Here is a 261,884-nt window from a genome sequence, read left to right as displayed (position 1 = left end):
TACATAAAGGGGAGACCAGAGTGTACACAGTCTTAGCATCACCGACTAAGTAAACAAGGAATATCAACATCAAATGGGGCAACAAATAAATTGTTTGAAGGGAGGAGAACTTTGGACTGGTTTGAATTTGTAGAATAAAATTTTGGAGTTGATCTGATGTGCACGCGCTAGCAGAGTTGGGCACGAGAGAGTGTGATTGGAACTTTCTGAATGAAGGGAATGTTGGGAGTGGTGAATTCTAGATGAGGAAAGTATGGATTAAGAGTTCTAGGAGAAGGGGGAGTAAGAGAATGAGTGCGAATTGGACAATATGCTGGCAGTGGACCAGATGTAGAGTCGCCAGCCTATTTTGGTGGGAGATATAAAGGAATGACTTCAGCTCTAATTTTGATCCAAAAGAAGTGCCAACTCGCACAAAAGATTGTCAGAAAGTTGGAATATGCAGCAGCAACTTTTAGCATCCCTGCACTGGAACAGCAGATTGTTTTATTAAAAAAAATATTTTTATTGCTCATTTTTTAATGAATACAGAACAATACAATACACGCCTTAACAAAACAGCAACCCTCCCAACAGCTGACGGTGACTAACTCTTTTTATAAAAAAAAAAGATGCCCTCTTTTATAAAATCCCTCCTTTGCGCTCCTCAATGTATACATAATTTTCTCAAGATGCAAAAAACCCCTAAGATCTCCCCGGCCATACAGAGACATTGGGTGGAGAAGCTGACCTCCACTCCAACAGTCGAACCAATGGCAGCTCCTCACAGACCCTGTGGTTTGGTTGGAGCAGCAGTTGGATGCACTTAGGAGCATGCAGGCGGCGGCAAGCATCATAAGTGGGAGTTATAGAGACGTCGTCACACCCAAAGTGCAGGCAGAGAGATGGGTGACTGCTAGCAAGGACAGGCAGTCCATGCAGGAATCCCCTGTGGCTGTCCCCCTCCCTAATGGGTGTATACCATTTTGGATACTGTTGAGGGGGATAGCCTATCAGTGAAAAACAGCAGCCAGCATAGTGGCACCACAACTGGCTCTGTTGCTCAGTAGGGGAGGGCAAAGTGTAGGAGAGTGGAAGTTATAGGGGACTCTATAGTAAGGGGCTTCTATGGACATGAAAGGGACTCCAGGATGGTATGTTGCCTTCCTGGTGCCAGTGTCAAGGTTGTCTCTGAATGAACACAAGACATCCTGGAGGGGGGGGGGGGGGGTGAACAGCCAGTGGTGTAGTGCACAACGGTACTAACGACATAGGCAGGAAGAGTGATGACGTCCTGCAGAAGGAGTTCAGGGAGTTGGGCAGTAAGCTAAGAAGCAGGACCTCGAGGATTGTAATCTCAGGATTACTCCCTGTCCCACATGCCAGTGAGGCTAGAAATAGGAGGATAGTGCAGCTAAACTGGTGGTGTGGGAGGGAGGGTTTCAGATTTTTGTAGCATTGAGATTTCATCCAGGGCAGATGGGACCTGTACAGGAAGGACTGGTTGCATCTAAACTGGAGGGGCACCGATATCCTGGCTAGGTTTGCTAGAGTCACGCGGGAGGATTTAAACTAGTATGACGGGTTTGGGAACCAGAGCGTTCGTTTAGAAGGTGTAATAACTGAAGGGGAAATAGAGAATCAAAATAAAAGAACAACATCACCCTCAGGCAGAGCAAAAACGATGACAAGTGTGCAAAGGGAGGTGGTCAATGCAGGATTGAGGGCGTTGTAACGAAATGTGCACAGTATATGGAACAAGGTAAATAAGCTTGTTGCGCACATTGAAATTGGCCAGTACGATGTGCGCATCACAGACGTGGCTGCAAGGGGATCAGGGCTGGGATCTAAATATCCAAGGATATGTCTCCTATCGAAAGAACAGGCAGATGGGCAAAGGGGGCAGGTTTGCATTGTTAGTAAGGAATGAAGTTAAATCGATAACAAGGAGTGATATAGGATCAGAAGGCATAGAATCTCTGTGGGTTGAATTGAACAATCGCAATGGTTAAAAGTCCCTGATGGGAGTTGGGTACAGGCCCCCTAGCAGTAGTCGGGATGCGGGGCAGAAAATAAATCAGGAGCTAGAAAATGCATATAAAAAAAGTCAATATTACAATATCATGTTCTATGGGGGACTTCAATATGCAGATGGACTGGGAAAATCAGGTTGGTAGTGGATCCCAAGAAAGGAATTTGTGGAATGTCTAAGAGATGGTTTTTGGAGCAGCTTGTGACAGCCAACTGGGGAACAGGCAATTCTGGATTTGGTGATGTGTAATGACGCAGACTTGGTTAGGAAACCAAAGGTGAAGGAACCCTCGGGGAGCAGTGACCACAATATGATGGAATTTACACTGCAGTTTGAGAGGGAGAAGCTGCAATCAGATGTAACGATATTACAATTAAATAAGGGTAACTACAAAGACATGAGGGAGGAGCTGGCCAGAGTTGATTGGAAAAGGAGCCTAGCGGGGAAGGCAGTGGAACAGCAATGGCAGGGTTTTTTGGGGGTTATTCGGGAGGCACAACAGAAGTTCATCCCAAGGAGGAAGAAACATGCTAAGGGGAGGACAAGGCAATCATGGCTGACGAGGGAAGTCAAGGACAGCATAAACGCTAAAGAAAAAGCATACAAAGTGGCGAGAATTATTGGGAAGCCTTTAAAAGCGAGCAGAGGACAACTAAAAAAGCAATAAGGGGGGGATAAGATGAAGTATGAGTGCAATCTAGCTAGTAATATAAAGGAAGATGGGAAGACTTTTTTTTCAATATGTAAAAGAGAGGCAAAAATAGATTTTGGACCACTGGGAAATGTGGCTGGAGAAGTAATAATAGGAAACCGAAATGGCAAAGGAACTGAATAGTTACTTTACATCAGTCTTCATGGTGGAAGACGTCAGTGGGATGCCAGAGCTCCAGAAGAACCAGGGGGCAGAGGTGAGTGCAGTGACCATTACTAAGGAGAAGGTTCTGGGGAAACTGAAAAGTCTGAAGGTGGATAAGTCACCTGGACTGGATGGACTACACCCGAGGGTTCTAAAAGAGATAGCTCAGGAGATTGTGGAGGCATTGGTGGTGATTTTTCAGGAATCACTGGAGGCAGTAAGGGTCCCACAGGACTGGAAAGTGGCTAATGTAACACCGGTTTAAGAAGGGAGGGATGCAGAAGATGGGAAATTGTGGCCTTTGGTCATTAGTAAGACTTTAGAGTTCATTATTAAAGATGAGATCGCGGAGTACTTGGAAGTGCATGATAAAATAGGACTTTGTCAAGGAGAGGTCCTGTCTGACAAATCTGTTATTCTTTGAGGAAGTAGCAAGGAAGTTAGACAAAGGAGAACCAGTAGACAGGATTTATTTAGATTTCCAGAAGGCCTTTGATAAGGTGCCGCATAGGAGACTGTTAAGAGCCCATGGTGTTAAGGGTAAGATCCTGGCCTGAATAGAGGATTGGCTGACTGGCAGAAGGCAGAGAGTGGGGATAAAGGGGTCTTTTTCAGATGGCAGCTAGTGACGAGTGGTGTGCCTCAGGCGTCGGTGATGGGGCCACAACTTTTCACAATATACATTAGTGATCTGGAAAAAGGAACTGACAGCGCTTTTGCTAAGTTTGCAGATGATACAAAGATCTGTAGGGGGACAGGTACTATTGAGGGAGCAGGCGGGCTGCAGAAGGATTTGGACAAGCTAGGAGAGTGGGCAAACAAGTGGCAGATGGAATACAATGTGGAAAAGTGTGAGGTCAAGCACTTTGGAAGGAGAAATGGAGGCATAGAGTATTTTCTAAATTGGGAGATGCTTAGGAAATCAGAAGCACAAAGGGACTTGGGAGTCCTTGATCATGATTCTCTTGAGGTTAATGTGCAGATTCAGTCGGCACTTAGGAAGGCAAATGCAATATTAACATTCATGTCGAGAGGGCTAGAATACAAGACAAGGGATATACTTCTGAGGCTATATAAGGATCTGGTCAGATCCCATTTGGAGTATTGTGAGCAGTTTTGGGCCCTGTATCTAAGGAAGAATGTGCTGGCCTTGGAAAGGGTCCAGGGGAGGTTCACAAGAATGATCCCTGGAATGAAGAACTTGTCGTATGAGGAACGCTTGAGGACTCTGGGTCTCTACTAGTTGGAGTTTAGAAGGATGAGAGGGGATCTTATTGAAAGGTACAAGATACTGCGAGGCCTGGATAGAGTGGATGTGGAGAGGATGTTTCCACTTGTAGGAAAAACTAGAAGCAGAGGACACAATCTCAGACTAAACGGACGATCCTTTAAAACAGATGAGGAGAAATTTCTTCAGCCAGAGGGTGGTGAATCTGTGGAACTTTTTTATAAATTTAGAGAACCCAATTATTTTCTTTCCAATTAAGGGGCAATTTAGTGCAGCCAATCCACCAAACCTGAACACCTTTGGGTTGTGGGGGTGAAACCCACGCAGACATGGGGAGTGAGCAAACTCCACACGGACAGTGACCCAGGGCCGGGATTCGAACCCAGGTCCTCCGTGCCGCAGTCCCAGTGCTGACCACTGCACCACATGCCGCCCTAAATCTGTGGAACTCTTTGCTGCAGAAGGCTGTAAAGGCCAAATCGCTGAGTGACTTAAAGACAGAGATAGGTAGGTTTTTGATCAATAAGGGGATCAGGGATTATGGGGAAAAGGTAGGAGAATAGGGATGAGAAAAATATCAGCCATGATTGAATGGCGGAGCTGACTCGATGGATGTCTTATGGACTGATAACAGCACCTGCCTACAAGCGATCATAGAACAGTACAGTCCAGAACAGGCCCTCGCTGTTGTGCCGAGCATTGTCTGAAACCAAGATCAAGCTATCCCACTCCCTGTCATTCTGGTGTGCTCCATGTGCCTATCCAATATCCACTTGAAAGTTCCTAAAGTGTCCGACTCCACTATCGCAGCAGGCAGTCCATTCCACACCCTAACCACTCTGAGTAAAGAACTTACCCCGGACATCCCTCTTATATCTCCCACCCTGAATCTTATAGTTATGCCCCCTTGTAACAGCTACATCCACCCGAGGAAATAGTCTCTGAACGTCCACTCTAACTATCCCCCTCATTATCTCATAAATCTCTATTAAGTCGCCTCTCATCCTTCTCTGCTCCAAAGAGAAACAGCCTAGCTCCCTCAACCTTTCCTCATAAGACCTATCCTGCAAACCAGGCAGCATCCTGGTAAAGCTCCTTTGCGCCCTTTCCAATGCTTCCACATCCTTCCTATAATGAGGTGACCAGAACTGCACACAATACTCCAAATGTGGTCTCACCAGGGTCATGTATAGTTGCAGCATAACCTCGCGGCTATTAAACTCAAGCCCCCTGTTAATAAACGCTAACACACTATAAGCTTCTTCACGGCTGTATCCACTTGAGTGGCAACCTTCAGAGATCTGTGGACGTGAACCCCAAGATCTCTCTGCTCCTCCACATTCCTCAGAACCCTGCCGTCGACCCTGTAATCTGCATTCAAATTTTTTCTACCGAAATGAATCACCTCGCACTTATCAGGGTTTTAAAAAATATATATTTTAATCAAATTTTTCGTCCAAACAAAACAGTACAAAGGTTTTTCCCTTTTTACAACAATAAAACAATATAAATAACAGTGACCGTTTTAACAAATAAATAAATAATTATAAACTAAATGGCAACTGCCATAACAAAAATAATAGCTCTCCCAAATAATGAAATCAAGCAATCCAATATACATAACCAAGTACAAATATCTATACAAAAACACCCCTGAGGACCCACCTGAGCCCCCCCCCCCCCCCCCCCCCCCCCCCCCCCCCCTGGGTTGCTGCTGTTACCTTCCCATTTCCTTTATCGTTCTGTGAGGTAGTTACTGAACGGTCGCCACCGCCTGGTGGACCCTTGAGCCGAACCCCTTAGTGCAAACTTTATCCGTTCTAGTTTTATAAACCCTGCCATGTCGTTTATCCAGGTCTCCACACCCGGGGGTTTGGCTTCCTTCCACATAAGCAATATCCTTCGCCGGGCTACTAGAGACGCAAAGGCCAAAACATCAGCCTCTCTCGCCTCCTGCACTCCCGGCTCTTCTGCAACCCCGAATATAGCCAGCCCCCAGCCTGGCTCGACCCGGAACCCCACCACCTTCGAAAGCACATTCGCCACCCCCACCCAGAACCCCTGCAATGCCGGGCATGACCAAAACATGTGGGTGTGGTTTGCTGGGCTCCTCGAGCATCTCCCACACCTATCCTCTATCCCGAAAAATTTACTGAGCCTTGCTCCGGTCATATGCGTCCTGTGCAAAACCTTGATTTGTATCAGGCTAAGCCTGGCGCACGAGGACGAGGAGTTTACCCTACGTAGGGCATCTGCTCACAGCCCCTCTTCGATCTCTTCCCCCAGCTCATTTTCCCATTTTCCCTTCAGCTCATCCACCATGATCTCCCCCTCGTCTCTCATTTCCCTGTATATATCCGACACCCTACCATCCCCCACCCATGTCCCTGAGATCACTCTATCCTGAATCTCCTGCGTCGGGAGCTGCGGGAATTCCCTCCCCTGTTGCCTCGCAAAAACCCTCAGTTGCATGTACCGAAATGCATTCCCTTGGGGCAATCCATATTTTTCCGTCAGCGCTCCCAGACTCGCAAACGTCCCGTCTAAGAACAGATCCCTCGGTTGCACAGTCCCAGCTCTCTGCCATGCTCTAAATCCCCCATCTATTCTCCCCGGGACAAACCTATGATTATTTCTTATCGGGGACCGCACCAAGGCTCCCGTCATTCCCCTATGCCGTCTCCACTGCCCCCAAATTTTTAATGTTGCCACCACCACTGGACTTGTGGTGTATTTCTTTGGGGAGAACGGCAACGGCGCCGTCGCCAGTGCTTGTAGGCTGGTTCCTTTACAGGACGCCATCTCCAATCTATTCCACGCCGCTCCCTCCCCTTCTCCCATCCACTTACACACCATTGAGATATTGGCGGCCCAATAGTACTCACTTAAGCTCGGTAGTGGCAGTCCCCCCCTATCCCTGCTACGCTGCAAAAAAACCCTCCTCACTCTCGGGGTCTTCCCAGCCCACACAAAACTCATGACACTTTTCTCGATTTTCTTGAAAAAAGCCTTCGTGACCATCACCGGGAGGCACTGAAACACAAAAAGGAATCTCGGGAGGACTACCATTTTGACCGCCTGCACCCTACCCACCAGTGACAGGGGCACCATGTCCCATCTCTTAAAATCCTCCTCCATCTGTTCCACCAATCGTGTTAGATTTAGCCTATGTAAGGTTCCCCAACTCCTGGCTATCTGAATCCCTAAGTACTGGAAATCTCTTGTTACCTTCCTCAGCGGTAAATAATCTATTCCCCTACTCTGCTCCCCCGGATGCACCACAAACAACTCACTCTGCCCCATATTCAATTTGTACCCCAAAAAATCCACAAACTCCCTGAGTGTCTGCATTATCTCAGGCATCCCCTCCACTGGGTCAGCAACATACAGCAATAAATCATCTGCATACAATGATACCCGGTGTTCTTCTCCTCCCCTGAGTACTCCCCTCCACTTCCTGGAGCCCCTCAATGCTATGGCCAGGGGCTCAATTGCCAATGCAAACAGTAACGGAGACAGGGGACACCCCTGCCTCGTCCCTCTATAAAGACGGAAGTAGTCAGACCTCTGCCTATTCGTGATCACACTTGCCACCGGGACCCTATATCGCAGCTGTACCCATCCAATAAACCCTTCTCCAAAACCAAATCTCCTCAACACTTCCCACAGGTAGTCCCACTCCACTCTGTCGAATGCTTTCTCAGCGTCCATCGCCACCACTATCTCCGCCTCCCCCTCTGGTGGGGGCATCATCATCACCCCTAGCAGCCTCCGTATGTTCGTGTTCAGCTGTCTCCCCTGAACGAACCCAGTTTGATCCTCGTGGACCACCCCTGGGACACAATCCTCTATCCTCGTCGCCATCACCTTGGCCAGGAGCTTTGCATCTACGTTCAAAAGGGAAATGGGCCTGTAGGACCCACACTGCAGCGGGTCTTTTTCCTTCTTCAAAAGTAACAATATCGTCGTCTCTGACATAGTCGGGGGCAGCTTCCCCCTTTCCCTGGCCTCATTAAAGGTTCTCGTCAAAAGCGGGACAAGTAGTTCCATATATTTCCTATAAAATTCCACCGGGTACCCATCCGGTCCCGGGGCCTTCCCCGCCTGCATGCTCCCAATCCCCTTTATCACCTCCTCCATCTCAATCTGTGCTCCCAGTCCCGCCCTCTCCTGCGCCTCCACCTTCGGGAATTCCAGCTGATCCAGGAAATGCATCATTCCCTCCTTCCCTTCCGGGGGCTGAGCCTTATACAACCTCTCATAGAATGCCTTGAACACCCCGTTTACTCTCTCCGCTCCCCGTTCCATCTCTCCCTCCTCATCTCTCACCCCACCTATCTCCCTCGCCGCTCCCCTCTTCCTCAATTGTTGGGCCAGTAGCCGGCTCGCCTTCTCTCCAAACTCATACTGTACCCCCTGTGCCCTCCACTGTGCCTCTGCCTTACCCGTGGTCAGCAGGTCAAATTCCACATGTAACCTTTGTCTTTCCCTGTACAGTCCCTCCTCCGGTGCCTCTGCATATTGCCTGCCCACCCTCAGAAGTTCTCTCAACAATCGCTCCCTTTCTTTACTCTCTTGCTTCCCTTTATGTGCCCTTATGGATATCAGTTCCCCTCTGACCACCGCCTTCAACGCCTCCCAGACCACTTCCACCTGAACTTCTCCGTTGTCATTAAGCTCCAAGTACCTTTCGATACACCCCCTCACCCTTAGACATACCCCCTCATCCGCCAATAAGCCCATATCCATTCCTCAGAGTGGGTGCTGTTCTTTTTCCTCTCCTACCTCCAGATCTACCCAATGTGGAGCGTGGTCCGAGATGGCTATGGCAGTATACTCCGTCCCTGTCACCTTCGGGATCAGTGCCCTTCCCAGGACAAAAATGTCTATCCATGAACATACCTTGTGAACATGGGAGAAAAATGAGAACTCCTTACTCCTAGGCCTAATAAATCTCCAGGGGTCTACTCCTCACATCTGCTCCATGAAGCCCTTAAGCACCTTGGCCGCTGCCGGCCTCCTCCCGGTCCTGGACCTCGACCGGTTCAGCCCTGGATCAAGCACCGTATTGAAGTCTCCCCCCATTACCAACTTTCCTGCCTCCAGGTCCGGGATACGCCCCAACATACGCCTCATGAAGTTTGCATCATCCCAGTTCGGGGCGTATACGTTCACCAGAACCACCGCCTCCCCTTGCAATCTGCCACTCACCACCACGTATCTACCCCCACTGTCCGCCGCTATGGTCTTTGCCTCAAACAGTACCCGTTTCCCTACTAAAATAGCCACCCCCCTATGCTTCGCATCTAAACCTGAATGAAACACCTGTCCCACCCATCCTTTACGTAGTCTAACCTGGTCTGTCCGTTTCAGGTACGTCTCCTGCAACATAACCACATCTGCCTTTAATTTCTTTAGGTGTGCGAGTACCCGTGCCCTTTTAATCGGCCCATTCAGCCGCACCCGGAAGGCGCACTTATCAGGGTTAAACTTCATCTGCCATTTTTCGGCCCAGCTCTGCATCCTATCAATGTCTCTTTGCAGCCTACAACAGCCCTCCGCCTCATCCACTACTCCACCAATCTTGGTGTCATCAGCAAATTTACTGACCCACCCTTCAGCCCCCTCCTCCAAGTCATTGATAAAAATTACAAATAGCAGAGGACCCAGCACTGATCCCTGTGGTACACCGCTGGTAACTGGTCTCCAGTCTGAAAATTTTCCATCCACCACCACCCTCTGTCTTCTATGTGATAGCCAGTTACTTATCCAATTGGCCAAATTTCCCTCTATCCCACACCTCCTTACTTTCTTCATGAGCCGACCATGGGGAACCTTATCAAACGCATTACTAAAATCCATGTATACGACATCAACTGCTCTACCTTCATCTACACACTTAGTTACCTCCTCAAAGAATTCAATCAGATTTGTGAGGCAAGACCTACCCTTCACGAATCCATGTTGACTATCCTGGATTAAGCTGCATCTTTCCTAATGGTCATAATTCCTATCCTTCAGCACCTTTACCATTATCTTCCCGACTACTGAAGTAAGACTAACTGGCCTATAATTACCAGGATCATTCCTATTCCCTTTCTTGAACAGAGGGACAACATTCGCCACTCTCAAGTCCTTTGGCACTATCCCCGTGGACAGCGAGGTCCCAAAGATCAAAGCCAAAGGCTCTGCAATCTCATCCCTTGCCTCCCAAAGAATCCTTGGGTATATCCCATCTGGCCCAGGGGACTTGTCGACACTCAGGTTTTTCAAAATTGCTAATACATCCTTCCTCAGAACATCTACTTCCTCCAGCCTACCCATCTGAATCACACTCTCATCCTCAAAAACATGGCCCCTCTCCTTTGTGAACACTGAAGAAAAGTATTCATTCAACGCTACTCCTATTTCTTCTGACTTCATGCACAAGTTCCCACTACTGTCCTTGACCGGCCCTACCCTCACCCTGGTCATTCTTTTATTTCTCACATAAGAGTAAAAAGCCTTGGGGTTTTCCTTGATCTGACCCGCCAAGGACTTCTCATGCCCCCTCCTAGCTCTCCTAAGCCCTTTTTTCAGCTCATTCCTTGCTATCTTGTAACCCTCAAGCGACCCTACTGAACCTTGTTTTCTCATCCTTACATACTCTTCCTTTTTCCTCTTGACTGTGATATTGAGCTCTTATATTTACAAAAGGGCCAACAGTCTAATGCTAAATTTTAACATTACAAACAATTAAACAATAAACATTTGCGAGTCTGAGGTATATTCCGGCATTGGTTGTCCATTAGTACAAATAGCCATCTCGGTGGGTTTACTGTCTTTATTGGATTAGAGGGGACCGCAATTCGAGCGTGGGTCCTATGTTTTGCCGCTCCGTAATCTTTGCTTTCCATCGGCGGAATTTGACGTGAGGATGATGAGGTATATCAGGTTAAACAGGATCAGTAATACGGCCAGGTGTGCTATTAGGCGAACAAATGGATGTATTTGGATGTTTGGGCCCCAATTCCAAAATTCATCATGGTGGTCTTAATTTCTTTAATTTGTAAAATTCCCACCAATCCCCTGCTACTATAACACTTAGATAGCATTCAGCTGAGCTACCATTTGGCTTTTTGTACAAAAGCTGCTGATTGTTACACCCAAACATTATGACTTTATTGGGGTGTATCCATAACACACCACCCTCACATTCTCCCTCGTCAGGTGGAGCAAACCAAGGTATCCAGGATACAAAAAGTTCATGTTGCTTGGGATGTCCTGTGCATTGATCCCGATTATGAATGCGATGAGGTAGATTCCACTTTGCATTTTCGTTGTCTGTCATTGTCCTGAGGAGATCCTGAGTTGATATCCTTGTCTAATATTTGATTTATCTAAATTTAAATGTATTTAAACTATGCGTGACTCCCCCTTTTTTGTTAAAGTCCACGAGACGTGGAGTGGCCGGAAACTACCTTATTGTAACTGGTCGGCAAATCAGGGCGGTCTGTTTTTTTTTGTCTGAGTAGAAATTACATTTAAACTAGCTTGCAAAATCGGGGTGGTTTGTTCTATTTTAGCAGCAATCACGCTTGACCTGGGATATAAATAGCATATGGAGTCAGTCTAGTATGACCGGCAGAGATTGGTATTGGAGCGTGCTGTGGGATGTGGCTAGGGACTGGCAGGTATGAAGGCATCGTAAGAAAGTAGCTTTGACAAAATGTTCCTGTACTGGTTGCACCTGTTGAAGAGTGGCTTTGGAGCTGAGAAAATGAATCGGCTTTGTGGGCCGTTAACACATATGAATTTCCTTTTGGAGCATTAGCAGAACTGGCGGGTAATGCCATGGAGATTTACAATGTGCAGAATATAGATCTGTGGGGGATTTCCATGTTGTGGAAAAGACTTCATGCTGTTCACAAAGAAAGCAAGAACAAAAAGGTAATAAATAAAAGAAAACGGGAGAGGTGGACCCATTGGTCCCATACGGGCAGTGAGCCAACAAAGTGAGTGAATCAAGATTTGAAAAAGTGCCTTTGGCCACAAGGAATTTAAAATTTAGCAGTGCTGCCTCATGACTTTAAAATTTTGCAAAATGCCTTGATGATTTTAAAATTTAGCAATGTGGCCTCGAAGAGTAGTAGTGCTGTATGTCGTGGGTTCCGTCAGATATTCTTGTACCAAGTGGGTGGTGGTGGTGGGGGGGGGGGGGGGGGGGGGGGGGTGTTGTTCGGTGTGGGAGCAAGTAGAGGCGGCATCATGTAAGGGCAGGAGTTTGGGGGCGTTGGTAACGGCGCCTCTGCCGTTCCTGCCGGCATAGTACTAGTCTGGGGGCAATGGAGGAAACATGTGGAAGCAGAGGGAGCATCGGTTTGGTCTCCAATCTGCAATAATCATCGGTTTGCCCCGGGGAGGCTGGATGGAGGGTTTCGGAGGTGGCAGAGAGCAGGGATTGAGAGGATGGGAGATCTGTTCATCGAGGGGAGCTTTCCCAGCCTGAGGGAGCTGGAGGAGAAATTTGAATTGATGGGAGGGAACAAGTTTAGGTACCTGCAGCGCAGGACATCCTACGCAGGCAGCCCTCAACCTTCCCGCTCCTACCACCAAGGGGGATACAGGACAGTTTCCAGAGTATGGGTAGGAGAGGGGAGGGTTTCGGACATCTAGAAAGAACTCATGGGGTCAGAGGAAACGCAGACCGAGGAGCTGAAACACAAATGGGAAGAAGAGTTAGGAGGAGAGATGGATGATGGTCTCTGGCAGATGCGTTGAGTAGACTCAACGCGTCCACAGCATGTGCCAGGCTCAGCCTGATACAATTTAAGGTCGTTCACCGGGCACACAGGACAGTGGCCCGGATGAGTAGGTTCTTTGGGATAGAAGGCAGGTGCACAAGGTGTGCGGGAGGACCAGCAAACCATGTTCATATGTTCTGGGCATGCCCGAAGCTTAGGGGATTCTGGCAGGGGTTTGTGGATGTCATGCCCAAGGTGTTAAAAACAAGGGTGGCACCGAGTCCAGAGGTGGCGATTTTCGGAGTGTCGGAAGATCCGGGAATCCAGGAGGAGAAAGAGGCAGACGTTCTGGCCTTTGCCTCCCTGGTAGCCCGGAGACGGATATGCAGTATGTTTATATTTATATGTACACTGTTTCTTCGGTTATTGTTACAAAATCACAAATACCTCAATAAAATGTTTAATAATAAAAAAAAATCTTGTACCTTGCATTTGCTTGTAAATAGGCTGAATCTCATCATCTGGAGCACCTTAAATCTCAGCACTCCATATTATGTTTTGTAACTCATCCTCTGATTCATTTTTCTCATGGGGCTGCATCCTTATCTTGTCACCGGGTTTCCAGACACGCGCCTGCTCACTGTGCCACACAGTGGGGTTATGTAATGGTATCCGTGAGCTCTCTGTCCTCATCCCCTTTCCTAATCAGTTTGCGGGTCCGATCCCTTACTCAGGAAGGGGATGCATTGTTGGGTGTAACCATCAGAGTGATCCGGTGTCGTTTAGTCAAATCCAGGCTGTGACGTTTGCGGCTCGTGGGGCCTATGCTTACAGGCGGATCAATAATGTTGTGAAGCCTGGCGGGTCGCCGCAGTCTTCCAGGGTGCACAAGTCTCCTGGCATATGCTGGCTGATTCGTGCACCTTAGGGCACTTCAGGTGTGGCAGGGGCTTTTGGCTGTGGCGGGGAAGTGACATAGGAGTTGTCCTCCCCTATCCCAATCTAAGATGGCGGAAGTGATTATGCTGAGCTCCGTATGTTTTCAGCTGGTTTATATGAAACCAACCAGTCATCCCATTAGCGAACAAGATCTTACATACTGAGGGGCTTACTTTGTCGGCGATGGTATATGGGCCTGCATATTTTGGGGACAGGAACGAATTGGGATTATAGAGTGAAATCATAACTTGCTGTCCAACTATATGTTTTACGGGGTGTACCTTCTTATCAATATATGCCTTGCTCTGTTTCTTTTTTGCTCCTAATTGGACAGCTGCAGCTAACTGGGCCACTTTAATGTTTTCGGTGATCTGCTAGACAGCCATCTCGTGCGTGAGCGCTGTGATAGCAGGTTCAGCTAAATCGAGGCCTAATAAATATTCTACTACCTTCATGGGTCGGCCGGTCATTAATGTGTAGGGGGTGAATCCAATAGAGCTGGAGACGATATTGTGCACTATCATGAGGGCAAAGGGAAGCACTGCATCCCATGTTGTATTATTTTACTGCAAAGATTTCCTGATGATCCTTTTTAACGTTTGGTTCATGTGCTCTATGATTCCACTGGATTGTGGATGGTAGGATGTGAGAATGTTGTTTAATGCCAAACATGGCCATGACGTTCTGCATCACCCGCCCGGTGAAATGTGTCCCCCGGCTGGACTCTACGCTACGGGGAAGACACCACCGTGTAAATATCTTCGGAGCCTTCAACATGTCCTCGATGAAGACGACCACCTTGCTAAGGCCATCCCCACACCCCCACAACTTGCCTTCAAACAACCGTGTAATCTCAAACAGACCGTTGTTTGCAGCAAACTACCCAGCCTTCAGGGGAACAGCGGCCACAACACCACACAACCCTGCCAAGGCAGCTTTTGCAAGACGTGCCAGATCATCAAAATGGATACCACCATTATACGTGTGAACACCACCCATCATGTACGTGGTTCATACTTCCTTGTTTAGCCATGGAATGTTTTTCTCCCTTTTACAAATTCGCTTCCTCTCAGGAATGTACTTTGATTGAGTGATATTTAATACCTCTCTGAACATCCACCATTGTTCCTTCACTGTCCTACCCTCAATTATCTTCCCCCACTCTACTTGGGTCAACTCTTTCCTCAGGTCTCTCTATCTACCTCTGCTCAATGCTAAAACTTTAGTCTGGCACTCTGTCTTCTCTCACTCAATCTGAATTTGAAATTCTAGCATGCTGTGATCACTCCTTCCAAGAGGATCCTTAATGACAAGACTATATCAAACCTACTTTGTTACATAATACTAAATCTAAAATAGCTTGCTCCCTGGTTGGCTGCAGAACATTTTGCTCCAAGAAACATACAGTCATACACTGTATGAAATCTTCTTCGAGGCGATCCTTGCCAATTTGATTAATCCAGTCAATATAAATATTAAAAGCACCCATGATTACCATTGTGCCCTTCTCACAAGCCCTCATTATTTCTTGGCTTATACTGTGCCCCACTTTGGAAGTACTGCTCGGGGGCCTATAAATTACCCCTACAAAGGAGCTTTTTCCCTTGTTTTTTATTTCCATCCAGATTGATTCAACATTTTGGTCCTTCGAGCCAATATCATTTCCTAATGCAGTCTTGATGCCACCTTTAACCAATAAAGCAATGCCACCTCCTGTTCCATCCTGTCTATCCTTTCGGAATACTGAGTACCCTTGGACATTCTACCTAATCCTGCTTTCTCCCCATAGCCTTTGATCCCATTCTCAAGTGCTATCTAAGAACATAAACATACAGTGCAGAACGAGGCCATTTGGCCCATCGAGTCTGCACCGACCCACTTAAGCCCTCACTTCCACCCTATCCCCGTAACCCAATAACTCCTCTTAACCTTTTTGGACACTAGGGGCAATTTAGCATGGCCAATCCATCTGACCTGCCGTCTTTAGACTGTGGGAGGAAACCGGAGCACCCGGAGGAAACCCACGCAGACACGGGGGGAGCGTGCAGACTCCGCACAGACAGTGACCCAGCAGGGAATCAAACCTGGTACCCTGGCGCTGTGAAGCCATAGTGCTAAGCACTATGCTACCATGCTGCCCTATATCTAGCTGCCTCTTGAATATATTCAAAGTTTTAGCATCAATTACTTCCTGTGGTAATGAATTCCACAGGCTCACGACTCTCTGTGTGAAGAAATGTCTCCTTATCTCTGTAGAAATGCTTTACCCTGAATCCTCAGGCTGTGACCCCTGCTTCTGGACACACCCATCATTGGTAACATCTTCCCTGCATCTACCCTGTCTAGTCCTGTTAGAATTATATAAGTCTATACTAATTACCAAGACCTTTTTTAATAAAATAGACAGGAGCATCACGAGCTTCGTGTGGGCAGGGAAAGTTCCGAGAGTAAGGAGGGGGTTCCTTCAGCGTAGTAGGGACAGAGGAGGATTGGCACTACCGAACTTGGGCGATTACTATTGGGCCGCCAATGTGGCAATGATACGTAAATGGATGATGGAGGGTGAGGGAGCGGCGTGGAAAAGACTGGAGAGAAAGTCCTGTAAAGGGACGAGTTTAGAGGCGCTGGTGACAGCACCGCTACCACTCTCACCTAAAAAGTTTACCACGAACCCGGTGGTGGCGGCAACTTTGAATATCTGGGGTCAGTGGAGGCGACAGAGAGGGGTGCGGGGAGCCCTGGTGGGGTCCCCAATCAGGAACAATCATAGGTTCGCCCCAGGTTAGCTCTATTTGGAGTTGCGGATGAGCCGGGAGTGCAGGAGGCGAAAGAGGCCGACGTTGTGGCCTTTGCGTCCCTAGTAGCCCGGCGCAGGATCCTACTCATGTGGAAGGAGGCGAAACCCCCCAGTCTGGAGGCCTGGGTAAACGATATGGCGGGGTTCATTAAATTGGAGCAGATAAAGTTTGCCCTGAGAGGATCGGCTCAAGGGTTCACCAGGCGGTGGCAGCCATTTCTCGACTACCTAGGGGAACGTTAGAGGGAAGACAGATGACCAGCAGCAGCAACCCAGGGGGTGGGAGGGGGGGGGGGAGGGGGGGGGGGTTTAGTTTAGTTAAGGTCAAAAGATAATGGGGTTTTGTTATTTGTGTATTGTTAAAAATTTCTGTATTGTTACGTTTGTTTTGTAAGAGGGGAAAAATTGTTGTTTGGGAAAAAAATTTCAATAAAATATATTTTAAAAAAAAAAGAATTATATAAGTCTCTATGAGATCCCCCCCTCATTCTTCTGAACTCCAGCGAGAACAATCCCAACCTAGTCAATCGCTCCTCATATGACATTCCGCCATCCCTGGAATCAGTCTGGTAAACCTTCGCTGCACTCCCTCGAAAGCAAGAACATCTTTCCCCAGCGAAGGAGACCACAACTGCACACAATACTCCAAGTGTGGCCTCACCAAGGCCCTTTACAATTGCAGCAACACATCCCTGCTTCTATATTCGAAACCTCTCGTAATGAAGGCCAACATACCATTAGCTTTCTTTACCGCCTGCTGCACCTGCATGCTTACCTTCAGCGAATGGTGCACAAGGACACCTAGGTCCCGCTGCACACTCCCCCCTCCCAATTTACAACCATTCAGGTAGTAATCTGCCTTCCTGTTTTTGCTTCCAAAGTGAATAACCTCACTCTTATCCAAATTATACTGCTTCTGCCATTGATTTGCCCACTCGCCCAACCTGTCCAGATCTTGCTGTAGGATCCCTGCATCCTCGTCACAATTCACCCTCCCACCTAATTTGGTATCATCTGCAAACTTTGAGATGTTACATTTTGTTCCCTCATCCAAATCATTAATATATATTGTGAATAGCTGGGGTCCTAGCACTGATCCCTGTGGTACCCCACTAGTTACTGCCTGCCAATTTGAAAAGGACCTATTAATCCCTACTCTTTGTTTCCTCTCTGCCAACCAGTTTTCTATCCATCTCAATACATTTCCTCCAATCCCATGCGCTTTAAATTTGCACAATAACCTCTTATGCGGGTCTTTCTCTAACGCCTTCTGAAAGTCCAAATATACCACATCGACTGGCTCCCCCTTGTCAACTGTACTGGTCACCTCTTCAAAGAATTCCAACAGATTTGTTAAGCATCATTTTCCCTTCATAAATCCATGTTGGCTCTGACTGATCCTGCCACTGCTTTCTAAATGTTCCGCTATAAATTCCTTGATAATGGATTCAAGCATTTTTCCCACTACCGATGTTAGGCTTACTGGTCTATAATTCCCTGCTTTTTCTCTACCTCCCTTTTTGAATATCAGAGTGACGTGAGCTACCCTCCAATCTGCAGGGACAGTTCCAAAGTCTATAGAATCCCGGGAGATGACCACCAATGCATCCACTATTTCCAGAGCCACCTCCTTAAGCACTCTGGGATGCAGATTCTCAGGCCCTGGGGATTTATCCGCCTTGAATCCCATCAATTTTCCCAGCGCCATTTCTCTATTAATGTTGATCTCCCTTAGTTCTTCCCTCTCACTAAACCTTTCATTCTCCAACATTTCTGGGATCGACCTTTGCTCTTAGGCTCTTATTACTGTCCTCCACCTTCAACAGCTTGGCCTCCAGATACACGAGCAGGTCACTGTGCCTCGAGAGTGCAGCCTCCACCCCCTTAAACACCTCACCAAAGCTCCTACACTGTCTCCGAAAAGCTTCCAACCGCCTCCTTTGTTGGAGCCAACGAGCCCTCACCGACTGCTGAAAACTCTCCAGCATTTCCCTCCCATGCTTAAATTGTTTACTGAACTGCTTCTCAAATTCAGCCACCATCACCTCTGCCAGGACATCCATCGTTACTGAAGCAGCCCCATCCGGATTGCCCACCTTCACCATCTTTCCACCCACACTTTGCACTGAACTCAACTCTGCCAGCGGACTACTGCTTGCACCTTTCTTCAAAGTATTCCTTCTTTCGTTCTTATACATCCTCTTGTAACCAACTTTCATTTGGGGTTCGATGTGGATTTGTCAAGCATCATTTTCCCTTCATAAATCCATGTTGACTCTGACTGATCCTGCCACTGCTTTCTAAATGTTCCGCTATAAAGACCTTGATAATGGATTCAAGCATTTTCCCCACTACCGATGTTAGGCGGTTAAAACGGGCACAAAAGGCCAAAAACCAAGGACTCTGGCGGGAGCTACCCAATGTGTGGCCTCCTCCGATCTGTCGCCACCAGAAGTCCTCAAAACAGTGGATTGTTGGAAGAGATCCTAAACTGAGCACTGACTTTGAACACCTCCCAAATGTCAGTCTGTTCCATGTGTTTGAAATTTCTTGCAAGCGGTACTTGGAGTAATGTAACACAGACCAGCCACACATTAAGAGACACCAGGAGGAGGGAGGGAACCGCAGAGGCCTGACTCTTTCAAGTGGGGTCAGCAGTGAACTAGTGGCTCTCTTTTTTAAAAATATATTTTATTCGAGATTTTTGGCCAACCATAACAGTACATTGTGTATCTTTTACACAGTAATATAACAATATAAATAACAATGGCCAGTTTTTTAAACAAGAAATAAATAATATATAAACAACATCAAAATTAAAAAACTAAACTAAATGGCAACTGCCTTGTCCCAAATAAATACCCTCCAAAAATACAATTCAGCAGTCCAGTATACAATTACCTATAACAACAACCTATACATATTATACTTATACACTAACATCCCTGAGAGTCCTTCTGGTTCCTCCCCCCCTCCCCCCCGGGTTGCTGCTGCTGTCTTCTTCTTTTCCATTCCCTCTATCTTTCTGTGAGGTATTCGACGAACGGTTGCCACCGCCTGGTGAACCCTTGAGCCGATCCCCTTAGGACGAACTTAATCCGTTCCAGCTTTATAAACCCTGCCATGTCATTTATCCAGGTCTCCACACCCGGGGGCTTGGCTTCCTTCCACATCAACAGTATCCTGCGCCGGGCTACTAGGGACGCAAAGGCCAAAACATCAGCCTCTTTCGCCTCCTGCACTCCCGGCTCTTCTGCAATCCCGGATATAGCCAACCCCCAGCTTGGTTCGACCTGGACCCCCACCACCTTCGAAAGCACCTTTGTCACCCCCACCCAAAACCCCTGTAGTGCCGGACATGACCAGAACATGTGGGTGTGATTCGCTGGGCTTCTCGAGCATCTCGCACACCTATCCTCTACTCCAAAAAATTTACTGAGCCGTGCTCCAGTCATATGCGCCCTGTGTAACACCTTAAATTGTATCAGGCTTAGCCTGGCACACGAGGACGATGAGTTTACCCTACTTAGGGCATCAGCCCACAGCCCCTCCTCAATCTCCTCCCCCAGCTCTTCTTCCCATTTCCCTTTCAGCTCATCTACCATAATCTCCCCCTCGTCCCTCAGTTCCCTATATATGTCTGATATCTTACCGTCCCCCACCCATGTCTTTGAGATCACTCTGTCCTGCACCTCCTGCATCGGGAGCTGCGGGAATTCCCTCACCTGTTGCCTCGCAAAAGCCCTCAGTTGCATATACCGGAATGCATTCCCCTGGGGCAACCCATATTTTTCGGTCAGCGCTCCCAGGCTTGCAAACGTCCCATCTACAAACAGATCTCTCAATTGTGTTACTCCTGCTCTTTGCCATGTTCCAAATCCCCCATCCATTCTCCCCGGAGCAAACCTATGGTTATTTCTTATCGGGGACCACACCGAGGCTCCCGTCTTTCCCCTATGCCGTCTCCACTGCCCCCAAATTTTTAGAGTAGCCACCACCACCGGGCTTGTGGTGTATTTCTTCGGTGAGAACGGCAACGGCGCCGTCACCATAGATTGTAGGCTAGTCCCCCTGCAGGACGCCCTCTCCAATCTCTTCCACGCCGCTCCCTCCTCTTCTCCCATCCACTTACATACCATTGAGATATTGGCGGCCCAGTAGTACTCACTTAGGCTCGGTAGTGCCAGCTCCCCCCTATCCCTACTACGCTGCAAAAATCCCTTCCTCACTCTCGGGGTCTTCCCGGCCCACACAATACTCATGATACTCTTCTCAATCCTTTTGAAAAAAGCCTTCGTGATCACCACCGGGAGACACTGAAACACAAAGAGGAATCTCGGGAGGGCCACCATTTTAACTGCCTGCACCCTCCCTGCCAGTGACAGGGATACCATGTCCCATCTCTTGAAGTCCTCCTCCATCTGTTCCACCAACCGCGTTAAATTTAACCTATGCAATGTACCCCAATTCTTGACTATCTGGATCCCCAAGTAGCGAAAGTCCCTTGTTACCTTCCTCAGCGGTAAGTCCTCTATTTCTCTGCTCTGCTCCCCTGGATGCACCACAAACAACTCACTTTTCCCCATGTTCAGTTTATATCCTGAAAATTCTCCAAACTCCCCAAGTATCCGCATTATCTCTGGCATCCCCTCCGCCGGGTCCGCCACGTACAACAACAAATCGTCCGCATACAGAGATACCCGGTGTTCTTCTCCTCCCCTGAGTACTCCCCTCCACTTCCTGGAACCCCTCAATGCTATTGCCAGGGGCTCTATCGCCAGTGCAAACAATAATGGGGACAGAGGACATCCCTGCCTCGTCCCTCTATGGAGTCGAAAATACGCAGACCCCCATCCATTCGTGACCACGCTCGCCATCGGGGCCCTATACAGCAGCTGTACCCATCTAATATACTCATCTCCAAAGCCAAATCTCCTCAACACCTCCCACAAATAATCCCACTCCACTCTATCAAATGCTTTCTCGGCATCCATCGCCACCACTATCTCCGCTTCCCCCTCTGGTGGGGGCATCATCATTACCCCTAGCAGCCTCCGTATATTCGTATTCAGCTGTCTCCTCTTCACAAACCCAGTTTGGTCCTCATGGACCACCCCCGGGACACAATCCTCTATCCTCATTGCCATTACCTTGGCCAGAATCTTAGCGTCTACGTTCAGGAGGGAAATAGGCCTATAGGACCCGCATTGCAGCGGGTCTTTTTCCTTCTTTAGGAGAAGCGATATCGTTGCCTCTGACATAGTCGGGGGCAGCTGTCCCCTTTCCCTCGCCTCATTAAAGGTTCTCATCAGTAGCGGGGCAAGCAAGTCCACATATTTCCTGTAAAATTCAACTGGGAATCCATCCGGTCCCGGGGCCTTCCCCGCCTGCATGCTCCTAATTCCTTTCACTACTTCCTCCATTTTGATCTGTGCTCCCAGTCCCACCTTCTCCTGCTCCTCCACCTTAGGAAATTCCAGCTGGTCCAGAAAACACATCATTCTCTCCTTCCCATCCGGGGGCTGAGCTTCATATAATCTTTCATAGAATGCCTTGAACACTCCATTCACTCTCTCCGCTCCCCGCTCCATCTCTCCCTCCTCATCCCTCACTCCCCCTATTTCCCTCGCTGCTCCCCTTTTCCTCAATTGGTGGGCCAGCAACCTGCTCGCCTTCTCCCCATATTCGTACTGTACACCCTGTGCCTTCCTCCACTGTGCCTCTGCAGTACCCGTTGTCAGCAAATCAAATTCTACGTGTAGCCTTTGCCTTTCCCTGTACAGTCCCTCCTCCGGTGCCTCCGTATATTGCCTGTCCACCCTCAGAAGTTCTTGCAGCAACCGCTCCCGTTCCCTACTCTCCTGCTTTCCTTTATGTGCCCTGATTGATATCAGCTCCCCTCTAACCACTGCCTTCAGCACCTCCCAGACCACTCCCACCTGGACCTCCCCATTATCATTGAGTTCCAAGTACTTTTCAATACACCCCCTCACCCTTAGACACACCCCCTCATCCGCCATTAGTCCCATGTCCATTCTCCAGGGTGGACGCCGTTCTTTTTCCTCCCCTATCTCCAAATCCACCCAGTGTGGAGCGTGATCCGAAATAGCTATCGCCGTATACTCCGTCCCCCTCACCTTCGGGATCAACGCCCTTCCCAAAACAAAAAAGTCTATTCGTGAATAAACTTTGTGGACATAGGAGAAAAACGAAAACTCCTTGCTCCTAGGTCTGCTAAATCTCCATGGGTCTACTCCTCCCATCTGCTCCATAAAGTCTTTAAGCACCTTGGCTGCTGCCGGCCTCCTTCCAGCCCTGGACCTCGATCTGTCCAGCCCTGGTTCCAGCACCGTGTTAAAATCTCCACCCATTACCAATTTCCCCACCTCTAGGTCCAGGATACGTCCTAACATGCGCCTCATAAAGTTGGCATCATCCCAGTTCGGGGCATATACATTCACCAAGACCACCGCCTCCCCCTGTAATTTGCCACTCACCATCACGTATCTGCCCCCACTATCCGCCACTATGGTCTTTGCCTCAAACATTACCCGCTTCCCCACTAGTATAGCCACCCCCCTGTTTTTCGCATCTAGCCCCGAATGAAACATCTGCCCCACCCATCCTTTCGTAGTCTAACCTGGTCTATCAGTTTCAAATGCGTCTCCTGTAACATAACCACATCTGCCTTAAGTTTCTTAAGGTGTGCGAGTACCCCTGCCCTCTTTATCGGCCCGTTCAGCCCTCTCACATTCCACGTGATCAGCCGGGTTGGGGGGCTCTTTACCCCCCCCCCCCCCTTGTCGATTAGCCATCCCCTTTTATCCAGCTCCTCACCTGGTTCCCACGCAGCTGTGTCCCCCCCAGGCGGTGCCCTCCCGCCCCGCCCACCCCATACCAGCTCCCCCTTTTCCCCGGCAGCAGCAACCCAGTAAATCCCCCCTCCCACCCCCCCCCGCTAGATCCCCCACTAGCGTAGTTACACCCCCCATGTTGCTCCCAGAAGTCAGCAAACTCTGGCCGACCTCGGCTTCCCCCCGTGACCTCGGCTCGCACCGTGCGACGCCCCCTCCTTCCTGTTTCCCTATTCCCGCCATAATTATCATAGCGCGGGAACAAAGCCCGCGCTTCCCTTTTGGCCCCGCCCCCAATGGCCAACACCCCCAGCTCCTCCACCTCCCTTCCTCCCTCCCCCACAACCTGTGGAAGAGAGAAAAGTTACCGGGTCGCAGGATTAACAACATAAAAATCATCTCTCCCCCCTTTTTCCCCCCTCTTCGCCCCCCATATTCGCCCGACCACTTTGTCTCAAACGTTCTTTTTTAATAACCCGCTTATTCCAATTTCTCTTCAACAATAAATGTCCACGCCTCATCCGCCGTTTCAAAGTAGTGGTGCTTCCCTTGATATGTGACCCACAGTCTTCCCGGCTGCAGCATTCCAAATTTAATCTTCTTTTTATGAAGCATCGCCTTGGCCCGATTAAAGCTCGCCCTCCTTCTCGCCACCTCCGCACTCCAGTCTTGATATACGCGGATCACCGCGTTCTCCCACCTACTGCTCCGAGTTTTCTTTGCCCATCTGAGGACCATCTCTCTGTCCTTAAAACGGAGGAATCTCACCACTATGGCTCTGCGAATTTCTCCTGCTCTCGGTCCTCGCGCCATCACTCGGTATGCTCCCTCCACCTCCAACGGACCCGTCGGGGCCTCCGCTCCCATTAACGAGTGCAGCATCGTGCTCACATATGCCCCGACGTCCGCCCCTTCTGCACCTTCAGGAAGACCAAGAATCCTTAAATTCTTCCTCCTCGCATTATTCTCCAGCACCTCCAGCCTTTCCACACATCGTTTACGGTGTGCCTCGTGCATCTCCGTCTTCACCACCAGGCCCTGTATATTGTCCTCGTTCTCGGCAGCCTTTGCCTTCACGACCCGAAGCTCCCGCTCCTGGGTCTTTTGCTCATCTTTTAGCCCTTCAATCGCCTGTAATATCGGGGCCAACAGCTCCTTCTTCATCTCCTTTTTAAGCTCTTCCACGCAGCGTTTCAAAAACTCGTGTTGTTCAGGGCCCCATATTAAACTGCCACCTTCCGACGCCATCTTTGTTTTTGCTTGCCTTCCTTGCCGCTGCTCTAAAGGATCCACCGCAATCCGGCCACTTTCCTCTCCTTTTTCCATCCGTATCCAGGGGGGATTCCCTTCTGGTTTACCGCACAGTACTTTTAGCCGTTAAAATTGCCGTTGGGGCTCTTATTAAGAGCCCAAAAGTCCGTTACACCGGGAGCTGCCGAAACGTGCGACTTAGCTGGTCATCGCCGCACCCGGAAGTCGTGGCTCTCTTTTTGCTCTCATTAAAAAGATTGAACCAGAGCACAATTTCAAAAGTATTCAATGTTTTCGGATGAACCGAGTAAGATCAAAGAAACAATTTTTACTTGCTGCATAAACTTCTTTGTGCCATGGAAATTGACGGTGTGCTGATTTACACCCATAATTTCATTCCATGTAATATTGCCGGGATCAGCCTCTGGTTGGGGTTGAGCCACCATGCGTTCCGAATAAAAGTGGCACAGATTAACCAATTGCACAAAAGCACTGCGGTATCACTCCAGGGCGAGAACTAGAAGCTAATTACCAGTTATGAGTAACAACCAGTCATGCGTCAAAAGGGAGTGTCAATAACTAGCAAGTGTTCTTTTTAAATCAACTAGTTGCATGTAATCAGATATCAAGTTAAGCGGAGCATGTCGCATTGACCAGTCAGATTCCAGGAGCAAAATGGATGCGAGAGATCCAAATGAGAAAAGACTGATTGGTTCAACTTGTTCTCACTGGGGAGAAGCCAAAGGAGAGTGGATGTGAATCATGTCCTCAATGCTAAAATGGTTCACCATTCATCTGAGCAATCACATAATTTGAACTATCAGCACAACTAGTAGATGTTACTCCAAAATTGAGAAAGGGTTATATATTTTCCTCAGCACTGTAGTCCCATTTGATTTTTCAAACAGTTTGAAACCCCTTTTGTAACTAATCACCATAATTCATAAGTCCCTATAATTCCAATCACATTTCTTCCATGAATTGGGTTGGAAGGTCATCAACCTTCCAAAAAAAAATTTTTTTTCTCTCTCTCCAATGATGCTGTCTGACCTGATGAGTATTTCCATCGTTTGAGTGTCAGTCGCTCAGTTGGTAGCATGTTTGCCTCTACATCACGCAATTTGGGTTCATGACTCCCTCCAGGGAGGGAGAGCACTGCACTTTTGGAGATGTTAAACGGAGGTCTGATCTGCCTTGCCCTGTAGAGGTAAAAGATCCCATGGTGGTTTTCAAAGAAGAGCAGGGATATTATCCCTGTTTTAGTTGCTGGGCGGGATTCTCTGAAAACATTTCTCAGTGTGCTAACGAGTGGGAATTGCCACGGGTTTCCTAGCGCTCGGCCCAGCAAGGCCAGCAACGCTGTTCAATGTTAATTAGTCCACTTAACGAGGCCACACGGCTTTTCACCCCGAATGCTGGCTTGCCAGTTAATTCGCTGGGACAGCCCTCACCAGCCTCCCGCTAACAAGGTCGACCAGCAGTTAAGCTGCACTTGCTTAGCCAACCCCAGCTAGCTCGCAACAATGGCGCCTAGGAGAACAGCCCCAACATTCTGGAACGCTGCCCTGGGGAGGCTCCTGGATGCGGTGGAGGCCAGGAGGGACGTCCTGTTCCCCCGAGGGCCCGGGAGAGTGAGCCACAAAGGCAGCCAGTGCTGCCTGGGACGAGGTGACAGCAGCAATCAACTGGGGCAGTGTGACCAGGGGGACTGGCCGCCAGTGTCGGAAGAAGGTCAATGACCTACACCGGGCAGCCAGAGTGAGTAGACATCAACATCTCCAGGCAAGACAGCAGTCGGAGGTCTGCTGGATCCCAGGAGCCAGCTGGGTCCCAGCCTGATGCTGAGCCTCTGGAACAGGGTTACCCGGAGCTGATGAAGATGTTAGGGAGCGGCCAGGACATTCAGAAGGAGATGTCAGCATTATTCCAGCAGACCCATAGCAGCTTGGAGCAGTCCTATAGGCTACTGACACAGGAGATGGCGCCAGCAATGAGTGGCACCGAGATCAACACTGCTAGGGTGGCAACCACAGTGGAGAGTCTGGTGCACGACATCGTCACCATTAGTGACGGTTTCTAAGACCTTGTTAGCGGGGGGGCTGGTGAAGGCGGTCTCAGCGAATCAACTGGCAAGCCGGCATTCGGGGTGAAAAGCCATGAGGCCTCGGTAAGTGAACTAATTAACATTGAATAGCGTTGCTGGCCTCGCTGGACCTCGCGCCGGGAAACTCGCAGTCAGTGATGGCCATGGCTGAGGGTCTCGCCAGTATGTCTACCTCACTGGGGGATGTCACCCAGTACCAGGCCGACCTTGATGGGGTTCTGCGGGAATGTCCCGCTCTCAGATGGGGATGGTCGATACGCTGCGGAGCTTGTGCCAGTCGCAGGTGGGCATTGCCGATGCACTGTAGAGCATAGCCCAGTCATGGGGGGATGTGTCCCAATCATTGAGGAGCATTGCCAAGGGCGTTGACGTAATGGTGCAGGCATCTGGGAGCCACCAGATGTTGTAGGGGCAGCCGGGACTCAAACCAGCTGCCCCCCCCCCCATTCCAAGGCGCCCCCCCAGGGCCCTATGGGCACCAACGGGGAGGAGGGGCCGCTGAGTGCCAACCCGGGCCTTTCCCATGGAGCGGCAATGGTGGCCACCAGCTCTCCCGAGATGCACCCCTATGATGAGGCCGCATCTTGGGGTCAGCACATGGGGCAGGGCGGCACGGCTGTGCATGTGCCGCTGACAAGTGAGCCAGGGCCCTCCGGCCCCAGAGCTCCCAGAGGACACCCACCAGGGGCATCGAAGGCCACGGGATGAAGTAAGCAACTGGCTGCCTCCACTGCACATTTGCATCCGGGGGACACACCTAGAAGTAGTGGTAGAGCTAGAGGTTCAAGCACATCGAGGATCACTGAGGGCACCAGGGGAGGGGGAACAACATAAGCGGGTGGGGGTTCGGGAGGTGGGGGTAAGGGGGTGCTGCACCATCGGGAGAGTGGGTACCTGTATTGAACAATAAACACCCTTGTACACAACCAGTCACTTTCTTCCACAATGCATCACCGCGCGCAGGTGATGGGTGTGAGCGAGCACTCAGCAGACAGGTAGGGGTCAGACTATGGCATAGATTAAGGAGGACCAGCACTCAGCTCTCTGCAGGTTATCATCACTCCTTTGCCCTCGACAGTGACCCCGTGGACAGTGCCGACACATCCCAGCACCTTGGAGTGATGTAACACAGACCCTGTGAGGGTGGGAAATGGGAGTGGTGGATGGTTATGGATGCGGCGATGGACCAGGCCACTTCCTAGGTGAATCGGGCCAGTATGGGGACTTCCCTGGCCCGCTGGGCTTGCCGGGCCCTCACCGCTGCCGCCTGTCCTGCAGAGTCCGGCTGGGCCTCAGGTTCCTTCCCGGCCTTGTCCTCCTTGTTGGTCCAGCGCCTCATCATCATCCTCATCCCTGTCCCCTCTTCCTCCCCCTTCCCCATCTCCCCTGACATGTACCTCGTGACCAACCTCCAGCTCATCGCCCCGGCCCTGTGCAAGGTTGTGGAGGACACAGTAGACCACAACAAAGTGGGGTCACTGTCCGTGTGGAATTTGGACATTATCCCCGTGTCTGCATGGGTCTCATCCTCACAACCCAAAAATGTGCAGGGTAGGTGGATTGGCCACACTAAAATTGCCCCTTAATTGGAAACACTTTTTAACAAATGAAGTAACATGTATAAAAAATGAAATCTTGTTCATTGGTTTTCTTGTTGGTGTCATTCGGTAAATTTGGTTCTAAAAAAAAAGAAACAAGGCCAAAACTGTACACCGTGCTTCAGATACAGGGCGGGATTTATCAACCCTGGAGTTGACCCTGTGCAGCGCCTTGATCCAGAGTCCTCCCCCTATCTCCGTGCCCAGGTACCCCCCACTTTTGGCTGGTGTCGTCCAGTGGGGGCCTGAACCTTTCTATAAGTCGCTGCATTTGTCATCTCCTGACCAGTCCAGCCCTATCATTGTGTCCAGAAATGTGTGCCAGGTCTCTTGGGGGAACTTTTTTGTCTCCTTGCGGAGAAAGTCACACAGCTGCAGGTACCTAAGCTCATTCCCTTTCTGGTGTTGGAGCCTCTCTCTCAGTTCCCCCAGGGTTGCCAGTCTGTCGTCCAAACACATGTGAACGTCCTTCTGTCCTCCCTCCAAGTCCCAAATGTGGCGTCTATCCTCGCCGGTGCAAATCTATGGTTGTTGCAGATGGAGGCCCCATTGACACATTGCTCAATTCAAAATGCCGCCTAAACTGGTTCCACGTCCTTAGGGTGGCTTCTAACACTGGGCTCCTGGAGTGTGTCTGTGTGAAGGGGGGGGGGGGGGGGGGGGGGGGGGGGGGCGGGAGTGGCGCAGTAGCCAGTGCTCAGTGACTTCCCCATGCAGGAGGCCTCCTCCATTCGGACCCAATCTGCCTCCGGCTCCCTTAGCCATCCCTTACCCGCACCGCGTTGGCCGCCCAGCGGTAGAACAGAGGATTTGGTAGGACGAGGCCTCCCATCTGACGCCCTTGTTGTAAAATGGACTTGCGTATCTGAGGGACACTTCCCTCCCCCCCCCACCAGACGAAGGCCATGATTAGCTTGTCAAACCTGGTGAAGAAGGATTTGGGGGTGAAGAAGGATTTGGGGATGAAGATCGGAAGTGATCTGAATATGAAGAGGAATCTGGGCAGCACGCTTATTTTGACCGTCTGTACCATTCAGGCCAGGGAAAGTGGGAGCGAGTCCTATCTTTGCAGGTCCCTCCTCACCTCACCCAGCAGGCTGGAGTTTCATTTGTGGAACCTCTCTCAGGTTTGGGCCACCTGGATCCCCAGGTACCTGAACTTGGTTTGTGTTACCCTGAGCAGCAGTTCCTCCAGCTCCGCTCCTCCCTCTCGGTGGCTTACCGGGAAGATTTTGCTTTTCCCCAGGTGGATTTTGTAACTTGAGAAGGTGCCAAACTCCCTAAGGAGTCCGTACTGGCTAAGGGTTCGACACGTAGAGGAGCAGGTCATCTGCATAGAGCGAGACGCTATGTTCTCTGCCCCTTCTCCGGATGCCCGTCCACCAATCCGCCAATAGCCAGCAGCTCAATTGCCAGCGTGAACAGGAGCGAGGATAGCAGGCAGCCCTGCCTCATTCCCCAGTGCAGCAGGAAGTATTTGGAGCTGTTGCGTTTGTCTGTATGCTCGCCGTAGGAGCGCTGTACAGGAGCTCCACCCACATGGTGATCCTAGCCCCAAAGCCAAAACGTTAAAGCACCTCTATCAAGTACCTCCATTCTACTCGATTGAAGGCTTTCTCAGCGTCTAGGGAGACAATCATCTCTGGTGTCTTCTCCACGGATGGGGTCATTATTACGTTCAGCAGGCGCTTGATGTTCAATGTTAGATGTCTGGCCTTAACAAACCTGATCTGATCTTCCGCAATCACATCTGGCAGGCAACTCTCCAGTCACCTCGCTAGTGCTTTTGCTAAGATTTTGGCGTCAGTATTTAAGAGAGAGATGTGTCTGTATGATCCACACTCTGTCGGGTCCTTGTCCTTCTTGGGGTTTAGTGACATCGAGGCCTGGGCCAGCGTGGGCATCATGGCACCCTTCAACAGTGAGTCATTGGACATCTACAGCAAGCGCAGGGCTAGCGCTGCTGAGAATTTTTTGTAAAAGTCTACTGGGAACCCGTCCGTTCCCGACGCTTTCCCTGACTGTATGGAGTTGATGCACGCCACAGTTTCGCCCAGCACTGGCAGTGCTTCTGGCCTTGTATAATGTCCTCCCCCACCACTGGTGTGTCCAGTCTGTCGAGGAACTGTTCCATCCCCGAGATCCCCTCGAAGGTGTAGAGCCTTGGGTAAAACTTTATCCATACTCGTTGATGCCTTGGGATATTTTCATACTGAATTGTTTATTGGTGAGAGTTGCATGCAGCCTCCATGAGGGTGTTGGGCCCTTGCGTTCTCCAACCACACGTCAATGTAGTGCAGCATGTGGTCGGTGATTACAATGGGAGAATATTCTACCTTTGTAACTCCTGGAAGCACCCTCTTCCTTACCACAAAAAGGTCTATCCGTGAATAGATCTTGTGCACGTGGGAGAAGGAGTGGTGGAACCTCCACGGGTCTACCCCCTCGCTCTGCTCCATAAAGGCATTCAATTCTTGTGCCATGCCTGACACGTTACCGAGGGGTTGGCTCTTTCTCATTCCTTTCTTCTATTTCTTGTTGATACAGTTTGCGGGAGTTAGGCTGGGGTGGGGTGGGCGGGGTGTTGTTGGTCGTGGATATTTTTGGTGCCCGTTTGATGGGGTTAAAAGGTCGTATTCAGGCAGCACGGTGGCGCAGTGGTTAGCATTGCTGCCTCACGCCGCCGAGGTCCCAGGTTCAATTCCGGCCTCGGGTGACTGTCTGTGTGGAGTTTGCACTTTCTCCCTGTGTCTGTATGGGTTTCCTCTGGGTGCTCCGGTTTCCTCCCACAGTCCATAAATGTGCAGGTTAGGCGGATTGGCCATGCTAAATTGCCCCTTAGAGTCCAAATAGGTTAGATCGAGTTACTGGGTTACAGGGCTAGGGTGGAAGCCTGGTCTTAAGTAGGGTGCTCTTTCCTGGGGCAGCACGGTGGCACAGTGGTTAGCACTGTTGCCTCATGGCACCGAGGTCCCAAGTTCGATCCCGGCCCTGAGTTTGAACATTCTCCTCGTGTCTGCCTGGGTTTTGCTCGCACAACCCAAAGATGTGCAGGTTAGGTGGATTGGCCACGCTAAATTGCCCCTTAATTGGATGCTCTAAATTTATTTTGAAAAAATAGGGTGCTCTTTCCAAGGGCCGGTGCAGATTCGATGGGCCGAATGGCCTTCTTCTGCACTGTAAATTCTCTGATTCCCCATCCAATTAGCCCCACTGTCAAATTTCACTTATGTGAGATACTAGAGAATGAACTGTGATTGTGAAATGGTCACTTGGCAGCTCACTTGGGGGAGGAAGGGGGAGGAAATTGGCAAGGAAAAGCATGTATTTGTGAAAAAAATCTGATCAGTGCTTAAAAAATACTGCCAACTGTGAGCTAATTAAATTTTAACCCAGGCCCTGAGATTAAATCAAAGAAAGCTCAGAAACAATGTCAAAAGAATGACGGTTTAATGAAATGACACTGAAAGCAAACAGCAGGTTGGAAAGAGGGGTTGATGTTCCAGATGAGAGCCTTTGTGAGAACTGTGAGTCCCTCACAGAATGTGCCAGTGTATCAATGTACTACTGCAGCATTCATTACTGTGAAGAACTATGAATGCTGACAGTCTAAAATAAAACCTGAAATGGCAGGTCAACTCGTGTCAGAAAGGGAAAACAATCTGCTTTGGAGCCCAGTTTTCAGATAAGCCAATGCCAGTGTCAGCAGTGGTCGCATTCCCACCTCAAGTCAGAACGCTTGTGGGTTCAAGGCACACTTCAGAGATCTCATCATATCATCTAAGGTGGAACCCCAATGAGGGGGAGCTGCCTGTTGGAGTTGCCATCTTTCAGATAAACCAACGTTTCGTCATCCCCCTTCAGATGGACGTGAAAGATCGCTTGCCGCTATTTCAAAGAGTTCTCCCCGTGCCCTGGCCAAATATTTATCCCTCATTGTACACTGATTGTGTCTTGTGTTCAATTTGGAAAGGGGATGTTTGGGTTTTGAAAATGCAATCTTACTAAATGTACTACCCAGCTTGCCATAGTCATGGGACTGCCAGAAGGCAAGCCCTGTAGACTGCCTGTAGACTATTCAGTTCAATAAAGATTTTTCATAGATGGACACTGAAGAAGATACTTGTGGTAAATGGAACTACTGTTAATTCACCATGTGATATCATGTTAATGCTGTGTTACGTTATGTGTTTAACCCTGTGGGCTTCACCTATGGACCATTGTACGGCTTCACCCACAGGGAGATATGTCGGGGCATGTACGGACTCGCTCATGGCTCCACCCCTTAGAGGAAGTATAAAGGCAACTGACCTGCGGGGCCGCATTAATTGTTGTACCGGTCACAGGCAGGCTGAGTTGTAAGCTGATTAAAACCACGGTTTACTTCTCAACGTGTCTCTCAGTGAATTGATGGTTGCATCAATTTAATCAGCTTAAAATACTACTGTGGAATCAGCCCTCAAACATGATAGACTGGAACTCGATCCACAGGCCGCGGAGGCGAGAGAAATTTTTTCGCACTGGTTTCGATGCTTCAAGGCCTATCTCGCCGCGTCGTCTACGCCATCCGTCACAGACGAACAGAAACTGAGTCTTCTCCACGCACGAGTGAGCCATCGTATTTCTGTCCAGCTCGACGGCGCCGCGTCCTATACAGAGGCCCTCGCACTACTTGAACGCATAAATGTACGGCCCGTGAATGAGGTCCACGCGCGACACAACTTCACCACTCACCTCCAGCGCCCCGGGGAGTCGCTAGATGACTACCTACGCGACCTCAAAGCCCTCGCGCGCAACTGTAACTACCAGCCTGTTACGGCCCCTCAGCATATGGAGCTCGCTATCTGAGCCGTTTATGTGGCGGGGGTCCGATCGAACTATGTAAGACAGCGTCTGCTCGAAAAAGGGGCCGAGGACCTGGAGGACACGGTAACACTAGCTACCTCTCTGGAGGTCACGTTTCAGAGCCTTACTGCGTTCCCCGCCGACTACGCGACCCCCTCGTGGGCCCCCAACCATCATGGGGGGCTGCCCTGCTATTTTTGTGGCCAGACCCAACACCCCCGACAGCACTGCCCGGCCCGCAACGCAAACTGTAGTAACTGCGGGCGAAAAGGACACTTCGCCAAGGTCTGCCTGGCCAGGTCTAAAAACTCGAACTCACAGACCCGATCCACAGACCCCCAGGCCCGCAGACCCCGCAAAGTGGCAGCGTGTCTGCCGCCTCCGGACAACACGTGCGACTCATGGGGGCCGCCATCTTGGCCATCCTCCCCCACGCAGCCGGCCATGTGCAATCCATGGGGGCCGCCATCTTTGACGCCATCGTCCTCACCGCCCGCCACGCTTGACCAACGGGGGCCGCCATCTTGGCCGCCATCTGCTACACCGCCCGAGATGTACAAACGACATGGACAGTAGCATCGCGGGCCCGCACCAGCACCTCCGATCACGCCGCTGGCTGCCCCCAGCTCAGCGCGGTCACCCTGGACCAGTCGCGACCGAAGCACCTCCGGAGCTCCATGGTGGCCGTCCGGGTAAACGGGTACGAGACACCTTGTCTTTTCGACTCCGGGAGCACAGTGAGCTTCATTCACCCGGACATGGTAAGACGCTGCTCGCTCCCAATATTCCCGACGCAACAAACTATCTCCCTCTCCTCTGGGTCGCACTCGGTGCAAATCCAAGGGTGCACTACTGCAACCCAAGCGATCCAGGACGCTAATTTTAAACTATATGTGCTCCCAGACCTCTGCGCTCCTCTCCTCTTAGGACTCGATTTTCAGTGCAACCTCAGGAGCCTAACTCTTAAATTCGGTGGGCCCCTGCCCCCGCTCACCATATGCAGCCTTCCGACCCTAAAAATCGACCCTCCCCCCCCTCTTTGCGAACCTCACCGCCGATTGTAAGCCAATAGCCACCAGAAGCAGGCGGTATAGTATGCAGGACAGGACGTTCATTAGGTCCGAGGTCCAGCATCTCTTGCGGGAAGGGGTCATAGAGGCCAGCAATAGCCCCTGGAGAGCTCAGGTGGTGGTCATCAAGACCGGGGAAAAGTTCCGGATGGTGGTTGATTACAGCCAGACCATTAACCGCTTTATGCAACTCGATGCGTACCCCCTTCCCCGGATTGCAGACATGGTAAATCAGATCGCGGAATACCACGTGTTCTCTACGGTAGATCTGAAGTCTGAATATCACCAGCTCCCAAATAGCCCGGAGGACCGCCACTACACGGCGTTTGAGGCAGATGGCCGCCTTTTCCATTTCCTCCGGGTCCCCTTTGGCGTCACAAACAGGGTTTTGGTGTTCCAACGATCAATGGACCGAATGGTGGACCAGTACGGGCTGCGGGCCACGTTTCCGTACTTGGACAATGTAACCATCTGCGGCCATGATCAGCAGGACCACGACGCCAACCTCCACCGATTTCTCCAAACCGCCCAAAAACTCAACCTCACCTACAACAAGGAGAAATGCGTTTTCCGCACAACCAGGCTAGCCATCCTCGGCTACGTCGTGGAAAACGGGGTCCTAGGGCCCGACTCTGACCGTATGCGCCCCCTCCTCCAATTCCCTCTCCCTCACTGCCCCAAGGCCCTGAAGAGGTGCCTTGGATTTTTCTCCTATTACGCCCAGTGGGTCCCCCAGTATGCGGACAAAGCCCGCCCACTATTTAAGGCCACCATTTTTCCACTGGCAGCCGAGGCTCGCCAGGCCTTCAACTGCATCAAGGCGGACATCGCCAAAGCTGCAGTGCGTGCGGTGGACGAGTCTGCCCCCTTCCAGGTGGAGAGCGATGCCTCAGAGGTCGCTCTCGCCGCCACTCTCAACCAAGCAGGCAGACCGGTAGCGTTCTTTTCCCGCACCCTCACCACCTCTGAAATTTGACACTCCTCGGTCGAAAAAGAAGCCCAAGCCATCGTGGAAGCCGTACGGCACTGGAGGCATTACCTCGCTGGTAGGAGGTTTACCCTCATCACCGACCAACGATCGGTTGCCTTTATGTTTGACAATACGCAGCGGGGCAAGATCAAGAGTGACAAGATCTTGAGGTGGAGGATCAAACTCTCCACCTATAACTACGATATAGTATATCGTCCTGGGAAGCTCAACGAGCCCCCAGATGCCTTGTCCCGCGGCACGTGCACCAGCGTGCAAGATGACCGATTACGTGTTATCCACGATGACCTCTGCCACCCGGGGGTCACCCGGCTCGTCCACTACATCAAGGCCCGCAACCTGCCCTACTCCATCGAGGAGGTCAAAGTTGTAACCAGAGACTGCCAAATCTGTGCGGAGTGTAAACCGGATCGACCAGATAAGGCCCACCTGGTAAAGGCGTCCTGGCCCTTTGAACGCCTTAGTATCGATTTCAAAGGGCCCCTCCCCTCCAATAATCGCAACACGTACTTCCTGAACATCATAGATGAGTTCTCCCATTTTCCGTTCGCCATTCCCTGCCCCGATATGACCACTCCCACAGTCATCAAAGCCCTGCATAGTGTCTTCACCCTGTTTGGTTTCCCCAGCTATGTCCACAGCGACAGGGGCTCATCGTTCATGAGCGACGAACTGCATCAGTACCTGCTCAGTAAGGGCATCGCCTCGAGCAGGACTACCAGCTATAACCCCAGGGGAAACGGGCAGGTGGAGAGGGAGAACGCGACGGTCTGGAAGACCGCCCTGACCCTACGGTCCAGGAATCTCCCGGTTTCTCACTGGCAGGAGGTAATCCCCGATGCGCTCCACTCTATTAGGTCCCTCCTTTGCACCGCCACAAACCAGACCCCTCATGACCGCTTGTTTGTTTTCCCTAGGGGAGCTACCTCAGGGGCCTCGCTTCCGCCCTGGCTGATGACACCGGGTCCAGTCCTCCTCCGAAAACATGTTCGGAGCCATAAGACCGACCCCCTGGTAGAGAGGGTCCAGCTCCTGCACTCCAACCCACACTATGCGTATATCAGACACCCCGATGGCCGGCAGGATACCGTCTCCCTCCGGGACCTGGTGCCCACAGGCTCCGACACCACGACCACTACTGCATCCCCCACACTAGGTCCCGTCCAACCTCCCATGTTCAGCGCCCCTACCCCTATCCAACCTCCCATGTTCAGCGCCCCTACCCCGATATGGTTCTCGCGCTCCCTCCCACCCGCCGCACGGTCCACAGGAATGAAGCTCCGGAAGAGCCGCTCCAGGAGTCCACGCCTGTGCCTGCTCCGGGCCCAGCTCCACAGCCACCCGAAACGGCTGCAACACCAGTGCTTCGGCGGTCGCAACGTACGATCCGGGCACCAGACCGACTGAATCTGTAAACCCTTCACCCCCGCCGGACTTCATTTTTTAAATAGGGGGTGAATGTGGTGAATGGAACTACTGTTAGTTCACCAGTGCACTGTGATATCATGTTACTGCTGTATCGTGTTACGTTATGTGTTTAACCCTGTGGGCTCCACCTATGGCCCATTGTCCGCCTTCCCCCACAGGGGGATATGTCGGGGCATGTACGAGCTCACCCATGGCTCCACCCCTTACAGGAAGTATAAAGGCAGCTGACCTGCGGGGCCGCATTCATTGTTGTACCGGTCACAGGCAGGCTGAGTTGTAAGCTGATTAAAACCATGGTTTACTTCTCAACGTGTCTCTCAGTGAATTGATGGTCACATCAATACTGTCATTATCATAGTGCTGTTTTTGGAAGCTTGCTGATTGCAATTGGTTCTTTTTATTTCCTACATGACAGCAGGGGTTAAACTGCAAAAATATTTAATTGACTGTAAAGAACTTTGGGATGTCCTGTGGTCATGAAAGGTGCAAGATAAATGCGAGCCTTTTCTTAATTATGGAGGAAGTAAACTTCACCGTTGAGAACTTCTGATAAATAGCAGAGGTAAAAGATAAGAAAGCACTGAGTGAAGCAAGGAGAGAGGAAATTAAGCAGTAATTAATGGAAATCAAAAGTGAGACTGACACAATAAGGGAGTCATTTTAACCCCTAAAAAGGGAGGTTTGAGTTGACGGAGATGTTAAAATATTAAACATCTGAACCCTGACCCCAACCCACCTACTTCTAGCTTAGGTTGGATAATGGACAGCCAATCAACACTCTTGCAGGAGGGGATTAAATATAATGAGACCGCAAGACTCATATTCATCCACCATTTTAAATTCAAAACCTTAGCTGTCTGAATTTTCCTTGCACCTTGGGAAACGGTGGCTGAACGGAGGTGAGGACTGCTGCATCCAGGTTGGAAGAGTCTTTCCACTTCCCTGCTGCATCCAGTATACCAGCTTTCCCAACATCCCACCATGTGACTCCCTTCCCTCCAGCTGACACAGCTGATCCCCTCAAGGTCTCTGAACTCCCTACACCCATCACCCCACCTCCCCACCCTGCCCACGAGACCTCCAGTTGGCCTCTGACCCCCGACTGCATCTCACCTTTCCGGTCTGCCTCGATCCTGGCCTACCCAAAGTTGCCTGATCAACCCCTGCCCCAGTTTCCCTGACCTTCTCCAGTTCCAGACTCCAGTCTTCTTTCCTATCACTGATATGTCTAACCACCCAATCTCCCCAGCTGCTCTCTTTTTTTAAATAAATTTAGAGCATCCAATTAATTTCTTCAAATTAAGGGGCAATTTAGCGTGGTCAATCCACCTACTTTCACATCTTTGGGTTGTGGGGGCGAAACCCACGCAGAATCAATTGGAACCCTTACAAAACCTAAGGAAGTTTGGAAGATTAAACAATACACCCACTTCCTCTTTCGTCACAACTTCTAAGACCTGAAGATGCAAGACACATGGTCCTGGGGACTTGTCAAGTCTTTAGGTCTAATAGTCTTCCCAGTACATTTTCCCGAATGATGATGAGTGTTGTTTAAGTTTCTCTCTCTGACTTCCGGTGATGGCGGGCGGGAGGCAGCCGCACATTGGAGGGCTCCCATTCAGAACGGCATTTTCGGGGAGTAACGCCCGGTCCTAGGGCCAGCGACGGCAGTAAAAGTCGGGAGATAGCGCAAGGAGAAGAAGGATGTCAAAAAACACCAAAAAAACGGCCGGGAAAAAAGCGGCTGAAAGTCCGTTGGAGAGGGGAAAGGTCACCGCGGGGTCAACAAAGAAGATGGAGGCTGGAGCACCAGGGGAGGCCGCAGTGCTTACGGCTGAAGAACTAACTGAGGTGATGGCTGCGGAATTCCAAAAGCAGTTGGCGCAGATTGAGAAATGTATGGAGATGGTGAGGAAGGAGATGCGGGAGGTTTTGAATGTGCTGGTGGAGGAGGCGGTTCCCCGGGGAAGACGGCGGTGGCGAGCGCAGTGGCGGAGGTGCGAGAGCAAGGGGACGCGCTGTAGGAAGTGGAGGAGACGGTATTGCAGCACGGTGATCAACTTGCGTCGATGGGGAAGGAGATGCGGAAGGTGATGGACATGAACAAGAATCTGCGAGGAAAAATGGAAGATCTGGAAAACAGATCCAGGCGACAGAATTTGAGGGTCGTGGGGCTGCCCGAAGGAGTTGAAGGACCGAAGCCGACTGAGTATTTTTCCGCGATGCTGGCAAAACTACTGGGGGAGGGGGAGGGAGTCTGCACCGGCCCATTGAAAGATCACCCTATCTAAGCCCACATCTACACCCTATCCCCGTAACCCCCATCTAACCTTTTTTGGGACAATAAGGGCAATCTAGCATGGCCAATCTACCTAACCTGCACATCTTTGGACTGTGTGTGGAAACAGGAGCAGCCGGAGGATACCCACGCAGACACGGGGAGAACGTGCAAACTCCGCACAGACCATGACCCAAGCCGGGAATCGAACCTGGGACCCTGGAGCTGAATCTTCAGGTCATAGAAGCAGTGACGACCAAGATAGTAGGTGCATTGTTTAATCTTCCAAACTTCCTTAGATTTTGGAAGGGTCCCAGTAGATTGGAAAATAGTAAATGTACAACCTTTACTCAAGAAAGGAGGGAGATAGAAAGCAAGAAACTTCAGGCCAGTTAGCCTAACATCTGTCATCAGGAAATTGCTAGAAGCCATTATTAAGGAGGTTATAGCAAGATACTTAGAAAATCATAATGTGATCAGGCAGAGTCAACATGGCTTTGTGAAAGGGAAATCATGCTTAACTAATTTATTTGATATTTTTGAGGAAGTAACAAGCAAGGTGGATAAAGGAGATTAGAGACTTCTTGAAAAATTATTCTTTCATGGTACTTAGGCATGATGGTTAGCCAACATTTATTGTCCATCTCTAATTGTTTTTGGAAAGGTGACCTTCTTGAACCATTGCAATCGTGTGGTGAGGGTTCATCCACAGTACTGTTAGGAATGGAGTTCTAGAATTTTGACCCAGTGACATTGAAGGAACAGTGATATATTTTTTAACATAAATTTAGAGTCCTCAAAATTCATTTTTTCCAATTAAGGGGCAATTTAGCGTGGCCAATCCTCCTATCCTGTACATCTTTGGGTTGTGGGGGCGAAACCCACGCAAATATGGGGAGAATGTGCAAACTCCACATGGACAGTGACCCAGAGCCAGGATTGAACCTGGGACCTTGAGGTAGCTGTGCGCCACCATACTGCCCCTGAATGTGATATATTAGCAAGTCAGGCTAGTGTGTGACTTGGAGGGGAACGTGAAGGTGGTGGTGTTTCCACGTGTCTGCTTCTCTTGTTTCTCGGTGGTGGTGGTCGTGTGTTGGGAAGATGCTGGAACCTTGGCGAGTTCCTGCAGTACATCCTGTAGATGGTCCATACTGCTGCCACTATGCGTCAGTGATAGAGGGAGTGAATGTTTATGGTGGTAGATTGAGTGCCAATCAAGTAGTCTGCTTTCTCTTGGATGGTGTTGTGCTTCTTGAATGTTATTGGAGCTGCACTCGATCAGGAAAATAGAGAGTATTCCATCACATTCCTAACTTGTAGATGGTGGACAAGCTTTGGGGAGTCATGAGGTGAGTCACTTGCCACAGGATTCCTGGCCTCTGGCCTCTGAGTTTAATACTATCCTATTTCTTCACATCCTATACTGCAATCCTGCTAATACAAGCAACACAGTAAAAATTGCCTGGATACTATTCACTCTTGTGTCTAGTGTCTAGTTATTATTTTTTAAGCACACCGATTGAATTCTAGACTTGCAGACCATCCAGTTCTCACACCAGAGGAGATGTTTCAATATGTTGTGCTAAATCATAGAATACTATAATACAGAACGGGCCATAGTTCTTCAGACAAGCTATCCAATTAGTCCCGCTCCCGTGTTCTTTCCCCGCAGCCCTGCACACTTTCCTTTTCAGGTGAATATCCAATTCCTTTTTGAAAATTAGTATTGAACCTGCTTCCACCCCACTTTCAAGGCAATGTACTCAAACTCATAACTCGCTGTAAAACATTCTTCTCATAATCTACAGTTCCTTTTCTAAATATCTTAGATCAGTGTCCTCGGTTTACGTCAGCCACTGGAAACACTTTCTCCTCTTTTATCAAAACCACTCATGATTTTGAACATCTCCATCATATCCTAACCTTCTTCTGCTCTAAGAATAATAACCCCAACTTCTCAATCTCTCCACATGACTAAAGTTGTTCAATCCCTGGTGTCATTCTGGTAAATCTCATCTGCACCCTGTTCAGCGTCTTTTCTACAGTGTGGTGTCCAAAATTGGCCACGGTTCGCCACCTCACCCCTCGCCAGCGATCTATAAGTGTCCAGTCCAACTCCGTTGTTTTTGCTGCCTTTCGTTGATTTGAATATTCTACTGATCCCTGTTTATCTCACTGATGCAATTGGCTGAATCTCCCCAATTCCTAAATTGCTGCTTTGCCCTGAAACTAGTCACTTTCACTTAACCGTCACCTCACCTCCCCTAAACTCCCAACCCTACCCTCACTTCTGATGGGTTGCAACCCACTTCAACCTCTGGTCTTTCTCAATTGCTTCCCTTGCGGCCAACAAGTGCCAGGAACTCATGCACTTTTCTGACCCTAAGATTGAGACCATCTGGTCACCTGCCTTTTCTGCTTCCCTGCCTTCCCACTGAGCCAAACCTAACGTTCCCACTAGCCATAGCCCTGAACTTGCACCTTTCCCCAGTTTCTCTCCGGTCTACCCGTATGTCCTCTCTGAACTCACCTTTTGTTGAAAGTGTATTTTATTCCAAACATATTCAAAAGTACAAAGACATAAATCAAAGAACATTCTCCACACCTCACAGTTCACAGTTTGTGCAAGTTTTTCCCCTTCTGACCTACATGTGACTCCAGACCCACAGCAATGTGGCTGACTCTTAACTGCCCCTTCAAGGGCAATTAGGGATGGGAAATAAATGTTGGCGCAGCCAGGTCCCATGAATTAATTAAATAAAACAGTAACATCCCTCAAACTAGAACACTCACAGATCTCTGTGCTTCTTTAATAATAATCTTTATTATTAGTGTCACAAGTAGGCTTACATTAACACTGCAATGAAGTCACTGTGAAAATGCCCTAGTGGCCACATTCTGGAGCCTGTTCAGGTACACTGAGGGAGAATTCAGAATATCCAAATTACCTAACACCATGTCTTTCGTGACTTGTGAGAGGAAACCTACACAGGCACGGGGAGAACATGCAGACTCCACACAGACAGTGACCCAAGCTGAGAATCGAACCTGGGACCCTGGCGCTGTGAGCAACAGTGCTAACCACTGTGCTACCATGCCACCTATAATTTTGGCTTCTTTTTAAAAAATTTAGAGAACCCAATTCATTTTTCCAATTAAGGGGCAATTTAGCGTGGTCAATCCAGCTACCCTGCACATCTTTGGGTTGTGGGGGCAAAACCCATGCAAACATGGGGAGAATGTGCAAACTCCACATGAACAGTGACCCAGAGCCGGGTTCGAACCTGGGACCTCGGCGCCGTGAGGCTGCAGTGCTACCCACCTCGCCACAGTGCTGCCCGGTATAATTTTGGCTTCTTATGCACCACCGGTTTTAATTGCTTTATCATTAGTAACAATGTCAAGGCAACATGGTGGCGCAGTGGGTAGCACCGCTGCCTCACAGCACCGAGGTCCCAGGTTCGACCCCGGCTCTGGGTCACTGTCCGTGTGGAGTTTGCACATTCTCCCCATGTTTGCGTGGCTTTCGCCCCCACAACCCAAAGATGTGCAGGGTAGGTGGATTGGCCACACTAAATTTTCCCTTAATTGGAAAAAAATTGGGTACTCTAAATCCTAAAAAAAACAAAAAACAAAAAAAGTTAATAACAATGTCATCAGAGATTAAATCTGAAATTCCCTCACAAAACATTTTCACCTCTACCTCTCCATCCTCCTTTAAAACACTGCTTAAGAACCTATCTCTGACCAAACCTTTGATCACCTGTCTATTTCAATGTCAAAATTGGACTGATAACTGTGATATGTTTTTGCCTCACCTTGGTACATTTTATTCTGTTCAAAGTGCTTTAAAAAAAAATCCAAGTTGTTATCAACTTGGCCTACCACCTTCAAAGAAAAGAAAGAAAGACATGAATTTATACCATGCCTTTCATGACCTCAGGAATGCCCAAAGCATTTTACAGTCAATGAAGTGCTTTTGAAGTGTAGTCATTATTGGAATTTTGGAAACAGGGCAACCAATTTACACACAAGGTCCTATAGACAACAATGAGATAAGTGACAAGATAATCTCTTTTTGTAATGTTGATGGAGGGATGAATATTGGCCAAGACACTAGGAAAATCCCCTTACTGATCTTCAGAATGTTGATGGAGCCTTGTTTACTGTTTCATCTGAGAGACAGTGGTTAGCACTGCTTCCTCAAAGCGCAAGGGAACCGGGTTCAATTCCAACCTCAACTCCTGCATGGAGTTTAAACAATCTCCCCGTGTCTATGTGGGTTTCCTCCATGCACTTCGGTTTCCTCCCACAGTCCAAAGATGTGCAGGTTAGGTGGATTGGCCATGCTAAACTGCCCCTTAGGGTGGGGTTGCAGGAATAGAACGGGGGATTGGGCCTAGGTAGTGTGGTCATTTAAAGGGTCAGTGCAGACTTGATGGGCCGAATAGCCTCCTTCTACACTGTAGGGCTTCTATGATTATATGACAGCATCTTTGACTGTGTTGCTCTCCCTCAGTACAAAGATTTGTGAATGTGAAACCCCAGATATCTCTTCCTGACCGCCATTTAAAAATTATACAATTCAAAAACCACTCTGTTGTTTGAATCCATCTGTTTGTTGAAACATTGCGATTGACTCTCAGCCTAATTTACCAGCCAGCATTCACATCAGTGAAGAGATTTGAGCATATTGAGCCAAATGTGCCTCAAATGTGTCTTATATCTTTTCTCTCCTCAAAGTGCTGACCCTTGCTGGAAGTGTGTGGCTCCATTATGTCCATGTGTAAACTTAGACAGATGAGTAGATCATCCTCCATTGGAGCATCACATCCATATCTAATTCTACTATTCTACTCTCATCTGGGGCGAGATTCTCCGACTCCCCGCCGAGTCGTAGAATCGCCGGGAGCTGGCGTGAATCCCGCCCCCGCCGGTTGCCGAATTCTCCGGCACTGGATATTCGGCAGGGGCGGGAATTGCGCCGGGCCGGTTGGCGGGCCCCCCCCCGCACGATTCTCCGGCCCGGATGCTAAAATGCCTGTCCCGCTGGTGTAGATTAAACCACCTACCTTACCGGCGGGACAAGGCAGCGCGGGCGGGCTCCGGGGCCCCGGGGGTTGCCCCCACGGTGGCCTGGCCCGTGATCGGGGCCCACCGATCCGCGGGCGGGCCTGTGCCGTGGGGGCACTCTTTTGCTTCCGCCTTCGCCACGGTCTCCACCATGGCGGAGGCGGAAGAGATTCCCTCCACTGCGCATGCGCGGGAATGCCGTCAGCAGCCGCTGACGCTCCCGCGCATGCGCCGCCCGGAGATGTCATTTCCGCGCCAGCTGGCGGGGCACCAAAGGCCTTTTCCACCAGCTGGCGGGGCGGAAATTAGTCCGGCGCGTGCCTAGCCCCTTAAGGTTGGGGCTCAGCCCCCCAAGATGCGGAGCATTCTGCACCTTTGGGATGGCGCGATGCCCAACTGATTTTATCAGAGTATTTACAGTGCAGAAGGAGGCCATTCGGCCCATCGAGTTTGCACCAGCTCTTGGAAAGAGCACCCCACCCAAGGTCAACACCTCCACCCTATCCCCATAACCCAGTAACCCCACCCAACACTAAGGACAATTTTGGACACTAAGGGCAATTTATCATGGCCAATCCACCTAGCCTGCACATCTTTGGACTGTGGGAGGAAACCAGAGCACCCGGAGGAAACCCACGCACACACGGGGAGGATGTGCAGACTTCGCACAGACAGTGACCCAAGCCGGAATCGAACCTGGGACCCTGGCGATGTGAAGCAATTGTGCCGTTTTGGGCGCCAGTCGGCGGACATCGCGCCGATACCGGAGAATTTCACCCCTGATGTTTACACAGGTATTATTTTCCACCAATAGTCAGCAGATAGTGATCAGGAGAGGCAATGGGGATACTGAGGTCTACTGTACTACTCCCAATATACCGTTGCTTCGGATGAGGTCAGCTAAGTAGAGATTGCTGTTGCAACCTGAGGCCAACTGTTCTGCGTGCCCTCCTGCCACTAAGTAATCTGTCAGAGCATCCAGACCAGCCTGTACTTGTTTGTCCTGCCTCTCAGCAAAGCTTTGGCCTTCATGGTGAAATCCTGGCTGCTTCTTCTGGCCACAGAGCTGTTTGATTAAAGTCTATTGGGTCCTCAGAAGAAACACATTCACACAGTCTACAGCCATCAGAAGATAAGATTTTCTCCATCACCATACAAGTGAAATACAGGCACATCCCAGGGCTCATCTTCTAACATAAAACTCAAGAATATTCAACCACCAGAATGAGCAACACATGGACGGCTAATTTACACACAGTTACTGTAACTGAAACTATCTCTTGTTTTGGCATAAAAATACAATTGTCTGTATTCAGTTGTTTGACCTTTTAAAAAAATATTCATTGGCTTTTTGTACTGTACTATTCAATAACCTTGAGTTTTGTACTTGGTTGGCCTTCATAATCTGACACATATGTTTCTGGCTTTTGTCTGAATGAATGAGGGAATTTTTGAATTAGACCTAGGAAACAATGAATGTGTTTGTGAACGATATATAGTCAGATTGGAGTGACTGGTGTATCACTTGGAATCTTGTTGTTTCTAATCAGCATTTAATGACATTAGTATCAAAACCGAGTATCAATTTGCTGATGGCACTGGAACAGGAAAAGCAGCAGAGTCAGAGGGCGTGGATAAAGATTTCCAGAAGGATTTAAATGGGCAATATCATTTCGCAAACAAACATCAAACTGCAGTCTGACAATATAATCTGATAAAATGCACCTGAGTTTCAATGAAAGGACTAGAAATTTAGAAAAGAGACTTGAACATGAAATAAGATGCATCACTTTCAATGTGTGAACAAAGTGGTGAAGCAATTTAATAAGGTGCATTGAATGCTGTGATAGGTAAGGAGCAACCTCAACAACTTTCATTTTCAGCATCTTTAACAAAATCAAAGATCATAGAATGTTTCACAGGAGTGTTACTAGACAAAACTTGCCAGAAATCCAAAAGAATGAGACATGACCAAAAGCTTGGTTTGAAGGAGAATAGAGGGTGAAGTGAAGAATTTGGGGGAGGAAATTCTTTAGTGCGTAGATTCCTGAGGGCACAGCCGCCAATGATGGATTGAAGAGCATAAGCGGAAAAGTGCAGTACAAATCTTCAGAGGTGATGCTCTCTTTTGCAATGGAACTATTTCACTCTGGTTCACGCTAGTAATTTGGTGAACTCTTGATACTTTTGCTCTGCCCATTGTAAAGATCAGCATCCATAGAAAAGCCCATATTTGTTATAAATGGAAATGTGATATTACGCACAAAGTTGTCCGAAATAGAGTACCCCGTATAACCCTGGCTACAAGTCACACGTCAGGTTTATTAAAAAATACACCAAGCAGGGGTAAATGTAAAATGTCGTCAGATAGATCATCATATCTCAGTGGCCTATACAATTCATCAGGGGAGAAAGGGTGGGAAAATGGCAAAATTATGTGCGAGAGGCTAGTGTCCAATATTTGCAACTAGCTGCATGTAGCTAATTGGAAATCCAGATATGTTAATTGTATTTCTGATTAGTAAATAGAAATTGGTAATCAACACCATCTCCGAATGTGATCTCAATACTCAGATTCGTCTGTGTCTCCCGCCTCTTTAGCGTAGGCGTGGGAATACTTAATAAGCAGCGCCACGTCCGATTACCGGTCGAGGGTTAGCTGCATTTGGTCTTGGCGACCGCGGTTTACACGTAGAAATTCCCGGAGTTCCCCTGGGGGAATGAGGGGTGACTCGGTGTTGGGCACGAGGGAGTCCATTGTCTCGCTACAGAGACTCAAAAGTATCCCACGTGTTCCCCCTACGAGCAGACGTCTTCCTCTGGGCAGCTGCCATCTGGGACCGAGTTCCCTACCGTATTGAGTGTGGCAGACAGCACGGACCCACCAACTAGCCCTGGGTCTACGTAGATCCCAATCTGGACTGTCGACAGATTGGTTCCTTGCGGCCTCCTCTCGGGGTATCGGGCCAGAGAGAGGTGGCGGCTCAGACCCCCGCTCCTTCTGCGACCCCGGGCCACCCGATACATCCGGGAAAAGCTCTGGAATGGGGATTCAACAGCCTGGCGTTGGAGGTTGGGTGGGTGGGCCTCCGCGCCACCTCCGCGCAATGACCCTGAGGTCAGGAAGCTGCCACAGTCCTTCGCCGTCGTTAAATCAAACGTTTCTGGGGTGTAAAATTGCACCAGGTGGAACCAGCCCTCTGGGGTCTTGTTCGCACGTGGCCCGAGGCCTACCCCTCGGGAGGGCTAATGCAGCTAAGGGCTTGATATGTTTCTCTTTTTCCGTTTTCTTGCGGGGGCGGTGTGTGATGTCAAGCGGTAGGGGTCAGGACGTCACCCTCCGCACCGGGGGAGTCATGAAGGTTTGCACCGAGGAAATCTCCATGCTTGTATTTCCCCCCCCCCCCCTTCCCTTGATAGTTCACCCCCAGGGTCGCGGCTTGGTTGCTTTCCACACTGGCTCAGGGTCGCTCACATTACTGCTGTCCCCCTTGCTGACCTGCGCTGAATCGATTCTGGGTCCAGGACGCATCGCTGAGCTGTCAATGGCCCAGGATGAGGTGGAGCGTCTGTGTGGCAAGGTGTTTCAGTAGCTCCCGGACTGGTGTTCTGGGGCGCGAGGATCTCAAGGCCAACAGGTTTGGGGATGTCTTGGGCTGGCTCCGCCTCGCCTTTTTCTGGATTTTGCGGTCTGATGGACGTGTTCCCTCTTCCATGCTGGCAGCTGAGGTGTTACTCGGTGCCAGCACGGTCTCCCCACGCACAGGAGAGAAGTGGTAACGTTAGGGAGGGAGAGGGGGCGGCGGTGCCAACCTCGGCCAAGCCTTGGTGGCTTTGGAGGCAGGGCAATTCTTCCGCATATGCCGCACCGACTTACAGGTGTGACACCGCACACTATTTGCAGACCAAAAAAGATGATAAGTCTCTCCTTATAAGTACAGACTTATAACACACCTTTTGCACTGCGACCCTGGGATGACCACACAGAGTATAATGTACTCTCCCCCAGAAAGGTAAGCAGGGGAGCGAGGAAAAAAAGGGGAGAGAGCAAGGGACACAGGGGGGGAGGAGGATGACAGCTCAGGTCTGTGGGGCACTGTGGATGGACTGGTGCCTGTGATGAGATACTCCTGTGCAGCAGGTGGGTGAGAGGATAGGGGAGCAATAGTAGGTCTTCAGCCCGGAAAGGGCCCAGCAAATACAGTCGGTATTCCTACCTTGGGACAACCACACCGATGGACAGCAGGGTGCTGGTGTGAACATAGAACGTAGAACTGTACAGCACAAAACAGGCCCTTCGGCCCTCAATGTTGTGCCGAGCTTTGTCCGAAACCAAGATCAAGCTATCCCACTCCCTGTCATTCTGGTGTGCTCCATGTGCCTATCCAATAACCGCTTGAAAGTTCCTAAAGTATTCGACTCCACTATCACAGCAGGCAGTCCATTCCACACTCTAACCACTCTCTGAGTAAAGAACCTACCTCGGACATCCCTCCTATATCTCCCACCCCAAACCTTATAGTTATGCCCCCTTGTAACAGCTACACCCACCCGAGGAAACAGTCTCTGAACGTCCACTCTATCTAGCCCCCCTTATCATCTTATAAACCTCTTTTAAGTCACCTCTCACCCTCCTTCGCTCCAATGAGAAAAGCCCTAGCTCCCTCAACCTTTCCTCATAAGACCTACCCTCCAATCCAGGCAGCATCCTGGTAAATCTCCTTTGCACTCTTTCCAATGCTTCCACATCCTTCCTATAATGAGGTGACCAGAACTGCACATAATACTCCAAATGTGGTCTCACAAGGGTCCTGTACAGTTGCAGCATAACCCCATGGCTCTTAAACTCAAGCCCCCTGTTAATAAACGCTAACACGCTATAGGCCTTCTTCACGGCTCTATCCACTTGAGTGGCAACCGTCAGAGATCTGTGGACGTGAACCCCAAGATCTCTCTGTTCCTCCACATTCCTCAGAACCCTGCCGTTGACCCTGTAATCCACATTCAAATTTGTCCTACCAAAATGAATCACCTCGCACTTATCAGGGTTAAATTCCATCTGCCAATTTTCGGCCCAGCTCTGCATCCTATCAATGTCTCTTTGCAGCCTACAACAGCCCTCCACCTCATCCATTACTCCACCAATCTTGGTGTCATCAGCAAATTTACAGACCCACCCTTCAGCCCCCTCCTCCAAGTCATTTATAAAAATGACAAATAGCAGAGGATCCAGCACTGATCCCTGTGGTACACCGCTGGTAACTGGTCTCCAGTCTGAAAATTTTCCATCCACCACAACCTCTGTCTTCTATGTGATAGCCAGTTACTTATCCAATTGGTCAAATTTCCCTCTATCCCACACCTCCTTACTTTCTTCAAACGCCTTACTGAAATCCATGTACTGCTCTACCTTCATCTACACACTTAGTTACCTCCTCAAAGAATTCAATCAAATTTGTGAGGCAAGTCTTACCCTTCATGAATCCATGTTGACTATCCCGGATTAAGCTGCATCTTTCCAAATGGTCATTAATCCTATCCCTCAGAACCCCTTCCATTAACTTACCGACCACCGAAGTAAGACTAACCGGCCTATAATTACTAGGGTCATTCCTATTCCCTTTCTTGAACAGAGGAACAACATTCACCACTTTCCAGTCCTCTGGCACTATCCCCGTGTACAGTGAGGACCCAAAGATCAAAGCCAAAGGCTCTGCAATCTCATCCCTTGCCTCCCAAAGAATCCTAGGATATATCCCATCTGGCCCAGGGGACTTGTTGACCCTCAGGTTTTTCAAAATTGTTAATCCCTCAGAACATCTACCTCCTCCAGCCTACCCGCCTGTATCACACTCTCATCCTCAAAAACATAACCCCTCTCCTTGGTGAACACTGAAGAAAAGTATTCATTCAACACCTCTCCTATCTCTTCTGATTCCATGCATAAGTTCCCACGACTGTCCTTGACCGGCCCTAATCTCACCCTGTTTATTCTTTTATTTCTCACATAAGAGTAAAAAGCCTTGGGGTTTTCCTTGATCCGACCCGCCAAGGACTTCTCATGCCCCCTCCTAGCTCTCCTAAGCCCTTTTTTTAGCTCATTCCTTGCTATCTTGTAACCCTCAAGCGACCCAACTGAACCTTGTTTTCTCATCCTTACGTACGCTTCCTTTTTCCTCTTGACAAGACATTCAACCTCTTTTGTGAACCATGGTTCCCTCACACGGTCATTTCCTCCCTGCCTGACAGGGACATACCTATCAAGGACACGCAGTATTTGTTCTTTGAACAAGCTCCACTTTTCATTTGTGCCTTTCCCTGACAGTTTCTGTTCCCATCTTATGCTCCCTAATTCTTGCCTATTCGCATCATAATTACCCCTCCCCCAATTATAAACCTTGCCCTGCCGTATGGCCCTATCCCTCTCTATTGCAAAAGTGAAAGACACCGAATTGTGGTCACTATCTCCAAAGTGCTCTCCCACAAACAAATCAAACACTTGGCCCGGTTCATTATCCAGTACCAAATCCAATGTGGCCCCACCTCTTGTTGGCCTACCAAATATTGTGTCAGGAAACCCTCCTGCACACACTGTACAAAAACTGCCCCATCCGAACTGTTCGACCTATAGAGGTTCCAATCAATATTTGGAAAGTTAAAGTCACCCATGACAACTATCCTGAGACCTCCACACCTATCCATAATCTGTTTTGCAATTTCTTCCTCCACATCTCTATTACTATTTGGGGGCCTATAGAAAACTCCTAACAACGTGACCGTTCCTTTCCTATTTCTAACTTCAGCCCATATTACCTCAGTAGGTAGATCCTCCTCGAACTGCCTTTCTGCAGCCGTTAAACTATCCTTGATTAACAATGCTACTCCTCCACCTCTTTTACCACCTTCCCTACTCTTACTGAAACATCTATACCCTGGAACGTCCAACAACCATTCCTGTCCCTGTTCTAACCATGTCTCCGTAATGGCCACAACACCGTAGTCCCAAGTACTAATCCACGCTTCAAGTTCACCTACCTTATTCCGGATGCTCCTTGCATTAAAGTAGACGCACTTCAACCCACCTTCCTGCCTGCCGGTACACTCCTGCGACCTTGATACCCTCCTCAGTACCTCACTACTTTCAACACTGGCTTCTCGACTACAGCTTGTTTTCCCGTCCCTCAGACAAATTCATTTAAACCCCCGCCGAAGAGCCGTAGCAAATTTTCCTCCCAGGATATTGGTGCCCCTCTGGTTCAGGTGCAAACCGTCCTGTTTGGACAGGTCCCACCTGCCCCAGAATTTGCTCCAATTATCCACGTAACTGAAACTGAAACTCACTAGCACGTGGCACCGGCAACAAACCAGAGATGACAACATGGTTTGTCCTGGCTCTCAGCTTCCACCCTAGCTCCCTAAATTCCTGTTTTAAATGCCCGTCCCTGCTCTTACCTATGTTGTTGGTACCGATGTATACCACGATGTGTGCGAGGTCTTCAGCTCGGATGAGGCCCAGCAAATACCCAGTTCGTACTCCCACCCTCGGATGAACACACCGATCAAAAGAAGCAGCTGGTGTGTGATGTCTTCAGCCCAGGAGGGGCTCAGCAAACACACCGTTCACACTCCCACCCTGCGATGACCACACAGATATCAAGTAGGCGTCCTCCCTGTCAAAAGAAGCTGCTGGTGTGCGAGGTCTTCAGATTAGGAGGGGCTCAGCAAACACACTGTCTACCATAGCCCCACCCTGGGTCAAGCACACCCGACGCAATTAGAAAAAAACCTTATTCTCGCTGAAAGGCAGTTGTTGATGGGTGGGCTGACCGGGCCAGGCAGAGTCCTCAGCTGGTGAGGGACCTAGAAAATAAGCTGTCCAGAGGGCTTCGCTCATACCTTGGTCTTAGAAGTCGCCCTCTTCTCCTTTTCTCCTCCCTCCTTCCTTCCCTCCTCCCTCCAGTCTCCAGTGAGGCAGTCAGGTCAGCAGCAAAGAAACACTGGAAACAGGCGGCAAACAGATGAGCAGCAGCAGCCACTGTCCACCTTAGCCACAACTCTAAAGTCAGCACCTGCACTGTGAGTGCCTGCTTCGGGTTGGCCATGCAAAATTGTCTCACAATGTCCAACGAGGTGCAGGTTGAGGATAGGGCAGGGGAGTGGGCCTAGATAGGGTGTTCTTTCAGAGGGTTGGTGCAGACTCAATGAGCTGAATTGCCTCCTTCTACAGTGTTCTATGGTATAAATGGAACTCTGTGGTATAAATTGTTGCTCCTTTTGAATTTTGGCATTCTTGTGTCAGTCCTATGAGTGTAAGATGAAAAGCCTCAATTATTATTTATAATTTTTCCCTCAGCTAATGCCAATGAAGCAAATTATTCATCTTATTGCTGTTTGTTAGGCCTTACGATGTGTAAGTGTTGCCTGCCACATACATAGTCTTAGAGGGCTTTGAGATGTTTAACTTCTCACCCAACCGACCACTGTGTGAAAGAGACAACCAACAATAGAACTAAATAATCTGTTATAATTTGTTAACAATTATTAATTAATAGTTTAGGACAACGATGATTAGATTTGTCATGTGTACTGAGGTACAGTGAAAAGTGTTGTTCTGCATACAATTCAGGCAAATCGTTCCTTACATTAAAAACATAGGACATACAATAAATACACAATGTAAATACATAGATATTGGGTGAAGCATATGGAATATAGTGATACAGCAGCGAAGATGCGTGGAGAGATCAGATCAGTCCATAAGAGGGTCATTCAGGAGTCTGGTAACAGCAGGGAAGAAGTCATTTTTGAATCTGTTAGTGTGTGTTCTGAGTATCTCCTGCCCAATGGAAGAGTGAATAACCTGGGCGTGAGGGGTCTTGGATTATACTGCCTGCTTTCCCAAGGCATCGGGGAGGTGTAGACAGAGTCAATGGATGAGAGGTGGGTTCACCAGTAGTTTCTTACGGTCTTGGGTCCAACAGTTGCCGTACCAGGCTGTGATGCCGCCAGATAGGATGCTAAATGCAACAAAGGAAAGACAACAATTTTGCTGAGAATGTGGAACTTGCTGCCACAGGTGAATCTTGCTGCTGGCTGCATCCTGACCACTTGGGGAGGGTGGGGGTGGGTCATTTGACGTGCTGGATCGACGTAAGGAACGTTCGGGGCGTGATTACGTCACAGCGTCGCAGGTTATAAAAGGGCGGACCCGCTGCGGCTGCCATTACAAGATGGCGGCTTGTGGACGTGGGAGTTTGGTGTTGGCGGCAGCGGGGGACTGGCGATGGCTGCGGGCCTCGCATTGTCTGCTGGCGGCGGTGGCTGCCCTCGTTTTACTCCCGGGTGACTGCGCTGTTCAGCAATTGGACCGCAACCGCGGTCGGGACCCGAACCTGCTGCCTCACCAAAACCAACAGCTGGATGCGGGACACCAGGGCAATGGCCAGGTTGCGCCCCAGGCCCCGGGACAGCCCCAGTTCCAGCCCCGTCCTCCAGGTCAGGCCCAGTTCCAGGCCCCGCGGAAGAACATCTGGCGGATTTCGGAGGAGCCGCTGTGTCACGAAGACGTGGTCCGGCTCTGCCCCAAACACACCTGGCAGAACAACTTCGCTGTGCTCGAGTGCCTGCAGGACGTACGGGAGGTAAGCGGCGCCCTCGGGGAGGTTTGGGCTGGCTACTGGAGTTCACTGAACATTGCACCGGGAGGGTGGGGGCATATGCTGGCTGTTGGTTCTCACTGCTGGTGTGGAGAGCGGCCTGGCTGGCTGAGAGACATTGATCCTGAGTGGGCAATCTCATCTCCGACTGGTTTTTGATCACTGGCAGGCACTTAATTGCCCTGAGTAAACATAGAACATACTGAGGGAAGAAATTGATTGCCCCCAGAATGGGCAGTTTGCATGGAGGAGATTCTGACTCCCGAGTCAACAGTTGTGGTGGGAGCGGTTTGCTGTGTATTGTGAAGCATACGTGGAGCATATCAATTGCTGGTCACTACTAAAGGTCAAATGGTCTACCGTGAACTTGACATTTGCTTTTATTCCTTTATCCTTCAGAATTTTGCAGTTTAAGATATTCAACAGTAATTGATCTGCTGGCTGCGCTTACCAACCAAATTAAACTCACAACCATTACAGCACAAAAGGAGACCATTCCGCCCAGAGTGACTGTAGTGGCTTTTCTAAAGAGCAATTTCACTAATGCCATTTTCCCCACCGTCCCCCTGTAGTCCTGCACATTTTTCTTTTCAGGTAATGATTCACTTCCATCCTGAAACGCTCGATTGAAGCTGCCTGCACTCCTCTATCAAACAGTGTGTTCCAGATCCTGATTCTTGCCTGAGACATCCTCTCAGCATCCACCCTGCCAGGCATCCCCAAGAATCTTGCACATTCCTACAGGCCAATAATTTGGATTTGGTGTTTATTGTCATGGGTTTATACCAAGGTACAGTGAAAAGTATTGTTCTGTGTACAGTCCAGACAGATCGTTTCATACATGAAAAACATATGACATACGATAGATACACAATGAAGGTACATAGACATCGAGTGAGGCATATGGAGTGTAGTACTACTCAGTTGTGCAGATGCATGGAGAGATTAGTTCAGTCCATAAGAGGGTCATTCACGAGTCTGGTAATAGTGGGGAAGAAGCCGTTTTTGAATCTGTTAGTGTGTGTTTTCAGACTTTAGTATCTCCTGCCCAATGGAAGAGAGAATAACCCGGGTGGGAGGGATCTTTGATTACATTCTCCGCTTTCCCAAGGTAGTGGGAGGTGTAGACAGAGTCAATGGATGGGTGGTGGGTACGCGTGGTGGACCAGGCTGTGTTCATTACTCTGTAGTTTTTTTATGGTCTTGGGCCATAAGTACAGATTCGCTGGGCAGTTGCCATACCAGGCTGCGATGCAGCCAGGTAGGATGCTTTCTATGCTGCGTCTGTAAAATTTGGTAAGAGTCAATAAGGACATCCCACATTTCCTCAGTTTCCCGAGGACATACAGGTGCTGTTGTGCTTTCTTGGTCGTAGCATCCAAGGTGGACCAGATTGTTGGTGATGTGCACATCCAGGAATTTGAAACTGTCAACCATCTCCACCTCGGCACCATTGATACAGATAGGGGTGTGTACGTTACTTTGCTTCCTGAAGTCAATGAAGCTCCTTAGTTTTGCTAACGTTGAGGGAGTGATTGTTGTTGTTACGCCATGCCACTAGGTTCTCTATTTCCCTCCTGTACTCTGACTCATCGTTGTTCGAGATCCGACCCACTACGGCCGTGTCATCAGCAAACTTGTCGATGGAGTTGGAGCCAGATTTTGCCCCAGTCGTGTCTGTATTGGGTGTATAGTAGGGGACTAAGTATGCAGCCTTGCAGGCCCCGGTTACGAGGACTACTGTGGAGGAGGTGTTGTTCATAATCTTATTTTACTTCCTTTTAGATTGATGCCTTTCTGTTGGTCATATTTTAGCACAATGGTGTAGCCCATAGCCCTCTATGTGGAATGAAGGGTTTTTGAAAAAGTAATTTTTTTCAAATAATTTCGCACCCAGTGTTTGAAACCATACAAGCTAATTGAGGTATACCCCCAATGTGCCATCATGTAATGGTCACTATCCAGTTGGATTTGTATTGACCTTGTGCAGATTAGGGTCTGCAAGTGTCGGATGTTTTTTTTCTTCGACTGTTGCATGCACACGATAATGCAGTTTAAATTTGATCTGAAAATTAATTCCTCTTTAATGCTGCCACAACGCGCACTCTGATTTTTCAAAATGATCCAGGTGTGTTGGCGATGGAATGATGCAGAATAATGTGCTCCTTTGAAATGCTTGTGCTGATTTTGTCAAAACATTGATGATCATCGAATGATATGGAGATGCCGGCGTTGGACTGGGGTGAGCACAGTAAGAAGTCTTACAACACCAGGTTAAAGTTCCAACAGGTTTGTTTCAAATCACTAGCTTTCGGAGCACTGCTCCTTCCTCAGGTGAGCAGTGCTCCGAAAGCTAGTGATTTGAAACCAAACCTGTTGGACTTTAACCTGGTGTTGTAAGACTTACTGTGATCATCGAATGGGCTGAGATACCTTATTGGAGAGAATGTTAAACACCAGTTGAATTAATCCCTTGTCAATGCAGTGAAAATGAAAAGAATGCCTCATAAATGATTGACCAGGTTGTGGCCGATGAGCTGGAGAAGTGGTTTAGATTAGTACAGATAAATCTACCCGGAAGGAGACTTTAGTCATTTGCAGTCCCCAGAGTGGGATCGAAAAACATAATGAAATGTCATCTCAGGGAAAAAAAGGGTTAAACCGTATTGAATAAACTTAGCTAGCTGAGGCAAAAAGGATGGAATTTCACAGTAAACTGAGTTTGCAGTCCAACATTTTGAAGTGCAGGCAGATCTGTGCAAAGTTTCTCACTCCAAAGTGTTGTTTGTGGGGAAATAATAGTTTGTTTGATCGTGGGACTTGGGGAAAAGCCTGCATTGCTTGGAAGTTGCCATTAGCAAGAGTTACTGGTAGCTGCAGTATCTGTTCGTATTTCGCAGTATGCTAATAAATTTCACACACTTGGTTGTAATTCAACAAATTGCTTGCTCAATGTTGAAAACTGTACATTTTCAAACTGATCTTCCTGTTTCAGGACCAAAACAGAAAATAATGGACAATCTCAGCGGGCCTGACCGCATTTGTGGAGAGAGGAGGGAGCTAACGTTTCGAGTATGGATGATTCTTTGTCGAAACTTTGACACCGAGAAATTCATCCAAATGCAAAATGTTAGCTCCCTTCTCTCTCCACAGAAGCTGTCAGACCTGCTGAGGTTGTCCACTATTTTCTGTTTTTGTTTCAGATTCCAGCATCGGCAGTTTATTTGCTTTTATCTTCCTGTTTCAGTGTTTAGCTGTTCTTTTGAGTGCAAGTAACATAATGAATCAGTCAGAAAGCCACACTAGGTGTAACTTTAGGCACACTCTCTACTGGCAGTGGACCACATGCAAATAATTTGTAAATCTTCTGCTTTTTGTCATTACAACAAGCAGTTTCTATTGATCCTCGGTATTTCACACGAGTAATAAATGACAAGTGAAGGACTTTTGAAATTGAAGGACTCCACACCTATTCCAAGCTTGGACATAACTACCGAGGGGATTCCAGCATCTGATGTTCAACATTACATTTGTGATATTTTATGGAAGTTGTGGTGATGTGGAATCCATTATCCTGCATTTCACGTCCCAAAAGTGAGAGGTGATGGCTCTGACAGACTTTTGATCGTGTTTCTGCAGCTGTTAAATTCCAGAAGTTGCATTGTAGGATTTTTGACTCAATTGCCGAGATTTGAATATTATTAACTTAGGTGCCAGAGACTTACACCTGTCCTACCAATGACAATGAGTGAATGGGTCTATAATAGTTGGATTGAAGAATTGATTTAGTAACAGATGAGTGGAGTATTTGGATTTCTCCCTCCTACATTCTGCACTTAATGAAGACTGGATGATACATCCTAAAACGGACCAGCAGACCCACTAAATGTTGGTTTCCCATGTAACCTTGTCATCCCAGTTCAGTTAGAATTGCTTACTGCAGCAAAGTGGTCACTTGAAAGATCCGTGCATTGGTAAGAGTTTTGAATTTAACATTTAAAAAAAAATGTTGCAACTATTAATTTGCTTCCTTTTGCTGCATGCTAACTGTAGATCTTTACGGATGGTGTTGCTGATTTGGGCTTAGATGTAGTTGTGTAATTAGCTCCCAAATGCAGTGTTGGCTATTTTATTCCTATAAAGTAGACAATCATAATAGCTCCAGATAGACCGTCTATTTTTGTACAGTGAGCAGTAATCTTGTGCTGTAAATGAAGACCAGCATGTGCACTTGGCCATTCAATTCATGTTGGAAAAACTGAATGTTCTGCACTTCAGCAGTTTCCATTCTGCAAGGGCAGGGTGCATACAAAGATAATAATAATTGCTTATTGTCACAAGTAGGCTTCAATGAAGTTACTGTGAAAAGCCCCTAGTCGCCACATTCCGGCGCCTGTTCGGGGAGACTGGTACGGGAATTGAACCCATGCTGCTGGCATTGTTCAATATGACTGTGCTAAACCAGCTCCAGATGTCAAGAGTTCTGGCATTGCAGTGCAAAGGGTTTTTGCTCACAGCCATAGTAAAATATTTTTTATTTTTCTCTGTTGTCCCTCCGTATCTTGGATGACGGGCAGTGTGGCACTGGCCCACTTCCATTATCTGCACAAAATGGTCAGTGTTCGTATTATGCTGTTTTGGCAGGCTACTTGGTGATGGACATCTGAGGTAAGCCTGGTGCTGTCCTCGGCTAACTACCTCAGTTGTGTGTTTTCACATGGTGATTACTTACGAGGAGCAGGAATTTAGGCTGCTTTTGCGTCCTTTAATCTAGGGATGCTATGTGAATTTGGAGTTGCTTTTGATTTCAGTTTATTGATGTGCCTATTCTTGCCTTTGTGTAAACAAACTTGGTACGGTACACTGTTTTCATTGTAAAGAGCAGTGGAATAACTCTATCAGAGGCGTGAGTGACAAACCACTGTAGAAAAGCGATGCGCACATTCCAAAGATAAACCAGACAAAAGTAAGTTAATAGTGATGCTATGGGTTGGGGGGGGGGGGTGGTTTGTGGGGTAATGGTTTGAGTCTGTAATTTCTGCAGAGGATGTGACTATTTCTAAATTGCTGCTCTCTCAAACCTTGAAACATCACAAAGTACAACTCCAAACTATTTCTTTCTGATTTTCCGTATTATTGTGCCTCATTGTTTAGTCCTCTAAACCCAAGTATTTAACCATTTCTTATGCCTATTTTATGTTTCCACCCATTCCCCTTTGACACCTATTTTATTCAATTCTCCTGCATCATGTTAAGAGATTTGAAGTTTACCGGTTAATTAAAAAAATTAATTTAGAGTACCCAATTATTTTTTCCCAATTAAGGAGCAATTTAGCGTGGCCAATCCACCTAACTTGCACATCTTTGGGTTGCGGGGGTAAAACCCATGCAGACATGGGGAGAATGTGTAAACTCCACACAGTCAGTGACCTGGGACCAGGATCAAACCTGGGTCCTCGGCGCTTTAGGCAGCAGTGCTTACCACTGTGCCACCCAGTTTACCCTTTAATGGTCAACTGACGTTTGCTGTTATTCAAAATACTTATTGTGACTTTTGAAGATTCTTCCTTTCTCTTCCTCCTCCTCCTCCCCCCAAGTGTTGCCCTCCACTTGCTACTCCCTGACTGCTTTATTGTTGTTGGTATCTTATCAAATGGTGGTTCTTTCCGTGTTTGCACAATGAGAGTGGGAGATTATTCAGCTGGATGGGGGCAGGGAGCACCACAGCTGAACTCGATGTTCACAGCAAAGAGGCATGGTGCCTGGCGGGCAGTGAGAAAACATGGGGTTTCCTACCCAGTTCAGAAAAGCTGCCCCCCTTCCCAACCCAGAATCTTCTGTTTCTTGGTGGAGTCCAATGATGCAAGCCAGGGGCCTTGATTCCTGTAAAGCACATTGACATGTTCTGCTGATTTGTAGGTTCAACAGTTATTTCGGCAGTTTGTTGCGAGTTGAAAGTAAATCTGAAGATGGTGGTGCCACAACATTCTTTTTGAGATTTTGCTGGAGCCCTGTTTGATTCCTTAGTTGACTAAATTCATCCAACTAATACATTTTTTCCTGTGACCTGGAATAATCTTAAATTTGTCCTTGTGAAAAGCTAGTATTTTCCTAGTTGTGGTTTTAATGCATGCTGAGGTTTCGGATTGGAGTTTTGAGCCAATTCTCATTATAGTTCTGTTACATTATATACATTGGCTTATTGCGTATGTTAACTGTTTGTACTTGAACTGTAACTTCTAGAGATTTCCTCCGATTAGCAGAAAAATTTCTCAATTTGTATTCTTTCAGGGTTTTTTGATTTCCAGGCAGCATTTATGCATTTTCTTTTTACATGATCAGCCAGCCTTTGTACAATTGTATGATACCAGTCCTGTTTTTCCAGATTATCAACATTATAACAGTCTTGTTTTTCCAGATTATCAACATTTGTATATTTACCCCTCCCCCGCATTACCTTCGAAACATCTAGATCATTTAATCTGGTACTAATTGGTTACTCCAGGAAAGGATTACCACCCCAAGATCGATATGTTGTATGCTTTTAAAATTTATACTGACAATCATTCAGGCTGACGGAAATGAGGCAAGGCCAGTAGTTATGATAATCTGAGCAATGACTTTATGCAGTAGTATCAACTCCTGAATCCAGTGTAGTGGAGTGCTTGGCAGAATCCAGATGGATGCTGGGAGATGTACCTTCCCAAATTCAGCAGTTGATCTGGAATTGATTAATGCTGATCAACACAGTATTTATCCTTTTCTGTAAAACCTGTATCTTGAAAGGCTCTTAAATGAGGATCAATTTTTCAGTATTCTGGTGGTGGGGTAGGGGCGGCATGGTGGCGCAGTTAGCCACAACCCAAAGATGTGCAAGATAGGTGGATTGGCCAAACTAAATTACCCCTTAATTGGGAAAAATATAGAAAGGATTGCATTGCAACTTTTAAAACGGGCAAGTAGTGAATTTCCATGAGGTCTGCCTGACTATAGTTTATCAGCAATACACATAATTAATAAGTTTAGCATTCAGATTCTTCCCGTTAGAAGGCACCAACTGCTTGCTAAGGTTGAATGTATTTAAATCTGACCTCCTTAGACATGTTCAACTGGAAGCTTTACAATGAAGGTCGCATTACAGGTCACAAATTAATGTTAATATAACTTCAGTGCACCTATTTAAAGGGTCCCATCAAATGGATTCAATTTCTCTTGGGTATTCCTCTCACCTCAGTCACATGCAGAGTAGGGCACAGCCAGCAGTTGTGGCTTTCAACTGACTCCTACATATTATTACACATCCATCATTTATGAGGTAGAGTCTGTAAAATAGAATTGTACCTGGGGAGCTTCAGCGTTCGTGAATGTCAGCTAGGAAGTAGGACCATCCCTGACTGGACGGCAACAACAAATGTATGTGCAAATGATGGGAAGAGTTAGTTTAAGCATTGTTTGCCTTAAGTCAACTGATGTACCTTGACACCCCTGCTCATCAAGCTTTGTTGCATTTCACAACATTACAGGCATAGGGCCAGCCTCCGGACGAAATACCTCGAGTGAGTTTATGCAAATGATAAAATACTGAAAGCAAGTATTCCCAAGGCAAAATTGCAATGTGAAGAGAAGATTCAAGAGCCTGGTAGCCTGAACACCTTTTCTAAAATCATACCCAAATCCATAGTTTTACAGGTCATCTATAACAAAAATCTAAAATGGCCAAACTACCTCAAGTGGGTAGATCAATCTGCATGTTTAATGGTGTTCTTTCTTGAGCCAGCCACAAACAAATAAAGTAAACAATGCAATGTAAATGAATGTGGTGGCAATGCTTGGGCACTCCGATTGCATCATTCATCCACCTTTGATGCTGGAATCCAGCCTTTACTTTGGCTCCAATATTGCACATCTTCCAGGAGAGAAAAATCTTTCATGCAGGATTTACGGGGCTTGATTCTCCGCCGCATTTCAGGTTCACCTCGCCAGCAGGATGCTGCGTTACGCCGGCCGGTCAATGGGGTTTCCCATTGCGGGGCTGCCCCATGCCGTCAGGAAATGGAGCATCCTGCCAGCGGAGAATCCAGCCCATGGTCTTCACTTTTGAGGGTAAATTCAATTATCAGTAACATTTTTAAAGGCAATTGGGGATGGGCAATAAATACTGACAGAGCGGTTGGGGGGGTGAGATCAATGCAGACCCGGGAGAATGTGCTAATTCTCCACGGACAGTGACCTGGGGCCGAGATCAAATCCGGGTCCTTGACGGCACAAGGCAGCAGTGCTAACCACTGTGCTACCGCGTCGCCCATTGCAATGCAATCCTAGCGAGCCATTTGAAGGAGCTTTTGTTTCATTCCATTAGTTGGAAGTTTGGTTTCTGAATATTGACAATTATAAATTGTTGGTCAGAAGTATTATCCCAGACTTAGTGCCCTGATCCGCCCAAATCTCTGATTCATTCCTATTGTTAGAACATGTGCTATTTTTGATCTTTTCTAAGAACATGTGGGTATTCTGATGTCCTTGCTGAAATGACTTCCTGTTTATTCCTCCATACATTTGTCCTTTGCACTTGGGCTGTGCTATGCTTTTGGTCCATGTCCTTGCTGTATTGCGCAGGCTGCAACTTATCAGTGTTGTTGGTAGTTCTGTTTGTATTTTGGGAATGTTTGTTGACCGTTACAGCTTTTACGATGATCTATTTTGTGGTATATTAATTTGCTTTAATCCCATTATTATTTAGTCTGATTTCATCTTTAATGGATTTGGCCAAGTTGCTCATCAGTTGGTTAGAACTGAATCCTTGTCCTATGACGTCTTCTATTTTGAAAGCTCCTTCATGTATTTGTGTTCTTGTTTTGTGGGGGAGCGTCACCTTGTATCTGATGAATAAGTACACCCTTACAATGGCATTAGGCCATATAGATCAGTAAGGTTGTTGGGTCAGTTGCTGAGTTATCTTGCCTGAGCTGGGGGGGGGGGTGAGGCTGTGAAAATTTGCATCCGTCTGCATGAGGGCAGGCAAACCCCCTTGGTGGTGACTTCACAGTACTGATTTCTAGCACATAACTTTTGCTGGATGTGGTTCAGAATGTGATGGGTTTGTTTATTATACCCTGCTGTGGTGCCTATTAAACTATTCAAGTGTACTTCAATGTGCTTGGAAATAGGAACAGCAAAGGATAAAACTGGGCAAAAAGAGTAACTAATGATTCAGAAGGCTCCTAGATGAGGTATACTCCTGGTAACTGTGAACTATGTTGAATCTGTGTTACAGTATGTAAGTGTACACATTAATGTGTGAAGGAGGAAAAACAATTAATCTTGGAACAAAAGGCTGTATAGAAGATGCTGGCAATCTGAAATTGATGGAAATACTGGGGTCCAGAAGCAGCCCTGGAGAGAGAAACTGATCTAACTGTTCAGGTTAATGACTATGAAAGGTCATCAACCTGAAGCATTAAGTTTGTTCTTAGATGCTGCCATTCCTGCTGAGTAATTTCCAACATTTTCTATTTTTATTGCATCAACTCTTCTTGATGGATGGTGCTTCTGGAGGCCAAGGAGTCAGGGCATCATTTCAAACATAAAGCTTTGTAAATAACCTTGAGAACTTTATCAGCAACCAACTTGGACTTAAAGTGGGATGATGTGGTATTTTGTTTTTTATTACATTATCAGAGTTACAAAACCAGAGCTCAAGAGTGTGGACAGGGTCAAACCCTAATCCATCTCCTTGCCTGCTCCAAAAACCAATTCAAATTGAATCCGATTCATGGTCCCCACAAGGAGACATACCAGATCCAGGCATTATCCTGACCAAAAGGTGTTTACAGGTTGTTAGGATAGACTGCTCGTTTGTCCTCGCAAACTGTTGGTGATGTCATCAATATGTCATGTGATCAGATTCTTAAAGTGACCCTGTTCCAACTAGGAACAAACATGAATCCACAATTCTTTCCTTTATATTAGAGTTCAATATAACATTAACTTTTTTAACAAAGGGTGGCACAGTGGTTAGCACTGCTGCACCACAGCTCTGAGAACCTGGGTTTGATCCCTGCCCCGGGTCACTGTCTGTGTGGAGTTTGCACATTCTCCCCGCGTCTGCATGGGTCTCATCTCCACAACCCAAAGGTGTGCAGGGTAGGTGGATTGGCCTCTCTAAATTGCCCCTTAATTGGAAAAAATATAATTGGGTACTCTAAATTTAAAAAAACTTTCATAATTTAGGATTATGGTGGAAAAAAATCTTAAAAAAAACAAAACAAATTTAGAGTACCCAATTCTTTTTTTTCCCCAATTAAGGGGCAATCTAGCGTGGCCATTCCACCTACTCTGCACATTTGTTTTGGGGTTGTGGGGTGAGACCCACGCAGACACGGGGAGAATGTGCAAACTTCACACTAACAATGACCCAGGGCCGGGAATGAACCTGGGTCCTCGAAGCCATGGAGCAGCAGTGCTACTCATTGCAGCACCGTGCCACCCTAAGTTCAGTATAACATTAACAATCAGGATTATAATATGAATAATTAATAAATACAACAATCAATAAGTTAGACTTTTTGGAGGACGCAATTTCTGTATGATCGTCAGCAAACCTCATACGTCTGCTTTTTCATGTTGACTGCAACCTCTGGTGTTTTGGGTTTAGTTTAGATGTGGGCCGTCACTTGGCACAGTTTGTTGCGGGCTTTCTGTTGACTCGATTGTCTCTAGCGAACTCGTTCTAGTTGCCAAAAGTTGATCGAGTGCCTCCTCCACACTACATTGTCCTGAGTTTGAACAGTGTAGGAGACTGGTCCTGTCTGTGCTAAGACGATGGCAGGTATCCACTTCTCAATGGTTGTATAGTTCCATGCCAATACTTCCTGATCTTTCTGAAAAACATGGTGTTTAGCTCTGTTCTCACTTCGCAAAACCTGACTTTGCAGTTTCCTCTCAACAGATTGTCTTACTTTTGGCAGATCAAACGCTGTGCATAACCGACGTTTTTCTAAGAGTAATGCTGGCGAACTTTAGCTTGTCGAATATGCTGTATTCCTGTATGTCATTAGCAACTCTTATTGCTCAGACAACAATTATTACTCACGAGTCAACAAAGCCCATCTGTGTCAGGATGATCAGGAGTGGATTGGATGTGTTGGATTCCATTCTCCCTTTGAGAATTTGTGAATTCTTGTGAAATGAACTGTGGCCCCTTGTCGCTAACAATTGTTCAGGGGACCAAATCTTGCCAAAATCTCACCCAGTCTTTCTATTGTTCTCGCAGAGAATGTAGTTTTCATAATGGCGACTTCAGACCATTTTGAGTGCGCATCTACCACAATGAAAAATATTCATCCTTCGAGTGGTCTGCATAATCTATATGAACACTTGGCCACAGCCCTTCTGGCCATTCCCATGGGTGTACTGGCGCGAGTGATGGCAGGGTTTGCACCTTTGCACAGGCTGAACACACGCCCGCCTTCCCTCAATTTTGTGATTGAGTGCTGGCCAGCAAAACTAGCTTCTGGCTATCACCTTTATCCTTTCTATCCCACAATGACCTTCATGGAATTGGTTTAGGACAAGTTTCCTTAAAAATGGCAGAATGGCAACCTTCATTCACCAGAGGAGATAACTAACCTGTACATATAGTTCGAGTCTTCGTGCAAAACATGTCTTCAACTCCAGGTTTGCTGCCATAGCTCTTGCCACCAAGTTCCATGTCCATAACTTCTGACAGGAGTGGATTATTTCTGGTGTACTTGTCATGCGGTTTCAGGGACTGTTATCGAATTCTTGGGAAAGAAAATATAAACCCACTCAAACTTTCATTGAAGACTCATTAGGTAAAGGCAATATAAGGAGTACATTAGTGTTCCATGAAGATTTGATATTTCATCGTTTGTATATGCTAACAACAGCAGTGCCCATCTTTGCACCTGGCTCACTGCTAGAAATGGAATACTGGTGTGCAATCAAAGTATCGTTGTCAGTGGTTGAGGATCTGTTGGTAAATTAAATTTCCTTCCATATAGGTATTGATAAAAAGGGTTAATTTTAGAAATGGTGCCTAGAGCTCCCCTCTCTATTTGTGCATAATTCATTTCTGCTTTGTTCAAGGATCTTGGCGAAAACACTTATGGCTTCCCTTCACCATTGGGCGTTATGTGAGAAACCAGTGCTCCCACCTCCATAAGGTGATGTCAAATGCCAGTTGCAAGGGTAACTTTGGATCAACGTATGTCAGGACTTCTGACTTGAGTAGTGCCTCTTTAGCTTGGATGAAGGCCTTCTCACACTGATCCACTCATTTCATATTTTGGCACACAAGTACCTCTTGAGAATAGTTGCTAGATTAGGGACAAAACCTTCCATGGCAGTTTAATAACCCCAAGAATGATTGCAGTTAATTTTGAGGTGCAGGTGCCTCATTTGTGGCCTTCACTTTTGAAGGTGATTTGTGCAGGCTGCCAGCGTGGTTACCACCTCCTCGTCAACAGTTTTGTTTGTGGTATTTTTAAAGGATAGGCTTGCAGACCATGAAGGCATATTGGAAAGGCTGTTAGGATAGGCTGCCTGTTAACCTGTGCAAACGGTTGATGATGTCATCAATATGTCATGTGAATGGACTCTTAAAGTGACCTTGTTCCAACTAGGAACAAACATGAATACACAACAGATGAGCTCAAGTTTTCACTTCTGCCACAGTCCTTGCAAGGTCACACCTCTGGAAGATGCCTTGAAAGTGGCAGTAATAATCTGGAGAGCTAAATATTGGATTTGCTGCTTTTGAACAGAATAGGCTGGCCTACAAGATGTTTATTTCTCCTTTTCAAATGTGATTAAAATGATCACCTCTAGAACTGTAATGGGTATGAATTCTTGTGAAGCAAAAATTGTGTGGCTATGCTGCTTTCAGGTTGATTCTTGAGCTTTTAATTCCCATATGCAAACTGCTGCAGCTATGTAGGGCTTTGTGGTACATTTGTTAGTCAGATTTGTTGAAGATGAAAGTGCTCAGCCAGCATATTTGTGTACTTGCCTCATGATGCTATCTATTACATGTCTATGTGGAAACTAGTTAGATTCTAACCCTCTGATGTCTGGCATGGGAAAGGGGCAATGTGTTGAGCTATTGCTGTTGAAGGCCAATATGCCACAATTTGGAAATTGCTATGGCGCCTCACCCAGAATGCGTGTTTACACTGCACTGTCAAGACCTACATTATTTGGACTTGAACCTCTAAAATGAATAGACCACAAGTTAGAAGAATGGGCCTTGGAGTAGTAATGTACCACCAGGCTCTGCAGTGGCAGACTTTGGGAAATCATATATGAAACAGATACAAATTGAGCTTAGGCTTTTGTCCAGCAGTTGAGACAATTCCAGGTCAAAAATTGACAGAAGCAGCTTCTAATATGTGTGACTCCTGAGTTTATATGACAACTTTAAACCAGTTTGAACCAATTTGCAGGTGGAGTTTTGTTTTGTGAATCGTGTCCACTGAGTTTGTGTGCTTTGCATGTGCTGTTTTGTAATGGGTAAACATAAGGTTCTGCTGCCATGCTACTCTCAGAAGCAGCAAACAGGAAAGCAGTATATCTGGAAAAGCAAATGGCTAGTACTACTTCAGTTAGTGGTGTCAGGAATGTTAGTTCAGAAGTAGTTAGGTATGTAGGAAGGCCAAGGAAGGGGTTGTTTATGTGAGGAAAATATACCAGCAAGCAATAATGTTAAGGAGTTGAGAATTTAAAATAACCATTTTCCAAGACTTGGATGTGACAAAAACCTGACTGTGCAATTGCAGGTGTTTTATATAAGGATAGAGAGACTGAGAATAGATTGGTGGCCAACATAAAAGGAAACTCAAAAAGTAGCAAAAGGATAATCAAAGGAAGGATGGACAGAACTTTTGTGAAGTTTGAGAGCAGAGCTGAGGTACTAAATGAGTGCTTTGGCTGCATCCTCTTCTCCAGTGGAGATAGATGCAAAGTATTTGAAAATGGTTGGCAGTCCTGCAAATGTCACCTGGCCTCGATGGGTTACTGAGAGAAGAGAGGCAATTGCAGGGCTGTGGCCACCATCTTTCAAAGAACAAAAAACAGTACAGCACAAGAACAAGCCCTTCGGCCCTCCAAGCCTGTACCGGTCATTGTACCAACCTTGGCCAAAACCCTCAGCACTTCCTTGTGCCATAACCCTTGATACCTATCCTATCTATGTATTTGTCAAGAAGCCTCTTGAACGCTATTAATGTATCTGCTTCCATAACCTCCCCAGGCAACGCGTTCCAGGCACTCACCACCCTCTGTGTAAAAGAAAACCTGCCTCGCACATCTCCCCTAAACTTTGCCCAACAGACCTTAAACCTATGCCCCCTGGTGACTGACCCCTCCACCCTGGGAAAGAGTGCCTGCCCATCCATTGTATCCATGCCCCTTAGTCTTGTAGACTTCTATCAGGTCACTCCTCAACCTTCATTGTTCTAATGAAAACAGTCTGAGTCTATTCACACTCTCAGCATAGCTAACCCCCTCCAGACCAGGCAACATCTTGGTAAATCCCCTCTGCACCCTCCCCAAAGCCTTCACAGCCTTCTGGTAGTGTGGCAACCAGAATTGTGCGCAATATTCCAAGTGCGGCCCTACCAAGGTTCTATACAACTGCAGCATGACTTGCCAATTTTTATACTCCGTGCCTCATCCAATGAAGGCAAGCATTCCATATACTTTCTTGACTACCGTGTCCACTTGTGTTGCCATTTTCAAAGATCTGTGGATGTCCAGATCTTTCTATATTCCTAAGAGTTTAGTCATTTATGGTATAATTTCCCCTCAGTTAGGCCTACCAAAATACATTACCTCACATTTGTCCGGGTTAAACTCCTTGGAAATTGAAGATGATGCCAGAGGAAAGGAGGATTATAAATCCTACGTGCTTGGAAAAATAGGATAAAGAACAGCAACCACAATCGAGTCGGCTTGAGGATGGTGGGTAAACTTTAGAGACCATGATCAGGGACAAAATTAATTGCTATTTGGAAAAGTATGTGATAAATGAAAATCAACAGGCAATTCCGGTAACACTAACTTTGATAGGGTACTTTGCAGCACTGGAGAGGATTGATAGCCATTTAAGCTTTCAAAAGATATTTGGCAAAGGCCCACATAATAGACTGGTTAGCAAATTTAAAACACATGGGATTAAAGGTCGTGGCTGCATGAGTAAAAAGGTTGATGGGGCGGAAAGCAGATAATCGTGTTGAATGTTTGTTCTTCAAACTGGATGAAAGTGTAAAGTGGGTGTCTTGGACTTGAGTACAATTTGAAAGTTTGCAGATTATGTTAAATTAGAAATGTAGTAAACTTTGAAGAGGAAAGGAGACTTCAGGAGGGCATCAGATGAGTGAAACTGGAAGTCATATGACAGATTAAATTTAGCAGGAAAGTCTGAAGTAGAATCTTTTGATTGGAGAATGAGAATATCAAGAAAATGGCACAATTCTGAAGTAAGTGCCTTGGGGTACTTGTGCACAAATCATTGACAATGGCAGGGTAGATTGAGGAAGTATTAAAAGAAAATCCAGACCTAAACTTATAGCTGGAGGCATACAAGAATAAGGGAATTATATATTTTTATAAAATACTGGTTGGGCCACAACTGGAGCATTTTCTAATTTTGGGGACTGCATTTCGTGAATGTCTTCAAGAGGAATTTTGGGGACTGCACTTTGTGAATGTCTTCAAGAGGGTGCAGAAATTATTTCCCAGAATAATGCCGAGGACGAGAGACTTCAGTTATGTGAATAAACTCTGGCTGTTCTCCTTCAATTTCAGAAGTTTGAGAAGGGATTTGATTGTGGGGCACTGAAAATCATGAGTCTTGTGTTCTTTCCCATTGGTGGAAGGATCAAGAACGAGAGGACACAAATTTAAGATGGTTGGCCAAAGGGTCAAAGGCAGCATGAGGGAATAAAAGTTTGTGCAGCAAATGGATATGATTGAGTATTTGAAGGGGAGGAAATAAAAGGGTTAAGGGGAAGGGTGGAGTGTGGTTCCAACTGTTTATTCTTCCAGAGAGCTGTTATGTGGGTTTGATGGGCTGAAAAGCTTCCTTCTGTGTTGTAATCATTCTTTGATTCTATTGTACTTGAAAGGGTTTTGGAAACATTCACTTGTAATATTCGAAGAAGTCTTGGAGAAATACTGACAGATATAGTGTTTTGGGGAAAGACAAATTGGATAGCTCTACCAAAGAAGCCAAATGGCTTTCTTCTGCTTTATTATTCTGTGTGGGTGTCATGGTGAGAATCTTATGGTTGCACTATTTGAACAGTTCTGATGTGGTTTGAATTACTTAGCTCTATGCCTTGTAGTTGCTTTGTCGTTTTTCTAGTCATTTTACGTTTATTGCAGTGGTCTGGATTGCATCTGCTCCCATAGAGCAATCAGTTGACCCCCAAAATGTTGGATCGATTGAACACTGGCTGGTTTTAGAATTATTTATTCAAAGTTGTTTCCTCTCCTTTCTTTTGCTGTTGAGGTGTTGAATAATGAACAAAAACATACTGATAACCCAGATGAGTGGCAATTTGAAGAACTGAAGAAAAATGTGACACATTAATCATGCAAATGCTGCTTTCTGTTATTGTGGGCACTGAGGTGATTAGCTACTGTCAGCTTGAACTGTGATAACTTGCTGTGCTTTTTACAGAACTGACTGGAATGAAAATAAGAGTTTTCATCCTGTTACTCGTACACATCCATCTTCTTAAAAAGTAGTGGTAACTCCATTCTAAGATGGACTCCTAACACTATGTTCAACAGCAGCAGTTCAGACGTTTCAAGAAACTTATGTTTCATATTTTAATGAAGGAACCTTCTGCTTTTAAGTTTTTGTTTATCATTGTTAGGTTTTTGGAAAATGGGTGAATTATGTACATTCCACATTTTGAAGAATTTGTCAAGAGGTTTGGGCAAAACATTTGTCAAGATGTTTGAAAACTGCAGTAGTGTGTAACTGCTGGCTATCACCGTACCGTGTCTGTTATTTTTTGTTTCTCTGAATCATTTATTTTTGATTTATTTTTAAAACCTACTTGGGCAGTCAGTGCAAAATGGTCGAAAGGTGTCATCTATTCCCTATTCTTTGAAAAATAAATTAGAGTACCCAATTATTTTTTCCAATTAAGGGGCAAATTTGGCGTGGCCAATCCACCTAACCTGCACATCTTTGCGTTTTGGGAGTGTATCCCACACAGACACGGGGAGAATGTCCATGTGGCGTTTGCAGAGTGACCCAGGGCCGGGATCAAACCCAGGTCCTCGCCGCCGTAGGCAGCAATGCTAGCTACAGTGCCGCCCTGTATTCCCTATTCTGAGATGACATGGGAATGTTGTGTGTATTCTGTGTTAGACCTAGGCTATTGTTATAGAACATTACAGCACAGTATAGGCCCTTCGGCCCTCGATGTTGCGCCGACCTGTGAAACCACTCTAAAGCCCATCTACACTATTCCCTTATCGTCCATATGTCTATCCAATGACCATTTGAATGCCCTTCGTGTTGGCGAGTCCACGACTGTTACAGGCAGGGCATTCCACGCCCTTACTACTCTCTGAGTAAAGAACCTACCTCTGACATCTGTCTTATATCTATCTCCCCTCAATTTAAAGCTATGTCCCCTCGTGCTAGACATCACCATCCGAGGAAAAAGGCTCTCACTGACCACCCTATCCAATCCTCTGATCATCTTGTATGCCTCAATTAAGTCACCTCTTAACCATCTTCTCTCTAACGAAAACAGCCTCTGGTCCCTCAGCCTTTCCTCATAAGATCTTCCCTCCTAGAGATTTACAGCACAGAAAGAGGCCCTACGATCCCAGTCGATGCACCTTGACAAAAGAAAAGATTTATCAAACAAGAAAAGATGAACTATACCTTTATCGCAACTATACCTTTACAGAGATGTGCGGATTCTTTTTTTTAAATTTAGAGTACCCAATTATTTTTTTCCAATTAAGGGGCACTTTAGTGTGGCCAATCCACCTACCCTGCACATTTTTGGGTTGTGGGGATGAGACGCGCGCAGAAACAGGGAGAATATGCAAACTACACACACACTGACCCAGTGCCGGGGTCGAACCTGGGTCCTCAGCGCTGTCAGCAGCAGTGCTAACCACCGCCACCGTGCTGCTCGAGGTGTACGGATTCTTAAGGATAACACAAGTTACAAAATCTATCTTATTCTCTAATGCTGTCAATAAGCAAACCAAATAAGTAAACCAACAGGTGAACTGTGATCAGATGCCCACACCATGAAATCAAATGACAGATGCCACCCAAAACAACTTCCACAAGCTTCTCATCAGCTTGTCACAGAGCCAACTGGTTTCTTTGGAATTCTGTTTTTCACATGAGGATTTCCAATCTCCACTCGAATATGACATGGAATCTCCTTCCAAATGCCGTTTTCTCTCTGATGTCTTAACGAAGGATCTGCCTCCAGGGTTTAACCTCCTTATACCAGTGTTTCTCTGCCCTGGGGCGCCCTGCGAATTCAAGCTTTGTCTTCCACGCAATCTCGTGTTATGCCAACAGGACACTACTGTTCACAGACCTTCAGTAAGGAGTCACCAACCTTTGGGTGTCCTTGGATCTCTGGCCCTGCCAAGTTTATGTTGTTGCAGATCTGCACTCTGCAGCCCTGTCTTTGAACTTGGAGCCTCTCCTCCCCACTGTAACTTAACAGAACCGTTTCCAGATTCCTTTGATATGAAGGTTTCCTTCTGTCCCTCCTTCCTGTTTTTTCTGTTCTTTAGTTTTGAGGCCTACTCCCTGTAGTCTCCCTTCATGTCCTGCTGGAAAGAGCTGTGACCTCCCTGCACCTGAGAGTGTACTCCCCAATGAACCTAAAACAGCTTTCTGTTCCGCCATGGCCTATGTTGCTAGGCAACAGTCCAGTTTTTTTTAATGCTGTTTGCTTTTGCCATAAAAGCTCCTTAAAATGCAGGCATCTTTTAAAGTAAAACAAGTCTTAATTCACAGCTGCAGAAATATAAATTAAGCTTAAACATAAAGCTATACCATATTCCGAACACCCACAAATACAACGTACTTAGGATATGTTGAGCCAGTATACAAGAAAAATAGAAGGGACACAGTTTGTTGGCTGTCTCTTTGACTTCTCATTTGGTTACTGTATTGTAATTTTTTCTCTCAACAGTGGTTAGTTCTGAGGTTGAACTATGGTGTGCATAAAGATTCAGTATTAAGTGTCAGTGGGTATTGTGTTGTCTGGAGATTTTATTGCTTTATGCTGGGGTGTTCTGTTAATCCGTTGCTTGACTTTGGTTCAAACTAATTTGCAACATCAGTGCTACATATGCAGTATTGCGTTCAGAATACTTTCCTTTATTTTGGAAATGTTTTTTTATTTAGGTTTCAAATTTTATACCCAACAAATTTTAAATGGTACATTATCAGGAAAAAACCCACGCAAAAGCCAACACTTATATTGACAAGTGAGCATCTTCAATCAACAACTGTGGCCATGATCTCTCTCTCTCTCTCTCTCCCTCTTCCCCCCCCCCCCCCCAAAAAAAAAACTGGCATATATATTTTACATTCCCCCATATGTCATTTATAGGCATTTATATACAATTTGGTTTGCACCTTAGCTTGCAATCGGACCTGTCCCTTGCGGCTTTGTTCCTCCAGCTCATACCTTGCGTTCCTTTTTGTTTGCTGTCCCACACGCGCACATACTGTTATTTACTCCAGCCTGAGAAATTCTGCCACGTCGGACAGCCAGCCTGCAGTCTTGGGCGGTGTTGCCGATCGCCAGCCAAGCAGGATTCTCTCTGGGTGAACAAAGAGGGAAAGGTAGGGTGTCGGCCTCTCTCTCTCTCTCTCTCTCTCTCTCTCTCTCTCTCTCTCTCTCTCTCTCTTTCCCCCCCCCCCCTCCCCCCACCCCCTCCAATCATTGCCAGTGGCTTGTTTGCCAGAACAAACTCCGATTGCTTTCCTGCTGGATTGTTGAATGCATCTGTTGTACTGGGTTGTTTTATAAAACTAGTACGGTATTATCCTTGCTGCCCTTTGCTGTGGATAAGTCAATAGCAACCATCAAGAATAACAATGAGAAATGTAAAATGACCGGAAAGCATGCATGCATGAACATGGGACGTGATTTCTTAAACTTATGCAATTCATTTACCATACTGAGTTGAACAGCCTCTACCAGTGGGTGTAGAGTCTTTTTATAATAATCTTTATTGACAAAAGTAGGCTTACATTAACATTGCATTGAAGTTACCGTGGGAAGTCCCGAGTTGCCACATTCCGGCACCTGTTTGGGTACACAGAGGGAGAATTCGGAATATCTCATTCACCTGTGGGATGAAACCGGAGCACCCGGAGGTAATCAATGGGGACAACGTGCAGACTCCGCACATACAGTGATCCAAGCTGGGAATCGAACCTGGGACCCTGGCGCTGTGAAGCAACAGTGTTAATCACTGTGCTAGCATGCCGCCGTTTGTGTCATTACAACAAGAATGTATGTTCAATATGAAAATAAATGTAGGGTGTTGGACAACGTGTGGTTTTATGTTCTTCCACCCCTACTCCCTCTGGACTGTCACCCACAGCTTGTTTTAATTTCTTTGGAAGGAAGAAAATTTGGCATAGTCAAGTGCAAAGCAAATGGTGGGTAGAAATTCATTGTCTTTTTACAATCTCTGGCAGCGCCATGATAGAACAATGCAGACCTCTGGTATTTCGGTTTTTATACAGTTTATATTGGAAATTGCTATTGAATTTGCTTCCACCTGTAATCCAAGATTATGGTTTGTGGCATCATTATGAAGCCTTGAAGCCACATGCTTTTTGAACATCGTTCTTACCTTTTCCTGCCACCTGCAAAGATTGGTGTGCTTGCTGTTCAGTAATGGGTTAAGAGACATTGCAATTAGTTGTCTCATTTATGTTAAGTATCCATTAATTGACACTGATATGTAAAGGGGCTTCAGGTGGCCTCTGGCAGGTGATGTATAGTTAGTTTTGTGCAAAGGCTGTTGGAATGAAATAAATGTGTGTTTGTGAAAAAGGAACAGAACTTTTAGACTCTTCATATCACAGCAACCAAAACGTATAACAATTGGTAGCAGAGAATGGTTGCTGTGTAAATGTGAAGGGTTGAAAGATACAACTTTTCCAGATTAAACCAAGGAGTGAGTGAGAAAAGAAAAAAAAAAGGGATATATGGCTGAACCGAGGATAAAGATGGCTGGATATGACTATCCTCCCTTGTTTTCTGAAAGGGAATCGTACGACCAATGGAGAAGTGCAGTAGTTATGTGGACTAAGTTAACTGCTTTGGGAAAGAGAAAACAAGGTATGGCATTGGCTCTTTCTCTACCATATGGCAGTAAAATCCGAAACCAAGTGCTTTCTGAGCTGGAATTGGAAGAGTTAGACTCCGAAGAAGGTCTGGAAACTTTATTACATTATATAGATAAGATTTATAAGAAAGATGACTTGTTAAGTGCGTATGAAGCATGGTCGGATTTAAGTTCCGGAAAATGGAGGATATCTCCATGGAAGACTATATAATGGAATTTGGCAGACTATATAAAAGACTGCAGAAACACAACCTGGAATTTCCACAGTCTGTGTTGGTCTTTAAATTACTTGACTGTACTAGAGTGAGCAACATGGATAGGCTCCTGGTTTTGACAGGAGTTCAGTTTACTGATAAGGATACCTTATTTGAACAGATGACAAAAGCTTTACAAAAGTTTCTGGGGAAACATTCGATTCCGATGGCTCTGATGACCCAAATAGGTCAGCCTGCAATAAGGCAGGAAATGGAAGATACACTACTAACAGGATGGCGAAATCGTATGGCTACGAACAGGGCTCAAGACTATAGAAGGAGACCGAGACAAGGAAATTATGAAGACGGAAACCCAGTTAGAACCTTCAACAGGAAGATGAACCCCAGAAATGCATGGAGCATGATAAATTGATGTTTTTGATGTGACTCTCAATACCATTATGCTTTGAACTGTCCAACTCGTTATGATAGAGCATCTGAAGCGACACATGACACGGGAGAGTCAGAAGAGGAAAAAGATAGTGACCAGAAAGAAGGCATTTTCCTATTGACAAGCAGTTTTATGCTGGTAATGAGGGTGTTGGTTGCAGAATCTTCAACTCTGCTGTATTGGACAGTGGCTGCACATCTACTGTGTGTGGAATTGACTGGTTAAAATGTTACCTGGACTCTTTGAATGCTGAAAATGGTAACTAGGTTAAGGAATTTGAAAGTTCCACCAGTTTCAGTTTTGGGGATGATAATACTCTGGAGTCGCTGAAAAGAGTGGTGATCCCTTGCAATATTGCCGGTGTGAATCATTTCATTAGCACGGATGTTGTATCAAGTGAGATACCTTTGCTTCTGAGCAGACCGTCGATGAAGAAAGCACACATGAAACTGGATATGGAACAGGATAAGGCAACAGTTTTTGGATCAAAGGTGGACTTACAATTTACACAGTCGGGACACTATTGTATTCCATTAATGACAAATAATATTTCATGTAGAGTGGTTAAGGATGTGTTAATGGCAGTTGAAAATGGGACTTTAGCTGATAAGCATGTGGTATTAAAACTGCATCGGCAATTTGCACATCCGTCTCCTCGGAGGCTGAAAAATGTATTACAGGATGCAGGGGTAAGGGATGACGTCTATACTAAACTGATAGAACAGGTTAGTGACCGCTGTGAAGTTTGTCGGAAGTACAGAAGGACACCAGCACGACCAATAGTAACCCTACCTTTGGCCAGGGATTTTAATGACATTGTGGCCATGGACCTTAAGATCTGGGATAAAGCAAATAATATATTTATTTTGTAGATTTAGCAACCAGATTTAGTCAATCAACGATTGTACGAAGTAAAGAAAAGAGAGTAATTCTGGATCAAATCGTGGAAAGATGGATAGGGACAGGAATGGGTCCACCGGCAAAATTCCTTGCGGACAATGGGGGAGAATTTGCTAATGATGAGTTTAGGGATATGTGTGAAAGCACGAATATCAGAGTTATGAATACGGCTGCAGAAAGCCCATTTAGTAATGGTGTCTGTGAAAGAAATTATGCTGTCATCGATGACATGCTTCGGAAAATGTTGGCAGATCGATCGAATTGCAGGCTAAATTCAGCTTTAGCATGGGCAGTACTTGCAAAGAATTCATTGCAGATGGTTGGGGGCTATAGTCCTTATCAATTAGTGTTTGGTAGAAATCCTAAAATTCCGTCCATTTTGGATGACCAGCCTCCAGCTTAGATAGATAGATAGAATTTACAGTGCAGAAGGAGGACATTCGGCCCATCGAGTCTGCACCGGCTCTTGGAAAGAGCATCCCACCCAAGCCCACACTCTCACCCCATCCCCATGACCCAGTAACCCCACCCAACACTAAGGGCAATTTTGGACACGAAGGGCAATTTTAGCATGGCCAATCCACCTAGCCTGCACATCTTTGGACTGTGGGAGGAAGCCGGAGCACCCGGAGGAAACCCACGCACACACGAGGAGAACGTGCAGACTCCGCACAGACAGTGACCCAGTGGGGAATCGAACCTGGGACCCATGAGCTGTGAAGCAATTGTGCTAACCACTATGCTACCGTGCTGCCCGAGCTTGGGAGGGGACTACAATTAGCTCTGGTTTTGCTGAACATTTAAATGCATTACATTGCAGTAGAAAAGCTTTTTTGGAAGCAGAAGTCTCTGAAAGAATTTGCAGAGCTTTAAGACACAACGTACGGCCATGAGATGCCGTTTTTCAGCAAGGAAGCATGGTATACTATAAGAGAGACTATTCTAATGAATGGAAAGGCCCAGGGAAGATCATAGGCATAGATGGCAAAACCATTATTTTCCAACATGGTAATCAAACTGTTAGTGTACATTCATCAAGGATAATGGGTACAGATTACAAATTTTCAAATTTAGACAGAACAGACAGACATGACGAGGAACCAGAGTCATCTGGTACGCATGTGTTACAGAACTATGAGGACCAATTAACTGATATAGACAGGGTTTCTGTGGAGGAACACAACACTTCTGATGAATTAGAACAGGCCATTTTTCCAAAAGGGCAACTGCCAAAAGTTGGTACAAAAGTGACACACTTGCCTGAAGGGTCTAGTCAATGGAAGGATGCAACTGTTATTAGTAGAGCAGGGAAGGCCACTGGAAAGTATAAACATTAGTTGAATGTACAGCATTCAGGGGAAAGAGTCAAGACAATGGATTGGGAAAACAAAGTTCAAAAATGGAGGGCAGAGAAACGCAGTGCCAGTTCAGATAGTACATTGGATAGTGAACAGGTTCGCAGGAAAAGGTCTAGAACTATTGAAAGGACATCCCATAGCAGAAGGGAAAGATCAAGCCGTAGCAGTACAGAACGAGATACCAGGCGGGAGAGGGGATGTAGTTTATCAAGTAATCGGAACATGAGTAAGACTACGAATACTAATAGGAGTAGAAGCCCACATGCACGTGAGATTTTGGTGGCTTCAAATAAATTAGATGGAAAAGTTATCAAAGAAGCTAAACAGCAAGAATTGCATAGTTGGAGTGAATTTGGGGTATACACGGAAATATCGGATAGGGGACAGAGAGCTCTATCCCACAGATGGATTTGCACGGAAAAGGTTCTTCCGGATGGAACTTATAAGGTAAAGGCCAGGCTTGTGGCAAGGGGATTTGAAGAAAACTTAGAAGATTAGGATTTCAGGGTAGATTCACCTACAGCTAGAAAGGTTATTTTAAAGATCTTGGCTCTATTAGCCGCAAAGGCATGGGAATGCAAATCTATAGATATAAAAGCTGCCTTTTTGCAGGGGCATCAGCTCCAGAGAGACATTTTTCTCCATCCTCTTAAAGAAGCAGCTAATGCAGAAGGGGTACTCAGGAAGTTGAACAAATGTGTATATGGATTAGAATCATAAAAGTTTACAGCATGGAAACAGGCCCTTCGGCCCAACCAGTCCATGCCGCCCAGTTTTTACCATTAAGCTAGTCCCAGTTGCCCGCACTTGGCCCATAACCCTCTATACCCATCTTACCCATGTAACTATCTAAATGTTTTTTAAAAGACACAATTGTACCCGCCTCTACTACTACCTCTGGCAGCCCATTCCAGACACTCACTACCCTCTGAGTGAAGAAATTGCCCCTCTGGGCCAATTAAACGATGCATCTAGAGTCTGGTATTTTTCGGTAAGGTCAGTTTTGTTAAAGTTAGGCTGTTGCCAGTGAAAGCAGATCCTGCAATGTTTTACAGGCACTATAAAGGAAATCTTTCTGGCATTTTTATGATGCATGTCGATGATTTTTTGTGGGGTGGGACTAGTGATTTTGAAGCTATTGTAATCTCTGGTTTGAGGAAAGAATTCAGGGTTGGAAGTCAGGCTTCCGGTGCATTTAAATATATTGGACTGGAAATTGGACAGATTAAGTTAGGGGCAACTTTACGTCAGCAATCTTATTTGGAAAGCATCAGCCCAATAGCAATTAGTCGTGGCCGAGTTTCACAAAAAGACGCAATGGTTTCAAAGATAGAAAAAGAGCAACTGCGAAGTTTAATTGGACAACTGAACTGGTTAGGTTGACAGACTAGACCGGATGTGAGTTTTGATGTCTTAGAGTTGAGTACAAAAGTGAATGATCCCAAAGTGGAAGACATAATAGCAAATAAAGCGTTGGCCAAACTAAAAATGCAGGAGTGTGTTTTGAAGTTCCTGGTTTTAGGTGACCGTAGGCACTTGAAACTCATAGTTTATAGTGATGCGTCCTATGCAAATTTATGTGATTGGCTTCAAGCGCAGGAGGTTTTATAATTTTCCTTTTGGGGAACAATGGTAAATGTTGCCCGCTTGTGTGGGAAACAAAGAAAATCAGGAGAGTGGTAAAAAGCACTTTGGCTGCTGAGATGTTTAAGCCTTGTAGAGGCGGTGGATATGGCCTTTTATATAAGTATGATATTGCCAGAAATTTTGGGATTAGGGGATTTGGGTAATATACCTATTGACTGTCACATTGACAATAAATCCCTGTGGGAAAATGTGCACTCTACAAAGAGTGTCAATGAAAAGTGGTTACGGATAGACATCGCAAGTTTGAAGCAGATGTTGGACAGTGGGGAAATAACAAAAATTAAATGGGTCGACAGGAGCTATCAACTGTCAGACCGTTTTACGAAAAGAGGGGCGAGTTCACAGAGACTTTTGGATATTGTTAATGAAGGGCGCTTGTTTCTGTGACTTTTTTTTCTTACTCGTCAAAAAAAAGGGGGGGGGGAATCATGTGTTGTTTTTGAGTTTCTTGAAATTTTGTTTTTACGTAATTATTTTTTTTCTCCAAGGAAGGGCAGACTGTTAAGTAATGGGTTAAGAGACATTGCAATTAGTTGTCCCATTTATGTTAAGTATCCATTAATTGACACTTATGTAAAGGGCTTCAGGTGGCCTCTGGCAGGTGATGTATAGTTAAGAGTTTTATGCAAAGGCTTTTGGATTGAAATAAATGTGTGTTTGTGAAAAAGGAACAGAACTTTAGACTCTTCATATCACAGCAACTAAAATGTATAACACTTACAAGCTTTGGGGGTCTCCATTCCCTTTAATATTATCCCATTTATTTTAGATTGCTTTTCATTCCTCCAACCAAAAATGAATAACTTTACACTTGGTTAAATTTTGTTTGCCCTTTTCACCAGTCTGTCTTCCTGTAGCCTGTTACTCTTATTACATTTGAATTTTATAAGAGTAGTATTCCTAACCTTTGCACCTTTTTTGTGTGGAGTGGGAAGAGGCAGGGAAGCAACCACACCAGTAGCACATTTTCCAAATTGGACAGTACTGTTTCTGGCAAAGGGTAAAGGTTTGCATTTCTCCTAGTAAAGCATTTGTAATTTTAGGTTTTGGAAGCTGAAATAACCTCTGCAAATCTGTTAGGAACTTTTGCATTAACATTTTCACCTTTGTGATACATAGTTTTGACAGCAACATGCACTACCAGTTCCATCAACAATGCATTCTAATAAAAACACACTGTAAATCCACATTCTTGAGTCCTCTGATTGGAGATGTGCAAAATGCGTGCTTTTACTTCCAATTGGTTTATTACTGTGACTATTAAAAGGGCACTATTGAGAGGTCATGGCTTCAGACAAAATTCTCTCTCATTGGCCAAAGGAAAATGTAATACTGCAGGCAGGTGCTTTCTCACCAGTCTGCTGATTGTATTGGCAATAAGCATTATTGCTTCCTAATTTGTCCCTGTCAATTCAAAGTGGACATTTGCTTTGGGGGAAAAAAATCAATTATTCAATAGTACAAACTATGCAATTTTAAGAAGATACAAAGCATCTATTTCTCCGTAATTTAAATTGAATTCAGTAGAATTAAATTAAATGGCTATAGGTTGAGCAATACGCTATGGTGTCACCTTTAGGCTTTATTTATGTGATTCAATTCAAAAATAAGTTTAGTTCAATCTTTTTAATCTATTTACGCAACAGTGAACCTAAAAGTACCTATCTCCAGGGTGCGATGAAACTCAAATGCTTACCTTAATCTGAAGTCAGAGGTTGGGTACTCTAGTTCCCCATGAGGTTTGGGCTTTTGCACGTGTGCCGGCTGGGAAATGGCCATATATACACTATTCATTTATTTTACTGTCAGGAACCGGCGCTGTGTCTGCACAGAACCAAGAAAGGACAAATGTTGTGAAAAGCTGGCCCGGTGACCTGATAATGGAGTGCCATTACCGAAGAAGGTACCCCAAGGAGCAGGGGACTGGTTGGGGGGGGGTTTGAACAGAGAGCTGTGAGGAGCAGACTTGAAGGGAAGGGGGCTTGAGTGAAGGTCTGAGGATAGCTTGTTGGAGCAGTTGGAGTTGAAGACAATTACAAGGTGGGGTCCTCAAATGTGGAGATTGGAATCTCGTGGGAAAGAACGTTTCAGAGATTGGCACAAAACGACAAATGTCTGAGTTGTTGAGAAATCCATGGAGCCTGCTTTCATTGCATCTGTCAATTACTTTGGAGTGTGGTGTGTCTGGCCACCGTTATGGGAGAGGTGTTTTCAGAACCCCAAAATGTATCATGGAGTTCAACCAACCCCCACCTTTAATGGATTGTTGCCTTTGAAGCACACTGCTTGTTCCCCAGGTGTAGTATTACAATTATGGACACTTCACTAGCTCTACCTACCAGCTTTGTTTGAATCAATAATACCCACGTGTCCTGTGGCCATTGCATTTGTTTAGCTACCTTCTCAAATGAAATGAAAAAGGCTTCTACCTCCTTCTCGTCAAACCTTGGCAATGCTTGGACATATTTAAATAAATCCCCACCATGCCTTCGACTATGACGTTCTGTCTCATTATCCTCATCCGCCTCCTCCAACTGTACGTGTCCCTTTGCGTCTGCCAATTTTAACTGATTTTCATGTTTCAGAGCCATTTTCCGAAGTTCAAACTCTCTCTCTCTTTCCCTTTCCTCTCTATCACTTTCTTTGTTTCTTTCTTCTTTTCTTTTTCCTCTCCATCTCTATCTCTTTCTTTTTCTCATATTGCATATTCAAGCTGTATTAATTCTTTTTCATGTTCAAGTTGCTTTAATTCTTTTTCATGTTCAAATTGCTTAACCTGCAACTGGAGCTTTGCCATATCTAATGAGTCCGAATGTATCACAGGCAGAAGTAAATGCGCAGATACCGCATTAACTAACTCATCTTTTCGTATAATTCTAGGCAGTGTTAACTGCAATGCTTTTGCCAAACCTGACCGTCTGTTTTTAGTCTCTGTCAGTAAGGTATCACGTGTTACCGTGTCCACCCCCAAAAACTTCTGAGCCTCCGAAAGTGCCATTGTTCACAACACTCTTCCCACTTAAACTAAAATACCACACCGGAAAAGCAACAGTCCTTCACTGTCAACAGCCCTTCACTGTCTTTCAGTTCACAAAAGCCAATCCAATAGATCGACTTTTATCCCCCTCGAGCCCCCAATTGTTATGGGAGAGGTGTTTTCAGAACCCCAAAATGTATCATGGAGTTCAGCCAACCCCCACCGTTAATGGATTGTTGCTTTTGAAGCACACAGCTTGTTCCCCAGGTGTAGTATTACAATTGTGGCCACGTGGTTTTTAAAACAAAACCATGTTTATTCCATGAACTCAAATTAACCTTTTAAATAAACATTGCATATCTTAACACCCATTACGTCAAAGATAACCCCAAAAGACTACAACACTAAACAATCCTTCAAACTGTTCCTTTAAACATACAAAAGACTTCAAAACCTTCAAAAACAGACATGAGGTTACATTCAATATGGGGCAGCACGGTAGCATGGTGGTTAGCACAATTGCTTCACAGCTCCAGGGTCCCAGGTTCGATTCCGGCTTGGGTCACTGTCTATGCGGAGTTTGCACGTTCTCCCCGTGTGTGCGTGGGTTTCCTCCGGGTTCTCCGGTTTCCTCCCACAGTCCAAAGATGTGCGGGTTAGGTGGATTGGCCATGCTAAATTGCCCATAGTGTCCAAAAAATTGCCCGTAGGGTGGGGTTACTGGGTTATGGGGATTAGGTGGGGTTACTGGGTTATGGGGATAGGGTGGAGGTTTGGACCTTCGGTAGGGTGCTCTTTCCAAGAGCCGGTGCAGACTCGATGGGCCGAATGGCCTCCTGCACTGTAAATTCTATATATTTATAGTCTTTGGATTTGCAGACATCAACAGACCTGCTCTGTGTTTTCTTCCTGCAGCTCCCAGCAAGCTCTGTTTTCTTCCTGCAGCTCTCAGCAAAACACACACACTCCCAGCTTTCTCCTCAAACTGAAACTAAAACTTCCAAAAAGCAGAAGTGAGCTCTGCTCCCCCGCCCCCGTGACATCACTTCAGTAATATGATCAGCTTCATTTCTTAAAGGTACATTTCTTAAACATCCATTTCTTAAAGGTACTTTCACATGACACCACAGTTCACTTGTTAATTCACATGTACCTCATACTTACCCTGAGTGTTCGAGTATAAGACAGAAATGGGTAAATTGTTTTATCTTTGAGTTTGTATGTGTCTAAAGATATTGCTGGCATCAAAGGAATAGTATGAGCTTGAATAATTTTCTTGTGTTTGCAGTGAGATCTTTCCAACCTTTGGCTGTGTAATATTGTTCATTTTCTTGTTTCAATAAATATTTTGATTTTTTTAAAGTTCAGCAAACTCTTGTGAGTTTGTTTAGTATCTTTCCTCCATAGTTTCTCAAAAGCAAAAAGTTAGGATTTATCAAACCAGGTTTCACTCTTGGATCTGACCTGTTGAGTATTAAGTTCAGCTGAGGTTGTAACGGGTGCATTGTCGTAATTTAATGATTTGAGGTTAGTATTTGTAGTCTCCATTCAACACCGCACTTGTGCAAATTGTGATCCATCAATGAGAAACGGGTTGAACATACAAGGTGACGACGATGAGGACCATGGTTTTATCTCGGCCCCAGGTCACTGTCCGTGTGGAGTTTGCACATTCTCCCCGTGTCTGCATGGGTCTCACCCCACAACCGAAAAGATGTGCAGGGTAGGTGGATTGGCCATGCCAAATTGACCCTAAATTGAAAAGAATAATTGGATAAAAAGCAAAACCAAAAAAGAAAACACAAGGCAGAGGCACACCGGCCAAGTGTAACATACCACATTTGTTCTGTTGATGGTTAAGATAAAGGGAGGACAAAGATTTCTGGTGCATTTAATATCCTGTGTGAAACATGCTTTGGCCCACAACTCTGTTTAACTCAAGTGCATTACAGACTCCCATTGTTCTGTCATGTTGTCCCTGTTCAATTCAGTTTAAAGTCGTGTAGCTTTGAATTGCACATGGGGTGTGTTTTCCTCGGTGGAAGAGACCAAGACAAATTTCATGATCCTCATGCTGGTTCAGCATTTGAATCCTGGAGGAAAAGGAGATGGCAGTATGAGTTGTGTATTGTTTGCTTCTCCCTTTCCTCTCAATTGCACCCTGTAAAACAAAGTTACCCTGGTTAAAATCTGAGTGAATTAGGGATGGCCATTAATATTTTCACTCGGCTGTGCTGTTTGAGTTCACATTTGTTGTCATGGTCTTCTTTCGACTTCTCCCATTGTCCTTTATGCTGGTTTCATCCCTTCTCCATCTCCTCCTGCCAGTCTTCCATTTCCCTTCCAATCCCACTGCATTTAAGTATCTCGCCACCACATCTTTCCATCTGGTGTTTGGCCTGCCTATTCTCCTTCCTAGCAGCCCCATCTCAGTTACTTCCTCTCGCTCTCTCTGCAACAGATGACCATGCCTGTTTAATATGAGCATGGCTACTTTCTTTGATGCATCCACAATTTTCACTGACCTCTGCTGGTTGCTTACTGATTTTGCCCTTGTTTCTCCATCCATCCATCACAGCATCTCCATCTCATTAGTCTCCACTCATCAAAGCCCAAGTGTCAACTGTCTTGTAGATTCTTTCAGCGTCAGCAAAAATAGGGATCTTTCTGTAGTAGTCACATTTTGTATTTCCATTTGTATTATTCTTTATTCCTATTTACGGTTTCATGTTCACATGGATTTATAATAATGATCTAATAATTATCTTGATTATCACAAGTAGGCTTACATTAACACTGCAATGAAGTTACTGCGAAAAGCCCCGAGACGCCACATTCCGGTGCCTGTTCGGTTACACGGAGAATTGACAATGTCCAAATTACTTAACAGCTCGTCTTCCAGGACTTGTGGGAGGAAACCCAAGCAGACACAGGAAGAATGTGCAGAGTCTGCATGGACAGTGACCCAAACCGGGAATCAGACTTGGCGCTGTGAAGCCCACAATTTGAAATTCCTCAAGTGCATAGACAAAGTGATACCGTTTTGTTATGCTTGTTGGCCTTCTGTCTGAATTTTGATAATGTAGCTTTAATACAATTTCGGAGCAATATGGATCCAAATCTGCTCACTCCATGTTGGATTAAATTTGTAGTTACGAAATTGGAAAATGATCTGCACTCTATAAACTTGCTGTTGATTTTGTATTTTCATTGTCCTTGTAATCTGATTTTGTTATCAGTATCTTAATTTGCTTCCTAATTAATTTCAGCCACTCCAATTTGATAGTGATTTAATAAATTACTTTTGTTTGCAGAAGACTTAACTATTTAAGGCAAAACAGGACTCTTTGGATCATACATTTTAGAAAGCTTATTAAATTAACAGTATGTGCTTGAGGAACTATAGAACAATGGCTTTTAACAGCTTCATCTGGTTCCACATTGTGTTGAAATGTATGTTAGGTTTTAATTTATGACACACTCTTGATCATGATTCCATTTCAGTAGATTGACACTTGGTTGTTGCCTTGAGTGCCTTCAATGCGTGATGAGCAAACCTTTCGGAACCCTTGTATTTAACCCCTGTATGACCATCATACAGTTATAGAGCCGGACTATTGGTTTAATGATTGGCTCTAGCACTTCAAAATAAATTTGGTTGGCTTTCATTTGTATCTTCCATCCTGAGACCATCAACAGAGAATCAGTGGGGTTAGTTCTCACTTACATTCTTGAAAGGTCATAGTATACTGTCTCACAGACTTTATCACGGTTCCAGAAGTTTTCCTTGTTCTTGCAACTTTAGCTTAAATTGCATTTTCTCATGCGAGAGAGCAATTTAAAACGTATACAATGAAGTTTCATTAGTATTTAAATGAAAATCTCATCTTTCTAATACGATTGTTGATTACATTGATTTGTTGGTTACAGCTCAATCAAATTCATTACTTTTATAATTATTTGTTTAATGACAGGCTGCAACTCAATACAATACTTTGATACATAATGATTTCTTCAGCCACACCTGTGTTCAAATAGCTTCCTTGGCCTTGTTGCCCATACAGTGAATATCATCTAAAAATGGTCAAGTTGAACTGATTTCTAACCATCCAGGCCTACCTACACCCTGCATTCCATTTAAACAGTGACTTGGTAGGATTACAAAATGCTGGCACTCTAAGCTTGGTGAGATACCAAATGATAGACATTGGTAGGCTGCTTATCTGTGCAAACACCCTGGTTGAGCCAGTACTGTGCATTTTCCAGTAGAAATGTGACTAAGGTAAACTTCACTTTCTCAAGCTATCTGCAGCCTTTGAGAAGTTTAGCTGCAACACCCTCCAATGCCTCTTCACTGTCACCCAGCTGGGTGACACTGCTCTCAAGTGGCTTAATTCTTATCTATCTAATCCTAGCCAGAGAATCACTTCCTGCTTATTTTCCTGCTCCAGAACTGTTATCTCTGATGCCCCCCAGTATCAATCCTTGGCCTCTGCCTGCTATTTCTCACATACATGCTGCCCCTTGGTGACATCATCCGAAGGTGCTGTGTTAGATTTCACAGGTACACTGATGACACCCACTGCTACCTCACCACCAAATAATAGGACAGTAATCATTGGGGACTTTCAGCTATTATAATATTGGGCTAAGAATGGTGTGAAGGGCACAGAGGGTGCAAAATTCTTGAACTCCACTTGAGAAAGTTTTTAGCCAGTGCATAACAAAGCCCAACAAGAGGGGGTGCAATCCTAGATTTTCTTGTAGAAAATGAAGCTGGGCAAGTGGATGGAGTAGCAGTGGTGGATCTTGGAGATAAATGACCATTGGGAAAGACACATTTATAAAGCTGAGAGATTAGTTGTAAAAGTGGACTGGATACAGCCAATATAAGGAAAAACAGTAAAATCAGTGGAAGGCATTCAAAAGCGAGATTTTACAGGCACAGTGTAGACATGTTCCCTACAAGAGCAAGGGCAGTATTGCCAAATCTAGATCATCCCTGGTTATCCAGAAGCATACAGGCCAAGAGAAAGCATACAGACCAAGAAAAAGAAAACTTATGACGGTCACTAAAGACTTAAGGCAAGAGGAGTGCAGAGGTGATTTATAAAAGTAAAACGAGGACTCAAAAATATTGGGAGGTAAAATCAAGGAAAATCTTAATGTTTTTCCCAATACCAAGAGGATAACTTTAAGGAAAAGGTAGGGCATATCAGTGATGTATATGGTAACTTGTGACTTGATTCAGAAGATGTGGGCAAGGTTTTCAATGAGTAGTTTGCATCTGTCTTCACTGTAGGAAGGGTGATTCAGACTTTCAAGTTAGAGGAGTGTGAAATATTCGCTACAATAAGCATAGTGAGAGAGGAAGTACTGGAAGTACTTGAAGGTGGGCAAGTCTCCAGGGCCTGATGGATTGTATCCTTGGCTGTGGAAGTTTGCCAGGGTGGAAATAACGGATTCTCTAAGCATCATTTTTCAATCCTGACTAGATACAGGTGAGAGGTCCTAAAGGATTGGAGGTGCATGAACGTTGTACCATTATTTAAAAATGATGCGTGGGATAGGCCAGAAAAACTAGAGGCTGGTCAGTCTGACTTCAGTGGTGGGAGAATTATTGGAAATAATTCTGAGAGATAGGATAAACTGTTACTCTGAAAGGCGTTGGTTAATCAGGGATAGTCAGCATGGTTTTGTTTGGGGAAGATTATGCCTTACTAACTGAATAGTATTTTTTGTAAGTAGCAAGGACGATTAATGTGGGTAGTACAATAGACATTGGCCACATGGGTTTCAGTAAGACATAAATAAAATAATAATAATTGCTTATTGTCACAAGTTGGCTTCAATGAAGTTACTGTGAAAAGCCCCGAGTCGCCACATTCCGGCGCCTGTTCGGGGAGGCCGGTACGGGAATTTGGCAAGGTCTTACATGGCAGACTGGTTGAAAAGTGAGTTCTCAGAGGATACGGGGGAAGGTGGCAGGTTCAATCCGTGACCAGGACTGGTCATGCCATCTCCCAAGAATTGCTGATGCCCATTTAGCATTTCACCCCCTTGTCACAAGATTAATCTGCAAATGTGGGCTCTGGGAGGCAATGTGCAACACTAAACAGGGATGTTGGGGCTCAAACAGTTTACAGTGGTTTTCCACAGTCTCTGTATTGGGGCCCTTGCTGCTTAGTGTATATATTAGTAATTTAGACTAAAATGTGGGTGGTATGATTTGGAAATTTGCAGATGACCCAAAAAGTGGATGTGTAGTTGATAGTGAAGAGGAGCTGTCGATTCCAGAATGATACTTTCATCTTTCAAGATACTTCTCAAATTTATCTCATCTGACCTCGTATCTCCTTATGTGGCTCGATGTCATTTTGTTTTTAAATCGTGCTCCTATGAAGTGTCTTGGGATCATTTCATAGAATTTACAGTGCAGAAGGAGGCCATTTGGCCCATCGAGTCTGCATCGGCTCTTGGAAAGAGCACCCTACCCCAAGCCCATACTTCCACCCTATCCCCATAACCCAGTAACCCCACCCAACACTAAGGGCAATTTTGGACACTAAGGGCAATTTAGCATGGCCAATCCACCTAACCTGCACATCTTTGGATTTTTCATTACATTGAAGGTGTTATACACATCCATACATACTTGTTGTTGAGCTGACTGATAGGATTCCAGCAATAGGATTTGTTCTTGTCTCTTCTTTGCCAATCTGAGGCAAATTGAACTGTTCCTACTGCTGCTCTGAGGTGGGATGCATTAAATCACAGTTTAGATATTTCGATTGTCAGTGACCGTATTTGCCCGTTATGCTATCAGACCCCAGCTAGATTTAATAATCTTTATTGGTGTCTATCAGACCCCAGCTAGATTTAATAATCTTTATTAGTGTCACAAGTAGGCTTACATTAACACTGCAATGAAGTTACTGTGAAAATCTGAGATCCCAGGTTAGATCCCGGCTCTGGGTCACTGTCCGTGTGGCGTTTGCGCATTCTCCCCGTGTTTGTGTGGGTTTCGACCCCACATCCCAATGGTGTGCAAGGTATGTGGATTGGCCACGCTAAATTGCTCCTTAATTGGAAAAAATTAATTGGAGACTAAATTTATTTTAAAAATGGACTAAACATTGCGTAGAAAAGTGTTGTGCTTGGGTTGTCTTTTCCTATGTGACATTTAAGATGGAGACCAACTGAGCCCCTTTTGATGTCATCCTTTCAGAATACTTGCCTCAATGTCTAATTGCCTCCTTCTGCAGTATCAATTTTGTGAAGATGTTTGAACTGTTCATCAGGTCAGAGAGAGAGAGTGAAATGAGGGTTAACATTTTGGGTTAATGACTTCTTTAGACCTAGAAAATCGTACAAATTTAGCAGGTTTTAAGCAAGTACAGAGACAGGAAAAAGGGGAGGAAAAACTAAGCAGGTAGGTCTGTACGAGGGGAGCAGGGTGGAGAGATTGAATGACAAAAGAGATGATGGTGCAAATTGAAAGGGAGTGCTAATGGGACAAATACAGAAAAAAGTTGAGCCCAGAGGAAGTGTAAATGACAGCAGCTGAATGATTACCAGTGTTAGTTGTCCGAACAAAAGGTGCTAAGGTCATGATCTGAATTTGTTGAACTTTTGTTGAGCCTGGAATGTTGTTAACTGCCCAATCCAAAGATATGGTGATGTTACCCAGACATTGGAATAGGAGACTGAGGAAAGAGAAATTTGAGTGGGGATGTTCAGTGAAGTAAGTGATCATGCATTCTGTGTTTGGTATCCGTGCATAGGAGACTATCATTGGATTGGATTTGTTTATTGCCAAGTGTACAGTGAAAAGTATTGTTCTGCGTACAGTTCAGATAGATCACTCCATACATGAGAAAAAACATAAATACACAATGTAAATACCTGGACACTGGCATCGGGTGAAGCATACAGGAGTGTTCTACTATTCAGTAGAGCAGATGTCTGATGAGATGAGATGAGATCAGTCCATATTAGGGTCATTTAGGAGTCTGGTAACAGTGGGAAAGAAGCTGTTTTTGAATCTGTTAGTGCCAGTTCTCAGACCTTTGTACCTCCTGCCTGGTGGAAGAAGAGTGAGTAAGCTGGGTGGGAGGGTCTTTGATTATGCTGCCTGCTTTCCCAAGGCAGCGGGAGGTGAAGGTAGTCAATGGATGGGAGACAGGTTTGCGTGATGGTCTGGGCTGTGTTCACTTCTCTCTAGTTTCTTACGGTCTTGGGCCGAGCAATTGCCATACCAGGCTGTGATACAGCCAGATAGGATGATTTCTATGGTGCATCTGTAAAAGTTGGTAAGAGTCAATGTGGACATGCCAAATTTCCTTAGTTTCCTGAGAAGTATAGGCGCTGTTGTGCTTTCTTGGTCATAATGTGGGTGGACCAGGACAAATTGTTGGTGATGTGCACACCTAGGAATTCTGAAGCTGTCAACCATCTCCACCTCGGCCCCGTTGATGCAGAGAGGGGTGTGTACGATACTTTGCTTCCTGAAGTCAATGACTAGCTCTTAGTTTTGCTGACATTGAGGGAGAGGTTGTTGTCATTACACCACACCACTCTGTTCTCTATCTCCCTCCTGTATTCTGACTCATCGTTGTTTGAGATCCGACCCACTGCGGTGGCGTCACCAGCAAACTTGTAGATGGAGTTGGAGCCAAATCTTGCCACAAGTAGTGTGTGTATAGGGAGTAGTAGTAGTACGCAGCTTTGTGGGTCCCCGGTATTGAGAACTATTGTGGAGGAGATGTTGTTTATTCTTACGGATTGTGGTCCTATGGGTCAGAAAGTCAAGAATCCAATTGCAGAGCGAGTAGCCATGAGCAGCGAATATAGAATATCAAATTGAAAGTAAATTGCTTGATGGGAAATGATCAGGTGTGAAAGGGTGGATGTTGCACATCATGTGCTTGTATGGTAAGGGAATGAGTGCTTTGGGGGAGGAAGTGATTGAATAGTTGACCAGGGTATGTGAAGTGAGTTGTTCCCAACTCTGAATAAAGGTCATCAACCTGAAAGATTAAATCTATTTTTCTCACCTCAACTGCTGCCTTTTCTGTTTATATTCCACTCTGTCTAAACAGGGCCTTAATTTAAAGGATATATAGTGTTCTGGATGTTTAGTGATCCTACCACAAATATATATTTTTAATTAAATTGTGGATAACCAATTGTGTATAGAGTCTTGTGGATCCTATGGTTTTGTTTGTTTTGGCTGTTTATGGATGTTGCCCATAACATTTTATGTCAGTTGGATTACATTTAAATTGGTTGAAGTTTGATGGCAGGACGTCAAAGCCTGTATCATGTCCAGGTAAGCCCACCCCATCTGGTCACAAACCTTCGGACACTTAACCTGCACATCTTTGAACTGTGGGAGGAAACTGGAGCACCCGGAGGAAACCCACGCAGACCCCGAGCAAATGTGAATGTGAAGTATTAATTTGGTTTAGTAGCTGCCTCAGGCTGAATTTTAGCATTCTTAATGTTTTGAGGTGTGGGTGCAATCACTTTTACCATCTCCTGTGTTTGTAGATGTGTTTGAAATTGTTATAAAGTCAGTTAATTCGACAAATTGTACGCAGGCTCAAGTTGCTATGTGATATATTCTGGTTGAATTTTTAACAAGGCAAATCGATTTACTTCAGAAATGAAATACTTGTAATTTCAAAACTGGCTGTAGATTTATAGAAATTACTTTGAGAAAGAAATGCTACTGCAATTATTTTCATTTAGAATATCCTTGTATGATTTGTTGAGCAAAATAAGTGATTTGAAGTTTCAAGTTGGATAGTTTAGTTTTAAAAGAACAGGTGTGTATTAATCTGGGTGTTTGGAAATTATATTGAACATAAGATATAATATTTTGTATCTTCCTTGACTAATTAAATGCACTGTGGTGTGGCACTGCAATGTGCAGACCAGAAGACAGTAAGTTGCAAACCTTGGTCTGAGTGCATAGCAGCAGTTTGACACTAATTGCTGGGACTGGCTTAAGTGTATCAATGTGACAGAGTAGGATCTAATTTCTAGTTGCCGTTTTTGAGAACATGCTCAATTGATTAAGCAATACTGGCGAGTATTGGTGTCTAATTCAGCAGTGTAGGAATGATCTGGTTTTGTCCTGAATTTACATTTCCATCAGGAGCAACGAGAGAACCATCAGGAACAGAAACCGCAACAAATTTTTATCTCCAGCCCAGAGATAATGGGTCAGTTGATTTTAATTTCCCAGTTTTTGTAGAGAATAGGTACTGGAGGTGGTTCCCTGAGTGAGCACTTTGACTTGGGCTCCATTTGTTTGAAGTCCTGACTCCAATTATTGGCACTCATAAATTATCTTGACTTGCACCAGAAGAATTTTCTGAGAAGGAACTTGTATTCTGAAGGCTGAGTGTACCTGTATTAGTTGTGTTTGCACCAGCAAAGGATTAGAAAAGGCATCAAGAGCAACGTCAACTATGACTTTAAACCTTTTTGGGAAGCTATTTGTGTGAAAGCAGCTTAACGGCTGGTTAAAAGGAGAAAAGGTTTAAATGCCAACTGTACAGAGCCCTGCCACTTTGACAAACTACTTAATTGTGCACAGATGTAGGGTTTTGATTATAATGGCAACTGTTGAAAATTTTTTCAGGCTGTTAAAAGTTTCAAACCAATGCCTGGAAGACCACATTTCTGTTATTAAGGTTTTGGAAGACCACATTTCTGTTATTAAGGTTTGCATTTACAGTGTTGCCAATAGTACTTAACCATTTAATTTGTGATCTATCAGAAATTGAGCTGCAGCTGCTTTATTCTGTTGACTAAATTGATCAGTGGCTGTTTATCATCAAGATGGAAAGTGTGGCTTCAGTGCCCCTGTGCTAGGAATGTTTTGGAAAATATCAGTGGAACTCATTTTATCCTCAACTTCCAAAATTCTAACGGCTAAAGATAGACTGACTTAAGATAGACTGACTTAAGATAGACTGACTTAAGATAGACTGACTTAAGATAGACTGACTTAAGATAGACTGACTTAAGATAGACTGACTTAAGATAGACTGACTTAAGATAGACTGACTTAAGATAGACTGACTTAAGATAGACTGACTTAAGATAGACTGACTTAAGATAGACTGACTTAAGATAGACTGACTTAAGATAGACTGACTTAAGATAGACTGACTTAAGATAGACCGGCTCCTTATTGGGGATTCAAAAAATTCTGACAGTGCAGAAGGAGGCCGTTTGGCCCATCAAGTCAGCACCAACCCTCTGAAAGAAAATCCATCCCCTTAAGCCTCTTGTACACTAGGGGCAATTTAGCATGGTCAATTGACCTAACCTGCACATCTTTAGACTGTGGGAGGAAAACAGAGCACCTGGGGACACAGGGAGAAAGTGCAAACTCCACACAGACTCGTTCGAGGCCGGATTTGAACCAGGATCCCTGGCACTGTGAGGCAGCAGTGTGCCACCGCGCCAGTGCCAGCAGTGTGGGTATCATGCAAAGAAAGAATTGGGATTAAGTTTAATACTACCGTTATTGGGTAGTCAGCAATTATTTTATTTTCAGGCTCCCAACTGTTGCTTGAGCAAGGATACTGGTCTCTTGGCAAATTCTGTACCTTCAAAAAAAAAGGAAAACAGTGTAGAGAATTGATTCAAAACTTTCCACAGTTTGCTAGATTTGAATTTTAAATGTTTTATTTCTGATGTGTATGATGTGGGTGTTGCTGGCTGGTCCAGCATTTATTGCCCATCCCTGAGGACATTTAAGAGTCAACCACATGCTGTGGATCTGGATAAGAACCTGCAGCAGTGTGGGTCGTACAGCACAATATCGCTGTTGAATATTGAGCCAAGCTGTTGGTGAAGGTGCTTGCATGGTGGATTGAGGACTGTGTGCCAGGGGTGATGGGAGAGGACCAGACGTGTTTTGAAGGGAAGGCAGTTATCGGCAAATATGTGGAGGTTACTTAATATGACAGCCACCTGAGGCTGGAATTGAAGTTGGGTCCCTGGAGCTGTGAGGCAGCAGTGCTAACCACGGTGCCACCGTGCAGCCCCAAAAGGGGAATGTCAGGAGTGGGATATGAACCCACGACCCTAGAAAGGGACCAGTACTTTTGAAATCTGAATTGCACGATTCGCTTCTTGTACACTGACACAGAAGATGTGCTGCAGCTCTGACCTAGAAAGTCCCCATCAACGTCTGTGAATTCTAGAGCAAGAATTATGATAAATATTTTCTTTTGTTTTTTATGCAAAGACCTTTTTGTGATACTTCAACTCTGGTGCATAAATGGAAAGATAGAATATGTATTTATATAATACCTTTCTCAACCATAGGATGCCCCAAAGTACTTTGCACCATAAAGGTTTTGTTGACTAATTACTGATAATATAAAGAAATCTGGCAGCCCATTTTCACGAAGTCCTGCAAACAGCAATTTGTAGCAGTTTTTTTGTGATATTTGTTGAGGGTTAAAACTTGGGCTGGTGGGCAGCATGGTGGCATAGTGGGTACCACTGCTGCCTCACGACGCAGAGGACCCGGGTTCGATCACGAACCGTGTGAAGTTTGCAGCATGTGTCTCACCCCCACAACCCAAAAATATGTGCTGGGTAGGTGGATTGGCCATACTAAATTGCACCTTAATTGAAAAAAAAAAGAATTGGGTACTTTAAATTTAAAATAAAAACTTGGCTGGTGCATTGGGAAAAAAAATTCCCATGCTCTTGAGATCAGATGGAATGGGAGCCTGAACAGGGAGCTCAGATTGGAGGGAAGCAAAACTTGTAACCATAAGACATAGGAGCAGAATTAGGCAGTCGGCCCATCAAGTCTGCTCCGTCATTCAGTCATGGCTGATATTTTTCTCATCCCCATTCTCTTGCCTTTTCCCCATAACGCCTGATGCTCTTATTAATCAAGAACCTATCTATCTCTTGTCTTAAAGACACTCAGTGATTTGGCCTCGGGTCTTCTGCGACAAAGAGTTCCACAGATTCACCACCCTCTGGCTGAGGAAATTCCTCCTGATCTCTGTTTTAAAAGATTGTCCTGCTAGTCTGAAATTGTGCCCTCTGGTTCTAAATGGAAATGGGCAGTAAAAAAATAGTAAGCAAAATTAGAAAGCAGTGGAAACCGAGGCAAACGTCAAATGGGAACAGAATGTGGAATAATGTTAAAAAGATGATAAGGGCTCGCTATCTAAATGCATAAAGCAGTGTTCTTCAAACTTTTTTTCTGGGGACCCATTTTTACCAACTGGCCGACCTTCGGGGACCCAACCCGGCCGACCTTCGGGGACCCAACCCGGCCGACCTTCGGGGACCCAACCCGGCCGACCTTCGGGGACCCAACCCGGCCGACCTTCGGGGACCCAACCCGGCCGACCTTCGGGGACCCAACCCGGCCGACCTTCGGGGACCCAACCCGGCCGACCTTCGGGGACCCAACCCGGCCGACCTTCGGGGACCCAACCCGGCCGACCTTCGGGGACCCAACCCGGCCGACGTTCGGGGACCCAACCCGGCCGACCTTCGGGGACCCAACCCGGCCGACCTTCGGGGACCCAACCCGGCCGACCTTCGGGGACCCAACCCGGCCGACCTTCGGGGACCCAACCCGGCCGACCTTCGGGGACCCAACCCGGCCGACCTTCGGGGACCCAACCCGGCCGACCTTCGGGGACCCAACCCGGCCGACCTTCGGGGACCCAGGCCGGCCGACCTTCGGGGACCCAGGCCGGCCGACCTTCGGGGACCCAGGCCGGCCGACCTTCGGGGACCCAGGCCGGCCGACCTTCGGGGACCCAGGCCGGCCGACCTTCGGGGACCCAGGCCGGCCGACCTTCGGGGACCCAGGCCGGCCGACCTTCGGGGACCCAGGCCGGCCGACCTTCGGGGACCCAGGCCGGCCGACCTTCGGGGACCCAGGCCGGCCGACCTTCGGGGACCCAGGCCGGCCGACCTTCGGGGACCCAGGCCGGCCGACCTTCGGGGACCCAACCCGGCCGACCTTCGGGGACCCAACCCGGCCGACCTTCGGGGACCCAACCCGGCCGACCTTCGGGGACCCAACCCGGCCGACCTTCGGGGACCCAACCCGGCCGACCTTCGGGGACCCAACCCGGCCGACCTTCGGGGACCCAACCCGGCCGACCTTCGGGGACCCAACCCGGCCGACCTTCGGGGACCCAACCCGGCCGACGTTCGGGGACCCAACCCGGCCGACCTTCGGGGACCCAACCCGGCCGACCTTCGGGGACCCAACCCGGCCGACCTTCGGGGACCCAACCCGGCCGACCTTCGGGGACCCAACCCGGCCGACCTTCGGGGACCCAACCCGGCCGACCTTCGGGGACCCAACCCGGCCGACCTTCGGGGACCCAACCCGGCCGACCTTCGGGGACCCAACCCGGCCGACCTTCGGGGACCCAACCCGGCCGACCTTCGGGGACCCAACCCGGCCGACCTTCGGGGACCCAACCCGGCCGACCTTCGGGGACCCAACCCGGCCGACCTTCGGGGACCCAACCCGGCCGACCTTCGGGGACCCAACCCGGCCGACCTTCGGGGACCCAACCCGGCCGACCTTCGGGGACCCAACCCGGCCGACCTTCGGGGACCCAACCCGGCCGACCTTCGGGGACCCAGGCCGGCCGACCTTCGGGGACCCAACCCGGCCGACCTTCGGGGACCCAACCCGGCCGACCTTCGGGGACCCAGGCCGGCCGACCTTCGGGGACCCAGGCCGGCCGACCTTCGGGGACCCAGGCCGGCCGACCTTCGGGGACCCAGGCCGGCCGACCTTCGGGGACCCAGGCCGGCCGACCTTCGGGGACCCAGGCCGGCCGACCTTCGGGGACCCAGGCCGGCCGACCTTCGGGGACCCAGGCCGGCCGACCTTCGGGGACCCAGGCCGGCCGACCTTCGGGGACCCAGGCCGGCCGACCTTCGGGGACCCAGGCCGGCCGACCTTCGGGGACCCAGGCCGGCCGACCTTCGGGGACCCAGGCCGGCCGACCTTCGGGGACCCAGGCCGGCCGACCTTCGGGGACCCAGGCCGGCCGACCTTCGGGGACCCAGGCCGGCCGACCTTCGGGGACCCAGGCCGGCCGACCTTCGGGGACCCAGGCCGGCCGACCTTCGGGGACCCAGGCCGGCCGACCTTCGGGGACCCAGGCCGGCCGACCTTCGGGGACCCAGGCCGGCCGACCTTCGGGGACCCAGGCCGGCCGACCTTCGGGGACCCAGGCCGGCCGACCTTCGGGGACCCAGGCCGGCCGACCTTCGGGGACCCAGGCCGGCCGACCTTCGGGGACCCAGGCCGGCCGACCTTCGGGGACCCAGGCCGGCCGACCTTCGGGGACCCAGGCCGGCCGACCTTCGGGGACCCAGGCCGGCCGACCTTCGGGGACCCAGGCCGGCCGACCTTCGGGGACCCAGGCCGGCCGACCTTCGGGGACCCAGGCCGGCCGACCTTCGGGGACCCAGGCCGGCCGACCTTCGGGGACCCAGGCCGGCCGACCTTCGGGGACCCAGGCCGGCCGACCTTCGGGGACCCAGGCCGGCCGACCTTCGGGGACCCAGGCCGGCCGACCTTCGGGGACCCAGGCCGGCCGACCTTCGGGGACCCAGGCCGGCCGACCTTCGGGGACCCAGGCCGGCCGACCTTCGGGGACCCAGGCCGGCCGACCTTCGGGGACCCAGGCCGGCCGACCTTCGGGGACCCAGGCCGGCCGACCTTCGGGGACCCAGGCCGGCCGACCTTCGGGGACCCAGGCCGGCCGACCTTCGGGGACCCAGGCCGGCCGACCTTCGGGGACCCAGGCCGGCCGACCTTCGGGGACCCAGGCCGGCCGACCTTCGGGGACCCAGGCCGGCCGACCTTCGGGGACCCAGGCCGGCCGACCTTCGGGGACCCAGGCCGGCCGACCTTCGGGGACCCAGGCCGGCCGACCTTCGGGGACCCAGGCCGGCCGACCTTCGGGGACCCAGAGCGCGTGCCCCCTCCCCGCCCCCACACCAGAGCGCGTGCCCCCTCCCCGCCCCCACACCAGAGCGCGTGCCCCCTCCCCGCCCCCACACCAGAGCGCGTGCCCCCTCCCCGCCCCCACACCAGAGCGCGTGCCTCGCCCCCCTCAAAGCGTGTACCCCTTGCGCGTTGGGTTATTTTTAACCCTCCCAACGGGCCCCACGCCGTGGATTGGTCTGGATTTGAGAGAGACGGACCAATCCCGTCGTCGGCTTCTCCGGGCATCGGCAGCGCGGTGGGAGGCGGTGGTGGGGCTGATCAGGCTGGGGTGGGGGAGAGGCTGGGCAGCCGGGGTTGGGGGAGGGACTGGGCAGGTGGAGGTAGGGGAGGGGCAGGTGGAGGTGGGGGCGGGGCTGGGTGGGTGGAGGAGGAGCTGAGCAGACGGGGCTGGAGGAGGAGGGGCTGGGGGAGGAGGAGGGGCTGGCGTTCCGCACCTGCACTTCGCGGTACTGCGTGCCGAGCATCAAACCGGTGGTTTTGGAAGCTGCGGCGCGCGGCTTTGAAGTGGTGAAACCGGAGGGAGGGGAATAGGAGGGGGGGGGGGGGGGGGGGGGGAAATATATATATATATATATATATATATATATATATATATATATATATATATATATATATATATATATATTTATGATAGACGGGCAATATCTGATAAAGTATACGGCCTACAATAGATGGGAAGAGCAGACCAATCATCACGTGCTTTTTGAACAACAGCTCCTTGACTTGTTTAAAGGCTGCTCGTCGCCTGGCCACCTCCTGGCTCAGGTCCTGGTAAATGCGAAGGACACTGTTATTCCACGTGCTGCTCTTAGTGCTCTTTGCCCACTGCAGCACCCGCTCCTTCTCCACAAACCTGTGGAACCTAATCACCATCGGACTGGGGGGAGGGGGGGAGGGGCCTGGACGCACCTGTGTCGCCTGTACGCTGTGTGCCCCCTCCAGCTCCGGCGGTTGCGGACAGGCTTCAGCCCCCATCAGCTGCATCAACAGGTCCGCCACGAATGCTGTGGCATCAGCTCCCTCCGCCCCCTCTGGGAGGCCGATGATCCTCAGATTTTGTCTATGGGCTCTATTTTCCAGCTCCTCTACTCTGTCTAGCAGTCTTCTCTGTCTCTCCTTCCACCCGTCGACTTCTAGCACAGCAATCGTCTGCGCGTCCGCCTGCTCCTCCAACGCCTCCCCCAGCTCCTTAACTTTTTCGTCCTGGGCATCCAATCTCTGGTTCAATTGATCCACTGCCTTCTGAAGTGGGTCCAAGTTATCCCGCTTCAACGATTCAAAACTGCTTTTTATCACCTGCAGCATGTTTTCCAGCGCCTACTGGATCGCCGGGTCCGAGGTCCGCAGGTCTGCCATCTTTGCTCCCGGGTCAGCTTCCCCTGCACCTTGTCTTTGTCCCTACCTCTCCTGTTTGCGCTGCTTTCTGCTCTCCCACAGTTCCATGCAGCTCTGCCTGTTCCTCAGCACCTCCGTGGCTGTCTTTCCTGCGCTCCGCAGTCCCGCAAAACCGGCGAACCAGGTCCTCCAATCCCGCCGGAGTGAGAGCCCCCGAATGTGCGGCTCATTCACTCATTGCTGCCACCAGAATTCCTATGAATTATTAGTTGACAGACAGAACAGTAGGAATAAATGGGTCATTCTCGGGCTGCCAGGCTGTTACTAGTAGGGTACTGCAAGGATCAGAGCTTGGGTCACAGCTGTTCACAATCTATATATAAAATATATAAATGATTTGGATGTGGGTATCAAAAATAATAATCGCTTATTGTCACAAGTAGGCTTCAATGAAGTTACTGTGAAAAGCCCCTAGTTGCCACATTCCGGCGTTTGTTCGGGGAGGCCGGTACGGGAATTGAACCCGCGTTGCTGGCCTTGTTCTGCATTACAGGCTAGCTGTTTAGCCCACTGTGCTAAACCAGCCCCTGTAATATTTCCAGATTTGCTGATGACAAACTTATTGGGAATAAGTTGAGGCAGAGGCGTCGGACAGGCTAAGTGAACAGGCAACAACGTGGCAGATGGAATGCAAGTGTGAAGTTATCCACTTTGGTAGAAAAAACAGAAAGGCAGTGTATTTCTTAAATGGTGCAATGTTGGAAAGTGTTGATGTCCAAAGAGAACTGGATGTCCTTGTTCGTGAGTATCTAAAAGATAGCATGCAGGTGCAGCAAGTAATTAGGAAAACAAAGGTATGTTGGCCTTCATTGTGAGGGGATTTGAGCTTGGTAAAGATATGCTGCTACAATAGATGTTTCTGTAAGCCATGTTGGCTGGGTTTTGTTGTTGGTTTGGTGTGTGGTTGCTTATTTTGTTCAATTTATAACACATGCCTTAATAAAATATATTTTAAAAAAAAGATATGTTGCTGCAATTATATGGAGCATTGGTGAGTCTGCACCTGAAGTACTTGCCACAGAGGGAGTGCAATGGAGCTTCACCAGACTAATCCCTGAGATGGTGGGATTGTCCTCAACAGAGAGATTGAGGAAACTGGCCCTATATTCTCCAAAGTTTTGAAGAATGAGAGACGATCACAGAGACTTGTATTCCTACAGGGTGTAACAAAGTAGATGTGGCTGGTGAGCCTATAAGACCATAAGACATAGGAGCGGAAGTAAGGCCATTCGGCCCATCGAGTCCACTCCACCATTCAATCATGGCTGATTTCAATTCCATTTACCCGCTCTCTCTCCATAGCCCTTAATTCCTCGAGAAATCAAGAATTTATCAACTTCTGCCTGAAAGTCACTCAACGTCCCATCCTCCACCGCCCTCTGGCAATGAATTCCACAGACCCATCACTCTCTGGCTGAAGAAATTTCTTCTCATCTCTGTTCTAAAGTGACTCCCTTTTATTCTAAGGCTGTGCCCCCGGGTCCTAGTCTCCTCTGCTAATGGAAACAACTTCCCTACGTTCACCCTATCTAAGCCATTCATTATCTTGTAAGTTTTTATTAGATCTCCCCATAACCTCCTAAACTCCAATGAATATAATCCCAGGATCCTCAGACGTTCATCTTATGTTAGGCCAACCATTCCTGGGATCATCCGAATGAATCTCCGCTGGACCCGCCCTAGTGCCAGTATGTCCTTCCTGAGGTGTGGGGCCCAAAATTGCTCACAGTATTCTAAATGGGGCCTAACTAGTGCTTTATAAAGCTTCAGAAGTACATCCCCGCTTTTATATTACAAGCCTCTTGAGATAAATGACAACATTGCATTTGCTTTCTTAATTACGGACTCAACCTGCAAGTTTACCGTTAGAGAATCCTGGACTAGGACCCCCAAGTCCCTTTGCACTTAAGCATTATGAATTTTGTCACCGTTTAGAAAACAGTCCATGCCTCTATTCTTTTTTCCAAAGTGCAAGACCTCACACTTGCCCACGTTGAATTTCATCAGCCATTTCTTGGACCACTCTCCTAAACTGTCTAAATCTTTCTGCAGCCTTCCCACCTCCTCAATACTACCTGCCCCTCCACCTATCTTTGTATCATCGGCAAACTTAGCCAGAATGCCCCAGTCCCGTCATCCCCAACACTGAATCCTGCGGGACACCACTCGTCACCGGTTGCCATTCCGAAAAAGAACCTTTTATCCCAACCCTCTGCTTTCTGCCTGACAGCCAATCGTCAATCCATGTTAGTACCTTGCCTCGAATACCATGGGCCCTTATTTTACTCAGCAGTCTCCTGTGAGGCACCTTATCAAAGGCCTTTTGGAAGTCAAGATAGATAACATCCATTGGCTCTCCTTGGTCTAACCTACCTGTTATCTCCAAAGAACTCTTAACAGGTTTGTCAGACACGACCTCCCCTTACTAAATCCATGCTGACTTGTCCTAATCCGACCCTGCACTTCCAAGAATTTAGAAATCTCATCCTTAATGATGGATTCTAGAATCTTGCCAACAACCGAGGTTAGGCTAATTGGCCTAGAATTTTCCATCTTTTTTTCTTGTTCCCTTGAACAGGGGGGTTACAACAGCGATTTTCCAATCCTCTGGGACTTTCCCTGACTCCAGTGACTTTTGAAAGATCATAACTAACGCCTCCACTATTTCTTCAGCTATCTCCTTTAGAACTCTAGGATGTAGCCCACCTGGGCCCGGAGATTTATCAATTTTTAGACTCTTAGTTTCTCTAGCACTTTCTCCTTTGTGATGGCTATCATATTCAACTCTGCCCCCTGTCTCTCCTGAATTGTTGGGATATTACTCATGTCTTCTACTGTGAAGACTGACGCAAAGTACTTATTTAGTTTCTCAGCTATTTTCTTGTCTCCCATCACTAGATTACCAGCATCATTTTGCAGCGGCCCAATGTCTACTTTTGCCTCCCGTTTGTTTTTAATGTATTTAAAGAAACTTTTACTATCATTCCTAAGGTTACTGGCTAGCCTACCTTCATATTTGATCCTCTCCTTCCTTATTTCTCTCTTTGTTATCCTCTGTTTGTTTTTGTAGCCTTCCCAATCTTCTGACTTCCCACTATTCTTTGCCACATTATAGGCTTTCTCTTTTGCTTTGATGCATTCCCTAACTTCTTTTGTCAGCCATGGCTGCCTAATCCCCCCTCTGATAACCTTTCTTTTCTCCTGAGTTCTGTCTTTTCGTGCTTTTTTGTATTCCTAGGCAGCTACGCTTCCCACTGATTACTTCACCTCTTGGTTCCCTGACTCTTCCCCCCCCCCCCCACCCCCCAAACCAAATCTCTAGTTTAAAGTCCCATTGACCACCCTATTTGCTCTTTTCGCCAGAACACTGGTCCCAGTTCGATTCAGGTGGAGACCATCCCAACGGTATAGGTCCCCCCCTGTCCCAAAACTGTTGCCAGTGTCCCATGAAAAGGAACCACTCTTTCAGCCACATGTTAACTTCCCTTATTCTTGCCTCCCTATGCCAATTTGCACGTGGCTCGGGGAGTAATCCGGGGATTATGACCCTTGAGGCCCTGTTTTTTAATTTGAATCCTAGCTCTTTATAATCTCTAAACAGGTCTTTCCTAGACTTGCCTATGTTGATGGTACCGACATGGACCACAACAACTGGATCCTCCCCCTCCCTCTCCAGTATCCTTTCAAGCCGGTCCGAGATGTCCCGCACCCTAGCACCGGGCAGGCAACATACCATGCAGGACTCTTTATCCTGCTCACAAAGGATACTATCTATCCACCTGATAATAGAATCCCCTACAATTACAACTTGCCTATTTACTCCCTCCCCTTGAATGGCCTGCTGAACCATGGTGCCTTGGTCAGCTGACTCATCCTTCCTGCAGCCCTGTTCGCCATCCACACGGAGCAAGTGCTTCGTACCTGTTGGACAGAGTCAAGGGCTGAGGCTCCTGAGTTCCTGACTGCTGGTTCCCTTTACCTGCCTGACTTGCAGTCACACCCTGCTGTCCCTGGCCACTGGCAGGATTTAAACTACTTACTCTGACAGGTGTGACTGCCTCCTGAAACACAGTGTCCAGGTAAGTCTCCCCCTCCCGGATGTGCCTCAGTGTTTGAAGCTCAGACTCCAGCTCATCAGCTCTGAGCCGGAGCTCTTCGAGCAGACAACACTTACTGCAGATGTGGTCGCTGCAGCTCGCAATGGGATCTGCCAGCTCCCACATCAAGCAGCTCAAGCACATCACCTGACCAGCCATCTCTAATTAATTAATTCGTTTAATTTAGGTTTACGAGTTTAGGTGTGTGTTTTTTTTTTTAAATTTGGGGCAGATTTGCTATCAACCAATCAGATCACAGCTTCCTTCTGACGTCACTTTTGGAAAAAAAAAAGTGGAAACGGGAAGTTACCGTTAGGTTTTTATACTCACACAGAGACTGCTCTTCCTCCTCCGAACGATCCCGAAACTAGGCCGTGATCCCCGGGTTGAAGTAGGTTTTTATACTCACACAGACACTGCTCTTCCTCCTCCGAACGGCTCCCGAAACTAGGCCGCGATCCCCGGGTTAAAGTAGGTTTTTATACTCACACAGAGACTTCTCCTCCGAACGGCTCCTGAAACTAGGCCGCGATCCCCGGGTTAAAGTAGGTTTTTATACTCACACAGAGACTGCTCCTCCTCCTCCAAACGGCTCCCGAAACTAGGCCGCGATCCCCGAGTTAAAGTAGGTTTTTATACTCACACAGACACGGCTCCTCCTCCTCCGAACGGCTCCCGAAACTAGCCTAGAATCAGGGGACACCATCTTAGAATAAGGAACGGACCGTTGAAGACTGAGATGAGGCGGAGTCTTCACGGAGGGTGGTGAATCTTTGGAATTCTGTACCGCAGAGGACTGTGGAAACTCGGTCATTGAGCATGTTCTGTATGGAAACCAATGTGCCATTTGAGAGATATTGGGACTAAAGGTATAGAGGTAGATGATCAGCCATGGTTTGTTGGAATGGTGGAACAGGTTGGATGGGCTGAATGCTCAACAACTCCTCCTTTTTCCTATGGGAACTTAGTTTGACATCTTGTCCTGACGACGTCACCTCTAAAGGTTCAAATCCCTACACCAGCACAAGTAAACTGTTCTACCAGGAGAGACAAGAAAAGCAACAACTTGATAAATAGTTTAGAAACTTGGGTAGGTCAGGATTTTTCTAATAATTTAGCTCCCTCCTTGAATCTCCTTCATTTATCATGAATTCGCTCGCACCTCAAAAATAAACAGCAAATCTGCACATTTATGCAACAAGTAATCCAATGAATGCTTAATAAACAGCAACAGCTAAAAAAAAAATCAAATTGGCACGCATGCTTTTTTGTTGATAAGTGATTTATTCACAATTGAAGGGTGTCACTTCTGATTCTGAGGTGTTTAGTGTTCAACATTGAGTTTTGCAGCAAAATAGATATCTGAATGCAACTCTTTTGTGAGTGCCTAGCTCTGGTGTTGCTGTGCCCCCATAGCGTGCTCTTTTTTTTGACTGGTGTGAAAATGGGGGAAAATCGCAGAGCCTTGGGAGCGGTGTCCTGGTCAGAGTGAACCCTGGAACCAGAGTGTGAAGATCTGTATCGAGACTCTGCCTGTGTATACAGTACCCTGGTTACTTGCCAAATAAACGTGCTTAAGTCTGCCTGATGTGACCTCGAGCCACCACAGTAATGTTAATACATTCTATATGCTACGGAAGTGTTTGAAGAAGAAATGTTTCTGGGAGTTGGAGGCCAGGTTATGGGAGGAGGCCCTGAGGAGAGTTGATGCATTCTCGTCGTGTGCCAGGCTCAGCCTGATACAGTTTAAGGTTTAAGGTGGTCCATGGGGCACACCTGACTGGCCCGAATGAGGGGGGCGGGGGGGGGCGGGGGGGGGGGGGGGGGGCGGGGGGGAAGAGCACAGAGTCTCGCTTTACGCAGACGACCTGCTCTTGCATGTATCGGACCCAATTGAGGGGATGGAAGAAATAAGGATTCTGGGGGAATTTGGCTGGTTTTCGGGGTTTAACCTAAATATGGGGAAAAGTGAGATGTTTGCGGTGCAGGAGTGCCGTTTAGATTGGTAAATGGGGAGCTTTCGGTATCTAGGTATCCAAGTGGCGCGGGAATGGGAACGACTGCACAAACTAAATCGGCCCGACTAGTAGACCAAATAAAGGTCGATTTTCAGAGGTGGGATGCGCTCCTGTTGTCACTGGCTGGGAGGGTGCAGAAGGTGAAGATGACTGTCCTCCCGAGATTCCTGTTTGTGTTTCAGTGTCTCCCCATCTTTATTCCGCGATCCTTTTTAAAACGTGTCAACAAAAGTGATCACTGGCTTTGTCTGGGCGGGCAAGACCCTGCGAGTAAGGAAGGTGATGCTTGGGGGAGGGTGGGCTGGTGCTGCCAAACTTCAGTAACTACTATTGGGTGGCAAATATAGCCATTATCAGGAAGTGGGTGGTGGAGCGAGGGTCGGCATGGGAGGGTATGGAGGCGGCTTCATGTAAGGGCACTGGCTTTGGGGCGTTGATAACGGCGCCTCTGCGTTCCCGCCGGCACGGTAATCCACCAGCCCCGTGATGGTGGCAGCCCTGAGAGTCTGGGGGCAATGGAGGAGACGTGGGAGCAGAGGGAGCATTGGTTTGTCTCCAATCTGTAATAATCACCGGTTTGCCCCGTGAAGTATTTACAGGGGGTTTCGGAGATGGCAGAGAGCAGGGATTGAGAGGATGGGGGAATATGAGGGGAGCTTTCTGAGTTTGAGGGAGCTGGAGGAGAAATTTGGATTGGCATGGGGAAACAAATTTAGGTACCTGCAGGTGCGGGATTTCCTACGTAGACCGGTTTTGTTGCTAACTTTTGGTTGGTTCAATTGGCTCTGTTTTATAACCGTTGCTCTCGAGTCGCCAGGTATCTTTATGATACCGCCAGGAGGTTCAAGTTCAAGTAATGATCAATAACTCAACACACCAGTTCGTAAGATTCAAATCAAAGCACATTTATTTTATACAGTAAATCGCTATTCATGCATAAATTCTACTTCTAAGCTACTTCTACAACTAACAGACCTACACTTAGCTTCGGACTGGCCCACCAGGTCAGGGGAACAAATGGCCTTTCGTTCGGGTTCGGAGTCTGCGGGATTTGAAGTTGGTACGGATTGGTAGCTAGGAGCGCCTATCTCGTAGCGAGCGTCGACTTGAGACTTACTTCAGTGATGCGGCAGCGTGGACAGTTCACTCTCAAGGGTTGGTTCGCGTTGCTGAGTTACCCTGTCAAGGAGAACGATTTGAGCTTGGGGGCTTAACTTTATAGTCCGCAGGGGCTTCCCGCCTTTCGGGGCGGACCCTGTACCTGGTTCCAGGTGATTGGACTTTGTTCCAATCGCTTGGTTTGATTTCTCCAATACTGGAGCGGTTCCCTGACCGATGGGCGGTCTTGAGGTGTTCATTAACCTCTTGTGTTGGCTCCTGCTGGCGCCGGGAAGTCTGGCTCAGCTTTGTTTGTCCCAAATGTTGCGATTGTTCCTGGGGGTGGCTCATCAGGCTGCTACATTATTATGCAGATGGCTGCTTGTATCGATGCTGTCTGGGCTTTTGCAGAGTTTAATACACAGTAACTTGCACCTGCTGGTTTCTGCCTGTGTTGGCTGAATTTCCCTTCAGCCTTTGCTGTTCTCCATTTTAAATCGGGACTTGGCCAACTCAGGTGGCTACAGTTTCAACATTCCTGCTCCTACCACCAAGGGGGATATAGGACCGGATAGTTTCCAGAGGGTGGGTGGGAGAAGGGCGGGTCTCTGACATTTACAAGGAACTTATGGAGTCAAGAGAGGAGACGCAGACTGAGGAGCTGAAGCGCAAGTGGGAAGAGGAGTTGGGAGGAGAGATAGAGGATGGTCTTTGGGCGGACGTGTTGAGTAGATTCAACGCGTCCACAACATGTGCCAGGCTCAGCCTGATACAATTCAAGGTCGTTCACCGGGCTCACATGACAATGGCCCGGATGAGCAGATTCTTTGGGGTTGAAGATAGGTGTGCAAAGTATGAGGGAGGGCCAACGAACCATGTCCACATGTTCTGGACATGTCCAAAGCTTAGGTGATTTTGGCAGGGGTTTGCAGACGTCATGTTCACGGTGTTAAAAACAAGGGTGGCACCGATTTCAGAGGTGGTGATTTTCAGGGTGTCGGAAGATCCAGGAATCCAGGAGGAGAAAGAGTCTGACGTTCTGGCCTTTGCTTCCCTGGTAGCCTGGAGACGGATATTATTAGCATGGAGGGACACAAAGCCCCCGAAGTCAGAGACCTGGCCATCTGACATGGCTAGCTTTCTCTGTTTGGAGAAAATCAAGTTCGCCATGAGAGGGTCAATGTTAGGGTTTGCCCGAGGTGGCAACCGTTCGTCGGCTTCTTTGCGGAAAATTAGTCATCGGCAGAAGGTCCGGGGGGACGGGGGGTTAGTTTAGCTTAGAGTAGGGGGTTAATAAAGGTGGGACCTGTAAGGTAGGAAGATGGCTTTTGCACTATGTTTATGGATTCATGTACATTGTTTATTTTGTTGTTGTTAAAACCAAAAGTACCTCAATAAAATGTTTATTTAAAAAAAAGTAATGTGTACCCAGGAGATCTCCACGTTGAATTTAATTTGGTTTTGCTGATTGGTTTAAAGATTGGATATTAATATCAACATATAGGGTGGGAAGGTGGCACCATGGTTAGCACTGTTGCCTCAGCTCCAGGTTCCTAGGTTCAGTTCCGGCCTCTGATGCCTGTGGAGTTTGCACTTTCTCCCCATGTCTGTGTGGGTTTCCTTCAGGTGCTCCAGTTTCCTCCCACAGTCCAAAGATGTGCAGGTTAGGTGGATTGGCCATGCTAAACTGCCCCTTAGTTTCCAAACGGTTAGTTGGGGTTACTGGGTTATGGTGGAGGCGTAGAGTGCTCTTTCCAAGGATTGGTGCAGACCTGATGGGCTAAATGGCCTCCTTCTGCACTGTAAATTCTATGATATAGCAACACATGTCTTTTCCAGGAATTGTTTGTTTTGCATGGTTGCAGATGCAAAATGTATCATTTTTTAAACGATCCAGATTAAGTTGGTTTTGATTGATAGCACATGTTCAGTCGCTGTGAAGTATGTGTGATTCGTAGCGAAGTACAGTATCGTTCTGTAGGGTCCAATCAAATGGCAGCGACTGCTGGTAATTGAAATTTTTAGTGCTTACAGAATGAAGCAGTTTGCTTCACTGCTTCAGTCATACTGTGAAGAAGCAACTGTACAATATTCAGTAGTCAGTGACTACTGTATGAATAGTTGCACAAAGAGTATTCTGTACCCTGTGAGAAACTCTTGGGAGTTTGTTATTGCTCTTCAACAGACATTTGATTATCAATGAAATAGAAGTTGAGGCTGAATCTAAACTGGGCAAAGTTAAATTTATAAAGGAAAAGATGAGACTGGAGCTGTGAAAGTTAAGATTTGGGAAGAAAGCGAACATGATGCCCATTTTCAAAAAAAAATTATAGACACCAGCATCCATCGAACCATTAAACTTGCTCCAATCCTGCATGAGATAAAGGAATCAATTTATCAGGTATACACTTGTAGATTCTGTGCACAGTAATGAAGTAAACAGCATGAATTCAGAAATGGAGCGTTCCTCCATAATAGGGGCCTGTGAAAAGCAGTGATTTTTACCTAGATCTCTGAAATGAAACTATTAGATAAGCTTCAAATATCAAATGTGGGTTAAGGTTAGACAAAAGCAAGAATGAAAATGTTGGAAGCGGTACAATGTGTGTATTGGAGGAAACCTTGAGGCATTTGAGCTTTTCAGTCTTGCAAGAACAAATCTGAAAGTAATCTTATTGATGTATGTAGAATAGTGATCTGTATGGGAAAAGGTCAAACTGGAAAACAAATTGTAATATAGGGCAAGGCTGTGGGTTCAAAATAGTAATCCGCAATTCTAGAACTGTTGGGAAGTAATTAAGGCAGAGGGATCAATACATGGAATTAATTTCTAAATAGAATGACACTGGAAACAATGGCATACTTCAATAAGAGCATGATCTAAGGTGGACTGATTGAACTTCCTCATCCTTAATTGTTTTGAGACCAGTGGAGGCACACATATTCAGAAATAAATAGGATAACAAGAGAAACTAAAAGAAACTCCAGGAAATTTGGGAATGCGTATTTTCGCCTTCTCTGGCGATTACTAGGTTCTATTCCATGTAAAGGGAGAGGAAGGTCATTGTAAAATGCAATCACTGTTCTCTTTAGAACTTGGCTTTCTCTTTGAATACTTCATGCTTCATTCGTCACCCTGCTATATATGCACCATTACAGAAATTGCATCAGGGCCTCTCTCTGACTTATGCAATATTCTCCAAATATTTTTTGGAATGTGTAACTCTCATTCAGCTATATCCATTCTTCCCGGTGACCGTGTGGCAACATGTCTCGTGTCAGTAGCCTGTGCCTACACATCTGGGAAGTGGTCAAATTGCACATAGCAGTGGAGCAATCTGTCCCTGCCCAGCTTCAGAAAGAACCTGACTGGCAACTGGGACATGCATGTTATTTGAAGCCTGCTCTTCATTTTAGAATCCCCAACAGTACAGAAGGAAGCCATTTGGCCCATCGAACCTGCATTGACACTCTGAAAGAGCGCCCTACCTAGTCCCCCTCCCCCGTCTTAGCTCTGAAACCCCATTGGTCCACTGGACACCAAGGGGCAGTATAGCATGGCCAATCCACCTAACCAGCACATCTTTAGACTGAGAGGAATCCGGAGAACCTGGAGGAAACCCACACAGACATGGGGAGAATGTGCAAACTCCACACAGGCAGTCACTCAAGTCTGGAATTGAATTCTACAGAGGAATTGTTGAGGAAAGTGCAGTCGATGGACCTACGGATATTTGAAATGCAGTTTAAAAGTACAGCATAATAGACTTGTTTGAAAAATTATAGCCCATGGGATTAAATAAACTTGGAGCATCGACATGAAATTGAGTTTTTTTTGGGGGGGTGCGGGTGGAGAATAATGGTCCATTGCTGTTGTTCAAGCTGTGGTGTGAAGTGATGTTTCCTAAGGGTCGGAATTAGGATCACTGCTCTCCTTGCATGTTTATGATCTGATGATCTTGTGGATACTGGATATAATTTTAAATTTTATGGCTGACAGAAAATTTGAAAATAAAGTTATCATTGCGAAAAGTAAGAATGTAGTGGGAGTAGACTTTTGGGTCTATACCTTGTTCCTGTATGAATTGCATGACGGCGTGTATTTTGTTACTTGCTGACTTTGGTTGGGCTCTGTTTTTTTTGTCACCGCCCACCCTCATATTGGCATTCACCATTGTGTCGTGGCTTTCAGCTCCCTCTGGCTGTTGGCTGCAAACAGGTCTCGGCGCAACTGAGTGAATGGCTCCCACATTTTGTGGAAGCCTTCTTCCGACTCCCGGATGCCGAATTCGATTTTCTCTATCAGGAGAAATTCCGATAGGTCGGACAGCCAGTCTGCAGCTTTGGGTGCTGCTGCTGCTGATCGCCAGGTGAGCAGGATTCTCTAGCGGGTGATTAGGGAGGCCAGGGTGCCAGCCCTCCTCCCCATGAAGAGGTCTGGCAGTTCAGAGACCCCAAAGACTGCCACTCTCGGGCACAGCTCCACCCTTGTCCCCACCACCTTGGACATTGCCTCGAAGAAGGCTGTCCAGAAATCGAGTCTGGGGCAAGACCCAAACATGTGGGTGTGGTTGACCAGGCCTCCTTATCCTCCATCTCCAGGAAGAACCTGCTCATTCGGGTTCTAGTTAAGTGGGCTCTGTGTACCACTTTCAGCTGCATTGGGCTTAGCCTTGTGGAAGTGTAGATATAGTTGACCCTATGCATGCTTCGTTCCAGAGTCCACATCCTATTTCCGGCCCTAAATCTTGCTCCCATTTTTCTCTTGTCTCGTCCAGTTGTGTGTTTGGCCTTCCCAATAGTCACCCATACAGGTCACCATTTTCCTTTTCCCTAAGATGTCTGCATCTAGTAGGTCCTCTAGCAATGACTCTTTCGGTGGTCGTGGGTATGTCCTTGTTTCCCTACGCAGGAAGTTTTTGACCATATATCTTGGTTTGTTACCCCCTGTCAGCTGGATCTTCTCTGATAGTTCCTCAAGTGTGTCAGTCTGTTGTCTGCGTAGAAGTCCCTAACAGTCAACATCCCTCTGTCCTGTCTCCTCCTTTTGAAGGTGTCTCCTCTTCTCCCCCCACCCACCCCAACACACACACACACACACCCCTTGATCGATTTTTCTAATAAATTGAAGAAGGCCTTGGGGATGTAGATCGAAATGGATCTGAACAGGAAGAGGAACCTGGGCGTTCATCTTGATCGTCTGCACTCTCCCAGCCAGGGAGAGTGGGAATGTGTTCCACCTCTGCAGGTCCTTTTTTACTTCCTCTACCAGACTGGTCAGGTTCCATTTGTGATGTGCGATTTGGATCCCAAGGTCGCGGAATTTGTTCTGGGCCTGTTTAACTGGTAGTTCTTCCAGCTCTGCCCCTCCCCCTTCCACCGGGAAGATCTCACTTTTGCCCAGGTTGAGTTTGTAGCCTGAGAAAGCTCCCAAATTCTCAAGAGTGCAATGATGCTTTGTGGGTCTGAGATGTAGAGGAGCAGGGCATCTGCATCAAGCGAGACTCTGTGCTCTCTGTCTCCTCTTCGGATCCCCTTCCAATTCTTTGCAGCTCTGCGTGCCATGCCAGTGACTCGGTCGCTAGGGTGAACAGCGGCGGGGACAACGGGCATCCCTTCCATCTTTGCCGCCCTGAGTGCAATCGGCAGTGGTTCGATCGTGAGGGCGAACAGCAGCGGGGACAACGGGCATCCCTGCCGTGTGCCTCTGTGCAGTTGGAAGTACTTGGAGCTTGTGGCATTTGTCCATATGTTTGCTGTGGGAACGCTATACATGAGTTTTACCCAGGTGATGAATCCTGCTCCTAACCCAAACCGTTCCAGTACCTCTGAGGTACTTCCATTTGACTCTCTCAAAGGCCTTTTCTGCATCCAGGGAGACTATCACCTCAGGTCTTCTCTCCCCGGATGGGGTCATGATCACGTTCAGCAGGCGCCTGATTTTCGATGTTGGCTGCCTACCCTTGACAAAGCCTGTTTGGTCTTCTGCTACCACCTCTGATACGCATTCCTCCAGTCTCCTGGCTCGGATCTTGGCCAGTATTTTCGGGCCCACGTTTACCAGTGAAATGAGTGTAGGACTGCATTCTGTTGGGTCTTTGTCTTTCTTGGGTATCAATGAGATTGAGGCTTGTGCTAATCTAGGAGGCAGTGTGCCTCTTGCTCACGACTCTGTGAACATGTCCCGCAGGTGCAGGGTTAGTGCTGCCGCAAACATTTTGTAGAAGTCAGCTGGCAATCCTTCTGGTCCTGGCACCTTCCCCACCTGCACGGAGCTAATACACTCCATGACTTCTCCCAGTTCCAGCAGTACTTCCAGCCCCCGTTTCCTGTCCTCCCCCCACGAATGGCAAGTCCAGTCCATCGAGGGATTGTTTAAGCCTCAAGTCCCCTGCTGGGGGCCCGGAAGTGCACAGCCCCGGTAGAAGGTCTCAAATGCCTCATTGATCTATTCCATCTCCGCTACTGGTTTGCCCGTGTCTCTATCTGTACTATTTCTTTCATAGCTGCCTGTTTTCTCAACTGGTGGGCCAGCAGGTGGCTGGCTATGTCTCCATGCTCGTGCAGGGTCCCCCGTGCCTGGCGGAGTTGGTGCAGTACTTTCCTCGTGGCGAGCAGGTCAAAGTCCATTTGTAGCTTTTTCCTCTCGGCCAGGAGCTCCACGGTCAGGGCCTCGAATATCGCTGGTCTACTTTCAGTATGGAGTCGACAAGCTGTTGCCTAGCCACTCTCTCTTCCCTATCTCTTCGTATTTTGTAAGCAATAATTTCACTCCTGATAACAGTCTTCACCTCCCAGAACGTGGAGGGTGAGACTTCCCCATTCTGGTTATTAGTATTGTACTCGTCTATGGCCTGTGATATTTTATCACAGAAAACCTTATCGGCAAGGAGAGCCATGTCCAACCCCCCCCCCCCCCCCCCCCCCCCCCCCCCCCCCCCCAAAAAAACCACAAAATATGATAAGTCAGTGTGTTGATGTTGGGGATATTGTTCATGGTCCTCTTTATAAACTCCATGTTGTCCTAGTTTGGCGCGTACATGTTGACCAGGGCTACCGGTGCCCCGTCTAGGACACTGCTGACCATGATGTATCATCCCCCGTGTCCATAACCGTTCTTGTCTCAGTAAACACCATCCTCTTATTTAGCAGTATTGCCCTTAGTGACCAAAGAGGTTGGGAGGGGTTGTTGGGTTACGTGGATAGGGTGGAAGTGAGGGCTTGGGTGGCTCGGTGCAGACTTGATGGGCCGAATGGCCTCCTTCTGCACTACTCTACTCGAGATGTGATGTCACCCTGAGCCTATGCAATTGTACTGGAGGAAGACATCTTTATTCCAATTCCTTTGTTTAAAGAAAAGGTGATCATGCTATTTGCTTTTCCAATTGCTTGCTGTATTTGTATGTTAATTGTGTACAAGGCACATCATCCCAGAATACCATCATTTCCCAGTCTTTGCTTCAAAAACAAATCTTACTTTTCTATTTTTCCTGCCAATGATCATTTCTCAACATTATATTCCATCTGCCACATTCTTTCCAACTCTCCTAACCTATTGAAATCCTTTCGCAGCCACTTTGAATCCCCCTTTCCTATAAATTTAGTGTTGTTAGTATGCGGAATTGAATGCAAAGTCATCCTTGCAGTACCCCACATGCCAACTTGAAAATGATCTGTTTGTTCAGGTTGCTGTCCGCATGCTAATCCCCAAATCATGCTGTTAGCAACCACCCCATTCCAAGAATCCTAATTTTGTGTGGTCACCTTTATTAGATGCTTCCTGAAGAGACAAATACATTTCCCCTATTCTCCCTACTAATTACAACTTCAGAAAAGCTCCCAAAATTGATTTTGCCTCAAACGTATGGACTTTAATTATATATTTTTCTAAGCACCCTGTTATTATGTTCCCAATAATATGTTCTTGAGTTTTTCCTATTCATGTCATGCTAACCGATCGATCGTGCCCTGTCTCGCTCCCTCCTGGAGTATTGGGATTACCTGCTACCTTCTATTACACAGATTATTCTAGAATCTAGAGCATGTTAGGAGGTCAAAACCAATGCATCCAGTGTTTCCTACTACCTCTTAAAGCCATTGGCTGCGGGTTGCTAGATTGAGGGAATTTGTTGACTTTTGGTCACAATAGGTTCTCTGTTTTTTATTTTAAACTTACATCCTTACGCTTCTCATTTTCGCTCTGTTCATAGTTCCACATTACTTCTGACAGATTTTGTGCTGTCTTCTGAAGACAATTAAAAGATTTTGCTTAATATTTCTGCCACTTTTTTGCTACCTATTATTCCTCCTGTTTCTGCCTCGAAGCAAATGCAGGTTTATTACCAATTTTCCTTTTTGAATTACCAATGAAAGCCTTTGTAGTCTGTTTATAGCTAGTTTACTCTTGTACCCTTTTATCTTTTTCTTCCGTTTCTTTGTCATCCTTAACTGAATTTTAAAATTCTCCCAATCCTCAGCCTTAATACTCTTTGTGGCAACAATATAAACCATTTCCTTTATACTATTGTTAACCTCTTAACTATGGTAGGACACTTTTCCAGTGAGGTTTTTGTTTCTCATGGGAATAATTGTGAATTATTAATAGTTACTATAATTTTTTGCTGTTATCCACCATCTTTTAATCTAAGTTCCCAGTCCATTATGGCCAACACCTCCCTCATAACCACTTAGTTTGCTTTTTTTCCCCCAAATTAAAAACCTAGCTTCAGCATCAACTAAATCACACTCAAACTCAATATAAAATTCTTATCATGTTCACTGTTCTGCAGAAGGTTATTAATGAACATGGTCTCATTGCACGATGTCAAATCTAAAATTGGCTGTTCCCTAGCTGGTTCCTTGACATAATGATCTAGAAAGCCATTTTAAATGCATTCCATGAGTTCATCCTCTGCACTGTTACTGCAATTTGGTTTGCCCAATCTATATGATGATTAAAGTCCCCCATGATTACTGTATTCTTGTTATATGTACCTCTAATCTCCTGACTTTGTCCAACATGACAACTGTTAGGGAGCCTATAAAGTACATTCCTACCATTATTTATTTGCCTCTTGTTTCTTTGTTTCACCCAAAATAATTCTACATGATTTTCTGAGCTATGATCCTTTCCCTATACTGTCTTTATCCCATTTTTATTACTCCTTTTCAATGTGATTTCTTTACTAAAAGTGAAGTATCCTGGGATATTTAACTCCCAACCTGGCCACTGAAACCACATCTCCATAATGGCATTTATATCAAGTCAGTAATTTGTATCTGTGCTATTAATTCATATAGAGTAAGGGGTGTTTTGCATTGAAGAAATAGATGTATGCAATGTTAAAAAGAAAGGGGAGTTTAAGATGGAGGAGGAAGGTCAAAATCTAAAGTTGCTGAACTAATGCTGAGTCCCGAGGGCTGCCAAGTGCCCAATTGGAAAATGAGATGCTGCTCCTCCAACTTGCACTGGGCTTCACTGGAGCATTGCATCAGGCCAAAAGGATGCAAATGCGGGCATGAGAGCAAGGTGCTGAGTTAAAATGGCACGCAACAGGAAAGTTGGGGTCATGCGCACTGAGCAAAGGTTTTCGGCAAAGCCACCCAGTCTGCATTTAGTCTCCCTGATGTAGAGGAGATCGCATGGGGAGCAGCAAATGGGGCAGCGTGGTAGCACAGTGGTTAGCACTGCTGCCTCACAGCACCAGGGACCTGGGTTCTATTCCGACCTCGGGTGACTGTCTTTGTGGAGTTTCACATTCTCCACTTGTCTGCGTGGGTTTCTTCGGGGTGCTTTGGTTTCTTCCCACAGTCCAAAGAAGTGCCGGTTAGGTAGATTGGCCATGCAAAATTGCCCATTCATGTCCAAAGGTTGGGTGGGGTAGGGCAGGGGAGTGGGCCCAGGTAGGGTGCTCTTTTCGAGGGTTGGTGTAGAGCTGATGGGCTGAATGGCCTCCTGCACTTTAGAGCTTCTATGAAATACAATCAACCAAATTGAAAGAAATGTAAGTGAAATGCTGATAATCTGAAAGGAGTACGTGAGAGCTCGAATGGTGAGGAGGAAAGCTGTACCTTCTGAAATTGCAAGGGAAGGTGCTGTGGGGAGGGGGTGGGGAGTTGGTGTAATGGAGGAGGGGACCAGGCTATCACGGAGGGAGTGGCCCCTGCTGAATACTGATTTTGGGACTCAGCACCTTGTTCTCATGCCCATATGTCCACCCATGGCCTGCTGCAATGCTCCCGTGAAACCCGTGCAAGCTGGAAGAACAGCATCTCATTGTCCGTTTGGGCACATTACAACCTCCTCGATTCAATGTTGAATGTGGCAACTTTAATTTTGACCTTTTTCCTCCATCTTAAACTACCCCACCCATTTTTAATATTCCATACTTGCATTGCTTCAGTGTACAATACCCACCTCGGCCATCTGTTGTTTGTTCTTAAAGTTGCTGCTGTTGTTGCAATTTCTATAGCTCTAACACATTCACCCTCCTTTCAGTTCTAAACATCGAACATACAGTGAGAAGAAGGCCATTCGGCCCATCGAGTGTGCACTGACCTACTTAAGCCCTCACTTCCACCCTATCCCCCAACCCAATAACCCCTCCAACCTTTTTGGACACCAAGAACAATTTAGCATGGCCAGTTCAACTAACCTGCACGTGTTTGGACTGTGGGAGGAAACCGGAGCACCCGGAGGAAACCCACGCAAACACTGGGAGAACGTGCAGACTGCACAGACTCCATAGAGTCTGATGAAGTGTCTATGGAAACATTAACTCTGTTTCTCTGACCTGACTTTTTCCAGCTTCCTCTGTTCATGTTTTAGATTCCAGCAGTTGCAGTGTATTGCTCAGGAGGGAAAGCATATGGGATTCATGGCTTTGCTAATGGGCACAACAACTTAATTTACACAGAGTCCATTTCTGGCCACCATACTTTTGGAAGGATGCCATGGCCTTCAGATGCAGAAGAGATTTACTCAAATAGTACCAGGGTTGCGAATCTGTGTAAAGGTAGGATTGCTCTCATTCATGGAGGTGCCCAAAATTTGATTAGCAGAAGGACATATTTACGGTAAATGGCAAAAGAACGTAGAAACATAGAATGGTTACAGATGGGGATCATTCAGCCTGTTGTCTATGCCAAATCTACTGGTCCAACTCCTCTGTCCTTTCCCTGTAGTCCACCAATTGTTTTCCTCTCTTCAGTTGCTTATCCAATTCCCCTTTGAAAACCACAATTTGAATCTACTTCTTCACATTTGTGGCAGATACTAATCACTTGCTGCTTAAAGAAAAGGCTTCCCTCATTATCATTGCTGCTTTTGCTATTAAATTGGACACCTTGAAACAGTATCCTCTGGATCTTAACCATCCTATGAATGGAACAGTTTCTCATTTATACTTTGTCAAGATTAAACCCCTCCAGGGTGGCACTTTGGGGCAGTGGTTAGTGTCATGATATTCAAACACACACATCATGTTAGACACACCAACAGACAAATCAGAACACACAACACCACAACCAATCACAGACAAGGACAGGGACAGTATAAAAGGACAAACACGACACCTGGTGGCCAGTATTAGCTGGAGACCAGGACAAGGACAGACCTGTTACAATACACACACACACGGAGACACCACGTGCAGAGTATCCAGAACGAACTGTATATAGAAGATAAAAATAAAATAGAGTTGTACCAAATACAACTGTGTTGGTTCATCTGTGCATCAGAGCACTCAACACCACGTGGTACAGGAGTGGATCGATACCTGCCGGCATACCTCAGTGTACAGAGACAACCAGCAGTACCCAGGCAAAATGTATTGGCTCCCGGTTCCGCAGCCGTTCCAGTGCCACTGCGATCTCCGCGAAAACTGGCGGCGATTCCGGCAAGTGTTTGAATTGTTCCTGGTGGCAGCTGAACTCCAAGACCTGGATGATAGTGAAAAAATTGAATTTCTCCTCACCATCGCCGGTGCAAGGGCAAAAGAAATATTCACAAAGTTCAGGTTCTTCAGGAGGCAACAAAGGTACGATTACCAGGCAGTCCTGGACAAATTTGCCAAGTACTGTGAGGAAAACGCACTCCAATCGGCAAGTAAAGGTAAGAAAAGCGGCAGTACTCACCTCGTGGCCGGGATCCCGGAGGCCGAATTCCCAGAGGCCGAAATCCCGGGCCTGAGAGAGAGCTGGGTCGAGGTCGGCAGCCATCTTGCTAAAGGTATCACGCTAGCACAGTTGCGCGAGCAGTGCGCGGAAGTTTCGTTTGCGCATGCGCGAGACGCTGCGCAAATTGACCCAGGAGATGAATTTGACCTCCGAAGAACCCTGCAACAAGCAGTTACCTACGCACAAGCCGATGATTCCGACCTCGAATACTTCGAGACCGATCTTTACATTTTTTTCTGGACCTCACGAGCCCAATGACAGCTCCATGGTCCTAGACAACTACGACTCGGACGAACCTTTCGTGTTGCACATTGGCGACCCTCACATTGAATCCGACGCAGATGCGGATTCATTTTTCGGATTTGAAGATCTTCAACCCAGCAGATATGACGTCCCAACTCATCAGTGCAGGACGATGCCGCAGCCTGAAATTAACAGACAGGGAGCAGTACAAGCCCACAGAGAGCGGCCTGCTGCCACACAGAGCGTGGTCCACGTCCCGCTCAGCGTTCCCAACTCCACGATAGAAAAAACGCTTGACTCCGATGCGCAGTCCTTGCAGGAACAAGACCATGAGGGTCTAGCAACCTCTTCTGACCAACCAGCGGCAAACAATGCAAGTCTGCCATGCTCACGTGAACAGCAAGAAGGCTATAACAGCCTACCATGCTCCACTGCACAGCAGCATGACCATGACGGTCTCTCATGCTACAATGAAGGGCACAGCGCTGATAACTGTTCAAGCCCAACTGAAGACCAGCCAAAGGAATCGCCTCCTCCAAGCCCGAAGGAAAAAGGTTTCTGCAGTGACCTTCAGGATCATTATAGCCGAACAGAGATTAATAATGCTGCACGGTCACAGAAGGATGCTGAGGATTTGCTAAAGAAATTACTTGTATGTTTAACTTGCAAGGAGCAGACAGAGAATTGCCAGTGTTTTCGTACGGATAAAAAGAATGGACAAGACATTGATCCTCAGTTAATGGAAATAACACTACCTGAATCATACCAACAGCAGGGACAAATGTCTCCCTTCAACACAACACTGCAAAGTCCCAACTTCGGAGACCAGCAGTTAGTCAGTAATGACTCTTCAAACCTTGAGGGGAACATTAACTGCATTGAATCTATACACACTCCACTGATAAATGAGCAGAACATTGGAGCAAGAATCCTGAGGACATCGAGTAGCCAGATAAAGAACTTGAAACCCGCAGCAGTTTCAAGTGAACCAAGTGTGCTTTCCACTAATGGTGAAGATGCAGATAAGGTCGACCCAATTATCCATTGTACCACAATAACCCCAGAGATTAAGCAGTTATGTCTGGGGAGTATAATGTGGGCAATTGAGAACAGTAAAAGAGAGACTGTGACTATGCCAGTCCCAGCAAAATCAGACCCAGAGACTATGAAGCCATGTACATTAGACAAAGATACATATGAGGCAACTGAGAAGAAAATTGAAACGGTATGTTCTTTGGAAAATATTACAATGTCGAAAGAAACATTGGATCCTACATTCGAGACCATACATATGGGAGAATTTGAGGGTAATAAACAAGGTTCTGCAATGTCTAGGGGAAGATTTAAAATTCCAAAGAAGAAAAGCCCAAATGAAGAACAACGGCAAGACAATGACAGTCCACCGACATGGTTTGCACCACCAGATGAAAACTCTGACAATTTACCCAACCCTAGTGAACAGCAAGCTGCTAATGAGGATCTATCCACGGGATGTGAGACGAGTGACGACAACATCCCACTTCCCATGCAAAAGGTGCAAGGTGACAGACCTTGCCTAGTGCGTACAGAGGCACTCGACGATCATGGTGGGACCACTGACGACTGCGGTGGCGCCGCACCGCTTCCACCCTTGATGACTCGAGCCTCTCCACTGGTCGGTGCATTCCTGCATGTTCCGACTCCAGAAGTGCAGCTTCAGGGAATCTCGGCTGCCTCCAGTGAACCTGTTGGGACTCCGGACGTGGAGCATCGACGGAAGGCAGACCGGACTCCAGATGGGGAGCAGCCAAACGCCGACTCTGAGTCGTGTACGCCAGACTTTGTTCCGGACGGGCAGTGTCTCGACCTCGGTGATGGCACGCTCAGGGTGATGGCGGATGCCACGGCGACAGGGAATGGATCGCATGGCAGTCACACTGGGTCGGCAGTGGCGACCAGCACCGGCGGTCCAAGACGGATACACCAATTCGCGCCATCGCCAGACGTTGAAGCGAGCAACAATTCTCTCTCCAAGGCGACATGCTTCGACGTTCCTCTGCGGAGTCGCCCTTCCAGCACAGCATGTGGCCGGAACCAGCGTGCACGGTCTCGGCCGACTTCAACATCTGGCACATTCATCGCCTTGCATGACATTAGTGATGGTGCCTCTTCAATGGCAACGACCCATCTGCTACAAGATGCCGTCCACCACAAACCTAAAAAGAAAAAAGACTCCACCTCGTTCCTGGTATGCATGGCGGATGGATTGGTGCGTAGGCGCAATCGGCGAGCCTTGCGCCGCCTTCCACGCTCGCAACTGAACCGTGTACACACGCCGGATCCTCCACTGGTTCCCAAGGATGACTTCGTGGAGCTGCCACGGATCATGTCCCTTCCATCGCCACCCGTGACCAGGCCACAGCAGCTAAAATCCTCCCCAGGCAGAAGCTAAGGCTGTTTCTGGGACCTTGCCACCTGTCAAATCCAAGGCAAACGTTATTGAAGCAGACAAGTATTTTCTTCCTTTTGTGTTGGCATGCCAGTCGAAATGTCCCCGCATAGTCAGCACATCACTTGACTGTTTACTGAAATTAATTGCCTATGGGCATCTCACTGGTAATGCCCCAGACAGTACAACACCTGGCAAGAAATTAATTGATCGAATCATAGAGACAATTAGGACCACAAACCGACGAAGGTGTTCAGTTGCAAATAATTAAGGCCTTACTAACTGCAGCAACATCTCAGCATATAGAAACACACGAAGGAACTGTGTTACAGGCTGTTAGAACGTGCTACAATATTTACCTGGCCAGCAAAAACTTAATAAACCAAACCACAGCCAAGGCAACACTAACACAGATGTTGAATGTTATATTTGCACGAATGGAAAACCAAGCACTGCAGGAAGTAAAACAAATGGAAAAGGAGAGACTTCGGAAACAGCATCACCTCCAACAGTCCAAGGTGAACCAGTGTGAGCCCAAATCTCCACAACTGAACCGACTTGAGGACCAGCCTATTCTTGAGGTGTCACAGGTGCCTGAATCAGGCCACCTCAATGAAGTCGACAAACATGTTCGCGAGGATACATAACCAGAAAATGGGAAGGATATTTGTAATGCCGAAAATGAACAAACAGAAGTTGACCAGGCTTGCGCATCAGCCGGTGGTTCTTGACCCACCCTTGAGGCGGTCAATCCGAATTCGTCGCACACCTATTAGACTGGACTTATAACACTGCTCATACGTTTAAACGTTAAACACTGCTGTATTATAACCTGTTGTTGTTTTATTGTTCCAGATATCGTTTGACCGGACCACTAGTCAAAGTTTTTTTGCATTCATGTTTTGTTACGGTACAACCTCATTAGCATGACGCACCCAACATCGCCCCATGTATATAGTTACGTCGTATGCACATGCTGTAAATAACACACACACACACTCTTAGATGCACACACGACACAATTATATTTATAACCAGGTAGGCACATATCTTTGTAAAAAGGGGGGATGTCATGATATTCAAACACACACATCATGTTAGACACACCAACAGACAAATCAGAACACACAACACCACAACCAATCACAGACAAGGACAGGGACAGTATAAAAGGACAAACACGACACCTGGTGGCCAGTATTAGCTGGAGACCAGGACAAGGACAGACCTGTTACAATATACACACACGGAGACACCACGTGCAGAGTATCCAGAACGAACTGTATATAGAAGATAAAAATAAAATAGAGTTGTACCAAATACAACTGTGTTGGTTCATCTGTGCATCAGAGCACCCAACACCACAGTTAGTACTGCTGCCTCATGGCGCTGAGGACCCGTGTTCGATCTGGGCCCCGGGACACTGTCTATGTGGAGTTTGCATATTTGTGTGGGTCTTACCCCCACAACCCAAAAATATGCAGGCTAGGTGTATTGGCCATGCTAAAATTGGCCCTTAATTGGAAAAGAAAATAATTGGATACTATTTAAAAAAAAAAAAAATTAAACTCAAGCGGATAAAAGCAAATTAGTACTGCGGCTGCTGGAATCTGAAACTAAAAAGAAAATGATGGAAAATCTCAGCAGATCTGGCAGCACCTGCAGGGACAGAAAAGAGCTAACGTTTCGAGTCCAGATGACCCTTTGAGGTTTGAACATAAAACAGAAATACACAGCAAATTATGATGTGGAATATGCTGCCTAAAATGGAGATCAAAACACATTCAGTAGTAGCTGTTAAAAGGAAACTGGACAAATACTTGAAGGGAAAACATTTGCTGGGCTATAGGGAATAAATGAGGAAATGACAATTCCTTGGTCAACCAAAGAGTCAGCCAAGCATGATGGGCCATAATGGCTGCCCTCTATGATGTATCATTCCATGACTTTGGAGATCGGGCAAATGAAAAGAAAGCCATTCTTCAGTCTGTAATCCGCCGACTTCAATACGTTGATAAGAGTTTGTGAGCAAAATTAAGATTGCCCTTATTCCTACAGACTGCACTGTCCTCTTTGACCAATTCAGTATTCCTGAACACTGTTGAATTTTAGTTGTTTGTAAATGTATGTAATCAGTCCACTGGAACATGCCACAACTCTTGAGATTCTGAATTCATTCTTTGCAGCTTACAGCTGGCTGTTGGTGCTTACATGGCATTGTAAGCCATGTGTAATTCTATGGAACAGAACTGAGGCAGTTGAAATGTTTGGTTATCGGAGTAAAAAGACAGTTTCTATCATTGACTGTACCGTCAGTTCATGTGTTTAGTCATTCTAACACCTAGCACATGGGCATTGGAGCAAGTTGATGCAAAGTCTAAGGCTGCTATCCTAGAGAGCAATGGCTCCAAATCTTTTAACATCTACGGACAGAGCAAAAGGCCTGTGTAGACCACCTACTGATCCTATCCCACTTCCATTTGTTTGCCATATCAAACTCCTCAGACTGAATGGGAAGAACAGTGCTGCTTTTGATGAGACCTCAATGAGGTGAAGTCTGTTCCAAGCTGGAAAGCTTGAGTCTCGTGTTCATTTTCAGCCCCACGGGTTTTTGAAAATATGATAACAGGGTTGATATCACAGTTGTGAAATTATCTTTATTGCAAAATCCCATGCCATTTCATCCTTGCACCATAATTATCCCATTCCTTTAATCCCACCATTATCATTTCCATACCCTTCTTCCTTGTAGCCACTCCCATGTCATGCCAACACATGCTGTCCCCCTCTTGTGTTGTCCCACCTCCCCACTTTTGGCAGACCTCACATTGACATCACATCAGAGCAGCTGTGCCGCAAAGCTGCAACCACTAATTACAGCTGACACATTTTTTTTGAGGGGGAGGATTTAAAAAATAACATGTGAACAGACAGTATTTTGCAACCCTTCCTCAATGTCTCATCTCTCTGCCTATATTATTTGGGAGAAGTTTAAATTTCTCATCTGTGGAGGGGAAGGGTAAGGGAAATCAGATTGGAGAATTACATCTGGCAGGTTCTGAACTTGACTGGCTGAAGGGGCTTCTTACCCCTGAACACACCAGACCCGGGGGAATTTTGGACAACCTTCTTTGAGGTTATGTCCAAGATGGAGCTGTGGAGGTCTTCGGGGTATCTGAGCACCCAGAACCTCTGGACAGGAAAGGAGGTGGACGCCTTGGCCTTCGCCTCACTGATCACCAGGCGGAGACTTCTTCTAGGATAAAAGTCGGCAGGGGCTGAGGCTGGCCGTTCAAACCTATGTCGTTGTACGATACTTTGTGTGAAACCCATTTTTCTCTCTCTCTTCTTGCCTACTCTAACTGTTATTTGAAATACCAATAAAAATATTTTTAAAAAAATGATCCCAGAGCATACACAAGGTTGAAAGCAGTGGCTGGTTTGCTAAACCTAAAAATGTTCCTGTGTGAGCTGTGCAGTAAATGAAGGAGTATGAAGGTTTCTCAGGCTGGCTTTACGTATTCTCAATGTGAGCTGGCCTCCAGTTGTAATCAAGCTCCCTCGAAGTCAATCTGAACAGTGCAGTGTTGATACTTAGAGCTGCTACTTTTGAAAAGGGGTGAGGAGTGTACTGTTAAAACTGTTCATTTTTCTTAATTCAGAATTTAAAATGCTTAAACAGATCATTAATTGTACATTACCTGTTTCTAGTTTATTTAATCCAGTTGAAATATGGAAATAATGAACAATCTTGATTAAAGTTCTTTATCATTTGTGCATTGGTTGTGTATTCAGAATTGGTTTTTCTTTGTTTCTCCCATTTTGACCTGTCCGCTTTCCCCAACCTTGAAGACATTGATTACTTGGTGAGTTTTGATGCCCCATTCCTGAGTTGGCATTCATGTTGAGCCTTTGTGGTGACTAGTAGACTTCTGATCTGTATGGCTCATGGTACTTTCCTTAACTGAGACACTGAAGGTCCCAGTTGGATTCATTTTGCATATGAAATGCACTTTCTCTTCCCCTCATACATTTAGAAGACACATACCCAGGCTCGAGTCATTTCTGTCCACTTGGCTGCTGGTTAGCATGTGACAATTTTCCTGTGGCGCCAGCCTATAGGTTGCTATAGTTTTACAAATTAGTGCCCCACTGTGCTAGTCTCAAATGACTTGGCCTACAGGACTAAGTCATGTAGTGCCAATCTTACTGTAATAGTTTTAACCGTTTTCCCACCTTTGCAAAGAGATTTGATCTCCATATTTGGTATGGACCCTGTTCCAGCACAGCTTTGACTCTCCTACAGGAAGCTTGTAGTGATTGATTGCCTTCACAATTATGCTTGCATCGCCAGAAATATTTGTGTAGCAGTCCTATACAGCCAATGTGGTAGCAAACGTGGCAAAAAGAAAGTAGTATTTTGTCTGATCCATAAGTTAATTATTTAAATCCTATGTTGCTCAGACACTTCATAAACATTTTGGTCAGAATGTGAACATCTATTGTCACCATGATCAACAAGCGGCAAGGATAGCTCGCACAAATGCCCTCTGTTTTGAAATTCCATTATTGATTACAGCCGTTGTGACGTTCTTTTTGAGACCTGTGCAACAGGGCAATGGGTTTCATTGCATTTCTTTCAGCCTTTAAGTTTCCGTTTGGTTTCTGCCCTCTGCAGTCATGGTTAAAATCACAGTGACATTGATGAAGCTTTTTTAAATGAAATGACTTCAGGCTTTAACTAGCGTATTAGACTGTACCTCATGTAATAACTCTGAAAAATCTTGCTTTTAAAAAAAAACATTATGGTTGCTGTGGAGCTGATGTCCAGAAATGGGTTAGTAGAGAGAATTAATTAAGGAGGATATTTATGGATCCAGAGAAGGAAAATACTGGAAATCTGAACTAATACAGAAAATGCTGAAAACGCTCAAGAGAGTCAGACTGTATCCAAGAAGAGAGTTAATGTTTCAGGTCAGTGACCTTTTATTACAACTGAAAGGTCAGAATGAAAAGCATTCTGATAAAAGGACACCGACTTGAAATGTTAACTGTTTCTCTCCACTGATGCCATCAGACCTGCTGAATATTTCCACCATTTTCTGTTTTTATTTTAGTAGGTGATACAGAATTGATTCATTAATAAATCTATTGAATCTGTTTGCTTTCCCCATCCTGTAGGACTGAGATGAGGAGAAATCTCTTCACCCAGAGAGTTGTCTTCCTGTGGAATTGGTTAACACAGGATATGTTGAGGCTAAATAAAATTGTATGTTTTCAAGAAGCGGCTAGATATAGCACTTGGGGCGAAGGGGATCAAAGGATATGGGGAAAAGCGGGATTAGGCTATTGAGTTGGTTGATCAGCTATGATCAGTAAAATGGCAGAGCAGGCTGGAAGGGCCAAATGGCCGCCTCCTATTTTCTATGCTTCCTAAACTCTCTTTAATCTGTTTGTGGACATATTCAACCCCTTGTTCTGTACTCGGCCAGAAGAGAAACCGTTTCTCCACATCTTTGGCTACTATCCGTCCTTCTCATACTTGTGAAGTGTCCTGCTTCCTGACTTGCTGTGTTGGAATTTCAAGTTGATTTGATGGTTCAGCTTTTGATTGACATCTTTACCTCCAAATCAAAACTGATTACCATCTTGAAAATTGAGACAAATGGAGAGCTGGGTAACACTGGTTCGCACTTGAGGGCAAATGGAGATCATAAAACTGGCATTCTTGAGGGAGAGTGATCTGTTCCATTGGGTTATAAGGACATTGCAGGGAATTGCAGCAAAACATTGAAATTAAAAATTCTTAAATGCACAAAGCATTTGACACAGATGGAAGTAAATAATATGAATTTAATTATCAATACTGAGACATGGTTATGATATTAACAAGGATGAGAAATATTTCGGGATACACTGTTTCTGAAAGACAGAATGGCTAATGAGGGGTAGTCCTGAAAGTTTTACAAAGACTTGCAGATATTAGTGAGAGAGAATCTGGCTTCAGAAAATCATTAAGTAGAATCAGTACGAATGGAAATTAGGAATAGCGAGAATTGGGATGGAAAAGTAGTGGAAATAGTTTGTAGGTCCCCTAACAGTAGTTATACTATTGGACAGAGCATTAAATAAGAAATTATTGGAGATTGGGGTGAAAAAAATAGTTTATACGCCCCGAACAGTAGTGTTAGAGCTATAGAAATTGCAACAACAGTAGCAACTTTAAGAACAAACAACAGATGGCCTGGTGTGAGAGGGGGGTATTGTACACTGAAGCAATGCAAGTATGGAATATTAAAAATAGGTGGGGTAGTTTAAGATGGAGGATGTTTTTGTGACCGTTTCTTCGAGCAATATGTTGTGGCAATGACTGGGGATATACCGATTTTTAGATCTAGTTTTGTGTAGTGAATCAGTAATGTCGTAGTGAAAGAACCACTGGGAAATAGCGATCATAATACCATTGAATTCCATGTTAAGGTTTAAAGTGACATACTCCAATTGCAAACTGAAGCAAAGCCAATTATGTCATTATGAGGGTAGATTGGTGGCACAGTGGTTAACACTATTGCCTCAGTGCCAGGGACCCGGGTTCAATTCCGACCTTGGGTGACTGTGTGGAATTTGCCTGTTACCCCTGTGTCTCTCTGGGTTTCCTCCGGAGCACCAGTTTCCTCCCACAGTCCTAAGATGTGCAGGTTGGGTGGATTGACCATGCTAAATTGCCCTTTAGTGTCCAATGAAAGGTTGGGGGAGGGCCTGGGTAGGGTGCACTTTCAGAGGGTTGATGCAGATTCACTGGGCTGAATGGCTTCCTTCTGTACTGTCGAGATTCTATGAACTGACTAAGGTTAATTGGGTAAATAGACTAGAAGCTATGGTGGTACATGAACCATGGGAAACATTTTAACAATTCAAAATCTTCAAGAATACATTCCATTGAAAAACAAAAACTCAAGGGCATCAAGGTGGCGCAGTGGTTAGCATGCTACCTCGAGGTGCCGAAGACCCAGGTTTGATCTTGGCCCGGGTCACTGTCCGTGTGGAGTTTGCACATTCTCACCGTGTCTGTGTGGGTCTCACCCCACATCCCAAAAAGATGTGCAGAGTAGGTGGATTGGCCATGCTAAATTACCCCTTATTTGGAAAAAGTAATTGGATACTCTAAATTCATATTTTAAAAAAAAAAACAAAAACAAAAACTTGGCCAGAAAGAGCCATCTGTGTTTCACCCAGAAAGTTCAGGATAGTATTAGATTTGGCTGTAGGAATGGAAAAACAGAATATGTTCTAAAAGGTGCGAAACTTGTAATGTTGATGTTGAAAGAGTCTTGGGTGTGCTTGTACAAGGAACGTGGAAAGTTAGCATGTAGGTGCAGCAAGCAATTGGGAAGGAAAATGGCATGTTGGTCTTTATTGCAAGGGAGCAAGTAAGTAAGCCTTTCCACAATTACGCAGGGCTTTGGCAATACTGCATCTAGAGTACTGCATGCAGTTTTGGTCTCCGCATTAAGAAAGGCTATCCATGCATTGGAAGCAGTGCAGCCAGGGTTCAAGAAAATGATGCCTGGGATGAAAGGGTTGTCCGATGAGTAAATTGTGTTTATATTAATGTTTCGAAGGATCTCATTGAAACCTACAAAATTCTGAAGGGGCTTGATGTTGTGGGCACAGAGATTTTTGCTAGTCAGAGAATTTAAAACACGAGGACAGTCTTGGGGGGGAAAAAGGGCTAGTCATTTAGGACTGAGATGAGGAAAAATTACTTCACTCAAAGGGTTGTGAATCTTTGGAATTCTGTACCACAGGGTTTGTGGTTGCTCCATCGTTGAATACATTTAAGGCTTGGATATACAAATGTTTGGTCTTCTGATGAATTTAGGGCTAATGCAGTGGGTAGGAAAATAGAGTTGAAGCCCAAGGTCATCTATGATTGTATTGAATGGCGGAGAAGGCTTGATGGACCATATGGCCGGCTCCTATTTCTTGTGTCCTGATATTCTCGGATGAGTTCAGCTATTTAAGGCAACTGAGTTACACAAAACTGTAAAATATGTGTATCCGTAGGTGAGAATTGGGGTTGACTTGGCTGTGTAGACTCTTAATACACACACACACACCCACACAGATTCTAATAAACACAGTCACAGACTCAGAGACACTAATACAGACACTCGCACACAGATAGACAGTAATACACACACTTACACACAGAGAGACACTAATACACACACACACAGATATAGTATTACACACTCACAGATTGCTAAAGCACTACACTACCTATTTTGACAAGGTACTGGTTGAGACAAAGGTACATACATATTCTGAGAAGTAATCGATGTCTTGATGAGAAGGGAAGGCAAAAGATTTGTTGGAAAAGGAAGGCAAGTCTTCATAATTGATATCATGGTTATCTTGAGACAGGGAAAAAGTGCCCATTCATGAGTCATCCTTTTGGAAAGATCTGTGGGGCAGGCTTAGTTTTAAAGCTTTTGGGTATTCTGAATGTGGATGCTTGTATTTCGTGTAACCTTCAATGTGCTGTTTTAATTTTGATTTGTCACCTCTGCTGCTTGAAGCCATGTTGTTCTTCAAATTGGAGTCTATTATCAGGAACATTTCCTGTTAGTTGCATTTCCAATACCTTTGTTCAAAAATGGCCTGTGTTTTGCTGTATTCTTACATCCAGTGGCAGCATTCATTCACTAGATCCATATGCTATTGACTGTATTGAGCGCTTGATATCAATCCAGATGAATCAACAATTTGGTTCTATTCATTAGGTTTAAATGCTCTTCAGTGGATGTTCGATCAATTTTTAATAGATTAGTGAATTGTTTCTATACTTATCTCTGATTAAAAATAATCAGTCACAGCATGCCAAGAGTACTATGCCTTTAGGTAACACTATAAATGCAACATTGTTACATGCGTATAATGGGTCTGCAACTAACACTATGCGACAGCAAATCAATTGTTGAGCTGTGTTTCTACTCTCCGTTGTGTCTTGCATTTATTGCCGTGTAATGCTGCACTAATATACTCACTGGAGCATGGGGGATATCTTTGTGCAGCTAAATGAAGAATACTTAATTCTGAGCTACCTCCTAGGCCAGTTATCCATTCTGAGCAGTGAAAAAAATTACCAATGGCAATACCGCACTGTTTTTTTCTGCCCTAAATACCACCTAACAACCTGCCCTATGCATCACTGCTGCTTAAGCAACAGCCCAACCTGAAGTTTGTTAATGGGAATGTGGAAAACTTTGGTTTCTATCTGATCACGGAATAATCCAGCATTTCAGTAATCGTTTTGGGGTAATGGGCCACAGGCTGATGGCACATTTCAAAAAACTGGAAAATCATTTACACAGCGGTAGGGTAAATGGAATCTGTTTCTTCTGCACCTTCCTCTGTTTTTCCCCTCCCTGGCTCTTGTCAACTGAGTATGCCCTCCTATCCTCTTCACTTTGGAAGTAATTGAACTGAATTTGCATGGAACCTTCCCAGTCCCATCAGCTGAGCTTAATTAGATGCCCCTGTCCAACCCTATCCAGCATCATTCAGATGAGGTCAACCAACCAGCTCCTTTGCGGCCTTGAAAAAGGAGAAATACTGTTCTCTTTATTTGTGTTGTCCTCATGGCCTTCAGCTGCTTACCTGTCTGCCCAGATAGGGATTAAAATATAAACAGATCACTTGATTGAATCAATAACCAGTTATATTCTTTTTTAAAAATATATATTTTATTCAAATTTTTCGGCCAAACAAAACAATACAAAGGTTTTCCTTTTTACAACAATAAAACAATATATATAACAGTGACCGTTTTAATAAATAAATAATATATAAACTAAATGGCAACTGCCATGACAAAAATAATAACTCTCCAGAGATAAAATCAAACAATCCAATATACATAACCAAGTACAAATATCTATACAAAAACACCCCTGAGGACCTGCCCGAGGCCCCCCCCCCCCCCCCCCCCCCCCCCCCCCCCCCCCCCCCCGGTTGCTGCTGTTGCCTTCCCATTTCCTTTATCGTTCTGCGAGGTAGTCAATGAACGGTTGCCACCGCCTGGTGAACCCTTGAGTCAAACCCCTTAGTGCGAACTTTATCCGTTCTAGTTTTATAAACCTTGCCATGTCATTTATCCAGGTCTCCACGCCCGGGGGTTTGGCTTCCTTCCACATAAGCAATATCCTTCGCCAGGCTCCTAGGGACGCAAAGGCCAAGACATCAGCCTCTTTCGCCTCCTGCACTCCTGGCTCTTCTGCAACCCCGAATATAGCCAACCCCCAGCCTGGCTCGACCCGGACCCCCACCACCTTCGAAAGCACCTTTTCCACCCCCACCCAGAACCCCTGCAGTGCCGGGCATGACCAAAACATGTGGGTGTGGTTTGCTGGGCTTCTCGAGCATCTCCCACACCTATCCTCTACCCCAAAAAATTTACTGAGCCTTGCTCCGGTCATATGCGCCCTGTGCAAAACCTTGAATTGTATCAGGCTTAGCCTGGCGCATGTGGACGACGCGTTTACCCTCCGTAGGGCATCAGCCCACAGCCCCTCCTCAATCTCTTCCCCCAGCTCCTCTTCCCATTTCCCCTTCAGCTCATCCACCATGATCTCCCCCTCGTCCCTCATTTCCCTGTATATATCCGACACCCTACCATCCCCCACCCATGTCCCTGAGATCACTATCTTGAATCTCCTGCGTCGGGAGCTGCGGGAATTTCCTCACCTGTTGCCGCCTCGCAAATGCCCTCAGTTGCATGTACCGAAATGCATTCCGTTGGGGCAACCCATATTTTTCCGTCAGTGCTCCCAGACTCGCAAACGTCCCGTCTACGAACAGATCTCTCAATTGCACAACCCCAGCTCTCTGCCATGCTCCAAATCCCCCATCTATTCTCCCCGGGATAAACCTATGAGTATTTCTTATCGGGGACTGCACCGAGGCTCCCGTCCTTCCCCTATGTCGTCTCCACTGCCCCAAATTTTTAGCGTTGCTACCACCACTGGACTTGTGGTGTATTTTTTCGGGGAGAACGGCAACAGCGCCGTCACCAGTGCTTGTAGGCTGGTTCCTTTGCAGGACGCCATCTCCAATCTCTTCCACGCCGCTCCCTCCCCTTCTCCCATCCACTTACACACCATTGAGATATTGGCGGCCCAGTAGTATTCACTTAGGCTCGGTAGTGCCAGCCCCCCCCCCTGTCCCTGCTACGCTGCAAGAACCCCCCCCTCACTCTCGGGGTCTTCCCGGCCCACACAAAACTCATGACACTTTTCTCAATTTTCTTGAAAAAAGCCTTCGTGACCATCACCGGAAGGCACTGAACACAAAAAGGAATCTCGGGAGGACTACAATTTTGACCGCCTGCACCCTACCCACCAGTGACAGGGGCACCATGTCCCATCTCTTAAAATCCTCCTCCATCTGTTCCACCAATCTTGTTAAATTAAGCCGATGTAAGGTTCCCCAACTCCTGGCTATCTGAATCCCTAAGTACCGGAAATCTCTTGTTACCTTCCTCAGCGGTAAATCATCTATTCCCCTGCTCTGCTCCCCCGGATGCACCACAAACGACGCACTCTTCCCCATATTCAATTTGTACCCCGAGAATTCCCCAAACTCCCTGAGTGTCTGCATTATCTCAGGCATCCCCTCCACTGGGTCCGCAATATACTGCAATAAACTATCTGCATACAAAGATACCCGGTGTTCTTCTCCTCCCCTGAGTACTCCCCTCCACTTCCTGGAGCCCCTCAGTGCTATGGCCAGGGGCTCAATCGCCAATGCAAACCGTAACGGAGACAGGGGGCACCCCTGCCTCGTCCCTCTATGAAAACGGAAGTAGTCAGACCTCTGCCTGTTCGTGACCACACTCGCCACCGGGGCCCGACACAGCAGCTGTACCCATCCAATAAACCCTTCTCCAAAACCAAATCTCCTCAGCACCTCCCACAGATAATCCCACTCCACTCTGTCGAATGCTTTCTTGGCGTCCATCGCCACCACTATCTCCGCCTCCCCCTCTGGTGGGGGCATCATCATTACCCCTAGCAACCTCTGTATGTTCGTGTTCAGCTGTCTCCCCTTAACGAACCCAGCTTGATCCTCGTGGACCACCCCCGGGACACAGTCCTCTATCCTCGTCGCCATCACCTTGGCCAGGAGCTTAGCATCTACATTTAAAAGGGAAATGGGCCTGTAGGACCCACACTGCAGCGGGTCTTTTTCCTTCTACAAAAGGAGCGATATCGTCACCTCCGACATAGGCGGAGGCAACTGCCCCCTTTCCCTGGCCTCATTAAAGGTTCTCGTCAAAAGCGGGGCCAGTAGGTCCATATATTTCCTATAAAATTCCACCGGGAATCCGTCCGGTCCCGGGGCCTTCCCCGCTTGCATGCTCCCAATCCCTTTTACCACCTCCTCCATCTCAATCTGTGCTCCCAGTCCCGCCCTCTCCTGCTCCTCCACCTTAGGGAATTCCAGCTGATCCAAGAAACACATCATTCCCTCCTTCCCTTCTTATATAAGGTTATATAAGGCTGAGCCTTATAACCTCTCATAGAATGCCTTGAACACCCCGTTCACTCTCTCCGCTCCCCGTTGCATCACTCCCTCCCTCATCTCTCACCCCACCTATCTCCCTCGCTGCTCCCCTCTTCCTCAATTGATGGGCCAGTAGTCGACTCGCCTTCTCTCCATACTCATACTATACACCCTGTGCCCTCCTCCACTGTGCCTCTGCCTTACCCGTGGTCAGCAGGTCAAATTCCACATGTAACCTTTGTCTTTCCCTGTACAGTCCCTCCTCCGGTGCCTCTGCATATTGCCTGTCCACCCTCAAAGGTTCTTTCAACAATCGCTCCCTTTCTTTACCCTCTTGCTTCCCTTTATGTGCCCTTGTGGATATCAGTTCCCCTCTGACCACCGCCTTCAACGTCTCCCAGACCACTCCCACCTGAACCTCCCATTGTCATTAAGCTCCAAGTACCTTTCAATACACCCCCTCACCCTTAAACATACCCCCTCATCCGCCAATAAGCCCATATCCATTCTCCAGAGTGGGTGCTGTTCTTTTTCCTCTCCTACCTCCAGGTCTACCCAATGTGGAGCGTGGTCCGAAATGGCTATGGCCGTATATTCCGTCCCTGTCCCCTTCGGAATCAGTGCCCTTCCCAAGACAAAAAAGTCTATCCGTGAGTATACTTTGTGAACATGGGAGAAAAATGAGAACTCCTTACTCCTAGGCCTACTAAATCTCCAGGGGTCTACCCCTCCCATTTGCTCCATGAAGTCCTTGAGCACCCTGGCCGCTGCCGCCTCCTCCCGGTCCTGGACCTCGACCGGTCCAGCCCTGGATCAAGCACCGTATTGAAGTCTCCCCCCATTACCAACTTTCCTGCCTCCAGGTCCGGGATACGTCCCAACATACGCCTCATAAAATTTGCATCATCCCAGTTCGGGGTGTATACGTTCACCAGAACCACCGCCTCCCCTTGCAATCTGCCACTCACCATCACATATCTTCCGCCACTATGGTCTTTGCCTCAATCAGGACCTGTTTCCCCACTAAGATAGCCACCCCCCTATTCTTCGCATCTAAACCAGAATGAAACACCTGCCCCACCCATCCTTTACGTAGTCTGACCTGGTCTATCAGTTTCAGATGCGTCTCCTGCAACATAACCACATCTGCCTTTAATTTCTTTTGGTGTGCGAGTACCCGTGCCCTTTTAATCGGCCCGTTCAGCCCTCTCACGTTCCACGTGATCAGCCGGGTTGGGGGGCTCTTTACCCCCCCCCCCCCCCCCCCCTTGTCGACTAGCCATCCCCTTTTTTAACCCAGCTCCTCACCCGGTTCCCACGTACCCGTATATCCCCCCCCCGACGGTACCCTCCCGCCTCGACCACCCCATCCCATAACAGCTCCCCCTTCTCCTTAGCAGCAGCAACCCAGTTAACCCCCCCTCCGCTAGATCCCCCTCTAGCGTAGTTGCACCCCCCATGTTGCTCCCAGAAGTCAGCAAACTCTGGCTGACCTCGGCTTCCCCCCCCCTTATCCTCGGCTCCCACTGTGCGAGGCCCCCTCCTTCCTGCGTCCCTGTTCCCGCCATAATTACCATAGCGCGGGAATAAAGCCCGCGTTTCCCACTCGGCCCCGCCCCTAAAGGCCGGCGCCCACAGTTCCTCATGCTTCTCTCTCCCCCCCCCCCCCCCCCCAAACATGGGGAAGAGAGAAAAGTTACAGGATCACAAAATTAACAAATTGAAAAATCATCCCCCCTTCCTCGCCCCACATAATCACCCCACCACTTTGTCCCAGAAGCTCTTTCTCTCGCCAGACTATTCCAGCTTCTCGTCCACAATGAATGTCCACGCCTCTTCTGCCGTCTCAAAGTAGTGGTGCTTCCCTTGGTGTGTGACCCACAATCTCGCCGGTTGCAACATTCCAAACTGGACCTTCTTTTTGTGAAGCACCGCCTTAGCCCGATTGAAACTTGCCCTCCTTCTCGCCACCTCCGCACTCCAATCCTGGTATACGCGAATCACCGTGTTCTCCCACCTACAGCTCCGAGTTTTCTTCGCCCATCTGAGAACCGTCTCTCTGTCATTGTAGAGGAGAAACCTCACCACTATAGCTCGAGGTATTTCTCCAGCCTTTGGTCTTCGCGCCAGAACTCGATACGCTCCCTCCACCTCCAAAGGGCCCGTCGGGGCCTCCGATCCCATTAGCGAGTGAAGCATCGTGCTCACATATGTCCCGACGTCCGCCCCTTCTGCGCCTTCGGGAAGTCCCAGGACTCTTAAATTCTTCCTCCTTGAGTTATTCTCCAGTGCTTCCAACCTCTCCACACCTTTTATGCTGTGCCTCGTGCATTTCTGCCTTCACCACCAGGCCCTGTATTTCATCTTTGTTTTCAGCAGTCTTTGCCTTCACGACCCGAAGCTCCAGCTCTTGGGTCCTCTGCTCCTCCTTTAGTCCTTCAATCGCCTGCAATATTGGGGCCAACAGCTCCTTCTTCAACTCCTTCAGCTCTTCCACACAGCGCCGCAGGAACTCTTGTTGCTCCGGGCCCCATAGCAAACGGCCACCTTCCGACGCCATCTTGCTTTGAGCTTCCCTTCCTTGCCGCTGCTCCAGAGGATCCTCCGCAATCCGGCCGCTATCCTCTTCCTTTTCCATGCGTGTCTGGGGGATTCCCTTCTGGTTTACCGCAGTGTTGTTGCCGTTTAAATTGCCGTTGGGGCTCCTATTAAGAGCCCAAAAGTCCGTTCCAATGGGAGCTGCCGAAACGTGCGACTCAGCTGGTCATTGCCGCCCCCTGAAGTCCAGTTATATTCTTTTGACTTCAAAAGTTAATTGATGAATTAGATCAATGTTTTTTATAGGTACTGATTTATTTCCTATTAAATATGATGAGTCTCAGCATTCCAGAAATATCATGCCTTTTGGTGACACTGTAAATGCAACTTTGTGACACTCTATATAATGGGGCAGCCGCTAATACTATGCGACAGTGAATCCATTGATCAGCTATTTATCTGCTACTCATGTCAAGCCTTGCATTCATTATCGCACCATGCTGTCGGCCTCCAGTCCATTACTCCAAAAGAATTAGTGCAATGCCAGGTTATTCACTTCACAGTTGTGGTCACCTCACTGATTTCTCCTGACAGCTGTTAACCAGTTTCCGTACAACTGGTGCATTGATGTTCCTGCAGCTCCATGGGTAGTCAGATCGAAATCCAGTTTCCCCACATTCCCATTCAAGCTGTCAGTGGAGCAGTGCTTTACAAACTTTTTTGTCAGGGACCCATTTTTACCAAGTGGCCCGTGCCGGCCGGCCTTCGCGGCCCACCATTTTCTCTTGTCTTTAATGTGAGAGGTGAGCCTCTCTATAGCCTAGAGTAGAGAAGAATGAGAAATCACCTCATTGAAATGGGCACTATGCTCTCAGGACACTACAGAGCAGATGCAGAATGTAAGTTTTCCTCAGATGGGTGGTTTACAGCCTGGGGATATAGTCTGCAAATTGCAATGTGACGATTTTAGACATAGATCAGGAGGAATTACTTAACTCAAAGTACTTTGAATCTTTTTAATCTCTAAAATTCACTGTCAAAGAGAGTTCTGCAGTCTTAGCCATTGAACATATTCAAGACAGATGAAGGAAGACTGAACTGAATTAAAAAAAATAAAATTGGGCACTTCATTTTGGGGGTTGTTTAACTCCGTTGGCTTGATGGCTTGTTCATAATACGGAGCGATGCCTTCAGCCATGGGTTAAATTCCCATACTGGCTGAGGTTATCCATGAAGGCTCTGCCTTCTCACCGGGGGCGTAGTGACCCTCTGGTTAAATCACCACCAGCCAGCGCTCTCTCAAAAGGTGGAGAGCAGCCGATAGTCATCAGGGACTGTAGTGATTTTCATTCATGAGAGCTAGATGTTTATCATTCGTGTCGGCAGTAGGTTTGAGCTATTGTTTAAAGAGTAGGGGTTGACATTGTGAGGCATCAGGTGGCATTTGGGACAGAAAAATGTCAAAATGGCGGGTGAGGATTTCTCTCAGATATTGACCCCAGATGGACACCACGTGTCCTCCAGAAACTTTCATGATAGGCCTTTTGAGCTCCTTCTCATTTTACTTAGTTGTTCCCTTTGACAGAAAGGCAGACTGCTTATAGTAAACATCAAACCCTAAAATACTTCCAAGTATAGTAAAAGCATTTTTCTGATATTTCGGCTTTTCAATTGCTAGTAACACACTTCTCTTTAATATGTCACTGCCCTTTGTGGACTCCATTTCGTTATTGAAATAACGTTTGATAAAAACCTTTCTGATTTGAAATGTCTGCATATCAACAACTTTAAAATGAATTGATGTGTGGACAGCAATACTGCTCTTTAACTATAAAACTACAACTGGTGTCAAAATTTAGCTTCAAGAAATTTGTACTTTTTTCAGTGGAACGAGTTGCACAATAATATGCTGTTGACATTTGCTCGTTCTTGCTCGTGAGACATGTTTCTCTTCCCACGTAATTCCAGTTAAGCTTGCTTGTGTCTGGTCAACCACTGAGCATAGTTCAGATATTGAAACTCAGCATTTGGGACGCAGCTCGCACTAAATATCGCAAATCTGGCCCAGGGGTGTGTATCAGAGACAGTGGAATTTTGGTTATTTTGACAAGTGGTGCTGTTCAGGTAACAGCTGTTCACCTAAGTCCATTGATGTGTTGGTTTTGCTTGATATGTTTAGCAAGGATAACTCCATAAGACTATTGCAGTTTGTATCTGCATGGATTCATGGCTGGCTGGAGCAATAGTAGCAGGAATTTATTTGCATGCACTTTTGTTTACAAGTCCATAAAACCATAGAATTCCTACAGTGCAGAAGGAGGCCATTCGGCCCACCGATCTGCACTGACCTGAAGGAACAGCATATCTAGGCCCACTCCCCTGCCCTATCCCCGTAATGCCACCTAACCGTTGTACACTTAAGGGGCAATTTAATAATCGCTTTTTGTCACAAGTAGGCTTCAATAAAGTTACTGTGAAAAGCCCCTCGTCGCCACATTCCAATGCCTGTTCAGGGAGGCCGGTATGGGAATTGAACCCGAGCTGCTGCCCTTGTTCTGCATTACAAGCCAGCTGTTTAGCACACTGTGCTAAACCAGCCCCTAGCTTTCGCTTCCCTAATCGCACGCCGGAGAAACCTGCTCAGCTGGCGATCAACAGCTGCAGACTGGCTGGCAGACCTGGCGGAATTTCTCCATTTGGAGAAGATCAAGTGCACCGTCCGAGGGTCAGAAGAAGCAAAGCATGGGGCAGTTCATCAGCCTGTTCAAAGCCAACAGCGATTAGGGAGAAAGGAAGAGAGTGGAGAAAGCAGGCAGGGATACACAACTTTTTTTTTATAAATATATTTTATTCAAAATTTTTGGCCAACCATGACAGTACATTGTGTATCCTTTACACAGTAATATAACAATATAAATAACAATGGCCAGTTTTAAGCAAGAAATAAATAATATATAAACAACATCAAAATTAAAAAACAAAACTAAATGGCAACTGCCTTGTCCCAAATAAATACTCTCCAAAATACAATTCAACAGTCCAATATACAATTACCTATAACAACAACCTATACATATTATACATGTACACTAACATCCCTGAGAGTCCTTCTGGTTCCTCCCCCCCTCCCCCCCGGGTTGCTGCTGCTGTCTTCTTCTTTTCCATTCCCTCTATCTTTCTGTGAGGTATTCGACGAACGGTTGCCACCGCCTGGTGAACCCTTGAGCCGATCCCCTTAGGACGAACTTAATCTGTTCCAACTTTATAAACCCTGCCATGTCATTTATCCAGGTCTCCACACCCGGGGGCTTGGCTTCCTTCCACATCAACAGTATCCTGCGCCGGGCTACTAGGGACGCAAAGGCCAAAACATCAGCCTCTTTCGCCTCCTGCACTCCCGGCTCCTCTGCAACCCCGAATATAGCCAACCCCCAGCTTGGTTCGACCTGGACCCCCACCACCTTTGAAAGCACCTTTGTCACCCCCACCCAAAACCCCTGTAGTGCCGGACATGACCAGAACATGTGGGTGTGATTCACTGGGCTTCTCGAGCATCTCTCACACATATCCTCTACTCCAAAAAATTTACTGAGCCGTGCTCCAGTCATATGCACCCTGTGTAACACCTTAAATTGTATCAGGCTTAGCCTGGCACACGAGGACGATGAGTTTACCCTACTTAGGGCATCAGCCCACAGCCCCTCCTCAATCTCCTCCCCCAGCTCCTCTTCCCATTTCCCTTTCAGCTCATCTACCATAATCTCCCCCTCATCCCTCATTTCCCTACATATGTCTGATACCTTACCGTCCCCCATCCATGTCTTTGAGATCACTCTGTCCTGCACCTCCTGCGTCGGGAGCTGCGGGAATTCCCTCACCTGTTGCCTCGCAAAAGCCCTGAGTTGCATATACCGGAATGCATTCCCTTGGGGCAACCCATATTTTTCGGTCAGCGCTCCCAGACTTGCAAACGTCCCATCTACAAACAGATCTCTCAATTGTGTTACTCCTGCTCTTTGCCATGTTCCAAATCCCCCATCCATTCTCCCCGGCGCAAACCTATGGTTATTTCTTATCGGGGACCACCCCGAGGCTCCCGTCTTACCCCTATGCCGTCTCCACTGCCCCCAGATTTTCAGAGTAGCCACCACCACCGGGCTTGTGGTGTATTTCTTCGGTGAGAACGGCAACGGCGCCGTCACCATAGCTTGTAGGCTAGTCCCCCTGCAGGACGCCCTCTCCAATCTCTTCCACGCCGCTCCCTCCTCTTCTCCCATCCACTTGCATACCATTGAGATATTGGCGGCCCAGTAGTACTCACTTAGGCTCGGTAGTGCCAGTCCCCCCCTATCCCTACTACGCTGCAAAAATCCCCTCCTCACTCTCGGGCCCGGCCTGGCCCACACAAAATTCATGATATTCTTCTCTATCCTTTTGAAAAAAGCCTTCGTGATCACCACCGGGAGGCACTGAAACACAAAAAGGAATCTCGGGAGGACCACCATTTTAACCGCCTGCACCCTCCCTGCCAGTGACAGGGATACCATGTCCCATCTCTTGAAGTCCTCCTCCATCTGTTCCACCAATCGCGTTAAATTTAACCTGTGCAATGTACCCCAATTCTTGGTTATCTGGATCCCCAAGTAGCGAAAGTCCCTTGTTACCTTCCTCAGCGGTAAGACCTCTATTTCTCTGCTCTGCCCCCCTGGATGCACCACAAACAACTCACTTTTCCCCCATGTTCAGTTTATATCCTGAAAATTCTCCAAACTCCCCAAGTATCTGCATTATCTCTGGCATCCCCTCCGCCGGGTCCGCCACATACAACAACAAATCGTCGGCATACAGAGATACCCGGTGTTCTTCTCCTCCCCTGAGTACTCCCCTCCACTTCCTGGAACCCCTCAATGCTATTGCCAGGGGCTCAATCGCCAGTGCAAACAATAACGGGGACAGAGGACATCCCTGCCTCGTCCCTCTATGGAGCCGAAAATATGCAGACCCCCGTCCATTCGTGACCACGCTCGCCATCGGGGCCCTATACAGCAGCTGTACCCATCTAATATACTCATCTCCAAAGCCAAATCTCCTCAACACCTCCCACCAGGGTACACAACTCTTAAGGGGAAAGGGGGGGGAACGGGATAGGAGGAATTCAGAGCTCCCACACCCAACCCACAAGGCCTGCAACAGAAAACCTAAAGGGAAGGGGGCAGGGGGGCGGGATTGGAGCTAGGGGACAGAACACCCTGAACGAAAGGGGGGATGTGGGGGGGGGGGGGGGGGGGGGGGGGAAAGAGAAACATCAAGAACGATTGTATGTGCATGAGCTGTAATTATTGACTTTAACTCCTGCTCTAGCTCGATCTTTAAGGCTAGCCTCATTTGTAATGTGCTTTGCAATGAGCATTTCAATTCGTGATATTTTATATCTTGGACAACTGCATAACTTGTCAAAGCTGGTCTCCTTAATTTGTAATGTTTTGCACCAAAAGAGGGAATGAGTCAAATATTTCATTTGGATATCAAGAATATGATTACTGACTCAGCAACTTCCCCCACCACTTGAAAACATCTAATTAGCTTGTGTATTTAGCAACTGATGTTCATGTTTTCTATCTTCTTTTATAGGTAGATGATGAGATTTCCTCTGACTGCAACCATGTGAGTAAACCAAATCTTTGGACCCTTGCTCTTATGCATTCTTTCAGATTCTGTTGATTTAAGATTTCTACATTTCTGGCTTTGTCATTTAACAGCTTAATTCTTATTAGAGGGCAATGCCCTCATGAGCCACGCTGAATAAGCACAGCCATTATCCATTATCATAGTAATTTAAGTTTATGTTCAGTCATTTGCTCAGTTTTTACAGACCAGCAAATTCCAGGTTAATTCACAGTCTGCCTTTCGCAGTGTTTTTTAAATGTTTTCCCCCGGGACCCACATTTACCAGACGGTGGAACTTTGAGACCCATGCAGGCGTGACCTTCTCTGCCACTGCCTCTGATGGAAAGACTCCATCGTTCATATTTAATGGCTGGTTGTGGTCAGCATTCATTTTCTTTGACTTTGAAACTTTATTTCCAATACCTGATATTTCCAAGTTTATGACTTTTTACTCCTGAAAATTAAACAACTTCAGTTGAAGATGCGCAACCTTACATTAACACACAAACTTTGTTTTAAATATATACCCATTTCTTGAGAAATTTAAACAAGTATAGGAAAAAGTATAATCTTGTTTTTACTTTACAGATATGACTTTAGACGAGATGAAGTAACTTGTCAAACACACACAATATCACAAAAATTCTTACTGGTTCCACTGCATTGCACTATCCAAACATCCAAATAATCTCCTTCTCCGTTCTCACCAAAAGCACTTACTACTTGGTTTCCAGTGAGTGGCAAAACCAAGTGGTGACTGTGAAGGGTTCTTTCAGTGTTGACATGTGTCAGCCGTAATGACTGGCGATATTTGATCAGTATTCCTCACCAACAAACCTGGCCAGGCTTCCCTCTCGCTGTCCAGTAGCTGCATCCACACCGGTCAGACAGCTGACCACTTCCCGACCAGTACTTCTCGTTGTGAGAGTACATGCGGACGTTGAGTCAGCCGTTGAACACCGTGACCACTGAGCCGCTGGTCGCATACTGCCGATTTGTAGCAGGGGATGAGCACCAAAATGGAGCTCCAAGCTTGGGCCACCACCTTGCTTGGGCATTACGTGTCCACGTGGACGCCTGTTGGCACCTGTCCCATGCATGCTGTGACCAGCTACCCACCCCCTCAAACGGCGCAACCAATCGGGTAATGCCCGTGGCCACCAATCTTAACAACTGGTCGTGGTCGTTGGGGATTTCTTCCCCCGATCGCTCCATGACCCCCCCCCGACACCCGCCGGTGACCCACCTGTGGGTCGCGATCCTGAGTTTGAAAAACCCTGCTTTTACAGGATGGCCTCAGCCAATGGGATAGTACAATTAGACCTGGTACCTGGACTAGGAAGGTAAAGGCAGTTGGCTGTCCCACTCCCAGATCTTACCCAGGGACATCTGTTTTTGGTGATACTTGTGTGAACAGGGTTGAGTTTGGTTGTGATGCTGTGCTGAAGGATATGCAACCAACATCAACTATATAGGCTCAGACAATAAGAATTCCCTTGTATGAGATAAAGAGCAACCAGTAAGACATTGGATAATGATTGGGGTCTGTAGAATTATTCGACTGCGCATTTGAATGAAGCACTGAAAGGTAACTATATATTTGGGTGAGGCACTGGAAGGTAACTAAGACCTGATGCATTATATAATGGTTATTATGTAATGATGCCTTCAGGTAAGGAGGGTGACCATGGTGACAAGACGAGGACTCATTTGAGCTTTTGTTTTTACAGTTTTGTGATTTGGAAAATACATCACTTGAAGTTTGGATTCCCATTCAATATTCTTTAAAGCAATGCAAACCATTGAGGTGGAGATAAAGTAACACTCCCCACCCTCACATCTTGTGCTTGTGTCTGAACTCCTTCTCTGTCTTAGATTAAAAGATCAGTAAGAGAATTTGGAAATGAGCAATCCCTTCATTCTGTTCGGAGAAGGTGGTGGTGGTGTGATTTTGCCACTGGACTAATAATCCAGAGGGTAATACTCTGGCGACCCAAGTTCAAATCCCGCCACCAACGGTGATGGAACTTGAATTTAATAAAAATCTAATGATTATGAAACCATTGTCGATTGTCATAACCCATCTGATTTACTAATGTCCCTTTGGGGAAGGAAATCTGTGGTCCTTACCTGGTCTGGCCTACACGTGACTCCAGACCTGCAGCAATATGTTTGACTCTTAAATGCCCTTTGAAATGGCCTAGCAAGCACTTAGTTCAAGGGCACTTAGGGGTGGGCAATAAATGCTGGTCTAGCCAGTGATGCCACACCCCGTAAATGAATTAAAAACAAAAATACCATGGTACTCCCAGGAGACTGTTTTGTGTATATCTCCTTGACAAGCTTTTGGATATTGCCAATTTAGACAAATTCTTATATCTGCTTTTGATAGTCCATGCTATTAAGTTTTATTATTTTTTGTAAAATATTTTATTGAGGCACTTAAATATTTACATATCAAATACAATCACAAACAAAAAAAACATCAATTAAATACCTCAGATCCGGCGCCAGGATTGAAGTCGGGTCCTCAGACCCACACTGCTAACATCTTAAGTGCTTCTCAAAGAAGTCGATGAATGTCTGCCGTCTCCATGGAGAGCAAACCTCTCCACAGACGCTCTCAGGGCGAACTTTATCTTTTCTAGCCTGAGAAACTGCCAGGCCACTCACCCACACTCCTGGTTTCAGGGGTCCCCTGAGTTCCTCCATTCTAATAATATCCGTCTTCGGGCTGCCAGGGAGGCAAACACCAAGACATCTGCCTCTCTCACCCCCCTGGACTCCTGGGTCTTCTGACACTCCAAAGATTGCCACTTCTGGACTCGGGACCACCTTCACCTTCAGGACCTCCGACATAACATTGGCAAACCCCTGCCAGAATCCCCCAAGCTTCAGACAAGCCCAAAACATGTGGACATGATTCGCGGGCCCACCCGCACACCACCCACACATATCCTCCACCCCTTAAAAAATTTGCTCATCTGGCCACAGTCATGTGTGCCACATTAAACTGAATAAGGCCATGCCTAGCGCACGACAAGAATGCATTCACCCTCCTCAGAGCCTCTTACCACAGCCCAGCGTCCAACTCCCTACCCAACTCTTCCTCACACTTGCACTTCACGACCCCTATCGAAGCTCCCTCCCAATCCATCAACTCCCGTGTAAATTTCTGACACTTTACTCTCTCCTACTCATGTTCTTCACAACACCTTGTCCTGCAGTCCCTGGGGCGGCAGGTGAGGAAAGGACAGTACCTGCTTCCAGACAAAATCCCTCAACTGCAAATACCGGAACCCATTCGCGGCGGGCAAACCGGTGATTCCCACAGATCGGCGCCCAAACCGAAGCCCCCTCCAGCCTCTGGTGCTACCGCCCCTGTCTCCACACCCTCAGGGCCGCCACCACCACCAGGCTTGTGGAATACCTGGCCAGCGAGAACGGCAAAGGCACCGTCAACAATGCCCCATAACTCGTGTCTTTACAAGAGGTTGCCTCCATCCACTCCCATACAGACCTCTCCCCCTCTACCCGTTTCCTTACCCCCCCCACTACACCCGTCCTGCCAGCGGGAGCGCATCCCACCACCTTCATCTGTTCCACCAACCAAGCCAAATTCAGCTTGTGCAGCTGCTCTCACCCCCCGCACCACCTGAATGTCCAGATATCGAAAGTTCTGTCTGGCTCGCTCTCGCTCTCTCTGTGCTTCAGGACAAGATCTTGGCCAGTAACTTGCCGTCCACATTTAACAGCGGAATTGGCCTGTAGAACCCACACTGCTCCGGGTCCTTGTCCCTCTTTAAAATTAAGGCGATCCAGGCCTGCGATAATGTCAGTGGGAGCATCCCCTGATCCCTTGCCTCATTATTCGCCCTTACCAGCCAGGGCCGAAAACATTTTGGGGAGTCGTCCCCCCCCGCCCCCGGTGGCACATGATTACCATAACCTCATTTCCAAATCCCCTCCCCAATCAACAACCCCAACCCTCATCAACACCCGAACCACCTGGTTAATTTCAGATTTAATCGTTGACATTGTTACTAATGTTAGAGCAATTAAAACTGGTGGTGTATAAGAAGCCAGAATTAGACTTCCGGGTGCGGCGATGACCAGCTAAGTCGCACGTTTCGGCAGCTCCCGGTGGAACGGACTTTTGGGCTCTTAATAAGAGCCCCAACGGCAATTTTAACGGCTAAAAGCACTGTGCGGTAAACCAGAAGGGAATCCCCGCCTGGATACGGATGGAAAAAGGAGAGGAAAGTGGCCGGATTGCGGTGGATCCTTTAGAGCAGCGGCAAGGAAGGCAAGCAAAAACCAAGATGGCGTTGGAAGGTGGCGGTTTAATATGGGGCCCTGAACAACACGAGTTTTTGAAACGCTGCGTGGAAGAGCTTAAAAAGGAGATGAAGAAGGAGCTGTTGGCCCCGATATTACAGGCGATTGAAGGGCTAAAAGATGAGCAAAAGACCCAGGAGCGGGAGCTTCGGGTCGTGAAGGCAAAGGCTGCCGAGAATGAGGACGATATACAGGGCCTGGTGGTGAAGACGGAGATGCACGAGGCACACCATAAACGATGTGTGGAAAGGCTGGAGGTGCTGGAGAATAATGCGAGGAGGAAGAATTTAAGGATTCTTGGTCTTCCTGAAGGTGTAGAAGGGGCGGACGTCGGGGCATATGTGAGCACGATGCTGCACTCGTTAATGGGAGCGGAGGCCCCGACGGGTCCGTTGGAGGTGGAGGGAGCATACCGAGTGATGGCGCGAGGACCGAGAGCAGGAGAAATTCCCAGAGCCATAGTGGTGAGATTCCTCCGTTTTAAGGACAGAGAGATGGTCCTCAGATGGGCAAAGAAAATTCGGAGCAGTAGGTGGGAGAACGCGGTGATCCGCGTATATCAAGACTGGAGTGCGGAGGTGGCGAGAAGGAGGGCGAGCTTTAATCGGGCCAAGGCAGTGCTTCATAAAAAGAAGATTAAATTTGCAATGCTGCAGCCGGCAAGACTGTGGGTCACATATCAAGGGAAGCGCCACTACTTTGAAACGGCGGATGAGGCGTGGACATTTATTGTTGAAGAGAAATTGGAATAAGCGGGTTATTAAAAAAGAACGTTTGAGACAAAGTGGTGGGGCGAAGAGGGGGGAAAAAGGGGGGAGAGATGATTTTTATGTTGTTAATCCTGCGACCCGGTAACTTTCCTCTCTTCCACAGGTTGTGGGGGAGGGAGGTGGAGGAGCTGGGGGCGTTGGCCATTGGGGGCGGGGCCAAAAGGGAAGCGCGGGCTTTGTTCCCGCGCTATGATAATTATGGCGGGAATAGGGAAGCAGGAAGGAGGGGGCGTCGCACGGTGTGAGCCGAGGTCACGGGGGAAAGCCGAGGTCGGCCAGAGTTTGCTGACTTCTGGGAGCAACATGGGGGGTGTAACTACGCTAGTGGGGGATCTAGAGGGGGGGGGGGGGTGGGAGGGGGGATCTACTGGGTCGCTGCTGCTGGGGAGAAGGGGGAGCTGGGGTGGGGTGGGCGGGGCGGGAGGGCAGCGTCTGGGGGGGACACAGCTGCGTGGGAACCGGGTGAGGAGCTGGATAAAAGGGGATGGCTAATCGACAAGATGGGGGGGGGGGGTAAAGAGCCCCCCAACCCGGCTGATCACGTGGAATGTGAGAGGGCTGAACGGGCTGATAAAGAGGGCACGGGTACTCGCACACCTTAAGAAACTTAAGGCAGATGTGGTTATGTTACAGGAGACGCATTTGAAACTGATAGACCAGGTTAGACTACGCAAAGGATGGGTGGGGCAGGTGTTTCATTCGGGGCTAGATGCGAAAAACAGGGGGGTGGCTATACTAGTGGGGAAGCGGGTAATGTTTGAGGCAAAGACCATAGTGGCGGATAGTGGGGGCAGATACGTGATGGTGAGTGGCAAATTACAGGGGGAGGCGGTGGTCTTAGTGAACGTATATGCCCCGAACTGGGATGATGCCAACTTTATGAGGCGCATGTTAGGGCGTATCCTGGACCTAGAGGTGGGGAAGTTGGTAATGGGTGGAGATTTTAACACGGTGCTGGAACCAGGGCTGGACAGATCGAGGTCCAGGACTGGAAGGAGGCTGGCAGCAGCCAAGGTGCTTAAAGACTTCATGGAGCAGATGGGAGGAGTAGACCCATGGAGATTTAGCAGACCTAGGAGTAAGGAGTTTTCGTTTTTCTCCCATGTCCACAAAGTTTATTCGCGAATAGACTTTTTTGTTTTGGGAAGGGCGTTGATCCCGAAGGTGAGGGGGACGGAGTATATGGCTATAGCTATTTCGGATCACGCTCCACACTGGGTGGACTTGGAGATAGGGGAGGAAAAAGAACGGCGTCCACCCTGGAGAATGGACATGGGACTAATGGCGGATGAGGGTGTGTGTCTAAGGGTGAGGGGGTGTATTGAAAAGTACTTGGAACTCAATGATAATGGGGAGGTCCAGGTGGGAGTGGTCTGGGAGGCGCTGAAGGCAGTGGTTAGAGGGGAGCTGATATCAATAAGGGCACATAAAGGAAAGCAGGAGAGTAGGGAACGGGAGCGGTTGCTGCAAGAACTTCTGAGGGTGGACAGGCAATATGCGGAGGCACCGGAGGAGGGACTGTACAGGGAAAGGCAAAGGCTACACGTAGAATTTGATTTGCTGACAACGGGTACTGCAGAGGCACAGTGGAGGAAGGCACAGGGTGTACAGTACGAATATGGGGAGAAGGTTGCTGGCCCACCAATTGAGGAAAAGGGGAGCAGCGAGGGAAATAGGGGGAGTGAGGGATGAGGAGGGAGAGATGGAGCGGGGAGCGGAGAGAGTGAATGGAGTGTTCAAGGCATTCTATGAAAGATTATATGAAGCTCAGCCCCCGGATGGGAAGGAGAGAATGATGTGTTTTCTGGACCAGCTGGAATTTCCTAAGGTGGAGGAGCAGGAGAGGGTGGGACTGGGAGCACAGATCGAAATGGATGAAGTAGTGAAAGGAATTAGGAGCATGCAGGCGGGGAAGGCCCCGGGACCGGATGGATTCCCAGTTGAATTTTACAGGGAATATGTGGACTTGCTTGCCCCGCTACTGATGAGAACCTTTAATGAGGCGAGGGAAAGGGGACAGCTGCCCCCGACTATGTCAGAGGCAAAGATATCGCTTCTCCTAAAGAAGGAAAAAGACCCGCTGCAATGCGGGTCCTATAGGCCTATTTCCCTCCTGAACGTAGACGCTAAGATTCTGGCCAAGGTAATGGCAATGAGGATAGAGGATTGTGTCCCGGGGGTGGTCCATGAGGACCAAACTGGGTTTGTGAAGGGGAGACAGCTGAATACGAATATATGGAGGCTGCTAGGGGTAATGATGATGCCCCCACCAGAGGGGGAAGCGGAGGTAATGGTGGCGATGGATGCCGAGAAAGCATTTGATAGAGTGGAGTGGGATTATTTGTGGGAGGTGTCGAGGAGATTTGGCTTTGGAGATGAGTATATTAGATGGGTACAGCTGCTGTATAGGGCCCCGATGGCGAGCGTGGTCACGAATGGACGGGGGTCTGCGTATTTTTGGCTCCATAGAGGGACGAGGCAGGGATGTCCTCTGTCCCCATTATTGTTTGCACTGGCGATTGAGCCCCTGGCAATAGCATTGAGGGGTTCCAGGAAGTGGAGGGGAGTACTCAGGGGAGGAGAAGAACACCGGGTATCTCTGTATGCGGACGATTTGTTGTTGTATGTGGCGGACCCGGCGGAGGAGATGCCAGAGATAATGCGGATACTTGGGGAGTTTGGAGAATTTTCAGGATATAAACTGAACATGGGGAAAAGTGAGTTGTTTGCGGTGCATCCAGGGGAGCAGAGCAGAGAAATAGAGGACTTACCGCTGAGGAAGGTAACAAGGGACTTTCGCTACTTGGGGATCCAGATAGCCAAGAATTGGGGTACATTGCATAGGTTAAATTTAACGCGGTTGGTGGAACAGATGGAGGAAGACTTCAAGAGATGGGACATGGTATCCCTGTCACTGGCAGGGAGAGTGCAGGCGGTTAAAATGGTGGTCCTCCCGAGATTCCTCTTTGTGTTTCAGTGCCTCCCGGTGGTGATCACGAAGGCTTTTTTCAAAAGGATTGAGAAGAGTATCATGAGTTTTGTGTGGGCCGGGAAGACCCCGAGAGTGAGGAAGGGATTTTTGCAGCGTAGTAGGGATGGGGGGGAGCTGGCACTACCGAGCCTAAGTGAGTACTACTGGGCCGCCAATATCTCAATGGTATGTAAGTGGATGGGAGAAGAGGAGGGAGCGGCGTGGAAGAGATTGGAGAGGGCGTCCTGCAGGGGGACTAGCCTACAAGCTATGGTGACGACGCCGTTGCCGTTCTCACCGAAGAAATACACCACAAGCCCGGTGGTGGTGGCTACTCTGAAATTTTGGGGGCAGTGGAGACGGCATAGGGGTAAGACGGGAGCCTCGGGGTGGTCCCCGATAAGAAATAACCATAGGTTTGCTCTGGGGAGAATGGATGGGGGATTTGGAAAATGGCAAAGAGCAGGAGTAACACAATTGAGAGATCTGTTTGTAGATGGGACGTTTGCAAGTCTGGGAGCGCTGACTGAAAAATATGGGTTGCCCCAAGGGAATGCATTCCGGTATATGCAACTGAGGGCTTTTGTGAGGCAACAGGTGAGGGAATTCCCGCAGCTCCCGACGCAGGAGGTGCAGGGCAGAGTGATCTCAAAGACATGGGTGGGGGACGGTAAGGTATCAGACATATGTAGGGAAATGAGGGACGAGGGGGAGATTATGGTAGATGAGCTGAAAGGGAAATGGGAAGAAGAGCTGGGGGAGGAGATTGAGGAGGGGCTGTGGGCTGATGCCCTAAGTAGGGTAAACTCATCGTCCTCGTGTGCCAGGCTAAGCCTGATACAATTTAAGGTGTTACACAGGGCGCATATGACTGGAGCACGGCTCAGTAAATTTTTTGAAGTAGAGGATAGGTGTGCGAGATGCTCGAGAAGCCCAGCGAATCACACCCACATGTTCTGGTCATGTCCGGCACTACAGGGGTTTTGGGTGGGGGTGACAAAGGTGCTTTCGAAGGTGGTGGGGGTCCAGGTCGAACCAAGCTGGGGGTTGGCTATATTCGGGGTTGCAGAAGAGCCGGGAGTGCAGGAGGCGAAAGAGGCTGATGTTTTGGCCTTTGCGTCCCTAGTAGCCCGGCGCAGGATACTGTTGATGTGGAAGGAAGCCAAGCCCCCGGGTGTGGAGACCTGGATAAATGACATGGCAGGGTTTATAAAGCTGGAACGGATTAAGTTCGTCCTAAGGGGATCGGCTCAAGGGTTCACCAGGCGGTGGCAACCGTTCGTCGAATACCTCACAGAAAGATAGAGGGAATGGAAAAGAAGAAGACAGCAGCAGCAACCCGGGGGGGGGGGGGGGGGAGGAGGAACCAGAAGGACTCTCAGGGATGTTAGTGTATAAGTATAATATGTATAGGTTGTTGTTATAGGTAATTGTATACTGGACTGCTGAATTGTATTTTTGGAGAGTATTTATTTGGGACAAGGCAGTTGCCATTTAGTTTTGTTTTTTAATTTTGATGCTGTTTATATATTATTTATTTCTTGTTTAAAAAACTGGCCATTGTTATTTATATTGTTATATTACTGTGTAAAAGATACACAATGTACTGTTATGGTTGGCCAAAAATTTTAAATAAAATATGTTTATAAAAAAAAAAAGAAGCCAGAATTATAGGCAGCACGGTTGCACAGTGATTAACACTGTTGCTTCACAGCTCCAGTGTCCGAGGTTCGATTCCCGTTTGGGTCACTGTCTGTACGGATCCTGCACGTTCTCTCCGTATCTGCGTGGGTTACTTCTAGGTGATCCGGTTTCCCCTCTACCCAAAGATGTGGATTAAACATGCAAAATTACCCTTAGTGCCCAAATCATTAGGTGATGATACTGGCTTAGGAGATGGGGTGGAGGTGTGGGCTTAAGAAGGGTGTTCGGGGGGCCGCATGGTGGCGCAGTGGGTTAGCCCTGCTGCCTTGCAGCTACGAGGTCCCAGGGGGTTCGATCCCGGCTCTGGGTCACTGACCGTGTGAAGTTTGCACATTCTCCCCATGTTTGCATGGGTTTCGCTCCACAACCCAAATATCTGCAGGATAGGTGGATTGGCCACTCTAAATTGCTCCTTAATTGGAAAAAATGAATTGGGCACTCTAAATTTATTAAAAAAAGAAAGGTGCTCTTTCCAAGGGCCTGTGCAGACTCGATGGGCGAAATGGCCTCCTTCTGCATTGTAAATTCTAAAGTAAACTCCATCGCTTCCTCTGGCATCTCAGTGTAAAATTCACAGCCATTGTAGGTCACCCACAGGCGAGCAGGGTACAGCATCCTAAATTTCACCCCTTCCCTCAGAGAGGGCGGTCTTCACTTTATTAAAACCCGCTCTCCTCTTCACTGGCTCTGCACCCAGGTCCTGGTACACCCGGAGTTCACTGCCCTCCCAGGTACACCACCTCGTCTTCCTGAGCAACCTCAGGATCCGCTCCTTGTCCAGAAACCGATGCAACCGCACCACCATCGCCTTCAGTGGGTTGTTATCCTGCGGTTTCCTCATCAGCACCCTGTGTGCCCGATCCACCTCCAGGGGCCGTTCAAAGACCCCTTCTCCCTGCAACGTCTTGAACATCCTGGCCACGTATGTGCCCGCATCCGCTCCCTCACTGTCCCCCGGCAGCCCCACGATCCTCGGGTTCTGTCGCCGGGACTGTTTCTCCAAATCCACCACCTTCTCCTGTAGCCGCTTCTGAATATCCCGCATCACCCCCCATCTCGGCTGCCATCGAAGTAAGCTGCTCCTCGTGCTCCCCCACGGTCTCCTCCACCTTCTGGATTCCTTGGCTCTGAGACCAACCTCATCTCCACATGGTCAATCCCCACCTTAATCTGATCCACCATTCTCGCGAGGTCCTCCAGAGTCTCCTTTCTCTGCTGGGTGAACATCTCGTTCAAGAAGTCCTCCAGCTGCTCTTAGACCATCAGATGTTAGGGACGGTCCCTTACCCTCCGCCATCTTTCTCTGTGTCCCACGCACAGTTTCTCGCTCCTACAGCTCCTTTTGCTTAAAAGAAAATATATATATAAAAATATATATTAATATCTATAAATAATCACACAAGCGTCATAAGATGATTTAAGACAGATTTTTGATGCCAGTACTTTTAATGAAATTGTTTATTGTAGATCCTCATTTAATTAAATTTCTCTTTCAGCTATTGTGGAACTACAAGTTTAACCTGACCACAGACCCTAAATTTGAAGCCGCAGCGGGGGAAGTTTGTAAAGTTACCCTAGGTGAAGTAAGTAAAGTGCATGAATCTAAAATGGCCAATCTCTGCACCAAATCAAAAAAGAGTCTGTTAAATTGGGTATGATGATATTTTGATAATTTGTGCAGGCACTTATGAAATCCAACTTTTTACATTAACCCGTAGTCTGGCATTCAGTTTCCTCTGTGGATTCAAATGCATTTTCAGGATTTTGCTAGCTGCTGTATTGAATTTGAGTTTGCAGTATTCTTCCAAAGTAGCTAAGTTTAATTTCATAGACCTAATTAGTGCAAGAGGTTTTGTTGTCCTAACTTTAGGAAGCAGGCTCTTTGTAAGTTCTACTTCATACTTTACAGCAGATGTTCTGTTCTTTCCCTTTTACTTCGGGGAAAAAAGATTTGATCTCTAACCTTCTTCCTCTAGTTTATATTTTGGCCAGTTGAACTGCCAATTAAAGATGATCATGCCCCAAATGAATGATGTCATTCCAATTTATTGGAAAATCTTTAGGAACCCTATTGTTTGATTGATTTGATGCAGGGGAAACAGCATCCTGGGCAGGTCTTTTTTCCAGGTTGAATCTGTGATCTCTGAAGCAGGCTGTGCTTTGTTAAGATAATTAATTTTGAATTGATTTTGGCTTAATGGATTGAGTAATATGAATGAAAATATTATAAAATAAATTGTCAACTAACTCCTTGCCCCTTCCAAGTCAATCTGTGTCTGACACCACCTTGAAGTCTGTTGGCAGAACACATTGGCAGTACAAGTCCTGTGACTGTCTGGAGGAAAGAAATCCAAGTGCCCCTCTTATCTGCTTTATGGATTGCACATACTACTAAGAGCCCTTAAGGTTTGCATATTCAGGGACCTTCAGTGGGCTTTCACTGGTACAATTCCACTGGTCTGGACCTGTCTGGGAAAGCTACAGTTAAATCTTGGGAACTTCTAGGGTGATGTCAAGAAATAAAATGCAAGAGATTTACTAGATAGCATAACAGCATTATTTTTAACTGTGTGCTAATCCTTTATAATACCTCCTTTCTCTTCTGTAGGTGAAGGAGTGTGCTGAGCAGGAGCCAGGGAAAGGCTATGTCATTTCCTGCTTGATTGAACATCGTGCAAACATTACTGAATACCAGTGCCGCCAATTCATAACCAAAATGACAGCCATTATTTTCAGTGATTACCAACTCATCTGTGGCTTCATGGACAGTTGCAAGAACGACATCAACCAGCTCAAATGTGGCAGTATTCGGCCTGGAGAGAAGGTACTGCGCTGCCTCCATGGTTAGGATCATAGCCAAGCTGTAGGTCACAATTGTAGTGTTGGCTGTTTGCAGGATGGCCTTGTGTTGGGTTCAGGAAGTTTCTAAACGGTCACTGCAAGAATATACCCTGGTTAAACAATGAACAGTTGGACTAGTTTCATCGGAACAAGCTTATTATGATCTGAAGTATGTTTACTTTGAAGCTATTTTGAGCCTGAGCATGAAATTATCTTTCTTTGGTTCCAAGCGCTCGGAGGCTGAATGTAGTTTGATATGTAGCAGTTTCTTTTGTCCCTAGGCTTGCATCTGTTAATTATAAGGCACCATGAGCCTGTCATTATGAGCCATGGTGCAAGGAATTTGAAGGCAGTAAAGTATAGATCTGATATCATTCAGATTGGATTGTCAGTTCTTTATTTCAAACCATGTCAGTCCTTTTTTCCATCCCTGCAGTGAGTTATTAAAAGGATAGGAGGACATTTGGCTTGGATCAATAAATGCACAGCAACCTATACCCCTGTCTTGGATGAATCAGTCTAGTCATGCTGGTGACATGTGGAGTGTATTGAATAGCTTCAGGTTTTGTGTGATGCAAGTGTTTACCATTTGTCATTCAAGTTTACTTCTCTTTACCTTGTACTGACTGAAATGAGTGGTATCTTAGTATAGCAATTTGTCTTCTCTACCTTTCCAGATGAGTGCAGTGAGATATTTGCATAGCAGAATACACTTAGATACAAGATACACTTAGATAAAAATGATAAATCTCAGGCTCCTGACTGAAGGTTGAAAAAATCCATTTAAGGGCAATCTAGATAAACCCAATCTAGAGGGAGAAAGAAATCCGAGGATGTGTTGATAAGTTAGATGAAGAGAGTTGAGAGGTGGCTTGTGAAGTGCATAAGCACTGGCTCGGATGCACTGGACTAAATGGCCAGTTTCTGAGCGATAATTAATGTGCCACTGGCAGACCATTGTAAGCAAGTATTCTGGAAAATGGTGCTTCTTTAATGGTTCAGTGGCATGATCTCGAGAATTGCCTTAATTTTGTTTTGGGGGTGACATCCTTATCATATTTTCTCAATTTGTATCCCCAGCTGGGTGCCTGTCCCCAGTAGATAGGTGGGTGAAAGGCCTGGAGCTTCTTGGGCTTTGCTCAGTTCTTCCTCCCAGTAAAGTACCTACAATTGGGGAATACTTGTATGATTGCCTCTGCTCTGTGAAGAGTATTGACTCTTCAGTTTTGGCTTCCTAAATAATTTGCAATTATTTTTTATAAATTTAGAGAATGTATAAACGTCGCACGGATGGTGACCCGGGGCCGGGATCGAACCCAGGTCCTTGGCGCCATGAAACAGCAGTGCTAACCACTGCTGCCCTGCAATTATAAATTTTAAGTATCCATTTGCCTGATACTTGACTTTAAAAAGATAACTGTCTAGTGATTTGTGAAAATGTTACAAAGAATAAGGATCTGTAAATTTGGGGGTGGGGGTCTTCTGAAATTCTGCATTCTGTTACTATGTTCTGTTCACCCATCAACATTGTGCTTGGTGACCTGCATTGCGCCCCCCCCCCTCAATGTCTTCTATTTTATCTGCTCCACTATTAGTGGACCTTGCAGTTGCCAAGGTCCCACACTGGAATAGCCTCCCATAACCGTTCTATGTCGTTTCCACCTTATAGGATCAGGATCCGACGAACTAAGTTTTCAGTCATCTGCCCTGATGCTACCTCATGTGACTTGGTGTCAAGTTTTGCTTTATAACGTTCTTGAGAAGTGCCGTGGGACATTGTACAAAGTGTTAAAACATTACAAATTGTTGGTATCATGGAGTACAAATGTTACTGTGTTTTATAAAATGGATGATTGTCACGGACAATCTGCTTAGTGGTGAGTAAAATACAGCACTGCTGCCTCACTACGCTGAGGTCCCAGGTTCGATCCTGGCCCTGGGTCACTGTCCGTGTGGAGTTTGTACATTCTCCACGTGTCTGCGTGGATCTCATCCCCATAACCCAAAAAGATGTGCCGAGTAGATGGATTAGCCATGCTGAATTGCCCCTTAATTGGGAAAAAAATGATATTGAATAAAGCTTGGTTGCTAGTTTTCAGATGTAGATTCGTAATTTTTTTTTAGCGTACAGTTGTTGCCAATGGACTGAAATTGAATGTGGAAATTGAATATTTTTTAGGAGCGGCTGTTGAATTAGAACAAAAATGGAACCATGTGACAATATATAAACCATTTTTGACTAATGCCATGTCAGAACTTTGTTTGGAATAATTTTTTTTGTCAGATGAGGTATGCTTTAATACCTAAAATTCAGCAGGAAAAAAAAATTGAAACATATAATTTAAAGCTTCAACCGTTGCCAAACTCCCAACTTTACTAGCTGTTCAAAGTCCTGAATGTCTGCTGACGGATTACATTTTGCTTTGTAAGTATTAATCAATGAACCGTGTCAGCATGTCACAAAGATCCTATAAACTGATCTGTGTTGAATGCTCATACCTTTGTGCCACAATACAATTCCTTCTCCCCTTTCACAGGCCAGCATTTGGGACCAATTTCTCCTTTCTAATTGTCTCATCACTTAATATGCTTTTCAAAATGTGTTCTCTTTGCATCTTCCTATATAAATGCCCTGATTATACCAAGTTAAAAGAGTAGTTAAGATTTTCCATAGGGAAATACCAGCTGTTGAGAAACTCCAGCCATTAATTGGGGAGGTACCCTTTGGAACCACAACTCTTCAGCAATAGGCACAAACCTAATGATAGCCAATTAGAGTGGCCAATGAACTGAAAATGGTTTTAATTGCTTGCTCTAATATCAACTTTAATTTCTACTGTACAACATCAAGGCTGGTGCACAAGGCTGTGCCATTAGTATATGAATTGTAATCAGTCGCCTGGGGCTGCCATTGTAGGCATGGTAATCAGTAGTCTGATACCGAGTAAATAGTTTTTTATAGGCTTGGTAAAGATGAACTATGACTTCAGTGGTGCCAATTTATCTGAAAACAGATACATTGGAGATCTTTCGACCTTTGATCCATGCTCCTCATCAGCTGTCCTGGAACCAAACTATGAGCGATGAGAAGGATTGATCAACCCTAGGTCTCTGCCTGTGGTTGTGTTTGAGCTGATTCTTGAAGTACTGCATTGTGGTCTCAACCTCAAATTCTCTTGTACACTCCTGCGCCTTTGGTATCTTCAAGGTTATGTGTTCTCTGGTATGTGAAGCAAGAATTGAGAATGATTCTTTGAGAATATGGTTCAAACTTTATTGTTGCCTACTTTACAGGCATGAAAATGTTTTTCCAGGCTCCAGCTGCCCACTGTGTTGTTGCTCGTTTTAGCCTTAGTTTACTTTATTCTTATTCTGTCACCGTTGCTCATGAGTCGCCAGGTATCTTTCTGATACCGCCACGTGGTTCAAGTCCAAGTAATGATTAATAATGCAACACACCGCTTAATAAGAGTTAAATCAACGCTCATTTATTATATACAGCAATTAATACTTATACAATAATCCTACTTCTAGACTACTACCTACCACTAAAGGCCAATACTTAACTTTGGAAATGGCCCACCAGGTCAGGGAAACGAATGGTCTTTCGAATTAGTTCTGAGCCTGCGGGATTCAAAAGCTGGTACAAGTCGATAGTCAGGAGCGCCTATCTGGTAGCGATCGCTGGAGTAACACTTACAGTTTCTTGTAGAAGGGTCTCGAAGGTTGCGAGCAGGAAGAGAAGGGTCGATTTGAACGGCCCCTATTCTTATAGTCCCCAGGGGCTTCCCGCCTCTCGGGGCGGACCTTGTACCTGGTTCCAAGTGATTGGACTTGGTCCCAATCACTTGGTTCGATATGCTCCAATACTGGAGCGATTCTTTGGTGGTCGTTTACCTTTCTTTGTGTTAGCCCCTGCTGGCGCCGAAAGGTCTGGGTCGGCTTTGAGTTGCTAATTTGTAGCAATTGTTCCCGGGGATGGCTGCTTAATATGCAGATGGCTGGGGTTGTTGTGATGTTGATGGCTGCAGGTATCGGTCTGGACTGACTGACTTCCCCAGAGGCGAATACACTGTGTTACCTGCAGCTGTCCGTTTGAGTCCTGTTGGCTGATTTTCCCATCAGCCTCTTCCGTTCGCCATTTTAAATCGGGGTTTGACCATTCTAATCAGGAGTCAGCCATTTTACATGGCTACATGAGATGAAATGAAATGAAATGAAAATCGCTTATTGTCACAAGTAGGCTTCAAATGAAGTTACTGTGAAAAGCCCCTAGTCGCCACATTTCAGCGCCTGTTCGGGGAGGCTGTTACGGGAATTGAACCGTGCTGCTGGCCTGCCCTGGTCTGCTTTCAAAGCCAGCGATTTAGCCCTGTCCTAAACAGCCCCTACATTGTCAATGAAGTGATTTAGCTAAACTCAATATCGTTCCTATATAAGAAATAGGAGCAGCCCCTTGAGCCTACTGTGTTATTTAGTAAGATCATGACTGATATTCTACCTAAGCTCTTAATTTTCCTGGATGAACTTCATATACTTGATAACATCAGTGTCAAAAAAATCCAATTGATCTCCGCCTTCAAGACACTCTAATGAACATCCACAGCTCTTTGGGGTAGAGAATTGCACAGCTGTGCAGCCCTGGAAAACGTCTTCTTTCATCATAGTCCTAAATATCTTTCCAGTTATCATGAGACGACAGCCCCTGGTTCTAGAGTCACCCAGCTAAGAGAATCAGCGTCTCGGCATTTACCATGTCAAACCCCCTCCGAACCTTTGTATGTTTCAGAGATCACCTTTCGTCTGACCTCCAGAGTATAACTATTCTAATCGAACACTCTTCATTGCTCAACCCTTTCATCCCAGGAATCAATCTGGTGAACCTTCATTCTGCGCACATGAGCAATGTTATTTAGAAATAAACATTAACATACCATTAGCTTCCTAATTATTTACTGTACCATGCCTTTTAACCTTTTATTTCTTGTGCAAGGGCACCCAAATCTCTTTGAACACCAACATGTAAGGTTTCTCACCGCTTAAAAAAAACCTTAGTTTTTCCCACAAAACTGAGTACAAAACATCCATTTGTAGACTTTTTGTCCTCATCACAGTTCACTTTCCACCTAACTTTGAAGCAAATTTTGATATATTGCACTTATTGGCCATTCCTTGATGGATTGCAGTAACTGAGCATCGATTGACGGCCTGAGATGTCACTGCCTTCACCTGATCAGAGTTGGTCTGAAGCCTACTTCTCTGATCTGTTTTAAAAAAAATGTTTTTTTATTGGTTTTGTATTTGACTTGTAGCAACATTGGTGAATAAAGATTTAAATATTAAAGAAAAGAGAACAAAAGATCCAAGTAAAACACAGTATGACACAGCTAAAATGGGAAAACAGTGATCCGGTACAAATACATGGGAAACATATATACAGATTTGAGGCCTGTTAGCATTAGGCTCCCAGTTATCTATTTTTTAAAAAAATTCAGAGTACCCAATTCATTTTTTCCAATTAACGGGCAATTTAGCATGGCCAATCTGCCTAGCCTGCACATCTTTGGGTTGTGGGGGCGAGACCCACGCAAACACTGGGAGAATGTGCAAACTCCACACGAACAGTGACCCAGAGCCGGGATCGTACCTGGGACCTCGGCGCCGTGAGGCAGCAGGGCTAAACCACTGCGCCACTGTGCTGCCCTCCAGTTATCTATGATCACAGTCGCACTATTTACATGTCCCATGAACGTACCAGGGTCTTGTTTGAGGTCACCCAGGTGTGCCCCTCTTGTTGCTGGGGCCGCCCCTCCTGCGGTACCCTTTGGTCCCTCTGTCCTGCTTCCCCTGTGCTCTAGGTGGTGTCCTCCCCCTCCCTTCTCAGGATCCCCTCTTCCCTTATTGGATGCTGGTCACAAACAGGTCCTCGAACAGGTTGGTAAATTGCTTCCAAGTATTGCGGAAACCTGATGAATTTTATTTTTTCCAATTTGAGGCATTCTGCTAAGTCGGACAGCCAGTCCGCAGCCTTAGGTGGTGCTGTTGATCTCCAGCCGAGCAGGAGTCTCTGGCGGGTGGTCAGGGAGGCAAAGGCTAGGACGTCTGCCCCTCTCCCCGTAAAGTGTTCTAGCTGTTATGATACCTCAAAGACCGGCACTTGTGGGCATGGCTCCACCTTTGCCCCCACAACCTTGGACTTGGACATGACCTCGAAAAAGGCGGTCCAATACCCGACAAGTCTGGGACATGATCAGAACATGTGGGCGTGGTTGGCCAGGCCTCCATGGCCAATTCTCCATCTTCACATTTGTCATCATCTCCGGAAAGAACCCGCTCGTGTGTTCTGGTCAAGTGCACTACCTGAGCTGCATTAGGCTCAGACGGGCTAATGGAAGGTGAAGTTCATCCTATGCAGCGTTTCGATCCAAAGTCTTTCCCCTACCTACATGTCTAGTTCTTCCTCCCTGTCTCATCCAGCGGTGACTGTATCTCCTCCAGTAGTCGTCCATACATGTCAGCGCAGTTGCAGTCCCCTAATTCACCCGCGTGACAAAAGTCTGTCCAGAAGGCAGTGTCCTGGTAGCTGGGGAACGTTGCTGGTTCCTTGTGGAGGAAGTTCCTTAGTTGCATATATTGCAATGCATTCCCTTTTGGGAGCTGTAACTTGTCTGTCAGTTGCCCTAGAGCGGTTATCCTGCCGTCCATGTTTGGGTTCCCTACCATCAGTGTCTCCTTGTCCTGTCTCCAACTTTAAAGGAGGTATCTAATGTCGTGTCGATGAATATATGGTTCGTGCAGATGGGGGTCATGATGGATTTTGCTAGCAGTCTGTAGTCGTGCCTGAGTTGGTTCCAAGTGCGGCCACCACCACTGGGTTTTTTGAGTACTTGGCTGGTAGGAATCGGAGCGTGACTGTGGCCAGTGTCCGGAGGGATCTCCCTGTACAGGATAGCTCCTTCATTTTACCCGTTGTGTTTCTGGCTCCTTGACCCATCCCCTTATTCTCTCTGTGGTGGATGCCCAGTGGTATAGTTGGAAGTTCGGAAGTGGCAGGCGCCTTCCCCCGTGTTTCTCCTTTGTAGGATGCTTTTGCGGATCCAAGGAGGTTTTTGCCCCACACAAATGCCATGATTAATTTGTCTAACTTAGGGATGAAAATAGAGAGGGATCTGAACAGGAAGAGGAATCTGGGCACCACGTTCACTTTGATCATCTGCACTCTTCCCAGGGAGAAGCGGGAGTGAGTCCCACCTCTGCAGGTCCCTCTTTACTCGACAGGTTCCATTTGTGGATCCTTGATCAGAGAAGTAGACATTAGTGGTCCATCTGTGTCCATTATTGCTGTCCTTCCAGTTCGTTTTTACATATGAATTTGTCTGCTTCTCCCGGAATGTTGAAATAGTACTCCTTGTTGTACATCACCCAAAGTCTTGCCCTGTACACATTCCGAACCGCACTTTGTTCTTAAATAGAGCTGCCCTGACCCTGGTGAACTTGGCCTGGCACTTGACCAGATTGGCCCCGATGTCTTGCTATGCACGAATCCTATGCCCTTCCCATTTGCAGGACCGTGTGCACCTCACCCTGTTCAAAATTTGCTACTTGTGCTGAGATCTGTGGAGCTTTGTAATGACTGTTCGTGGTGGTTCTTCTGTTTTGACACATTCGTTGCGACCTGTGGGCCCTGTCCACCTCTGGGAACTTAGGTAAGCTTTCTCAGCCGACCAGCTTCCCTTGCAACTGTGCTATGTATTCTTATGGGTTTCTGTCCTCGGGTAGCCTGACAATCCTGAGGTTATGGCGGTGCAACCTATTTTCCTGGTCTTCCACCTTCTCCTTGATCGTTCCCTTGGCCGCCACCAACCTTGCCACTTCTGTCTCAAGCGAGGCGATCCGAACACTCTGGTCAGTGGCCACTTTATCCAGTTCCCCCACAGTTGCCTCCTTGGTCTCCAACCGCTGTTCCGTCCTCTCCAATGGCCATCTTCACGGTCACCATGAGGTCCTCCTCAATGGCGTCCCTAAGTTTCAGGAGATGTGTTAGGAGCTCCACCCATTGTTCTGTCGGTTGTTGGACCGGTATTTGTGTTGGTGATCCCTCTTGGTCCGCCATGTCCCGCTCTGCTTCACTCCTCATGTTTGCCGCCTGTGTCTTCCTCTCCTGACTCTTTTTGGCTTCTTGGTTGACTTGAGGTCATTTCCTCGGGTGGTTGTTCGTTCGGGTGGGGGAAAGAGACTGTTTTGTTGGCTTAATGGCTGATTTCCGGATTTAAAATAACTAAATTGAAGTTTCTGGAGATGAGCCACGTTTCGTGGGACTGTTCGCAACCCCCCAGGAATGTCTCTGATTTGTTCTTTTAGCATTCTCCCACTGGGGGCAAATTCACCAAAATGGCACTAACTGGATGTTGGCAGCCCCTCGCAGAATGCTTAAGACTAGACAAACAAGCATTCAGGAAGGCGGCAGTTGGTTAGTTTTCCTCTTTCTCTGTATTTTTTTAAAAGTTTGGGCCTGTTTGTTTTGCAAGAACAAAAAGGAAGGTGCTGGGGACAGACAGATGAAAGTTAGGGGGGGGGGGGGGAGTAGAAGAATGCTAATAAAGGTAGAAAACATTGTGAAACAGAGACATTTGCATGTTGGCCACTTATGATAATATTAGCTAGAGGGGTGTGAGAGGCTGAGCGTTTGTTTCTGCAGGGCAAGCCCAAGAAAAGTTGGAAGGAGCACAGATCCAGATGCCTTCGGTTCAAATGTATTGTTGGCAGTGACAATTGGTTTGAGCAATCCTTGGTCGAAGGCAGTTGGGTGTACATTTGATTTCCTTTTACTTAAGAACTGCTGTGCCCAGCAGTGATGGTGTGATGCTCCAAAGCCTTGAATCTTTACAAAGATCAGGAAACATTGCTGTCCCTGATGGTGCAAAATGATTAAAGGCATTGATGACATCTGTTTCCTCCTAATTGAATTATTTTCTATGTTGGCAATTGTTCCTGGACACAACTGCAGAATAAATTTACATTTGCTATTTTATCAAAAAATAGGTTGGAAACAGTCAAAGATATATCAGTTTATTTTTGCAGTGTTTATTTTCGTCAGAAAACAAATTAAGGTACTTTTTAATGGTAGTCTTTGAGGATTAGAACTAAATAGATCACTTCCTGCAGTGTAGAAGCATAGAACGGTTACAGCACAGGAGGCCATTTGAGCTGTAGACTCCTTTCTGTTCTCTGCAACAGTAACTGAGCTAGTCCCTCTTCCGCCACCTTTTCCATATAACCTGCAAATCTTTTCTCCTTAGAGGCTTATTTAATTCCCTTTGAAAGCTGTAATTTAATTTGCTTCCATGATACTCAGTGCATTCCTAACCTCATGTTGCCATTGGTTCTTTTTCCAATCACCGTAAACCTGTGACCTCCAGTTCTTGACTCTCCCATTGGAAACAGTTTCTCTATCTACTGACTCATGATTTTGAACACCTCCAGCAAGCGTGATCTCAACCTTAAGGAGAACAAACTCATTTTCACCAATCCACCTATATATCTCTGGAACCATTCTCACAAATCTTTCCTGCACTCTCTCTAAAGCTTTCACATCCTTCCTGTGCAGCGCAACCTCTGTTCCACCTTGATTTTACTCAGGAGTGATAACTCCGGCTTTAGTTCTGTATTCTTCTCTCCATTTTCAGAGAGCATTGAGGAGGACCATTGAGTGCCCTCAATACAGACTAAGGATTACATTTGGGACCTTCCTTGTCTGAATGGATCCATTTAATGCTGACTGGTATTTTTATTGATTAGATGTGACAACAGTTTTTAAGCACAAGCAGCACAAAAAAAAGTAATGTAGTGCACACATTTTTTAATATCACACAATGTAGACGCTGAAGATGAACTAAAATTTAGCCCATTTGAGTGCAAGAGTTCACAACTGTGCTTGAAATTAAATACTTATCTTTTCAGTTTCTATAAATAACTCTTTTCATTATCATCAAGGGGAAACCCACCAGGGAATGCTGCCAATTTTAGGTCTCTCTCATTTTCCCACGTGACAGTGAAAGTGCCTTTTAGATCCACGTGTTCCGTGCATTGATCAGTTACAGTTTGTTCAAGATTGGTCAACTTGTTTGCGCTATCTTTGTTGATTTCTCCTCAGCTTTTGATGCCATTCAAGCTTAGAGAAATTGGAAAAACTTTGACGTCAGTCCCACTCCAACTTTTGGATCAGTGATTTCTTTCATAACAGGACCTAGTGGATGTTAATTTCTAGGATTTACTTCGAGCCCATGATATCGAGTACTGAATCATCTTGGGGCTATGTATTTTCGCCTTTGTTTTTCATCCTCTACACGAGCGATTGTTGATCAGCGCACACATAAACCTGAAATATACGGATAATATGGTACTTGTGGGTCTGATGAGGAATAACAAGGAAAGCTATAGGTGCTCGGCGGAGAAGTTCGTAAAATGGTGTTGCGAGAATTCTCTTAAATGGAATGAAAACAAGACGAGAACTAATTTAGAGTTTAGGAAAAAGCTAATTATTATTATTCCTCTGAAAATTCATCTTGTTAACATTTAAATAGTTAGCACATACAAGTATTTAGATATCAAAGTAGATGATAAATTGAATTGGAAGAACTAGTGTACCGATGTGCTCGCCAAGGCAAATACAGATTATACTGCCTCAGAAAATTAAAATCCTTTTGAGTAGACCCCACAATCATGAAGCTTTTCTGTATGGCTGTAGTTGAATGGCATCCTATTTGGTGTCTCTCCTAGTACTGTGATCTTCAGAAAGGAGACTCTTTAAGGGTACAGGTAATATTGAATTAAGTTTGATGAGAAAATCTTCCACAAAATCTGCTGTCAAAGAATTTTGAGTGACTGAAGAGTGTCATGAACAATGAGAATCACCTTGTCTCAGTATACTGTTGTTTGTTTGTGGAAAAGACAACAATGCAAGACAAATTGGTTCTTGGACTAGTTTGGTGCTCTTGTCTGTAAGAACTTTTAACAGGAGTTTGAATGAATTAGGAGATGCATTCATGGGGCTTACTGATTATTTTAATACATTGGATTAGTTTTAATATGTTTTAATTGAAGTTAGACCTCTGTGATAGGGTAATTTTACTTTTATTAATTTAATGTATCAGAAATGAATTTCCAAATGGACAATAAAGTGAAATTGAATTAACTGATGGCTTCTCAAACGTCCCTCTGCAGTCCCGCCCCCCACCAAACCCCCATCCCCATACAGCTGAGCCAGCCGTTGTGCCATGAACTCTGGCTGCAGACGCCCCCCAGAGAAACCAGTTGTCTCATTGTTCAGAACTGAATATTGATTGGAGAGTCCTGCAATACTTGTTTGGTTCTTAACTGCCTGGTTGTAACCCATTTCCTCTCTGGTTACCTCGCCTTCAGCTGCAAGGTGGCTACATCTAGAAATGTGTTCTTCACAAAACTCTCAACTTTATGAATGCACCTCAGTGACACCGACTGCTCCTCAAGCTCTGAAACCTAGAGCTTTAAACTATAAGACCATAAGATTTTTTTTTAAAAAGAGTAGAATTCGGCCATTCAGCCCATTCGATCATGGCTGATATGTTTCTCATCCCCAATTTTTATCTTTGAGAGTTTAGGTTTAATTTATTGTCTGGATTCGCAGTTCATTTTCAGTCAGTCCATTGGGCGAAACGTAATGCAATGTAACAGCACATGGCTATAATGAACATTGTTTGATCGTGTGGCAGGGGAGGTGTGTTTTAGTTGGGAACAACACTGAAATATGTCTAGCGACTAGTTGGTAGACAAAGATCTGTAATTAGCTAAGACAGATTGGCTGTCCTGGTGGGGTGTGGAACCTTTCTAAATTGTTTGTTCTCTCAAAACAGGATGCACATTCACAGGGAGAAGTGGTATCCTGTTTGGAAAAGGCTTTGGTGAGCGAAGACAAAATTATTTCTGATAACTGTAAGAAGGCCATCCTGCGTGTAGCTGAACTCTCTTCAGATGATTTCCACCTAGACAGACACCTGTACTTTTCCTGCAGAGATGATCGAGAGCGCTTCTGTGAAGATGTAAGTTGATGTTTTAATTGCTTGGATTTTGTACATTAATGCCATGGGCTCTGATTACGTCTTAATTACCTGCAAAGACTCTCATTCAAAGTATCGTCTTGCATTATTGACTTTGTCGATATATATGTGTCTGGAACCCACCTCTTCATTCACGTGAGGAAGGAACTGTGCTCCGAAAGCTAGTGATTCAAAACAAACCTGTTGGACTTTAACCTGGTGTTATAAGACTTCTTAATGTTAAATGTAAGCTATTTCTTTGTTGCTAATATGTTTAATTTGGTGTTTAAATTGAAGTTTGTTTAACCATGAAAGCTGTTTACTGGCCAGTGGTGCAGTGGCATTTCTTCAGTTTCACCAAATGCAAATTGTGTTCTAGTCCGGGATCTTGATCAAAGATTGGAGTTCTGGTTTGGATCTGTAACACACCCCAGAGAAACAGCTAGTCTCACCATTAATCCGAACTGAATATTGGTTGGGAGTGAGTTGCATTTGGAGACTCCTGCAATATCCGCCTGGTTCTTAACTGCCTGGTGATCACCCATTCATTCCTCTTCTGGCTATAAATGTGCTATCCAATGAGGGCAATGTTCAGTAATAGATTTTCTTTATGTTGTAAAGTTTATTTTGCTGGAACAAAACGGTGAAGGGTTTGAAGTGGGGGTAGGAGGGAAAGAAGAAAGGAATAGAGGAGAATAAAAACCCAAAGTGCCTATGTACGGCAACAATTTTCTTTCAATTGGCACTAGCATTTATTGTCAAATGGAATCGGAAACTTGCGTTTAAAGCCCATTGAAAAATATTTTGGATGTTGCCTCGCAATCAAAGATGTTTGAAAGGATCATGAACATGAAAGAGTAGAATGTGAAAACAATGATTCATTTCACATCAACATCACCCCCTGGGATGTAACTCTGTGCGGTAAATTCTGGAACTGGAATCCATGCGCTGAACATGCAGGTAAAAATGGTGTCATGACATTTAAGATCATGCCTGATGTCCAATTTTTGCAGTTTGTTTTCCCATAGTTGAATACTCCTTGCTGACAGGAGAAGCTTAAGGGAGTCGTGCAGGATATCAAGCATGCTTTTCATAGAATTTACAGTGCAGAAGGAGGCCATTCGGCCCATCGAGTCTGCACTGGCTCTTGGAAAGAGCACCCTACCCAAGGTCAACACCTCCACCCTATCCCAGTAACCCCACCCAACACTAAGGGTACTTTTGGACACTAAGGGCAATTTATCATAGCCAATCCACCTAACCTGCACATCTTTGGACTGTGGGAGGAAACCGGATCGGCACCTGGAGGAAACCCACGCACACACTGGGAGGATGTGCAGACTCCGCACAGACAGTGACCCAAGCCGGAATCGAACCTGGACCCTGGAGCTCTGAAGCAATTGTGCTATCCACAATGCTACCGTGCTGCCCTGGCCTATTTTATCTGGCCTATTAGCATTTTGAACCTTTTTCAAATATTTATCAAACCCAAGTCGGTTCCTGAACAGAAACCTGCAGAGAATAGCACATGGCTGACATCTTGGGACAGTTACAAAAAGAATAGCTCTTTAGGTCATAGCAGTCGATCCTGTTTTTTCCCAAATAGATATAGGGAGCAAACAAGGGTGGCAAAAATAATTGAGCATCAGCATGTAAGAGAGAAGGCATGGATTTATCCTTGGAGCAGTTTTGAAATTATGCCATTTCTGGGGTTTATAATTTGCAAGGTTAGCAAATCTTCTATTTGCAGTATCGAAATATTTTTGTGTAAGCATGGCCACACATCTGCAGTGTAAGGGAAATATATGGTCACAGAGTAAAGATCAACTTAGTAGGCAATTAACTTTTGTCATGAATCTGCTCTGAGGCAGCAGTAGGGAGTATGCAAAATGACCTCAATTGGTATGTGCCACCCGGTAACGAGTTTCATACGGCAGTTGAGATAATCAAGTGTGAATAGTTTATAGAGGACAAATCGATTATAAACGATTGGGAAGGTCCCCGAGATATACATACATGAATGTATAGTGAAGGAAATTGGTGGGGTAGACCGCTGAATACACAGAAGGCATTATCAAAGAACATCAATGGTAAAATTGCCCAGATCCTGGAAAGCTAGTGGTGGCAGTTACCATCTAGCAGTCTCAGAAAACAGACAGGCCAGTTTCCAGCCACCAAGCCCAAAAGCCAAGATTACAGCAAACAAGCTGCTAAATCTTGGAGCCAAGGCAGTACAGAACTTTTGTAACAGTTTAAAATATCTTCGTTAGACCAGGAAAATGGTGGTTCCTGGATTTGAGTATCACCCCCTGTATTGTGTGGTAACTATGGCTGATTATTCAATATAGATGTTGGTTGGGGCACAGGAGAAATCGGAGTTCAGGTATCATAGATACATTGTGTAACATGGGGTACATTCAATATTTGCGTGAGAGTAGAGTAATCCTGTATGTGTATTTGTCTTTAATAAATAGTTTTAATTGTTACACGACTGGGCTATTTATTCTACTGGGGTTTCACTTGTCTCCTCACACCAACACAAAACTATACACCCTGATTAACTGGTCTTCCAAGTTGGGATACCCTCACAAATAACATCAGTGTGCTTGGTGACACTTTAGGGAGACTGCATGTCTCGCCAAACAGGAGATGATGTGACCTACCTGTTCAATGATGATGCTTCAGGAGCAAAAACCTGTAATAATTATAACTTTTTGGGAGGTTGCCGATAGACCTGGGAATGTGGTGATGTCTGAAGTTTGCAGATTTTCAGTAGTTTTTGTGTTTGTCCTTGGAATTGCAGAACTGCAGCATCGTTAATCTTCAAAGGTATTCTGATGAGGAAATTTTAAATGTTATTGTTACTGACTTCAGAACTGGAAAGTGGCCTCCTATGTAGAAGATACATTGAATTTTCAGCACTGAAACAAGCCCTTTAGCCCAACTAACCCAAATTGGTGTTCATTCTCCATACACACCTCCCACCTCGTTATATCAGACTATATGGGGAGGACTTCAGACTATGAGGAGGCAATGTCGTAGTGGTATTGTCACTCGGCTAGTAATTCAGAGATCCTGGGTAATGCTCTGGGGACCTGGGTTCGAATCCCATCAGGGCATATGGTGGAATTTGAATTCAATAAAAATCTGGAATTAAAAGTCTAATGACCACAAAACCATTGTTGATTGTTGTAAAAGCCCATCTGGTTCACTAATGTCCTTTCGGGAAGGAAATCTGTCGCCGTTGCCTGGCCTACATGTGACTCCAGACCCACAGCAAGCAATGTGGTTGATTCATAGAATCATAGAATTTACAGTGCAGAAGGAGGCCATTTGGCCCATAGGGTCTGCACCGGCCCTTTCAAAGAGCACCCTACTGAAGCCCACGTATCTCCCGTAACCCAGTAACCCCCACTTAACATGTTTTTTGACACTAGGTGCAATTTCGCATGGCCCATCCACCTAGCCTGCACATCTTTGGGCTGTGGGAGGAAACCGGAGCACCCGGAGGAAACCCACGCAGACACTGGGAGAACGTGCAGACTCTGCACAGACAGTGCCCCAGCCGGGAATCGAACCTCGGACCCTGGGGCTGTGAAGCAACTGTGCTAACCACTATGCTACCATGCTACCTGAATCTTAAATGCCCTCGGGGATGGGCAATAAATGCTGTCCCAGCAATGCCCATATCCCATGAATGAATTTAAAAAAAGATTAGCATATCCTTCTATTCCTTTCTCCCTCATGTGTTTCTCTACCGTCCCAATAAATACATTAGTGCTGTTCGCATCAACTTCCTATGGCAGCACATTCAAACCATTATTTGGAGAAAGAGGAAAGATGTTTCTCTTGAATTCCTTATTGGATTCATCAATGGCCATTATGTTCATAGGCACTAGTTTTGGTGTTTTTCACGAGTGGAAATATCTTTAGGTGGCACAGTAGTTAGCATTGTTGCTTCACAGCTCTCGGGACCAGGGTTCGAATCCCGACTTGGGTCACTGTGCAGAATCTGCACGTTCTCCCCGCTTCTGCGTGGGTTTCCTCCGCGTGCTCCGGTTTCCTCCCACAAGTCTTGAAAGTGCTTGTTAGGTGAATTGGATATTCTGAATTCTCCCTCTGTGTACCCGAACATGTGCCGGAATGTGGCGACAAGGGGCTTTTCACAGTAACTTTGTTGCAGTGTTAATATAAGCCTACTTGTGACAATAAAGATTATTATTATATTATTATTTACCTCATCCAACTCTTGGATAATTTTAAAGTTCACCATCAGGTCACCGCTCAGCCTTTCCTTTTCTAGAGTAAAGACCTGTAGCCATTGCTGAAGGGGTCAACCGTTCAATTCAAATATTTAGTAAATTTGTTTAAACAATTTTGAATTCTTCTATATCTTTGTTACTGATCAAAACTGTGCACAGTATAGCAGCATGGCCTAACCAAGCTTCTGTGCAAATTTAATGTCTGATTTTTCAGACTTTCGATTTTTCAGACTTTCAATTCTCTCTCTAGAATTGAACCCCAATGTTTTCATTGTCATTTTAATATCTCTATTCGCCTGTCTTGGTACTTTTGGTAATTTGTTCATCTGTGCTCCTCTATCCCTTAGTCCTCTACCCCAATTCAACACACCTTTTTTCTAAGGGTGGTGCGGTCTTCTATAAAAATACACATCAGACTGATCTACATTGAAATTAATTTGCCAATTCCTGTAAGTTATTAATATTGTCTTTGTCGCAGCCCTCCTGAGTATTAGCTATACCCCAAAATTTGGTGTGATCTGCAAATTTTGTATATTTACTTTGGATTGCTGAGCTCATATATCTTTTGAAAGTATTTTTATTCCAAATTTTCAACATTTTTACAATTTACAACAGTAACAAAACCCACCCAAGACATAAAGCCCCCCCACCCACCCATATAACCCCCTCCCTCAACAGTCAACGGTAACCAACTCTAAAATGGAAAATGAACAATCCCCAACTTTTGTAGAACCCATCACTCACGCCGCCCGCCCCCTGAGCAACTTTCACCTTTTCCAGGACTAAAAACTCCAGCAGGCCCCCCCCCGCCATTGCGAGGTGCTGGTTGGAGAAGCTGACCTCCATACCAACAAGATCTGCCGATGAGCAGTCAGTGAGGCAAAAGCCAAGACACCTGCCGCCACACCTGTCTGAAACTTGACACTCCAAAATTGGCTTCCAGGGGACCAGGCTCAACATCAACTTGCGAAACCCCCCAGATGGTGCTGAAGACCGCCCTCCAAAACCTTTCCAGCTTCGGGCAGGACCAAAACATATGTATGTAGTTCGCAGGGCCCCTCCCACATCATTCACAGACATCATCTCTCTCCTCCCCCCCCCCCCTTTCAAACAACTGAGGCAAAAAGACCGGCAGGCACTGAAATAAAAACAAGAATCACAGTAAAACTTTGAATTCCCCCCCCCCCACCTCTCTTCACCCCCAGAAACCTCCCGATCCACTTCCTCTTGCAAACCCAGTGTCGATCCCCTCCCCTCACCAATCACACCTCCCAGGTCCATCGCAACCTGCATGACCCAGGCTCCAATGACTGCAGCCCCTCTACCATGACACTTCCCATTCACTAGCCAACCTTCATTTGCTCCTGTGGTGACCCCTGCCAGAGCCTCCCCACCCCATCCTCAATAACCCAGTCTATCATGTCCAAAAAACCCACATCCCTGAAACGAAGAAGAAAGCACATCCATAAGAAGAAACACGAGCACATGCAACCCCCACCCCCCCAGCCGAAAAGACCAAAAAAAATTTCCAAAGAGAACGGTCAAAAATAAAACATTCCCAGTCCACACCAACAAAGTCCAGCTGGCAACTCATCTCCACCCCAGTCCTTAACGAATGCCCTGCCGTCTCAAAATAAAAGTGCTTCGATTTGTGAGTCATTATGGCTGGTGATATGTCTGTGAGTAAGATTGTATGCAGTTAATAATGCGATCTCCAACCAGCTGGTGTTGTCAGTCCTTGGCCACATAATGTGGCAGACTCACCAGTTGGTAGTAAGGCGTACACAAGGACAGTCGGTTAGTTCCAGAGCAACCTAGCCCATATAGCATTCTGCATGTTATCCTTCCACGTGTTTAAGTAATAAACTTCATTCTAAGTAAGTCATCAGTTCTGTGAGCATCGTTGCAACAGCAAGAGAACAGAACACAACATGGGGCTGGTTTAGCACACTGGGCTAAATAGCTGGCTTTTAAAGCAGACCAAGGAAGACCAGCAGCATGGTTCAATTCCCGTACCAGCCTCCCCGAATAGGCGCCGGAATGTGGCGACTGGGGGGGTTTTCACAGTAACTTCATTTGAAGCCTACTTGTGACAATAAGCGATTTTCATTTCATTTCATTCATGGTACCATTTAAGGAAAAAGCAGAAAAGACAAAGGAAACCAGGCCAAAGAAAAAGGAAGATTCTTCAACCTACCTGGTAAACTACAGCATGTGATGACTCAATGCAATAAAAGACGGTGAAGCTTGGGATGGAGAGTTTAAAGACACCCCACCAGCTTCAAGTATCGGGTAACATAGACTAAAACTGGCGCGGTTTCAAACAGCCATTTAAGCTCTATGTTTCGGCCCCTGGCCTGCACGCACTGCCCGACGAAAGGCGCATTGCTTTGCTGCTCACGGTGGCGGGTCCACAAGCAATCAAAATTTGCTTTTGATGGCAAAGAGGAACGCAAGAGATACAATCAAGTGATGGAGTACTTTGATCGGCATTGCTCTTCAAAACCCAGAAACCTGGCAAATGTTTCAACAGTTTTGTTACTGACTTGAGGCCGAAGGCGCAGTCCTGCAAGTTCAGTAATCTAAAATCTTCAATGATCCACGACCAAATAGTATTTGGCATGTCAAATGACAAGCTCCGTGAAAGATTGCTGCAGGAAGAAGATTTGATATTGGAAAAAGCAATTAAGATTTGTCATGCGAGTGAGTTAGCTGCACAGCAAATCAGTACACTCAGCTCAAAACGTTTTGGCTCCAACATGGAGGAAAACACTAGCGCTATCAGCACTGTGATGCAGTTCCGTAAAATACATGGCGGCCATTTTAAGTGGCCGACTGGGTCCGCCATCTTATGCCAGAAATGTGGCAACCGACATGGCCCACGGCAATATCCAGCATATGGAAAAGTATGCTCCAGGTGCGGCCGAATGAATCACTTTACGAAACAATGTTTTTCACGTCCTTCAATGGACCAAATCAGAGCAGTTATTGCAGTGGAGGAGGTGTCTTTAGAAGAGCAGTTCTATATTGATCTAACTTTAGAAACTGGCCTGAGCAGTTCAAACGAAACGAATGAAGAAATCCTTCTGATTAGTCCTGAGTGGCTGTATGGTCCAGACAACGAGTGGCCAGACGGTTACTGAGCCTCGCAACAAGATATGCTGATGCACTCACTCGATGAGAAGCAAGCGCAAGACGACAAATCCAATGAGGCGTTGGAAGAGCCAAAGGGAATTCCAGGCTTCTGGTTAACAGCAAGAAGGTGTGTTTACTCAGTGGCATGATACAGGAGCATGATGAGCCCATATTAAAGCATCTACAAAATGTGAATGTTGAATGTTGAGAGCGTACACAGCTGATAAGCTTCACTCTGGAGTTTACGTTTGAGCCAAATGGTATTTTACAAATGAGGTAATTATGAAAGCATACCAGTTGGAATTGCGCCCGGACGAATAGAGGTTCTCATTTTGTGACGAATCAGAAATCACGGGATGCACCGGGTGCTAGATTGACTGGAAGAAAAGAAAAAATGACACATTGAAGACCATTAAAATGAATCCGAAGCATAACGGTTGGAGCACTCGCGAAATGGTTATGAAAACTGTACCAAATGGCTCATTCTTCAATTTCTTCAGACCTCCAGACGCTCCGCAGCATGGAATGTTAAATAAAAGTTCTGCATCAAGACCCGCTGCTGACGTTGAAATTGGTCGGATCCTGTGTGAACACACAATTCCATGTGCAATGCCGTATTTACAGGAGATGTTTTTGCTGATGAAACAGACTCTGAAGATGAGTACCTTGATGAATCATACCAACACTATGAAGACAATGAAGTAAGCAAAGGTTTGGATGATGAGCTGGAAGAACATGAAGCGCTAGTAAAGCTGTTTTGCGGGAGAGATGGCAAGCTCAGTGAGGGAGCCTGTGCAGCGCTACATCGGTGATTTGACGGAAATGATGAGGTGATTGCAAGAGACGCCCAGCCTGTGCCGGACAGCGAGAAGTGTGAATACTCTGAGATGGCGCACATAGAAATGGACAGCAAGATTTCAGCAGCAGACACCTCAAGACGAAACTGATGTAGTTCCCGAACCAACTGAAAACATAAAACATTTTTACCAATTCTGGAGAACTAGCTCCAGAAGCAAAGGGAGAACCATCAAAGCCCCATGAAGAAGTTCTGGCAGTGGACTCGCTGAGACGCGAGGCTACTCCACCGCAGGAGCAGTTCGAAGAGCAAATGACTGCATCCATATGCAGTTCCACGGCGATGGATGACACGTACATAATCCATGACAAGGATGAACCATGGCCTGTATCTGTATGCAGCGCCATGACAATAGTTGATACTGAATCTGGATACAATTCCACGGCTTTGGATGACACGTACATACTATTACACGATGAGGATGAGTCCCTGCCTGGGCTATCTGATGAGGTGTGCATAGTGATATCAAGTGACGAGAAGCCATCATTTGGGGCTCAAACACAAGATGAAGGGGCAACGCCCAGCGCTGAGGATGCTAATCCTACCCAGATACCAGAGTGTGAGCCAATCCAGACACCAGATTGTAATCCAACTCTGATAGTAGTGTGAGAGGCTCTGCAGCTGGTTATTGAAGGTGCTGACTTAATTACCACGCCACAGTCCCTCTAAAGCACGCCAACACGAGACGTCTCTGCAGACAACCCACAACACTCTGATTCCATGGTGCAGGCCAGCGACAAGGGTGCTTGCTACCAGAGCCAAACGAAAGACGAAAAGCACTCAAAAAATAGCTCACAAAAACTACAAAGGAAGTGGTCGCAAATTGGCACTAAAAACAAAAAAGAGGAAGAGAAGGAGAGTGGGGCACTCCACTGAAGATACCAAGAAAGAAGATAGCGTCAATGTGGCCGACAGGCCGGAGACCACACAACAGAGCAGCAGCAGAAAGTATCGCGAGAGCAACGCAGCAGCCAACAGCATTGAGCAAAGAAACGGAAGAAGCTGAAGACACCAGGATGACCAACAAGAATACCAGGTTTCAAGATGCATCGCCTAAAATGGCTAAAACATGAAAAAAGTCACAAAAAACAGTATTCCAGAAAGCTGACAAGACTTCAGACGATGGGAGCAAAGGACACTTGTAACAGGCATATCATGTAAATTAATGGCACAGTTAAATCAATGCACAGTTAAATCAATGTATCATGTATATTAAAGCTTGATTAGATCTTTAAGACAGACACATGCCACATGTGATGATAGATGATGCAAATAATGTTTCTGTACATGACAAAGGATGTTTCTATGTATAAGTGTTGACATCTTCAAAGGAAGAGGAATGTGGTGATCTGTCTGTGAATAAGATTGTATGCAGTTAGTAATGCGACCTCCAACCAGCTGGTGGCGTCAGACCTTGGCCATGTGATGTGGCACATTCACCAGTTGATAGTAAGATGTACACAAGGACAGTCGCACATCGGGTAGTTCCAGAGCAACCAACAAGAATACCAGGTTTCAAAGTGCATCGCCTAAAATGTTCATATAGAATTCTGCATGTTATCCTTCCACGTATTAACTAAAGTCATCAGCAGTTCTGTGAGCATCATTGCAACAGCAAGACAACAGAACACCACAACTCTCCGCTTCGCAGGGTAGACCACTCCAAACCTCACCATCAGCTGTCCAAAGGCTCGTTACCTTATTGCCAACTCTGCTGCCAGATCTTGGTATATACATATACCAAGGCCTTCCCACTCACATCCCACCTTTGCTTTGTCCAGCTCAGAATCTACTCCTTCACATGGTAACTGTGGGAGCAGACTATGACCGTCTTTGGTGGCTCATTTGTTTTAGGCACATATCTTTTGGACAGAAGCTTCAGAGATTTCTTTGCCATTTTCTTAATCATTGTGCTGCATTCATTAATGTATTGGTAACAGGTTTTATTACATTTTTTAAAAAAGTCTACATTTACAATTAATATTGCGACACCAAAGGCTTCACAGAGGCTTAATTGGGCAAAAATTAATGTTGGGACAAAGGAGATATTTGGAGTGGACAAAAGCTTGACCAAAGAGGTCGTCTGTTTTGAGGAGGGTCTTGGATGAAGAACAGGATGGTGATGTAGTGGTTTTTGAGGCTTTCCAGAACATGAGGCCTCAATGGCATAGGATACGGACAAAGGAGCTGATGTTTCTGAATTTAGGATGGTGTTGATTGGTGGGAGTAGTGGGAGGTCACCGGAATGAACCCCACTGTGTACAGTTTCTGATTGGCAAGTTCAGACAGAGAAGGCTGTGGTGTCTTCCACTGGGACAGAGAAAAGAATAATCTGATGGGGTGCTTGACTGGGTGGTACTTTGTCGTAGCTGGTTCGAGTGGGCATTGGCAATGTTTTGATAAAGTAACTCTGGGAAGACTTAAATGTGTATTTTGCATGTAATAGTCGAAGCTGAGGAGCAACATGGTGGAGCAGTGATTAGCCCTGCTGCCTCATGGCACCAAGGATCCGGGTTCGATTCCGGGTCACTGTCCATGTGAAGTTTGCACATTCTCCCGGGGTCTGCGTAGATGTCACCCCCACAACCCAAAAGATGTGCAGGTAGGTGGATTGGCCACGCTATATTGCCCCTTAATTGGAAAAACAAATTGGGTGCTCTAAATTTATTTCAAAAATAGTCGAAACTGGGAGACGAGACAGCAAATTCTGGGTGCGCAATATTCCCGTGATATTTGTGTTCTCAAAATAAAAGATTTTGAGTACAAACTAATTGATGGAGTTGATTTTTAATGTAATGCAATTAATCTGTGTCTTGGTTCCCCTAAGAATCAAGTGTTGACGCAGACGCAGCGTTCTCAATGGAATCACGAGATACCCATTAGGGTCAGTGCTCAAAGTTGAGCATTCAAGATATTGATTCCCAAGGAGCTTATTATGTGGGATACCTTTATGAATTGTTCACAACCTTATTGTATTAACTGTTATTTTTCTCACTGATGTTAAATCTGGTTGATAATTGGATATCGTAAATGCATTAATGACCTGCTTTTGTTGCCATACATGCTTTCCTGATTTTTTTAACTTGAGTAATTTGCAGCCTGTTTCCATTGTTTTGTTGTCACCAGAGTTTGGGAAGATCTCAGCATTGCATAATTGTGCACTATTGCAAGCTCCAACTTCTTTGTGAAGGATTCATGTTTTTAAACAGAATAAAGCTTCAATATTAATTTTTATTGGGAGTGGTGATGTGGATGGAATGAGTTTCAAATAAATACCATATAAGGAAAGATGTTGAGGCACGTCTGCATTTGGAAGGGTGGGGAAACGAGGAAACATCCAGCTCATTGGAAGAGCTGCTTCCAGTACATAGATCACAGAAGGCCAAATTGGAACTGCTTTCTCTTGACAACCCTGTAGCCTTATACTGGATTACTTTTTGATGACTAGAGAGCCAACTTGGTTGGGGCAGCACGGTAGCCTTGTGGATAGCACAATTGCTTCACAGCTCCAGGATCCCAGGTTCGATTCCGGCTTGGGTCACTGTCTGTGCGGAGTCTGCACATCCTCCCCGTGTGTGCGTGGGTTTCCTCCGGGTGCTCCGGTTTCCTCCCACAGTCCAAAGATGTGCAGGTTAGGTGGATTGGCCATAATAAATTGCCCTTAGTGTCCAAAATTGCCCTTAGTGTTGGGTGGGGTTACTGGGTTATGGGGATAGGGTGGCGGTGTTGACCTTGGGTAGGGTGCTCTTTCCAAGAGCCGGTGCAGACTCGATGGGCCGAATGGCCTCCTTCTGCACTGTAAATTCTATGATCTATGATCTATGATCTATGATCTATGAACTCCATTGTACAGCTATTCTCAGCTACAAATTTTGAGAGCAGTTTTCCAAAGTTATATATGCCATTATATATTTAATGCCATTCCTCGGTTTCTTTGTCTTGAGATGGCTAGAAGTTAAGTGGGAAGGGGAGAGAGAGAAGAGCAGTGACTTAATTTGTCATTTTGTGCTGTGGAGGAATCTTCACTCAGTCTCCCTTGACCTGCAGAGAAATAATGTGTTCTCTCATAACATTGTGCAATGTTGTGCTAATTATTCAACCCGAGTGGTTGGCATTGGAAATTTTAGTCCCCTCCACCCCGTAATTAGGAGAAACCTTAGAATATCAACCTGGTAGTGGTGGGACCTTTGGGATTTCTGATATCATTTAAAATCGTACGTTAAAACGGAAGCTCGAACTATGAATCTGTCCTTTAATTCTTGAGTGGAGATACCGGCGTTGGACTGGGGTGAGCACAGTAAGAAGTCTTACAACACCAGGTTAAAGTCCAACAGGTTTGTTTCAAACACTAGCTTTCGGAGCACTGCTCCTTCATCTGAGGAAGAAGCAGTGCTCCGAAAGCTAGTGTTTGAAACAAGCCTGTTGGACTTTAACCTGGTGTTGTAAGACTTCTTACTTTAATTCTTGAGCAAGTAGCACAATGCAACAACAACTTGCATTTATGGTATTTGGGAGCCTTGCTTGTTTTGTCAATTTCAATTTCTGCTTGACTTCATCCTGTAAATGACAATTAGCCTTAACTACCATGCTGTGCCAAAGGTCATTAATCTTCTGCCTTTTTGTTGACTCCATAGATTCAGGGTGGGGAGGGCCGTGTGTACAAGTGCCTTTTCAACCACAAGTTCGAAGAAGCCATGAGTGATAAGGTAAGCAGCCAGTTAGTTTGACGGTCCTTATTGCTCTCTCATCCGTTTGTATGCTCGTAAATCTTGACCTCACCTGATATGTATAAGTTTGGTTATCCAAGGTCTTCCCACTGACATTTCATTCTTTTCAGAGATCACAACCATTGTTTCTATACACCTGGGCAAATTAGACATTCCTATTTGTTTGGTATTACCCTGCTAATATTTTAATTTAAATTGTGACATTTAACTGTGTCTTGTTCAGTCCGGCTGCAGTGGAGCCCGTTGCTGTTTTAGTGAAATATTGTACTTGGTTTTCAAGTTGCACTTTGAAGGTTAATTTTATTTTGTATTTTCATATTGTGTTTGTTACCTTCAGACACTGAGCATTCAAATTTTCGGAGTTTAGCAGGTTGCACATTCCTTGTTAGTTTTCACAATATAAATGCTCTTGTACCATTGTACTGCCTTCAATAAAGATCAGTGAACAGTTAAGAGTCAATATTTGAATTTTACCCTGCCAGTCTTTAAGGCACAGGTATTTGCCTGCAGTTTCTGTACAAGATGCAATGCTCATAAGAAATTGGATCTGGAATGGCAAAGTTCACCACTCCTGTATAACTCCGTAAGACCTAAAGGGATATCTGACCTAATAAACTTATCAGCCCTTCCTGACAATTAAAAAATATATATTTTTCTTCAAGGCTTTTTACATGAAAATATCAGATGATCAAAACATAAACAGATCCCCAACCTCCCTCAATGAACGGTTTCCACCTCCAGATGAAACCTCCCTCCAACCCCCTAAATGTGAACTTGACCTTCCCCAAATGCAGGAATTCTTCCAGATCACTCACCATACCCCCGCCTTCGGCGGCTCCGAATCCCATCAACACAACAAAATCCACCTCCGGGCTATCAGAGAGCCAAAGTCCAATGCATCAGACTCTCCCCACCTGGACTCTTGAATCTTCCGACACCCCAAATATCGTCACCTTTGGACTTGGAGCCACCCTCACAAGAATCTCTGACATATCATCCAAGAACCCCTGCCAGAACCCCCTCCACTTTGGACACGCCCAAAACATGTGGACATGATTCACAGACCACCCCCCACCCCAGCCTGCACAGAGCCCACACCTATCCTCCACCCCTGCAAAGAACCGGCTCATCCTCGCTACTGTCATGTGGGCCCTATGCACCATCTTAAACTGGATGGGGCATAACCTCGCACTCAAGAAGGACGCGTTCAACCTCGGCAAGGGTTCTTTCAACTTCCTCGCCCCTACTGCCCCTCCCAACTCCTCCCATTTGAGCTTAATCTTCTCCACCGATGCACCCTCCCTCTCCATCAATTCACGATACGTGACCGCTACCCTCTCCCCTATATCATCTTCCGGCAACAACTTGTCCTGCAACACCGGAGGCGGCAACCCCGGGAAGGACAGTACCTCTCTCTTCACGGAATCTCTCACCTCCAGGTACCAAAAACCATTCCCTTTTGGTAACAAGTCCCTAAAATACTCTGTTCCCACTTGCCGCCTCCGCTTTGGACACGCTCAAAACAGCCCCGCCGGCACAAAATTCTGATTGCCACATATTAGCGCCCATAACAACATGCTCTTCAACCCAAAATGATGCCTGCACTGGCACCACACCCGTAATGCCGAAACCACCACTGGGCTCACTGAGTACCTGGCCGGCGAGTCAGAAAAAACACCAATAACAGTGCCCTCAAACCTGCCTCCTGACCTGATGTCGTCGTTCCCCCCCCCCCACCCCCCCACACACACACACCAACCCTTCTTCCACTGCCCATTTCCCCACCATTGCTTGCCACTCAATAATTCACCAAACTCTGCAAAGTCAGCCCCTCGCCCCCTCTCCAGGAACACCTTCCTTACCTGTGGGGTCTTCCCAGCCCACACAAACCCCAAATTTATCCCATTCACCTTCCTGGAAAAGGACTTGGGAACAAAGATGGTAAGGTTCTGGAACACAAACAAGAACCTGGGCAGCACCGTCATTTTAACTGTCTGCACACGCCCAACCAGTGACAGTAGCAACATATTCAACCTCTTGAAATCCACGTTCATACATTCCACCAGTCGTGCCAAGTTCAATTTGTGTAGCTGGGCCCAACTCCATGCTACCTGGAATCCCAGATACTGAAAACACACCCTCATCACCCGAAACGCCAGCTCCCTTAACCTCTTCCTCCTTCTCTCTAACACTGATCGGGAACGCCTTGCTCTTCCCCATGTTCAACTGCAACCTCGAAAACCAGCCAAATTCCCTCATGATCTCCAGAATCTTATCAATGTCCTAGATATATAGCAACTGCGAAACTCTGTGCTCAATCCCCTTCCAACTCCTTGACCCCCTAAGCGCTATTGCCAATGGCTCTATCGCCAAGGCGAAAAGCAACGGGGAGAGCGGGCACCACTGCCTCAATGCAGCCAGAAGTACCCAAACTCGTCCTGCTCGTCCGAACGCTTGCCAACGACACCCTGTACTACAGCCTAACTCAGTCAACAAACCCCTGTCCAAACTCGAACCGATCCAACACCTCCAACGAGTAGACCCACTGCACCCGATCAAAGGCCTACTCCGCATTCATTATGTTTACTTCCTATCTCTTTGAGGGCATCATAATAACATTCAGCAGCCTGTGCACACTTGCCGACACCTGCCTTCCCTTCACAAATCCCGTCTGGCTCTCCCCTGGCAGACAAGTCCTCTATTCACAACACTGGCACTGTCACCAACACCGTTGCAATGATGTAAGGGGTACGACCAACGCTGCTCCGGGTCCTTATCTTTCTTCAAAATCAGGGAGATGGAAGCCTTGACAATATGGTGGGCAGCTTCCCCCAAACTTGTGGAGCCTCTGCCTCTCCTTCAATAGCCCTTCCTCGAACGCCACTGAAAACCTCGATCCACCCTCAGAACCTCCTCTACCTGCCTTGCCCTCTCCTCTCATTCCACCCTCTCCCTATGTGCCCGGTTCAAAATAGGTTCACCCCTATCTACTGCCTTAAGAGCCTCCGACAGCGTGCAGGCCGTGACCTCCCTCCTTGTCATTCAGCTCCACATAACTCTGAATGGCAGCCCTCACCCAGTCGCACGCCCCCCTCATCCGGCAACACCACCACATCTATCTACCACTACTACGGCCGTTGGGCCCCCTAAACCACCCACAAATCCACCCAGTGCACCACGTGGCACGGTACTGTCGGCCACCCCCGCCAGCAGCGCCTTATCCATCAGAAAAATGTCAATCTGGGAGGACACCCTGGTGCGCGTGTGAGAAGTATGAGAGTGCCCTCGGCCTCCTGCAGGTCCGGTACCCCCCCCCCCCCCCCCCCCCCCAAAATACATGTACCCCCTCAACTCCCTAGCTATTGCCGATACCCGTGGCTACTTGGGACTGTACCTATCCAATCTTTGATCTAAGTCGCATTGAAATTGCCCCACATAACCAGCCTACGTGTGTCCAACCCTCCCCCACCCCTTCTCCTGACAACCACCATTTAATTCCCATTAACCAGCCTGGCCAGGGTGGCCCCCGCCCAAGACCTCTTCACGTCACCCTCGCAGTCCACCCCTCACAACCACTAACAAACAGAGAAACAAAAGGCACACTCACCATCTCCACCCTCACATAGTAACCTGCCCCATCACTTTCTCCGACGAGTCAAAATAAAATTCCTGCGTTTGATGCATCACCCACAAGCGGCAGTGAACAGAGCCTCAAACTTCACCCCCTTGTAGAGGGTGGCCTTTATCCGATTATACCCGCCCTCCGCTTGGCCTGCTCCGCCCCCCAAATCCTGGTAAATCTGCGGCTCGCTCCCCTCCCAGGTGCATTTCTTGGTCTGCCTCGCCCACCTCAAGATCTTCTCTTTATCCAGGAACCAATGCATCCTCACTACCATCACCTCGGCAGCTCCTCCAGCTGCAGCTGCCTCCTCAACGTCATGTGCACCTGATCCACCTTGAGGGGCTGGTCAAAGGCCTCCTTCCCCCATCAGTTTCTCCAACATGCTCGCCACAAACCTGGCGGCCTCCACACCTTTGACTTTGGGCATCCCCATGACTCTCATTCTGCCTCCTGGAGTGGTTGTCAAGGTCTTCCAACTTCTTTCTCAGCCTCTTCTGGCTGCTCATCACCACCCCCATCCTCGCCTCCAATAAGGTCAGCCGATCCTCATGCTCCACCACCAACTTCTCCACCTTCTGGATCGCAAGGCCCTGAGCCTCCTGTCTCTGCTCCACCTGCTTGATCGCAGCTCTTAAGCGGCTCCACCACCGTGGCCAAATCCTCAAAGGCTCCTTTCCTCTGCTTCTGGAATTTGCCATTTAGGAACTCCACCAGCTGCTCCGTCGGCTACTGGATGGGCAGCGCTGCCCTCTTACACTCCGCCATCTTCACCTGCATCGCACCACAAAAATGTTCTTGCTCCAACTGCGCTCTCTTACTCGTGGCACTCCTTGCCTGCTGATCCATGTACCCACCCCACCAGAGCAGTATTACCTTCCCTCGGCACTCGTACACCGTTGGCCCTCAAAGACTACACAATTTGTAGCAGGAGCCACCAAAGGTACGACCACTCACTCCATACACACTCCAGAAGTCCAGCCCTCCCTGATAGTTGAACAGCTCCAAATTATCCTTCTGCTGGAATGGTCACTATGAGCTCCTGTTTCCGTAGCTTCAAAGCACAACTCCACCTTTATCTTCTCTTCCGTTAATGCGCATGCTGATGTTTGATCATTTTATGCATCACTTTTTCCTTGTGTCCAATTGATGATATTTGTGGGAGTGCTGGATATAACCGTACACCGTTAAAGCACTGGTACTTAGTTTTGAACTTGGGCTGGCTCAGAATTTGCTCACTTTTGTGTACAAGTTAGTAGCTGCTCTGGATAACTATTTTATTAATTTTTGATTATTTGCATCATGTGTATGTGAATTGGATTGAAACATACACAAATGCATGTACAGGTGCTTCTCTTTGTTGTGTGCTTAAAGATGGGTCGAGTATCTTCCAGCCTGGAGTTCTTTGTAGGAATAAAAATAAAACTTACGCCCCCAAAATAGAGGTTAGTGGTTGGTAATATAGTGACCACTGAGTTTCAGAAAGATTAAATTCATACTGTTCTAAACGTGGCCAAGTTATTAAGGAAATAAAAAACAGATGGGTTTTGTTTGCAATATGTCTGTTAAATTGCATAACTCTTGCTTGCAGCTTTACATGTGCCACGTTTTAGATGCTGGAATTCATTAGCAGTGTTCCTCCAGAGTGAGCATCGCTTAAGTGGAAACTCAGAATTATAGAGCTTGACTGAATGTATGGTTAAGGAGCAGCACCAAGAGTATATTTATAAAATAGCAGGCAAACTCGGTCTTAAATTTTTCAGACATGCCATTTTAAATGACTTTGAAGGATCATTCAGACTTGAAACTTTAGTTCAGTTCGCTCTCCACAGATGCTGTCAGTCCTGCTGAGATTTTCCAGCATTTTCTGTTTTTGGTGCATGAGAAGTCTTGATTTAAAGCTACGTAATCGCATCTGCTTTCCTGTCTTGAAACTCAATACAATTGAGATTTAAACAAAAATTATACCTAGTTACTTATAGTTGCTCTCTGCCAGTTCACTGCGATGTGTTGAAGGGTGAATAGTATAATAAAGACTGCTATTTGAGCCAAAGAGAAGAGGCAGTAAGTGAGCTTTCCTTCTTCTGCTTCATATCCTTCCATTATGGAACAAGTTCAAACCCTTGAATCACGCTAAAACATTTTGCATTAGTTGCTCGCAGACATGTTTGCATTGTCTGCATAAAAACTTTCTTCATTCACTGGAGTTCACACCCGTGTACAAAAAACCCCAAATATTAGTGAATTTGTTGCACGTCATGGCAAAGCCAGCTCTGATTATCCTCGAGACAGTGGTGATGAGTTGGTTTCATGAGCCATTGCAGTCCATGTTGTGTGGATGTACTCACGTGCTGTTCGGCATGGAGTGCCAAGATTTTAATCCTGCAACAATGAAGGAACAGTGATTTAGTTCCGAACCAGGATGGTGTGCGACTTTGGGAACTTGCTCACTTGCTGCCCTCGTCCTTCTAGATGGTAGACGTTGCAAGTTTGGAAGGTGCTGTCAAAGGAGCCGTGGCAAGTTGCTGCAGCACATCTTGGTGGAGGAGTGAATGTTTTTAAACACTTTTTTTTACCCCATCCTTAAAGTTACAAAGCCAATGCACAAATTGTCCAGGGCAAACCCTTAACCCATTTCATTGTTTGCTCAAAAAAACAATTCAATTTCAAATCAAACCCAATCCATGGCCTCCACAAGGGAGACGCATAAGATCCAAGCTGACAAGAAAAGACATTGCACCTCATCTTGGGCCTGATCTGATGCTTGGTCTTAGCCAAAAGGCCGAGAAGCAAGGAGTGAATGTTTAAGATGGTGGATGGGATGCCAATGAAGTGAGTTGCTTTGTACTAGATGTTGTCAAGCTTCTTTAGTATTGTTGGAGTTGTGCTCATCCAGGCAGGTAGAGACTATTCCACCATACTCTTGACTTGTGCCTTTCAGCTGGTGGAAAGGCTTTTGGAATCAGGGTGAGTCATTTGCTGCAGAGTAATTGACCCCTGGCTTGCTGTTGTAGTCACAGTATTTATACTACTGGTCCATAAGGTCTAGGATAGAGAGCAGCAAATTGTTAAAGTAGATTAAAGTAACAGGACATAGAGAACAATTTTTTAAAAAGACCAAAACACAAACTGATATTCAGTAAAAATTGCCTCCAACAACAAAAGAAAAAGCAGTGCCAAGCAATGATATGAAGCTGGCTAAAAGCATACAAACAGGTTTTAAACAATGCTGCATTGCAAAATTCAGAAAATTCCACAAATGTATATCTACAACCAAATTCCCACATGCAGAGCGAGATCAGCTTCAGGAGAGACAATAATTGTTGGGGATGTATTTGTTTTAATTAACTGCACTTTAGAAATCAACATTTTGCAGCAGGTCACAAGTCCAATTTTTTGGGAGGCTATTAATACATCCATTAACATTAATGTGCTCACTAATTTCAGTAATCTTATCAGTGCTGGCATGGTAGCATAATTGTTATGTTATTAGACTAATAATTCAGGCACCTGGACTGTGATCCGGAGATGAGCTCACATCCATGACAACAGGAGAATTTCAATTCAATTGATTAACACAAACTTTGGAGAAAAGTAGTACTATATCAATAATGGTGACCATCAAACTGCAGGGTTGTCATAAGAATCTATTTGTCCTTTAAGGAAGTAAACTTGTATCTTTACCCTTCTGGCCTATGTGACTTCAGACCCCCCCCCCCCCAATAGGAATTGCCTCGCAAGCTAGTCAGTTGTATTACAATGCTATGGGAAAGTCAAAAATGAACAGCACACCCAGCACCAGTCTCTGCACCAAATACAAAAAAGCACTTAACCCAGTCAACCCTACAAAATCCTAATATCTGGGGACTTGTGCCAAAATTGGGAAGGCTGTCTCACAGACTCATCAAGCAACAGCTCGACTGTCAGATATTCTCAGCATCATACCTGAAAGTTAATGGCCCAGACTCTCCCAATACTAGTTCTAGCTACAAAAGAGAAAATGCTGGAAAACCTCAGCAAGTCTGGCAGCATCTGTAGGGAGAGAAAAGAGCTAACGTTTTGAGTCCGATGACTCTGTCAAAGCTAACAGACAGAGAAAGTGAGAAATATTTATACTGTGGAGAGAGAATGAAAGATGAGTCATAGCCACAGAAACCCAGGGAAACCGGGTGCTAATGGCCAGAGAACCCAAGGGAAAAGAGTGCTAATGGCAGTCCCCAGAGAGGACAAAAGATGAGAACGGTCAAACAGCAGGGAAACTAACATCAGAGGATGGTGAACATCAGTTCCAGCTATGTCCTATCCCACCAGCAGAATGGCCTGACCAAAGCCAAAACCAAACAAATGGCAGATCCTCAAGTCTGCTCCTTTTACATTAATGCCCCTGTTGTCCAGACTCCAACTAAACCTAGCTCTGTCATGAAATTCTCACGCATGCACTGTGACTCTTTCCAAAACCGTGACCGTTTGTTATCAATGGCAAACAATTGTGTGGTACGGCTTCCATTAGATAAGACTTGTCAATCCAACAGTCAGCTATTGAGTGGAGATTGCCTTGCTGCTACCTTAATGAGAATACAGTTATGAAATTTTTGCCTGTAGCATTCATAAAATTATAGATCTTCACGGTACTATAATACATAACAATTGCTGTTAATTATATAAACCGATAAACAGGTCAAAGACATTCATTAGCTGAGCACATACAAAGAGACTTCTGGACAATGGGATGGTGACTAGCACAGTAGCTAAACACTTAATTTACTTCTGGTCACTTCCTTCAGCAAGGCTGTTAGAAATCCAATAGCCATCACATTTTTAGGGCTGGAGGATATGCCATGAAGCTTTAAAGCATTAATTCTAGTAAGCTTTCCAATACTGGAGTCCCAACTTATTTTCTTTATTAACTAGAGACCGAGTTTGCTAATCGATACTTTGGTTTCAGCCCTTCTGGCCCTGAATGTTGATTGCACAGCATGAAATTTACTGCACAAAGTTGCAATTATAGTTTCAGCATTAACCGTTTAAACTTGAGTGCCACCTCCGACATAGCAGAACATCCCAAAGGCATTCACAAGAAAGAGAAGGGAACAGACACAGGTCAGGAGGAGAACTATAGGAAATTGGCCAGAAGCGTAACAGGACTGATGAGACATGTAGCTAGATGGGAGTGGGTTTAAAAAAGAGTTGGCAAGGCAGGACTTTGTTGAAGAAAATGTTAACTGGATTGTAAGATTAGTCAGACCATTGAGGAATTTTGTAAAATTAGAAAAAGGTTTTGATATAAAAATTGAGGATTTGAACATGCTTGTTACTATTTGAATATTTCTAATTTCATTATTTGAAATGCTGGAACAGTAATTGAGAGTTTGATTTAGAAAATTGCATGCCGTTTAGGTAAGTCCAATGCTTCAGGAACATTGTGTGTATTAAGTTAGAAGTTTGGATCCTGGAATGTTTGCTTCCAGGCACCCACGCCTGGGGGCATCCTTCATGCTGCTGCTGCTTGATCTTGTAAAACGTGATATTGTTCTGTAAAAATGTATTTTTACTTTGAGGACTTCTGCAGTAGGTGCTGATTTCTCTTCCCTTCCAGTGTCGCGAGGCACTCACAACACGACAGAAGCTGATCGTTCAGGATTACAAAGTGAGTTACTCCCTGGCCAAAGCATGTAAAAATGACCTCCGGAAAAATCGATGCAATGCAGAGAACTTGCCGCGTGCCCGTGAGGCTCGACTTTCCTATTTGTTGCTCTGTCTGGAATCTGCCGTGCATAGAGGTAAGTTTGAATGTTTACTGCCACTGATCTCAATTCGGGCCTGTAGTCTGAACCCAGGCATTGAATATTTCAGTTAATTAAGTATTGATAACTGTCAGTTGCAATTGAGTTATAAGAGATAACAAGTGCAATTCTGAACTTTGCTATGGGATGTTGGGTGCACTAAAAAGTTGGAGGGTTCAGTGCTAAGGCTTTTCCTGAGCAGGAACTTTAGCTTTCTGAGCCAATAAGTAGCAGCTGACTGAAACGGAAGGGCTCCCATCTTTTCTCCCTTTCTTCAGTATTGACTTATGTAAAGAGGAGAGGAGCAAGGGTGGGGTGGAAGTTCTGATGTTTCCTTTGCTTATTAATGTCTGCATACCTAACCAAAAAAGGGATTCCAGGAAGCCATTGAGATTTGAAAAGATTACAGACCACAAGATTACAAGGTGGCACTGTGGTTAGCACTGCTGCCTCTCACCGCCAGGAACTGGGCTTCAATTCCGGCCTTGGGTGACTGCATGTGTGGAGTTTGCACGTTCTCTCCAAATCTGTGTGGGTTTCCTCTGGGTGCTCCGGTTTCCTCCCACAGTCCTAAAATGTGCAGATTAAGTGGATTGGCAATGCTAAATTGCCCCTTAGTGTCAAAAAGGTTAGTTTGGGTTCCTGGGATAGGTAGAGTGCTCTTTCAGAGGGTCGGTGCAGACTTGATGGGCCAAAAGGCCTCCTTCTGCACTGTAGTGATTCTACAATTCTAACCTAGTGAAAAATAAGATTCATAATTGGTCAGGTGGCCAAGACTGAGTTTATGCTTTAAAGCTGTCGTAAAACATTCGCACATTCACACAATGTGCGATTTCTCTAGTTCTTAACCTAGACTGTTTTGTTAACATGTGGAGAATAATAGGTATGTCATTCGATCATAATTCTGTATCTTCTGGAAACCAAATTTAAGTGCTATTGAGAAATCACGGGAACTTGGTGTATGTCCTTTGACCACAGAAAGAGAGCTCAGCAAAAGTTGCAGTAAAAGAGTTTCTAAGTTTCATTCCAGGTTTACCCCATGAAGGAGGAGGAGGGGATGGTAGGCTTGCAATCCATAAGAGCATACTAGGGAATGGGGTGTGCCTCTGATAATTCATGCTCATGGGGCTGTGTTATGTGCAAAGATACTGATGTTTCACTAATTATCTCCCTGACCTGACAGGTCGACAGGTGAGCGGCGAGTGTCAAGGAGAGATGATGGATTATCGTAGAATGCTGATGGAAGATTTCTCACTAAGCCCTGAAATTGTCCTCAACTGTCGCGGTGAAATCGAACTCCACTGTTCAGGCCTGCACCGGAAAGGCCGAACGTTACACTGCTTGATGAGAGTGGGTCGAGGTGACAAAGGCAGTCTGGGTCAGAACTGCCAGCAGTCAGTGAGTGTTTTGATAGGTCGAATAATCATGGTCTTTTAACCTGTTTAAAAGTCACACCATGTAATTTGACTGTGTTGACGTTATATGAGATTAGAAATGATGTTCGATCATTTTGTACTTGGCACAGCATAGGAAAGGCAGCTTCAAAGGGACCATTTCCAGCACACTGAGCAGGTGTTGACAGTTCTGCCGATGTTGCTGGTCTTTGTCATTGGAAGATGCTTCTAATGAGATTATATGAGTAAGTTAAAAGTCAGCCCAGGAGAGTGTACTTTGAATGAGACATTTGATTTTCCACCACTGGCTAATCTTATAATAGTAATCTTTATTATTGTCACAAGTAGGCTTACATTAACATTGAAATGAATGAAATGAAAATTGCTTATTGTCACAAGTAGGCTTCAAATGAAGTTACTGTGAAAAGCCCCTAGTCGCCACATTCCAGCGCCTGCTCGGCGATGCTGGTACGGGAATTGAAACGCGCTGCTGGCCTGCCTGGGTCTGCTTTAAAAGCCAGCGATTTAGCCCAGTGTGCTAAACCAGCCCCTCAAATGAGCTCAAATAGGCTTCAAATGAAGTTACTGTGAAAATCCCCTAGTCACCATACTCCGGCGCCTGTTCTGGACCTTTTCAGTTAAAAAAAAAAAAGTAACAGAGATCTTGTCTTAATGTCAGCAAGTAGAATTCTATACTGTGATAGTGATTAGCACTGCTGGCTGACAGTGCCAGGGACTTGAGTTCAATTCTGACCCTGAATGACTCCGTTTACATTTTCTCCCCGAGTACAAATGGGTTTCCCCTGGTTGCTCTGGTTTCCTCCCATGGTCCAAAGATGTGCAAGTTAGGTGAATTGGCCAAACTAAATTCCCCCTTAATATCCAAGGATATGTACGTTAGGTGAGGTTACTGGGATAGGGCAGGGGTGCGGGCCTGGATGGGGTGCTCCTTTGGGCTGAATGGCCTCTGTCTGCACTGTAGGGATTCTATGATCTCTTAATGAATAATGAAGTAGATGTTAGACTGCAGTGAAAATCAGTGTCATGACCTGGATACTACAGATGCGTTGCACAAAAACAGTGCACTTCAAAAGTTTCTCCTTTGTACGGAGGATACAACCAGACATGTACTTATGTAATCTAGTCATTAATAGAAGTAGTGAAACCTCGGGATCCAGATTTCTAGTTAGACTGTGCATGCTTAATGCCCCTTCTACTCCTATTCCAGCTTCAGTCCCTAATTCAAGAAACAGACCCTGGTGCAGACTACCGTATTGATCGAGCACTGAATGAAGCCTGCGAGTCTGTCATCCAAACAGCCTGTAAACACATTCGTAATGGAGATCCAATGTAAGTAAGAAATAGTATGGTGTTTGCTGCCAGGCTTGTACCTGCTGGAGTTTAGACGAGTAAGAGGTGACTTGATTGAAACATACATGATCCTGAGGGGTCTTGACATGGTGGGTATAGAGAGAATGTTTCCTCTCGTGGGAGAATCTAAAACTAGGAGTCATTGTTTAAAAATAAGAGGTCACCCATTTAAGACTGAGATGAGAATTTTATTCTGAGGGTAGTGCGTCTTGGGAACTCTTTCCTCAAGAGGCAGTGGAAGCAGAGTCTTTGCATGTTTTCAAGGCAGAAGCAGATAGGTTCTGGGTTTTTTTAAAATAGGGGTCGGTGGGGGGGGGATACTGGGTGTAGGCATGTTGTTAGTCAGTTCAACCAGGATCTTATTGAATAGTGGGGCAGGCTGGAAGGGCCTAGTTGTCCACTCAATCCGTATGCTCTAATCTTGGGTGTGTAGAGTCTGTAATTGAGATTCTGGACTTGGTCTTCTTTTTGTACATCCATGTCTTTAATTGCAGCAGAATTTGTGAATCTTGAGTCCAGATAAGAATGTGTAAGAAGACATCCTAAAATTAAAGTACAGTCGTTTAAGGAGTGAATTCTGGAAGTGCTTTTTTCCACACGTGACACAGTGGAAATTTGGAACTCTCCCTCCACAAGACTGTGGCTACGAGGTCAAAAGTACCAAAATTGATAAGATTTTATTCGAGAAGAATACATAGCAGATAGAAGCAGGAGGAGGCCATTTGACTCTGAGCCGGCTCCGTCAAGGGATATTGAACAAAATTGGGTAAATGCTGTGAGGTACTGATTTAATGTAATGATAACAGGCTTGAGTGGCTGAATGACCTTCACCTGTGCCTAACAGCCATGTCGACAAAGGCATCATCCAGAGAAGCATGAAGCCACACATTGTCGATGTCGTAGGTTCAATTTCTGACAAATGCCAAGTCTCAACCAGGGAACTAATTGGGATGCTTCAGTCCATTGTTAGGGTTACTGTTGACTATCCATTGGCTCCCAGTGGAAAGTATGCATGTTGACAGAAGATTGCATTGGATTCAACTTATGCTTTCTATTTCTATTCTTGAGTTATGTGTGAAAGAGCTGCCATGGCCTTGGTAAGTGCAGCCCAGCAAGTGTTGGTGTTTTCAAAAGAAAGACCATAAGACATAGGAGCAGAATTAAGCCGTTCGACTCATTGAGTCTGCTCCATCGGTCAATCATGGCAGATGTTTCTCATCCTCATTCTTCTACCTTCTCCCCATAACCCCTGATCCCATTATTTACAGATTTAATTAGTAACCTGAACATTTATCAAATAGTGATCATAACATTATTGTGTTCAATGTAATGTTTGAAAGTGAAAGATGCAAATCAGCTGTTAGACTTTTAGATTTAGGTATGGCCAACTTTAATGAGTTGAGACAGAGACTTTCCACATAAAATTGGGAAAATCTGCTAATTGGTAAAACGACTGAAGAACAGTGAACGATGTTTAAGGAAACATTATTGCAATGCAAAACCAGTTTATACCGCTGAGAGGGAAAAGCTCCATTCACAGAAAAAACAGCTATGGACAGAGAAAGAGATAAGGGACAGCATTAAACCTATCTATCTCTGTCTTAAAGATATGCAATGATTTGGCCTCCACAGTCTTCTGCGGCAGAGTTCCACAGATTCACCACCCTTTGGCTGAGGAAATTCCTCCTGATCTCAGTTTTAAAGGACCGTTTCTTCAGTCTGAGGCTGAGGCCTCGGGTTCTAGTTTTTCCTACTAGTGGAAATATCCTCTCCACATCCACTCTATCTAGGCCTCTCAGTATCCTGTAAGTTTCAATAAGATCCCCCTGCCCCCTCATTCTTCTAAATTCCAAAAAGCACAGATCCAGAGTCCTCAACACGCTCTTCATTCCAGAGATCATTGTTGTGAGCCTCCCCTGGACCCTTTCCGAGGCCAGCACATCCTTCCTTCAATAAGGGGCCCAAAACTGCTCACAATGCTCCAAATGGGGTCTGACCAAAGCCTGATGTAGCCTCAGAAGTACATCCCTGCTCTTGTATTCTGGCCCTTTTGACATGAATGCTAACATTGCATTTTCCTTCCTAACTGCTGACTGAACCTGTATGTTAACCGTAAGAGAATCTTGAACTGGGACTCCCAAGTCCTTTTGTGATTCTGATTTCCTAAACCTTTTCCCATTTAGAAAATAGTCTGTACCTCCATTCTTTCTACCAAGTGCATAACCGCACACATTTCCACATTGTATTCCATTTACCACTTCTTTGCCCACTCTCCTAGCCTGTCCCGAGTCCTTCTGCCGCCCCCCTGCTTCCTCATTACATGTCCCACTGCATATCTTTGTATCATATGCAAACTTAGAAACAGTGCCCTCAGTTCCTTCTTCCAGATCGTTAACCCCTGAGGCACACCACTAGTCACCGGCTGCCACCCTGAAAAAGATCCCTTTAACCCCACACTCTGCCTTCTGCCAGTCAGCCAATCCTCTATCCATGCCAGTATCTTACCCATAACACCATGGACTCTTGTCGCCTTGTCCAAGGCCTTCTGGGAATCTAAATAGATCTGTGTGCGGCAGGGTGGCACAGTGGTTAGCACAATTGCCTTATGTAGCCTCAGAAGTATAACCCTGTCCTTGTATTCTAGCCCTCTTGATATGATGCTAACATTGCATTTTCCTTCCTAACTGCTGACTGAACCTGCATGTTAACCGTAAGAGAATCTTCAGCTGGGACTCCTAAGTCCCTTTGTGATTCTTACTTCCTAAGCCTTATTCCCACAACCCAAAGATGTTCAGGTTAGGTGGATTGGCCACGCTCAATTTCCAATTAATTGGGAAATAAATAATTGGGTACTTTATTTTAAAAAAGAAATCCAAATAGATCATGTCCACTCGTTCCCCTTTGTCTAACTCCCTTGTTGCCCTCTCAAATAATTTTAACAGATTTGTCAGACATGACCTCTCCTTGACTAAACCGTGCTGACTCGGTCCTATTTTTAATCATGCACTTCCAAGTACTTTGCAATCTCATCTTTGACAATGGGAGTTAAAATCTTACCAATGACCAAAGTCAGGCTAATCGGCCTATCAATTGCCGTTTTCTGCCTCCCTCTCTCCTTCCCTTAAGTAGGGGTGCTGTATTTGCCATTTTCCAATTTTCTGGGATCCTCCCTGCTTCCAGTGATTCCTATGCCCCCACAATCTCCTCTGCTATCTCTTTTAGAACCCTGGGGTGTAGTCCATCTGGTCCAGGTGATTTATCCACTTTCAAACCTTTCAGTTTCCCCGAACCTTCTCTTTAGTGATAGTCACAACATTCACCTTTGCCCATTGACTCTCTTGAAGTTGTGGTAACCCACCGTGGAGACTGTTACGAAGTAACTATTCAGTTCCTCTGCCATTTCTTTGTTTCCTATTGCTACCTCTCCAGTCTATTTTTACAGTGGTCAAATCTATATTCTTGTCTCTCGTTTACCTTTTTATATATTGAAAAAAAACTCTTGCTAGCTACTTTTATATGACCAGCTAGCCCCCCCCCCCCCCCCCCCCCCCCAATTGCTTTTTTGGTTGTCCTCTACTCGCTTTTAAAGGCTTCCCAATCCTCTGGCTTACCACTAATCCTCACCACCTTGTATGCTTTTTCTTTTGCTTTAATGCTGTTCTTGACTTCCCTCGTCAGCCATGGATGCCTCATCCTCCCCTTAGCATGTGTCCTCCTTGGGATGCATTTCTGTTGTGTATCCCAAATAACCCCCCAAACCCCTGCCATTTCTGTTCTACTGTCTTCCCTGCTAGGCTCCCCTTCCAATCAACTCTGGCCAGCTCCAACCTCATGTCTTTGTAAGTTACCTTTATTTAATTGTAATACCATTACATCTGAGTCTAGCTTCTTCCTCTCAAACTGCAGGATAAATTCTATCATACTGTGGTCACTGCCCCTAAGGGTTCTTTCATCTTAAGTTCTTTAATCAAGTGTGCCTCATTAAATATCACCAAATCCAGAACTGTCTGTTCCCTAGTGGGCTCTGTCACAAGTTGCTCCAAAAAACCATCTCTTAGACATTCCACAAATTCCTTTTCTTGGGATCCACTACCATTTTCTCAGTCGACCTGCATACTGAAGTCCCCCATGATTATTGTAATCTTGTCTTTGTAAAGTTGCCTTTCATATGTGCTTTTTCTATCTCCTGATTTATTTTCTGCCCCACATCCTGACTACTACCCTATACATAACTCCCATCAGGGTCATTTTTTCCCCTTTGCGATTCCTCAACTCTATCCACACAGATTCTATGCCTTCTGATCCTATATTGCTTCTTGCTATCAATTTAATTTCATTCCTTACTAACAATGTAACCCCGCCCCTTTTGCCCATCTATCTGTCCTTTTGATAGGACACATCCATGGATATTTAGATCTCAGCCCTGATCCCCTTGCAATCACGTCTCTGATGCCCACAACATCGTACCGGCCAATTTCAATGCGCAACAAGCTCATTTACCTTGTTCTGTATACTGCATGCATTTAGGTACAGCTCCCTCAGTCCTGTACTGACCACCTCCCTTTTCATATTTGTCTCCTTTTTTGCTTCGCTTGAGGTTAGATTCATGCCACCTTCTGTAGTCTCTGTTCTATTCCGTGTTCTTGAAACTTTACTAACCCGCCTGAGCCCTCTGTCCCTTTAACTAGTTTAAAGTCCTCGTCATTAACCTGCACTTCCAGCGTCCCCTTTAACATTGATTTTCTAATTCTCCACACTATTAACCCCCCCCCCCCCCCCCCCCCCCACTATTTAGTTTAAAGCCCTATCGATATATGATATATATAATATATAGAGATGGCTAGATGGGCAATACATTGACAGATGCAAGGTGCATTTTGTCAGCTGAAAACTGTGGTATACATAGACACGTTAACACTAGTAACATTGTGTGGTTGTGACTAAAGTTTAATTGCTGTCTTATTTTGAGCTTACTGAGGGAAGCTGCTCATTTGGTGTGGTTTCACGCTTTACCAGTGATGGTTCTGTATTTGAGGATGGGTCAAACTAAGCTGTTGTGCTAAAACTTGCTAATGTTTCTATTGGAAGGATCCTCTCGTGTTTGATGGAACACCTTTACACAGAAAAGATGGTGGAGGACTGTGAGCATCGCCTGCTTGAGCTGCAGTACTTCATCTCCCGTGACTGGAAGTAAGCCATCTGCCCTACCCCTTTAAAAAAAATTTTTTTTTAAATAAAATAAGTTTAGAGTACCCAATTACTTTTTCCCCCCAATTAAGGGGCAATTTAGCATGGCCAATCTACGTAGCCTGCACATCTTTTGGTTGTGGGGATGAGACCCATACAAACACTGGGAGAATGGGCATATTCCACACAGTGGCCGGGGCCAGGATCGAACCCGGACCCTCAGTGCTGTGAGGCAGCTGTGCTAACCAATGCACGCCGTGCTGCCCTGTCCTGCCCATTTGTAACAATGTTGACCCAAACATTAACTGCTAGAAAACTGAAGTCAAACAAAGAAAGCTGTAAATATCAGTGGCATACAAAAAAGAAAAGTAAACATTAAATTAATATATAAACTTATGGAAAACTGATGGAATGTGGGGCAAATATTAAGGTTTGGATGGGGTGGGGAAGGGGAGTGGAGTTTGGGGAAATTGCTCCTTGACCGCCAAGGGACAATGGTGACTGAGAGAATTCCCTTCTGGCCCATCTACCTTCCATTTGTTTGCCACAAGCATCAGGATGGAAAGGCTAATCATTACAAAAGATGTGGAGATGCCGGCATCGAAACAAACCTGTTGGACTTTAACCTGGTGTTGTAAGACTTCGTACATTACAAAAGAGATATGGGGAACAGTACAGATGAAACATACTGATAATGTTGACAACTTTCACAAAAATAGTCATTTTTCATGTCTTAATAAATTGTGAATCTATCCTGTATAATATAACAATTTGAACATATCGAAAGTGGTCTGTAAATGCTGATAAAAGGGCAGCTTCATACAGTGATTACTCCTTTTCCTGATGAGCAAGAAAGCTCCATACAATTGGCAACCCAATACCTGATGAATAAGCAGCACTATACACTTAGCGTTCCAGATTTGCTGATGGTGATTTTTACATTGACTCCCTGTTTTTGTTAACGTTTTAAAGATGAGAGCATTGGCGTCAAATATTTAGAATGCATCATCCAATAGAGAATTAGATTTGAATTTCACTGAATTAATTGCCTGTTCAGCTGTCATATTGAGGTGGGTATGCCTGCTATACAGAGGAACATGGAGACAGGGTTATAATGACAGCTGGATAATGTTGTCTGTTTTAGTGTGACAGTATTCAAGGTCATGAGAGGAATGAGCTTCCACCAGTTTTCCATGCGTATCTCAAGGTGCTGACTTGTGCTGAAAATGGCAAGAACTAATGGGGTGGAATGATAAGGTGACATTGTTTGAAGAATAATATAATTCTTAATTTCAATAAATTACACAAACCAGGTGCTAATTCTCACCCTTGTAAAATGTGTGTTTAAGTCACTCCTCAGGATAATGTTGCCACTGAGATTTCAGTGAAATGCTACAACAGACTCTTCATACATTGCATGTTCACTGCATGTTAAAAGTTCTATATGATGCAAAAGTATTCTGGTTATGAATTTGACTTTAGATAAATGAGCCAAGTGCTGGTAAAGGTGGATGGTAACTTTATTTGGAATCTCTATTATAAAATAGAATTGTCGCAGTTTTTAACAATGCCTTCTGGCTCCCATCCTCAGGCTGGATCCGGTTCTTTATCGCAAGTGTCAGGGTGATGCTTCCAGGCTTTGCCACACTCAGGGTTGGAATCAAACAAGTGAGATGCTGCCCCCTGGAGCAGTGTTTTCTTGTCTATATCGTCATGCTTATCGTACAGAAGAACAAGGACGCAGGGTGAGAATGTCAGATCATACATTTCTGTATGACATTAAGCATATTTTTATTGTTTTGAAGGGGATATCAATTCAGCAAATTTTCCATGCGGCCCTCACACACCCAATTATGCTGACAGTGCCTGCAACCCGGGGTCATTTCATTTGAGAGAGTCTGCACATGGATTGGCATCACAGCTGAGCTTGGTTGCGGGTTATCCAGATGTAATTTCCAAAAAGAGTATCATAATTTCAAAGGGTTGTGAAAGCTCTCATAAGATAATTGGTGTAAATGAGCATAGATGATTAGCGTCTAAAGGACCCACTTTTCATGAACCAACTGATCCTGCCAAGCTCTAAAAAGCTAAATAGTATTTCAGCATCTGGCTGAGGTGGCACTGACCTCCCTCATTGTGATGCTGAGTTTTTGTCTTTGAAATTTAAGTCACTTTAATTGAAATGCTCAGCCCTGCCCTTCTGACTGTGAAAAGGTTTCTCCACCAACAAATTCACCCGTTAACACTTGTTGTTTTCATTCTATCCTAATTTCAGTTGATGAACTTTCAAGGGGTTAGTGACGTTCTGCTTTTTGGGTAGGTGTTGACGCGGAAGTCCTGGGTGTGGTCTGAAGTGCCAGTTAATGCACTAGGCTTACATTTTTGTTCGTTTATGGGATGTAGGTGTTGCTACCTAGGCCAGCATTTATTGGCCATTCCTAATTGCCCTGGAGAAGGTGGTGGTGGTGACGGTGAGCTGCCTCTTGAACCAATGCAGTCAATGTGGTGTAGGTACACCTACAGTGGTACAGGAAAGGAGTTTTAGGATTTTGACCCATTGACGGTGAAGGAATTTACAAGTTAAGATGTGGCGTGGAGAGGAACTCTCGGATGGTGGTGTTCTCGTACATCTGCGGCCTTTGTCCTCAGTGGTGGAAGTCAGGGGTTTGGAAGGTGCTGTTGAAGGAGCCTTGGTGAGTTGCTGCAGTGCATCTGTTAGATTGTACACACTGTTGCACTTGTGCATCAATGGTGGAGGGAGTGAATGGTAAACGTGGTGCCAATCAAGTGGGCTGCTTTTCCTGGATGGTGTTAGGCTTTGGGGAGCCAGCAGAATTCCCAGCCTCGAACCTGTTTTGTAGGCACAATATTTGTAAGGTTGGTCCAGTTCAATTTCCTGGTAACCCCACCAGGATGGTGATAATGGGGGATTCAGCAATGAGAATGCCATTGCATATCAAGGGGAGATGGTTAGATTCTCTTTTGTTGAAGATGCTCATTGCTGGCACTTTGTGGTGTGAATGTTACTTGCCACTTATCATCCCAACCCTGAATATTGACCTGGTCTTGCTGCATTTGCGCACAGACGTCTTCAGTAACTGAGGAGTCACAAATGATGTTGAACATTGTGAAATCATCAGTGAATATCCTCACTCCTGACTTTCTGATGGAGAGGAATGTAATTGATGAAAAAAGCTGGAGATGATTGGGACGAGGAGCTCTTGCAGCCATGTCCCAGGGCTAATTTGATTGGTGTTGAAGAACCGCAACGAGCTTCCTTTGTACTGGGGATGACTCAAACCAGGGTGGCGCAGTGGTTAGCACTGCTGCCTCACGGCGCCGAGGTCGCAGGTTCGATCCCGGCTCTGGGTCACTATCTGTGTGGGGTTTGCACATTTAAAAAAAAAACAGTGGAGAGTTTTCCTCCTGATTCCTCTTGAGTTTAGCTTCGTTAGGGCCCCTTCATTTTGGTCAAACACCACAGTGATTTCAACGGCAAGCTGCTTTCACCTCACCTCTTGAGTTCAACTCTTTGTTCATGTTTGGATCGGCTGTAATGAGGTCAGGAGCTGAGTGGCCCTGGCAGAACCTGAATGTGAGTGAATGTGTTCTTGCTGAGTAAGTACTGCCTTAGAGCACTGTCAACAATACCGTCCATTACTTTAATGATCGAGAGTAGACCGATGGTGTGGTAATTGGTCAAGTTGGATTTGTCCTGCTTTTTGTTGACCGCATAACCTGGGAAATGTCCACGTTGTCGGGTAGATGCCAGTGTTGTAGCTTTACTGGAACAACTTTGCTAGTCGTGTGGCTAGTTCTGGAGCACAAGCCACAGGGCTCTTAGCTGTTGTAGTATTCAGTGCCTCAGTCATTTATTGATCACGCTGGCTGAAAACTGGCGACTGGTGATGCTGTGATCTCAGGAGGAGACCGAGATGGATCATCCGCTTGGCACTTCTTGCTGAAGCTAATTGCAAATGCCTCAGCCTTGTCTCTACTGGTACCCCCATCATTGAGCATGAGGATACTTATGGAGATTCCGCTGGTTAGTATAATTGTCCACCACCACTGGATGTGGCAGGACTGCACAGCGTAGATCTGATTTATTGGTTGTGGGATCGCTTAGCTCTGTATATTGCATGTTGCTTGCGCTGTTTGGCATGTGAGTAGTCCTATGTTGTAGCTTCACCAGATTGACATTTTTAGGTATGCCTGGTGCTGCTCCTGCCAAGTCCTCCTGCACTCTTGTTTGAACAAGGGTTCATCCTCCGCATGATGGTAAAGATAGAGTGGGAGATATACTGGGTTATAGGATTGCATATTATGATTGAATAAAATTCTGCTGCTGCTGGTGGCTCTCAGTGCCTTATAGATACCAGTTGTTAGATTTGTTTGAAATCCATCCATTTTGCATGGTGGTCGTACCACGCAACATGATGAAGGGTATCTTAAGTGTGAAGATTGAAATTCACTTGTACAGGACTTGATCATTCCTGCCAGTACTGTCAAGGGTCGCTACTGCTGTGGCAGGTAGATTGGGGAGGACGGGCTTTTCCCTTTTGTTCATTCCCTCACCACCTCTCAAAGACCTAGACTAGCAGCTATGTTTTTTGGGGCTTGGTCAGTTGTGTTACTACCAAGTCCTTGCCAGCGTATATTTTGTGCCTTTGCCACCCTCCGTGCTCTTCCAACTGGTGTTCAATATGGAGTACTGATTCACCAACTGAGGGAGGGCTGTAGCTGGTAATCAGAAGAATGTTTCCTTGCCTTTGTTTGACCTGATGCCATCCGACTTCATGAGGTCTGGACTCAATCTTGAGGACTCCTAAGGCAACATAGAAATGTATTGGCACCTCTGCTGGCTCTGTCCCGTGGGTGGAACAGGACACACCCAAGGTTGGTAATGGCGATGTCTTGGACATTGTACGGAATGATTCAGCAAGTATGACTGAGTTGTTGCTTGACTAATCTATCCCAATTTTGACAAAGCCCTGAGATTTTAGTAAGAAGAAATTTGCAGGGCTGGATTTGGCAGTGTCGTATTCAGTGCCTAGGTTGATGCCAGGTGATCTGTCAGGTTTCATTCATTTTTTTTAGGCTCTGTAATTGTTTGATATAACTGAGCAGCTTGCTCGACCATTTCAGAAGGCATTTGAGAATAAACCACATTGCTATGGTCTGGAGTCAGGTTTCCTTCCCTAAAGGATATTAGCAAACCAGATATGTTTTTACAACAATGATTTCATGGTCAACATTAGTGAGACTCGCGCTTACTTCCAGGTTTATTAAGTGAATTTAAATTCCATCAGCTACTGTTGTGGGATTTGGGCCCCTGTCCCTAGAGAATTACTCTGAATTGTCCGGTGATGCTACCGCCACGTCACTGTCTCCCCATAATGCAGTGTGATCGCAAAATGAGATATATTGGTGGTTGCCTCTGTTTCAGATAAATACCATCGTAAACAAAACTGTTACAAGCAACACAAAGCTGCTTTTTATTAGGAGCTGTATTTTTAAATTACTGTGGTAATTATCTGATTTCCCACACATGATGTTCTTTGTAGATTTGTGCCTACAGCTTGGAGAGGTGATTGGTGATGGAAAATGATGCATTCCAGTGTGACATGACCCTTCCAGAACTCGATAGGTTAAAGCTATGTCCAACAATAAATGCTGCAAAATGGCACAGTGCTTGCCAGTGGCAGGCCCTCCAGCACTGTGAACATGAAACCTTTCAATATATTAAAGCGCTGCTATAATGCTCAGATGCTTTTTCATGTGGCCTTCAGTAAGCAAGTTCCAGATGATTATACCTTCTAGAAATCAATGAGTGCTTACACAATGATATGTGTTTGGGCCACTAAGTTTATTGTTGTCGAGCAGTGCCTTGAATCTGCTCCTCTATACTGATGGCAGCTTTCTAAATTTGTTCATGGCTGGGCAAGCGTTTATTGTCCATCCCTGAGGGCATTTAAGAGTCAGCCTCATTGCTGTGGATCTGGAGTCACATGTAGGTCAGACCAGGTAAGGACGACAGATTTCCTTCCGTCAGGGACATGAGTGAATCAGATGGGGTTTTATAACAATCGACAATGGTTTAACTGCAGATTTTGTTGCATTCAAATTTCATCATCTGCTAAGGCAGGGTTCTAAACCAGCTCCCCAGAGCATGACGCTGTCTGGATTGCTAGTTCAGTGACAATACTATTATGCCACTGCCTCCCCTGAAGACTTCAGGAACCTCTACGTGGATACAGTGCAATTCTCCTCGAGTACATAAGGGCAATGAACAAATGTGCTGCAGTGTCTGTACTGCCCCCTGTGTATTCTTTCAGTATTTTAATGCGCCTAATGAAAAATGAAAATCGCTTATTGTCACAAGTCGGCTTCAAATGAAGTTACTGTGAAAAACCCCTAGTCGCCACATTCCCTGTTCGCTTCTTTCTTGGAACCTACTACATGTGGAAACTGTCCTCAGCTCCTTGCCTTAATTGAAATCTGGCTCTTGTTTTGGAGTAAATATGTTTAATGGCTATCAAATTTAGATGGTATCCCTTTCATTTTATAACACAAATCCATGTGTTTCACTTGTAATGGTCAAGTCCCTCAGCTCTTGGCTGGGATTTGTAAAGTGCGCTTGTGAAGAATCAATGCCGAGGTTTCATTTTGAGGATTATGTTTGTTATTATGCACTTTGTGTACATTTAAAGTAAGTACTATTATCATAATGCTAACTTGTGTGGTTGTGCCTTAGTGCTTTGAATTATTAATGTCCTTTTCAGGAATCAGATTTTTAATGTATTGTGTAACTGATCAAAATCATGTTTATACAAATCCTGCTAATCTTTTACTGTATGACCAATGCGGAGATTGATTGAGTGGGTGACGTGAATAGCATTGATGTACATAAATGAAACCTAGCTAAGTACATGAGGCACAAATGGGCGGCACCGTAGCTCAGTGGTTAGCACAGTTGCTTCACAGCTCCAGGGACCCAGGTTTGATTCCGGCTTGGATCAATGTCTGCCGAATTGCACGTTCTCCCCGTGGATTTCCTCCAGGTGCTCCAGTTTCCTCCCACAGCCCAAAGATATGCCGGTTAGGTGGATTGGCCATGATAAATTACCCTTAGTGTCCAAAAGGTTAGGTGGGGTTACTGGGCTATGGGGATGGGGTGGAAGTGTGGGCTTAAGTGGGGGTGCTCTTTCCAAGTGCCAGTGCAGACTTGATGGGATGAATGGCCTCCATCTGCACTGTAGATTCTATGATTCTAGGAGGATATCTTGAGATGAGTTTTAATGGATGTGGAGGCTTGTGTGTATCATAACCACGTAGGTTTATTGGGCTGGATAAGCTGTTTATTTGCTGCGTCAGTATAAAATATTGTTTGAAAATGACCAAGCAAACTAACTGGAACATTTTTTTCCCCCCCATTCAGTTATCCAGAGACTGCCGAGCAGAGATTCAGCGAATTCTTCATCAACGAGCCTTGGATGTGAAGTTGGAGCCTGCTTTGCAAGAACGATGCATAATAGACCTTGGGAAATGGTGCAGTGAAAAAACAGATGCTGGACAGGTAATGCCAGACTGGATGTGTTCAGCTACAGCATGGCATGGTGTGTCCCAAAGGGGGAAGGTCAAAAGAGACATGAATGCATTCTGCAGGGAGATGTTTGCAGCTGCAAGATTAATTTGTTAATTGAACTGGATTCCATCTGGTTGTTCAGAGGAAGTGCTGTGTCCACGTGACAAAAGTAATTGCAGTGTAGAAAATTTACTGTCCATAACCCTCTATTGATTTCATAGTCACTTAGTATGTGCCTAGTGCCTGGCCAGCCTTGGGGCATAGTGATGGTGCAATTGGCACCATCTCACTTTGGGCTTGGGTTTGTCATATATTTCGTCCAAAATGAGAACTGATAATTGCCACATATATTTTTTGAATGATATGCATAGATAGGAATTTTGATTGGACAGACATACATTTATACAATTCATCATAAACTCGCCTAAGCCCTTGTACTTTACTCCATTGGAAAGTGATCCACAGAGAAACATACAAAATAGGAGCGGGGAGGCTATTTCGGCCCTTCGAGCCTGCTCCGTTATTCATCATGATCATGGCTGATCATCCAACTCAATTGCCTGATTTTCTCTCTCTTTCCCCCCCCACCACAAAAAAAAATCCTTTAATCCCATTCTTCCCAAGTGCTATATCTAACTGCTTCTTGAAAACAGTGTTTTGGCCTCAACTGCTTTCTGTGATAGCGAATTCCACAGACCGACCATTTTAGGTGAAGACATTTCTCCTCATCTCAGCTCTAAATGACCCAACCCGTGTCCTCAGACTGTGACCCCTGATTCTGGACACCCCACCATCTGGAACATTCTTCTTCTGAACTCCAACGAATACAATACTGATTGACGCCATCTCTTCTCATACATCAGTCCCGCCATCCCAGGATTCAGTCTGGTAAACCTTCTCTGCACTCCCTCTATAGCAAGAACATCCTTCCTCGGGTAAGGAGATGAGAACTGCACACCATATTCCAGGTGTGGCCTCACCAAGGCCAAAGGCCCTGTATAATTGCAGTAAGTCATGCCTGCTCCTGTACTCTAATCCTCTCGCTCTGAAGGACAACATTTGCCCCCATTACCACCTGTTACACCTGCATGCTTACCTTCAGCGGCAGGTGTATGAGGACATTCAGGTCTTGTTGCACATACCTGTCTCCTAATTTATGTCCATTCAGAAAATAATCTGCCTTCCTGTTTTTGCTACCAAAGTGGATAACTTCAACATTTAACCACATTATATGGCATCTGTTATTCATTTGCCTGCTCACTCAACTTTCCCAAATCATATTGTGAGATCTCTTCATTCTTTTCACAGCTCACCCTCTCACCCAGCTTTGGGTCATCTGAAAATTTGAAGATATTACATTTTGTTCCCTCATCTAAATCATTAATATATACTGTGAATAGCTGGGGTGCCAGCACTTATACCTGCGGTACCCCACTAGTCACTGCCTGCCATTTGGAAGAAGTACCATTTGTTCCTACTCTGTTTCCTGTCTGTCAACTGGTTTTCTATCCATCTCAATACCACTACCCCATATCCCATGTGCTTTCATTTTACACGCTGATCCCTTATGTAGGACTTTGTCGAAAGCCTTCTGAAAATCCAATTAAACCACTTCCACTGGCTCCCCTTTTATCAATTCTACTAGATACATCTGGCATGGTAGCACACTGGTTAGCACTGTTGCTTCACAGAACCAGGGACCCGGGTTCGATAACCGGCTTGGATCACTGACTGTGCAGAGTGTCTGTACATTCTCCCCATGCCTGCATGGTTTTCCGATGGGCGCTCCCGTTTCCTCCCACAGTTCAAACATGTGCGGGTTAGGTGGATTGGTCGCGCTAAATTGCCCGGAAGTGTCCAAAAGTTAGGTGGGTTTGCTGGGTTATGGGGATAGGGTGGAGGTGTTGGCTTAGGTATGGTGCTGTTTCAGGGACTGGTGTAGACTCAATGGGCCGAATGGCCTCCTTCTGCACTGTAAATCCTATGATGATCCTTTAAGAATTCCAGTAAATTTGTCAAGCATGATTTCCCTTTCATAAATCCATGCTAACTTTGTCTGATCCTGCCATGTTTTTTCCAAGATTTCTGTTATAAAATCCTCGATAATGCATTCTAGAATTTTCCCAACCTCAAGCCAGGCTTGCTGGCCTATAATTCCGTTTTCTCTCTACCTTCTCCTTTAAATAGTGGAGTTACATTAATCTGTAGGAACTGTTCCAGAGTCTATAGAATCTTGGAAGATAACCACTATTTCTAGAGCCATTTAAGTACTCTGGGATGTAGATTATCAGGTCCTGGTGATTTATCGGCCTTCAATCTCATCAATTTCCCCAATACCATTTCTCTAATAACCTTCAGTCCTCCCTCTCTCAAACCCTGTGTTCCCCAACATTCCTACTATGTTATTTGTGTCCACCTTTGTGAAGACAGAACATTAATATATACTGTGAAGTATACATTTGAAGTATGTATTTAGTTGGCCAGCCATTTATTTTATTCGCCATTATAAATTCCCCTGTTACTGACTAATCTTTTTCTCTTCACACACCTCTAGAAACATTTACAGTCAGATTTTTATGTTTCCCGCAAGCTTACACTCGTACTCTATTTTCCCCTTCTCAATTAATCCCTTGGTCCTCCTTTGAATTCTAAACTGTCCCCAGTCCTCGGGTCTGTTGTTTTCTATGCCTCTTCCTTGGACCTCATACTATCTCTAATTTCCTTTGTAAGCTGTGGTTTGACCACCTATCCAGTTTTACTTTTAAGCCTGACAAGAATAAACAATTGTTGCAGATCACCATGTGCTCCTTGAATGTTTGTCATTGGCTCTCCACTGTCATCCCTTTAAGTAATATTGCCCAATTCAGCATAGCTAACTGCGCCTCATATATCATCATAGTTTCCTTTATTGAGATTCAGGACCCGAGTCTCAGAATCAACTGCGTCATTCTCCATCTTGATTAAAAATTCTGTCTCATTATGGTCGCTCATCCCCCAAGCTGTCTCGCACAACTAGATTGCCAATGATTCCTTTCTCTTTTTAAAAAAAAATAAAATAATTTTTATTGAAGGTTTTCATAAAATATCAATAACAAAATGAGAAAGAAAAAAGAACCCAACAGAGTTAAGTACAAAACACAATCTAAAAAAGCAACCCCCCAAACCCTCTTTCTCCCCCCCCCCCCCCCCCGTACATAAATAATAAATTAACATTAACACCCCGACCTAACACAACAGGTGTATACACCCCCTCAGACCCTCCAGTGTAAATAACATAAACAAAAATAAAGTAAACCCCCCCCCCCCCACAAAGCTGCTGCTGCCATTGACCAATGTCTATGGTTCTGCCAGGAAGTCTAAGAACGGTTGCCACCGCCTAAAGAACTCCCCTCTCGAGGCGAATTTCACCCTCTCCAATTTAATGAACCCTGCCATATCGCTGATCCAGAATTCCACGCTTGGGGGCCTCGCATCTTTCCACTGAAGGAAAGTCCTTCGCCGGGCTACCAGGGACGCAAAGGCCAAAATTCCGGCCTCTTTCTCCTCCTCCACTCCCGGCTCCTTGGCCGCCACCGGGCTCGTGGTATACCTCCTTGGAGGGAGCGGCAGCAGCGCCGTTGCCAGCGCCCCCAGACTCGTACCCACACAGGACGCCGTCTCCAGTCTCTTCCATGCAGCCCCCTCCCCCTCCATCACCCACTTGCGCACCATTGTCGCATTGGCGGCCCAGTAGTACCCACAGAGGTTGGGCAGCGCCAGCCCCCCCCCCTATCTCTACTCCGCTCCAGGAACACCCTTCTCACCCTCGGAGTCCCTCGCACCCACACAAACCCCATTATACTCCTGTTAACCCGCCTGAAAAAAGCCTTCAGGATAAACACGGGGAGGCACTAGACCAGGAACAAAAACCTTGGGAGCACCGTCATTTTGACTGCACCCTACCCGCCAAGGACAGCGGCAATGCGTCCCACCTCTTGAACTCCTCCTCCATTTGCTTCACCAGCCGTGTAAAGTTAAGCCTATGCAGGGCCCCCCAGCTCCTGGCCACCTGGACCCCCAAATATCTAAAGCTCCTCTCCACCCTTTTTAGTGGGAGCTCGCCAATCCCCCTCTCCTGGTCCCTTAGCTGAACTACGAACAGCTCGCTCTTCCCCATATTGAGCTTGTACCCCGAAAAGTCCCCAAATTCCCTAAGGATCCTCATCACCTCTGGCATTCCTCCCACCGGATCCACCACATACAGCAGCAGGTCGTCCGCATAAAGCGACACCCTATGCTCCTCCCCACCCCGCACCAACCCCCTCCAGTTCCTCGACTCTCTCAGTGCCATAGCCAGGGGTTCAATCGCCAGTGCGAAGAGCTGGGGGGACCCCTGTCTCGTCCCTCGGTGCAACCAAAAGTACTCGGACCTCCTCCTATTTGTGGCCACACTCGCCACGGGACCTCATACAACAGCCTAACCCACCTGACAAACCCCTCCCCAAACCCGAACCTCTTCAGCACCTCCCACAGGTACCCCCACTCTACCCTATCGAAGGCTTTCTCAGCGTCCATCGCCACCACTATCTCCGCCTCCCCATCCCTCGCCGGCATCATGATAACGTTCAAAAGCCTCCGCACATTCGCGTTCAACTGTCTCCCCTTCACAAACCCCGTCTGGTCTTCATGGATGATCTGCGGCACACAATCCTCAATCCTCGTGGCTAAGACCTTCGCCAGCACCTTGGCATCTACATTTAGCAAGGAAATCGGTCTGTAAAACCCACATTGCAGGGGATCCTTGTCCCGCTTCAGGATCAAGGCGATCAGTGCCCGGGGCATCGCCGGGGGTAAAGCCCCCCCCTCCCTTGCCTCATTAAAGGTCCTAACTAACAGCGGGCCCAACAGGTCCATATATTTTTTATAGAACTCGACCGGGAAACCGTCCGGCCCCGGTGCCTTCCCCGCCTGCATGCTTCCTATCCCTTTGATCAGCTCCTCCAGCCCAATCAGGGCCCCCAATCTCGCCACCAGTCCCTCTTCCACCTTTGGAAACCTCAATTGGTCCAGGAAATGGCCCATCCCTCCCTCCTCCCGTGGGGGCTCGGATCGGTACAATTCCTTGTAGAAGTCCCTGAAGACCCCATTGATGCCAACCATGCTCCCTCCCCTGTCCGTAACTCCCCCGATCTCCCTAGCTGCGTCCCGCTTCTGAAGCTGATGCGCCAGCATCTGGCTTGCCTTTTCCCCATACTCGTAGACCGCCCCCTGGGCCTTCCTCCACTGCACCTCCGCCTTCCTGGTGGTCACCAGGTCGAATTCGGCCTGGAGGCTGCGCCTCTTCCTCAACAATCCTTCCTCAGGCTCTTCCGCATACCTCCTGTCTACCCTCACCATCTCCCCCACCAGCCTCTCCCTCTCCCCCCGCTCCCTCCGCTCCTTGTGGGCCCTAATGGAGATCAGCTCTCCCCTCACCACCGTCTTCAGTGCCTCCCATACCATGCCCACTCGGACCTCCCCGTTGTCGTTGGTCTCCAAGTACCTCTCTATACTTCCTCGGACCAGCTCGCTCACCTCCTCGTCCGCCAACAGCCCCACCACCAAGCGCCACAACGGGTGCTGGTCCCTCTCCTCCCCCAGCTCTAAGTCCACCCAATGCAGGGCATGATCCGAAATGGCTATCGCCGAGTACTGTGTATCCTCTACTCTCGCTATCAGCGTCCTGCTCAAAGTGAAAAAGTCGATTCGAGAATAAGCCTTATGGACATGTGAGAAGAATGAAAATTCCCTCACCCCCGGCCTTGCAAATCTCCAAGGGTCCACCCCTCTCATTTGGCCCATAAATCCCCTCAATACTCTAGCCGCCGCTGGCTTCCTACCCGTCCTAGACCTGGAGCGATCCAGTGCCGGATCCCAACACCTTGTTAAAGTCTCCCCCCATTATCAGGCCCCCCACTTCCAAGTCTGGGATCCGACCCAACATCGTCCCAGTTCGGAGCATACACATTGACCAGTATCACCCTCTCTCCCTGCAACTTACCATTATGTACCTACCGCCATTATCTGCCACAATGCTCGACGCCTCGAATGACACCTTCTTTCCCACCAAGATCGCCACCCCTCGATTTTTGGCATCTAGCCCCCAGTGAAACAACTGACCTACCCACCCTGTCCTCAGTCTTACCTGGTCTGCCACCTTCAGGTGTGTCTCCTGGAGCATAACCACATCCGCCTTGAGCCCCTTCAGGTGCGCGAACACGTGGGCCCATTTAACCGGCCCATTCAGTCCCCTTACATTCCAGATCAGCCGGATCAGGGGGCTACCCGCCCCCCTCCCCCGCCGACTAGCCATGACCCCTCCTCGGCCAGCCGCGCACCCGCACCCGGCCCGTTCCCCACAGCGGCATACCCCCGTCTGGACACCCCCCCCCAACCCCACTCGCTCCAGCTCCTCCTTGACCTGAGCAGCAGCAACTCGATTTCCCCCCCCCCCAACCCACCGGCTAGGACCCATCCTAGCTGGTTTATTCCCCCCATTGCACTTCCGCAAGTCTGCTGACCCCGGCCACTCCTGCCTCCCCTTCGACTCCTCCCATTGTGTGGCACACCCTCCTCTCCCGCTCCCCATCCACAGCCTCTCCCCCTCCCCCCTCCGTTCTAAGTGCGGGAAACAATCCTCGCTGCCCCCCCCCCCCCCGGCGCGGGAAAAAAGCCCGTGCTCTCCACCTACCAGGCCCTGCCACCAACTCGATTCCCCCCCCACCCACCGGCTAGGACCCATCCTAGCTGGTTTACTCCCCCCATTGCACTTCCGCAAGTCAGCTGACCCCGGCCACTCCTGCCTCCCCTTCGACTCCTCCCATTGTGTGGCACACCCTCCTCTCCCGCTCCCCATCCACAGGCTCTCCCCCTCCCCCCTCCGTTCTAAGTGCGGGAAACAATCCTCGCTGCCCCCCCCCCCCCTTCGGCGCGGGAAAAAAGCCCGTGCTCTCCACCTACCAGGCCCTGCCACCAACCAAAACAGTGCCCAACCTGCCTCATCCACCCTCCCCAACCCAAAAGAGAAAAACACAGAGAAAAAGAAACCCAAAACAATGCAAAGCCCCCCCCCCCCCCCCCGAAGAAAAAATAGGCATAACATATCCACCGCAGTCCCCAATCGCCCATCCCGACCCTCAGTCTGTGTCCAGCTTCTCGGCCTGAACAAAGGCCCACGCCTCCTCCGGAGACTCAAAATAATGGTGCCGGTCCTTGTAGGTAACCCACAGTCGCACCGGCTGCAACATGCCAAACTTCACCCCCTTTCTGTGCAGCACCACCTTCGCTCGATCGTACCCGGCCCTCCTCTTCGCCACCTCCGCACTCCAGTCCTGGTATATCCGAACCTCCGCGTTCTCCCACCTGCTGCTCCACTCCTTGCCCCACCTGAGCACACTCCCGATCGACGAACCGATGGAACCGCACCAGCACCGCCCCTGGAAGGACCCCGCTCCCATCAGCGAGTTCAACATGGTGACCACATAGGCCCCCACGTCCGGCCCCTCTGGGAGGCCCAGAATCCGCAGATTCTTCCGCCTCGACCGATTCTGCGTCTCCTCGAACCGCTCCTGCCATTTCTTGTGGTGCGCCTTTACCGCCAGGCCTAAGATCTCGTCCTCATTGTCAGAGATCTTTTGTCGAGCCTCTCGGATCGCCACCCCCTGGGCCGTCTGTGTCTCCAGCAGCTTATCAATAGAAGCCTTCATCGGCTCTAGCAGGTCCGTTTTAATCTCTCTGAGGCAGCGCTGGATACCCTCCTGTTGCTCCTCCGCCCACTGCCTCCTCGCTGCCTGGTCTCCGCCGACATTTTGTCCTTCTTCCCTCCCTTCTTCGGGTCCACCACCACCTTTTCTGTCGCCCCGCTCCTAGTTAAAGCCATATACTGACGGGGAGCTATTATTAACTCCTTCCCACACCGGGAAATGTCGAAAAAGTGCCCTTGGGGGCCCTGAAAAGAGCCCAAAAGTCAGTTTTTGCATGAGCCGCCGAATGTGCGACTTAGCTCCGCATAGCCGCAACCGGAAGTCTCGAGAGGGAATCCTTTTGGCAGTGTTCGCTGCGCCAATCTGCCCCAAAAAGTCTGTGGAAACTCTTGAAAAATGTCTGAGAGTCCGTTCCAGACAGGAGCTGCCGAATGCGCGACCTACTCCTCCCCTTTTTCAATGGCCTTGGTAGATCTTTTCACAGTTGTTCCCTCTGCTGCTAGAATTCACCTTTAATGAAGGCCCTCAAGTCAGCTTGCAGCCTTTAAGCTTGCCCTTCCCCCGCCTGCATGCTGGAAGAGGCTGTCTATCCTGCAGTTACAGCCAAATCTTTTACTGCTTCTGCCGGGTCTGGTAACCAAGAGACATACCATTCCTGGGGGACACTGTCGGGGGAATGTTGCAGTCTTCTTCCCACACCGGGAAATGTCGAAAAAGTGCCGCCCGGGCCCTGTAAAGAGCCCAAAAGTCCGTTTCAAGCGGGAGCTACCGAACATGCGACCTAGCTCTGCATAGCCGCACCCGGAAGTCCCAATGATTCCTTTCTCATTCCACAGTACTCAGTCTAGGGTGGCCTGTTGTCTAGTTGGTTCCTCAAAATATTGGCCCAGAAAACCATCACATATACACTCCAAATATTACATTGTGATCAATTCAATTTGCCCAATCTATATGCAGATTAAAGTCACCCATAATTACAGATGTTCCTTTATTGCATGAGTTTCTAATTTCCTGCTTAATGCCATTCCCTACATCACTGCAGTTTGGGGCGCTATGTATAATCCCCACTAAGGTTTTATTGGTCTTTCTCAGCTCTACCAATACAGATTCCATATCGTCAGAGCTAATATCTTTCCTCGCTATTGCGTTAATCTCCTATTTCACCAGCATTGCAACTCCACCGCCTTTTCCTTTTTGTCTGGCCTTCCTAAATACTGAATACCCCTAAATGTTCAATTCCCATCTCTCTGTAATCCCGACTATGTCATACCCATTTACATCTATATGTGCGATTAATTCGTCTCATTTATGGCAGCTCCCTGCTGCTGAATTTGGAATGGGAAAAAGACCAATGTTTGTTTCAAATTGATCATTAAATGGTGCATCCTTGATGTTCATTACTGGGTTGCATCTGTGTTTATAGGAACTGGAATGTCTCCAGGATCATCTTGATGATTTGGCAGTGGATTGTAGAGAAATTGTGGGTAATCTGACAGAGCTGGAGTCAGAGGTAAGTAAGATTATCAAGTAACTTTTGTAAAGTGAGCCCTCAGATATATCTAATTTTATGAAAATACTATCCTCCGAGACTTTGTTAACATGCCAAAGGTGTTGTTGAACTTATTGCTTCTCTCTGGGGTGATGTTTGACTTTTTTTTCCAATTAAGGGACAATATAGTGTGGCCAATCCACCTACCCTGCACATCTTTGGGTTGTGAAGGAGAGACCCATGCAGACACGGGAGAATATGCAAACTCCACACAGACAGTGACCCGGGGCAGGATCAAACCCGGGTCCTTGGCGCTGTGAGGCAGCAGTGCTAACCACTGCTCCACCGTGCCACCCTATTGTTTGACTCTTTGGACTGGCTCTACCTTTCCAAGAAGCCTTTAAACACTGAATCCATAATCTGAGAACTTGATTTTCTGTTTGTTCAGTTCATCCACTTGAACAGCTTTGCATTGTGGTGCTCTTAGCTACGAGCTCAATGATCTTGTGTGAACTTTTTTTCCCCTGATCTGTTAGTGTTTTAAAGACCCAATTTGACTATTTTATTCCTTGGATCCTAGCATCACCTGCATTTTAAAAAGGGAGATTTTTCCCCCCCACAACACTGCTTGATTTATCAAATGAAATTATAATTTGTGTACGAGAAATTCCTGCAATGTTCAATTAGGACTAACCCTGTGAGGCTGCTTCACTGGTGTCACGGAGTGAGTCTTTGCAACTCGGAGACTCACGGGTTCTGTATTAAACCACAGAAACTGTGACTTCAGAACAGGAACAGCTGAAGTGCTGGTGGTGCCATGTGATCGCAAATGTAGATTCTGCTCCCAGCCTGCTTTGTGGCATCCCACTATAATATGAAGGAAAAGAGCTCTTGATATTAGAGTACTGTCCCCCCTTGCCCTCCTTCGAACCCCTCAGATTTGCCTCCCCTTTAAAGTTGTTTGGACCCATGGAATCTGTTGTGCACTTACCAGCACTCTAACATCCTATATAAATTATGAGCAGTTTGTTCCATTTTATACTTGTATTGATCTGTTGCATTTGTAACACATCACAATATCAGTTAGATCAATAGTTATTAAACAATTCTGTGATTCCTGCCCAGTCCCAAGGACCCATTCATGCATAGGATTGCATAGCATTGGGTAGGATTTCAGCCTAAAAATAGGCCATTCACCCAAAGGACCCGTCTGAGTCTACTCCCAATCTGTCTAAATCTATCATGGTAATCATCTATTCCCTTCTCCCTCATGTTGCCTAATTTCCCCTTAAATGCATCTATACCATTCCCTTCAATCACTCTGTGGTAGTGAGTTCCACATTTTGGGTAAAGAATTTGCTCTGAATTCCCTGTTGGATTTCTAGGTGGTTCACTTCCATTGATCTCTCGTTCTGTCTTTCTTCACAAGAGGAAACATCCCTCTATCCATTCGTATTAAAGCCTTTCATAATTTTAAAGACTTCTATTAGGTTACCCCTCAGCATATTTTCCAAAAGAAAACCCAACTCAGCTTGTCCATTCTTTTCTGATATGTATACCAATGTATTTTTGTAATCATCTTTGTAATTATTCTCTGCATCGTCTCTAATGCCTCTTATCATCTGCATGCAGTAAACTAAGTGTAGTCGAACCAAGGTTCACTTCATTACATTCCTCTAGAAATAGAACCTAATGCTTGGGTTTGCTTTTTATGTGGCCTTGCTGTGGCACAGCATTTAGTGATTGATGTATTTGTGTCCCTTGTTCCTCTACACTACCTAGGCTTTCACCTTCCGAGCAATAAGTGATCACCCTGTTCTTCCTCTCAAATATACTCTTATTTACCTATGTTGAACATTATTTGTAAATTAATTTGCCCATTCTGCAGATTTGTCATCTTGTAATTAGATATCTGTATATTCAGTCTGACTAATGTGATAGTTTTTTTAATTTAACGTGTTCAGTCTGAATGCTTCACCTTTTTTGTGTCGAAAAGTGGTATTTCCATGCTCATCTCCCGTGGAGGGTGTTTCTGTTCTAAGGGAAGCCCTTAAATCGTGACTCCACAAAGAATTGTCACCCTTCCCCAGATCATATGGTGAATATGAGTAGGGAAGCCATTTCGTCCGTCTCACCTCATCCACCTTGACCAAATGCACAACCTCTATTACTGTAATTAAATGCTGAAACGTTCAAGTTTTTTTTCCACTGCTACCTTCTCCATAATTCCATTTTACATGTCCCACACTCTTGCATCAATCCCCATTTCACTATTTTCTGCTGCCATCCAGTAGCATGGAGGAATATTTTTTTAAATGTAGTTACGTTTTTGATATTTATGGTATACCAACTGTGACTTGCAATGCTCCACATTGCTGTGCACCTGTTATAAAATTTATAAACATTGAATGGAAGGATCACTGTCCATTGTACCTGCTTCTTCAAATGAATTGTGTACACCTAACTCAATCTGATATGGCGAGAAACCGATCTTGGTGAGCACTCTTGATTTAAAAGTACTCACCCATTTTGCATGTAGAACAAAATCATGAACTTCAGTGAATTTTGTTCTCTTGTGATGTCACTGGAGCAGATTAACATAGGCAGGCCACATTTGAGGATGAGGAAGGTGGCATTTTTCACAATTATTTTTACTCTGAAATACAAGTATCCAGTAGATTTTTCCTTCCTTTTTAAGAACCTCAATAATCACAAGTAAGTTATGAGAGCAGAGAGTACCTGCGAAAGGCAGTTGAACAAAAATATCCCAGGATAGGGTGGGGTGGACATGGGTAGGATGCAGCACCGTAGGGTTTCTATGATACTAGCATAACGGTAAGAACTTGCATGTTAAACCTCGGTCTGGCACTTTCCATAATGTTTCCATGGTCTTTGCACAATGGGAGCTATACAAGTGTTGATACTCATTGTACTTGACCTTCAGTCTCCTTGAGCAGCTGTAGTTCCCACGCCTACAAATTACCTAACAGGTCTGTCTGTCTTTGTTTTAAAGACATGAATCACGTTCGCGCAGCATCCCTTCTCTAATCTGTTAATGCAAGGGTAAAATTAAATGATATGATCTTGTTTTCCTCATCCCTTTTCTAGGATATTCAGATTGAAGCCTTACTGATGAGGGCCTGTGATCCTGTCATTCAGACGTATTGTCACGTGAGTAACTCAGAAATATTTTCTGATAACTGTTCAAAGCCAAAAGATGGAAAATAGTCTGCAGTTGATTTTTACAGTGCCATTTCTGAACCTATTACAGTGGAGGTAACAATATTGTTGAAATGTGATGATCACTTGTCCCCTGTGTAGCAACAATGATACCAGTGTCTATTTCATTTGTTGCTAGTTTTAAACAGTGGTCTCACTGTGTTTCTCCTCTTGCAGGAGTTAGCAGATAATCAGATTGATAGTGGGGACCTGATGGAGTGCCTGGTTCAAAATAAACATCAGAAGGAGATGAATGACAAGTGTACTGTTGGAGTCACGCACTTCCAGTTGGTAAGATAAATAATTCTTAGGCTGGTGGGAGAATGAATGGGATGTCTTAAGTTTTCCTCTTCTAAAAGTTGATATTTGTTTTAGTAGCTTATTAGTTTCCTTGCCGATTTGTCAAAAACTTTCCTCCTGCCTGATTGTCACAAAGTAACTACTGCTGTGATTTTTCTACTCCTTTGGCAAGGTCTCTTAAAAAGCAAATTACCTGGGATGCTGGATTCTGAAAGAAACACTGAAAATACTGGGCAGACTCAGCAGGTCTTACAGCATCTGTGGAGAGAGAAGGAAGCTACGATAAAGGGAATGTAAATGGGGGTCAACAAGGTCAAGTAGGATGCTGATAATAGCACAGATTAAAACATTTGTAGGGGCGGCATGGTGGCACAGTGGGGTTAGCAGTGCTGCCTACGGTGCTGAGGTCGCAGGTTCGATCCTGGCCCCGGGTCACTATCTGTGTGGAGTTTGCACATTCTCCTCGTGTGTCTGTGGGTTTCAACCTACAACCCAAAGATGTGCAGGGTAGGTGGATTGACCATGCTAAATTGCCCCTTAATTGGGAAAAAAATAATTGGGTACTCTAAATTAATAAATAAAACATAATAACGCATTAAAACATTCTAATCTGCACCCTCCTTAGCCTTAATCACTCCCATTTACATTGTCTTTCCGTCCACGACATCTTTGAAATCTCCATCTATTGCTAGCCCTCTATCCAGCTCCACACACCTCTTCCCACACTTGTATAAATCTGACCCTATTTCCAGTTCTCTCCAGCTTTGACAAAGAGTAATCCAGATTCAAAACATTGGCTCCCTTCTCTCTCCAACTATGCTGTCAGACCTGCTAAGATTATCTGGTATTTTCTGTTTTTGTCTCTTTTTATCTTGTTGGCCATCTTGCACTTAATGCTCCAATGTGCCACTGCCTGTTGATGAATTTGAATTCATCTGGTAGTGTGATTTTTGTCATGTGGACCCAGCCTCCACATGATGTGAATCCTTGATAGGAATACCATTGTGTCTCGTCTTTTAACCAATCCAAAAACACTTTAGAATTTGCAACATTGGTAGATAAACCAATATATTTGAGTGTTTTCATCAGACTTTTTTTAACCTTAAATTCTGTTTTATATTCTTCTGTTCCCTTCCATGCTGCTATTACTTTGCCTTAATATAAATGCAGCCGGTTATTATTTAGCTTGTTTCTCTAAAATTTGGCATGTAATGTGGCAATGCATCTTCAGTAGTTGTCCACAGGCAACACAAGCTGAGTCACAGTTTGAGAGTGCTACCTGAAATGTATCTGTACTGTGAGAGTGAAGTCAGAATCTCTACTGCAAATGGTTTCATTCAAAAGTGAAACTTATGGGCCAACATTAATAAAGGTGAGTTTTTTGATTTATAATAGTGCTGCAATCTCTTGGCTTCTCTGCACTCCCTGTTTGCTCAGTCATGTGAAGGATTCTAGAAGGCAGCACTGCTCATTCATACATAGGCTTCTAGAAGGCATTTGTTAGTCATTTGACCCAAACTGTCTCTTTGGTATATATTGTGACCAAACTGAGACAATCTGAGTCCTTTTGGTTTGCTGTACACATTAACTTCTACCTACTGTTACAGATCCAAATGAAAGATTTCCGCTTCTCTTACAAGTTTAAAATGGCATGTAAAGAAGATGTGTTGAAACTGTGTCCAAACATTAAAAAGAAGTAAGTTGATGTCTTCCTGGAATCTGTACACTGATTCTGATTTAAATATAATTATTTGAAGGATTAATGTAAATCTCTCCCCCCTCCACCTGACAAAGCCACATTTATTATGCATTCCCATGAACCCTGAGAAGCTGGTGATTGGCCATCTTTAAAACTGCAGCCTGTAAAGTGATAGTGCTACCATTCTGCTGTCAGGGAGAGAATTATTGTTCTTGTAGCAGTTTGAAGCAACTGAGCGCTTGCTAGAACAGTTCAGAGCAGTTAAGAGTCAACCATGTTGTTGTGGGACTAGACTCACATGTAAACCAGACAAATTCAGTATAGCAGATAATTTCATGGTCACTTTTACTGGCACCTGTTACAATCCCAAACCATACCCAATATTTGCTAGGATACCAGGCAAAAACCCCAATATTTTATTTAATTTGTAAGACTGAGGAAAGGGTACTTGCTCCAGGAGGCACTCCATGCACAAATAGGAATATAGTGTATTAAAACAAATTTATTATTAACAGCATATTAAACTAACTTTAAACATCATACCAAAAATAGCTTACAATTACTAATTAAACAATGCTTAACAATAAAATGAATCACAAACTCCTAACTGCTATCTTTTTATCTCCGAACAAGCAAAACCCACCTTGCATCAAGATCCACGTTTAAATTCAGTTAGCAAACACAGGAATGCTTGCTGTAGAGCGATGTCTTGGAGAAACTGCTTTGAGAGAGAGAGAGCTCACTGGGCAGCACGGTAGCATTGTGGATAGCACAATTGCTTCACAGCTCCAGGGTCCCAGGTTTGATTCCTGGCTTGGGTCTGTGCGGAGTCTGCACATTCTCCCCATGTGTGCGTGGGTTTCCTCCGGGTGCTCCGGTTTCCTCCCACAGTCCCAAGATGTGTGGGTTAGGTGGATTGGCCTTGCTAAATTGCCCATAGTGTCCAAAATTGCCCTTAGTGTTGGGTGGGGTTACTGGGTTATGGGGATAGGGTGGTGGCGTGGAGCTTGGGTAGGGTGCTCTTCCCAAGAGCCGGTGCAGACTCGATGGGCCGAATGGACTACTTCTGCACTGTAGATTCTATGAAGAAACGGCCTGCAGATTCTTGCCTATGTCAAATTACTTTTTAAACTACCAGCATTTGGCAAAAAACACCTGTTCGCAGCAAAATCTAAATTGAAACACCACCGGGCTGCTTCAGCCCCTGGCTCCTCCCAATAACTACATCATCTCTCGCCCACTAACTGGATTATGATCATCTTAATAAGGCTAACCACAACCCTTATTTACCTAAACCCAGGGAATCACCTTTCTGTAAACAAAATTCCATTTGCCCAAGCTATGTAAACATTATACATGGTTGGAACGAATGATGATCTTACTCTTACGATGCTTTAATTACCCCTTCTGATAGTCCCAGCATCTGCCTGTCTTTTAAACCAGGATTTTTAAGGCAACCTTACTGCAGAAGATACATGCTCTAATCCAGGCTTGTATCTATTACTGCACCAGACACATCTAATACAATATATATCTGAAATTCCTACATTCATTACACACCAGCTATTCCAGACTTTTTAGTGTGAATTTCGATTTCTTCAGAAGGCTTTCAATAAGATCTCACACAGGAGGTTAGGAAACACAATTAGATATCATTGCATTGAGGGTAATATGCTGGCATGGATTGAAGATTGGTTAATGGACAGAAAACAAAGTAGCGATGAAGGGATCATTCTCAGGTTGGCAGGCTGTGACTTGTGAGTACCGCAAGGATCAGTGCTTGGGGACCAGCTGTTCATGATTTATATCAATGATTTAAATGTGAGAACTAAATGTAATACTCTCAAATTTGCTGATAAAACATTGTGGGAATATGAGTTGTGAGGAAGATGCAAAGAGGTTTCAAAGAGATTTAAGATTGTGTGTGGGCAAGAACATGGTAGATGGAATATAATGTGGAAATGTATGAAGTTATCCACTTTGGTAGGAAAACTAGGATACAGAGTATTTGTTAAATGTGGAAAGATTGGGTAGTATTGATGTCCAAAAGGACCTGGGTGTTCTTGTTTATAAGTCATTGAAAACTAATGTACAGGTGCAACAAGTAATTGTTATGGAATGTTAGCCTATAGTTCAAGGGATTTGAGTGCAGGAATAAGTTAAATGGCAGAGCAGGCGTAAGGGGCCAAATGACCGATTCAATGTTCCGATGTTCTCTGGCTGGGTTATTCGTCCAGGCCTCTGCATTGCTAATTCGATGCCATAACTGCCAAACTATCCTGTATGTTAGGGAGGAAAGAGTGGTCAGAATCTCCACTGCAACACAAAATAGTCCCTAATTGTGGGTACGTCAAGCAAGGGTACAGTTCAACTGTAATGCACCCACAGACAACTAGCATCTTGACGGTCACTATTAAAGTGCACACATAACTAACATCCACTTGACCGAGATTTCAAAGGTTGCTTCTGGAACCACACACTACAAAAGTCTCACTGAGAAACTTGACAAACAAGAATGGTGAAAGGAAGATTCCCTGGATAATAATTATGACCCATCATCCTCCTGATCTGTGCAGGGTGGATGTTGTGATCTGTCTGAGCACCACCGTTCGGAACGATACACTTCAGGACACCAAGGAACAGCGAGTCTCTATAAAATGTCGCAAACAGCTGCGTGTGGAGGAACTGGAAATGGTGAGTGCCATCAAATGTACTGCTTTGTCAGTACCATTACCCCTGACTTGTCTTGCATTCCTAATGCATAGACTGTTAAGTAGAGAAATGATTGCCATTCTCATATTTTGTGCAAAGATAACTTTGAATTAGTATTTAATCTCTTTGACAGGGCCAAAGGAAAATTGACCCACCAAAACATAACCTTGCGTATCAATCCAAAATCTCCCCAGCAGCTTGGGTTGTGGTATGTCCAACTGGAGGGGGTTAGGTGATGGGCAATGTATGCTCAGCCTACTTTGTGGGACATTGTTTCTAACAGTAGTACCTTTTTGAACCCAGTTTACTTAGTTGGGAAGCTGATGGGCCATTGGGGAATCATTGTAAGAGGTTCTATTGAGTGTGACTACTCCGAATTGAGTCAGTAAATTCCTGGCTGTTAAGAATTTGTGAAATGTTCTCAAAGTCCAGAGTGTTGACTAGAATTCTTAATTATTTGTTGGGAAGAAGCACTGGGGATTTAAAAGGAGAGTGGACCCTTGTTAATTTTGTGTTCAACTAACTTGTTTATATAAAGTGAAGTCATGTATTTTTTTCACACTTCTCTTATCTCTCCACAGACTGAGGACATCCGTTTGGAGCCTGAGCTATATGTATCTTGCAAAACAGACATTGAAAAGCACTGTCAGAATGTACCATTTGGCAATGCACAGGTGAGTAACTGAGGAACCCAGGATCTTCACCTAGGAAATGGTTTTCATGGTTTTAAAGCCAATATGGGGTGGTACGGTGGTTAGCACTGCTGCCTCACAGCTCCAGGGAGCCAGGTTCAAATCCGGTCTCGGATGACTGTCTGTGTAGAGTTTGCACTTTCTCCCCATGTCTGCGTAGGTTTCCTCCAGGTGCTCCAGTTTCCTCCCACAGTCCAAAAATGTGCAGGTCAGGTGGATTGGCCATGCTAAATTGCCCTTCGTGTCCAGAAAAGGTTAGGTGGGGTTACGGGGATAGGGTGGAGGTGTGGGCTTAAGTAGGGTGCTCTTTCCAAGGGCCGGTGCAGACTCGATGGGCCAAATGGCCTCCTGCACTGTAAATTCTGTTATTCTATGCAAGAGGGGAGATATTTTCAGATGTTAGGAGCAATGTTCCTCTAATTCTTGTGTGCAGGCCCTTTTGTGCTGTGCAGTACTTGCATGATTATTTACAGGAGCTTATTTGTGTTTGGTCTTCGTGAGGACATTGAGTTTGCTGTGCAGCTTAGAGTGAACAAATAATTGGTAAATGTCTTTTAAAATCTGAAGTTTACACATTTCAGATGAATTGATTGTCTCTGAAAGCAGCATCTCTTGTAACACATTTGGACTAAGCAGGGTGAGCGGTGAGGTGGATTGCTCTTCACTATTTATTTAGCCAGTCTAAAGCTGGATACACCAAGTGAGTCATTCCAAATTGGGGAAATTAGATCAATCTTGATGGTTTTTTATTTCTGGCACAAATGTGGACCTCATTAATTGTAGATCAACCATTTTGTTCAAAACAGCACTTGTCGATTTTACTCAAGTGATGCTGTTAAGCATATCCTTTGAATTTTAATTTTCAATAAAACTTTGAATTTGTGAGCTAATGCTTGTTGATACTGCTGGCATCTTGTTATCTGATGAGAGCCATTGGTGCAGCATGAAATTAAGAATATGCAAATCTTTGGAAACCTGCAGAGAGTCAGTTTCAAATCCTATTGAACCTTTGTCTGCCTACATTGCTTTTGAGACAGAAAGTAGTGTCCAACATGAGGGATTTCTCCATTATTGTTTGTTATCATGAGTGCGTTTGTTTTTGGTAGCGCAGTGGTCAGCACTGCTGCCTCACGCAGCCGAGGACCCAGGTTCGATCCTGGCCCTGGGTCACTGATTGTGTGGAGTCTGCACATTCTCTTCCTGATCTTTTAGGTAATATCAGTGTGGGGCTTCAACTCCTTGAGCAATATTTGTTCGCGTTTTCGACAGATTCCTTCAACTTCACAGTTTTGAAGTTATGAAATGTAAATGATGCACTTATGCAAGCTAATGAGCTCCGAGCAGAATTGAAATTCCAAATAATAGGACCAGGTAATGGGTATGGATCTGAAAGTTAGCAAGGAGCAAATCACGGGACTGAAAAGTTTCTATATGTGTAAACCGCTGAAGACAAATCAGAATTGCCTTTTAAAAAATCTTTTTATTCACCACGTTTTCATCATTTCCATCATACAAACAAAAAAACCCAAAGAAACAGCAAAAATGACCCCACCAATATGCTGCCTAAAACATCGACTCGCAAGTTCAAAACCAGTTTAAGAACAAAATAGCAAACAACAAAACAACCCCCCATCCACACCTCCTCGGCCACTTGGTATTCAATGGTAACCATCTCCCAAAGGTGCGTGATAAACAAACCCATGAATTGCAGAACCCCTCATTCGTACCCCCCCCCCCCCCCCCTTAGCTCAAACGTCACCTTCGCCAGGATCAAACATTCCAGCAGGTCCCCCCCGCCACTACAAAACCACCTCGACCCCTTAAAAAAAAATTTTTTAAGAGTACCCAATTATTTTTTCCAATTAAGGGGCAATTTAGTGTGGCCATTCCACTTACCTTGCACATCTTTGGGTTGTGGGGGTGAAACCCACGCAGACACGGGGAGAATGTCTCCACCCCTTTCAACTTCTGTCTTTGCTCCCATACCTCGGCTGATGTCTTCAACACCGCCGCCTTCACCGGGCTAACGCCTTCTCCATCAGCTCCTTCATCGCTGCCGTTATCTCTTTCCGCATCACCTCCGTAGCAAACTGCTTTACAAACGCTCCAGCCAGCACCTCGGTCATCTTCTCCACTGAGAAGGGCGTGGCCCCAACCTAACAACCCAGCTTCCACCATCTTTCCTGCAGCCGGGCTGACACGTTCGCTCGACGACAAACCTTTGCTCACCCCTTCTTCCCAACGGCTTTTTTCTGATTCTTCGACATTCCCCTCCTTCCTTGTGTCTCCCTGCTCCAGTTCATCCAAAAACTACCCCTGGGACCGGCCATTAAATTTTTAAAAAAAAACTAGCCTCGAGCAGGAGCCACCCAATGTGCGACTTCCACCTACATGCCGCCAGCAGAAGTCCAGAATTACCTTTAAATAAACAAAATTCAAATTCCGAAAGTAATGAATTGATTATATTAATCCCACCTGGGATAGTAATAATCATTATTGTCACAAGTAGGCTTACATTAACATTGCAATGAAGTTACTGTGAAAATCCTCCAGTCGCCGTATTCCGGCACTTGTTCGGGTACACTGAGGGAGAATTCAGCATGTCCAATTCACCGAAACCGGAGCACCCGAAGGAAACCCACACAAACACGGGGAGAACACACAGAGAGTGACCCAAGCCAGGAATCGAACCTGGGCCCCTGGCACTGTGAAGCAACAGTGCTGAGCATTGTCCTACTGTGCTGCCTGAAGATCCAATCTTTGATGGGTAGGCAAGTGTTTCGACATCAAGCCAAAACATTTCCTCATACCTGGTTGACATTCTCATTGTGGGCTTTGCTCACAGTTGAAGCCCGAATGCGCATCAAGCTACAATTCAAAATGAATTATTAATGGGTATTTTTGAACTTAAACAGGCTCCCCAGGGGGTCAGTATCAGAACTACTACCCTCAATGATAAATCTTAATGACCAGGAAATGGATATAAACAGGCTAAAATTTGGAGATGACATGAAACCAAGAAATGCAGCTAACAATGAGGAGGATAATTCATGGGGTTTGTTTATCACGCACCTTTTGGGGGCTGGTTGCCATTGAACATTGGCGACTAGGGGATTTTCACAGTAACTTCATTGAGGATAGTAACACATTTCAGATAGACTGGTGAAATGGGAAGTCACATGGCAGATGAAATAGAATGCAGAAAAGTGTAAAGTGATGCATTTTGGTTGAAAGAATGTGAAGAGGAAAGCTTAACTAAATGATACCTTTTAAAGATGGTGCAGCAACCTGGCCTTTAACGTCATAAAATATTTGAAGTCACTCCAGGAAGCAGGTATGACAATGAGCCACAGAAGGCAATTATTATGGGCCAGGGTTTAGAGAAGACCAAAGTATATCATGGAGTTCACCTGACCCACTTTTAGATTTTGGTTATGGGGAGCACAAGGGCCCACTTTACAGGTGTGATGCAACAGAGATCTAAAGTATTTTTAAATAAAACAATGTTTATTCTATGAATCCAGTTAACATTTTATAAACACACAGTAAACATAGAATTTACAATGCAGAAGGAGGCCATTCGGCCCATCGAGTCTGCACCGGCTCTTGGAAAGAGCACCCTACCCAAGGTCAACGCCTCCACCCCATCCCCATAACCCAGTAACCTCACCCAACACGAAGGGCAATTTTGGACACTAAGGGCAATTTATCATGGCCAATTCACCTAACCTGCACATCTTTGGACTGTGGGAGGAAACTGGAGCACCCGGAGGAAACCCACGCGCACACTGGGAGGATGTGCAGACTCCGCACAGACAGTGACCCAAGCCAGAATCGAACCTGGGACCCTGGAGCTGTGAAGCAATTGTGCTACCCACAATGCTACCATGCTGCCATCTACCATGCTAACATCTTATCAACTACCAACACTGATACTCCCCCCAAAGATACAGTACACTATAGGTAATCTTCAGTGACTTTCCTGACAACATCATAAGCCACAAACCCTTTTTAACAAGGACAGTAGGTTTACATTCCTTACAGAACAGGTATTACTTTGAAATCATCAAGTGATCTGGAGATCTTTAGCATGCAGAGAGAGAGAGACCAAAATACACCACCTTGGTTTGAATGTAGCTCTCCAACTGAAAACTAAACTAAAACTCTGAACCAAAAACAGCTTCCAGCTCAAAACGAAAGTAAAAAGCAGAGCCAGAGCCCAGCTCCACCCACACAATGACATCACTGCAGCCACTTGAGAAGACAAACATTTTTTTTTTGTTATAAATTTAGAGTACCCAATTAATTTTTTCCAATTAAGGGGCAATTTAACGAGGCCAATCCACCTATCCTGCACATCTTTGGGCTATAAATATTTCTTAAAGTGACATTCCCATGACACAATTTTGGGTCAAATGACCAAAGACTTGGTCAAAGAGGTTTCAAGGAGTGTCTTAAAGGAGGAATGTGAGCGAGAGTTATATGGAGGGGACTCTAGAGCTTAGGACCTAGGCTCAGCTGTATGACTTCCTGGTTTTTTTCCACTCTAGGCATGTTAGTTAGTAAGTTACACTTGCCTGTGCCAAGCCGGTGCACCATCATCCCAGATCACTTGGCACTATCATTAGGCATGTTTTCAAAGCATAGAGATTCTTTACATTTGCTGCCCTCCCTTGCTGTTGGGTGACATCAATCCAGTCGGCCCAAGGCTATTGTAACACTGGTTGACAAGTTTGAGAATTGTGGGACCTGCTGCAAAATATGCTTGACAAAGGATGTTTCTGGATTTCGGAATTCCGGACTGCAGAGGTTACAATGTAAAGGAGAGTTGTCATGGATATGTTGAGCCTTCTGTACTATTGAATCACTCTACATCATTTGGTCTTACTCATAAATTACTGCCGTCTCACATTTGTACAACAGTCAGCTGAATTTGGGCCTTGTAACTTCACCAACTGCGCCTCTTAAGAGCTGCCATCGCTCCGCACTCCCAAAACCAACCTAATTATTTGTGATATGGGTGTCACTGGCAAGGCCAGTGTTTGTTTCCCATTCTAATTTGCTCTTGAGCTGCCGCCTTGAACTGCTGCCGTCTACCTGGTGCAAGTACATCACAATGCTATTGGGAAGGGAGGTCCAGGATTTTGAACCTGGAACAGTTAATGAACAGCGATTATAGTTCCAAGTCAGAATGGCATGTGGCTTGGATTGGAACCTGCTGCCTTGTCCTTCTAGGTGGTAGAGGCTGCAGTTTGGAAGGTGCAGTTGAAGGTGGTGAGTTGTTGTAGTGCATCTGTGTTACAGTGAGTGACTGTGTAAGGTGATGGAGTGGGTGCTGCTCAAGTGGCTGCTTTGTCCTCGATGGTGTTAAGTTTCTGGAGTCTTATTGGAATTTCACTCATCCAGGCCAGTGGAGGGTAGTCCATCACACTCCTGACTTGTGCTATGTAAATGGAAGACAGCCTTCAGGAAGCCAGAAGGTGAGGTATTCATACACAGAATTCCCAACCTTTGACCTGCTCTTGTAGCCACAGTGTTCCTTTGACTCTTTCAGTTGATGGTAACTCCCAGGATGTTGTGGGGGACTCCGTGACAGTGATGGGAATGTCAAGGAGAGATGTTAATTGTTCTAAATCTAAATGAATAACCGGCTTAGTGACATGTTTAGTGATAAATATGATAAATCTCAAGCCTAGGAAGCCTCGTCAAGACTTTGCTTTATGTCCTAACTGTTAATGTAATCTGCATCAAGTACAGGTAGTGTCTCAGACCTGGTTGTCCAAAAGCCGGAGTTCTTTGAAAACCAGACATTTTTAGAATGTACCATCCATCAATTTTAATTGAGTGAAAGAAAAAGTAATTACAGTTTGGCTGGGTTCTGCATTGGTGCAATATGGCACTGGACTTGTTATCTGCATTGCAGCTTGTGTGCCAGTCTTGTCCAGTATTTGAAGTGACCCTTGACCCCACCTGACTCCATTTGGCCCAAATACCCAAACCCTGAATGAACCCTTCAATGCAAGATCCAGCACAGCCTCAGTCCTGACACTACCAGTTTTGACACTACCTGTATCCATTTCACCTTTTTCTATCCTCGTTACCTTATCTCCTTGCTGCATTATTATGTCTTGGACCTTGTTGGTGTATATTTTTTTAATGAAAAATTATGATGCTGATCAAAATTATTTAAGAAATCCATGTAGTTCTGAGTTAGAATGCAAATTTTCTAGGGTTTGCCTGACTGGGTCTTCCTCTAACCAGGTGGTCGAATGTCTCAAAGATGTTAAGAAGTTTCTGTCCACCCGCTGTCATGACAAAATCTTCAAACTGCAGGAGACAGAAATGAGTGACCCTGAGTTGGACTACACCCTCATGAGGGTCTGCAAGCAGATGATTAAGGTAAGTGGTCAGAAGTTCAGAGAAGTTTTCAGTCTGGAAATTTCATCATTTATACATTTTGTACTCTTAAAGACTGTACAGAAGGTTGGACTAGTCTATAATGTGATCCTGAACTTGTCACCAGAGGAAAGTGTGGTTTAAATCTGAAGGGCACTGCTATGTTATTGAGGGCAGTATTTCACTTTATTTGGTGAGCGGAGAATTTCAGAGTTTGCCTGGAAATGGAAGGAATGGATGAAACTCGAGGCATTTGCACGCCTTGTTCCCCAAACATCTTGCAGACTCCTAACTTCAGATGATTTTGAATGCCTTAATGAGATGCGTACCCTGTTTTTTAACACTTCTCCTGCGATGTCCAACGTAGATCTTCTGACACAAAATCCACATTGCTTCTGGGTATATTGGGTCTGCAAGTAGATGGTGATTTTGGAGTATGATACTAGCATAGACCTGTCCTGTGACACCAAGTGAAATGTCCCTGTAGTTGTTACAGTCTCCTCGGTCAGCTTTGATTTTGTGTAGTGTGATGCTTTTTTGCATCATGCATCTCCTGTGGAACGGAGCCTACTTTTCCGTAGAGAAGGAGAAGCCATAAAGATGTGACAGTAAACCAGCCTTTTCATGCTTGAGCAGTTTGGCCGGATGCTTTTGTTAGCTCAGCAGTCTGTGGCCTTCTGAAGCACAAGTGGTAGTTTAAAAAAAATAAAATCTAACTCGTACATGACAAGAAGCTGCAGAACAACAGACTGGGACATGTCCATCTCACAGGAGTACAGCTCTAAGTGGTGTTCAGGCCAGCATGATACCTGTTTATTTCTGTTTGGTGGACACTTCATCTCTCGACTTCATGAGGGAAACCTGGGCGATGGTACGGAGCACCCTCTTGATTTGATCGCTGCAAAGGTTGTGCATAGATTTCCATTGTCACAGGCAGTTTGGATTTCTTGACATGATGGTCCAGTGTTGAATTGTGTAGTGCAATCTATCAAGACAAAAGTACATATCCTAGTGAGAGAATACCCTACGCATCGGGGTGGCACACAGTGGTTAGCACTGTTTCTTCCAGCACTGAGCACCCGGGTTCGATCCTGGCCCCAGGTCACTGTCTGTGTGGAGTTTGCACATTCTCCCCGTGTCTGTGTGGGTTTCACCCCCACAACCCAAAAATGTGCAGGTTCGGTGGATTGGGCACGCTAAATTGCCCCTTAATTGGGAAAAAAAATAATTGGGTACAAAATAATTTTAAAACGGAAAAAAATTATTCACCCACATGAAACTCCGCTGCAAAGACTCGTGTGTTGTCACCCATGCCTATAACTTGATCTCCTGATAATAAGCACCAAGAAAACCACGATCATGGGACAAGATCTTGTATCTCAGCCCCTAATCACTCAAAATAACACATCACTGGAAATGTTTAGCAAATTCTGCTAGCTTGGATCCATGGTGACAGACATGGTATCCCTTGATGCGAAATTTGATAAACGTGTATTAAAAGCAGCAACCACCTCTGGCCAACTCCCAAAATGTGGATAGCAGTACAAGAATCATTAAGCTGACTCTTGGGACTCTGACAGTTAATAAGACTGTATGGCTGTGAAACATAGGCCACTTACAGCTATCAAGAAAAGAAGCTCAACAGTTTCCATTGTTTGCTGTCTGTGGTGCCATATGGGTATATCCTGGCAGCAGTCCTATCAAAAGACAGAGCTTCCAAGTTTGTTGGCACTCCTAAAACAGAAGCAATTTCATTGAGTTGGGCACATCCTCAGGATGGAAGGTGGTCATATACCCAAGACTTTATGTTTGGTGAGTTAATGGGAGCCAGACGAACAGTTGGATGCTCAAAGCTCTACAACATGACTGCTTAAGTGTGACAAGCAGGCCTGGACTCCATGATTACACCTGGGAATCACTAGCTGGCGACAGAGGAAAATGGTGACACCCTGTGGGCATTTCCCTAATGTGGACACTGTATGACATTGAGCGGGTGGGATTTCAAACAAAAGTACCCCCAGAAACTGGGTGACACAAGCCACCTCGTGTGTATCTTCCCTCTGCGTACTGCCACCAGAAGTCCCTAACTATATATTTTTCATGAATTCATGGGTTGTGGGCCTTATTTCAAAGGCCAGCATTTATTGCCCTCCCTAATTGCCTTTTGAGACAGTGGTAATGAACTCTTCATGAACTGCTGGAGCTCATGTGTAGGTGCTTTCTCAGTGCTGTTAGGAGGATAGTGCCAAGATTTTGACCCAACGGCAGAGAAGGAGCGATGATTATATTTCCAAATTAGGATGGTGTGTGACTTGGAGGAGAAATTGCTATAGTGGTGTTCCTATGTGCCTGCTCCTCTTCTAGGCAATATAAATCACAGTTGTGGGAGGTGCTCTTGAAACCTTAATGGGTTGCTGCAGTGAATCTTGTAGATTGTTCCAATTGTTTGCATTGTGCACCAGTGATAGTGTGTGAGCTATCACTGTGAAGTGATGGATGGGATGCCAATCAGGCAGGCTGCTTTATCCTGTATGGTTTTGAGTTGGTTGTTGTTTCAGCACACATCTGAGTCAGTGGGGAATATTCCATCACACATTGTGCTTTGTAGATGGAGGACAGGTTTGGGGAGTCGGGAGATAAATTACTTGCCACAGAATACCCAACCTCCGACCTGACCTTGTAGCCAAAATGTGTGCGGTGGGTCCAGTTACATTTCTAGTCCGTGTTGACAAATGTTGATGGTTGAACATTTGGTAATGGTAATGTCATTGAATGTGAAGGAAAGGTGGTTAAATTCACTTACTGGAGATACAAAAGAACAAAGAAATGTACAGCACAGGAACAGGCCCTTCGGCCCTCCAAGCCTGTGCCGACCATGCTGCCCGACTAAACTACAATCTTCTACACTTCCTGGGTCCGTATCCCTCTATTCCCATCCTATTCATATATTTGACAAGATGCCCCTTAAATGTCACTATCGTCCCTGCTTCCACCACCTCCTCCGGTAGCGAGTTCCAGGCACCCACTACCCTCTGTGTAACAAAACTTGCCTCGTACATCTACTCTAAACCTTGCCCCTCTCACCTTAAACCTATGCCGCCTAGTAATTGACCCCTCTACCCTGGGGAAAAGCCTCTGACTATCCACTCTGTCTATGCCCCTCATAATTTTGTAGACCTCTATCAGGTCGCCCCTCAACCTCCGTCGTTCCGGTTAGAACAAACCAAGTTTATTCAACCGCTCCTCATAGCTAATGCCCTCCATACCAGGCAACATCCTGGTAAATCTCTTCTGCACCCTCTCTAAAGCCTCCACATCCTTCTGGTAGTGTGCCGACCAGAATTGAACACTATACTCCAAGTGTGGCCAACTAAGGTTCTATACAGCTGCAACATGACTTGCCAATTCTTATACTCAATGCCCCGGCCAATGAAGGCAAGCATGCCGTATGCCTTCTTGACTACCTTCTCCACCTGTGTTGCCCCTTTCAGTGACCTGTGGATCTGTACTCCTAGATCTCTCTGACTTTCAAGACTCTTGAGGGTTCTACCATTCACTGTATATTCCCTACCTGCATTAGACCTTCCAAAATGAATTACCTCACATTTGTCTGAATTAAACTCCATCTGCCATCTCTCCGCCCAAGCCTCCAAACAATCTAAATCCTGCTGTATCCTCTGACAGTCCTCATCGCTATCTGCAATTCCACTAACCTTTGTGTCGTCTGCAAACTTACTAATCAGACCAGTTACATTTTCCTCCAAATCATTTATATATACTACAAACAGCAAAGGTCCCAGCACTGATCCCTGCGGAACACCACTGGTCACAGCCCTCCAATTAGAAAAGCATCCTTCCATTGCTACTGTCTGCCTTCTATGACCTAGTCAGTTCTGTATCCACCTTGCCAGCTCACCCCTGATCCCGTGTGACTTCACCTTTTGTACTAGTCTACCATGAGGGACCTTGTCAAAGGCCTTACTGAAGTCCAGATAGACAACATCCACTGCCCTACCTGCATCAATCATCTTTGTGACCTCCTCGAAAAACTCTGATCAAGTTAGTGAGACACGACCTCCCCTTCACAAAACCATGCTGCCTCTCACTAATACGTCCATTTGCTTCCAAATGGGACTAGATCCTGTCTCGAAGAATTCTCTCCAGTAATTTCCCAACCACTGAAGTAAGGCTCACCGGCCTCTAGTTCCCTGGACTATCCTTGCTACCCTTCTTAAACAGAGGAACAACATTGGCTATTCTCCAGTCCTCCGGGACATCACCTGAAGACAGTGCGGATCCAAAGATTTCTGCCAAGGCCTCAGCAATTTCCTCTCCAGCCTCCTTCAGTATTCTGGGGTAGATCCCATCAGGCCCTGGGGACTTATTTACCTTAATATTTTTTAAGCCGCCCAACACCTCGTCTTTCTGGATCTCAATGTGACCCAGGTTATCAACACACCCTTCTCCAGACTCAACATCTACCAATTCCTTCTCTTTGGTGAATACTGATGCAAAGTATTCATTTAGTACCTCGCCCATTTCCTCTGGCTCCACACATAGATTCCCTTGCCTATCCTTCCGTGGACCAACCCTTTCCCTGGCTACCCTCTTGCTTTTTATGTACGTGTAAAAAGCCTTGGGATTTTCCTTAACCCCATTTGCCAATGACTTTTCGTGACCCCTTCTAGCCCTCCTGACTCCTTGCTTAAGTTCCTTCCTACTTTCCTTATATTCCACGCAGGCTTCATCTGTTCCCAGGTGGTTGGTCATTACCTGGCACTTGTCTGTCACAAATGTTACTTGCCACTTATCATCCCAAGTCTGAATGTTATCCAGTTCCTGCAGCATGCGGACATGGACTGCTTCAGTAATCTAAGATGTTGCAAATGAACTCAACACTAATCAGTGAAAATTCCCATCTCTGACCTTATGGAGGGAAGGTCATTGAGAAGCAGCTGAAGATAATATGGCCTAGGACAGTACCCTGAGGAACTTATGCAGTGATGAGATGTCCTGGGGCTGAAATGATTGGCCTCCAGCAACCACAAACTTTGTGCCAAATATGATTTAACTTGATTCCCAGTGACTTTGCTAGGGCTTCTTGATGTTACACTTGGGCACATGCTCTCACTCGATCTGGAATTCCATTATTTTGTCCATGTTTGGACCAAAGCTGTAATGAGGCCTGGAGCTGAGGGTACTGGCAGATTATAGTCACCAACATCTTCCATCACTTTGATGATTGAAAATAGACTGGGGTGGTAATTGGCTACATTGGATTTATTCTGCCTTTTGTGGTCAGGGATGGACCATTTTCCATTGTTGACTGAATGGCCAGTGTTGCAGCTGAATAGTGCGAGTAAGGATGCAGCTACTTAAGGAGCACAAAGTCTTTACTATAGCTGGCATCATGTCGGGGCCCACAGCCTTCCCTGTATCCAGTGCCTTCAGCCACTTGATATCACGTGGAGTGAACTGAATGGCTAAAGAACAGCATCTGTGATGGTGGGGATTTCAGGAAGCAGCCAAGACATGTTAATTGACAGTTGCATGTTCTCTTGTGGTTGCAGCGTTACTGTGCTGATGCTGACTCGAAGAATGTGTTGCAGTGCCTGAAGCAGAATAAGAATGCTGAACTAATGGACCCTAAGTGCAAGCAGATGATAACTAAGCGACAGATCACGCAGAATACTGGTATGTGCTGTTGACGCCAGAAAATCTGGCAAAATTCATAGGATTGGAAAGCTCCGTCAGGAACTGCAGCCTTGTCTGCCAAGGTGTTGCAGTTTTATGTGGAATAATAGACCGTTCTATACTGTGGGCTTCACCTGTCAGGACTGGCAATTGTCATTGCCCAGATTAATTTCCTGAGGACATTTGCATTCAGCAGAGAGCACATTTTCTCTCAATGCGTGGTTTCGGGAGTGCCGAGCCTGTGGATTGTTCCTGGACAGACGTGTAGTTGCATAGCATCCAATTTTTCATGTGCAGCAAGGTAATTTAGTGCACGTATATTGAACAAGGCTTTTTTCATGATTTTTTAGTGTTGGTGTTTTGGTTCTTCGTGCTTTTCAAATGATCTGGTTTCACATTGTACGTCTTGGGACTGTTAATGTGGTCCCAGGTTTCTTTTTGTTTTAAAGTAAGCAGAGGTTATTCATTTGCAGTGGGGTTCACTCTTGCTTTATAAAGTTGGGGGATATTATCCTCAGATCTGGCTCGCAACAGAATGAATGTACTGAGTTGACAGAGCCTGTTAGAGTTGCCTGAAAATGGCCCAAGTCATAGCCGGGCTTCAGGGGAATTATGCAACTGTTTCCAGATAGGCTGTCCACAGAGACAGAGGGACAGAGGTAGGCCTGTTCCATCATTCAGTTTGGTCATGGCTGATCTGTATCTTCCATTCACCCAGCTCCCCACGCCCCACCAACAATGTCTCTTAATACCCATCCCTCACAAAAATCAGTCAATCAAAATCAATTTTGAAATTTTCATTTGACTCCTATTCTCAACAGCATTGTGTGGGAGAAATTTCCAGTATCCTTTGACTCCTTATTTTAATTCATCTCCTAAAATGTTATGCAAGTCTAAATGAAGGTGTCAATGAAACCCTGATTTTTAAATGCCTGACAAATTTTGCACAGGTCGCATTAGTAAATGTAATTGGTGTAGCCATTAAGGTCGTGTTTTCTCTTGGGTTTTTAGTGCATTTTCTTTCATTCCATCTTGGGGCTTTTTGTGCAGACCATCTTCAGCCAAAGCCATGGCCTGCTTCCCAGACCTGTCAATGTTGGGTGGGGCTAAATGGGCAAGAGTTATGCAGAGTGCAGGGTGATTTCATCATTCTTTTCCACTCTATGGATCGTCTCAGACGATTTTCCATGCCAATATAGCTGAGATGGTAGCTTGCACATGGATCCACATAATTTTACTGCAGCCTAGTATTGAGACGCAGAGTTTCCAAGAAGCTTTTATCTTCAAACTCGACTGCAAGCACAACCATACAACTAGAGCTCACACCTTAAATCAGTTCTTCCTCCACGTATTATTGTGCATTTTTCATTTCAGTTTTGTGTGCTTGTTTCAGATTACCGTTTAAATCCAGTTCTGAGGAAAGCCTGCAAGGCTGACATCCCCAAGTTCTGCCAGTCTGTTTTGAATAATGTAAAGGATGGCAAAGAGCTGGAGGGTCTGGTCGTCTCCTGTCTGAAACTGAAATATGCTGACCAGGTACTGACAGGACAGGTGGGCCACGAAGGAGACAATTTTCCTGAACTACATGTTGGTCATTTCTCTTACTCCATATCCTCCATTGCTCGTTGTTACATAACTAAGAAATAATGCTTTAATAAAGCAAATCAGAAACAAATTTCACTGCTTAGTAACAAGCGATTGTTTTGGGACTATTGAAATGGAGAAATTAAGATATAATGGCTGAAAAAACTTTCTCAGAACTAGCATAGGCATGATGGGTCAGCATGGTTTTGTGAAGGGGAGGTCGTGTCTCACTAACTTGATCAGAGTTTTTCGAGGAGGTCACAAAGATGATTGATGAATGTAGGGCAGTGGATGTTGTCTATATGGACTTCAGTAAGGCCTTTGACAAGGTCCCTCATGGTAGACTAGTACAAAAGGTGAAGTCACACGGGATCAGGGGTGAGCTGGCAAGGTGGATACAGAACTGGCTAGGTCATAGAAGGCAGAGAGTAGCAATGGAAGGGTGCTTTTCTAATTGGAGGGCTGTGACCAGTGGTGTTCCGCAGGGATCAGTGCTGGGACCTTTGCTGTTTGTAGTATATATAAATGATTTGGAGGAAAATGTAACTGGTCTGATTAGTAAGTTTGCAGACGACACGAAGGTTGGTGGAATTGCGGATAGCGATGAGGACTGTCTGAGGATACAGCAGGATTTAGATTGTTTGGAGACTTGGGCGGAGAGATGGCAGATGGAGTTTAATCCGGACAAATGTGAGGTAATGCATTTTGGAAGGTCTAATGCAGGTAGGGACTATACAGTGAATGGTAGAACCCTCCAGAGTATTGAAAGTCAGAGAGATCTAGGTGTACAGGTCCACAGGTCACTGAAAGGGGCAACACGGGTGGAGAAGGTAGTCAAGAAGGCATACGGCATGCTTGCCTTCATTGGCTGAGGCATTGAGTATAAGAATTGGCAAGTCATGTTGCAGCTGTATAGAACCTTAGTTAGGCCACACTTGTTCAATTCTGGTCGCCACACTACCAGAAGGGTGTGGAGGCTTTAGATAGGGTGCAGAAGAGATTTACCAGAATGTTGCCTGGTATGGAGGACAGTAGCTATGAGGAGCGGTTGAATAAACTCGGTTTGTTCTCACTGGAACGACGGAGGTTGAGGGGCGACCTGATAGAGGTCTACAAAATTATGAGGGGCATAGATAGTGGATAGTCAGAGGCTTTTCCCCAGGGTAGAGGGGTCAATTACTAGGGGGCATAGGTTTAAGGTGCGAGGGGCAAGGTTTAGAGTAGATGTACGAGGCAAGTTTTTTACACAGAGGGTAGTGGAAAGCCGGGACGATAGTGACATTTAAGGGGCATCTTGACAAATACATGAACAGGATGGGAATAGAGGGATACAGACCCAGGAAGTGTAGAAGATTGTAGTTTAGCCGGGCAACATGGTCGGCACGGGCTTGGAGGGCCGAAGGGCCTGTTCCTGTGCTGTACTTTTGTTTGTTCTTTGTTCTTTGACTGTTGCTTTGCAGTACGATTCTGTGTCGAGCATAGAGTTTTCCTTATCACCGAGTATCAGCAAGTCTGTTCTGGAGTCCATCAGGTTTTTTTTGTTGCCAGTTTAGTTGATGTGTCAGAAGCCATTGTTATATTTTATATTGGCCTTTTTCCACTTGTGTTTTTGAAAATTCACAGCTCCTATGTCCTGCTTAGTGCAAATTTGCAGAACAGTAACTTCCCTGAGAAGTTAATTCATTGACATGAATCTTGAGTGTGCCCTGCTGACCATCTCTAGCCTTATTTTGTAGAAACACTCATATATAATCCAAGAACCAGAGCAAAAACGAACTTGGTTAGAGGCAGCCTCCCGCTGTTTTGGCAGATGATTGTTTATTCACAGAAGCTACATTTGGTGAATGAGCAAATAATCCTGTAATGTGATACTTTGTGAACTGTAGTTTCTATCAACGGTAAAGTGGCAGAGGAGCTTTCTGTGTGCTAATGGCCACCTCATCCTGATATGATTTAGAAAACACAAACTGAGTACACACAGCTCTCTTTCCAAATTGTTTAACAGAACCTCTTATTAATTTGCTATCTGGTGACTGAAGGCACCTAATATTTACTGAACGAGCGAAGTGCAATAATAAGTGGAACCCCAGGAAGCTCGGATGAATAAGTGAAGTGTGTTGAACAGAAAGAAGTTGGTTGGGGCCTGGTTTTTGTTTTCTGAAAATCGGCCAGCTTCACCACACCTTGATGTACTGGCATGCCTTTTGGAATTGTGCAGATGGACAGATTTTGTTCCCCCGAGGCTCTGCCTGTGTTTATTGTGCCCACATCCTTTCTACTTGCCCTGCAGTGACTAGAAATAATAGACTGATTCCACTGGACGATAAGTTTTTCCTTTTATTTATAAGCTATATTTAGAGTCAAGTCTGGCAGAAACTGAGCTAAAAATCTTCAATTTTCCTTTTTGGATGTGCTGAGAGCACGAATTTAACAGTAGTTTGTGGTAGTGACTTGAACTCCAGCTGACAACATTCTCATTTCTTGGCAGCGTTTGTCTCCTGACTGTGAAGATCAGATCCGTGTGATTATCCAGGAGTCAGCCCTGGACTACAGGTTGGACCCTCAGCTGCAGATACACTGTACAAAAGAGGTGGGTCAGATTATGGTAACATGGATGGTTGGGAAGTTGGATGTAACGTAAGAAATAGTGTCTGGGATAATGAAGGTAGCTTGGGGTGGGGTGAGTGTAAGTGGAAGCATACTGTGAGCGTCCTTTACTATTTTTGCAGATTAATAGTCTGTGTGCAGAGGAAGCAGCAGCACAGGAACAGACTGGGCAAGTGGAGGAGTGCCTGAAAATTAACCTGCTAAAGATTACTGGAGAATCTTGCAAAAAGGTGAGTCCATCTCAATATGAAATGCTGCTTTTAAAAGTTAGTCATCCAAGTATGTTTTGAAGTCCAAGCTGCCGAAAGAGCGACCTCCTGAGATTTGGAACTTTAAGTCCCGACAGACCTCAAGAGATTTTGCACATGTGCAGACCGGGAGTGGACCTGCATCCTAAGTCCTTTGGGTTGAGAAAGGGCTGCACAGAGATGGAAATGGGCATGAAAAGATATGGAAATTGACATGAAAAACTCGGGTAATGTGATTAGAAGTGGTGCACCATTGCTGGCAAGTAGCCCAGGCAGGGCACAGAGAAATCCCAGTTAAGTCAAAAAGTAGGTAAAAGACTGTGGTTAGGACTTCCAATGGCAGCACTTGGGCCTCTCGTGCGAGGCAGTATTAATCGGACCCGAATACCTGTATACACGGGCAAATGTAGAAAGGAAAAGGAGCGGAACAGTGAGAGACAAAATGTCTTCAATAACGGGCATGTTTAAACCTTGCTGGACAAGAAGTGCATCGATTAAGGGGCACCAAACTGACCACCAACGTTCTCTAAGTGGAGCTAAGATGGTGGTGATCTCCAAGGCAGCACTACCAGCGCAGTGGTTGACCGATCAACTGAAATTGACATTGAAATTCCAGCAGCAGAGGCATGAAACCTTGGAGGATCTGTTCAAGGTGGGGATGGGTTTCCGCTACCAGGGGATATACGTGGCACGAAGCTGGGCTTAGCCGCACAAGCTAAACTTGATGGGACTTAGAAACATAGAAAGTAGGAGCAGGCCATTTGGCCCTTCGAGCCTGCTCCACCGTTCATTATGATCATGGCTGATCATTCAACTCATTTTTTAAAAGAGCGGCATGTGGCGCAGTGGATGGCACTGGGACTGCGGCGCTGAGGACCCGGGTTTGAACCCCAGCCCTGGGTCACTGTCCGTGTGCAGTTTGGACATTCTCCCCATGCCTGTGTGGGTTTCACCCCCACAATCCAAAGATAGGTAGATTGGCCACGCTAAATTGCCCCTTAATTGGGAAAAAAAAAAAATTGGGTACTCTAAATTTATTCTTTTTTAAAGGAGAAAAAAACTTTTAAAAATAAATTTAGAGTACCCAATTATTTTTTTTCCCAATTAAGGGGCAATTTAGCATGGCCAATCCACCTATGATGCACATATTGCATTGTGGGGGTGAGACGTATGCAGACACTGGGAGAATATGCGAACCCCACAAACTTCATCTCCTTTAAGCAAAACGTTTATTGGTCCCGAACCTGATCTTGCCAACAACTTGGGGTCTGGTCTCGGATCATACTTCAAGGAAAGAGGTGTGAATGGGTCTAAAAACAGATTCATAAATTGTTAGAACTGGCAACGCAGGTTAGCAAAGCCACCAAAAATGCAATCCATGCACGTGGGTGTATTGGCAAAGGAATAGAATTCAAAAACAGAAGTTATGTGAAACTTCGATGGGACCTTGGGTAGACTACACTTGAGGTACTGTGCATGGTTCTTTTCTCCATATTGCAAAAAGAATGCAGAGGTACTGGAGAAGTTGCAAAAAAGATTCGGAAGAATTACACCTCGGCTACTATATTAAATAATGCAATGTATTCTGAATGGGATAGGAATTTGTGTGTATATAGCGATGCAAATGTTATTTAATTGTGTAAGACAGACTGGATGGTCCAGAGGGTCTTGTGTGCCATTGATTATATGTTCAGACTAGTGTGAAAGGATGTAGTTGCTGATTTTACTTGTTTCCACTGACAAATTATGGCAAGGCATCCACCATATGATTGATTCCGATGGACTTCCTAGTTTTGGCAGTGACGGATGGTGTTTGTTCTTCCCTGGCATGTATGGCTCGTTTTCACATTGTGTCAAGGCCAACAGGGGAATTTCCAAAGGAATCTGTTTCAGGATGTGACAGGGGAGCAGAGATTGCTTTGGTTTTGTCTAATGAAATGATCATTTGTCCTGTAGGAGGTGCTGAACATGCTGCAAGAGAGTAAAGCAGACATCTTTGTGGACCCAGTGCTACATGCAGCTTGTGGCCTAGATATCAAACACCAGTGTGCTTCGATCCTACCTGGCAAGGGACGCCGTAAGTGAATTACACTAGAGATTGTAAGTGGAGGAGAAAGGGAGCAAATTGTCGCATCTACTATCCAAACTAATAATTTGGTCAGTCAGTCAGTAAGGTTACCACAATCCCATTACTAAACTATGACCTGTATTTATGTCATGCATCAGGCAAAGAAAGAGTATAGAAACAAAGTGTTAGAAAAATTCAGCAAGTCTCGCAACATTTGTGGAGAGAGAAACAGTTTGTAACATTTCAAGTACAATATAACTCTTCAATGGAGATGTAGAGGAGGTTCCAAAAGTTCCTATATGCAGTCGAGCAGGAAATGGAATGAATGTCCTACCAGTCTTCAAATTCAATAGATGATCCTCTGCCATTTCCACCAGCTCTAGCGTGATGCCACCACCAACCAGATTTTACCCCCCCCCCCCCCCCCGCCAATTTTTGATTTTGCAGAAACAATTCCCTCTGACAGCTGAAACTACATCTATGTATGGAGGTGCTGGAGATGCATCAACTGTCTCTTTACCTCTTCCCACAGCCCAAGATCCCAAATGCTCCTTCCAAGTGCAGCAGTGATTTAATTCCGGTTCGGGCTGATCCGTAACATTTCCACCGCACAAGTGCTAGGCAACGACTGTCGCTAACAAGAAAGAATCCAATGGTCTTCTCTTGGCATTCAATGGCACTACTATCACTACATCCCCTACTATCAACATCTTGGGGGCTTGGGCATTACCATTGACCCAGAAACTGAACTGGACCTGCCATATAAATACTGTGGCTGCAGGAGCAAGTCGGAGATCAAGAATTCTGCAGTGAGTAACTCGCCTCCTGAGTCCCCAAAGCCTGCCTACCATCGACAAGGCACAAGTCAGGAGTGTAATGAATACTCTCCACTTGCCTGGAAGATTACAGCTCCAATAATGCTCAAGAAGCTTGACACCATCAAGGACAAAGCAGCCCACTTGATTGGCACTCCATCCACTACCTTCAAAATCCACCCCCTCCACCAATGCTCAGTGGCAGCACTGTGCACCATCTACAAGATGCACTGCAGCATCTTACCAACTCCTTCGATAGCACCTCCCAAACCAGTGACCTCTACCACCTAGAAGGGCAAAGGCAGCAGATGCATGCAAACACAACCACCTGCAACTTCCCCTCAAAGCCACACACCATTCTTAGTTGGAAATATATCGCCAGTCCTTCACTTGCTGTTTCAAAATCCTGGAAGTCTACCCCTAACACCACTGTACGTGTACCTACATCACTTGGACTTCAACGGTTCAAGAAGGCAGCTTACCTCCCACCTTCAGAAGGGCAGTTGGAGATGGACCATAAATGGTAACCTTGGCAGTGATGGCCACATGTCTGAAGGAATTTTTAAACAATGGTCCTCCTTTTAATTCATTATACTGCATCCTCAATATTTTGTTAATGCATTTCATTGGCTGTGAAGTGCCTTTGGAGTCATGAGATGGTGAAAGATGCTATATAGATTCAAGACTATTGAAACAAAAAGTGGTCTTAACCGTTGATCACACATTAGTAATCTCCTCTGTTAATGTATGTAGGCTCACAAATGATTTTGTCAGCTCTGGTATTTCCAGCAGCAGTAAGGTTTCAGCTGTCCACTTCCCCTTTGATAGTAGCTCCAATACAGCAAGCAAGACGCAAGAGGTTCTTGCTGGTAAAGGGAATATTGCTGCAGTCTCTGAAATAAGTTTACTTTAAAAATATCCCATAACTCTTCATCCTGCTTTTTCAATAAATTAAGATTTCATTCAATTATTCTTTTGTATATGCGAGGATAATCCAAGCACATTATTAATTTAGCACCAATCTTGTTTTTTTTAAAGAATATTTTATTGAAAATTTTTGGTCAACCATCACAGTACATTGTGTATCCTTTACACAATAATATGACAGTATAAATAACAATGACCTGTTTTATAAACAAAGAATAAATAATATATAACAAAATCTAAAACTAAATGGCAACTGCCTTGTCTCAGATAGACACTCTCCAAAAATATGGTTTAACAATCCAATATACAATTATTTATAGCAACGACCTATACATAGAATCATAGAATTTACAGTGCAGAAGGCGGCCATTCGGCCCATCGAGTCTGCACCGGCTCTTGGAAAGAGCACCCTACCCAAGGTCAACACCGCCACCCTATCCCCATAACCCAGTAACCCCACCCAACACTAAGGGCAATTTTGGACACTCAGGGCAATGTATCATGGCCAATCCACCTAACCTGCACATCTTTGGACTGTGGGAGGAAACCGGAGCACCCGGAGGAAACCCACACACACACGGGGAGGATGTGCAGACTCCGCACAGACAGTGACCCAAGCTGGAATCGAACCTGGGACCCTGGAGCTGTGAAGCAATTGTGCTATCCACAAGGCTACCGTGCTGCCCGTATTATACATATTATACATATATATTAATAACCCTGAGACTCCTTCTGGTTCCTCCCCCCTCCCCCCTGGGCTGCTGCTGCTGCCTTCGTCTTTTCCATTCCCTCTATCTTTCTGTGAGGTATTTGACGAACGGTTGCCACCGCCTGGTGAACCCTTGAGCCGATCCCCTTAGGACGAACTTAATCCGTTCCAGCTTTATAAACCCTGCCATGTCATTTATCCAGGTCTCCACCCCCGGGGGCTTGGCTTCCTTCCACATCAACAGTATCCTGCACCGGGCTACTAGGGACGCAAAGGCCAAAACATCGGCCTCCCTCGCCTCCTGCACTCCCGGCTCTTGTGCAACCCCAAATATAGCCAACCCCCAGCTTGGTTCGACCTGGACCCCCACTACTTTCGAAAGCACCTTTGTCACCCCCACCCAGAACCCCTGTAGTGCCGGACATGACCAGAACATGTGGGTGTGATTCGCTGGGCTTCTCGAGCATCTCGCACACCTATCCTCCACCCCCAAAAATTTACTGAGCCGTGCTCCAGTCATATGCGCCCTGTGTAACACCTTAAATTGAATCAGGCTTAGCCTGGCACACGAGGACGATGAGTTTACCCTACTTAGGGCATCCGCCCACAGCCCCTCCTCAATCTCCTCCCCCAGCTCTTCTTCCCATTTCCCTTTCAGCTCATCTACCATAATCTCCCCCTCGTCCCTCATTTCCCGATATATATATGACACCTTACCGTCCCCCACCCATGTCTTTGAGATTACTCTGTCCTGCACCTCATGCGTCGGGAGCTGCGGGAATTCCCTCACCTGCTGCCTCACAAAAGCCCTCAGTTGCATATACCGGAATGCATTCCCTTGGGGCAACCCATATTTCTCGGTCAGCGCTCCCAGACTTGCGAACTTCCCATCCACAAACAGATCTTTCAGTTGCGTTACTCCTGCTCTTTGCCATATTCCAAATCCCCCATCCATTCTCCCCGGGGCAAACCTATGGTTGTTTCTTATCGGGGACCCCACCAAGGCTCCCGTCTTTCCCCTATGCCGTCTCCACTGTCCCCAAATTTTCAAAGTCCCCACCACCACCGGGCTTGTGGTGTATTTCTTCGGTGAGAACGGCAATGGGGCCGTCACCATAGTTTGTAGGCTAGTCCCCCTACAGGACGCCCTCTCCAATCTCTTCCACGCCGCTCCCTCCTCTTCCCCCATCCACTTACTCACCATTGAGATATTGGCGGCCCAGTAGTACTCACTTAGGCTCGGTAGTGCCAGCCCCCCCCTATCCCTACTACGCTGTAAGAATCCCTTCCTCACTCTCGGGGTCTTCCCGGCCCACACAAAACTCATGATACTCTTTTCGATCCTTTTGAAAAAAGCCTTCGTGATCACCACCGGGAGGCACTGAAACACAAAGAGGAATCTCGGGAGGACTACCATTTTAACTGCCTGCACCCTCCCTGCCAGTGACAGGGATACCATGTCCCATCTCTTGAAGTCCTCCTCCATTTGTTCCACCAATCGCATTAAATTTAACCTATGCAATGTACCCCAATTCTTGGCTATCTGGATCCCCAAGTAACGAAAGTCCCTTGTTACCTTCCTCAGCGGAAAGTCCTCTATTTCTCTGCTCTGCTCCCCTGGATGCACCACAAACAACTCACTTTTCCCCATGTTCAGTTTATATCCTGAGAATTCTCCAAACTCCCGAAGTGTCCGCATTATCTCTGGCATCCCCTCCGCCGGGTCCGCTACATATAACAACAAATCATCTGCATACAGAGATACCCGGTGTTCTTCTCCTCCTCTAAGTACTCCCCTCCACTTCTTGGAACCCCTCAACGCTATCGCCAGGGGCTCAATCGCCAGTGCAAACAATAATGGGGACAGAGGGCATCCCTGCCTTGTCCCTCTATGGAGCCGAAAGTATGCAGATCCCCGTCCATTCGTGACCACACTCGCCACTGGGGCCCTATACAACAGCTGCACCCATCCAACATACTCATCTCCAAAACCAAATCTCCTCAGCACCTCCCACAAATAATCCCACTCCACTCTATCAAATGCTTTCTCGGCATCCATCGCCACCACTATCTCCGCTTCCCCCTCTGGTGGGGGCATCATCATTACCCCTAGCAGCCTCCGTATATTCGTATTCAGCTGTCTCCCCTTCACAAACCCAGTTTGGTCCTCATGGACCACCCTCAGGACACAATCCTCTATCCTCATTGCCATTACCTTGGCCAGAATCTTAGCGTCTACATTTAGGAGGGAAATAGGTCTATAGGACCCGCATTGCAGCGGGTCCTTTTCCTTCTTTAGGAGAAGCGATATCGTTGCCTCAGACATAGTCGGGGGCAGCTGTCCCCTTTCCTTTGCCTCATTAAAGGTCCTCATCAGTAGCGGGGCGAGCAAGTCCACATATTTCCTGTAAAATTCAACTGGGAATCCATCCGGTCCCGGAGCCTTCCCCGCCTGCATGCTCCTAATTCCTTTCACTACTTCCTCTATTTCAATCTGTGCTCCCAGTCCCACCCTTTCCTGCTCCTCCACCTTGGGAAATTCCAGCTGGTCCAGAAAGCCCATCATTCTCTCCCTCCCATCCGGGGGTTGAGCTTCGTATAATTTTTTATAAAATGCCTTGAACACTCCATTTACTCTCTCCGCTCCCCGCTCCATCTCTCCTTCCTCATCCCTCACTCCCCCTATTTCCCTCGCTGCTCCCCTTTTCCTCAATTGGTGGGCCAGCAACCTGCTCGCCTTCTCCCCATATTCGTACTGTACACCCTGTGCCTTCCTCCACTGTGCCTCTGCAGTACCCGTTGTCAGCAAGTCAAATTCTACGTGTAGCCTTTGCCTTTCCCTGTACAGTCCCTCCTCCGGTGCCTCCGCATATTGCCTGTCCACCCTCAAAAGTTCTTGCAGCAACCGCTCACGTTCCCTACTCTCCTGCTTTCCTTTATGTGCCTTTATTGATATCAACTCCCCTCTAACCACTGCCTTCAGTGCCTCCCAGACCACTCCCACCTGGACCTCCCCATTGTCATTGAGTTCCAAGTACTTTTCAATGCACCCCCTCACCCTTAGACACACCCCCTCATCTGCCATTAGTCCCATGTCCATTCTCCAGGGTGGGCGCCCTTCTGTTTCCTCCCCTATCTCTAAGTCCACCCAATGTGGAGCGTGATCCGAAATGGCTATAGCCGTATACTCCGTTCCCCTCACCTTCGGGATCAACGCCCTTCCCAAAACAAAAAAGTCTATTCGCGAATAGACTTTGTGGACATAGGAGAAAAACGAAAACTCCTTACTCCTAGGTCTGCTAAATCTCCACGGGTCTACTCCTCCCATCTGCTCCATAAAATCTTTAAGCACCTTGGCTGCTGCCGGCCTCCTTCCAGTCCTGGACCTCGACCTGCCCAGCCCTGGTTCCAACACCGTATTGAAATCTCCCCCATTACCAACTTTCCCACCTCTAGGTCCGGGATGCGTCCTAGCATCCGCCTCATAAAATTGGCATCATCCCAGTTCGAGGCATATACGTTTACCAAAACCACCGTCTCCCCCTGTAGTTTGCCACTCACCATCACGTATCTGCCCCCGCTATCCGCCACTATAGTCTTTGCCTCAAACATTACCCGCTTCCCCACTAATATAGCCACCCCCCTGTTTTTCGCATCTAGCCCCGAATGGAACACCTGCCCCACCCAACCTTTGCGTAGTCTCACCTGGTCTATCAGTTTCAAGTGCGTTTCCTGTAACATAACCACGTCTGCCTTAAGTTTCTTAAGGTGTGCGAGTACCCGTGCCCTCTTTATCGGCCCGTTCAGCCCTCTCATGTTCCACGTGACCAGCCGGGTTGGGGGGCTTTTTACCCCCCCCCCCCCCCCTTGTCGATTAGCCATCCCCTTTTTCCAGCTCCTCACCCGGTTCCCACGCAACTGTGCCCCCCCCAGGCGGTGCCCCCCCGCCCATCCCACCCCATACCAGCTCCCCCCTCTCCCCAGCAGCAGCAGCCCAATAATTCCCCCCCCCCCCCCCCGCTAGATCCCCCACTAGCGTAGTTACACCCCTCATGTTGCTCCCAGAAGTCAGCAAACTCTGGCCGACCTCGGCTTCCTCCCGTGACCTCGGCTCGCACCGTGCGATGCCCCCTCCTTCCTGCTTCCCTATTCCCGCCATGATTATCATAGCGCGGGAACCGAGCCCGCGCTTCCCCCTTGGCCCCGCCCCAATGGCCAACGCCCCATCTCTTCCACCTCCTTTCCTCCCCCCACCACCTCCTGTGGAAGAGAGAAAAGTTACCACATCGCAGGATTAATAACATAAAACTCCTCTTTCCCCCCTTCTTCGCCCCCCATACTCGCCCCACCACTTTGTTTCAAACGTTCTTTTTTTTAATAACCCGCTCATTCCAATTTTTCTTCCACGATAAAAGTCCATGCCTCATCCGCCGTCTCAAAGTAGTGGTGCCTCCCTTGATATGTGACCCACAGTCTTGCCGGTTGTAGCATTCCGAATTTTATCATCTTTTTGTGAAGCACCGCCTTGGCCCGATTAAAGCTCGCCCTCATTCTCGCCACCTCCGCACTCCAGTCTTGGTATACGCGGATCACCGCGTTCTCCCACTTACTGCTCCGAGTTTTCTTTGCCCATCTAAGGACCATCTCTCTGTCCTTAAACCGGAGGAATCTCACCACTATGGCTCTAGGAATTTCTCCTGCTCTCGGTCCTCGCGCCATAACTCGATATGCTCCCTCCACCTCCAGCGGACCCGCCGGGGCCTCCGCTCCCATTAACGAGTGCAGCATCGTGCTCACATATGCCCCGAAGTCCGCTCCCTCCGCACCTTCAGGAAGGCCAAGAATCCTTAGGTTGTTCCTCCTCGCGTTGTTCTCCAGCGCCTCCAGCCTTTCCACACATCGTTTATGGTGTGCCTCGTGCATCTCCGTCTTCACCACCAGGCCCTGTATGTCGTCCTCATTCTCGGCAGCCTTTGCCTTCACGACCCGAAGCTCCCGCTCCTGGGTCTTTTGCTCCTCCTTTAGCCCTTCGATCGCCTGTAATATCGGGGCCAACAGCTCCTTCTTCATTTCCTTTCTGAGTTCTTCCACGCAGCGTTTCAAAAACTCGTGTTGTTCAGGGCCCCATATTAAACTGCCACCTTCCAACGCCATCTTGGTTTTTGCTTGCCTTCCTTGCCGCTGCTCTAAAGGATCCACCGCAATCCGGCCACCTTCCTCTCCTTTTTCCATCCGTACCAGGGGGGATTCCCTTCTGGTTCACCGCACAGTACTTTTAGCCGTTAAAATTGCCGTTGGGGCTCTTATTAAGAGCCCAAAACTCTGTTACACCGGGAGCTGCCGAAACGTGCGACTCAGCTGGTCATCGCCGCACCCGGAAGTCCAGCACTAATCTTGTTGGGCCTACTGTGTGGAGTCTGCTGCCTGGCACCAGCTTCAAATAGTGAACTTTTGGGAAAGGTTTGTCATTTATTGAATATATTTTTCTTCTTTCCCTCAGAAATGTCATGCTTGCTGGAGGCACTAGAAGATAAAACTATAAGATTGCAGCCTGACTGTAAGAAGAGATTACAAGATCGCCTGGAAATGTGGAGTTACGCAGCCAAGGTAATGCAAAATAAAACAGAAAATGCTGGATAAACCCAGCATGTCTGGCAGCAAATGTGGAGCAAGAAACCAAGTTAATATTTCACATCCATATGGCCCTTCTACAGAACTGAAAAAGTAATAGAAATGCGATGAATTATACACTTGGAGAGGGGGTGGGGTAGAATGGGAAGCCAGAGTTAAGGAGAGATTGATAAATAAAAATGTCATTAACATGAGACAAAGGGGCTGTTGATGGCACCATTAGGAACTTCCGAGTGTTCATCGTGGCAAAGGTAGGATAGCAGAATGTGTTATTAGTGGAAGCAGTCAGTGCTCCGTGGGAACAAAACTGAACAGCAAGGGGTAGTGGGGAGGGGTGGGGTTATGTTGGGACAAGTCAAAGAGGGAGGAGGGATCATGGAGGGGAATGTACCCATTCTGACGTTGTTGAATTGAATGTTGAGTTGTTTACGTCATTCCACTTCTGGGGAGTGGACATGAATGAACAATGAACCAATCTACTTGTAGCAGGAGACCATAAAGCCTAAACTGACATTGCTCTTTTTTTTCTCTCTCCACCCTGCCATGTGTTGTCAGCAGTGGATTATTTTTCGTGTGTGTGAGTACGCAAAAGTGGAGTTTATTGCGAGCCTTGACTTTCAAAACTAATTGAGATGTTGGCTACAAATTTGATTTCTTGCAGTAAATTTCCGATGTGAACAATATTATCAGGGGGCGAACAAATTTTTTCGGCAAGGCTGGCAAATGGGTGTTGGGAGGAGAGTAATCGAATTGTAACCAGTCAGTTTAAACTATGGGGAATTAAGGCTGTGATTTTTGCCTTGTTGGGAAAATGTGCACTGCAAGGGCTGGGTGAAATGTTCTTGTGTAGCTGTAGGACCATGTCCATAAAATTTCAAGTGCACATCAAGCATCTATTGCCTGGTTTCTAGGTGTATAATCCTGCTTTATATTATAGGCTAAAAGCTCCTTAATTAATGTAGCATTGCTGTTTTTCTTGTAGGTCGCTCCAGCTGAGGGATTTTCAGACTTGGCCTATCAAGTTATGACATCGCCATCCAAAAATTACCTTATGGGCTTGTTGGCATTGGGAGTCTGCATCCTATTCCTACTGGGTATGACCTGCGGCCGGATCACCAAAAGAGTGACAAGGGAACTGAAGGATAGGTAGAGCATGGCCCAAACCTGCCTTTGTACAGCCTCTGTATAGTCTCCTTAAATAAGAGCAGCAGACGCAATCCAATCCTTTACACTTTCTCTCTGTTTGTTCTGCACAGATTTTACCTGCAGAACAAATGTGCGAGCCAACAGCTGCTGCCTCAGCTCCAGTCGGACTCCTCTCTTTAGTTTCCTGTAGACTTGGTTGCCATTGTGTATCTGAATCACGTTCGCCCTGATCAAACGAGTCTTACTGGTAGCAGTCTCATCCAACAGAGATTCTCAACTGTAGGAAAGGTAACTGCCACAAATGGAATGACTCCAAAGAATTATATCAGTTCATGTAGATTGTAGGATGCTTTAGACACAGTCTGCTTCAGTCTCTTGTTTTGTCCCTTTTAATTATTGTACAAAACCTACTGGTCTTGCTCTTTTTTTTTTTGGAGATTATATTCATTTCACACTTCCTTTAGGTGATGGTGGGGAGGAGGAGGAGAAAAACAGGCTATGGTTCACCCACTATAGCCCACATTGTAAATTAAATATTGAGTACAGGTGGTTTTAAAGGACCTATCTGCAGATCGTGAGGTTGAAGCCATCGTTTAAGGTGCCAAGAGGTATTGAGGCCAAAACTAACTCGCAGTATATTTGAAATGTTTGGCATTACATAAAATTGTGGTAGTCGTTTTCATCTGCATCCTGTACCTCGATGGTTCGGCTACTTGTACTGTCCGCTCAGACCATGGGCTGATGCCATTCACTCAGAGGCCTGTTATAGATTTTTTTTCTTGTTGCTTAATTGAAGTACAAAAGGGGGGAAAACTCACCCCTGAATCTAAGAACAGTGTACCCTGCAAATGTATTAAAGTCACTTTTAATGCCCTGGGTGAGGCTAGGAACTGACCTTTATCTGAGTTAAGCCATGGTTCATTAAGATATCTATGTATTTCTCTACATCGGTGCACTTTTATTTCAGAGCTGCATTCTGATTATGGTACTCTGGGGGTAAAGGCTGACTTGTAGGAAACAAAGCAGCCTCCAATCGTTCAGTTGAATTTTAGGAGAATAAGGTAATTTCATATGAGGTGCGTTTTCACAAGCACACAATTATGCAGTCACATTGGTACATACTAAGGTGACATAAGGTGTACAGCATTAAACTTTGCACATTAGTATGTTGTAAGAAAGTAACACAGATTTGGGATAAAAAATATATCTGGAGAGCAGTAAAATTCTGTGGCAGTATTTTAGCTGTTTTAAAAATTCTGTTTGAATAATTGCCAAAACTCCTAGTTGTTTGAAGTCTTTTTTTAAACTGCGAGTACAATGTGGTCATTAATGCGTGGTTAATGCAAGATTAATTTGCACAAAGTGAACTGGCTGTTTTAATCAGCCTCCGTCATCGACAGGATCTCTGTTGGATGCACCTGGGGGTGCTACCAGTGATCAACACCATTCCACTAGACTGTGTTGTAAATCCCTTTGACCATAGTCCTCTATACAAATGCTTCTGAACAACAATTTGCAACAATCTAATCAGGAAATGTACATTTTAAATACTGATCTCTTGACTGCTAACAGAAGTATCACGCACACGTTATTTTCTCCTTTTGTGTTAAATCTTCAGCCTTATTTATTGTTTACTAATAAATTCTAGCAGGGTCACAGCCTGTAATTGTCGACTCTTTTCTGTTGCCTTCTGTTTTAAGTTCTCGAGTGGATTTGCCTGGTTACTTTGGTGGCTGCCATCATGGTGAAGGGGTGGCCTGCATGTTGCAGACTTGGGATGATCTGTTTTTTAAAAAAAAAAATTTCCTTTGTATTAGGGGTGTTTAAAATTTTTAAATACAGAATATCTGTAGTGAAATTGTGTACAGTGAGACTCTTTGGCGTCGCCCTGTGTGTTGTACAGACAAGACACAAAAAAATCATGCGTTGTACTGCTATAGGTGTCGATGTCACTTTGAAGTAAAATTTACAAACTGTAGGGTTTTGTAAATTTTTTGTGTATAAAATTCGCTTCATGAACGTACAAGATACTTGTTCCCGATCATGCTGTGTAATTCAAGATGTTAATGAAATCCTCACATACAGGCTCTTTGTTCTGTACAGATGAAATGGCAGAATTTATTAATAAAAAGGTCTGCAGGTTTTTAAACTTTGTTCTTTCCTTTTGAGTTGTGTTCATTGCTGCATTTTTTTCTTGCCTAAGTTGAACTCTTGTGGATTTTGACCTTTTTTCTACCTAAATATCCCTGAACTGAAGATTGTATGTGTTACTAATGACGATAATTACAGTTGAGGAAGGCCACTTCTCCTAACTTACTGTAAAGGAGAAGTGGAATGTTAGAACCACTGCAGTATAACGCTTAGCATTTAAATAAAGCTGGGGTACATCAGTGTAATACCTCAGAATAAGGGGTGACCATTTGAACCTTGTGATGAAGTAGTTCTTCATGGTCCTCTGTCTATTGAGATTTTACATTTCATAAAATAATAATAATAATGCACCAAAGTTACAAAATAATATATCACCATAAGCAGGGAAAATATAAGAAACCGCTTGACAAACATGAGTACAGCATGGAACTGGAGAATGGCATCACAACTGCCTTAATACAATCATTAATCATAGCTAGATAACTCATACAGAGCCTGAGTGCGAGATGGGATGGATCATGAAAACATGGCAAAATGTTGCACACCCTACCCAAGTACCTTCCCCCAACATCAAGGATTATAACGACGCAATAAACAGAAGGATTAATTGACGCCATGATTTCGCAAAGAACAGGATAATCAATGGCACAGGCCATCACGCTCACATTTCGCACTCCCCATACAGGGGGGAAAAAATACATCAATAGAACAATAACATGATCAACAGAGAATACCAATCGGAATTATCAAAGAACCGCAGGGTCAATAGCAGAATAAAGACTCCTTCCATGTCACACGAGAAGACAAAAGGATAAGGCAGGATCAATGAGCACTCGAGGATTCCAACGATTGAAGCATGAGTCACCATTACTTCTATCATGCTGTCTGTCCGACGCCCAGGCATCCTCTGCCTCAGCTGAGGGGAATGACTGGGCCACCTGCAACTCCTTATTTCATAGATTCATAGAATTTACAGTGCAGAAGAAGGCCATTCGGCCCATCGACTCTGCAACGGTTCTTGGAAAGAGCATCCATACCCAAGCCCACACCTCCGCCCTATCCCCACAACCCAGTAACCCCACCCAATACTAAGGGCAATTTAGTATGGCCAATCTACCTAACCTGCACATCTTTGGATTGTGGGAGGAAACCGGAGCACCCGGAGGCAACCCACGCGCGCACGGGGAGAACATGCAGACTCCGCACAGGCAGTGACCCAAGCCGGGAATCGAAACTGGGACCCTGGAGCTGTGAAACAATTGTGCTAACCACTATGCTACCAGGCTGTACGTTGCTTAAGACAAGCAATAAGAATAGGACAAAATCTGACCAGTGATCGTTTGGCCCTATCGGCCCCTGGGAGAGGATAAGTTGTGCTCCATCGAATCTGGTGTACCCTACCCAAAGCAACACTACCAAAGTATGGCAGCCAATTCTCGAACTCGGGAAATCATCTCCCACTCTCACCAGCCAATCAAGTGGGCTGCTTAGTCCTTGATGGTGTCAAGCTTCTTGAGCATTATTGGAGCTGCAATCTTCCAGGCAAGTGGAGAGTATTCCATTACCCTCCTGACTTGTGCCTTGTCGAAGGTAGGCAGGCTTCAGGGACTCGGGAGGCGAGTTACTCACTGCAGAATCTCCCCAACCCGTCAGGATAAACTACACACCTTGCAGCAGGATTTCAAGACACAAAGGCAGCCCCTAACTAGGGTCAGTTCCCTTTTGTGCAAGAACCCTCTCATGCACCTCCACTGTTCTTCCCAAGATACCCTGCAGTCCTTTGAGGTGAGCTCTAACTACCTGCATTGCAAAGCAGAAATTCTCGGTCAAGACACCATCTTTGGTGGCAGCCATCATCCGTTGCACATAGTACTGCCAAGGCACGAGAGCCCACCTAGTAGCAACTGTGTCACTACAAGCTGGGCCCCACTCCAACCGCCATGAGCAAAGGAGGAGTTTAGCATTTTATCTCTGCTCTTTAAAACCAATCGGGCACTTGCAGGAACTTAGTGCAAGTTATTTAGCCCAAGAAAAAGTAAATATGAAACGTGCATCAGAATGATATGAAAGTTAAAAGGCAAACAGAGGTGGAGCTCGCAAAAATACAACTGCTCCCTCGCTTCACATGACCCTGCAAGCATTAAGTCTGATGCGACCATTGTTATCTGAGTTTTTGTAAGTATCCAAACAACAGTAAAGTTAATATTGCGCAAGATATCTGTTTCAATCTAACGTCTCTTTGATGGAAGGTCTGCCAAAATGTATTTTTAATGACGTTCCAGACTTGCGTTAGTCCCTGTCTGATTGTCTGTGCAGAAACCATAGAAGTTACCTCACATCTGTCTCTACAGAAATCATGAAGATTACCTGATACCAACCCACCTCTTGCCATCCCCATCAAACTGTCGTAGAACTCCCCATTTTGTCATGATAAATTGTTTGTCGTCTTAGCTCCCCCTATAAAAAAAGTGTTTGTGTTCTTTGTCTTCATACACTCATGAGCATACAAGTACAAATGTGTCCACCTCAAGTGATGCATAAACCTTTCAAAACCTATTAATTTATGGTTCAAATAGTCTGTTTTTCACCCATCAGTATTTGATGAAAGGTAATTGTCCCGAAACGTTAATTCTGTTTTTCCCCAGATGATGCCTGACCGGAGTATTTCTAGCATTTTGGTTCCTGTCACAGATTTCCAGAATCCACACTATCTTTGTTCTGAGATTACTAACATACTGTTGCACTCCTATTCTACTGTCACCCTGATAATAGAGGTTGTTGAATTGCATACGTACGCGTGGTGAAGAATTGACATTTGTACTGCAGATGGTGTGATGGTGAATGGGTGATCGGGTCAAGGCAATGATAAATTACAATTAAAATTATAATAAATTTGACTCCTTTATTGGTATGGTCCACACATTTGTGATTGTGTATGAAAATGTCAGTTGGTTGTACTAATTTACCAATGACCAATCAAGTATGTTTACTGACATTACATTTGAATTGGGAACCTGAACTATCATTCAGTAAGATCATGGTTGATCTGGTTGTAGCCTCAATTCCACATTCCTGCCGACCCTAGATATCCTTTGACTACCTTTGTTAGTCAAGAAGCTGTCCTTTTTCATATTTGTTCATCGGAGGAGGGTGTTAATGGCACATAAAACAGCGGAACCAAAAGGACCAAGGAAATACAAACCCCAACCACCTTACCAGGCACCAAACCCTTCCCTCTCTTCAGAAACCAACCTTTCGCTCATCTACTCCCACCCCCGGCAGGCATCCGCTGCTTTTTTCCAGCCTTTTGTTTCTTCCTCCTCTTCCCCCCCCCCCCCCCCTCCCCAAACCAACCACCACCTCCTCCCCTCAGAAACTACCACCCAAACCAAGACCACGTAATCCTCCTTGAAGTCCATAAACAGGCTCCACCTCAGTGTGCTCTCGTCTGACCCATGAATGTCAAACTTGATCTTTTCCAGCACAGAAATTCTGCCAGGTTGCTCACCCATGCCCCGGCCTTCGGCAGTCCGAGTCTCACCAGCACAATAAAATCCATCTCCGGGCTATCAGGGAGGCAAAGACCAAAACATTGGTCAGTCTCCCCACCTGCACTCCCGGGGAAAATGCTTGAATATATCATCAAGGAAGAAATAGTGAGACATCTGGATAGAAATTTTCCTATTGGGCAGACGGCATGGGTTCATGAAAGGCAGGTCATGTATAACTAATTTATTGGAATTCTTTGAGGACATTACGAGCGCAGTGGACAACGGTGGATGTGGTGTATCTGGATTTCCAGAAGGCATTTGACAAGGTGCCACACAAAAGGCTGTTGCATAAGATAAGGGTGCACCGCTTTATGGGTAAGGTATTTGCATGGATAGAGGATTGGTTACAGAAAGCAAAGAGTGAAGTGTTTTTCTGGTTGGCGATCAGTGGCTTGTGGCGTGCCTCGGATCAGTTTTGTGACCGAAATAGTTTACAATTTACATTGGATTTGGGGTTGGGGATCGGGTGTAATGTGTCAAAGTTCGCAGATGACACTAAAATGAGTGGTAGAGTAAAGTGTGCAGAGGATACAAAGTCTGGAGAGGGATGTAGATACTTGAAACGAGTGGGCAAGAGTCTGGCAGATGTGTACATTGTTGGTAAATGTGAGGTCCGTTTTGGTAGTGATAACAGCAAAATGGACTATTATTTCAATGGTCAAAAATTGCAGCACGCTGCTGTGCAGAGAGATCTGGGTGTCCTTGTGCATGAATCGCAAAATGTTAGTTTGCAGGTGCAGCAGTTAATAACAAAGCCAAATGGAATTTTGTCCTTCATTGCTAGAAGGATGGAATTTGAAAACAGGATGTATATTGCAGCTGTATAGGGTGTTGGTGAGGCCATACCTGAATACTGTGTATAGTTTTGGTCTTACTTGAGAAAGGATGTAAGGTACTGGGGGGGATGCAGAGGAGATTCATTAGGTTGATTCTGGTGTTGAGGGGATTATTTTATGAGGAGAGACTAGGCCTATACTCATTGGAATTTAGAAGAATGAGGGGGGATCTTATAGAAACATATAAAATTATGAAGGGAATATTTAAGATAGAAGCACTGAGATTGTTTCCATTGGCGGGTGAAACTATAACTGGGGGCATAGCCTCAAAATAATGGGCAGCAAATTTAGGACTGAGTTGAGGAAATTCTTCACCAAAGGGTTGTGAATCTGTGGAATTCCCTGCCCAGTGAAGCAGTTGAGGCTACCTTGGATGTTTTTAAGGCAAGGATAAATAGATTTTTGAACAGTAAAGGAATTAAGGGTTGTGGAGAGCAGGCGGCAAGTGGAGCTGAGTCCACAAAAAGATCAGCCATGATCTTATTAAATGGAGGAGCAGGCTCAAAGGGCCAGATGGCCTACTCCTGCTCCTAGTTCTTATGTTCTTATGTAAATGAAGGCACCTCCTTCCTAACCTGTAGATACTGAATCCATTCCCCTTTGGTAACCTTTCCATCCCCTCTAGCTCCTTCAAGGCTGCTAACTTTTCCCCAATGGATAAATCCCTGAAACATTCTATCCCTACCTCGTGTCCAGCCCCACCAGCACAAACCTGTGATTATCACAAATCGATGCCCATAACGACATGCCTTCCAAATCAAATCTGCCTGCACTGATTCCTGACCCTCAGCGCTGATGCCACCACCGGACCTGTGGAGTGAGAAGCAGATTATTATAATAGAATTTACAGTGCAGAAGGAGGCCATTCGGCCCATCGAATCTGCACCAGCTCTTGGAAAGAGCACCCCACCCAAGGTCAACACCTCCGCCCTATCCCCATAACCCAGTAACCCTACCCAACACTAAGGGCAATTTTGGACACTAAGGGCAATTTATCATGGCCAATCCACCTAACCCGCACATCTTTGGATTGTGGGAGGAAACCGGAGCACCCGGAGGAAACCCACGCACACACGGGGAGGATGTGCAGACTCCGCACAGACAGTGACCCAAGCCGGAATCGAACCTGGGACCCTGGAGCTGTGAAGCAATTGTGCTATCCACAAGGCTACCGTACCTGACAGGTGAGAACGCAAGGGACACCAACCCATACAAGAGGCTGTCCCCATCCGCCCCCAGACTGATCGCTCCTCCACTGCCTATTTCCTCACCATGACAATGTTTGTTGCCCTGTAATAGTTCATCAAATTTGGCAATGCCAAACTCCTTCCCCCGTTGCTTCCTCGCCAGGAACACCCTCCTAATCCACCAGGCCTACCCCGCCCACACAAACCTCAAAAAAAAAAATCACATTCCTAAAAAAGGACAAAAATTAGGAGGTTCTGGAATACAAGCAAAACCTTTGGCAGCACTGTCATCTTCATTGTCTGTACCCGACCTGCCAATGACAGTGGTAACTGATCCTAAAGTCCTCCTTCACCAGCCGTGTCCTATTCAACTAGTGCAGCTGGGCCCAACTCTGCGCCACCTGTATCCCAAGTAGCAAAATCTCGCCCCCACCAACCGAAATGGCAGTTCCCCCAGCCTCCTCTCCTGCCCCTCGTACATTGATTGGAAATGCCTTGCTTTTCCCCATATTTAACTTATACCCCAAGAAACGGCCAAACTCCCCCCGCATCCCCATGATCCTACGAAGCACCCAGCCGGATCCAAAATATACAAAAGGAGGTTGTCCGCTTACAACAAGATGAAAGCCGGTGCTCATCCATCCCCACCACGCTCGATGCCCTTCCACTCCCTTGAATTCCTAAATGCCATTGCCAATGGCTCAATTGCTAAGGCAAAGAGCAGCTGGGAGAACCGACACCCTGCCTTGTCCCCGGTACAACCCAAAATAACCCGCGCTGACCTTGTTTTTTCGAACACTCGCCTTAGGCTCCTTATACAACAGGCAAACCCAATCAACAAACCGCTGTCCATACCCGAACCTACCCAGCACCTCAAACAAATATTCCCATTCAACTCTGTCAAATATGTTCTCCGCATCCATTGCCACACCACTTCAACCTCCTACCCCTTCAAGGGCATCACAATACCATTGAGCAACCTTCGAACACTCACCAAGAAGTGCTGCCCCTCACGAACCCTGTCTGGTCCTCCCCGATTACCCCCGGCACATCCCCCGATCCGCGTTGCCAATGCCATCACCAACACCGTTGGATCTATGTTCAGCAGACCAACACTGCTCTGGGTTTTTGTCTGTCTTTAGGATAAGCAAAATCAAGGCACAAGACGGCATGGGGGAAACCCACTCCTACCCCTCGACTCATTGAATATCTCCACCAACAAGGGCCCGAGCTCCATCTCAAACTGAGGAACCCAACTGGGCCCAGGGCCTCTTTCCCCCCCCCCCCCCCCCCCCCCCCCCCGGCCGCATCGATCTCTCACAGTCCATAATCTCCCTCTGCCTGATCGGGCCCCCAGTCCCTCCACCTTCACCTGCTCGATCCTCGGGAAGCCCAATCCATCTAGAAAATGTCTCATCCCCTCTCGGGGGCTCCAACTTATGCAGACCCTGATTTTAAAACGCCTCAAAAAAACCATTCACTCCTTCCAGCTCCGATACCACCAAATCCCTTTCATCTCACCCCACCCTCTCTGGTTCCCCTCTATTGTTCCTTGACTTCTCCCTCTTCCCCCTTCCCTTCGCCTGTGGTTTGCCTTTCTTTTCTCTTGGGCTTAGCTGTCGTTCCCCACCCCCACCCCCCGGGTGCATTCCTCCCTCACACCTCGGCTACTTTCTCCTAACTCTTGGCTGCTTGGCTATTCTTCTGCTTGTTCGTTGGCCACAAACAGGTCACGGAACAATTGAGTGAATGGATCCCACGTTCTGTGGAAGCTGTCGTCCGCCCCTCGGATGGCGAATTTGATTTTCTCTATTTGGAGAGATTCCGAGAGGTCGGACAGCCAGTCTACAGCTTTGAGTGGTGCTGCTGACCGCCAGCCAAACAGGATTCTATGGCGGGCGATCAGGGAGGCAAAGGCAAGGGCGTCCGCCGTCCTCCCCAGGAGTAGATCTGGCTGGTCTGATACGCCGAAGACCACCACTCTCAGGCATGGCTCCACCCTCATCCCCATCACTTCGGACATTGCCTCAAAGAAGGCTGTCCAGTACCCAGCAAGTCTGGGGCCTGTCACCACTTTTTAAAGGTGGCGCCAGTCAGTGCTGGTGTGAACCTATGGTTGTTGCAAATGGGAGCTTCGTCCGACATTTTGGTCAGGCCAAATTGCTGCCGTAGTTGGTTCCAGGATTGGAGGGTGGCTATCACCACCGGGCTGCTAGAGTTTTTTTGGGTGGGGATGGGAGTGCCGCCGTGGCGAGGGCCCGGAGGGAGGTCCCCTTGCAGGAGGCCTCCTCCACGCGCACCCATTCGGCTTCTGGCTCCTTGATCCATCCTCTTATTCGTTCGGCTGTCGCCGCCCAGTGGTAGAATTGTAGGTTTGAGAGGGCAAGCCCCTCCCGGATTTTGTTTTTTGTAAGACCTTCTTTGGGATCCTAGCATTTCCCCCCCCCCCCCCCCCCCATACGAACACCATGATTAGTTTGTCTAGTGAACAGATTTTTAATTGGTAGTGGATTGAAGGGTATTGGAGAACGGGCAGAACGGTGGAGTTAAGGCTAGGACGAGATCAGCTAGATTGATTGAATGGTGGAGCAGATAGGGCCAAAGAGCCTAATTCTGCTCACATCTTATGAACTTGTACAAATGGTACCAGGGATGTGGGACTTCAGAAATGTGTTGACTGGATTAACCAGAAACTGAACTGGACCATCTATTTCAATACTGTAGCCACAGAGCAGCTCAAGAGGTTAGGAATTCTGCAGTGGGAAACACCTCCTGACTCCCCAAAGCCTGTCCACTATCTACAAGACACTAGTTAGGAGTGTGATAGAATACTCTCTTGCCTGGATGAGTGCACATCCAACAACACTCAAAGCTTGACACTATCCAGGTAGCCAGTTGATTGGCACCCCTTACACAAACATTCACTCTTTTCACCACTGATGCGCAGTGGCAGCAATATGTACCATCTACAAGATGCATTGCAGGAAATC

The 261,884-nt window shown here is 46.2% G+C and overlaps 1 protein-coding gene across 3 annotated transcripts; it reads left to right on the top strand.

Moving 5' to 3' along the window:
• The first annotated feature begins 53,253 nt into the window (after window positions 1-53,253).
• LOC140430793 (Golgi apparatus protein 1-like) lies at window positions 53,254-253,322 on the top strand. Of its 3 annotated transcripts, none has more exons than XM_072518489.1 (27): window positions 53,254-53,687; window positions 142,860-142,892; window positions 154,175-154,261; window positions 155,287-155,502; window positions 167,411-167,596; window positions 180,481-180,552; window positions 189,789-189,972; window positions 191,159-191,373; window positions 192,598-192,719; window positions 197,829-197,930; window positions 199,519-199,672; window positions 205,366-205,503; window positions 214,657-214,743; window positions 217,831-217,893; window positions 218,119-218,232; window positions 219,849-219,937; window positions 222,517-222,634; window positions 223,234-223,326; window positions 229,606-229,743; window positions 235,311-235,434; window positions 236,828-236,970; window positions 239,507-239,608; window positions 239,748-239,855; window positions 241,830-241,950; window positions 249,893-249,999; window positions 251,006-251,169; window positions 251,280-253,322. In XM_072518489.1, exons 1-27 carry the CDS (start codon window positions 53,277-53,279, stop codon window positions 251,347-251,349), a joined length of 3,561 nt encoding a protein of 1,186 aa, XP_072374590.1. In that variant the 5' UTR covers window positions 53,254-53,276; the 3' UTR covers window positions 251,350-253,322. The 3 variants fall into 3 exon arrangements, with proteins under 3 accessions (XP_072374590.1, XP_072374589.1, XP_072374591.1); XM_072518488.1 differs by having other exon boundaries at window positions 236,828-237,021; XM_072518490.1 differs by having other exon boundaries at window positions 236,828-236,985; window positions 251,006-253,322.
• Window positions 253,323-261,884: the final 8,562 nt, after the last annotated feature.

This window comes from Scyliorhinus torazame, chromosome 10, assembly GCF_047496885.1.
Source record: "Scyliorhinus torazame isolate Kashiwa2021f chromosome 10, sScyTor2.1, whole genome shotgun sequence".
NCBI lineage: Eukaryota > Metazoa > Chordata > Chondrichthyes > Carcharhiniformes > Scyliorhinidae > Scyliorhinus > Scyliorhinus torazame.
The sequence above is the reverse complement of the archived record's forward strand: the minus strand, read 5'-3'. Positions and strand labels throughout refer to the sequence as shown.

Bases quoted from the DNA above. Each gene is read 5' to 3' on its own strand.
- LOC140430793 (XM_072518488.1), top strand. From the start codon at position 53,277: ATGGCGGCTTGTGGACGTGGGAGTTTGGTGTTGGCGGCAGCGGGGGAC. The intron at 192,720-197,828 runs GTAAGTAAGAAA...TTCTATTGGAAG, and splicing joins ATTCGTAATGGAGATCCAAT to GATCCTCTCGTGTTTGATGG. The intron at 217,894-218,118 runs GTGAGTAACTCA...CTCCTCTTGCAG, and splicing joins TCATTCAGACGTATTGTCAC to GAGTTAGCAGATAATCAGAT.